Source organism: Drosophila subpulchrella, chromosome 2L, assembly GCF_014743375.2.
Source record: "Drosophila subpulchrella strain 33 F10 #4 breed RU33 chromosome 2L, RU_Dsub_v1.1 Primary Assembly, whole genome shotgun sequence".
NCBI classification, from domain to species: Eukaryota; Metazoa; Arthropoda; class Insecta; order Diptera; family Drosophilidae; genus Drosophila; species Drosophila subpulchrella.
The window spans coordinates 3,015,144-3,248,605 of NC_050610.1; the positions used below are offsets into that span (position 1 = coordinate 3,015,144).

Genomic DNA, 233,462 nt, shown 5'->3' on the forward strand with positions numbered 1-233,462 from the left:
TTAGATTTCGCTCTAGATTTGTCCGCCAGATTGGGATAACTTCGCGGAACGATTGCAGAGATAGATGTATCAGGGCTTTTTCTATTGGGAAAAAACTACCAATTATTAAAGGGTTGAATGAACTAGAAAGTAATGTGCTGCCATTATTGTTAATTTACTAATAGTCCGTGAAATAAGAACATATTTAAACACTTTAAGAGCAAGCAATCCAAAATTGTCTGGAAAATGATATTTATACGTAAGATTCTAATCAAACCTCCATATTTTTTAATATTATTAAAAATTCATAAATTATATAAATTCAATTAAAATTGAATCTGGTGTTCCTTATTCATGGCCTTCTCATATCTTACTCATTTCCATAATCCATAATCTTCCCTTTACCAATTACAAAACCATTTTCAGTTTCCCAAGCACAGAAAGCAGGCAAGAAAAATATAATAATAAATATACACACACATTTGTGTGTATATATAAAAGACCATAAAGCACAGACATTCATTCCGATGCCAAATGCCGACGCCAATAAAGCCCCCAAGTAAACAATTCCAGGCATTACTCCATTACTCATAATGGCGCAGCCAAATGTCGCGGTCGCATCCTCATCCTCTCCAGCGGAGAAAGGGAGAACCCCATGGGGGGAGCGGGGATTCTGGAGACGGAGGAGCACCCGCCCATGTTGTTCGCCAGGTTGCATAAATCTGTTCGATTCATAACACGAAGATTGCGAAGGCAGCAAAGAGATCTGGCCTTGCCCTGACTTTGGTCCGACTCTTTTTCTCTTGTTCTGGACGGAGATGTAATCGTGATTGCATACAATAAAACACCTCTGGGTAATATAAAGATTGTCTTCTTATTTTTGTATCTTTCTACGTAGTAGAAAGAAGTAGAAGAAAATTTATGTAAATTACTTGATCTCATATAAATTTAACAATTCTAATACGATTGTATTTAAAAATGTAATACTAAGCAAATTTCAAAATTTAAGAAGTTTTTAGTTCCAGAATTTTTATAAATTTTAATTTGTTTCACATTTGCGTGCTATTCTTAATTTATGGCCAATACGGTTATTACTTAATAAACCAGATTTATATTGAATAAATCAGAACAACCATTAAAAATTTGTATTTACGTGCGACTAAATTTATATTCACTAAAAAAAGCGTCCAAGAAATGATCTTTCTGTTTCACTCTCTCAACAATTTAAAATAGGTCATTCAATTGGTTCACTATTTAAAATATCAAGAAACATTTATAAGCATTATGTTCAACGATTTGTATATTCTTTACAATAATACGATTTTGGTACTGAAATGTTATTTCTTCGGCTATTATTGTGGGAACACTCCTTGAGATCGATCTCTCTGTAAAATTGGTAAAAACATTAGTAATGTTACGTTGGATATATTTACACCTTTGGCCCAGCTGTGGAGTCACTGTGGCATCTCTAGTCCCGCAGTCGGGTTCCTTTATCAGCCTTGTCTTCATCGATCGCGTCGGAGATTCTGTCTGTCTGATCGCGGGTCCGTCCGACGGTCTGTTGTTCAGGTCCCTTGTTCTGGGCCTGTTCCTCTCGATCCCCCTGTTGGTTCCCGTTGAGTCGTCGCTTTGTCTTGACTCCTGGCAGGCAGCTTCGTCGGGGCTCGGAGGCGTGCCTGGCCGGGGCGAATAAAAACAGAATAATATAGAATGAAATATTTATCGCCATTAGAGCCTGATTAGCTGCGGGCGTGTTCTGGTCATCGTTCTCCGGACCACGTTCCTCGCTCTTGGCCGCTTTCCCCACTCCGTGATCAGATGTTCTGGGCCGCGAAGCTCTTTTGGGGGCACTTAATAAGCTTTTCTGGTGTGATTGTGATGGGAAATTGATATGTTCATTCAATTATGTGCTCTGGTCGTGTCAATAAACTGATTGCGATCGTGTCCAGCAACTTGCCGACCAATTAGTTTCCCAACGAGACCTGCCCGATCAATTTGATTGATAAAACGGCGGCCTGCTTAGGAGGAGTGTCTGGGATGAAATGAAATCTGGACGTGCTGAAGCCCACACAAAAATGAGCAGAACTTAAAAGCAAGAGTCATCTTATGTGCTAAGCTCCATGGGGAGAAGTGTTCTACGAACGGTTGTGCAATAGGGAAATGGAAAGTTGATCCGAAACTTGTATGCCAAGGATAAGAGGTTGAAATTCTTTAATTCCCTGTTAAGTTGCTAACTAGTCTGTTTATTTTTGTTTTCGGTAAGTGGATATGTATATAATCGGTTGTAATAACTAAAATTAAGCAAAACGGATTGTGTAAAAAAAAGATACAATTTAACTTCACTTAACACAAAGTATCTTTAATTTCTGATGATAATATAATTTAAAGTTTTTAAAGGTATTAACTGCACAAGTGTTATTTTATTTTTTTGTTGTAACACTCGGCTCTTGTCTGACAGATAAAAACGTTTAAGATTAGAAAAATAAATATACGGGGGTGTCATCGAAATTGCAGTGCGCCCATTCAGCGTAAGTTTCTTGCGTGCACTAATATAAATTTTACACGACTTAGCGCTGAAGTGATTTCTGTGGCACCCCTGATACTGCTCTGATAACTGAGTTCTAGTGGATTTTCCATTCAAACGAGAAGATTGCTTAATGGCATATATGCAGTCCGCTTCTTTTATGTCTTATTACCCTTAAAAGCTGACCAAAAACGTTAAATTCGATTCCAGTAAATTTGTCAACGTCATTTGATAAACGATTTTTAATTTGATAAAAATTACAAATGTACAGCTTTTGAAAAAGTAGGACAAATTAAACACGATTGCACCATAATAAGAGCAGATACAGACTTAGAAAACAAAAGAGAACGCTGTAGTCGATGCCATCGCCTATCAGGTACCCGCTCCTTAGCTAAGTGTACTGGGAGCACTCAGGAAGTGCGGGGGAGATAGAGACATACCCTTTTACTCTACGAGAAACGGGTATAACATGAGAGATAGCTTTAGTCGAATCCCTCGACTATCATATGCCCGGTACTCCGCTAACCAATTAAACCTTTTAACTAATGGTCCTATTTAACCAACTTTTGTCACGTCGATATATATTGACAAATAAAAACAAGGAAGAACGCTATAGTCGAGTATTTCTACTATCAGATACCCGTTACTCAGCTAAAGGGACCAAAGGGAAATGGAGATATGCAAGCAGCAAAGCGAGATTGAAATGCGCCACTTACCGGCGGTAAGCAAATTTAAACGTTATGGGCGTTAGAGTGGTCGTGGCAAATGTTTTTTTGGATCAATCGATACGTGTTGACGAGACCAATACATTTCAGTTACAATTTTTTATCTAGCATGAAAATAGTGGGCGCCACAGGCTTGGGCGGTTTGTGGGCGTTAGAGTGGGCGTGGCATATTCGCGTAACCAACTTGCGCTGCGTACAAGGCTACGGAATCAAAATCTAAAATCCCAATTCTCTATCTTTGATAGTTTCCGAGATATCCACGTTCATACTTACGATTTTTTGAAGTTTGTGGGCGTTAAAGTGGGCGTGGCAAACTTAAAATTTTTATTCTAGCATCAAAACTGTAGAAGCCACAGTTTTGGGTGGTTTGTGGGCGTTAGAGTGGGCGTGGCACTCTGCTGAAACAAACTTGCGCTGCGTAAGAAGCTCTGGAATCTGCACGCCAAATCTCAATAGCCTAGCTCTTATAGATTCCGAGATCTCAGCGTTCATCCGGACGGACAGACAGACGGACAGACGGACATGGCTAGATCGACTCGGCTAGTGATCCTGATCAAGAATATATATACTTTAAGGGGTCGGAAACGCTTCCTTCTGTCATTTTAACAATCTATCTATATAATTATGTACGCCAGATCAAAAGATTTCAATTTTCCAAGCTGGAGCATACCTAGCGTTAAAATTTTTAATTGCCAACAACTTTTTAATGAATAATTCGATTAAAAAAAATTTACTTATTCTTTTACCAAATCGGTAGAAATATAGACACTAGGCAGACCTTACTGTTGTAAGCGATTGTATAACAAACTTGCGCTGAGGAAGAAATATTAATCTGAAATGCCAAGTCTTTAGCTTTCTCTTTTATAGTTTCCGCAGTTGCATTTTGTTTGAGCATATCCAAACTGTACTTTAAGATCAATGAATTGTGTTATACAGTGTTAAACAACTTTAGTTCTACCACTTTGAAAAAACCCGCATGTTTACCGGTAAATTAACAAATTAGCTTTAAATATATAAATTTCGAAAGAGCGTATCTTCTGATCCACTAAAGCTTTCTACTTGCGCCCCCACTTGGGTTAAAAAGTATGTATTTGTATTTATACCCGTTACTCGTAGAGTAAAAGGGTATACTAGATTCGTCGGAAAGTATGTAACAGGCAGAAGGAAGCGTTTCCGACCCCATAAAGTATATATATTCTTGATCAGGATCACTAGCCGAGTCGATCTAGCCATGTCCGTCTGTCCGTCTGTCCGTCTGTCCGTCTGTCCGTCCGTCCGTCTGTCTGTCCGGATGAACGCTGAGATCTCGAAAACTATGAGAGCTAGGCTATTGAGATTTGGCGTGCAGATTCCTGAGCTTCTTACGCAGCGCAAGTTTGTTTCAGTAGAGTGCCACGCCCACTCTAACGCCCACAAACCGCCCAAAACTGTGGCTCCTACAGTTTTGATGATAGAATAAAAATTTTAACTGAAATGTATTGTTCTCATCAATACCTATCGATTGATAAAAAAAAAGTTTGCCACGCCCACTTTTACGCCCACAAACCGCCCACAAACTTCAAAAAATCGTAAATATGAACGTGGATATCTCGGAAACTATCAAGGATAGAGAACTGGGATCTCATATTTAGAATCCGTAGCCTTGTGCGCAGCGCAAGTTTGTAACGCAGATATGCCACGCCCACTCTAACGCCCACAAACCGCCCAAGCCTGTGGCGCCCACAATTTTCATGCTAGATACAAAATTTGAACTGAACTGTATTGGTCTCGTCAATACCTATCGATTGACCCAAAAAAAATTTTGCCACGCCCACTCCAACGCCCATATCGATTAAATCTGTCTACCGCCGATAGGTGGCGCATTTCAATCTCGCTTTGCTGCTTGCATGTCTCCATTTCCCTTAGGTCCATTTAGCTGAGTAACGGGTATCTGATAGTCGAGGTACTCGACTATAGCGTTCTTCCTTGTTTTTTTTCAAATTTGTTATTTCTAGTTAACATTTTTTTTATATCCCCCTACACAACCAAATTCTGGATCCGCCACTGATAACATTTAAATACAGTTGTCACAAAGTATCTTTAATTTCTGATAAGTTAGCTCGTTAGGTCTTCATGCCTTAGAATCATCATTAATCTTATCATAGTTATTTTGTTGTAACACTTACGCAGTAATAGACATTGTGTACAATTTTTAGCTACACACAAAGCCAAGGAATTAAAAGATATGATAAAGGGGAAGTTCAAATGTATTAGAACTTAGCGATTCTTGGTTTTATAAATGTAACCAAATTTTTATATTTAAAATAACTTAAAAATAAATACATATTTTTTTAGACCATTTAACACGAATGGAAACTTTACTTATTCGATTTCTCAAAGTCTTCTTTTCGTAATGTACGTGCCTTTGCTTTTTATTAAACAGTGTTTTATTGAAGATACATTTCAGAATAATTCATATCTTCTGGTTCGCAGCTATCCAGGAAGTGAACGAGGAGACCTGCACATAAACAGAAGGCGAGTTGGGCTGACCGCATGGCAGCTTTCCCCAGGACACTATGCCGATGAGGACATTTCCCTGAACCAGAGGACCTCCCGAATCCGAGGTGCAAAAGCTGGTGCCGCCGGTGAGAGGACCCGTGCACAAATTCGTGGTGTGGACATCCTGGCCCTTGGTGCCCAATGCCGTCGCACAAGAGTCAAGGCTTATGATGGGAATGTTCTTCACCTCCTGAAGGGTCTTGGGATACGAGGGGCTGTTAGTTTTGCTGGTGCTGCCCCAACCGAAGAGGTCAGCAGAGCCAGTGGGCCTCACTCCGGAGGAGGGTAGCTTGACAGGTGCCACTGCAGCGGTCCAAACGAAGGCGGTGGGCGTGTAGATCAGTCCGATGTCATAGGGTACTGTTCCTCCAGTGTAAAGATCATTGATCACAAAGTGGGTGATTTGCCGCTTTTGGGTGGTGCTCGCTGTCCCGGCCACCGCAATGCTTCCCGCAACGAGGGTACTTCCCAGAACCTGGTTTCTATTGGCCAGACAGTGAGCAGCAGTTACCAACCAGTTGGTATTCAGGATGCTGGCAGCACAATAATGGGTTCCACCGTATTGCATAGACACTATATAAGGAGCACTATTCGCCGCCGCCGCTGTACCACCCACCACGCGTCCTTCGGGCTGGGGAAAATATAGTTCCGATCCTTGGCAAAGTCCCACAGCCAGGAGAAGGAAAGTGACCAGCGATCGATGGCACCACCTTGTTTGTTGTCTATTCGCAATCATAGTCTTCGCGGAACTGTTTACATCGGCTATATCGACGCCTTTTTAAATAAAATCGTGATACAGAATTTCGAGCGAGCCAACCAAGAAAATGATAAGAACTTTCAATTACGGCCCTTGTCTTACAGATAAGAACTTAATATAATTTAATATTAGAGGGTATTTTATATATATTTTCTTGGTTTGATAAACAGTGTTTACAAGAGGGGTAGATGTGGGAACTGCAATATGTCAAGTCTGTCATTTCATCATTTCTTTCTAGACTCTAAAGGGATTCCCCTTTAAACGGTAAGATTACTTAATGAATTAAAAGCACTAAAAAAAATCAGTTTGAAAAAGTAGAACCAATAAAACGCAATTACACCATAATGTGAGCAAATATACACTTAGAAAAAGGAATGAACTTTCTGCGCGGGCTTGAAGAGTATACAATTCTTGACACCCAATCGCTTAAAATATTTCTGTTGCTAATAAATGTTCTGAAATTAAGAAAGTTAGGAAAAGAAAAGATCTTGAAATAAGATCTTCTGAAACATATCAAGTCATTCATTAACGAATCGGCCAATATATGTGAATAATTCTGCTGAGCCCGAAAATATGTGATCTGTTTGACCCCAACACTCAACTTCCCCCATTGGAATGATAAGATAAACTTTACAAACAGCTTTTTGTGATATAGTCCATGCAGTGCGAAGTAAGTCCCACACTTAAGTCGCCAGCCACTAAGGGCACAACTTTGATTGCTTTTATTGAAAAAATAGGAGTAAGTTCGGAACTTAGGGCACCTGTTGGTTGGCTGATATCCAGGATATGAACGAGGAGACCTGCACATAGACCGAGGGCGAGTTGGCCTGGCCGCAGGGTAACTTTCCCCAGGACACGATGCCGATAAGGACATTGCCCTGCACCAGTGGACCTCCCGAATCCGAGGTGCAAATGCTAATGCCTCCGGTCAGGGGGCCGGTGCACAAGTTGGTCGAGTGGACATCGCTGCCCTTGGTGCCCAGGGCGCTTTCGCAGGAGCTCAGCGAGATGATGGGCACATCGGTGGCCACCTGAAGGGTCGATGGATAGGAGGCGGTGTTCGTGGTGCTGGTGCTGCCCCACCCGTAGAGATTGGCGGTGCCAGTGGGCACCACTCCCGACGAGGGAAGCGTTACAGCCGCCACGGCAGCGGTCCAAACGAAGGCGGTGGGCGTGTAGATCAGTCCAATGTCGTAGGGAACCGCGCCCCCGGTGTACAGATCGTTGATCACGAAGTAGGTGATGCTGCGCGTCTGCGTGGTGCTGGCAGTTCCGGCCACCTCAATGCTGCCCGCCACGAGGGTGCTGGCCAGCACCTGATTACTGTTGGTCAGGCAGTGGGCAGCGGTTACCAGCCAGTTGGCATTGAGGATGCTGGCAGCGCAGTAGTGGGTCCCTCCGTACTGCATGGACACCGCATAGGGAGCACTATTAGCCGCCGCCGCGCTTCCGCCCACCACACGCCCCTCGGGCCGGGCAATGGCCACTCCGGACACCTGGCACAGGCCCAGGACCAGCAGGAGCACACTGGCCAGCGACGTTGTTTGCTGTCCGTTTGCTATCATAGTTTTCGCGGAACTGTTTACATCGGCCTTTATCGCCGACCGTTTAAATTAATTCGCGATACCAAAATTCGCCAGCACCCGGAGATAAGGCTTTCAATTAGCGCCCGTGCGTTCTTCAGATAACCGCTTAATATAATTCAAGATTAGGCGGCGCCCCAGCAGTGATTCTTTAAGAAAAGTACGTCAACTTGCAGCGATTGGATGGGCAAATAACGACGTAAATATCTCAAGAATGCCCATTCACCCTTTGAAGCTTTCAAATTTGAAAATCACCGTTCTCCTTCTTAGTATTCGGTATTCACAGTCACCGCTTAGTATTTTTTAGAAACTTTTTATTATTCTACCAACCAAATTCCAACGTAGTTGTTGTTTTTCTTTATTTAATACGTATTTTTAAGGCACATTCCTCAAGTTGTTATTAAATATTAAAAAGTTGACAAAAGTGTTAGTCGATGGCTGTAAAATCATCGTTATCGAACAGTTGCTGCGACTATATCGAATAATCATCGATTTTCGATCCAGCTCTGGTCACACAGCAACTGAGTCAGAAGTTGAAGAAGAAGCAGAGACCGTAATTTTTCCACGACTTAACCAAGCGATTTACCGAGCGAATCGAGCTGCAATTGGCCATTTAGCTAGCCGGAAGCATTTAGAGCGTGAGCATCAGAGTGCTGCAACTTGGAAGCGGTGCCTCCAGAGAAATCGCAGTGCGAGAAGGCCCCGAAAACCGCTGGCCCAGCCCCATTATAAACAGAGAGGGGGGTGGAGAGTGGAGAGTGCGCAGCCGAGGAGTGTGTGTGGAGCGAGAAGAGAGGTCAGCAAACCCGTAATTAAGAAAAAGTAGACACGTACGTGAAAGATGTCATCCGGAGATTTTGGCAATCCGCTGCGGAAGTTCAAGTTGGTCTTCCTGGGCGAGCAGAGCGTGGGAAAAACCTCGCTGATCACTCGCTTCATGTACGACAGCTTCGACAACACGTATCAGGCGACGATCGGAATTGACTTCCTCTCGAAGACCATGTACCTGGAGGATCGCACGGTGCGCCTGCAGCTGTGGGACACGGCGGGCCAGGAGCGGTTCCGCTCTCTGATACCCTCGTACATTCGAGACTCCACGGTGGCCGTGGTCGTGTACGACATCACCAACACCAACTCGTTCCACCAGACCTCCAAGTGGATCGATGACGTGCGCACGGAGCGGGGCAGCGACGTCATCATCATGCTGGTCGGCAACAAGACGGATCTCTCGGACAAGCGCCAGGTGTCCACCGAGGAGGGTGAGCGAAAGGCGAAGGAACTGAACGTTATGTTCATCGAGACGAGCGCTAAAGCCGGCTACAATGTGAAGCAGTTGTTCCGGAGGGTGGCTGCGGCACTGCCCGGCATGGATTCCACGGAGAACAAACCCTCCGAGGACATGCAGGAGGTGGTGCTGAAGGACTCGCCCAACGAGACAAAGGATCCCGAGGGCGGCTGCGCCTGCTAGAACCGGTTGAGCCGACGACCCAACTCGATCCAACAATCCTCCCCTTTGAACAGCAGGAGCAGATGCAGGAGATCGGCCAACAGCACCGGTGTACACAGGTGTCAGGTGTATGTCCTGGCTGGATCTGCGGCTGATTCCTCAACATCTATACACACATACACACTTTACGTTTAAGTTTATTTATAAAGTAACAAATGATAGCAAAGGCAAATAGACTAAACAACAATTAACGATATCGGCTAACTAATTAATGTTAATTGAGCAGTGCAGACGAGCTAATCCCGAGCGTAGGCGAATGCTAACTTATTGACACGAGATCAGGGATCAGGATCAGAGTAATATTTGCGAGTTAGCTACCAGACAAGAATATAGTGTTGTGCATTTCCGATACCCCACAAACCAAACCCCAACCATGTACTTATGTCAGGCCAGGCGGTCCAGGATCCTCCGACATTCCAGCTCTCGGCATCTCCAACAGTCGTAGATACCACGCAGCCAGCCTGTGTTCAATGATTCCACCAGCCAGGCAATTTGTTTCCAATTTTAGCCCCGTTCTATTCTGTTTGCGGCTTTTGTTTCGCCAATTTCGGTTCGGTTTTCGGTTTTTTTAGCACAGCGAGCGCGACTGCTAACTGGAACTTTGGATGGCATAGGACTTGGCCACGTGCATCTTATGAATAAATATACACAGATATATAATATGTATTTTTATGACTAAAACTGAAACAGACATGCAGCACGAGCAGAGCAAACACTTAACAATATTATTAACGATTTTTGCTTCGATTAGCGAGAGATCTTTGTGCATTTTTTACGCGAAAAGCAAAAGCTTACAAAATTGATAATTGAATAAAAACATAAAACTATGGATGCAATTTTTAATAAATCAAATTATGAAAATGAAAAGTATACAAGATATTAGCAATAAATTAAAACAAAAAAACCAAAGCATGACTCATACGAAGTGGGTTTACACCCTCTCTCCATTCCCCTTATTAAAAAGGGTTCCACAATATTTGGGGCTTCGTATCTTATCAGTTTCAGGTTGTGTTACCGCTTAAAATCGTTTCTCAATGACCTGCCACCTGTGTCGGCATGACTGGTTGGAAGTTGCTGACGAATTCCGATGGTTCGTCAAGAAATTACAGTGTAATAGGCTTAGGCTGGATCGTAGATATGATTCCCAGTTGGTCAAGCCTAACAGTCTTGTAATTAACTGCATTCTTCTATCAGTTTTCGTAATACTTTTTTCAAATTTAATCGCTTAGTACAAGTTCTTCAAATAACAATTTTTTTTCAATTGACTAGAATAAAAATTACGACTTGTCATTGCCAGATGGAATCATGTTTTTGCCAACTAAAAACTTGTCATCCTCCTCCTCTTGTTTTTGTCAACATTAAAAAAAAAAGGTTTTCCCTAGTTATTATAAGTACTAAAGAATGCGTCACAAATTATGTTTGGATTTGGTTTTTATTTGTGAATTCCGGTTTCGTAAGCGTAAATACATAGAAAGAACAAAAAATGCGTACTTGCTTTGCTATGCAAATTTTAAGTATACTTTTGATAAATAGATTGAAATAGAGTCTTAGAAGTTGTCCTCGTTGGCGATGAACTCATCACGAATCTTCTGCAGCTTGGTTATCAGCTCCGCCACGGAGACCTCGCCGTGCACCTTGTTGTCCCGAGTGCGGACGTTCACGGTGTTTGAGGAGCGTTCCTTGTCACCCACCACCAGGATGAAGTTGAACTGGGCCAACTGAGCATTGCGTATCTTCTTGTTCATCGTGTCACCCGCATCGCAGTCCGCCTCGCTCATGAATCCGGCATCATGAAGCTGATCCCGGACAGATTGCGCGTACTGGTCGTAGGCAGGACCGACGGGAACCACCATCACCTGGCGCGGCGAAAGCCAGAAGGGCCACTTGCCCGCAAAGTTCTCCGTGAGAATGGCAATCATGCGCTCCACTGAGCCAAGGATGGCGCGATGGATGATCACCGGCCGCTTCTTCTCGCCATCGTCGGCGATGTAGCTGAGATTAAAGCGAATGGGCAGCTGGAAGTCCAGCTGGATGGTGGCGCACTGATGGGCCCGCTTCAGAGCATCCATAATGGTAATATCAATCTTGGGTCCGTAGAAGGCGCCATCGCCGGGGTTCTCCTTCCATGGCATTCCGAACTCGTTGAGTGACTCAGCCAGGGCCTTCTCCGCATCGTTCCACTGTTCAAGCTCGCCCAGATAATTTTCCGGGCGAGTGGACAGCACCAGCTGAAAGGAGAAGCCGAAGATGGTGTACACGTGCTTCAGGAAGTCCAGGCAGCCCTTCATCTCGCTCTTGATTTGCTCTGGGGCACAGAAGATGTGCGCATCGTCCTGCTGGAAGCGACGCACTCGAGTAAGTCCAGTCAAAGCGCCAGAGAGTTCGTTGCGATGAAGCACACCAAAGTCGGCCATGCGCAGAGGCAACTCGCGCCAGGATCGGTTGCGGTTATCGAAGATAAGACAATGTCCGGGACAGTTCATGGGCTTGAGGGCAAACTTCTCCTTCTCTGCTTCGAAGGAGAACATGTTCTCGGCATAGTGCTGCCAATGGCCGGAAGTCATCCACAACTTGGCGTTGTAGATGTTGGGCGAAATGACTTCCTGGAAGCCGCGCTTCCTGTACTCCGCCTTGATGAAGCCTATCAGAGTATTGTAGATGTGAGCTCCTCGCGGCTGGAAAAAGCATGAGCCCGGCGACAGCTCATGGAAAAAGAACAACTCCTGCTCGCGACCGATCTTGCGGTGATCCCGCTTGGCCGCTTCCTCCTGCAGCTTCTCCCACTCCTTGAGCTGCTTGGGATCGGGGAACGAGATGCCGTAGACACGCTGCAGAGTCTCAGCGTCGGCCTTGCCCTCCCAGTACGTGGAGGAGTTCTTGGTGATCTTCAAAGCCTTTACCTTACCGGTGTGGCGGACGTGGGGTCCACGGCAGAGATCGATAAGAGAGCCGCACTTGTAGACAGTGGTGCGATCGGTGGTCACCTTCTCGTTGAGAATGCGAACCTTGAACTCGTTATACTTGAACATCTCCAGCAGGTCCGACTTCTTCATCTCCAGACGCTCGAAATTCTGCTTCTCCTTGACGATTTGCTTGACCAGGCCCTCCATGGCTCCGTAGTCGTTGGTGGAGATCTAATGCGGCAAATAATTAATCCTTTTTATTTGCTAGGAAGGACTCTTATTACTTACACCCTCCCCTTCCAGGTGCATGTCATAGTAGAACCCGTTTTCTATGGGCGGGCCGTAGCATAGGTGACCGCCGTAGATGCGCTCCAAAGCCTCGCCCATGATGTGGGCTGAGCTGTGCCAGAAGACGGCCTGCGCCTCCGGATCGTCGAACTTGAGGAGCTGAAGCGTGCAGTTGCCCTCGAGAACCCGATCAAGATCCCAGACCTCGCCGTTCACCTTGGAGATCACGGTGTTGTCGGCCAGACCCTGACTAATGCCGCGGGCCACCTCGTACGGAGTGCTTTCCCAGGAGGTGGCGTCCACCTGCTTGCCGTCCGGCAGCGTGACCTTGATGGGCTCCCGAGTTTTGGCCGCCAGCTCGGCCTCGTACTCCGCCTTACATTTCTCCCAGAACACATTGCGCTCCTCGATGTACTTTGGCCAGGGATTGAGTTCTGGAATGGGATTAGCAGGGATTAATAGTTAAAGGTTGTCTTTTACACTAATAATGGAAGAATCAATAATAATAATAGAAAGAAAACTTTATATATGTATACGTTACAACTATATTCGACTTTCTTCACTAATAGAGTTTCGCTTAAATCATTTGATCCCAAATATTTTTTTTAAATAAATCCTAAATTCAATTTTTTTAAATATTACTGGAATTTAATCGGATGGTGTGCATCCATCGAAAGGGAGACTATATGTCCTATTATGGACTTCATTCTCCTCCCAAAATAAAATCCAATTCCTATCAATATTGTCTTAAAACCCACCGAAAGGATTCGTTTTTTTTTTTCTAGTCGGGATATTAGTATCCTTACCTTTGCGAGAATCTCCACCTCCGGCCGGCTTCTCCTTTTTCTCCTTCTTCATCTTGGAAGCCTGCAAATCCATCGGAAAAAAATCAATAAAACGGAAATTCCAAGTAGCTCAATTTCTGCTACGTATGCAATTAGGCAAACGCTTTTTTCGGTTTCTACTTTCGACTGATGTTGATGTTCTTTCTTGGTGTTTGAACAATTGGGGACAAGGTAATGAGAACCACAAGACGCTTTCGGCGATTTTTTGAGAGCGACCTATCTCTTGTTTTTATCTTTAGGCGTATCTTTGTTACTTTATGGCTGATGCAATAGCAGAAAACTTTGAAGCACGAAAATTGACTGGTTGTTAGTGACGTCACAGCAGCCGGCACTGATTCATGGCAACTCACATACGCACACACTCACTCTTAGACAAACAAAACATTTACACGTGCCACGGCAATTTTAAGTCCAATTTAAAGGTAAATTCTTGTATAGTTAGAAACACCAACCAAAGTTGCGTAGTTGTGTTGTTGTTGTTCTTTCAATTGTTGTTGTTTGGCTGGTTTCGTGTGCGTCTGAACTTTCGGCAAAATTCGCTGGCAAATGCGGGCTAAGTGGCTATAATATCTGCCGCCCTGGGGCGCCAACTTCAACATAACTCGGCTATCTAGCACTTCTCATACACTCGAATGCAGTTCGAAAAGAGTTTAACATGCCTTTTGCTTGTTCAAATCCAAGTTATTCAATTCCGTCACCACGTTGTCGCCCATTTTTTACGAAACAAAATTATCAGAAAAAAAAACAGGAGAATCGCAGTGTTACCAGATTGGAAAAGAGCTTCACCGCCGAAAGCTAGCGATGAGGTGCATCACTATAAGCTTGAAATGCAACATTCTCACCGTGGCACATTGTCATTGGTAAAACTGTAGTACTGCATAACTCGGGCTTAAATTACATCAACTAAGCACTCAAATTATAATCAACGAAATAAACATTATTGTTTAAGTTATTACTTTAACTGTGTAATTCCTCTATTTTTAAATCGTTCTAAGTGCAATCACAGTTATATTTAAATTAGCTTTTAAATAAATGTCTGGCGTACAAAAACACGAAAAAAACGTTCTTAACGTTTTTTAAAAAGAAGTCGATCCTGTCCTAAAAATCATTATCATGGGCTAAATATTTGTTAACAGAGCTTCGAAATAAAAAAATTCATAAAATTTAAACGTGATTGGAGGTTTGTGTTCCTTGGAAGTGCAACTCGAACTTTTCTCTAGCAGGTTGCAGAAAATCTTTAAAATTTGTATACAAATTGTACAGCATAAAATTGAAAAAATTCTATAAGCAATCAAAGTTTCGAGCTCCCCTCGTTAGTAACTCTTATCGGTTATAACTTTGGTTCGCAAAAAAACAAAGCTGGGCACACTCCGCTTGGGACACCGAAAATAACGGTCAGCTGTTTGCGCTTTGGCGCCAACTCGAGTTCGAAAGTGGCCCCCATTCGAGTCCTGCTATTCGAGCTTATTATTGATTTTCTCGCAGTGCTGACATAATTTCTTTGCCATCGAGTGCAGTCGTGTTTACCTAGCGTGTTACGCTTAAAATTGGCCATTTGGACTCAAATTTCGGTCGGAGCGTTACGGGAAAAAGCGACAAGATTGCACACCTACTGGAAAACCCCCTGCATCAAGGCAACGGTGGAACGGCGGACCGTCTGGGCGTGGACTTCGAGTTCTACATGGCCTCGAAGGTGCACCCAAGTCCGGGGGCGGCGCGCAGTGTGTGGGCGTTGCCCCTAACCGCCTCCTCCTCCTGCAACATGGTCGTCGCGGAGGAGGATGGCCATGCCCACGCCGACGACATCCATTTGGATCACCGACCGCATTCGCCTCCTTTGGCGGGTCGCGGAACGGACGGTGGTCATGGCGAAGGAGGCGTGGAGGACCACGAGAACGTGCTCCTCTTCGAGGGATTGGATGGGGCAACGACCGTGAACCTAGACGACATCTTTGACATCATTAAAAATGGGGAGGTCAGCGAGGTGGAGAACCTGGTGGATAAGTTTGGCATGGAGTGCCTATCGGCCAGGGATCGCCATGGCTACACGCCTGCCCACTGGATAGCTCTGAACGGGAATGTCCAGCTAATGAGGTATCTCATCGAGCGGACGGCGCCCATTGATCTTCCTTGTTTGGGAACGCAGGGCCCAAGGCCCATCCACTGGGCGTGCAGAAAGGGGCACGCCTCCGTGGTGCAGGTGCTACTCCAGGCGGGAGTTGCGGTCAATGCGGCGGACTTCAAGGGGCTGACCCCGCTCCATCTAGCCTGCATGTACGGTCGGACAGCCACGGCCGCCTATCTCCTGGGAATGGGAGCGCTAAACAACCTGACGGATATAAACGGCGATACTGCTCTGCATTGGGCAGCCTACAAGGGGCATGCAGATCTAATGCGACTTCTCATGTACTCCGGAGTGGAACTGCAGAAGACGGACAACTTTGGATCCACGCCACTGCACCTGGCATGCCTCTCGGGCAACATGACTTGTGTTCGCCTGCTGTGTGAGAAATCCCAGCTGGATCTGGAACCGAGGGACAAGAATGGAAAGACACCCATTATGTTGGCCCAAGCTCATCAGCATCAGGATGTGGTGCGTCTGCTGTACGGCGAGGTAAAGAAGAAGTCTCGCTGGATTCCCTCGGTTTCGGAAAGCTGGGGATGGCTATTCGGCGGAGCCGGGGACTCCAAGGGTCCGCTGTTCCTGTTCCTTTTCTCCGTGCTGCTGTGGGGCTACCCCATGTACATGATCCGTGCGATTCCCATCACCTGGAACATACTGAGGCGCTCGCACTACTGCTTCATCTATTGGAACGCCGTGATGTGGATTAGCTGGGCGATTGCCAATCGGCGGGATCCGGGCTACATACCGCTCAGTTCGGATGCGTACTACCGGGCAATTAAGCAGATCCCATACTTCGACAAGCTGAAGAAGCGGAATGTGATGCTAACCAGGCTCTGCCACAGCTGTAGGTGCCTCCGCCCGCTGAGAGCCAAACACTGTCGAGTGTGCAACCGGTGCGTCTCATACTTCGATCATCACTGCCCCTTCATCTACAACTGTGTAGGACTGCGGAACAGGATGTGGTTCTTCCTGTTTGTTCTCTCGGTGGCAGTCAACTGCTCCTTCACCATCTATTTCGCCTGCTACTGCGTGATGATCGAGGGCTTTACGATGCTCTATGTCTTGGGACTCATCGAGGCGGTTGTGTTTTGCGGACTGGGCTGGATACTCACCTGTACTTCGGTAGGAGCTTCCTCTACCGGAGAAATTCTTTTTGATACTCAATTTTCGCTTTCAGATCCTCCACGCCTGCATGAACCTCACCACGAACGAAATGTTCAACTACAAGCGATATCCTTATCTGCGTGACAAGCGAGGTCGCTACCAGAATCCCTTCTCGCGAGGTCCCATCCTGAATTTGCTCGAGTTCTTCGTTTGCCTGCCGGATCGGAGTGATGACAACGATCTTCTGCTGGAGGATAACATTTGATTAAGGATCTAGGATCGAGCCCCTGCTCGCCGGCGCAAGCTGCCCGTGCGTGGATAATGATGTGAGGAGGCAGCCAGGGACCCACTCGGGTAGGCTGCCACTTTGGTTTTGCTCCGCAGGCTTTGTGCTTATTCGAACGCTTTAAAGTTCGGACCGAAAGTCAGCAAGTGCGTGTTTTATCATCTACAAATGCAATATAGTCATTACGGATGGAAAAGACGGCGAAGTCATATGCTTATAACCCTGTTTAAAGGGAATAATAACTCAATTTACAGCTAATTAGTTTGCCGTATCTAATTGCACAATGAAATCATAAATCATTCAACATTTAAAAGCTGAACTTTCATTACTTCATGAGAAGGGCATGTAATTCCTTCCGCAATGACATTTAAGCATCGGCCAGCCGATCTTTGTGCTTTTCCAACTCGTTACCTTCTAGCCTTGGATAAGAATACGCTTCTCTCGTTAGTTTTTGTACAAAAATGTTATTTATAAAACGTGTTATTTAATGATCTCTATATTATATACCTACTATAATAATAAATGGTGTAAAAGTTCACTAAATGGCTAGGCAGGGAAAGTGCCCGCACCAGTTTGTTCATTTTGTGTTCGGGAATTGCACAAGTAATACTAGCAGAAGATCAGATCGGAGAATATAAGTATGTAGTGGGTACACTTTGGCATGTATCTTGGGTGATGGGAGTCTAGAATGAATCGATAATTTGTGTAGTAAATGTGTGCGTTATGCTTAGCTCTCGAAGCAGAAGTCATAGTTCTCGGGGTCCTCCGGTATTGGCGGTGGGTCCTTGCTGATGTCCACGCCCTCGGTGTCCAGTAGGCGCAGCTTGATCTCCATTGACAACAAGGTATCGAAGTCCTCGTTCTTTTGTTTGCTGACCATGGGCTGACCCAGCAGAGCGTTTATCCCGTCCGTCCAGTAGTTGAATATGCTCTCGTCGGGAGCCACAAAGTCCAACGTGGAGTGCTCCATGTTCTCAAACGTTATGGAAAAAGCCAGATTTACGGCTGATTTCCTAATTCGAGTTTCTTTCATGTGCGGACATTCTTTGCCCTCTAGCAACTGCTTAATCTCACTAATTGGCAGTTTTTTGGGCAGCTCCTCCATGGTGGGTATTGTCTTCTCATCACAATCGCCGTAATGAATAACCTTGTGGTTTGGCGAAAGTCGGGCGTACCAGAACTTGTCCTTAGTTCTAGTTCCTCGCAAATATTTTGCGAAATGGGTACCTATTAATATATCAGTAAATAAGTTTTAATGTTGAAAACAAAATTAGGTAAAGACAATTACCTTCCACCAAAAAAGAAAGCCGTTGCTGCTTGATCAGCTCCAGAATGTGCGGCGATATCTTCTCTTTCAGCTTCACAATCGCCGATGCAGTGGAGTCGCACTCCTCCTTCGAAGTGCGCTCTTGCTGACGTAGAGTTGTGATCTGCTGATAAGTAAGCAGAGCGATCTTGTTGCGGAAATCTTCAAGGTTCTCCGGTCTGCACTTGAGAGTGCGTTGGATCTGCTCGCGCACTACGCTGAAGGTTGTGGTGAAGTCCTCCGCAGTGGCACGCATGTCCTTCCATGTGCGATTCAGAGTAATGACGCAGATGCAAAAGAATTCCTCGAACGGCGAGTCGTGCGTGAAGAACATGGGCTGAAAGTCGCCGGATTGCTCGGCTGGCGGCTCCCCAATGCGCAAGATATCGCACAGCACCTTGACCAGCTCGATGGAGGTACGACCAAAAGGACACTCGTGTTCATCCGCACGGCAGGAATTCTCCCGCACAATCTTAGCATATTGTTGGGTATAGTTTCGAGCAAAGTACACCATGCAATCCAAAGCCAATATGCCTGAAAGAAGAGTTTTTGGTTAGCATATTAAGTTACCTCAATCAATAGCATTTCCATACCCGGTGGCGTCTCAATAAAATCCTGTGCAGGATTAATGTCGCATTTAAAACCAAGTTTTTTGTAGTACTGCGAAAAGTTGACGTTGCCTGCTCCTGAGCCACCACCACGGCGGATGTGATCGTCGTTCTGATTCAAAGCATTGGTATGATCATCGAAGGCGATGCGACGCAGCTCCTTTATCTTCTCGTGGGCATCCTGGTCCTGGGCGTTCATTTTCATGCGCATCCGCTTCTCCAGGAGGCCAAGGGTCAGCGTTTGCAGCACGTACAGCTGGTGGGTCATCTCGGTGCCGAGTCCGTTGCCAATGAGGGCCAGGCGAAACTGCTTGGCGCTGATTGTGTGGGCGATGGTCCTTCGTCGGGATTCGTCTGCTTTGACGAACAGTGCGTTTAGAAGAGCGATGGCATTCTGTCGCATCACCGGTGAGTTGACTTCCTGTAACAGGCGTAATATGTCCTGGAGCTTGATATCCGCAGCGACCAGGACGTGTTTATTGCTGCACATGACAATGTTCTCAAGGTTGGAAAGGGCGCTTTCTCCGCAATTTGTGGGGTACTTCTGGAAGTTCCTCACAATCTCAATGTTGCGGGCCACGAAAGAGTTTTCCGGCACTTCCCAGGAAACAGTGCCATGCTCCATCAGCTCGACGAAACTGGCCAAGCTGTACTTGAGAATATCCTCGTTGTTCTGGCCGGGATCCTCGATCATCTTGATGAGTGTGTCGAGCCCCTTTTCCTTGATGAACTCTAGGGCAAAGGTGTGATCAGTGCTGAGGGAGGTGAGCTCCTTAAGGCGCTGCGCCTTCTCCTGGGGACTGCCATTCAGCAGGATCTCCATGGCATCGCTGGCCGTCTTGGAGGGCGAGTACTGCAGCCGCAGTACGGAGCCGTTCTTGATCTCATTGCGGTTCTTCTCGGTCACGTACTTTTGGTTGTTGGACTCGCAGAACTGGAGGGCGTAGTTCTGGTGATCGCTGATGGACCAACCGTTGCATATGTCCTGGATTTTACCTGAAAGGGAAAGAGCGATAAGTAAAATACAAATAACTGACTTCCTGTGTAATTATATGCTTTGCATATTAATGAGGAGTGGGAAATGGGAAGGCGCTGACATCACGATAACACTTGAGCGTATGTATAGTAAAGGGCGTTGGTTATGGGTTTTCCGTTTTTAGCTTGTATCCGCAACAATTAATCCCAATCTTTTTTATCTTCATGTTCGGAAATTACTTGGATTTATTTAGTTGGGTTTCTTTATTATTGTTGTCTAGCAAAACCAATAATTTCAGTTATTCTTTATTTACTGACTTGCTAGGGGATGCCTCTGATCCAGATTTATCAACTGCGCCATATGGTTCTCCCGCTCCACGGCTATCTTCACGATGTGTGAATCCTTCACCGTAGTCTTTTTTGGTATCATGTTGGCACTTAACTAGCGATAGCTGCAGTTATTATTGTTTTTCTTCGTAAATTTAGGTGAATTTTTTGTTGATTAATCCAGACAGTGTGCCCAGGCGTCAGGCCACGAAAAAAGTGTATAATTTTACGCATAATACCGTTGCACTTTGCGGCGTTATCAACACTAGGCGGAATATTTTTTCAAATTTCAAATACAAATATTCTTAACTTTGTAATTACAATATTTCTGCTTATCACTGTCTTAAAAAATCTAACTTGCCAACCAGACTTTTGTTTAGGAATGATTACTATAAATATAATGATATTTATGTTGAAATAATTTCAGCACTAGGCGGGAATATTTTTTAAATTTTCAAATAAATATATTCTTATCTTTGTAACTACAATATTTCTGTTTATCGCTGTCTTAAAAAATCTAACTTGCCAACCAGACTTTTGTTTAGGAATGATTACTATAAATAAAATGATATTTATGTTGAAATAATTTATTTTTTAAAATTAAATCATTTGATTTGATTTAATCTTGTCCTTTTATTATTTCGTGGTTAACAATTTAATGAGTTCGCCAACGACCTTAACATTTATACTATTTCCCAGAAGACGATACTTTTGCCGGTTCGTTGTCTCTGCGGGAAAGTTGAAATCCTCTGGAAAACTCATTAGACGAGCCACTTCGCGAGGTGTAAAATATCGCAGTTTAACTTGATGCAGGAGGTCCAAGCGTTGCTGCAGGACTTCCTCCGATTTCACGGTTTCCTGATTGCTTTCATCGATTACCCTGACCAACTCGAAGATTCTATGTGATTCCGCTTGCGAGAGGGGTGTAAATGCAGAGCCCGTGCCCTCAGTGTAGTGGGTATAGCCCTTTGTGAAGCACATCGATCTACTTTGCTCCGGATGAATTATGTCCATGACCAGAACCCTTTTGGTTAAAACATTATCGGGCACGAGGAAATCTGAGGATACATTTTCCTCTAGGATCTCGGAGATTTGCGTAAGGTCCTGATCCTGAGCTTTGCTCGCCGGCATTTCCTCCCAGATCTTCCCGCCAGCGAACGGAAAGTCCAGATCTTTGCGGGCAATGCAATAGTATCGATGTCGGGTATTTGGAACATTAAATTGCGTGGGTGTTAGTATAAACTCCCGCCAATGGAATCCCGCCTTCTCGAGCGCTCCAACGAACTGATTTCGCGCTTGCGAGCTCTCGAAGCCCTTCACGTTCTCCATGAGAATGTACTGCAGGTCCTGGCACTCCGGAATGAGCCCACAAAGGTGAGTAAGTGCGTCCGACCGCTTGTCCTCCGTGTCTCTTTGCAGTCCTTGGCGGGTGTGGGGCTGGCAGGGCGGGGACATCAGTAGCATGTTGGGCCGCAGCTTCTCAACCTCCTTTACACTCAGGCTCTGGATATTTCTGGTCTTTACAATAGCACTTCCGTAATTGTGAGTATAAACCGAATTGGCCACGGTGTTCACATCCATAGCAGCAACTATTTCTCCATCCAATTGCGCATCTGTGGGTGGGATATTTCAGTTTTTAGTTTTCTGTTTATTATATTAGTTATATATTAAACTCACATTTAAATGCATAATGCATGCCGCCAATGCCGCTAAATAGCTCCAAAACTCGAAAGCCCATTTCAATCTTTTATTTTTGTTTACAAGCTACACGTTTTAAACTGCACGTTTACCAACACTGCCATTAACAGCAGGTGAGGGCGTTTCCCTGTGAATGGTTTCGTGTGGAGCAGAAGAGGAAGAATATCAACACGTGCCGCTTGCATTTTACTTTTACTGTTCTTGATTTTACATAAAATGATTAAAGTTAAGCGAAAGCCAGCTCCTGCGCCGGTGGAACAGGACTCGGACAGCGACTCCAGCTTCGACGAAGAGGAGCCGCAGGATGTGGAAGTCCAGGAGGGGCCAGTCACCGATAGCAGCGATGAGGAAGAAGCTGCCTCCAGCAGCAAGAAGCAGCCCAAAAAGAAAGAAGCTGGTGAGGATTTGGAAGATGAGGACGATGATGATGATGACGACGAGGAGGATGAGGACGAAGATGACGACGAGGATAATGACGACAAGAAGACCCGTATTCCGGTGCTCAACCCTCTCAGCCTGATGCGCAACAAGGAGCAGCGTTTGGCGCTCTACAAAAAGATGAAAAAGGAGAAGCACAAGAAAAAGATGCAGGAGCGACGTGCCCGCCGCAAGGCAGGAGTACCCGCCAATCCGGGGCACACCATAGAGAGCCTGCGAGAGAAGGACCACACGGAGGTGGCCAACCTTAACGACTCGGACAACGAGGAGCTGCAAAAGGAACTGGAACTGGACGATTTCAGTTCGTATTTCGAGCGCTCCTACGAGCCCAAGGTGCTGATCACATTCGCCGACAACCCGGTGACCAAGACCCGTAAGTTCGGGCTGGAACTATCGCGCATATTCCCCAACGCCCTGGTTAAGATCCGAAACAAGTCGTCGGTCAAGAATATCTGCAAGAGCGCCGTGCGCGAGGAGTTCACAGACGTAGTGATTATAAACGAGGATCGCAGAAAGCCCAATGGGCTGCTGGTCATCCATCTGCCCAACGGACCCACCGCCCATTTCAAGGTGTCCAACGTGAAGCTCACCTCAGACATTAAGCGCGACCACAAGGAGATAACCAAGCACAGGCCTGAGGTGATCCTGACCAACTTTACCACCCGTTTGGGTCTGACAGTGGGCCGCATGCTGGGCGCGCTCTTCCACCACGACCCCGAGTTCCGCGGCCGGCGAGCGGTGACTTTCCACAATCAGCGAGACTACATCTTCTTCCGCCACCATCGCTACGAGTTCTCCAAGGAGGGCAAGCGCGTGAAACTACGCGAACTGGGACCGCGGTTCACCCTGAAACTGCGCTCCCTGCAAGAGGGAACCTTCGACAGTAAGACCGGAGACTACGCCTGGATTATCAGCAACAAGCGGCACGCCATGGAGTCCCGACGCCGCTTCTTCCTCTAGTTGTATTTCGAGGCATTGTATTTAGGTATAGAGAACTTAATAAACCAACTGATAATACAGAAATAATAGCTTGATTGAAGAGAGATAATAACCAGTAGCGAACGCCGAATTGTTTTGTCGGGGATAAAATAAAATACAAATTTCTTAGCCTAATAAATGTGCAACACTCAACAGTTAACCAATTGGCACACCACGAGACGACCGTGCTCCGCCAGCCACTACATGGTGGGGCACTGGGGACCGGGACCGCCGGCAGCTACAGCGGCCTGAGGGTCGCCGAAGGGAAGGTCGCCGCCCGTCTCGGCCAGAATCTCTGCTGGCGGCTGGCCGTAGTCTTGCAGTTTGCGCATGTCGTCCAGCACCACGCGGAACTTCTCGCGCTTCACGGCGGCCGAGTCCTCGGCCTTCTCACTCTGTAAATGTCCCTCGATCACCTTGTAGAGCTCCATTTGCTTCTGGTATCTGCGGGTTTGGAGTTTCAATATATGCTAGTCTCTGGGAGTTGGTTCTTGGCATACCTCTCCTTGTCCTCAGCCGACAGCTTGGCGTCGTTCTCCTCGAGGTACTTGGGGTACTTCTCCAGCAGCTCCCTGATGCTGGGCAGCAGGATCTCCGCCGATAGCAGGCTCTGCATCATGCCCTCCATGAAGGGTAGGAACATGTTTCCATCTCCCTCGCCAGCCTGCTAAAGGGTAGATTACATTAGCATTTAGGAGGAAATTGTGTGCCGATAGAAGCATACCCCGTCTAGGTTCAGGGAGCCGAACATGCTGGCAATGTCGTTCTCCGAGGCGGGAGCGGTCAGGTTCTCAGAGCCCTCTTGGAGGCCCTTGAGTGCCTGCGAAATGCTATCAGAATACTTGGAGACATCCTCGTCGGTCGCCGAATTCTCGCCGCTCAAGGTGAGCGCAGCTGCCTCGGCCATCTTCTTGAAACCGGCCATGATCTGGTCGGGATCTTGGGGCAGGGGCGGTATGTCGCCACTGGGCGTGTTAGGGCCGCCAAAGAGCGTGTTCATGCGATCGGCCAGCACCTTGGCCTGCTCACTGAGAAGCGGGTGCAGGTCAGAATACAAAGTTCAAGTTCCGCGCTGCAATTCCGTAGTGACTCACATGAAAAATGCATCGGGATCCTCGGAGCCCTCGGCTCCTTCGGTGGTCGCCGCATCCGAGGACGAGGCCTTCTCCTGTTTGTCTCCTGCACCACTCTTGTCGAAGTCCTGCAGAGCACCTGTGCGGAAAGTGGAGGACGTAGTGGACATTATGTAAGGCGTCGGAAATGGGCCTTCAAATGAATATCCGGCTTGTACTTACTGTCCAGCAGGTCGTTTAATTCATCTCCGTTCTTCTTTTCCTCGGACATTGTGTAATTTCGGGCTGCTTTTACCTGATTTCGAGGTGGGTGGGAAATGATAAAAAATAAAGACCCGTAGGGATGTAAAAAACATCGATGAATTGACCAACGATGTTTTTGGCAGTATTTCTCGATGATTTTCAGTGATATCGATGTTGGGCGAAACATCAATATTTAGCGGCGGTTTTTTTTTAAACTGTACGTTTAAACTCTTGCATGAGAATATGTATTCGAAAATCATGCTGATATTTGCATTCTAACCCGAAAATCGCAAAAACATGAAATCGTAATATTTGGACTTCCAAGGGCCAAATTTAGAATTTTGATGAAAATTGTTGTTGATTTAAAAAAAAGTTGTTGTTTTCGAAAACATTTGCAGTTATTGTATATTAATTTTAGTTCTAAATGGAAAATTTGATTTTTTAAGGTATATTAAAAATTTTATTTTCAAACAAAAGCCTTTAACAGTAACTAAAAAGTATTAAAATCATTTTCAGGTGACATTGTGAGGCATAAACATTATTAGAAGTATTCCCAAATTCATTTTTAAAAATCAGTTGGTACAAAATCAAATTATGGACATAACTGGAAAAAATGTTTATTCATTCCCAATATAAAAACGCAAACCAACCTTATACAAAATTAATATTAAAAATATATATCTTAATAATAAATTAAACATTTCTTGAATTAAATGCAAGCCCATAATATTTAATTTAAATATATTCAAATTTCTTTAACCATTTTTAATAAAAAAATATAAGTAAAATGTAATATTTCCCTATCTAAACATATGTGCACTATAAACTAGGCTTGAATGCAAATAATAAACTTCCATCCCAAGCACTTAAATATCCCTCGGGCCGAACAACATGAAACAATCCAAGGACATTAGTCGAAGATTATCTAAAATAATCACCCAAAATATTTACGCTTCTTCTGCGAAACTCTCAGCCAATCTCCCCGGGAATTGCACCTTGCTGTGCGTGGCCGGAGATCGGCGACCAAACTGCGACCAGAGCCCAAACCGCACATACCATGTAGCAATGAGTGGTGAGGGGTCGCAAATCCACCAAGGTCACGGCGCGACGCTGATGCGCGACCAATTCCGAAACCAGAACGTCACACCCATGGACGGGACACATGGATTTTGCAGTAGGGAGTCCACTCCCGCCTCAAGGTCACCTCTCCGGAGGAACCCCGCTTGGTTTTTCGATTCCTCTCATATGGTCAATTGGCTGGGCTGGGCTCTTTTCGACTTTAACCGCACGGTTTACCAAAAGAGCAAAACGAATCTTCGATTCGGTACGCCCACGCAGCGAAGTATTGTGGTAAATTTGTGTTTTTTCACTTCCACTTGGGGCGGAGTTTTCTTTGGGTTCCCGGTTCCCTGAAAGTGCCCAGCATGGGCGGAGCTTCGACTGAAATATAATGCATAATTTGGTGTTTTATTTGCGGCTTAGGGTGGGACTTTCCGCCTTGCATTTTCTATAGAAATTTGGAAGTTTAACTTTTGTGGGGTGTAATCTGTTTTCTTGTACATGTTCGGAGGCCAGCATTTGCCTTTTCTTTTGGTTTATTAGCATAATTCTTCTAAGTTGCTCTGAAAGAGTAATTTTCTTTTTAGAATATGAACAATTTTTTATAACCCAAACCATTAAAGACACATGGCTTAGTTTCGTTCTCTTTATATGTAAAACAATAGCATATCTCGTCCAACTTATATTTTCCCAGAATCTAAGCAGTTCAAAAAGTCAAGACAACCGTCAAAAAGTCAAAACAAAAGTCGAAAATGTAAAAACCCTTTACTGGCTAAAACAATTGATTTGGTTCACTCTCAAACCCGATCCCAATAAACTCGCTCTTTTTTGACATAATTTTTAAGGTTCATCATAAAAATGTTTATTCGGATATAATCGGTTGCTAGAGTTTGAATTTACCTGAACCTCCGCCCAGGCTTGATGTACTTTCCTAGAAGAGAGTTAGAACGGAACCCAAGATCCTAACCGTCATAAAATACACATCAGCATCCTCTCTAGCATTTCACTTCCTCCCTGCACGCACACATTTTTTTTGGGAACTTTGCGAGGATTGTATCTATAACCTTTCCATACATTGGCTGCGATTTCACGGTCGCTGATCGCAACGTTATTTTTTCCGACTTTTGCGTATCCTTCCAGCGAAAGAGGCGCGACTTTATGATCCACTGATCAGGCAATAATGGATTCCGCGATTGTTCGGTAATGGCAATGATTGCGGTTTTATATGCACATCAATGAGGTTGTAAGTTGCGGCGTGTGACTGCATAAAATGTATAAGATGGTAAAATAAATATCAAATATCGTGTATCCAACATGTTAACTAATGGAATGTTTACGTATAAAATCACTAGCTTGATTTACTGGTTCAGAATCTTTACTAGGTTTTAGTTGTAGAATGTAATATCTCTTTCTTTCACTTAGTATTTGATGAAAAAATATGGGTAATATCAAAAATAACAAGATTTTAAGGGATCTTAGGTAATATTAAAATATATTTCTAGGTCTTAATGTTAATATATCATACAGCTTACTAACGGTGTTGATATGACTCTCTGTCTGGCCAGGATCGGGTTATCTTTTGATATTTTGGCCATGGAAATTGCGATTACAAGGCTGGCAGACATTCCTGGAAAACTGGCAGTTTTCCTTTGAAATCCTCTCCCCGAAAAACCGGCGAAGACAACTGCTCGCAGCTTTCCAAAAGACGCGCTACCCGTTTCCATCCACCATTGCGCAATGGGGCGAGCTCTTCATGCTCTGACACCCATCGCTCTCCATCAAAGTGCCCATGCAAATGAGCCCTTGCGTCTGTCGCACGTTTTCCTCTAGGGGATTGGGGCGAAGGGTCGTCTGCTCCAGATGATGTGGGTTGATGTGGCTGCCCCTGGTCGCTGTTCTGTTTGATTAAGCGGAAATTAAGTGTGCGTTACGGTTGCAGCCTCCCAATTCGCCATGGCCTGCCTTTTTATCGTGAGCGGCAGCACATATTTTTTATGTTCCGCGATCGATTTGATATTTTAAAATTGTTTGATAGTTGCTGGTATGACCCCAGTGAAAACTTTTCATGTTATTGTGGTTAAGGAATTATACCTAATTAAAACCAATGCTGATAACTAAATTGTACTAGGAATTTAACTTTATTTGTATTTTAATGTATCCTATATAGCGAACAGCAAATAGTTTTTTCGTACACCTCTACCAATTATCTTTCCATCCAACTTCAGCTTAATTTTGTAAACTTAGTATGAATACTTTAAATAAAAGTAAAAATATTTAATATAGCTCAAATAAGATCCATAAAATAATATCTGCTGATCATGCGCTTTGCAATCTACGTCACATCCTCAACCATATAGACCTCAAGACTCTTTTCTACTAATGCATAAATAATAACAGGCTCTGGAAATCGTTTTCCATTTGCAATGCATTTTTTAATAGAAAACGCAGCCCAGGGCCAGTGATTAATGAAACAATTGAATAATTTTATTTAAATTCGCATACATCCGACGCGATCCGTGGCTAATGGACAAACGCCGCCGAAGAGAAGATCCCCAATCCCAGAATCCAAAGAAAGAGTCGAAAACCCGCGATGTGAGATGTGAGAAAAACGCCACCAATTTTGTGGACTCTACTCCGAGAAAACTAATGATGTTCTTCGCTGGATATATATGTTGGTTCGATCCACGATCGATGCTGATCGACTACAAAGCAGAGCAATTACAAATCGGAGAACTGGACAACAGGTTGCTGGCTGATGGATGGAGGTGTATGGCGATGGGAAAAGTGGATGTGGATGTGGATAGAGATGGAGATGGAGATGGAACCACTCGACGGGCCCGGGCCGGAAAACAAATTAATCTTGTTGACGTCGCGGCCTCGTCACTTTCTTCGGCAGGTCGAGGGCCCAGGTGTTTGATCTCGACCTGATGCTGATGCTGAAGCTGATCTGCTGTTGGACAACGATGGGTTGCGCCTACCTTTGCGCCTTCTGTTTAATGATCAATTTGTTGGCCTCCGTCTCAGATGTGTGCCGACAGCGTTTAGCGCTCGATTGGCTGGGATTGTTTTGTTTGTGCTCCGTTTGTTGTGCCCCAGGCTAATGAGTTTCTCGAAAGTGGGTGTATGTGGCAGGGGCTCCCCTTTCGGCCCCGGGATAAGGAAGCATCCCTGAGGCTCTTTACTTACTGCATGACCAGCGAAAATTCTGCCAGACTGTGCGACGTCAAAATACACAGGAAGATAATACGTTTTAGTAACTTGGGGGTCAAGTCACAGTATGTTAAAGTCCTTTGATTAAATAAACTTACATACGTGTGACACCAAAACTTTTGTACAAGCATTTAATCCTGTATGCATTAAAACATCATAATTGTACTTGTCACGTGTGGGTTTTTAAATAATTCTATTGATAATGTTGATCATGATTTTCTTGTTGCTTGTAAATTATTTTCCATTTTTTGATATTGCCAATTTGAAGGTTTTTTTGAGAGAATATTTTATTATTTTTATATCGGTTATTATAGTGGAGTAAAGTGTTTTATGTATTTCATAGAGTTGGAATATAGTATATATACTTTTAATCAGGATCACTACCCGAGCCGTACTAGCCATAAAGCATGAAGATTCTAGAAATTCTTCCGCAGCGAACTTTTTTTTCAGCAGTGTGCCACGCTTATTCTAGTGCCCACAAGCCGCACAAGTTTTTGGCATCCACATTTTAAAAGCTTAAAATTTTAAACACATTTTTCAATAAATAAATACATTTTTTTTAAAGTAGCAATATTGTTTAATTAATATTCATTATTTAAAGTAGTTTTTAGTATTATTTTAGAAGTTCAATTATCATTTATACTCATGACTACATATGTACCCATTAACAATGAAAAAGCAGGGACTGTAATGGTTGAAACATTTATTGATAAAAATAGTTTTTAACTTTTATTATTTTAAATTGACATTTTAAAAGACTTCTGTAATTGATTATAATTATTATTAACTGTTTATTTTCAAAACAGTTATCAATGACATTTCAAAATAAAAGACTAGCAGTGACTTTTATTGGCTGAAACTTAAAAAAAATGTATCAAAGATTTAGTTGAGAACATAAGTCTTTGACAATCATAAACATGTTTTCAAAACAAAATAGAAGCCCTTTCAAAATGTTCCTGAGAAACAGGCAGGGATTTTTACTTACTGCTGCTTTTTTTCAAAGGCCTTTATTTGATTTTCATTTGAATAAAAGTCGTTGTCAAAATTGAATTTAAGACTTTTATTTTTTAAATTTATTATTTACAGTTATCAAAAACATTAAAAAATATAAGTCAAACGAGACTGTTTCTTCTGAATTTTATAAAAAAAATCAAAAGAAACAGTTATTTGGAACTTCTAAAATAAATTTTGTAATAATAGTTGTTAAAGATTGTTATTAAAAGTAGCCATATAACATTTTATTAACAAATTGATTGCATTAAGAGTAACGAAATGTACTTATACATGTATGCTAAGAAAATTTATGTTACTTTTTCAAAAATATTTTTTGTCAAGAAATAAAAATAAATAAATAATCGAGTTTCGAGTTGTAAAATATAATGTAATTTGGATATTATCAGGTGTTAAAGAAAATAATATTTATTTCTGTGTTACTGCACTTTCTGAACAATATTGTTTTGCATGAATGTTCATAATTATAGAATCGGAAATAGTATGCTGCATTTCCAGCGGAGTGTTTTCCCTGAGTGCATGACGAATGCCATGCGGTCGGAGTGCCAAAACCATACGATTGTGGGCAGCGGCGCGAAGATCCCTCCGATTCCGATCGAGCCATATGAGAGATGCTAATTTGAGGACAAAGCAGTTCTGCGGAAGCCACCTCGCGACCCACAAACAACTAATGCCTTCAATTAGCCCGGCTAAACTGGTACCAAGAGCAAGGGTTGATCGCCCGGAGATCGGGAAAGGCCCTCAGCCTTCCGCCCCCTTTTTTACGGTGGGCGTGGGCTGCGTTAAGCCGCAGCATTTTTTCTCCGGCAGTTGGGCCGTGGCTCTAACTACCTGGGATTCCTTGGCCCGGTTTAGCGGGCCCACCCAACTGCCATGCCAAATCGTTTACAAATGTTGATCAATAAAACGTCGGTCTGTAATGCGATTATCCGCTATAATCGGGCGATCAACACTCGAGAACTTTTCCAAAATATTTGAAAAAGTCAACTGGCGATCTGCGGGATCCAGGATGCAGGATGGCCAGGATCCAGGGCCTAAGCTGGTGCGACTTTCCCTATAATCTCGCATTTTGCCGCTATTTGTTTGCATGCTTTAGCAGGGATTTCGATTTACGATCGCTCCGGACTCCGGAGAAAACTGTGCTGGGAGATTCAGAGGGCTGGTTTTGGGATGGGCCGTGACCAGGGGGACTCTTTTGCGACTCGTATTTACTAAAACTTACTGCGGATTAAGAAAAAGTCAATCGCCGCCTGCCAGTCTGTCGATCCAGTGGAAATATTTGAGGATCAGAACAGGACCAGAGGATCAGCGTGGGCTTAAGATTCGAACTATAACTGAGTTTTGTCGATGGAAATAAAAGTAAAATTCACTTTTAATACCTACCTATTTTGGGACTTAAGGATAAACATCAACGCATTAAAATAAAGTATATGAAAATAAATTATACAAATTTACTTAAAACTTTAAAAAATAGTAGTACAAATATGCTGCTTTAAATTTTTATAAATTAAGAAAAGGCAATTAAAGGTCGCCAAAGATTGATAAACCTATTTTTAAAGAAAACGCGTTTCATAAAATACAGTTACACCGTACAATGTTGAAAATAACCTTTAAGTGGTATTTACTTAGCTTAGCCTTTTCGTCACCATTTGAATACAGAGAATAGGTAACTAAGGATAATATACGACGCATTTAGACATGGCATGCCATGGTACGTTAAGATATTCTGTCCAGAATTCCCTAATTTCTAGAAATCATGGCTCTAAATAGTTCATTATCTAAGCATCCCGTAGTGCCTTCTACGGGAAGAGCCTTCTGTGGGCTGTGGGCAGAAGAAGAAACAAAAATTCGTTGCACACCACAGCATCCAAATGAACAGCAACAAAAACAACGAGCGCAAAGGGCCTGATAAAGACATTAGGCCCAGGGAACGTGAAACAATCAAGGCCGTTCCAATGTGTGACAACAGACCACATTACGTCCGGCCAAAGCGAATCGATTGCCAAACACAAACAGCAGCAGAAAGTTAGAGGAGAAAAGTTGGAAAAATAACGTTGACTCTAAAGACTTGGACATACCCATTAGCCAGATTGAATATCTGAAAAAAAAACCAAAAGTCCATGGAGGGATATCATTTCGGTGCCTTTTTTTTTAAATCCTGAATAACTTATATAACAACAGTTTATTACATTTTATGGTGTTTTACAGTTGATAGCCTGGAATAATAAAAAACTCAGTTGTTGCACAACTTTACTCTGGCACCTAAACTATATGAAAAGGTCAGACGATCACAGCGAAAATAAGAAACAAAATCTTTTGATTTTCTTTAAGACTTTATGGCAATTTTAAAAAGGAATAACATTTTGTTATGTAACAAAATGATTTTTCTTTTAAATGGGGGTTGTCTTTAAAAATTTGCTTATAAACTTACAAAGATATTTCAATATTTTTATGAGTTGTCTAACGTTGTTATTACAATGTTGGCTGATACAGCAAATAAAATAAGTAATATCAAGAAAGCCTACTAATTTTTTAAACAACAACGTCCAATGTAGATAGTTTTAAAAATTAGGGATTGTCGTAAATTGGGGCCAAATAAAAGGGACAATCCATTCAATGTTGTCGTCGATTATAGAGCTATTTGTTCGCATCGATTGGGCGCACGAGCCTCTTGAAGCAGGTCATCAAAATCAGATGCGATCCTTCTCTTGGAGATTCAGTTTCGCAGGTACGAGAGATTCGTTGGCGAAAGTTGACGATCACGAGGAGGATTTTCATTCATAGCACCCTGGGTGGCATCATAAAAAGTCTCTTAACATCCTTATTCATTGCACGGATGTGTCTTCATTTTCCCGCTGGCTGATTCGTGGAAATGCGAGCGAAGCTGACTAGCAGCGTTTATGGCACCGATGCCTCCTACGGCTTCCTGCATCTCTGCCAGGTCCTTTCTCTTCACAGAGTCCCGATCCTGTTGCAGGATCTCCCTTTTCCAAGTGTTGATAGCGCGAAATTAGCGTTATATGAGTTGCCTTTTCAGCGCTCATTGTCTGGCTAAATTGTGAAATCAACAAGGATCGAATCGGATAGGGTATCGATCGGCGATTGAGGCGCCTCTCTCTGCCTTAAGTTTATATCCCTGTGCCTGCTCCAATTGAAATGTCTTCGGATACCATCTTGCCATCAAGGCCGCGGCTCAAGGTCGTCAGGGTTTTTGCTATCCTGCCAGGCGAAAATGTGTGGACTCCTTACTGGGTGCCTGGTACTACGAACTCCTCCCGTTGGGTTTGCTTAACCAAACTCCCAACGGGCAGCCGCACCGAGCAGTAGAAACCCAACCTTTGTTGCCCTGCGGCCTCCGTCGTCCTTGATCTGTATATGGATCTGGATACGGATCCGAGCCAGGAGGATGCGCATTCGTCACGTCTCTCTGGGCCAATTTCCTCGCTGGCGTTTCGACCGGGGTCCATCATTAATTCTCCCAACACTTGGCGCTCTCTATTGTTCGGTGGTTTCGGGTTTTCGTAGTTATCCCGCTCGGCGCTTTCTATTCCAGCGGTTTTATTTAACTTCTTTTTGAGGGTCTCTGTGGCGTGAAATTCCATAATTAATCAATCTCACGACAGCCCACAGAATAGGGTCGCAACGATGCCATCACCTTGAGCACCGGAGCATAATGGTTTCAAAAGCGTGACAAGGATATGGATATAGTTCGGATACTTCTAACCCCAATGTTGAATGTTTAGTGGGGAAATAGCTAAAACTGGTCAATATCAGATGTTTTAATTGCAATCGAATTCGCGTTAAGCACTAAAGCTGTCTAATCAAATTGATCTTGTCTTGTCCAAAATAGATGTTCTTCTTTTTTCATATGACATTTTAAAAAGTAACATATTTTGGTCCATTTAAATAACTATTATTTTACACAAATCAAGTTCTTATTTGTAATCTGTAAATATTTGTACACTTTTTTATGTACTATATCCTAGTACTTTTATACCACTATATTGTTTTATTAAAACTTCTATCGACCGGTTCCGATTGCTATCTATAACTGTCGGAAAACTGGCTGCTCCCACGCCTATATAAATAAAAAGCCCTAATGAGGTATCAATAAAGGATATATTACGCTTGTAAAGAGTGTTAAACGCGTATTCGATTGCATTATGAGTTCCAGTGAATATCTAATTTGATTTCCAGGGTCGAGTGGAACCCCAAAGACTATATCGAGCAAAGAACCCCAGCCCAGGAATACCAATAACCTAAGATAACTTTTCCTTTTCAATAGTTTTAGATAATCATTGGGAGATGACTTGTAAAAATCAAATTGTTGCTAGACATATCCTTGTAACAAGGTGTCGATAAAGGATATACTACGCTTGAAAAGTGTATAATGCGTACTTGATTTAATTAGGTCTACCTCTTAATACGATAATTTATTTCCTGATAGCGGTAAAATCTCTCAAAAACTACATAATATAAGCTAAAGTCATGCCCAGGACGGGAATCGTGAGTGCCAAGGATCCTGTGTAATATTGGGGCGCCCTTGTTCTCGTATACCCCATCCAAAGTTCTCTCTTCTACTCCCCCATTCCACGACGCTTTCCCAGCTGAGACGCCCCCCGGCGACGAGCGAGATGGGTGCTATATAGCCCGATATCTGGCAGAGAGTGCGAGAGCGAGAGGCCGCGGTAGAGAGCTCTGCGATTGGTCCGCGTGGTGGTTACCTGCCAAGTGGCAATGGGATATGGCCGACGTCTGGGCCGGGGCTTCACAGAAAGGCAACGATCTTGGCCGACGTTCGGATGGTGAAGTCAGTCAGGCACAGACTGCGCAACGAGTCACACCGCTCTCGTCTTCGTCTTCGCCTTCGCCTCCGTCTCCTCGCCTTATCGAGATTGCGCCCTGAGATATTCGAACTGAAACTAATCGGTTAATCAGCACCTCGCAACGCTTACTTATGACTTTGACAGAGTGTCCGAAATTCGTCTAGATCTTAAGTGATAAAATAATCAAGTGATACACGAACTCCAAGACTGAGTTACCGCCGGTTTTGTGCCGGGACAACTTCGCGGATCTTGGAGCTCCAAAAAATATGACCGTAACCGCCTTTGCTGCCGCCATGCACAGACCCTTCTTCAATGGATATTCTACCATGCAAGGTAAGTGTCTGCCGTTTCTACATATCTTGAAGACACCCGAAGCTTTCGGAACCTCTTCAGATCTAAGAGTCGTGTGATATAACACTAAGCTCTGAAGTTTTTCCAAGTGGAACTTAGACCCGTCGAAACTATATCTAAATTATCAAGAGGATCCTATTTAGTATTCTTTCATTTGAGCTTTACTTAAAAGTTAACACATCTTCAAACACCTTAAAACTTCTTAAAGATATATCCATTCCCATCTCTCTTTGAGCTTTTTCTTGAATACCACAGATCTCCTGCAAATCTCTCGTTCTCTCTCGATCCCTTTCTAAACTCACTGCTCACTTCCAAAAACATCTCAGTTCGATCCAAGGCCGCCGGCAACTCTCTAATGGCCATTAGTTGCCCGGCGGGAGAGTCGCGCGCCTCTGACCTTCGACCTTAGCTCCGAGTTTCCCTCTTCCCGGGAAGTCAACTCCGGACGAAGGTGTCGTAAATCAAGTGACACGCGCTTCCCGCTACCTAGCAAATTGGAAAAGCCTCTAAAATTTCCATTTCCACTTCCTCTTCTGCCATTCCAGACATGAACAGCGGCCAGGGGCGCGTCAATCAACTAGGTGGAGTTTTCATCAACGGTCGTCCTTTGCCCAACAATATCCGTTTAAAAATCGTCGAGATGGCTGCCGATGGCATTCGGCCCTGTGTGATCTCCAGACAACTGCGCGTGTCCCATGGATGCGTATCGAAGATCCTGAACCGCTATCAGGAGACAGGCTCCATCAGGCCGGGAGTGATTGGTGGCTCCAAGCCGAGGATTGCCACGCCCGAGATCGAGAACCGGATCGAGGACTACAAGCGCAGCAATCCGGGAATGTTCTCCTGGGAGATCCGTGAGAAGCTGATCCGCGAGGGAGTCTGCGACAGGAGCACAGCACCCTCGGTGTCCGCCATTTCCCGCCTGGTGCGTGGCCGAGATGCTCCGCTGGACAACGAGCTGTCCTCCGCCTCGGAATCTCCCTCGGGTGGTGTTACCAAGGCCTCCAGCTCATGCGGCTCGGATGTCTCGGGCGGTCATCACAACCACAACAAGCCCTCCGATGAGGACATCTCCGACTGCGAAAGTGAGCCAGGAATCGCCTTGAAGCGCAAGCAACGCCGCTGCAGGACCACCTTCTCCGCTTCCCAGTTGGACGAACTGGAGCGCGCCTTCGAGCGCACCCAGTACCCCGATATCTACACCCGTGAGGAGCTGGCCCAGCGCACCAATCTCACGGAGGCCCGCATCCAGGTGTGGTTCAGTAACCGGCGGGCTCGCCTCCGCAAGCAGCACACCTCGGTCTCGGCCGGAGCTCCTGGAGTTGGAGTCTCCTCTGTGAGCCATGTGGCAACGGCCACCTCCCTGCCCAGCGTGGTCTCCAGTGTGCCCAGCATGGCTCCGCTGGCCATGATGCCGGGATCCCTGGATGCCGCCAGTGTGTACCAGCAGCAGTACGATTTCTACGGCAGTCACGCCAACATTTCCGTATCCGCCGGAGCTCCCATGACCGCTAGCAACCTGTCGCCGGGAATCACGACCACACCGCCGCACCATCATCAGTTCTATAACCCCAGCGGCAATACCGCGAGCTACATAATCCCGGGGGAGAATGGTAACACCACACCCACCGGCAACATCATCGTGTCCAGCTATGAGACGCAGCTGGGATCGGTTTACGGAACCGAAACGGATGCCCACCAGACGATGCCGCGCAACGAGAGTCCCAACGAGTCGGTGTCCTCCGCCTTTGGCCAGCTGCCGCCCACGCCCAACAGCCTTTCTGCGGTGGTGAGCGCAGGGGGAGTGACCTCCAGTGGGGGCAACTCGGGAGTCGATCCCTCGCAGTCGCTGGCCAATGCCAGTGCTGGAAGTGAGGAGCTATCGGCTGCCCTGAAGGTGGAATCGGCGGACCTGCTGGCCGCCAGTCAGTCGCAGCTGTACGGCGGATGGAGCTCCATGCAGGCACTGCGTCCCAATGCGCCACTCTCGCCGGAGGACTCGCTGAACTCCACCAGCTCGACGAGCCAGGCCCTGGACGTGACCACCCACCAGATGTTCCATCCGTACCAGCATGCGCCCCAATATGCCACCTATCCCTCGGCCCCCGGCCATGCGCACTCGCATCCGCATCACGGACATCCCCATGCGCCACATCCGCACGCACATCCGCATGCGCATCCGCAGTACGCCGGCGCCCATCCGCACTATCCGCCGCCCAGTTCGTCGGCACACTTCATGCCGCAGAACTTCAATGCCGCCGCCTTTCCATCGCCCTCGAAGGTGAACTACACAACGATGCCGCCACAGCCTTTCTACCACTCCTGGTACTAAACACCAAGCGCAAGGATCCTCCACCTCCAGGAGCAGGTGTCACCGGATCCCTGGAACAAGTCGCCAAAGATGTACATAGCTGGGGAGCAACATAAAAATAACATTTTTGTGTGGGGCAGTACAGACATTTTCCATGTGGGAAAACCTCTGACAGACTCGCCCCCAAAATAGTTCCAATTCGTAGACCTAAGCCTAGAAAATACCATACCAACTAAGGGTAGGAAGATAAGATGATAGATAGCCTAAGTAGCAAGTGCCTTGAAAATAAATATATCTATGCTAATTTATCCCGTATTCCATGATCTTTCACTCGAAATCCTGGCCATTCAGCAGCCTTGACACGCTTCTGTTCGCAGCGGGAAATGGGAAATCCTCTGGGCCATTAGAGCCTTTAAGTAGCTGCGCTTTCCACGGACCTGGCTGGAGACCTCAACAGTCGCCCCGGGCGACTCCTCCTTCTCTCGGAACTCCTGGTCAAGCTGTGAGAGGGGTCGCATAGTTTCCGGAAAAAGAGAAAACTCCCGAAATGGAATGCCAAAGATTGCATCGGATCAGGAAAGCGAAGACAACTCCAACCAAGGTGTTAATTGCCCCCTCGATTTCAGAGTAACTTAGAGTAATTGCCCTCGTTCGGACTTACCTCAAATTCACACCTCATCCTTTAGGATCGGGGATCAGCCCATCCTACGTGTCCGAGCGATGGCAATTAATGAAGTCATTATCCTTGAATCCTCACCTCCAGACAGCTCAGACAGCCTAGGGCTAAGTCTCTATTATTTTAATCTAGAAAAAACCTTAAGCGCTGTTTGTTTTCCTCTGGCCAGCGAGAGAAAAGTAAATATTGACTTTACAATCGACTTAGGAATCGGGGAAGGGTTTTCCAGGTAGACCGACAGATTAGCCAGGAAAATTGCACAAAATCCATTTAGATCTAGTTGATTTCGTTCTTCTAAAAACCGTAATCAGGGGATTTGCTAACTCTGTATGGGACATCTCTTCCCATCTCTAGACAAAATCGAATGCTAGTATCGCCAACTGGGTTAATAAACCAATTACGATTTAACTCGCTACCTACTGAGCTGGAGGGAAAACTCTCAGCCACAGTAGCAAAGAAAGCTTCCATCGGGAAACGATTAAATCGAAAATATTACGCATTAATTTTCGGTAGCGGTATAAAATTACCCAGCAAAGCGCGCGAGAGGAAAAGCTCGGCGATGTAACCTCCAAAAACACAGAGGGGCAGCCATGGCGATAATGGAAGTTGGGCCTGTCCAGAGATCATGGACATGCCGATCTCCCTGCTCTGGCATTGTGCCCTCCCCGTAAGCCGTGATTAATGAGCTGACAAAGTGTTGAACATCAAAGGCAGGGAAAACAGTAATTTACAACGACGCCACTCGAGATGAAATTTAATTTAATTTTTTATTAATTGTTGCTCGGATGTCGGTCGGATCTGGGCCAGGCAGGTCCCGATCGAGATCGATATTGAGTTTTCGATTGGGATCTACCTGCTGATCCGATGATGAACCAATAAACCCAGGCGTTGCCTGGCACATAAGCAGCGCAAAACCTCAAAATATTTACTCGACAGCAAGGTGGACTAACCCAAGAGGGGGATTTGCGAGCGATTTGCGAATCACAATTTCCAGTTCCAGGAGGCGGCCAAAGGTTGCGAAAGGATTTGCAGTGCGAGTGGTTGGCTGTCCCACTCACTCTTTCACTCCCTTTCCCACCGTCGGGATTAGGCCGTTTCGGAAATAATCCTTTGCTGCCAGGAAGAATGCAGTAAACGGCGCACAGCCCTCCCTTCAGGTCAACTCGTTTTCGGCCCGTTTACGACGGAGCCATAAACTTTTATTTGCTGTCATTCTTCGTCCTCGTGCGCGGTGCTCATCGCTCAGCCAGGACACGAACCCCTTTCCTCGCAGGATAAAGGGTCCTTTCGCAGGGTTCGCAGGCAAGAGTTAAGCCAGGAGAGTAGGAAAGGCTTAGCTTTCAGTCAGTCAGTCAGTCGGTCGAACGGAGTCAAAGTCAGGTAGAGTTCGTGTAGGTAGAGTCCTATCTCCCGAGTTCCGAACTGCAGCGATAATCCCTGCTAATGAGGTGTCCTGTGCAAAGCAGAGCTATGGACATCGAGATGTGCGAGGCGGATGAAAGTCCGAAAGTCAAGGATAATAGAGAAATGAACGGGGATTACAGGGAATGTATCGAAACAATCCAATTGATTGAAGCAATCATCTCCAAAATAAGCATTGATCCTGACGAAGAAAGTAGTCCAACAGGATTACAACATTATAATGTTAACTTTATTAAGTTGAAATAATCCGAGACCCAAGATGAACGAAAAATAAAGTTACTAATGTTACGATCGTTTTTATAGCAGCTTTATTATATTGTCTTTCAATCAAAGAAACAGTTTAATTCAAAATTCTAAAATGTTAAAAGAAGGTTATACCCCAGAGTAGAATAATGTATGAACAAAAAAACATTATTTTTCAGATCCTTAAAAAAGATCACGTTCTTCTTCTGACTAAAATTATAACACACTCTGCAAGGACTTATAAATATTTTACGTACGTATATAAATTTTATTATCAACTATTTTTTGACATCAACATTAACCGTAAGGTAATAAAATCTATGGGCAATCCATCTCTAGAGTTTAGGGATCGCCTTCAACGATGAATTATATAAGGTAAAAAATGCCAAAAAATAAATCTGCTCTGGATCTTAACGCCTTGACAATTAGTTTGTATTAGGGCAATTTATTGTTATAAATGTGGTGTACGTACTATAAATCATATTTGAAAAGAGTATAGGTAATATAATTATCCTTTGACCAATGGGTTTACTTCAAAGGATATTTGTAATATTTCAGGCTGATCCTGATATTATGATTTTTATTTCAGCAACCCTCTCAGATCCATTTATCAGCAGATACACTTGCACACCACGACCCGTCCAAACAGATTCCAGCCGTATTGGCAAACATTTCGGTTTGGTCTGTTGGGCCAACTACTCGTACTGTGATCCCTGTCATCGCCGATGTAGAGAGATCTCGAACAAGGTACTTTGAGGGTGCTCGGCCTCGTCCTCGAGTTATCCCACTGACTTGCGAGGGACTGGGAGTCGAGCGCATGCTGTTAGCGCACAAATTGATTTGTCAAATCGGGGCGCACAAGGACATTGCCATCATTAACGATGATTGCCCAGGACCCTAGGATCCGGATTCCGGACCCGTATCCGGCCGAAGGTCGTTGCGCAGTCGGTGCCAACGACATGGACTTTGGGCATGGGCATTGTCAACACTTTGCGTACCACGTACCACCAACTGTTTCTGTTGCTCTGTCGCCGTCTCTTTCGCTTTCCCTGTACCCATCTCTCTCGGGCCAAAATAGTTGGAGTTTTATTAATAAACACCTTGCTAGAGAAGAAGCGGGACAGCTGTACGTCCCACTCCCTCTTTGATCTTTCTAAAAACAGTCGTAATCGATTTGGAATGCTTGGCGGGACCTTTTGCTCCTTCTCCTTTTCACCGCCTGGATGGTTGGCAACTTGTCAGCTTCCTTTTGGCATCTCGGCCCAGCAAGTGTCTTCTGTCCAAGTCGGCTGCTGAGCGGTTCCATCGCCCTCGGAGTGCCAAAGTTAACGTGGCCGGAACGGTTACGCTACTTTCCACCAATTAAGCGGAGCTGCTAGCCGAATTGGCTGGCTAATTTAGATTGTATTGGCAATCGGATATGTAAAAGAGGGGGTTAATAAGGTGTGGCTCTGGGAGAGAAGGTGGCAAAAATAACCATTTTTGTTTGCATATTGTAACCTTGAATATGTTGGTTGTAAGCCAATCCATAGATACCGTGCAAAATCATCAAAAATTACATCAGATTGTCCGAAAATGTAATATCAAATTGCAAGACTGGTACTTAAATATTTATATTGGTGCAATTTACAGGTATACTACTTCTAAGGAGTAGTAAAAATATAATTTATGTTAGGAGTACAAAAGCGCTATACCATAAAATTTATTATTTTTGAAATCAACAAATTAATAACGATATTATGCATTTATTATCACTTTCTTTCCAGTATATACTGCCCTTTGCATTTGTATTATATTAATTTTCACATGAATATTTATTTTTAACCAATTTAATTTATACATACTATCAAATTAAATATCTAATCATATCGTAGTTTAAGTTTTTGAAGTAATTTGGCCTGGCTCACAAGAGCCTAAAGTGATTATTAAAAACTAAGTACTCTTACTTTCTTATACTTGGGTCTTAATTTCTCTCCATTTACCATAGATACTATCTGCAAGCTCGATCCTAGCTTGTTGCATTTACCTTCCCCGAACAGGTGCCTTTGTAGACCCCAACTCCCTTGCTCACAGACAATAGCTCAAAGCCAATTTCATGTACAATACAAGCCATCCAATTGAGCATTTGGCCAAATGGTAATGCGCTAGCCTCATGCCGACATTATTATTAATGATAAGCACAAGTCGCCCTTTAACGGCGGCGGGAAAAACAATGGAGAACTCCAATTTATACACTGTAGAAAAAAGTATAGTTTTTTCAAAACAGTTTGATCTTTAACATCCTAAGTCTCTAAGCAGAATTTTATTGCGAGCTACAGAATAAAAATATTAGCTGTCTAGACTTTTTTGAAGAAAAAAAGAAAAATTACCTAATTATTATTATAGATTCCTTTTAGTAATAATAAATAGATAATACTTTTTAATTATTTAATCATTATATAATAATAATCAAATATAGGGAAAACTTATACATTCATTTTTCGTCCCTATCGTAATAGGTTTTTTATAAGAAGTTGAAATCTGCTATATTAGTATGCTAACAAATTTTAAAGTTAAAATAATTTCTGCTTAATAACAACTATTCAAAAACATTTTATGACATTAATAACCATTTTTTGCGGTGTTCTGGACTCCTAGTTCGATTTCGATGTAGGAAAAGCGCGGTGCTCTTATCGCCGGACTTTTGGGGGGAACTGGCATATTAATGGTTCATTACGGTGACCCGCTGGCCCGATCCGCTCTCGACCTGGCCTGGACTTGGAGGTGGACTTGGGTGCCGGCCCCAGCTTCAGAGGCAGCTCCTTGTGGGCTCGGTTCGCTGGGGTTTCGATGGCTTTGTTTTGTGCCGCGATTGTTGGCCAGGTACGTACTGGGGACTTCCACTGACGCCTGGCGTGACGGTTTTAATTTTATTTTATTATTATGTATATGGTGGCGCAGGGTGCTTGCAGTCTATGGCAGCTCGCCACCACAGCCCCGTCCCCCCGGTCCGTAGTAGTTGGGCATTTTATCATGAACTTGTTTTTATGGCCGGGGTTCGGCGGGCTGCCTCGTAATTAGTTGTGGGACTCCTGCGGCAGCGCCACCTACTGGCCGTGGCGGGAGTAACGAACGACATTGCCCGACATTTCCAGGCCCCAAAGCTAATGAAGCAACAGCCCCAGTCCCACCTAACCTCAGACCCCTCGGACTTTCAGGCTTCACGGACGCGTGCAAATTCCATTGAAAAAGGAGTTAAACTCCGCTTTTTATTCCTCGACGGCCTGGCTTTATCTGCATTGGCCCAGCAATTTACGTGGTTCGTATTTTGTTTCTTGACTTCTTTGTATTATTTTGCAGTTCCGCAGAGTTTTTCAGAGTCGGGGGTCCACTCACATTGTGGCAAACTGAGGTTGGCGCGGCAGCCACTAATTTTGCATGAGGAAATTGGAGTTTGACATGTGCCCATGAGGGCTTGAGTTGAAGAATGTTTAAGGAGTGTGGTAAGTAAACTACCGCCAAGCTATCAATAAACTGTTAAGCTTAGAAAATATTTTTCTTTATTGAATTTAAAGTCATGAATTATGCCTAGACAAAATGTTAGTCTTAAAGAAACTGGAACCATTCAATTTTAATTTCCAACATATTATCTTAATTTAATCAACAAGTTTAATCTTATATTGATGTAGTGCTAGGAACCAGGTATTTAAAGTTATTAAAATAAATATATATTTCATATACGAGTATATTATTAAGAGAAATACGATCTAATTTGTGTATCAGTTTAATAACATTTTGACTAAAACTTTCGGCAAATCCACGGTATTTTCTAAATTACGACCTTGTAAGCTTAAGGAAAGGCTTGTTTTAAATTAGTAGGTGTATGATACAAAAAAGTTTGATATATTTATAAACCAATTGTTTAGATTACTTTAAATTCTCTATTGAAACCCTCGATTTCTTCAAATAATGGACCCTTAAGATAGTAAGCGTAGAAAATATATACAAATTTCGTAGCAGATAGTTCAGAAAACCGCCGAACGGCAGCGTCGAAGCTCGGATTTCCTCTCCTCCACCGTGTCCACTCCGAATCCGTGCCAAAGTGTGTCCGGCGGCTTGTTCCACCGAACAAAGTAGGTCTTATGGACGGCGGCCAGCTGGGGTTTGGATTTGCTCCCGGGATACAGGCGCCGTCGGAAGGGCCAGAGAAACCAGTGGAGTGGTCCTCGACTTATGGGAGGCATCTGTAGCTGTCCAGGGACCACGGATTGGATCGCCTCCAGCTGCAGAGTGGGGTGCGGTTGCTCCACTATCACGGGAGCTGGTTGGGGACCTCGACTCGGAGTACTGGTTAGTCTGGTGCTGGAATCGAAGACTTCAATCTCGTTCTGATCGCGCGATGACCACGGCTGCAGGCAACTGGATTTCAACGGAGATGGTTCCTCATTAGCCTCCTCCAGAATGGGGGAAACCCGGCTGCCGCGATTACACTTGAAGCAACGAGGAATCCTGGACTTTGATGGTGGCGGGGAAGGATCTGGTGGCGGCATCTTGACCAGGATGAAGTGGTCATTTAGCAGGCAAACGTCCGACACCTTCTCGTACTTGGGCTCTTCGCCGAAAAAGGCATCCAAGTCCACGTTCTGCTGGTAGATGCGGTAATCCTTCCCAAAAGGATTCAACTGCTCCCGCTGCTCTTCCAACAAACTCGATTTGCGGCATTTTACAATGGTCTGGCCAGGATGGTATTGCTTCCAGACCGATGGGGAAATGGAAATCCTATCTTGGGGTCGGTTCATGAGGCTGCAGGGCAGCGAAAAGATCCTACCAAAGATCAGTCCATGGAGGCGATGGTGCAGAAACATCCTGGCAGAGATTACAATAAGCAGGCCTGTTAAGGGTTAAAATTCAGGTAAGGTTAAGCTATTTCAAAATGGTCTCGATCTTGACATTAATGGAAAGGGGGGGCGATGGGTGAAAACGGTTGCATACTTTCAGGCCTCCAATAAAATTGAGCCGAGCCCTTTAACTTAAGTTTAGAATCTATAAAATAAATTAACTTGCTGTCATTAATCTGTGTTAATTATAAATCTAACTATTTATTAATGTCTTAAATAATTGGTTCATTTTTATCCATTTTGCTGCATTACATGTTCACAAATTCTTACTATATACCCAACAAATGCCCATTCTGCAACAACTCGATAATAGACTTCAATCACATAATAATCAGCTGCACCTCACTATTCCAACACAGAAGAGATTCCTTTGACTTTGAAAATCCCATTGCAAGCCGAACTAGCATGAACATAAACGAAATCCTCTTCTTTTCTATGAAAAACTAGTTTATACTACAAACATTAAGAAACAAAATCCTATTTGAGAGAATGTACTCGTACAATGGGAAGCTTTTTGGAAACACGAGTTGGATTATTATATATTTCTTAACCGATTTAAAAATATTTTCTGGAAAAGATAGAACTGAAAATCAGCACTCAATCAATTCCTTTTAAAAATCATTTGTTTAAGGTAATTTGTTTCATATTTTCAGATTTATCGCAGATTTCTCAATTGCGTTTATAGAGGGCCTAGTTTAGATTTAGGTTTTGATATAGGTTACACGAAATGGGCTGGCATTTTTCTTGTCGGACAGGCACATTATCCTTCGCTTGACTTTTGACACTGCACTTGGCCAAGAAATGGAGGAAGCAAGGAAGCGGCAGACAGGCGTCGAGAGTCCTTCGCTGGCTTGTTCCTCGAATCCGCTACCAATGCCAACAACAGCAACAACTGGCCGTATTTTATGCCCCACGAAAACAAAAGTTATATTTATTATTTTGACAGGTAAACAAATCACGAGCTCACCGCACCAACACAGACACACACCGAGGGGAAAACAACAAATGCAGGCAAGGAGACACTCACATTTTGGCGCTCCCCCTTTCGCGGTCTTCTTCTTGCTTCCGGTTTCCGGCTTCCCTTCCGCTCTCAATTGGGCGTTGTTAGCCGCTTGGCTCACCAACGGCAACTGAAGCCGCCTTTCAGGCCGCCGTCGAATGCAGCACAGCCACATGCGTGGCCAATTAAATACCCTTTCAAAAAGGGGAGGTACTGACAAATAGTCGGTGAATTTGTCCATACTGAAAACTTCTATCAAGAATGTTTAGGACAGAAGCTTTATACATACTTAAGCTTAGGCTACGGAATACCAGCACCAGAAATATGGGTTTTATACACCGGAACACATAATATAATAATAGAATAAACAGGTGTTGATGAAGTGGCTATAAAAAACTATCGAATCATTACTTTCTAAAGTATTCTGCTTTGTTTAAATTAACTAATAACTGAATAATAACTAAAATAATTTAGTGGTGGGTTTATAGTGACCTTAAAAGGTTTTGTACAATTATAGCCTGAATTTATTTGCTTAACATGTAAAACCATTGAAAAAAAAACAAAAATAAATATTTTTGTAGTCATCATTCGTTAGATATTCATACTTCAGTAAACCATATACAAATAAAATAATAATAGGTCCTTTGGCATAGAGTGTTTCTGATTCGACCACCGTCCTATTATTAACTTTCCCTTTTTGTTTTGCATGTTAATGGAAGGACGAACAGACGGATTGATGGTTGACAATTAGCAAAACATAGTGCAATGTTTTTAAACATTTCAATAAAGAACTTGTTACGTTAATGGAACTAGTGTACATAACAATAACTGCTTTCAATTGTCAAGGTTAAAGAACGTTTATATATTGTTCATATTTTATTCGGATTTCATTAAGCTGTATATGTTTGTTATTTATAATAGCACAATAATGTCAGAATGCCATTTTTAAAATTATTTCTAAAAACCCTTCATCAAGATAATTCTTTTGCTATGTTCCAATAATTTTACATCAATTTGCATATTATTGGGTCAAGTAAAAACAGGGTACTTGCCGCATTAGTGACTATTTTTGACATGATCGGATCAGATATTCTTATATCTGGTCAATTCCATAAGCTTACCACCCTTTTTGGCCCCTTCGTATTCCTTAACTTATTCAGGTGCCTGACATGTCATATTGATATTGATTGTTAATGCACGCCACATCGATAAGTCAAATGAAGGCAGAAAATCAAGGTGGTGGAATAGAAGGGAAGGGAGGGTGGATTGGAACCATAATGACTAAACATTAAGCAACAAGCTGGCTGCCAACTAATAACCCCACCCATTAACAAAGGCTGGTATGCGGGGGAAGTACATAATAGACAGAAATTCTTTGTTTACTTTGATTTGTGTTCAGTGCGATGATTGTCCGAGTGACAGCTGAGCGTTAAAGTCGCGATTATTTCCCATTGTGACTGAGTAGCTTACATTTATTAAGAGCGCCTACAAACAAAACATTGTTACAATTTTGATATTTAATAAGACTATAGGTAAATAAACCATTTTTATTAAATAACAAGTCTCCCACCTACTAATATTACAAATCACAAAGTTAATTATCAGTTTCTAAAGTGCAACTGCTTCTGTTCTTCTGGTTTTTGTAGTGCTGCTTCAGTTGTTGTTGCACTCGAAATTGACACCAATTATGTGAACGGGTCGTCGATCGCTTGAAATTGAACGGCAAATGCGGGGAGAGCCCTTCAATGACCTTCCGTCAATCAGATAATAAAACAAGTAAAAGCCATACAGTCGAATGTACCGACTATGAGATACCCAAGGAGCAAAAATACTGCATACCTAAGAGACGTAAAAATTAGTTTTTTGTACAACAACCATGTCTTAACTTAAGTATTTCAAAACAATTTCGTCCAAGTTATATGATTAATAAGGATTTTCGGAGGTCGGTATTTTAATACAAACATATTTACATATTAAACCATTTCTTAACAATAAGTGTTTACATTTTTTATTGTACATGACAAAGAATTTGAAACTTTGTATCTATATATATACATATACATTATACATTCTGGTGGAACTTTTTATTTTATCTTTCACTTATTATGCACGATATAAATACACCCTTCTTCTCGATGAGAAACGGATATATAAACAAAGGAAAAAAAATAATAAGATGCATTCGAGTAAAAGTGAATTTCGGTTCAAAGCATACATATACATATATTTATTCTGATTATCAGCCAAGGAAAAAACTGGATAAGAGCATTATCCAGATCCAGTTGACGCTCCCCGCTCTCTTTTCAATTATAACGACCGCTGAACTTGAACTTCGTGGCGAACTTAAGCTTACTCATCTCAAAAATAAGCAAAAACAAAGCATGAAAACGGTAAATCATGCTTAGCCAAGTTGGTTTGAGCCAAGTTTTTGCTTCCCGGTCTTTTGTTTTCGTCTGGACCCCGATGAAGGTCACCTGTGGCTGGTGGTATTTTTTCTGGAAAAGTGAAACAAAGAGGGGATCATTTGTCAGTTTGCGGTGGCTCAAGGATCACGTTCCAGCGCTCTTCCAATCCATCTGCTCTCTTAAGCACTCTCTTGGGGACCCCACTTTTCCCGATTTGAACGTAGGCTTCGTCGCTTTGGAAGGCCTACAACTGGAATCATTTGTCGCCGAGCAGCGAGGCCCATCGGTCGTTCCAGTCTCGACTTGGGTTCGGATCTTCTTCACATTTAACGATAACGATCCGTTGGAAATACTAAAACTCGAATTCTGTAAATAATTCATACATTAAATATAACTTCTTCGATTTCGAGTTATAAACATATTAATACAGTGTAAAGTTTGTAATTTGTGAAAGTGAAATAAGATGTTAAAACATGTACCCCACAAACTAGAAACTAGTGTTTAACTGCAGGATATTACACAGTAAACCAATCGATTAAATCAACCATTAAATAAATGGACGCACCTGTTCATTGAAAACAATGATAAGATAGCTAGTCAAATTCATTAAGAATAATGACTTTTGAATATCATGTTGATTAGTTACATTTAATTATTAGGTTTTCCATTATACAATCTTCTTCAGTTAAGTGATATCTGTGTCTATACAGTAAAAACCACATATTTTTGGCTTTCTAGCTTTTTCTGCTTGTTTTGATACGGTAACGTTAAAAGCATAACAGCCCTAATAATTATATACAATTACGTTAAGTAAACAATCATCAGATACCTAATTGATTAGGCAACCGAAAACGCAGGAAAAGTATTATAGAGACCCTCGTTGCATTTTATGGTTACGGCTTTCGGTTGTTGCAACAAACATTTTGGCTTCCCCATTGCAGCGGGCCATTTGGTTGCCTCTTGCCAAGAAAGTAAAAGAGCCAAACACTGCAGTTGGCCAAAGAGAAGAGAACTTGGACAAGAGCATAAGAGACTTGCACTTTTTGGCATCGCGTAATCGAGCCGCATTCATCAGGCAGTGCAATATGCAAACATTTATCTAGGGGGGATTTTAGAATTAGTTTCAATTAAAGGGTTCCTATTTCATGATATTCAAATCGTATTTAAAATTAATAAATTTAAGTAATGTTATAGCCGTTTATTTATGATCATACAAATTTATAAAATATTGTTATTTATAAATACCTCCTTAAAGTCAATTGGTTTATAATTTGATCTTCAAGCTTTATTTGTGTTTTTAAAATGTTTCATATCCAATCTAATATTGCGGGGTGTAAGTCCCGTATAACCCCCATTCCTACGCCCCTGCATCCTATTTTCTTTGCGAGCATTTGTCTCTTTTCTGTGTGCCACATCGGAGTGCACGTAATTTTCCATTTAGTGGCAACCGAATCGAAAACGAAAGTGGAAATGTTGCAATGCCGCCGGCGACTCCATCTCCTGCACCTCCTCCTCGCTCGCCCACGCCGCTCGCTCTTGGCCAGCCGGTTGTAAAATCGGGGAAAAATAAAAATAATAAAAAAGAAAACCGACTCCTCGCCAAGCTCAAAAGCCAAAAGTTGTGGAAAGGAAGCCCGCAAATACGGAAGAGCGACGAGCCAGTTAAACTATCCGTGACTCAAAATCATTATTTTTCATTACAGGCATTGAATCGCACTTGGTTCTGCTTGAATCAGCTGTCAAAGAGCGCCGGATTTCGGAATCCAGGGAAACCATACACTTATCCGAACGTATACGGTCATTATGATAGAACGAGAAATTATCCAGTAAGTGCTAAGGCTTATCGCTCTATGTCCAGAAATGAAATACTGATAAAAACACTGCTCCCTCATCAGTAATTACAGTAAAGACACTATTTTGAGGTCAGCTTCAAATTGTATGATTACTTTATTTCATTTTGCTTGTGTCTTTTTCAAATTATAATTATAGATAACTATCAATCAAATAGTTAAAATATTATAAAACGATCCTTGCACAAGTTTTATTCATCTGCTAATTACATTTAGAAGATATAGATGCGAAATATTTTGTACATACAGGGTTGTATTGAAAATTTAAATTAAATTTAGTTTTAGAAATGGTCAAGATTACCATAATATTATTCTTGGATATTATAATTCCCATAATCCATTCATATGTAATTTTCCAGCCCAGCGAGCTTCTACTGTCGCTCGCTTGGCCCCTCGAGTATCCGAAAAGGGGGCCAAGACCCAGTGTCAATACTCGAGGCAGTCTTAGTACTCTCCACTATCTTATGTTGTACTATATTATGAAGACTTGGCAAAGTCCGTCGATCGCCTTCTGCCCGACCGTTTGAACATTGCACATGCAGCGGGCGCATACAAATAGATAAATTAAATCATTTCGGGGTTTGTCGAGCTTCAACTTTGTTTAAATATTTGCCAGCTCGGAGTGGCTAGTAACTAGCTAGTTGGATATTTCACTTAGATATTGTGCATTATATTGTTGTTCATTTCAGCACGACCCCCGCTTCGAAGCGCATCTTCGAAGTTCTTCAGGATGTCCTGCAGTTCTTGGTGCTCTTCGTAAGAATTCTGCTGGAGTTGTTTGTTACCCTGGTACAGACTTTCTTGCCCAAAAAACTGAAAGATGTCAGCGGGGAGATAGTCCTGGTAAAGATACATTATACAACGTTTTTAATTTTTTTGTATAAATTACATTTTCTATCCCCAAAGATTACAGGAACTGGACATGGAATAGGCCGGGAGCTCGCCCTTCATTATGCTTCTTTGGGCAGCACAGTGGTTTGTGTGGACATCGATGAGAAAAACAACTTGCAGACTGTCCAGAAGGCCAAACGCCTCAATCTAGGCGAAGTTTACAGCTACAGGTATTAAATATGTAATTAAATTATATCAAAATAATTTTCATCCTATTTATCTATCCAGCTGCGATGTTTCCAAGCGCGATGAGGTTATGGCCCTGGCGGATCGGGTCAAGGCCGAGGTTGGACACATATCGGTGCTTGTAAACAATGTCGGCATAATGCCCACCCACCCGATCCTCCAGCAGTCAGCCGAGGAAATCCAACGGGTGTTTGATGTGAATGTGTTCTCGCAGTTCTGGACCATCCAGGCCTTTTTGTCCCACATGCAGGAGAAGAATCGTGGCCACATCATCTGCCTCTCTTCTATTGCCGGTTTGGTTGGGATCTCTAACTTGGTGCCCTATTGCGCCACAAAATTCGCAGTTCGTGGGCTGATGGAGGCACTGCATGCAGAGTTACGAGAAGGTCCTTACAGGGATCTGGTAGGATACAAGTTCGCATCCCAATAATACAAACCTAATGTAAGCCTATTTTAGATAAAGACAACCACCATCTTCCCCTATATGACCAACACCGGCCTGTGCAAGCATCCCAAGGTGAAGTTCCCCTCGATCCTGGGCCTGCTAGATCCCAAGCAGGTGGCCAGAAGAATCGTGGAGGCCCACCGCTCCGGTCTTATGGAGGTAACCATCCCCAGCTGCCTGCTGCACATCAACAACTGGACGCGACTCCTGCCCGATCATTGCGGCCTGATGCTGAAGGACTTTATCGACAGCGGTGTGGATTCGGATTTAATTTAGGTTACCCTCGATTTAGTAGATCATAGATCGAGTTACAATGTGTTGCAGTACAATAAACTTACTTTTGGAGTATGTATTAAAATAAAATCAAAAATAATATGAAAGAACCACCTAAGGACCACCTAGAGGACCACAACTTAGTCGGTGCAGTAAACTGGGGCTTAAACAATTGTTTCTTTTATTGTGTGTTGTTTTTAAATTGGCGGCGGAATTCTATAAATCCAAATAAATTAAAACTCATGATTCAGCACGGCATTCTTATGAACCAACATTAGAATAAAAATGAAAAGTAACCTCCTTGGAAATAAAAACTTTAATCTTTATTTTATTTAACTCCCTTTTTAGACCGATTCACTTGTTCTAGCGATTTTCCAACTTTTTTAATCCGTCTACTAAAAAGAATAATACTATTACCAAACTCGTTTTAAATAATTGATTTCTCGATAAATTATATTTAAGCGCAATTAGTTCGTTGTGATTGGCGATACCTGTTGCACTGAAATCGATATTTGTGAATAGCTATAGCACCAGTGTTGGCTATATTCAAAAGCAGTCTCACAAATTAGCTAAAACTAGCTACCCTGCCACCTCCACAGCAAATCAGCTGTGTGATGAAAACAAAAGACGATGGCTTGCGAAGTAAAACACTGCGGAGAAATCCGCGATTTTAGGAAAGTACAGGAATACTTTGGACTCGGACACGGTGAGATAACTTTTCCAAAAGCTCCTGCAGTGAATAATCATAGTGTATCCATTCGGAGTAGATGACAACTGGTTAAATGCGGTAAACCATGCCATTTCACCCACTGGGGAACTGATTGCCATGGCCCAGGGTGAAAAGCTGGCGTTTCTCTCCACCTGCTGGAGCAGCCACGGAAATGCCAACACCTACGTCCTGGGGTGGTGCGGAGAGCTGGAGGATCACAACCAAATCGTGACCAGTCTCACCTGTTTGCCGATGACCCAGAACCGAAGTACAGATGGAGCTATTGAGTGGACCTGCGTGGCAGTTGGCTTAGTATCGGGCATGGTGATCTTCTACACGGACTCTGGCCTGAAGCTCTTTTCTCAATGGTCAGTTGAAAAAATGAACTTATCCACTTACTAAGAAAGTACTTTCTCCAGCTGCCAAGAAGATCCGGTCATTGGAGTAAAGTTGCAGTCTGCACCCCGCCATTCGGAGGCAGATTCCCTGCTCTACATCGTTTATCCCCGCTGTCTGTGTTTCATCCAGGGCCAGGACATCTTGCCCACCTTGACCAACTGCCGGCACAATATGCAAAGAGGCGCCTTGGAGAGGAGTACGTTTCCCATTGCGGATGTAGTGCCATTCCAAAAGTATAAGTTCAAACAGGCGAAAGAGGCCGTTATCAACGATGCCGTCATATCCAGCACACAGCGACCTCCAACATACGACTATATTGTCCAGCAGAGCATTGGCCTTGGTTACTTCGCCAAAGTGCAAGCCACGCCGCCCAGAAGCTCACAAGTTCTGGCCGCCGGAGCGGAGCCCTACTTGGGTTTCTTTCAGGCGGAGGAGGGATACAAAACCATGTCGCTAGGTGAGGTGGCCAAAGATGTTATCGGGATAGCGTACAAGAACCTGCTAGGTGGACTTTTTCGACGCACTCCAGAGCCACTGCCATCGCCAGAGGAATCCCCACTGCCTGTGCCCACAAAAGAGGCCCCCATGAGGATTCGCTGTCGCCTGTACGACGGAAAGAGAGATGGCTTAACCCTAGCAGTGGCACCAGGTGGTCGCCTGGCTGTTGTCACGGATAATCTTGACCGTGTTATGTTGGTGGACACGCAGCAAGCCATTATCCTGCGCGTGTGGAAGGGCTATCGGGATGCCCAGTGCGCTTTCGTTCCAGTCAAAGAGCGATCTGTGCGCGGGATCAAGACGCACAAGCGGAAGGCTTTGTTCCTGGTGATCTACACTCCTCGATTGGGCTGCCTGGACATCTGGGCCTTGCAAAACGGTCCCAAGGTGGCTGCTTTTAATGTCTCGAAGAGCGGTCAACTGATATACAACAATCACAGTGCTCTTGGCACCGGCAAAAGTGGTGGATCTACTGGCGGAAGCAGTCAATCCCGAAAAGCTCTTGCTATCAATCACTGTTTGTTCCTGGACCCCAGCGATGGCAGCCTGAAGGAGGTGCACATTCCCTTTCACTATGCCCTGAGCGAGACCAGCTCCCAGACATCGCGGGATATCCATATGCTGAGGCGTCTGAGAAACCAATTGAAAACCTTTAATCATGACGATGCCAAGGATGTAGTGCTGGAAGAGATTGGCGAGCTGGCTAGTGAACTACAGACGCTAGAGGTACGACAACAGTGCCTGGAAACGTTGCTTAAGAGCAAGAAGCTGCAGCCACAGGTTTTTCAGTGTATCATTAATGCCTTCATTGAAAAACCTCTTCCCGAGTCGATAATCTCCGAGGATTTTGTCGTTCAAATCGAAAACTATAAACGATTGACTGATCTCTACTTGGCCCTGAGTCAAGTCAATCAGCGGGGAGACAACGAACCACCAGTGGAGCACCTAGAGCTCTCTGATGCAGATCTTGTCACCATTAACAAGTTGGTTTTGCTGCTGGACGACGGCACCGATAAGGAAAAACCCGCCTCCACGCGCGAGGTAAGCTTCAAGCTGCAAGGGGAGCACAAGACCGAGGAGTTTGTCGATTACCTGAGCATTTTTAACATCGAGAGTCCAGATGGCATCAGGCTGTTGCCGGAGAAATCTGACAAGTTTGGCGCTGTTAGTATTGATCTCTTTAGCCAGTTTTTTGCACAAGGTCTGTGCTTTGGTCAGTTCAAGCAGTGGATCAATCAGGCATGTCTGCCCAGCAGAGATTTGCTAAAGTTGATTATTTGGTTTTGGCTTGAAAAGCCTTTTAAATACAACAACTGGTAAGGAAAGCCACATTCCAATCCATCTTTGCTTACCTTACCCATTATCTATTTCCTTGTTTCAGTGATGAAGTAGTGGATGACATGTCTCGGATCGCTGCTATGGTGCAGACTATTTGCGATCTGGCTGGTGAGCACATCCACGACTATGCCTACAATGCTATCTCACCGTGGTGGCAGGAAGTACGTGAACTTCTCTTGGAGAGCAAACAGTTTTCAGGCTTGCTGGTAGCCATTGTCTGTAAAACGGTGGCCAGTAATTTGTGGCGCAACAGAAAAGAGGTAGGCAGTCTGCAAAATCTAATAGAACAAGCTTATTAATTATGATTTTCTTCAGGGATCTTGTGACGAATCCTCGCAGAACGAGGAGGAGGAGCGCTGGGAACGCATATCGCACGATGAGGCCCAGTGGGGATTACTCACTGGGAAGCTAGAGGACGTGGCCGTGCTGGGAGCAATACTGGGGTACGTCCAAAATCCCCCATACCGATAGATTTTTATTAAACACTTTTCCATGCACAGTAAGCAGCTCACCTGCCGGGATCCCGTGGGTCCAGAGATGTCCTACGAACCACCAGACTGCAGCCTCAAGAGCATTGTAAGCAGTGGCAAAGGCATCGTCACCGAACTGACGGCCAAGTGGCTAATCAGTGCGCAACTTCATCCCAGTAAAATCTTGGAGGTATCGGCGCCGGAAAATGAGTTAGACGAAGAAAGCAAAATTGAGACAAAGGACGATCCAAATAAAGAGCGGCCCAGTGAAGAGGACGAGTCAGAAGAGGACTTAGAAATGGCTAAGGAAGTGCAGGTGACAAACAAAGATGCGCACGAACCGATTCTTGAGCGATTAGCTTTGCTCCGTGCGCACTTTCCCTTCAGCCTGGAATCGGGCGTGCTTTTAAGTCTCATGTCCTGGCAATACATGGTTCAATGGAGCAAGCAGCTATCTTCGCTAGAACATCTGAGGGCAGCATTGCTTTGCTTAAACCAATTCCGTACACCTGATTGGGCCCTGAAGCACGGAATATGCTGCATGTTGTGGAACGCCACACTAAAGTTTCCTCTCCAGGCAGCGGCCAAGCTAATTCAGAAAGTGGGACGCCTACCGGTGGACAAGATGTGCCAACAAGATCTGGAGATGTCGGCGGGAAAAGTTCCGGAGTTCCTGGAACTCAGCCTCGAATTCCTTCAGCATTTCACCACATCTATGGAGCACGACAAGCGGGAACTGCACTTCGAACAGTCTCTAAGTGAGGGAGCCCTGCCCTTGCAGTTCCTGGCTCTCCAGCAGCACCACGCCATGCCGCAGTTGCTCCGTCTGCAGACGGAACTGTGTAGTGTACTCCACTTCGTGTCCTTCTTCCAACTTCGCATTTCCAAACCTCTGACCACGCTGTTTGACTCGATGAGCAACAAGGCTCTGCTAGCGGACATCAACAAGGAGCTACCCTACGTTCTGCCAGCACCAGATCTCGTACTCCAGCAGCAGCGCACAGATTTCCTATGTCGCCTAGTGTCTGCTACTATGGACCTAATTAGAGAGGACCTGGAGCAGCTGTACATCCTGGATCATGTCTTCTACATGGCCAAGATCTGTGCTCTGGCCGACAGCTGGGAGGTCGACAAACTTCCCATTCTGAGGAGACAGGTAAGAATATGCGACACAATGTATTATAAAATCTTATTTATTCCGTTAAAAAAAGGTCACTAAACTATTTTATCTTTGCTAATTTATTTTTATAGCCGTTACTCGTAGAGTAAAAGGGTATACAGTCATTTCCGTCTGTCCGTATAAGCGCTGACATCTCGGAAACTTTAAAAGCTATAATGTTAAGATTAAGCATACCGATTCTAGGAGTTCTTAGGCAGCGCAAGTTTGTTTCAGCGCCCTTAAAGCCCTTAGCGTTAAAGACTGCCTAGCGCCCGCATTTTTAAAGATTTTGTTTTTGTGTAAATTGAAATTGATTTTATTTATCAATACCAATCTACATGCCAATAATCATATCAATCTGTTTCTTGTTTTAAAGTTGGTTAGCTGAGTATGTACGGGTATGTGATAGTCAATTTAAATTTCGAAATATATTTTCCAAAGTCGTAGACAGCTTTTCATCTGCTCAAATTGTAATACATTTGTGATCTTAGGAACCTGTGCTTTTTATTTAGGGATACCATTAGCTTCCATTTCAGTTAGTTAGTTCGTTCATCATAGAGCACAACAGAGGAAACACATTAGAATAAAGATATATTAAATATATTTTTCCCGCCTCCAGGTGGTGGAGCTGTACGCTTTCGGGTATGATGCGGAGGCCCAGATGCTGCTCCACGACATCAGTGAAGACGAGGAGCTGGGCCGGCTGCTGCTAGAGATAGCCGGCCGAAGGCTGAATCTCTACGCGGAGAGCTCGCAGTCCACGTTTCTGAAGATTGCCTCAGTAGGACACCAGTTGCTGGCCTATTTGGACAACCTGGTAAGTGCTGCCAGCGTATACCATCCGCAGTACTGATCCATGTCCACGTCTTACACCGCTCACGCAGAAGGAGCCGATGACGGAGCAGAACATTCAGATTGCGGCCACCAAACCCGATGACATCGATGTGGCGGCCCTGGACAGGCTGTTGTCCCACGCCTACAAATGCCTCTGCCGGCGCGAGTCCAAGCAGCTGCCCATCATTGCACAGATGTACAACGCCGTGCGTATCCTGCAGAACTGAGGGCGAGGATGACAAGGAAACACTCTCGTTATTCAACGTTATTCGCAAGATTCATTGCGCGTGTTTCATTGGAACTTTTAGAAACGGTTTAGCAAGAACCACAATCAGAATATCTGACTGTATTACTTTATTTTAACACCATATTATCAAGATCTATGGATACAAAATACGACACCGACATGAAAATGACCACATTGAAACCTTGACATTTAGGGTTTTATCATGCACAACCCATTCACTTGATCGTTTATCAGCAAGAACTTTGGAAACGATATGATTTGCTTTGATCTGAAGTTATATTTAGGAGTTAATTAGCAAATTAACACTTAAATATGTCTTATATTTGATTAAATCTTATATTAGTTTAAATTTGCGTTTTATTTTTTATTTATACTCCCCTTAGCTGAGAGAAGGGTAACTGATAGTCGAGGCATTTGCATTTTCCCTAGTTTAATCTGAAATGAACAACAAATATAATAACATTAAGACATTCGCCTTTTTAGCTGAAAACAACATTTTAAAAAATTCTTCGTTTAGCGACAAGATAATTTAAAAACTAAAGTTTTTTAATATATATTGAGTACGCCAAAAAATGTAATCTTTGACTTTAACGTCAAATAACTGCTCATGAGAATTGCAAATCAAAAATTGATTAGTTGTTTTGAGCATACATTTTGCATCTCCTTCAAAAAATATTTACGTTTAGCGGTTTCTTTTTATTTTCTAGTGCCCATAAAAGGTATCCATATAACTTTGACCCATTTTATGTACCCATGCAGTCCTCCATTTATAACTATATGAGACAGATAAGAAACTAAATCCGTAACATGACATTTGCAAATCGGCTCTAGAGATTTTTAGTTTTCGATAACTTACATTAGGGAGCGGTAAAATGTTTTAAAACGACCTCACAATTTATAAATCAAGTTATAGTTGAACAGGGGTCGCCACGGGTCTTGGAAGTTCGAGTCCTATATTTAACCTCTACGCTCTCCGCCTGAACACGTCCAATAGCCTCGGGCGTGGGCAATCTCTCCGGCATTCGGGTGGCGTGGACCTTGAGATGAGTGTACACAGCTATGTAGCTTTGGCTGGTGTCCACTTCGATGGGTTGACACTGTCCTGTGCGGCCGGGCAGAGAAAAATGCTTGCCCAGAATGGGATCTTTGAGGGATCTGGCCAAAAGTTTTTTTAGTCCATTGCGGTCCATCTCCCACTCCTCATTCTTCAAACTTGAATTCATTTCGCAGTTGATCTAATTTGAATTTTGAATTCTATGGTGTAGTGCCTAGAATTTTTGAAACAAAAGGATACGACGCTCCGAGTTGCACTAGGTTAGTGGCACTGATTTCGACAAATCGGAAAACAACTTTTCCTCCTTCGTGGCAACAAGTAGCTTAATTTGGCATACCTTTCTCTCCCTTCCATCCACTGCGTCTCCTTCTCGGTTATGAGTTATTTATTATTCTTAGCAAAAAGTTGATTTTCTGGTTTGTTCAATTTGGGAACTTGGCTGGGACACGCAAGGCCAAAAAGCAAAGTTGTTTCGTGGGTGGAGTTTACCATGTTGATAAACATGTAGGATAATGAGGAACGTCGTTAGAGACAGTTTCATGTGGTTCCTTAATGGTCTGGGGATTGCTTTATGAGCTAACAGTGAAACCTGGTAGGGAGCTCTAGCTAACTATAACAGACAAAAACATAAATCTCTTAAGTTGAGCAAAATCAATTAGTCCGAAGGCTTAGTTTGTTTGTAAATGTGTATTGGGCTTAGCTACAGAATGGGTTATTGAGGTTGAACAATCACTTAATGGTCTACTGGCTTAGGTTCTCTACAGGCAGCGGGAAATCAGTTCGTTGATAGCACTGCCACGATCGCCGTATTCGCCACCGCGTTTGTAGGAGACAGATACCTTCTTCTGCCAACCATTGCTGGGACTGGACAACTGCAAAGAACGATTATCGGATTAGGACTGCTGTAAAGATGGCTCCTGAAGATATAACCTACCGTAAAGGCGCACAGGAACTCATTGACAGCCGCAAAGTTCGGACCCACTGTACAGATTTCGTGGATGATGTCCTCCAGACAGATCACGCCCTTCTCGCCCAACTGCTCCTCCACCATGGTGTTCGACTGGATGGCCGTCTTCTTGCCGTTGATGCGGGCGAAGCCCTTCTTGAAGACCAGCTCGCGAATGGAGCTGAGCGAGGGATTGCCATAGACCACGAAGGGTTCGATCACGCGCAGCAGCAGCTGGTTCTCCTTGGTGTTCTCCAGAAAGACGGCGTTGTGGCGCGTGCCCATGCGCAGGGTTCGGAATATTTCCGATGTGGTCTTGTCAAAGATCTTCTTTCCCGCGTGGCGCATCACGAAGAGTAGCTTGGGGTTGCAATCATCGGCGGCCTTGGCACTCTGCTCGGTGACATTGGTGCGCAGGATGGTTTGCTTGATCCGCTTGGCCGTGCGCTCAGCTTTCAGGTAGCCCATTACAAAGGATTCGGCGCGGCGGAACTTGTGGTGATTTTTGCTGGCGGTCCTCTTCTTGATGCGGTCATTTTTCTTCTGCGTAATGACGGACTCATCCTGGAGAATCCTCCTCTTGCGGTGCTTCAGCACGGAGACCGTTTTGCCGGGCAATTTGTTGGGAACAGCATATCTGGGGGTGAATTTACGAGGCCTTGTATTAAGTGATCACATATTAGATGATTATATGCAGCTTACTTGTCTGACATGTCTAGTTTTTAGCTTTTAAAACGCAGTCGAAGAAAGCACGTGCAATTATCAAAACAATAACTAAAAAGGATAGAGATGGGAATTGGACGACGGTTAGTTTGTTATCGATAACTGATAGATGCAAAAGCTGGCCGCGTTTCGGGGTGACTGACTTATGTATTTAAAATTCAGGCGGGAGTTTTAATTAATATTTTATATCTTTTATTTATTTAACGTTGAACTTAAAAGTTGTTCGGTTTGATACAGATATTCACAATTAGTTTTCAACACCTACTAACGCTTCGTTTTGTAAACAAACATTTAGATTCCACTTTCCGGTTTTGAGTAATTATTTCTCTCTTTGGATTTCATGACTCACAAACGCGAATCGCTCTCTCTCTGGTTTTGGGGTGGAAATTGTTAATTTTAGTATGAAATGCCGGTCTCGTCTCGATGCCAACGCACAGTCGCTGTTCGCAGTCGAAGCCGTTTTGTTGTGTCTCGCTCGAGGTAAAAGAAATCGCGTTTTACGGCCAAAAACAGACAAGATAAACCAAAATAATCAGCCAAACTGCATTCCAAGCGTTGCAAAAAAAGCCAAGGGGCAAGTGTCAGAAAGCTACAACTTCGCAACTGCAATTTTCATTGCCACGCGTCGCAGTTTGATGACGAAATCGTGAAAATTGGCACGCGGCGAAGGCGTCACTAGAAAAACACACGCAACTCAATGGGAAAATATCACGCCAACCCCCGAAGACCGTACTTTAAAGCTTAATGTTTGTGTATCGAAGATAGTGCTGTCTGAAAACATAATTAAAGTTTATGCCTGACAATGAGAGATTACATTGGTGCCAGCTAAGCAAAGATCGGGTCTTCAAGAGCAATTAGTAACTACTCGTAGACCAAAAACTAAACGCGAAAGACAGCCATTTGTTTACAATTTGCGCAACACGTGCCGAACTCTCGTTCAGAGATAGCAAAAGTTAGCACATTTAAAATTCAAATACTTTGTTGCTTTTCAGTGGCAATGTCAGTCATCCAGCAATAGAGCAGAACCAGATTCCAGCACTCAATCATGACGGACAGATATGCCAATGGAGTCACCACCAGCCTGGTTGAGCCCACAAACAGACGCTCCTCCTCCGGGAACACCAATCCCAGCGAGGGGGAGGAGAAGATTGTCCTGAAACGGAAGCTAACCCTCATCAACGGAGTGGCCATCATAGTGGGCACCATCATCGGATCGGGCATCTTCATCGCACCCACTGGAGTCTTTATTTACACCGAGTGAGTGAGACGATTTGCATATTCATACGCCCACATACACATAGCACCATCCTTAATTCAATTTGTCCACAAAAAGGTCAATTTAAGCGTTAATTAATGGATAGATTGTCGCAAACATTCCTTTGGCACCAATTAAGATAAATTTATTAGTTGTCGATTTTTCCTCGAAGATTCGCCCTCGAAATTCTGGGCAAATATTGCGTCAGCTTTAAAGCGTATTTAAACATCTTGTCTCCAGTTACAAGAATAACGTCAATAAGGCGAGCCAAACTTTCAAAATATTGATAAGGGGGCAAGAAAGGTGTGCGTCATAAGAATATGGCAGTTGGAAAACAGTTCCAAGGTTACATATGTTCCGTTCGTATAGTAGCTATTAAAATTACGGAAAAAAAAACTATAATTTAAATGGACAATCTATTTTTATACCCGTTACTCGTAGAGTACTAGATTCGTCGAAAAGTATATAACAGGTAGAAGGAAGCATTTCCGACCACATAAAGTATATACTTGTATGTATATTCCTGATCAGGATCATTAGACAAGTCAATCTAGCCATTTCGGAAACTATAAAAGCAAGAATGTTGGGACCTGGCATGCAGATTCTTGGGATTCCTGTGCAGCGCAAGTTTGTTTTAGCAGGGTGCCACGTCACCCTAACGCCTAAGACCCGACTAGCGCCCACATTTTTTAATATTTTCCAAAAATTTAAAAGACTTGTTCTTATTATTAATACATGCCAAACAATATTCAAATCGGACCATTCATTAAAAAGTTATAACCAAATAACAATTAATAATTAGCAAATTCAATCGAGATTTCACACCACGCTAGGTGGCGCTATATGCTAGGTGGCGTGAAAACAGCCAATTTGCTGCAAGCATACATCCATCCCTCTCACACTCCTTTGAGCAGAGTAACGGGTATCTAATAGTCGAGGTTATTTACTTTAGCAGTTTCTCTTGCTTTCATTCTGAATAGCCATATATGTGTGGTATTCCTATCCCAAAATCTCTTATTTCTCTTCGCACAATTTGTTTATTTGTATTTCACGCTCGCTGTTTATTTTTTTTCAGATCCGTGGGAAGTTCCCTTTTGATTTGGTCGGCCTGTGGGATTTTATCGACGATCGGAGCTCTTTGCTACGCCGAACTGGGAACGAGCATCACCAGATCTGGCGGGGATTATGCCTATCTGCTGGTGTCCTTCGGACCGCTGGTGGGATTCCTGCGGCTCTGGATAGCACTGCTCATCATCCGACCGACCACACAGGTCAGTTCCTAAGGCCCGTCAATTGAATTACGGAATGTTTATTTGTCTTGATTGATGGATGGGCAGAGCTTTGAATTGGTTGCTGATGCAAATAAATAGAAATTTATTAAGTGGCGGCTACCTTCGACCGGAATTGAATTCAATTACGGGGAAAACAACTTTCTCGAATGAAAACAAAAGGCGGGCACGCGATAGAACAAACTAATTAATCTGGTTGATGTACTTTAAACATATATCTTTTTGTTCCAGACCATAGTGGCATTAACTTTTGCCCATTATGCGGCCAAGCCATTCTTCCCGGACTGCGATCCACCGCAGAATGCAGTGAAGCTACTGGCGGCCATTTGTCTAAGTGAGTAAGCCAACCCATGCCCCCGGCAGCAACTAACTTTAATTTATTTCCCAGCTCTGCTCACCGCCATTAACTGCCTGTCCGTCAAGGTGTCGATGAAGGTGCAGGACGTATTCACGGTGGGCAAGCTGCTGGCCCTCATCATGATTATTCTGGCCGGACTGTACTACATGGCCACGGGCAGGCTGGAGAACTTCAGCAATCCCTGGGAGGGCACCTACACTGCCCGCAACATTGGCTACGCCTTCTACTCCGGTCTGTTTGCCTTTGGTGGATGGAATTACTTGAACTTTGTCACGGAGGAGCTGCAGGATCCGTACAAGTGAGTGGTTGGGGGGGTCGAGGGTTCCGTCCTGCCATCATGACAAATGGCTGCGAAAGTGGAATGGGTTGTTCTGGGTTATTCGTCCTACTCATTCCTTTTGCGTCATGCGCAGGCGACAACAAGTGGAAACTTGTTGAGCGTCCTTGAGTCGTGGGTCCTAGAGTGTGGTCGAGTGGGCGGGAAGCTGCCCCCTCCTCCCTAACGAATTCAATTTGCTCTCGAAGCGCAGCAATCAATTTAAGTGCTCCACCCCCTTCACAGCCAAGTGGAATTCTCTGAAAACAGCACGTTCCTTTTCGCACAAGATAAATTTTAAGCAAGGAATTAACGCTATTTTCATTCGAACATGGAAAATTATATCTAAATTGTATTTAATTGCCAGATGGTATTACTTCTGTCTTTGTTAAGAGTGGTAACAACTACATATATCGACAAAAAATTCAGTTTATATATTTCCATGGGCTGTTCAACAAAGTAAATTACTTCCCTAAAGAGGCTATACTATTTTGCTCACAGTGTTTCAAATCCTGTTTAAGAGACCCACATTTAAAATTTGCTGAGCAGGAAAAAAATATTGTAGGTGTTATTTGATTGGAAAACTAATTATTATTTTTATAAACTACTGTAGTTTTAAATATAATTTTGTTGAGCTACCAGTTTTTTTGTAAATATAAGAAGTGTTGGAAATAATTTAATTAAGCATATTTAAAAATGGTACTTAAATATTTCCAATATATAATAAATTTATTTATCGAAAATGTGTTGCATTTCAGAAAGTGGCATATATCACAAAAAAATATTCACTAAAATATAAATTTGTATAATCTGATCTTTTGCAGAAACCTTCCGCGTGCCATTTGGATAGCCATGCCCCTGGTCACGGGCATCTATGTTCTGGTTAACTTGGCCTATTTCGCAGTGGTCAACAAACCGGAGATGCTCAGTTCCTTGGCCGTGGCGGTGACCTTTGGAAACCGAGTGTTCGGACCTCTGGCTTTTATGGTGCCCATTTTCGTGGCCTTGAGCACCTTTGGAGGCGTGAACGGGGTGCTCTTCACCTCGGCGCGACTGTTCGCCACTGGTGCTCAGGAGGGGCATTTGCCAAAGTTTTTCCAGCTGTTCCACGTCAAGCAACAGACTCCCATTCCCGCCCTGATTTTCACAGTAAGTTGGCACTGGCAATTTGCATTTTACCCGAGAATTGTTATATGATATTTGCATATTTATGATAAACATGATATATGATATGATATGATGTTTACCCTTAGTGTCTGATGTCGCTGCTAATGCTGCTCACGGATAATGTCTACCAGTTGATCAACTACTTCAGTTCGGTACTATGGCTTTCAGTGGTGGCCAGCATAGCCGGAATGTTGTGGCTCCGGCATAAGAGGTTGGTATTTTGATAATTAATACCATTTACATGTCTACATTATAATGATATTTAAAGAAAATGATACCAATTATTAAAGCTAGTCAAGGGATGCTTAATCTTAGCCAACAAAAATATTTTTAATTTACACAAATAATAGTTATCCACCTGAGAAGTAATGAAACTCTCAAGAAGGTTATGGTAGGTTAAGATTTTGGCCACCAGAATAAAGTCAGTATTCCGTCATTAATACAAACCAGCTGTTAGTACTTAATATTATTAACTTACTAATAATACTTTAAGTTAGAAATGTGTTGCTCACATATTTATTTTGTGAGTTTAATGAGTTGTTAACCTGTCGAATAACAAATATTTTTGCATTCTTTCAGGCCCGACTTGCCACGACCCATTAAAGTCCATCTCGCGCTGCCCATTATCTTTATGGTGGGCTGCGTCACGTTGGTACTGCTCCCGAATCTGGAGGAGCCCGGAAATCTCCTGATTGGCGTCGCCATCACCCTGGCCGGCATTCCATTCTACTACGCCTTCATCGCCTGGAAAAAGAAGCCCAAGTGCTACGGACGATTGTCCAACTCGGTTGTGGAGATTTGCCGGGCCGTCTTTAATACCACCATAATCGAGTCGAATGAGGCGATAAACTAGATCTGTTTACCCCACCGTAGAACTTCGTGCATTTAGTTCGAAATCACTCGTAATTGATATTTGAAAACTCTATAATCTTGTTAAATTTTAAACAGTTTTAAGCAAGCCCTGCCCCATTTGTATGATATTTTAGCTAGGAAATTGGCATTCCCCTCAACGAAATCGGCACACATTAGAATTTAGTTTGTAACGTATGTATGTATGTATTTATTTGAGCAAGCTCCTCAGTTAACAGGTTTTACACATACCAAGGCCTGTTTGGCTCACTTCCCACTAAAGTTTACTTTAAAATTTATGGTTAGGTGCTACAATCCTAATTCCTTTTTAACATAATCAGGAAGTCGTTGAAGCGCTTTTATGGGAACAAACTTTAAAATGTGACATGTTTAGGGAAGCTACACAGCAGTACAATAAGCATCGTTTGGATGTTTAACTTAACCGCTTAGCAAATAAATGTATTACTGCAAATTCAAAACTTGTGTTCAAGTGAATTCCCTCTACATATAAATCCTACGGGTATTATATTCTATAGCCGTCTCCACGATTGTGGTGCCCCGTACGAAGTCCACGGACACTATATTGGCATTTGTGCCCAGTTCATTGCGATAAAGCTGGGAGACCCGCCAATTCACGTTATCGGCCATCTTGCGCAGACCTCCTGTTTTGTCCAGGATGACGTCCCAGGTCTCCGGGGTCAGCTCCGCCATATCGGACACAGGGCGGCTGGAGAATCGACTGCGGGAGCATGGAGCGATTATTGAATCTTATCGTATTACCAAAAGGTATGTGCACTCACGATACGTCGAAGTCATTAACGTTGCGCAAATAGCCCTCAAGTTGTGCCCACGTCTGCTTGTTTCCCCAGCGCTGTTCCACGGACCCGAACAATACCTCTGGGAACTCCTCCACCATGGCCTCATGGTCGTAGGCCAGAAACACATTCTGCCTTCGGGCCCAAATGTCGCGCAAGGATGCCCGCCAGGTCAGCGAAGGATGAGCAATGAGGTCCTGGAACTGGTCGCGCAAATAGCTAACCAGCAGGCGATGAACACCAAGTCCCTTGCCAAAGCCTAAGGGAAACAGAAATTGGGATTTATCAATAGTTATGACTTGATGGAAAATGTTCTGATCCCTACTTCTGATCGAAATAATATTGATATCCATTCATGTTATATTACTTTGAAAGGAAGCATATATATATCTATCTTTCATCTAATCCTTACCAACTGGGAACTCCTTGAGTCCGAAGATGACAATCTCGTTAGTCTCATGGACAAAGTCCCGAACCTGATTGATCACCTCCTGCAGAGGCCGCTGTTTGGTGATCCCATGATAGATGAAGAACGGGTCCGGTGAGTTTCGATAGTACCCAACCCGTATGTCCAGGTAGCGCACTCCATGCATCAACTGCCCCCGGATATCCTCATCCTGGGTCAGGGCGTACTTGGTCACCAGACTTTCCCTGAGCAGTGGATCGAAATTGGGGCGATATGAGCCCGAGTCGTGGGATCCGGGAATAAAGAGATCTCGCAAGCGCATCTCTCCGATTTTAGACTTCAGATCGTTCATCCAGCGAGGAAACCCCTTGAGGCATGTTTTGGCCAAGATATTGCCCTGTCCATCGATGTAACTGGCCCAAAAGCCATAGCATGAGGATTGAACTGTCACATTCCTGGACAAGGCATAATCATAGGGTAGTCCAGTGGTGAACCATTGGGTGGCCAACCCCTGACTTGGTTTAATGGCAGCCACAACATCTGTGGCGCCTCCATTGGCCACCCAGTACTGCTCTTTCTCCTCCTTAGAGCTCGATTGGGTTTCCGGTCTGGTTGTGAACCCACTGATGGGAACATAGCTGGGGGATCCTTCGTCGGAACCACTTCCCTCCTCGCTGCGGAAGGAGGCCAAAGGAGTGCGCGTGGGCAGGACTTTTGTCTGGAAGTTGAGCGCATCCTCTTGCGTCACGAGGACTTGGTCACCCTTATTCGCAGGAGCATTACTCCAGGAGACCTCCAGAAATCTCTTGCGGGCACTGATGGTCAGCCAGACCTTGAGATTGTTGGGATCCTCGTAGTGGGGTTCGGTCTGAGCCTCCGTCCAGGAGACGAGCAGAGCCACCACCACAAGCTGTACAATTTTTCCCACCATATCTCTGATTGAATTACTGCTGATTCGAGCTGATTGCAACTGACGCTAATCGGCGGTTCCGAATCAGAACAGTAATATAAACACGACACTCCGAGAGATCAGCTCAGATCAACCGCTCGCGTCGAGAGCTCTGGACTTAATGAATTGAGGTCCAGACCCCAAATTCCGTAGCACAGGTTATCTGGGGTACCAATTATAAAAAAAAATTGGAACCCGACAAGGGAGCTTAGCAACAAAAGTCTGTGTAAATTAACTTCGATGTTTAGACTTCCTAGACCACCTTCTCGTTTGCGTACCGCTCGTTATATATTTATATATTTATATTTACCCTGGGACTCACAGTAATTTCGCCCTTATGCTAACCGAAGGATTATAATTATTTTCAATGACTGTGTAAATAGAACATTTGAACAAGATCCGATAAGATTCCGAACAATAGAGAATGCAAATTCTCAGCAATTTGCTAGTTATAAAAAACTTATTTATTCGCACTCGGCTTTAATTGGCAGTGTAATGTTCATTGGGCTTTGGTATTACAGAACACAAACAGATTCGGAGGTTAAATACGCGTACTTCCTATAGGAAGCTAAACAATGGAGCGTTATGATATTATTTGATTCAACTTAGCTTCGCACCGACTAATAAATTAATGTAAAAAGCACACGATCTGCCCGTTTGTGACATTCCGAACCCAACGTCGCCTCTCAACTGAAGCTCAAATGCGAGAACCAAACCGAGAAGAGCTTGTGCAATGGGTTCTTTTTATAAACATTTCCACTTTCCATGTAAACGCTTGATATTTGAGTGCCAAGTGTTAAACAAACAATTCAATACCCATTAATGGTATCTGATATTTTGTAAGAGCTTTTACTTGTTTAACAACTTTTATAACAAATGTTTTAGTTATAATTGGGTTACTTTTTTTATTTTAAGATAGTGATATTTTAAATGAGCGTTCTGCTTCCTAAATATTTTTATTTACATTATAAAGTATACAAACTTTTATATTCTTAATCAGGATTACTAGCCGAGGCGATCTAGCCATGTCTGGGTGTCTGAGCGCTGAGATCTCGAAAATTATAAAAGCTAGTAAATTGGATTGTGCAGCGTAAGTTTATTTCACTATAAGGACTATTAGGCTTACAGATTAAATTAGTTAACTGAGTGACGGGTATACTTTGTTTCCTTCTAAAATTACCCCTTTAGACATTTCTTTTTTAAAACATTCAGAAAAGAATAATTGTAATTTTAATCTCCCCCTACAAGATTTTGGATAAGTTTAATAACGGTTTTATTGAGTTCCATTAAGAATCAACATTTTCATTTTAAAACTAACGGGCAAAAATACTAGACAGTATTTTGTTGACAGTATTTTCCCCGAACCTCAGGCTGGTCCTACTTTGTAACAGCTGTTTTGGCGTCCTACCCCAAAATATTTTGTTTTGATCGCGGTTTTACACGATATCCAAGCACGAGAAATGCTGCACTCACAGGCGATGCAAACAATACCCACTCTTCATCAGCCGCTGCACTCCAAGGTGTCGAACTACCTAAACAACCAGCGGAGAACCGGACAATTCTGTGACCTTCTCCTGGAACTGGATTCGGATGATACCCTGAGCCTGAGTGTCCATTTCTGCGTGCTGGCCGCCCAGAGCCAGTTGATAAACACCAACCAGAAGCAGCAGCAGTTCTCCATTCACAATCCCCTGAAGATCACCATCCGAGATTTCAGCTGCTCCCAATGCCTGCATACAATTGTGGACTTTTTCTACGAGGACATCATGTCCGTTTCCAAGGAGCATGAGCCACACTTTCGGCAATTGGCGCAAATCCTGGCTGTCACTGAACTGCTGAACCTCTACCAATTGCAGCCCTTGGGCGAGGTGAAGGAAACATCAGAGGATACGACCCCTGGAGAGGGGGAACCAAATCCAGAGCCAGCTACGAAAGCGGAGGATGTGTTTGAGAACCGACAGAGTTACTTTAAGGTGGGAAGACCTCTTTTCTATCTCCTCTATTCTTTCTTATTTTATTTTATCATCTTTGCATTGTAGTTAAAGAACCCGAGGGCCGTAAAGTCCAGCAGCAAGGTGAACTACTGCATTGGCTGTGACTACAAGTGCTACCAAGTGCAGAAGATGATCGAGCACATGGGCAGCTGTGAGCCCTCTCACTTGACCTGCTCCCTTTGCGAGGTGGGCTTCCTGGACTGGCGGGAATACGACACGCATCTTCGCAGGCACTCCGGTGACCTACGCAAGCCCTTCTTTTGTCTGCAGTGCGGCATACGCTTCACCACTCGAGCTGCCCTGCTCGTCCACCAGCCCAAGCACTCCACGGAAACACCTCACATCTGCCCTCATTGCGGCAAGGGCTTCAAGTGGAAACAGGGGCTGAGCAACCACATCCTGGTCCACAATCCCGAGAAGCAGATGCTATGCGACGTCTGCGGCTACAGCACCACCCACATGAAGGCCCTCAAGTCCCACAAACTCCTCCACACCGGAGAATTCTTCGCTTGCACTGTTTCGGGCTGCAAGCATCGGGCCAATCGGAAGGAAAACCTCAAGCTGCACATTGAAACCCACAAACAGGGAAGGGATTTCATCTGTGAGATCTGCGGGTGCAAGTTCAGCCAAAGCAAGAACCTCAAGCGTCATGCATTAAAGCACACCGAGAACGGTCCGAATCGGTACAAATGCCAGCTGTGTCGATTTAGTAGTCATCGTTCGGACAAAATGAAGGAGCACGTTCAGCGGGTTCACACGGAAAAGGCGGTGCAGTTGGAGCTCTCGGAGACGGTGGACAGTTCCTTTCCCGATGACTTCGATTTACCCGTGATAGAGACTTACTCGGCGCCCAACAAGAAACCCAAGGAAGTCAAGAGCAAGACAAAAAGGGATACGAATCCTGATAAGCGACTGAAAACTCTACTACCCAAGGAGACTGTTAAATAGGAATAAAATATAAGGTTTCTCTGAAATCTTTAAAGAAACAAATTTTTGAAAACCGAAAAAAAATCCATCAGAATCATTTATGCTAGCTACCAAAAGAGTAAAAACTTACAAGTGGCTCATTTTATGATAGCGGAAGAAGCAATCTATAAACTTGGTAAACAAGATTACAGAAAACGGATCATAAAAGAAACCGGTATACAATTTAATGTTATCACACATTGAATGGAAGGTCTTTAAAATAGTCCGTTACGATACAACCAAAACGTATTTATAATGGTCAGTTTTCCTTGGAGCTAATAGAAAAATATTCAAGAAAATTCGTAAATGATTTTTACCAATGAATAGTAAACAAAGTTGTGATATATTGTGAAAGGTTATTGAACAACATTGTTAAGGCCGTTCTATTTCTATCTTATCTCAGAATGTGATTACAATCTATTGCGTCGTTTCCAGAGTAAATTTCGGAACGAATACCTCCCAAATCACTAACCAAAACGATAGTTAGCACCTTATCACTGCCAGAACGCTGCTTAACATCTGTTTTTCCTTTTTATATAAAACCCACTAAACCAAAACAAACTGAAAGCTTTTCGCTTTTTAGAAATAAACAAATGCGATACAGGTGGGAGGGAACTAGGTCAGCCGATCAGGTTCTAGTGCACCCAAATAAAAATGTACATATTAATGGTGACACTTGAATACATTTTATTGTGGGTTTCACTATTTTTAATTTAATTAAAAATATGCCATCGATTTAGAAGAAGTTTCCAGAAGTAATCACCTAAAATATTTGTTTTCTCATGGAAAAAGGAGAAATTCGGAGCAGTGTAGTGGCCGATCATCCAGAACTCGTGTTGCATTTAATTCTATATTTATAATGTGGAGAAATAAATGCTGGGTAAATGCACTTTGGGGGTCGTTTGTATGTTCATATGTTGGGGGCCAAGGTGGGCGGGTGTTATATAAGACTTTGGAGACGTGTATATTGTGAAAAGTTCTTTAATAATTAAAATAAATGGACAAGGTAAAATAATATGTTTGACGATGTGTGTTTTTTTTTTGTTTACCGCGCACTTTGTAAATAACAAAAAATTAAATTGCGCAGCAAAAATGGTTTAAAACCGGGACTCTCTCTGGTTGAGAGAGGAAAAGGGTTGTCAGGGCAAGAGAAATGCGTTTCGGTTATTTAAATGGCCTATATTTTAAAAGTAATGCATCCTAAAGGTAAATAATAACTAATAAGATTAGAAATAATAAAAATATTCGAGAAACTTCTACTTATGAGCAGTTTTGTACCATTCAAGTACTGTTAAAAGCAAAATCTGGCAACTCTGACGGAGAGAGAGCTTTTGGAGGAGGGGAAAAAGCTCGGTTGCCTATATAAAGCCGCTGCTCGGCCGAAAAAAATTCAATTCCGTTCGCAACGCAGCGAAAAGAGGAAAACAGAGAAAGCAGCCGATTAGTGAAAAGCCAGTCTGCGAGTTTGCAGAGCAGAAAAGTACATAGAGAAAAAGCAAGAACGCAGTTAGTTTCGCAACTCCAAATCGCCACTATGTCCAAGGCGCACTTTGATGATGAGTACGAGCACTACAACTTCGACCATGACAAGCACATTTTCTCCGGCCACAGCGGCAAACAGCGCTCCAAGAAGGAGGCCACCGAGCACACCAACCACTTCGACCCCTCCGGCCATTCCCGCAAGATTCTCACCAAGCTGATGAACACCAACAACAACAAGAAGGCCGCCGCCTGCAAGAACTGATGCAGGGCATCGCCGGGGGCGGGGGAGCCGTCTGTGCAGCGGGAGTGCAAGAAGTAACGGGGAAAGGAGAGAGCGAGAGAAAAGAAATCTTCGAATTTAAAGGAAAAAAAAAAAGGAAATCACAGCCACAGCAGTCGAGTCGGGCTGGAAGTAAAAGGAAAAGAGGAAAGAAGAGAGAGAGAACAACAAAAGCCACCTGGAAACACGCTTTGCATTTGTATTCGTGCATCGGGTTTTCATGCGGCGCAAAACTTTGTGAACTTTATAATAATTTTATTTCGCTTATAATTTCACAAACACAAAAAAAGCAGATATTACTCTTAGCTTCTAACATATTCCTAAACTAATTCAGACTTACACGTTTTAGTTGCTAAGCCTTAGTGCGTTTCAAATTATGAAGTTTGATTTAGGTATTACTTATAAAATAAAGAGAAAACCAAAACTGAATGTTATGTGTGTTTTTATTTTTACAGCGCACTTCCAAGCGAGATTGCTTTCCAACGACGTCGGTGTGCTGGCGTGCATATTTATAGCCTTTTAGTTGAACTCATTTGCACTCAGCTCCTCGATTATCGCCAATGCAATTGCAGCGGAGTGTTTTCTTTGTTTAGAGCGATCGACAATATCGCAAAAAAAAAAAACGAACAAGTACAATAAGTACATATTCGCAGCTTGACATTTAGTTTTCAAGCGGAAATATTCATTCCCGACCTTCCATTGAAAGTTCACAATTTGCACAGGTAAATAAACTTGCACACACCCCACATATCTTCCGGTTTAATTAGCGTGCGTGGGTGCACTTATGCATATTGATCAGCTTTTTATAGGCTTTCCCAATTTTGAATAAGTTTTATTTTCACGTTACATGTGGAAAATTTACAAAAGCCATGTTATTTTCCGCGCACACACAAACATGCATACATACAAACGAAACATACATAAATAGATCCAACAAACTTCCAGAAAGGTCCACTCTAATGGAATTCTGCCTCTCTGTTTCGCTCTCTTTGCGCCATTTGCCGGCTTTTTAAATTGCGTTGTTGATATTTGTTGTTTATTTGGTAAACAATAAAACAGACGCTCGATCAGGTGGTTTTTCTGCATATGTCTGTATATATAAGCTGTATACATACATATGCTGAATATTAATAAACAAGTGACAAATATTGGGACGATCGAATTTCGTGATGCGTTTGCCTGTTTCAATTTATATTTGCTATTAGTCATACATATGTACGTATTGAATATAAACTTTCCTATTAGTTAAAATTTAGTGATCTATGTATATTCATGTTCCTATAATTTTTTACAGATTTTGAATGCCTTTTTACGCTACAAGCATTTGTATACCCTGCAATAATTTTCTATCGCGGAAGGCACTATTACAGTGGATGTATAGGACTTAGGAGGTCAGTTTTTGTATTTTTGGTATATTAAAACTTTTAATATTACCTTTTCACAAGTAGTTACTTTTAATACTTTCCGTAATCCGAATGCGATATCATGGACGATCGTTTTCATCTTCTAAAAGTCACCCACTAATTTAATATACAAAAAAAAAATGTTTTCTGTCATCTTTCTATCGCCCAGAAGTGTCTCAGAAGTTATTTTTTCGCGATCCTGACCGTTTATGTTTTGGTAAAATGTTTACTATCGTCTTTCTATCGTCTAGAAGTGACTTCTACGCGATATATGTATATTTTGTTTTCGTAAAATGTGTTCTATCGTGTTTCTATCGCGTAGAAGAAGTGACTTCTGGACGACCGGCCATAGAAATATCGCCCTTTTTCTTGCATGGGCAATAGGCCAATGACATCAACGTATCATCAATGTGCCGACTTCGACTTTGGCCGAGCCACTCTCTTATTCAACAATCGATTCAAATCCGACTCTCTTATTTTCTCGTTTCGAAAAAAAGTTGATTAAAGTTCGATAGCAAGTCGATAAAATGTTGATGACAAAACCCAATTTTGGTCGATGTCATTTCGGTTTGAAGTTTAAGAAGTCTTCATGCATGTCAGCCCTGGATATGCCCTTAACATTTTCATCAATGAAAAGGAAAATGCATGAATTATCAACAACAATGAAGTTATTTACATAGGTGAATCTCTAATGAATTACTGATGACTGGTTTTGCAGGGATGAAAGAAGCTAACTTAGGCAAGCTGATGGATAAATAGAACATAAACTTGCAGCTCAAAGGATACAAATCAAACGTTTTTCAGTTACCGAAACCAGAATTTATGTGTAATTATTTTATAATTCCTTTTCAGTTCGATTCTACGGCAGCTTTTTGATATAGTCGTCCGATTAAGAAACAATATTATTCGAAATTCTGACATTATAAAAAAAGAACAGTTCTCCAGAGCGGACGAGACCATGATCAAAAACAACGAAGCTAGATCATCCCTATAGGAGCTATAGACAATATATGGGTCATTGGTATAATTGTCCGATCATGCTCGTTCCATCTTATAATTGTATGAATGTACGTCCTGCAACAGAAATACGATTTTTGGAAAAGTTTCATTCGGTAGCCTTAAAGTTGAGAGACTAGATTGATAGATATACTTTACAGGGTCTACCTGTTACATATGTACCTATCCCCGAATACAACACACCTTTTTACTCTACGAGTCACAGGTAAAATAAAACAAAATCGAGCGATAAACGCTATCGCGGAGGCTTCAAACAAAACAACAAACGAAAATAAGCTTTACCGCCACAGCTTTTTAGAGGAAAACAAGTGAGAGGTTCAAACCATAATGTAAACAATTTTGGGGGTAACAAAACTAGTTTGCCAACGGTGCCGGTAAACAAATGACGCATTATTGATTCAGAAAAATCTAGAAATGGGTAGAAAATATGGAACATATGCAATAAATGCAATAAAGTGTTAAGAGGCGTGTTGTTAAAATTGTATGGTACCTGTAATCTTGTTCCTTGGAAGATTAAAATGGATTGTAAATTGATCCTTTGGGGGAATGCTTTTAAGTTCTAAAGTTTTTAGCGATATTATGACCATTGAAAATTCTGTTTATTATTATTAGCGACTAAATATTGTGTTTACTGAAAGTTGATAATAATATTTAAATTGGAATGATAATAATTTCTTATGTAAGAAGTTTGAGTTTTTATACCCGTTTCTAGTAGATTAAAGTAAATACTATAATATAATTGCTGATAACTAGAAAAGCTAGAGTGTTAAGACTTAAAATGATGATTTTGGCGATCCCACTCTAACATCGACTTGAAGGTAATGTCTAAAATGGAAGGTATTACATATGTACATTCAGGATCCATTTCTGTGGGACATCTTCTAAAACGGAACCCCGTTTCGGTGATGATTTTGTTGTTTATGTTAGATGATAACTTTAGATCAATTAACTCAATTAAATTTTTTTGATCATGTGACTTCTCTTACAGGCATTTGGGGGATGTCACCTGTCTGTAAATACCCCATTGTTGTTGCACAAATATATGTATGTATCTTGATAGTAGAAATAGATTTCTTTCTAAGCCCATAATGAAAGTCGCACGCTCGCCACGATCTATAGATAAATATGTACATATGTAAGCTTTTCCTAGATCGTGAGTTACGCCTGGCACACGACAGACTATGAACCTCGATGGAGGTCCCCCCCACAAGGTATACACAGATCCACAAGCAGAGACCCAGAGTAAATGCGACCAATTACGACTTCCTAAATTCCTTAGCCCGAGATTCGATCTTCTGAGAAGAGAATCATATTGCACACTTTCACCGCGAAAAAAAACGAATTTGTGGCAAACAACAAAGTCAGGGATTATGCATAAATGAATGGAGATGGATCGGTGTCCGTATAGGAGTACTGGCTACATGGGGATGGATGGTGCTAATTGCCGCGGCACTCGGCGGCGGATGAACCGTTAAATCAAAACTGGAGCACTGGCCCAATAACGATGATGCACGCGGCCCACGGATTAGCACCTTTCAACGAGCCACTACGGATAGATGTTCTAGATACCCAAAACCCGCCATTAGCACCATCGCAAGGCGGAGTTTTTCTGGAGCAGCACTTGGGACTCTTCGGTTAGTTGTCGATTAAACTCCGAGCCAACTGGCCGTGCGGTGTGTGCTAGAAAAACGAGGATTCGGAACAAGTGTATTCAAGTGCCAAGCGGATAATGTCAGCCTACGAGGAAATGTCGGCGAAGACGCCACGGCGTCTTTCACCCATGTGGTTTCTGGTGCTCACCCTGCTTCTATTTGCGACCGCTCTGACGGCCGTGGCAATGATCGAAGCTGGACGGGCGCAGAGCAACTCCGGTGGAGAAAGCGATCTCCTGATTCTCACACGCATGTGGAATCACTTCAAAGGCGACGCCGGAAATGATACGGAAATCGCCACCGTGGAACGTATTGCCAGGGAGGCCGGAAATGCAACTAATCCCAGTCCAAATAAGCCGGAGCAGGGTAGAAACTTCTACGAGGAGCAGCAGGCGGTGGTGGTGAATGCGCAGAGCATGGATCCCGTCATGGGACAACGTCAGGATGCCTACGGTCCACCCCAGAGCAGGGAGGACTCTTACGACCAGGATCCTTACTACGATGTTGCCGATGACTACGGCCCGGGACGTTATCCGTATCCCGAGGCCAGACAGGACTCGGCGGAGGAGGAACACTTTTATGATAAGGACGACTCGTCGGCGAATCCAGATGAGGGCAGGGCGTCGCAGGCACGTCCCTACGACTCATTCTACGCCCCCTGGTCACATGGACAGAAGCCAGCTCCAGTGGCTACTCATTCTGCAGCTGAGGGCAATAATAGGAAGCTCCAGCCAGGTCCTAATAGGTGAAAAAACTTTACTACCTAAACATACTTTAAAGTCGGTATTCTGAAACGCTAGGGTATTAATATAGGGTTAAGCATTTCTTAAACTCTAATTTTGAGTGGAAAAGGGATATTTCTGAGTGATACGTATTGCTCGCAAAGAAACGAGAAGATTGCTGATAATTCATATCAAATAAATTTCAGTACCATATTATACAGAAGTAAACCCAAAGACGCAATACGAAGATTAACTACAGGCCAAACAGTATTTGTATATATCACTTTGAATCCAATAAATATATATATTTTATAAAAATATTTGTTTGGTATATTAATCTGACACAATTTCACAACATGGTAAACAACTTGCAAAATACAGATTACTTTAATATGAAATCATCAATCATACATATATTGTAAAAAATAAAAAATCGAATCCCTAAATGCAGCATTATTTTTCTATTGCTTGCAGATCTCCTTATCCCGCCTACGATGAGGTGTACGATTATCCCATGGGCTTCCAGCCGCGACCTCATCCGGAAACTGAGTTGGCCAAGCAATCTCAGCCCGCCCCCGATAATGCAGTGGTCCAAGTACAGAGCGAATCCACCCTGGTCACCGTGCTGAAGAGTCTCAAACAGATCTGGGATCTGTACCAGGCTTTAATGGGTGCCTGGAACGCGGTGAGCGAACGCCACCAGCAGAGCACCGAGAAGTTCCGCCAGGAGCAGGCGGCGAAGCAGGCCGAGAAGGATCGACTGCGCCAGCAGCAGCAGAAGACCAGGATTAACTCCAAGAAGCCTCCACGTATGGAGGGGAACAAAAAGAACCAGAACAAGAAGCCAACCACAACGACAACTAAGTCAACAACCACGTCCACGACGACACCTGCTCCAGATAGCTCTGAGGAGGAGGAGGAGGAGGAAGAGAAGGAAAAGCAGCCACCGAAGAAGGTGGAGAAAGTTGAGACTGTAACGCCATCGGCTCCATCCACTAAAGTTGCTGCTCTCAAAGGGGAGAAGGGCAATCTTAGATCTGTTCGCGGACTACGACATAGACGCGATGCCGAGGCGGAGGAGAAAGCTGATACGGATGTGGGCGAGGGTCGCTATATAAAGGGCGATCCCCTCAAGGGTTACTACGATTTCGTCATCACAGAGGGATCCTACAAGTTCTGGGCCGTCTTTCAGGTGAGTGAATTATCATGCTATATAGTATATATAGTATATATAGATAGCAATATCAATCTTGGGAACATGATCAAAAGGAAAATTCGAATGTTCTTTGAAATAGGATCTTTTAGCCGATTTCAGTGAAAGAAACTTTATAAATCGTGAAGAACATGTTTTACCTAACTTAATTTCTTGGATTTCGTTAATTTCATTCAATAGACCAGCACTTAATCATGACTTTTTCAAACCGGAAATACAAATAATGTGGAAACACTTAGCTAGAAAAGTTGATACATATATATTCCCCGTTTATTTTGTTATGTCTCCACAACGTTTTAATGTTTCTAATAATTATAATATATTAATATTAATTAATATATAATTATAAACCGTGTTATGACACTTTCAAAAAAGCCATAAGTCCAGCCATTAAAGAAAATAACGTTCAAGTCAGAGAGCATGTGGGCTTTATGATTGGCATAGTGCACGCACCCAGATTTTATACCAATTTCAATAGGTTGATTTTTATAGGAAATCCATATTTTAATAATCTAATTCCGATTAATCCCCAATCCGCAGGTGGGCACAGCACTGCTGATCATCTACTCGACGTTCGCCGCCATTTACTACTCCAAGGTAAATCCGCTGACCAGTGACTACGACTACACGGACTATCTGGGAGGTGTTCGTTCTCTGTCGGGTGGCGATGCCGATTTTGTGGACGATGGCGATTCATCGACGCCGCCAGTCTCAACCACCTCCCGCCTCATGGAGTGGCTGCCACAGACGGCGCACTCCATTAAGTTCATCCTAGATGCCATCGACAAGGTGCCACTGGATCACGACAAGGACAAGGAGCCGGGCTGGTCCGCGGGGAAAACGGACGCGGCAAGGGGCATGAGATAGGGAACTGAATTCTATAGGCAATATTTGTTAAAGAAAATATAAAACTGTTGAAGATAAACGTGAAACTGCATTTTATTTTGTGTTGGGGTTGTTGCGGAAACCTTACTGAAACCAAAATTTATTAAGGTTATCATAGATGGAAATCAAACCTAACTTTGGGAAAATATTGTTAAACGCAGGATTAATTGAAATATACATATAATATAAATACCTATGCAATCAACACCCTAACATTTTAAAAGATCTGATCTGATCGAGGATTCGTTTCAATATTATTATGATATATTTTTAAGGACTGAACTTTAATTAACCTTAAGTTTAGGTTACTAAGTAAATACAAAACATAATAATCAGCTGCGCCTCACTATCGCAACACAGAAGAGATACATTTAACTCTGAAAACCCATTAGCACCATTGCAAACATAACCAACATCAACATAAATAAAAATCCTCTGCTTCCTTCGTAAAACTTATTTATCCCATTCCATTTAAGAAAGCTGTCTCGATATAAAGTAACCAAGACCAGCCGAAAGCCTTAGTTGCTAGCGCTCTAATTTTAAATTAGCTCATATTTTTGCACTGTAAGTTAGCTTTATATAAATAAATAAATTAAAAATATGATCTAAAAAACATAAGCAACCAACACCCTAACATTTAAAAAAATCTCATCTGATCGAGGGTTCGTTTCAATATTATTCTGATGTATATTTTAGGACTGAACTTAATTTAATCTTAAGTTTAGATTACTAAGTATATAACAGCGTATCTTTGTTTTATGCAATTGGAAATCATTTTTATTAAAGTGCACAGTTGTAACGGTTAACCGGTTAAATCGGTTATCAGTTCAAAGAAAAACAACATTCCCACAAGAAAATCAATTTCTCTTCTTCTTCTGCAATCAGCATTCACAGGTGCACGGTTACAAAAAACATCTGTTCATTACTTTTGTAGGAAAACAACACGTAGCATTTATAAATATTTTTGTATTTGTCACGAAAATACTCATGTGAAGGAATCGCGAAGAAAAAACAAAAATGAAGAACTCCTACGTGATAATAACGAAAATAGCATTGCTGCTTAGTCTGATAATTTCAGCGGCGACCCACGAAGCCAAGGATTTCGACGATTCAATTTTGTACAAAATTGATTTCGAAGTGCCGGAGTTGATTGGGCAGCCAGTAAGTATAACTATTACTTGAATTATATATAACATATGCATTACTAATGTTTCCATAAGGACTTGGGCAATCAGCTGCGAACTTTCTACACACCGGACAAGGAGAAATACGACTGTCTGATTCCCACTTTGGAGCACCAGAAGGAGGAGGAAAAGTCCGAAAAGCCGGAGTTGTGTAAGATATTCGGAGTTTCGCATTGTACATTTTAAATTTATATATCACTTGAAATATCCGCAGCTCCCATCAGCCTGCTGCAGCCCATTTTCTCCGCCCTGACCTGCACATACCGCATCGAAGCCTATTGGTCGTACGAGATCTGTCATGGCCACCATGTGCGTCAGTATCACGAGGAGCGCGAGGGCAAGAACGTCAAGTTCCAGGAGTTCTACCTGGGAAAATGGACCGATGACAAGTCGGAGCTGCTGACCAAGGCCTGGGAGTCGGACCATAAGGCGGGCGTTAAGCCAAAATACAAGAGCCTGAAGATCGACAATACACGATATCCCTATTTCGAGATGGAATACAGTGATGGCACAATGTGCGACATCATTGACGCGCCACGCACCACAATGGTGCGCTATGTTTGCTACCCGCATGGCAAGGATGACATTTACTCATTTAAGGAGACCTCCTCCTGCAACTACGAGGCCATTATCCTCTCATCCACGCTGTGCACAATCCGTGGCTTTCAAGCCGAGGAGACCAAGGAGCTTTCCATTAAATGTTTCAACTCCGAATCGGAGCCACACAGGCCACTGAGCATGCTGCGGTCTGAGCTGAACGAATGGGCGGAATCAGAGGCGGATTTGCTGGTTTCCAAGGAAAAGGAGAGCAAAACCCCAGGAAAACTGTGGCCCAAGGCGGATGGTGACATGGTCACTTTTAAGTACAGCGGGTCTATGGACAAGGTCATACTGGAGCTTATTAGTAATGGAGACCTAGAGGTGGCTAGCGACTACCAGCAGCTCCTTCTCTCAAGAGCAGCCTCTGGCACAGGGCCGACGCCCATTACCGATCTGACCCCCATCAAGGACTTCATTTCGGGCAAGCACTGCCTAACTGGGGTAAGAACGAACATAATTTAAACCATGAATATGACTGATTATTCGATTTTTCTTAGGGCAATGGGTGGTGGAAGTATGAGTTCTGCTATGGGCGACATGTGCGTCAGTTCCATAAGGACAAAAATAGCGAAGTGGAGCTGTTCCTGGGTTATTTCTCGGAGGAAGATCATCGCGCTTGGTCCAACTCCAACCCGGATAAGGGAGCCCGTCGCTCCGGTTTCACGTCGTCCATTTGGCACCATTATGCAAAGGGTACCCACTGCGACCGCACTGGACTTCCTCGCGAGGTCGATGTGAAGCTGACCTGCACACCTGTGACCAACAGCGGCACCGCTGTGTCAATGTATCTGTTAGAGCCAAAGACGTGCCAGTACATCCTGGTCGTGGAGTCGCCCACAATTTGTGATCTCATGCACTACGCCGATTCCCACGGCCTGGTTAAGGCGGAGAATCTGCAACAGATCCCATTTACCGGAACCGAAAAATCGGCTACTACGGCGGCTCCCGCTCCTGTCCCTAACCCCGAGGAGGAGATCCGTTCTTAGGTTGTCCTGCTATTCTAGTGAATTAATTTTAAATACATTGATTGTAATTTTAAATCGTTATTTTGGGGGAAGACTTTTTGAGGGTGCCTACGTTTCTGTGTAACTGGCAAGAAACAGCTGATAAGCAGTGCCTAAGTACAGCAGCGGGTAGTAATATAGGGTATGTGCAGAACTGCAAGTTGAATATTTGTTATCAATTAATATGATTTTAAAATTTTACACGAAAACGGCTTAGTAAGTGGTTTCTATCAGTTTTATTACACCCAAGATAACAATATTTGGAACATAAAAAGGGCCATTATAACGACCAGATAAAAATATTGGTTTTCGGGATTCTCTAATGTCTCCTAAAATGAATTTCAGATTAAATAAGTGTAAATTTTCGGTCATTAGACTTAATATATATTTTAATACAGTTACCTAGTGAAGTATTCAATTGTTGCTATTCATTTAAACAACATTGTACACCAAACACATGTGGTACCATGCGAACGATACCTTCAAAATCCACTTTACGGCTCACTGGCCATTACGGTCACACCACATTTCCACATTTGTGCTCAGCAGGCTGATGTATCATAGAATCTAAGTTTCTCAAGTTCTAACTGAAAATAGGACAACCAACGATAAATATTTGCCAAATTCGCAGCAGTGTTAAGTTTCAAAAAGTGTAAGTTCCGTTCGCTGGAGGCAGTGCGTCAGTTGGCCGGCGGATGGGGGTGTGAAAAATCAATGGGGTTGGGGTTAGGCGGTGCAGAAACGTGCCCCCCGCCCGGCATTTAGCGAGCTCAAAAGGCGCCGAGCGATAAGCCAGCGGAGTATTACACAATTTATGACGATACCGGCACTGACCAAACTCTTTCCTTGCAGTCCACACAAAACACACAACCGCAAGGAGTCCGGCACGATGGCGATGACTCTGAACATTGGCTCGGTGAAGCTGAACAAGTGGCAGCTGGCACTCATCCTGGGAACTCCGTTGGCCATCGGACTGGGCACCTATGCGGTGAAGCGGTGGACGGCTGCGCCCAAGGAGGTCGACGGGGAAAAGAAGCGGCCGAAGGCCAAGATAGAGAAGCAGGCCATCTCCCTGGACGGCACCGCACCCGACAAGGAGCTGGAGCGCAAGAAGAAGTCCGCCGAGCTGGGGGAGAAGCTGTCGCCTCTCAAGGAGGCCAACAACTACAAGACGGAGGGCAACAACTGCTATCGGAACGGAAAGTACGACGAGGCCATCATCTTCTACGACAAGGCCATCGACAAGTGCCCCAAGGAGCATCGCACAGACATGGCCATTTTCTACCAGAACCGCGCCGCATCCTATGAGATGCTCAAGAAGTGGTCCAAGGTTAAGGAGGACTGCTCCGCCTCGCTGGAGTTCAATCCGCGCTACGCCAAGGCCTACTACCGCCGCGCCCGTGCCCACGAGGCTACCAAGGATATGAATGAGTGCCTGGACGATGTTACCGCCACCTGCATCCTGGAGATGTTCCAGAACAATCAGACCATCATGTTTGCGGACCGTGTGCTAAAGGAGACAGGACGCGTGGACGCCGAGAAGGGTATGCGCAATCGAGTGCCCGTTGTGCCATCGGCTTGTTTCGTAAACACCTACATGCGCTCCTTCATCGCGGATCCCCTGCAGACCATGTATCTTCCGGCTGCATCCGAGTCTGACGCACCCCCAAGGGGTTTCCTGCGCGCCCACCGCGCTTTCCTCGAGGAAAAGTACGAGGACATCATTCCCGCCTGCACCGAAGAGATCGAGTCCTCCGAGGCCGAGGCACAGTACAAAGTTGAGGCTCTGCTCATGCGGGGAACTTTCCACCTCCTGTGCGGCTCCTACATAGAAAGCCAGCAGGACTTCGATGCTATCTTGGCAAATGGTAAGACAAATTTTATTTTTCGATGGTTCCTATTATTTGTAGAGGAAAGACATAGTTAGCTTTTAGCTTCGTCTTTAATTATTTTTTTTTTAAATTATAAGTCTGAGATGGAAGATTTGTAGGTTTTTATTTCCTATTCCAATAATATTACAACCAATACTTTTTAGTGGAATGACTTCACCATTTTCTTTTGCCTAAAACCGAACACATCTTTCAGGGCATAAATAAGATTTAAACAAGGAAGAACGCTATAGTCGAGTACGTCGACTATCAGATACCTGTTACTCAGCTAAAGGAACCAAAGGGAAATGGAGATATGCAAGCAGCAAAGCGAGATTGAAATGCTCCACCTACCGGTGGTAGACAGATTTAAGCGTTATGGGCGTTAGAGTGGGCGTGGCGTTTTTTTGTATCAATGGATAGGTATTGACGAGACCAATACAGTTCAGTTAAAATTTTGTAACTAGCATTAAAATTGTGGGCGCCACAGGTTTGGGTGGTTTGTGGGCGTTAGAGTGGGCGTGGCATATTCGTTTAACAAACTTGCGCTGCGTACAAGGCTACGGAATCAAAACCTGTCATCCCAATTCTCTATCTTTGATAGTTTCTGAGTTATATCCACGTTCATATTTACGATTTTTTGAAGTTTGTGGGCGTTAAAGTGGGCATGGCAAACTTTTTTTTAGGTCAATCGATAGGTATTGATGAGAGCAATACATTTCAGTTAAAATTTTTATTCTAGCACTGTAGGAGCCACAGTTTTGGGATGTTTGTGGGCGTAAGAGTGGACGTGGCACTGTGCTGAAAAAAACTTGCGGTGCGCAGGAATCTCAGGAATCTGCATGCCTAATTCAAGTATTGTAGCTTTTATAGTTTCCGAGATCTCAGCGATCGACTCGACTACTGGTCCTGATCAATAATATATATACTTTGGGGTCGGAAACGCTTCCTTCTGCCTGTTACTTACTTTCCGACGAATCTAGTATTCCCTTTTACTCTACGAATAACGGGTATAAAAAGAGTCCAATATTAGGTACTGTACTTGTTTAATTTTTGTAGTCTACATGAACTTTCAGAATAGATTGTGCACGTTAATGTTAAATTTCTTAAAATTATTCTTAAGAACTAATTATTTTAAAACTGTTTCCTTTTCATTTACTGTACCACAGCTGATGCTGATCCCAATCTACGTGCATACGCCTACATAAAGAGAGCCGCCCTTTACATCCAGCTTGATCAGCGCGAAAAGGGTCTGGCAGATTTCGAAGAGGCGGAACGCCTGAATCCCCAGAACCCGGACGTGTATCACCAGCGCGCCCAGATTCTGCTGCTGCTGGAGCAGATTGAACCCGCTTTGGCCGAGTTCGACAAGGCGGTGCGCCTTGCGCCCAACCACGCCATCGCCCTCGTCCAGAAGTGCTATGCCGAGTATCGCCTGTCGCTTCTGGCCGGCGACCAGAGGCGTTTGGAGGGCGTGATGCACACCTTCGAGCAGGCCATTGAACGGTTCCCCAGCTGCGTTGAGTGCTACAGCCTAATGGCCCAGGTTTTGGCCGATCAGCAACAGTTTCCCCAGGCGCAGCAGTACTACGAGAAAGCCATGAAGCTGGCGCCGACAAATCCTGCTCTTATCGTTCACCAGGCTATCATGGTGCTGCAGTGGCGCGGAGACATTGAGGTGGCTGTCCAGTTGCTAAACAAGGCTATCGAAGTGGATCCCAAGTGCGAGCTGGCCTACGAAACATTGGGAACTGTGGAAGTGCAGCGTGCGCAACTTAAGAGGGCAGTGGAACTCTTCGAAAAGGCACTGCTCTATGCCAAAAGCCAGGCGGAGCTGGTGCACGTCTACTCTCTGCGGAACGCGGCAGTGGCCCAAATTAACGTTACTAAGAAGCTGGGTATCGACATGAACTCCGTCTCGGCCATGGCCCAATCCGGACTGATGCCCCAAGGCGTCGTGTAGATTATCAACCTAAGAGGACTAGGAGAGCGAGAGCGGAGCATTTAGCCAGACCACCACCAGCAGACCTACTCTAATTAAGTTAATATCGACCATACCTGTTATTTATATATATATAAAGCTTGTTTACGTTTATGCTCCTAGCTATAGCATAGAAATTGTCATGTATTATGGTACATATGTAATCTAGAATCTGTTGCCTAAGGAATCCACTAAGACAAAACCAGTAACTTATGTTTAAGCGTAAGATTAAACTAATAACAAGCGAGTGTCCTCAATGTGGCTCCGGTTCTGGTTGGTTGAACTCCTGGACATCTCCGGAAATGTAGCTGGCACCGATTACCCACATCGCGGCCCTCACACTGCTGACCAGGCTGTAATCCGCCTCCAGTTGCTCCAGGTATGGCATCAAAAGTGCGGGCAGGGCGCCCATTCCGCCCGAGATTCCCATCAAAGTGCCGGCATAGTTCGGACTCATATCCAGCGGCAATAGCTTTATGCTCGCATAATAGGCACCCATGGCCAGAACGCTCCATATCCGTGCCCCGTTTACCTTGATCTGCAGCATATACATGGATCCGCATATGAAGACTAGCCATGACATGAGCCGGCGCGTCTGCGTGCGAGTGAGGATCTCCTGTTCGATTAGCACGTCGCTCAGGCGTCCTGTGGCTAACGAAGCTACCCAGTTGCCTACGTATGGAGCTATCAGCTCGATGGCGGTGGAGAGTTCGTCCGACAAACTGCTTCCACGGGACTTTAATTCGTCCAGCACAATTTGCAGCTCCTGGGGCAATTTTTGTTGGAGTTCTTGCTGCATGGAGGCGCAAACAAGTGCCCATAGCGGTGTGCTGGTCAGCATGCTTCTCCAAGGGGCTGCGCTGGAAGACGCGATCTCGGCAGCTTCTACTTCTCTGCGGAACTCCTCTTCATCAGCGTCTTCTCCATCTGGCCGTTCCCTAAACACTCTTTCTCTGCTAGTCAACAGGAGGGAGGCGCTAGTGTTGCACTTAATATAATCCCGCTCTACGCTCTGGATAAATGGGCAGTGATCTGGAGTACTATAGCAAACGATGGTCTGTTGATAAGAAAAATCAGGGACCGTAATGATAAACTAAATAAATAAAACTTATAAAACAATTATAAAAAAAATGATTTTTATGGTAAAACATATATTCTTATATATCATTTTCTAACGACGAAGTATGAAAAGTATTTTTACTTCGACATCTTAATAAAATTGCACACTCTGAAAATTTAAGCGCGATTTTTACTTGATTTCGGATAGTATTTTTTGGGTTTGTTTTAAGAATGAATGTGCGTCGCGTTCTGGGGACAAAAATAAATCATTCTTATGCCCCAAATCATCAAAAAATGTGCTTTGTTCAAAAACATTTATTAATAAACGGGACAAAGTACAAGTACAAGGACGAATTTTATATATATTAACAAAATAATAAAACCTTCATTCTATAGCAAGTTTTATAAAATTTTTAAAATTCTCAATTTTACTTTTATAATTCAAACTTGCGTTAAGAAGAATTCGTACTTAATTTAAGTATATAAATTTCTCGGTTAAAGAACATTTCATACTTGATTTCGCCCGAAAATGTTATTAAACTAAGATACTGGTTTAAGAATAAAACGTTCTTGAAATGAAAAAAAGCCCATTTTGTACATGTGGCATTTTCTGAGTTTACGAATTCAAATAACAGTAAAGCATTTAAGAGTAAGAACCGGGTGTGAAAAACTTACAAATCCCAAGAACCAGGCCACAGCGCCTCCTCCAACCAGATAGAAGACAACCGGCCAGTCTTGCTCTGCCATAACCAATCCGCTGACTAACTGGACCATCGTGATCCCGATCTCGCCGCCACTGAGAACGCAGCTGGCCAGCAATCCGCGCTCCTGTTCTGGAACCCATTGAGCCAGGAGAGCACAGACGGCCGGAAAGCAAGGACCCTCACAAAGGCCGACCAGCAGACGGACGCCGACTAGAACATACGGACCGCCCCGACGCACTGCAGCGGGGGTAAGGAGTGTCAACACCGCCGACGTAAGAATAGCCGATCCGAGGACCCATTTTCCGCCATATCGCTCCGCCAGTCGTCCGCCCGGGATGTGGGTGATCATATAGCCGACATAAAAGGCCATTACCACAAGGGATTGGGTTTGACGAGACCACATCTCGGAGCAGCTGATCCTTTCTTGAGAACCCTGATGCACAGGACGATTTATGATAGTCTCCCTGCTCTTCCGTGGCTTCCTATAGCCCTTATTCTGCTCCGGATTCTGCTGCTCCTTGCCTGCTTTCAACCTGCTCCTTAAATGATGTTCCGTCTGATTTAGTCTCATGGCCAGTTCCAAACGCCAGTTGGGCAATGCCTTTGGGTTAAGCACTTGTGGTACGTTGGAGATCTGGTCGACCTTATAACCACCGCATTCCAAGACGATCCTGTTTAGCGAAAAGTCCAGACACAGTCGCATGGTGTACGTATTGATGATGGCTAAGAAGGTGAAGCAGCAGAGCACCCAGCGCTGTCTCACCTCAAGATCTGTGGAAACGGAAAGGTTACCACCAGTTTGTAAAGGATACGACTAATATTCATTGGATGATTCTTACATATAAAGATATCGCTCAGCTTCTCCTGAACGGCCGGCAACATTTTGATCCTTTTATTTTTGTATAGGAATGGGATAAATCGTAGCAAGCCTACTATTCTTACAGTTCTGACATCTCCAAGATTTTCTTTATAAAATATTCAGCTTATTGAAGATTAAATTGATAGGAGTTTTAATTTTATTTGTTTTAAGGTCCAAACCCAATATTATATTACAGAAAGGTGAATAAGAACAAAAATCATCAGATATTGACACTATATTATAATTTATAAAAAAAAAAAATACTGAAAATATATATCAGAAATATCAACAATCGAATAAACTTGGAATCAGTTTATGCTTTAAAAATATTAATTTTTTGGAGTGCCGTTACTTTGCATCTCTCTCTCGCACTTGCTCTCTCGCTACCGAAACTCCGCGCTGCTACAAAGTCAAAATTCATTTTTTTGCCTCTTTGTCGATTTTGAATTAAAAACGATTTCTTCGATTCAACGACTCGATTCAATGATCCGATTCAATGACTCAATGAATCGATTCTATGATTTGACTCTATGATTCGAATCTATGATTCAACTCTATATTCTACTCTATGATTTGACTCTATGATTGGACTCTATGATTGGACTCTATGATTCGACTCTATGTTTCGATTCTACGATTCCACTCTATTATTCTATATCTACTCTATGATTGGACTCTATGATTCGGTTCTATGACTCGATTCTATGATTTGACTCTATGATTCGACTCTATGATTCGACTCTAATATTCGACTCTATTATTCGACTCTATTATTCAATTCTGTGATTCGATTTTATGATTCGACTCTATGATTCGATTTTATGAATCGATTTTATAATTCGACTGAATGATTCAATTCTATGATTCAACTCTATGATTTGACTCTTTGATTAGACTCAATGATTCGACTCTATGATTCGATTCTTTGATTTGATTCTATAATTCGACTCTATGTTTCGACACTATGTTTCGACTCTATGATGTGATTTTATGATTCGACCAAAGACTATAAAATATATATTATACGTACTTATTATATGTAAAAATATACATATAATATGTTATCTATAGCTATATTTAATTTGCTTTATGGTATATAAATCAAGATCAGTTTCTATAGTCCCTTTAGAGTATTAGAGAAGCTACAACCAACCTTATTGAATGACAACGGCGTTTGGTATCTTGGTATGCTTTATACACTTTATTTGACTAACGTCATAAAAACAGTAATGTCTTAACAGAACAGTTAAAAACACGTTTCACTTTACACATTGATCAACAATCTAAAATGTACAAATTATTTCATCATTTGATTTAAAATACGGCAATACGAGCTCTGTGCACACTAAATCTTAAACGTGAAACGCTTTTTATTTAAATACTAAATAATAATTAAGAGAGTACGTTGCGTGCGCGGCTTAAGGGATTAGGGAAATGGGTTATCCTAGCTAATACAGGAATACACATAGAAGAACACTGCGCACGTTGGGGAGTGTAAGTAAATTCGCTTAAATTAGTTGGTTGGCGCCTTAGCCAGGGATCGGCCAGATCGGGAATACTATAAAACTAGCAATCTGAACAACAGGCACGGCGCATACAGTATGACAATGCCCTTGGTATCGACTCGTTGCGGATCACGAATCCACGTAGATAGCATTTTAACTAGATTACAATGTATGTGTATATGGCACTTTCGTTGGCGATCCGCCTTAAGAGCTCTGCTCCAGACCCCTGGACTTTCCGGCTTCCGGCTTGCGCTCCTGCGCCTCGAAGTCCACGGTGCGTGGCTGGATTGGGGCGTTGTTGAACGGCTGTACCTCTCCGGAAGCCCAGATGCAGTAGACTACGGCGGTGACGCAGAGCACGCCGAAAGCCACCCAGAACACAAGACGCCACTCCAGCAGCGAGGCCTGTGGGTAGCATAGAAAAAAGGGTTGATTAAAATCCAAAACATAATTTCTATGATCTATAGAAAATCCGGAATTGTAAAAAAAATTGTAGCTTAAGATGGTAACCATGATATAATAAGGAACACATAGCCACATTAGTCAAATTTAGCTTCTGATTCACTCTTACTACTGTCTTAATATATGGTTTCTTTAATCAAAAAGGTTACAAAACAAAACATAATAGGCCTCTTGAGAATATTTATATTTATGATTCATGATTCTGTGATTTATTGACAGTGACAAAATGTTCTCTGATAGGTAAACTTAATGCAGAAGTCTAGCATGCAAACCCAATGAACTTAGACTAATTAAGGTGGCAACAGGAAAATATTTGTACAGATCTTTTGCAATCCCTATACTCACATTTGGTGTCATCACGCCCACCAGATATGGCGTAATCACTCCAGTGATTGCTCCTATTCCGTTGGTGATGGCCATCAGGGTTCCGGCGTAATTTGGACTCATGTCCAGGGGGCTCAGCTTCATGCCCGCGTAGTAAGCGCCCATCAAACCCATGCAAATGGTGAAGAGAATCACGACGAGGACTCGATCGCAGCCGGCGTACGAGGCGCCCACCATGAAGACGGCCGGACCGAAAGCGGCCAGACCCGTCATCAACTTTCGGGTGTTCGTGGTGCTCATCCAGCCACTGCGGATCATCCAATCGGCGACGAAGCCACTGCCCACGGACACTATCCACATCATGATGTAGGGCAGCGAGGAGTACAGGCCGTTGGCCTTGATCGAGAACTGGAGGACGTCGGCCATGTACTTGGGCAGATCCGTCACCATGATGTAGAAGCCCCAATCGTGACCGATCTGGGCGGACACCAGAGCGAACATGGGCAGGTTGGTGAGGATGGCCTTCCACGGGGTGGGGGGCAGGTCCTCGTTGCGGCTAATGGTGCCAATCTCCTTGATCAGATACTCGCGCTCGCTGGGCTTGATGAAGGGATGCGAGGTGGGGTCGCTGTAGCAGAGGAAGACCTACGAAAGGGAATCGTTTGTACAACGGTCTAATATTTATTCCTCATAGGGAAAGCTAGGCTGTACTCACAAAGATGGCAAACCAGATGCATCCCAGACCGCCGAAGAAGTAGAACACAAACTCCCAGCCATAAGCATCGATAAACACTCCCGACAATAGGTTGCCCATGATGGTGCCGACTTGACCACCACCCAGCACCAGAGCACCCAGCTTTCCACGTTCGTTGGCAGGAACCCAGGCAGCCAGCAGGACACTCAAGGCGGGGAAGGTGGTTCCCTCGCCCAGACCCATCAGAACTCGGGTCACGATCAGCCAGTCAGAGTCTCCCTTTTCGATGGCCAAAGGCGTCAGCATAGTGAACACGGCGGTGGACAGGATTCCAAGGCCTAGGGTCCATTTGCCGCCAAACTTCTCGGCCAGCAGACCGCCGGGGATGTGGGTGACAATATAACCAATGTAGAAGGAGGAGAGGATCAATCCTTGCAGCTCCTCGGACCACTCATAGTTGCCGCCATTCTAGAAAGGAATAGGCACAAGGTTAACAATATTTTTTTATGGGTATAGTAGATCTGCTATTTATAAATTCTTGGTCGATAGCCATTGAAAATATTATGGTTTAAAGCAAAACTTATAGATTTTAAGATATTAATAAACCAAGTATTGAGGTATATTTATATATATATTTCTAAACAACCATTTAGGTTTAATATTATTAATATAGTTGATATCTTCGTTGATCGTTTCGTTTCTTTAAGAAAAACAATATTGATGGCTTTGGTTCTTTAAGAAGGCTCTATTTCGATCTCTATTGATCTTTTAAAAACTATATGTTTAACTTACGCTAGTTCCCACGTCCAAGTCATCGGGTTCGCAGATCGCTGTATCGGACCCGTCGTCCGTGGAATTCTTCTTGACGACCAGAACCGTGATGGCCTGCGAGAGACAGACGCGCATCGTGTAGGCATTCAGGATGGCCAGGAAGCCCATGATGGCCAGGATCACTCGCTGCGGGATCACGAAAACTGCGGGCGAGAAGATCGAGAGCGGAATTGACGTCAGTGGGTGTCTTCGGGGGCATTAATTAACTTGCCGGGCAACATTTGTGGGCCAATGCGTCAAGCTTTTTACGAGCTGAATGGATTTGCGTCTCACATACTGTTTAGGCAATTTACTTATTTAATCTGGTTAGCGTGCGAATAAATAGTTTGACGGGTGGCTCAATTGGGTACAAATCAATTTGCGCTGATAAACTTCAAATTGCACTTGATTGCTGAGGCCCTATATCAATTGGCGGAGCTACAGGAGCCCATTTCAATAATATCTCAATTTAAGCGATAGGTATTTGAAAAAAATGGCTCTTAATTGAATAATTTTAATATTACATTAAAAAAAAAACAAAGTTGCAGAAAGTGGGACATAAAAAAACTTGATTGAAGTTGTACATTTTAAATGCGACTTTTCTTGCTAAATTATATTTACTCAAACAAACAAATTACATGAGAGTTATCATTTGCCATTGGCTATGTAATCAATTCGTTTTATAATTAATTTGTTCAATGAACTTCAGATGCAATTACTAAAAAACATTAAAAACAGTGTAAAATAAAATCACAATCGATAATCAAAATCCTATGATGTAATTGTGAACAATTACCTTAGAATCCACATTAATTTATTTAGGTAGCTGATTAAGCGTGTCTATCATTAAAGACTTTAACCAAATATATTCGATTCAGATATTGAATAGATATTTAAAATAAGCGTGATGACACCTACATTTGAATTTTTAATGGGCGATGGCTGGTCGTTTAGCTTCAAACCAGTTTTAAACCTCACTGATAAAGAAATTTTGCATAGTCTACTGCGTTATTTCATTCAGAAGTCAAAGAATATATTAGGTCTGTTCCGATTTCTTGGCTTCGGCAAGACTTTCGTTTCTGAGTCCGAGTTCTGGGAATTTTCTTATTTAAATGACTTGACGTCACTCAAGACCTCTATGAATCATAAACTCTACATATTTAAATAAATCATGAAAGTTCTAAATAAGGTTGGTTCTTCCAATGTACATGCAACTAATCTTGCTCCAATCAACAGTTATTCACGAACTCCATAAATAATAATTTTTTCACAAGCAGTGATTAAATGTATTGATTAAATATTCTATAAACAATTTGCTGATATATGGCCGTCTTATAGTTCTTTTGAGCCTGAAATTTATTTTCTGTCATTTATGGACTCCATTTATAAATTATTATATTGCTTAAGTAGTTACTCAATTGCATTTGAAGAATTCTAGAAATTATAGACCTACTTCCTGTCTCGTGAGGTTTATGGCTCGTGTTTAAGTTTAGTATGAGCACCCTGCCCGAAAGATTAGGGCTATCTAAACGGCGCTATACACTCGTACTCGCATGTCGCTCTATCAATCACCAGGGTTTGATCGACGGGCGTAGCTTATACGATTGGCCATATCACAATGAAATTGTTAAGCGGAATTATGTCAGATAAGGCCAAGTGTAGAAGATCTGCGATAAACATTTGGAGTGCAATCTCAAGTGTGTCGAACAGGTAACCGAGAACAATGACCATAAACCAATGGCGGGAGGCACTGCCAATTAAGTAATGTTCGACATTTGATAAATTTATAGGGCTCGAAGGCAAATCACTTTGATGGGCGGGCCATCTACGGAATTCGAAGGTCGAATTAATCGAGTTCTCGGACATGCTGGGTTAACATTGACCCATTTCATCCAAAAAAGATCTAACAAGAACGGCACGCCATAATACGGATAGTCTGCATTCCAAATGAGCAAATAGCTCGGGTTCTTGGGTAAACACAATCAGAATCCAATTCATGACAATATTATTAGATCACCCACAGCCACCGAGAGCTGTTGTTTTTGACATTTAGCCACGACTCCGCCTACGTCAAAAGTATATCCAAACACGCGCCTATAAAGTCAAACAAGCATGTTTGTCTTTTTAATGGGATGCGAAACTCCCTTAGTTTATGAGGGACTGTTTCGCTTTCGCAATAAACCCCATCGACGTCACTCGCTGACAAGTTTACGAGTATTTTCCCTGTACATTAACATTAATAAATCTCTTGCTGCTGGCAAATTGCATTAAAGCAGTGGCCGGAGCTGGTAAAATTAACAATGTGTCAATATTTGACGGGTTACTTATCACAGAAATTCGACAAGAAAATTTATTCGCGCTCGCTCCACGAGTGTCAAATAAAAAACAATTCGTCTAATATGATTACCATGTGATAAGTTGATAAGCGGCCATATATGTAAATGGGTGCTAATCATATCGCTGCCCGCCGAGTACGGTAATATTTCATCCACCAATCACGCTTAGTGGCGTTTATATATGACCGCTCTCGATCTAAGGACCATCGCAACCGATAAGCCATTCAAGATTTAATCAGAGTTTAGTAACGCAGCCTTATCGCGTAAATAAGTGGAAAATGAAAGCTAAGTGGAAGCCTCGCTGGGGGAAAGGTGAACTTACTTTCCAATAAAATTTAATCGCACTGCGTAATGTCTATTTGTCACATTCATTTCTATATAATATAACTGTTGATAAATGTATAACAATCGAATTTGTTAAATATTTTATGGGCTCTAACAAACCACAAGACTATTTTATTTATGACTGACTCATATAAAAATGGTATTCTAATTGATACCTAGAGAAACTGTCTGGTTAGCTATATAATACAATTAAACTAGTTTAAAATGTGGGAATTTTTGAAAATGAATTGATTACTTTGTTTAGTCAGCTTGATGTAGAATTATAGTGGTTTTTCTCTTAAGATCTTTATAGCAATTTATTAGACATTTAGGAACTGTTTGCTCTTTAGGCTCTCAGAGAATAGATATTATATATTATGATTGTCGATTATTATTGTATTTAATTGTCATTTAATGTGATTAACGTAGGCTTTTCCATTGTCCAGTCATTTATATCCGTTGCAGTAATGAGAAAATGAAAACAATTTCTTCTGTCTGTCTGTAGACTGTTGACATTTCTGGGTCTATGACTCTTTGTCCAGTAATCGGGAATGTCCAGTGATAGCCCCGAACGAATAAACACCATTTCTTTTGCTTGCGTTTCCGCGGTCTTGCGAAAATTATGTCAATGGGCCGGGGGGCAGAGGGTCGTCTGTAGCATGCGATTGCTGCATAATAATACACAAGCCAGATAGGAGGCCTTTGCAAGACCCTTCCATATGATAATGAGACTTTGAGCAACTGGGACGGGCAATAGAACAAGGCTATTAGTCGGGGTAATCGCCATAACTCAATAGCAATGCGTAATGCCGACTGCCAATCGGTTGATTTATGACCAACTTGTAAATTTTCTGGTCATTAGTCTTACAAAAAACCCTTCATTGGGTGAAATTTACAACCTACAAGTGTTTTTTTGTTCACTTCATATTTAATTTATTTTCACTAAACTAGAACGAGGCAGTTTGGGGAGCTTTTTTCAACAACCTTGCCCTGCCCAAAAGTTAATTAGTTAAACATTCTAATTGGAAGTTACATGAATATTTATTGAATCAAACCCAAACCGTTCCATCTGTAAAATAAGCTGTCAGTGGCTTACGTGATTTTCCCCTTTGGACTCCATATATTTCACCATTTATTTTTGTAAAGCTCTCACAGAAGAAATGGTTGCCTAATTCGACGACGAAAAAAGGCCAGTGGACGGAATTCTTTATTGCATTGACCTTGCCCAAAAAAGAATAGAGCGAGATGGGGCGAGGAAATGGTAAATGGGCAGGGCCATAAACGGTTCTACAAGTCCATAATAACTGTTAACGTTTTAATGGTCGTAATCGGGGAGTTCGAGAACCGATCAGAACCGAAATAATAATGATATGTTGCTTCTAGCCAACTGATTATTCACATGCAAATCGTATGCAAAATAATTACCAATTATGTGGACGCATGCCGGGAATATTAAGAGACCGCATAAAAAGAGAAGCACCAACAAACAAAACCCAAACAAACGTGAAATGCGAGACACGAAGCGCACAGAATACAAAAAATCGGAAGTGGCAAAAGCGTTTTGTCATTGTTTTCATTTATGCATTATACAGCATACACACAATACATTTAGGATTTAATATTGCTGTCGGTCAATGTCGGTTAACTTTAGCTCTAACCACTCGGATATTATATCAAGAATGCCCCCCGAATCGCAGTTCAACGATCGGCCGCACATTCCGCACTCTGAGTTCCGCACTTCCTGATGAGAATGTGAGATAACGCCGAGCGATCGTATCGCATGCGATCCTTTCTGAGGATTACGGATAACACTTACACCTCGACAGGCTTATGCCCCATTGCGGCTGTTGAGTCATCTCGGGACTGTTGTTCTGCTGCGTCAACAGGTTGGCCAGTTCCTTCGCCACGGTTACGGGTTTAAGGACAACGGCGGATCCTCAATTCGTACGGTCGCGCACTGAACTCTCCGATTTTCCTCGATTTTCCCCGGTTTCGAGGCGAGTTTCTATATCGGTTTCTTAATTCCTTGGCGCACGCGCAATTACGAAAACGGAGATGAGATGAGATGGAGAGAGAGAGAGAGTGGGCTAACACTTTCGGTTCGATGTTTGCTGTCTCGTTTCGATTTTAAAACAACTGTTGATCTCCCGATTCCGTTGCCGATCGCTAATTCTCTGGATTCTACCGATCCGCGCACGCCGCCTGCCAAATTACAAATGACAAATTATTCCCGCCGACTTTAGTTTATATGAGAGCAGATAAGCGCCGCTCCGCTGCTGCTGCGCGGTCAGCGTCTCTGCCGCAGCGGGAGTTTTTTTATTAGCTGCCGGCCAACGATCGTGTATCGCTATATTGACAAGGAGTTGACTCGTTATACTTGTTGTACATACTGCCACAATTGAGCACTGAGAGAAATAACTGCCAATGATTAATGTAGATAATTTTGATTACTGATTGATACCTATGGTCCTTTGAAACAAATTGCAATTTCGAACAACCCCAATTGCATTTTAATTTAGCCTTACTTTGGGAAACATTGCTGATATACTAAAAATAACTATTTAAAGCGATCCAATCAACAACGAGTTATTATACACATACAAAGTTCTATTCCATCCAAAACCATTAAAGTTTAATTATAATGATTACACGTGATTTTCAGGTCTCGCTTGGCATCAATGGTAGCTTGACTTTTAGAGAATATAAAATGTGAAAGATTAAGATTTGAAAAATATGTTTAAGAACACACAGTTCATGTTCTAAAAAGATTATTATGCCCTTGGCAATGTCGTATGAAATGATTACTGATGTAACAAAAATATTCACACAATTTTAAAAATAATCTGAACATTTTGGCTACATAAGTCCATATAGATGTTGAGATCTTGAGAAAGGGCTATATGTAGCATTTTCATTATTGAAATATTTTACCACCCATAACTAAAACAAATAGAATTTTCTTACTCTGCATGTATGAATGAATGTTTGTAGCACCTCCACCTCATAAAAACTCTCGCTATCTTGGCCGATCCAATACGATCCAATCGACCATCGGGCCTCCGCATGCGTGGAGCATTCCAACAAATGCAACAACTACCACAACTTTCAGCTGCGCCGCCAAGGAACTATGTTTTATTTGGCCATTTCAAGCTTGATTTCGATTTCAGTTGGTATCAGTATCAGGCGAACAATCGATTCTGCGCTGAATACTTAACGGTTTTCCACCACCGCAGTCACAGTCGCAGTCGCAGTCGAAGTCTCACTTGCACGCGCTGACTTTATGTGGCTCTATAAAAAACGGTCAAATCGAAAAAAAACCCACCAGACTATGTGCCAAACCGTGCACCCTGCTCCAATTTAGAACTAGCGAAACCGGAATGCACGAAACTTTTGCCAACAATGGCCAGGCAGAAAAGCCATTTACCAATATTGGTAGCTGCACCCTGAGAAAAATGCGTCTATCAGCAATTTCCCCAACGAAACTACATTCATTGGTGGACTTTTCTAAGAACTTTCCAGTCAGAGGTCCTTATCTTTGGCATTCTCAGTGTATAAACATTATGTTTTGCAATTGAAATCGATAAGTTTTATGATTAAACTTATATTGAAAACTCTCTGATTAGGGCTAGAAATAAATTTCCCATATAGGTATGATTAAATTTGGAACAAGATTCGAACCTTATTAAATTTTGGCAAACAATGGGCCTTAATGAAACATGCAGTAATAAATATTTTTAGTATTGGATTTCAAAAAATAAAGTTTCAAGTAAAGGTACTTTGTCAGGATATAAAAACCATTTTTTTTTATTTCTTAAGTATGTCAGAACAACAACACATATCTTTGTTTACCCATCCGACCATGGAAAATATATAAAATGAGACTTTGAGAGACTTCAGAGTGCTGATGATAAGTTTAATCATCCTAAAGATATATTACAGCTAAGACTCTCTGTAGTCCGTAGAGTAGGGTGTTTGGTAGAGAGCGACAACTTGTTGTGGCTCCAATAGAATCAGTTTAGTAGTAGTTGCTGCTGTTTTTTGTTGCACGTTTAGTTAGTCAGCAGCGTTTACCGGTTAGAGGCGGGTTTCGACTTTATGCAATGCAATTAACTACGAAACAGAAGGCGGGAGTGGCGGTGGGAGGCTGGCGGTCGCGAGAACAGGGAATGCTTATCGTTTTAGTCGGCGGGTGAACCACCTCAAACCGCCCCTGACACTTCTATTGTACGATCCGTATTCATTTCAGGCCACTCGAATGCCATTTCAGACTCAGTTTCGATTTCAGTTGATTTTCGCCCGACTTTTATATATACAAGTAGATATATCTGCATAACTTGGGGCACACACAAAAACTGACGTCCGAATTAACCAGTTACAGATGCGGTTCAATGCAGCTAAGCCGGGGACTAAATATACATTCATAATTTTGTTCTATATATAAATATTTTATGAGGTGACTGTTCAGCGAGTACGCAAAGTACTGACGCGTGAAATACAATACGATCTGAAATATGTACTTACAGATGTCTCAATGAAATGTACTTAAGGGGATTTTCGTATGTCCGCCTCCAAGTTGGCTTAAGATTTGGCACATGCAATATCTGTACTGCAATCATTCCCTTATCGCCGGAAATCTAATCCATTGCCGAGCACCCTCCAAACCGAAATCCAACAGAAGTATGCCATGCTTATCAGTCAAACTTTGCCATTCTTATCGATGGCACACTTTGTACGGACTTAAGATCAGCCAGGTGACAACTGCATATATGCACACCTCGTCTAGATAACCTGCATTTACTAAGAATCCCCAGTGGCAATGGGAATATTCCATCTCTGGGCTAATTAAAAGAGACAAACTTCAATTAATGTGCACCCCATCAATTAAACACACGCACATATGATCCATTTCGAACGATCCATGCAATCCGATAGGATCCAAGCTATGCGAGCTGATCTTCAAACTCGTTTAAGCGTTGTCATTTCGAGTTGACTTTACCAAGTCAGCGAACCATGCTGCGCAAAATGAGACGACTCTGCAATTTAAATGTTTGTCCAAATTAACATCCAAATATTCAGAATATATCAACCGAAGTCGAATTTTAAATATATGTTGCGTCCGGCTGGGTCTAGAATCTAGCTAAAACTGGCTCCAACGTCCATGACCGAAAACGCCGCCAGTTTGAACTGGTAATCGGACAGACGGACAGATGGACACTCGGACGGACGGACAGACCGGCAGACAGACACATAGCACTCAATATTTAACTCGCATACCAAATATTTTGCGTTATATACTATAAGGCAAATTAATTGAAGCGGCCTGAAAGTCTTTTACATTTGATGTCCATTAATGGGCTGTGGCGGGCGCCAAAATATTTATATCAACACAACATAATACTCTGGCAGGCGGATACATTCAGTTTCAGAAACGAAAGCAGCATGATACATATTTCGTAAGCTTTAAACAAATTTACAATCAATTTTGTATTGGAATAGGTACATATTCTAATCATATTTGCCTTATCAATTCAGCAATTAAAAGTATCACGAACATGCTTTATGTTTTTTATTTTGAAAATAGCATCAATAAATTATGATCTATTTCATAGATAAGGTTCGAAAATATAAATATATACTTTCATTTCAAGAGTATTTCAGAATTCGCATTGGACGAAACCAGTATTTTCCTCTCAACTTTACTCCAAAGACCTTTAATTCCATGGGCGCACAACATATTAAGAGGAAGCCAAGAGCCGACATGTCTCGGCCAATTAAAGCCTCGAAGTCAAGTGGAAATTTCATCTGTGGATTGAAAAACAGTGTGTGTAGAAGGACAAAAGCCAGGAACCTCGAATCGTTCGGAGGGTATCAATCATGAAGATGTGTACATATGTCAATATACACAATTACTTAAAAATATTTTTAGCTCGCTTTAATAAAGACCATTTGAGTTCTGGGCACTGAAATGGCAATTTAAACGGGTTAGATGATAAATTTCCCTAGGAAATTTCTTCTCGCAGATAGCATAAATTATCAAATGCTATCTTTATTAGTGGGATCAAAGATAATGATGATATAATCTAAAAATATAGCAAGTTATACCTGTCAAGATAAGATACCGTGTATATCCATTTATACAACCTAAGTTGTTCTAAAAATTCCGCAGATGAGTAGTCAGTTTAAGATATAGTTTTCAAGGATAATTTTATTTTTACACCTATGGTGTTTTTACCTATTTGTGATAAAATCAAAATAACTCTAGCTTAACTCCGTACATTTTTAAGCACATGCCTCTAACGAGTTTGTAACGACCATAAGTCATTTACGCGAAATCTCAACAGGTGATCGACATCGGTTAAGGCGAGAATAGTTCAAGTAAAATGCAGTAAACAAGCACTTAAATAATTAAAATAGCTACCACAAGTAAATCGAATAATAGAGGCAAGGAAATTGCCACGCAATTGACATTTCGAGGGTCATCGATGATGACAAGAAAATACTCGAGCTCACAGAAATAAAACCGTCACGAGACTCGAATTACTTGGCTAAATTGGAGTGGATTGGATTGGATTGAGTGATTGGTGCGAAGAGATATGGAGGGGGGTTAAGTGATCGAAGGTTGGCCATTGGGTCACGGGGTTATACGAGTTCTGGGTTTTTTTCTGTTCTGTTCCCCGGGCCATATTGCCTTATTCGAGGCGGTCATAAAACTAAATAAACTGCGGGACGGGTCGGCCAAGGTTGGCTATCTTAAATATGCCTTTTACAATGGTACTAACCATAATATCGGTCCTAATCTTTATAGCCGCCGGAGACTTTATAATGCGACTTTGTACCAAGGCTCCAAGGAAAAGATAAGATTGGTCGGGGAGGACAGGTGGGAATCTCCGCTCCAACTATGGACAAACAGAACTGTCAAGTATGAGGCATAAAGCTCAGTGCGTTAAAAAAAAGCCCATTATACTATATAGGCCTGTATATACCGTGACAGGCGAGTCCCATTGATACTGATTTATGGGCGGGAGAACGACCAACTGGGGATCGTTCCAGGGTGCGTCATCCACAAGGTGTTTAATAACTTAATTGGCCAAATTAGCTCTGATCACAGGCAGTCGTGTGCGCCGCTTTATGAGGCAAGCGAAAGTGCCAAAATCAATTGCCCTCGTATATAGAGTATTTTTAAAAATTCCATTATTCCCGAAGCCGGGGGCTGGCGCTCTGCTTCGATATAAAATAATATAACTCCATATACTACACATGTAATAAATAAGCACACATTTTAATTGTTTGCACAACTCATTTGAAGTGTGAAAAGTGGTAAGAACTTTTAGCAGGTAAACACGGTCATTCCTTACGCCCCTCACCATGCAAAACATTTAATTGTGGCACTTTGCAAATATTGAGTTCGAGTGAATTTCCTAACAACATCTGGACAGGTGAACCTGGAACCGGAGACAAGCCTTTAACACGTGATTCTGTTATTTATATACAATATTTAAGCCCGCTAATTTGTGCGAAACGGAAGTGAATCCGTGCATCGGATTGGGAAAGGTTCGCCGGAGCTTTTGGGGGCACCGAAACCAGTTGGATTCCATAATCGCATTTTTTATAGATACATTAACGATATTGCTTCTGTATACTGTATATATGTACGAGTCAACAGAGTAATCTAATAAATTATGGTCCCCAACCAGATTTGTGAGAAACTCGAAGAACCATTTGACCTTAAACTTGGATGCTGTTTCTGGGTTCTTTTAAGTACCCACCGCAAACAGGAAAAACTGAGAGAGATGGGGATAAACACTCTGCAGAAGGCGGCAAAATTCAAAACCGACCAACTCATTGATAAGATTATAATTTCGGACTAGAATTCCTTGGGTAGAGGAGCGTGGGAATTTCCATTAGGACAGCAAACACTTGAAATGGGGTGGCAACAAAAAATCATAGTTTATTTAAACTTTACACTCAGGGAAAAACACCTTGCTTAAATCAAGTGCAAACAGCCTTGACTTAAGAACGATTTCATGCTTACCATTTAAAAACATTCGTGCTGAAAAAGTTTTCACATTGGGCACGTTTTGGATTTAAATATCTAATAGTTTCCAACTGTTTATTCAGGTAATGACAATGCCCGCGGGTGACAAGACTTAAGCAAACTTAAAATATAAATATTATTTAGATATATATAATTTATTTCAGTTTCCAATACTTATTTTTTTTACTAGCATATTAAATTTACAATATATGAATATTGATTTTAGAAATTTTCGTCTTTAAATCATGCCTGCAACTTTCTTACTTTTTATTAAGTCGTTCTTGTTTTCACTACAATTGCGACTAGATTTAAGAATTATTCATACTTGATTGTATACCGAAAGGTTCTGAAACCTTTTCATTTCATTTTTTTGCCATTTTTGCTCGGGTTCTGTATTTTCCATGCTTGGCGAAGTTATGACACCGAAAATACTTGATTTAAGCACAAAATACTTGATTTTTTGTCTGAGTGTAGGCGTTGAAGAACTTTAAGTTAATTTTTCGCATTTTTATAAAAATACATGTTAACATATTTTGCACATATTTACATTGTACGTAAAGTACTTATAAGCAAGGCATAACAAACATTTCAATATTCAAAAGAAGTAAATTTAATAGCTGCACTCAGAGAAAAAATTAAGTTTTTCGTGCTTGAATCAAGTATTTTCAGCGTCAAAACTTCGCCAAGCATGGAAAATCCCAATCCCAAGAACAAAATACAGCTTTCAAGTAAAAATTTTTAAGATAGAAAATACTCGATTTCAATCAAGTATAAATAATTTTAAAATCTAGTCACATTAAAGTAGGTATATATATCTAAATAATATTAATATTTCAAGTTTACTTACAACTTGCCGCTCACGGGCATTAACACTGTGTAATTTATGCAACTTATTACCGAGCACTTTCAGAATAAACAGTTGGGAATTTTTAGAGTAACATATATTTAAATCTAAAATGTTCTCAATGTAAGACCTCTTTCAGTTCGAACGCCCTAAAATAAAATTTTAAACTCAGACTGCTTGTATTTAATTTAAGTACGGGGTTTTTCCCTGAGTGTATAACTTTGGTTGGCGGACCCGTTCTAATCCAAATACAAAACTTATGTTGACTTATCAATTATATTTGTTAATATTTGGTTTTCCAAATTCCCAAAGTTGGCTGCTGATAGCACGCCCTTTGATTACATTTGCGATTATTATCGGTCAAGTGTTTCTCACATGCGTCGCATGCCAAGTTTACAGCTGCCATGCAGGAAGGTGTTGACATCGGTTGAGAATGCTGAAAATGAACATGTGTGCTCAGCAGTGGCAAACGCAAATACCGCTTCTGTGGACTTTAGCAAATTGCTGAACTTTGTTTTAATAATCTTTTAATCAACTAAAGTTAAATGTTCTTAAATAAAAAAAAAAAATATTTTAGAACATTTAACTTGACATAACAGATAACTTTTGTATATACGATGAAGTTTTTTTTTTAACTTCACTACTAAAAGGTAGATTTTTTATATTAAAATAACAAAAATATTTTTTCTAGTTGGTTTTAGTTATTTTAGTTTTGTCGAGTAAAATAATTGAACCCGTTTCCATGTGCACAGATAATAAAGTTAGTAAAAGGAATACCCATTTTTTGTTGTGCAATTAAATTCAAGAGCGATCAAATAAAATTATTATATGTAGGTATAAATGCCTATGCTTACATGATATTCTTGTTTTTTTTTTGTTATTTAAGTTAGTTTTTATTTTTAACTGGCGTTATTTCCCTTATCTTGTATTTTAGTACATTTTATTGTTTGAATTTTCGCGGCTAATGTTCTAAAACGAAATTTGCAACTCGGCAAACTAAAAAATACCATTCAGTATATTGTTACATATTCTTCAGCCACCAACAGTCTGGTCACTTTGTTGAACAGCTGATTGTTTTCGCGAAAAAAGTCTTAGCGTTCTTTGATAAGATAACAGAAAATCCTCGAAACACTCAATAAATCGGAGAGCTTAAGCCCAAAAAGCCTATGGCGGCAGCAGATCGAACCTCGCCTAGTCGAAAAATGTGATTGGGCCACGGCGGCAGGCAGCAGCGGATCAGAAACGCAGGATCGCCAAGTTTTCAGTTGGAGCACCCCCGCAGGAAAATGTGCGACAGCGAGCTTATTTGGCCGGAGATTGGAGTGGACCCACAGCATGTGTGCGAGGCGGGCGGCGAGGGGAGATTCCAAGTGATCTGCGACAAGGCGTGGCTGCAATCGCTGGAGCGGAACAGGCGACTGACTCACTTTCCCAGTTGGCCACAGTTGGATCGCAGAGCTTATCCCACGGGCCAGTTGGAGCACCCGTGGACGCGGATTCTGGTGCAGACCTATCGCAAGCAGCCGCAGTCGAGGGTATACCCGCTGCCCAGAATCAACGGAGAAGGAGCCGCAAGCGACTTGCCCCTCTCCTACTCGCAGGCAGTGTCCTTTGTGGCCCACACCAACTTCAAGCACCTGTGGGAGGAGGCCTACAAGAAGTACAATGGCGCCCATGTTAAGCTCTGCAGGTCTACGCCTTCAGCGACGTCGACAAAGCCACCCAGTGGCCAGGGACAGCTCCAACCGCACGATGTAGTCCTCAAGGAGCTTATCCAGCGGGTATATCAATGCCCCGTACTGCACTGTCAACTAGATCGTGAGGAATATGGCGAGGCACCCAATGCTATTTCGAACACCACAGGCAACTGTCATGCCAACGTCTTGCCCGCCCTGGTGGCCATCGAGTCGTCCACGCACTTCAGCGTCTTTTTTTATCCACCAGCCCTGGAATGCAGCCTGTATGATTGCATCACCTTCAGTCCGGCACTATTAGGAAAGAATTACAACAAGACACTCTTTGTGATCTACCAGATCCTGCAACTGGCCAAGCATCTCCAAGGACAGGGCCTCTTTCTAGGCGATCTGCGTCTGCAGCATATTGTGCTTCGCGAAAATCTTTGGCTGCAAGTGCTCCCACGCCTGCAGTGCAATCTACTTGACGAGGAGCCAGCGGGGGTAGACATGTCCCCTTTAACTCCGCTGGACAGCGATGATTTGGGAGAGGCGAGGGATACACAGCAGCCTTTGCCCTCCAGCAGCACCGTCTTCGACCTTCGATTCGCCTACGATCCCGCCCACTTCAATCTGCGCGAGTATGCTGAAATGTGGTGTAATGGTCAGTTATCCAACTTCGACTACCTGACCATACTGAACAACGCCTGTGGCAGAAGTCTGACCAATGCCGCTCATCACCACATCATGCCCTGGGTAACTGACTTCAATGGGCGCGGAGGAGCCACATGGCGGGACTTGACAAAGAGCAAGTATCGACTGAACAAGGGCGATGTCCATCTGGATCTCATGTACTCCCATGCCAGCCAGCATGGAAGCGCGGACGTCACTTATCAACCTGTTGGCGATCAGGCGCCCCACCACGTCTCCGACTTTCTCTCTGAGATCACCTACTTTGTGTACATGGCCAGAAGAACGCCTCAGGCCATCCTCTGTGCCCACGTTCGTCCTATCTGGGTGCCCGCAGAGTATCCGGTGTCCATTCAGCGTCTCCAGGAATGGACCCCTGACGAGTGCATTCCCGAGTTCTACTCAGATCCGATGATCTTTAAGAGCATCCACGAAGACCTGCCAGATCTCGAACTACCAGCCTGGGCTACCTGTCCCGAGGACTTCATTTGCAAGCACCGAGAGGCTCTGGAGTCGCAGTACGTAAGCGAACGACTGCACCATTGGATCGATCTCAACTTCGGGTGAGTGAGTGAGTGACACATGGCCATTGGGAATTCTGGACTGTTATCGGATATTTATGCATGTTGACTTGTTGACTAGTTGATGTTTCCTATTAATCTTTTTTTAATCCATTTTAGATACAAACTGAGTGGCAAGGCGGCGATTAAATCGAAGAATGTCTGCCTTACTCTGGTTGATCAGCACAGGAATCTCACCCAGCGCGGCATTGTTCAACTCTTTGCAAACGCACATCCTCCGCGTCGATACGCCACGCCCTGGTTTAGTAAAACTGCTCCCAGGCTTAGCCAAATATACGGCAGTCCCTTGAAGCGTTTAGCCAAAAGTACGGAGAACCTGCTAGCTGATAGTGGAACCGGATCATCTCACCTCTCTCTGCGCCTTGGGGATGATGGATCAAGCGGCTCTGTTCACAGCAGCTCCGCATCTGCGTCAGCATCTAACTTCTATGCAATTACCAACTTCATTGAACTGCCGGAGAACTACAATCCGGCATTGTTGCTACACAACCTGGAGACTCTAGAGGCGTTTTATGCCCGCACCTTTCCGCAACAGCGGCCGTCGGCCAATCCCGAGGAGAAGATGATTAGCAGTGACCTTCTTTTCGAGCAGAACTCAGCGGATCACTCCTTTACCAACCAACTTTTTGCCAGTGGTGAAGAAATCCCCACAAAGTCGAAGAATCTTCTAAAAGAGAAAAGGAACTGCCTTCAGCATCTGGTAGGTGCCAGAAAGGAGCGTGATTTGCAAGTCTTGGGATGTCTCATTGTGGAGCTCTTTGCCATGCAACGTTTGCGCCCGCTTCTGATGGGAAATGGTTTGGGTGCCACCTTTGAGGCTCGACTCTCCGCCTGCCGGACTGTGGCTCAGATACATCGCCAGGAACTGCCCAAACCAGTGCGCCGAGTAGTTCGGCTGCTGCTGCAATTGGAAGATGCCGGAGAAGGGGATCAAGGCCTACCACAACCGCCAAGTCCCGCTCAGCTGGTGGAGCCCATGTTCGCAAACTTGTTGCTCCCATTTCCGAGCCATTACATGGCTGTATATGCTCTCGTCAGATCTCTACATGCTTTTGAAGCTAATGCAGTGCTGCTGGAGTTGCACACCCATTTCAGTTGCAAAGGAGGAAGGGAATGCGTCAGGTACACGGAGATGGATCGTCAGAGAGTGCTCTTCGAGCGAAAAATCGCCGAGTGTAAGGTCATGTCGTGCTGTGCACATGTAAAGAGACTTCTCGAACCTATGGCTTTTGCGTATGAGCAATTTACTCCAGTTGAGCTGCTGCTACCACACATCATTGATCTCTTGAGAGACGAACGCACATCGATCTTGACTGCTTGGAACTTGTTCGACCCTATAGCTCAGGCTTTAGGAGTATCGCAAACCCAACAACATCTGCTTCAACCACTACTCAAGCTGTACGATGTGGACGGCGTCAGTTCCCAGGAGGAAGGTGGCTCCAATGGCTCTACTAACAGTGGTGGTCATTTACGCTTCTCCGCCAGCAGTTCGTTTAAGTCCCGAAAATCGGTGAAGCTGTATCACCACAGTTTCCTGCTCCGCCTGATTGTGCGCTTTGGACTCCGCTGTTTTCTGCATCATTTTATAGCACCTCTCATAGAAGCAGTTGGTGGCTACAAGGAACCGGAGCAGGGGAATGGCTATCACTACCACAGTGGCGGAAGCAGAAGGACGAGTAAGAATCTCAACTTTGCCTCGGAAGAAGAGGTTCAGCAGGCAGCTGAACCAGAAGCTAAACCTGATATCGAAGAGCTGTTCACATTCGAGGACGATCATGACAGGGCGTCCACCCAGGACAGCAAATCAATTGACTCGTTTGACATGCGTCCCATCAATAGTGCGGCCAGTGCGGAGGAAGCTCGAGAATCTGATGGATCGCCGGATAAACTGGTTATCAATGAACTTATGTATGGAGCCAGACTATCGCCCGATAAGCTATCTTTAAGAGAGGGTCAAACGCCTCCCGCTTTGGTTCCACCAAATATAGGACCACGCTCGCCCACAATCGAGATTCCCATGTGCCCAACTGCCGGTGGCATTCGTCGAAGTTTCCAGCTGAGCGCCATTGACTGCGATATCGGCTCTCGCAAGAGTGTGGACAGCTTTGAGCTGCTCAACCAGGCGGTTGAACAGCTGCCTCCTCAAGCAGTGGAAACGGAAACGGAGGCCGAGGCCTCGGACTCTCTGCAAGCATCGGTGATCTCCCGGTTGTCGGAAGCCAAGGCCGTGCAAAACAACCGAATCAGCGAGATGAGCGCAGAGAGTCTCGTATGGCTGTCACATCGACTGGGACCAGTGCTCACCTCTCGGTTTATCACCAGAAACCTTCTGAAATTACTGTCGCTATGTTACGTTGGCCAGGAGAATCTGCTGCCGGAGGTGGACGACGGTGGTTTTAGTTCAAGCTCCGATGCGGCCAACCTCAACTACTTCAGCATTGCCAATGCGAGAGTCGTGGGTGATCGGAGTGCCGCTCGAGTTCTGGAGTGCCTCATGTCCATAGCGGGTGAGTTAAAACTATATTTATTTATATATCACCTTCTAACGCTTTGCTTTTGTCCATTACAGCTCTCTATGGGGAAAACTTTCTTTTGCTGCAGTATTTCCCTCACATCAGCGAGCTCATTGGGTTGTGCTCCAAACGAATCACTGGCAGCCTTGAGGGAGCCATTATCAGTTCTTTGCAGCTGCTGAAATACATGGTTCCATGTCTAACGGATGCCAGCATCATGGAGCATCTTCAGCACGTACTGTTGGATGCGATCCTCCTGCCCATACTGCGCCTGCTGAGCTCCACAAACCTATTGATGCCCAGTGGCTACTTGGGACGCTCGCTGTTGGCTCGGAAGTTTCTGGATGCGATTTATGCTTTAAGTGTTCGCTTGGGGTCGGATATGACCCGGGAGCACCTTTGCCAGACGCTGCTCAGTCCGTTTTTCCTGATCTTTAACAAGGCTTTTGGATTGCCCAATGACTTTGCCTGTGATCTGGCTAATCTCTCGCTGGTTGGAGGTGCATCTCAGCAGGAACGTGCCCTGGAGGAGTTAAGAGATGTGTTTGGACCGGAGCTGGCGCATACCGCTTATCTTACTTTCCTACGATTCCTGGGAGAGGCCAACATGAAAAGAACCCTGAGCAACCTGGAATTTGTGCTGACCTTGTGTCACGAGCACGAGCAACCAAGTGACAATGGAAAGAGTAAAGATCAACTGTCAACCAGTGTGAGCTCTGGACAAGATGTGGATTCCGTAGATGCCAGTTGCGAACTGGCCGCCAACAGCTTTGGCACCCAGGTCGTAGGAAATCGCCTCCAAGTGGCCAGAAACAATGTGGAACTCCTCGATATGGTTGCTTATAAGCTTGACCAGATGCCCAGAACTCGACACTTGAAAGGCAACTGGTTGGCCTACTGGCGCAATGAAACGACGCGCAGTGAGAAGGACAATCAGACCTTAAATCTCAAGCAAATCCGGCTGCAGTCCTTCGTAGGTCACACAAACTCCGTGAGATCTATATATGCCCTGGACAATGAGAACAGCTTCATTTCCGCCTCAAAGGACAAGACCGTCAAGCTGTGGTCGTTGCGCAGCGAAGGAGATGGCCGAAAGACCACCGCCTGTCAGTTTACTTACACGGCGCACAAAAAGTCGATTAACTCTCTTGGCTTTTTGGAATCATTGCGTTATGTGGTGTCCTGCGACTCGGGCATTCACCTGTGGGATCCATTTATCGGAAGACCCCTTGGAATTCTAGATGCTCCCCGCCACAGTGCTGTGACAGTGGTCAAATGTTTGCCCTCTCATTCCCCGCTTGTTATTGCCGGAACAGCGGAGTCCACCGTCAAAATGGTCGATGCCAGGAGTTTTGAGTACGTGAACGAGTGGCGGGTATGCAATGCTGCGCTGCCCAATGCTACTGTTCGTTGTCTGGCTGTGGCTCCATCTGGAAATTGGCTGGCAGCAGGACTCTCGTCCGGGTGTATTGTCCAGCTGGACACGCGCACTGGTATGGTGATCAATTCTTGGCGACCCATGGAATGTGATCTGCTGCAGCTGGCGGCACCAAGTGATCAGTTCCTGGTGAGCTCCGCTTTGGATCATAGCCTGGCCGTGTGGCATGCTCTAGATGGAATCATGCACTACCAGCTCAAGTAAGTTTGAGATAAGGTCGGATCAATCATATATAGTTGCTTAAAGTATTATTTTTTCTAGGCCTCCACCAGAACCCGCCCATTTCCTGCAGAGTGTTGGCTCCTCTTTGGTCTACGCAACCACTGGAAACCGTGTGGGCGTTTACGCAGATGTGGCCCACTCCCACGCCTTCAGCACGATCACCAAACTTCGCTCGGAGACATTCCGAGGTGTGCTCACCTCCCTGGCTGTGTTGCCCTTGAATCGAGCCTTCCTCGCTGGCAACGAGAGCGGAAACATTGCCCTGCTTTGCTAGATTGCTGGGGCTAATGTTTGTACCATAATTTGATATTATATTCTAGTTTATTTTATATCCAACGGCACCAAATATTATTTTAATGCAGCTGACACAGGTTGGACGTCGCTAGAAAACGAATTACGCCTAACCCAATAAACTTATGTATTGAGGTAGTGTTTGCAATGCTACATATTTATTTACGATCGCACAACCAGCACCGTCGGATAGTGGAACATTTATAGCGACGTTCCTTAAACATAAAGAAATTAGTCTTATACTCGAAGCTATAATTATACAATGTAAAAGCATTCCAGGTCCACAATTCGTATATATATATATATTTATGTCTGTACAATAGAAAACAAATTTGTATTTACAAGTGACTACTTAAGCTGGAAAGAGGTAAAATATTTATATAGAAATATACGAACACAATAAAAAAGTACAAGATCTATTTTATTTGTTATTGAATTAGACAAGCATGTAGTAAATGTTTATTAGTATTTCTTGGTTATTAAATATCAGGCTTATGTTGAGTATAAACTATTTAAATTTATTGGTTTGTTAATTTTGCAGTCCGATAATATTTTTAAAATCCGTTTTATAATTCGTAGCTTGCAATTGTAAAAATTTTTTACATTGCAATGGAGGATAAAGAAATCGATAAGTAGGTAATATAAAAATGAAATATGCCATCAATCTTAATTAACATTAAACGGAAGCCTCGTTCTTGGATTACCGATATGATTCATGCTCCGTGCTTCGCGATAACGACTTTCTATCGCAGTAGTAATCGTAACCCTGAAACCAGTTTGCGGGACGCGATCAGAATGATTTGCTCGTTCAATTTTTCGCTGAGTGCTTTTTTCTCGATTTCCTTTTTCGCATCGCCTTGAGCTGGGCCAATGAACTTGCTGGGAGCAGCAGCAACCACAGCACGGCAGCAACATCCCAGCAGCAATATCACAGCAGCAACATCACAGCAGCAACGGACATTGCATTCGACGGCTGGGATCTCCAGGGTCTTGGCGGGATGTGGGGCGAGTGCGAGTATCTGGGAGATCGTCCATTCGGAGGCGTTGCATTTATTTTTGGGCGATGCCGATGCCGATGCGGAGATGGGGACGTTGTCGTCTCTTTATGGCAACTTTTTTGCATTGGCGTTTCTGTTGTGCTGCTGTTGTCGCTGCACTTTTCGAAGTCTGGAGTCAGGTCGACTTATGCGTAAGGCAATGATTCTGGGCGCTTGTTACAATGAGGATTTGCAGAGGACAATAGTGCGTCTAACTCCGGCGGCACCACTGCCACCCACTTTTGGCCACTGGGAATGGGACTCTCAGCCAGGTGGCTCTGGACGGGATTGGGTTTTTCGGTCGACCCCAGCGAAGTCACCTTGAATTTAAGGAGTCCACGTCGATGCAGTGCGTAATCTGCGGGGGGATAATGAGGTCTTCTCCACCAATTCTCTTCCACTCAGCAGATGGCACCAACTAGTTGGGCCTTCGAAGGGGTTCTCCATATGTTGCCATTCAGCTCTTTCTTACTGCAAGGCAGTGCTGAAATTACGCCGCTTATAAGGCGAAGGTGCCAAGAAAATGGTTTTTGGTGTGCAAAGATCAACAATCCTTTTTTAATTTCAATGCCTACAAACTTAATGTAAGGGAAACGACAGCTTATTAGATTTTTGCAATTAAAATTAATGTAAGTAACGTAAGGCTTTTAAGTCACTAAACTTTTAGTAAAATAATTGTAATCCAGGCTGAAGTCAGATCTAAGCCATGACAGTCGTGTACCACTTTTCCCCATTAATTTTTTGTTTACTTTTTTTTTGACCGTGGTCTGAAAATAACAAATACATCATGACCATTTCCAAAAAAAAAGTTTAAGAAAATTTGGGTCATTGCGGGTTTTGTGATTTTTGTCTTCGATCAAAAATATTTTTTTTTAAACATTTTTTGGTACCTGCTCGAAACTTTTCCTACATAGCCTCATGGTCGTAACCCGGAATGATGATCTGCTTTCGATCCCTAATCTACAGCAAGGATGCGATCGAAGGTCTCTCGAAAATAGTTGATCAATCTGCGGTGAATTTTACGTCTTTCAACAAAACAACAGCAAATGCTTATGTAAAATATTTAGGCCGATAAAAAATATTTTTATATTCTCTGATTATTAAAAATAAAGTTATTCAAAATATTTACCATTTTGAAATTCCTTCAGTCCAATAATGACAATCTCGTTGTAAAACCAGCACAAAATCTCGAACCTGATGAATCACTTCTAGTAGGTTACAATGTCTGGCGATTCCATTGTGGACTCCGTGGTTGGTATAGAACGGCTCCGCTAATAAAGCCATACCAAAAGGTTTGAATTGTCACATTCCTCGACAAGGCGTAATCAAAGCGCAAAGCGTTGAGTGTCTTCGACTTATTTGAATGGTGACTTCGTCCTTGGAGGTACCTCCGTTGGCCACCCAGACCTCCTCGTTCTACTTTTCTTGAAGCTGATAACATCCTGCTTAGTCACTAGAACTTTGTCACCGTTATCCGCGGAAACAGTACTCCATGAGACCTCCAGGTATCTCTGCTGGGCGTTGATGGTCAGCCAAACCTTAAGATTGATAGAGTTCAAGTTTGGTTTGGACTGCGCCTGATACCCAAAACAAACCCCAAATCTTGTGGACCAATTACATTCTTATTTATGCATATAATCTTTGGGAGCTGACAGTAAAAAGAAAATTCTGTCTAAGTAAACTTAAATCTGTGAGATTCCTAGAAAATACTTATTAAAATGTATATTTATCGTTAGATTAGGTAGTAAGGAAAATGATTATAATAACATATATTTGTGTTTGTTAAGATTCTAAGATGATTCTGCAAAGTGTTTTTGGAAATGTACAAAAATATAATTGAGGATACTAGTGGCGGATTCAGGATTGAGTTAAAGGGCTTTCAGAACAACTTTTTTCTTGCTTACCTTCTTGAGTACCACATTTTCTTTTACATTCCACCCGAGTGGGACGTATTTTAAGCAAAAAACTAGAGAAATTCCCATAACAGCCCACTAAAGGTTTATTTTATTTTGTTACACTTTATAACGTAAACAAATCCAAAGTTTTTTCAAAAAAACACTCCAAATCTTCATTGTCATCTCTTCAAGGTTAAAAATAAATTAGTAACTTGTAAGTGTTTTCCGTCTCGAAAACGTTCGTATGTCACGCATCTATGTGCAGTTCAATAACCCGCCCACTCAAGGCCGCAGAGCATCGGTCGAAAACAGTGGAATCGGAAAGTCAACACCCTGGCCACTAGGCCACAACGTCATAATCACGAGAACAGTGAGAACAGAGGCAAAAGTAACACAAATGCCAACGGCACGCCACGAAAATATGTGGGGAATTCGAAATTTGTGAGAATCGCGCTGCATGAAATTTCACTCAGCTGCCCGAACAGGCAAGCAGCGCAAAAAGCAGACGGCTTCGTTATGTTAGGAATGCCACTGGCCCGTGGAACGCTCGACCAGGGTTGCCGCGCGGCCGTCAGCTGGGCGGCCACCTGTCGCGCCTCGATCCCGCCCGGTGGCCTGACAACCCTGATCTCAGCTCTATTCGAAATATGCGGTCGGGAATGCCGCCCCAAAATTCCAACATACCGACCAGAGGGAGCGGGATGGAGCGAGAAGCGTTGCCAGAGCTGCCGCTGTCGCAGTCGCGGGCTTGGAACATTTTGGGACCACAAAATGTTACCAACATACAACCGAAAATTTTTACCAGGCCCCCAGAAACGGAAGCGTACGGCCGCAGTTCGCGTGCTGGTCCACCCCCCACAAGTCAATCGCACACTCTGCGGCGCATAAAATGACTACAAAACGTTACCATACACTCGAAAAACCGCCCAGGCGCCCAGGAAATGCAAATGGATGGCGGAGGGCGCAACGGACCGAGTGTGTGTGTTTATAAATTCAAGACAGTTTATGCCATCAATTTTATAACTCACACCCCCGGCCGGGGGCGTCGAGTCAATAAATTCTCGTCGGCCGCATACGTATTTTATAGTCGCACATTGCAGATCTGACATAATAACTAAGAGGCGCGCAGAATGCGTAGCAGCTTGGCGGCTGGTTGGTTGCCAGCGCCATGGCGGAGGCCTTTTGTTTGGCTTTGGGCCTTGGGGCTTGCCTCTGTAATTACGAGTATCTGGATCCACAGCTCTTTTCTCGCTCTTCGGGGCGTTGCTGGAATTCTATAAAATCGAATTTTTAACGTTCAAATGTTAACAGAGCCGCAGGACAGGACAAGTGGGTGCAGTCCGAAACCCAAATGTCGTCTGCTATCGATTTCCGTCATGTTAATGCTGTAAGCCTGCTGCTAGTTAACAGGCGCCCACCCCATGAATTGGCATTATTAGGATTGCCAAAATCATAGAAAGACGATTAATGTCGAGAGACGGAGATGGAGATGGTCGACTGTCGGTTGTCGCTTGTCTGCAACGAGAGCAAGCGAGATGGCAGAGGCTAAAGATGGTGCTCTGTGGAAAATGGGAAGGTTGCTTGAAAAAGAATTGGACCTTGCCTTCGTTGAGTAAAACCCTGTCTTTTACATGCTAAGAATGATCCCTTAACTTAATTTAGGAGTGGAAATCGAATAAAGTATTTCCAAATTATTTGTAATTATTTATCTATCTATAAATTATAAATAGTCCTCATCACACAGACTTTGTATAACAAAAGTTACTTTACAAAAGTGGACTTCAATTACATCTATGTATGTACCCTTTCTTGTCTGAAATATTGTGGCTGTATTTACAATATATTGTTTAATCATAAATTTAAGGCATCTTTTAAAAAGACTTCAAGAAACTTCATTGAATATTAATTACTATATTTTAGTTTACGTTACCGAATCCCTTAGCTTGTACTACAAGTCAGAACAGTTCTGTGCCGTAAATTCGCTACCGGGGTTCAAGCTGCTCGCCGAACGAGTGTGGGAGCGAGACAACCGTAGAGTGCCGCCCATTCAGGGGCAATTTAAACTCGTATGGATTTCAGTGCGAGAAACGCAGCGACAATAATGGCCGACCGACCGCCTCGCCGGCGCTGAGCGCCTGTTCGCAAACGATTAAATTCAGTTTAATCATCCACTAAACAGCTACGATACCGTTTCGTTCGTTATTATTATTATTACATGCAACAAGTCGGGCGGGCGCACAATAAGAGGAATGTCGAAAACGACACACCAGAAAAGTCCGGACGCAGAAAAGCAAACGATTCGAATCGCTGCGAGGCGACAGCACTTGAATTCATCGCGCAAATTGGATTATCCGGGGGATATTACCCGTAGTACCCATAGTAACCATCCCATCCCACATCCCACATCCATAACCATTCAGATGCTGAATGCACATCTGTCCATCTCTCTAATCCCGCACTCTCTACGCTCGTCTCGCTCGCACCTGCGAGCACCACTTCTAACAGCGTTTCTATTGAGTTTCCATTGGAAATCTAATCGCTCGCTAGCCACGCGGCATGCTGCTAAATCTGCTGGAGACCTAGTAAAAATGTTTGTTGTTTCTTAAAGAGCAAGAAGAAGCCCCACTTTGCGCCACTCGCTCGCACCATTGCGGCCTGTCTATATCGGCGGGGACCCGGGGTTCCCCGTATCGCCCCCGTGGAGCGGGAACAACTGCAACATTGTTGCCATGCTCCTCGCTCCGGAACCCGGATTCGATGGCCCATGGCCCCACCACTCCCACTCGGCCAGCCAATCACGCTTTCAACGGGCGCGTTCAAATGTTGTAAACCGTTGCTGGCGCCTCTGTTCACCTGGTACCGTGTGGAACATTCGCTGAATTGAAACGCCGCTTTTCGTTTTCGGATTGGTTGGATTGTGCAAGCAACAAAGACGCACAACTTCTTCAACCTCGCCGGTGGTTGGACTGGCCGGCTGGACTGCCACCTATTGAAATCGCCGTTGCCGTTGCCGCCGCTTTCGCTTAATGGTTCTGTTTCTGTTCCCGATTGCCGAGCGTGCGCTCTATGAGGCGGTCGAACGAGGGTATTTTCGATTGGAAAAGGGGGGCCTTTGGGAAAACCCCGAACGCAGGACTCCAGAATAGGGGGAGTAAAGCCCACTCCGCTTTTATTTGGCGGGAATAACAGGGGAATATGTTTAAATTAAATGGATCTCGATACAATGGTGCTCGTAGCAATGAATCTAAACATTCTTTCTGATTTAACACCAGTGAAAATAAAGGTGTTTAAAAGTACAAATAATAAGAGAAAACCTTAAATTAACTTTTTTAATTGTAAGTGTTTACTTGGTAAACATTATTTTAAGAGCACGACCAACTATAAATATTTTTTTTAACAATAAACCTACTTGAACATTCTTCCTGAAATATTAGTGAAGTGGAGGGTATAGTGACGAACGACTCGTTTTTTTAATGTCACTTTTCCAAAAAGAAATATTTTTCAAAGGTTTAAATGCAGAAAGTTGCTGACATTTATTGACCATATTTCTGTAAAAGTTCGATGGTTAAATTCCAGCAAAGTCAAATCCTACAGCTCTTGGCGTAAACCAATACTTTTTTCACTTCTAAAAGTTGTAGGGTAACTAATATATATACACTATGTACATAGATATGAAAGTTTTTTTCTTCTAGAAAAAATGAAAATGTACAATAATGGAATACAAATTTAACTGTACACTTAAAAAAAATATCTACTTCAGTTCTGGGTTAAACTTGAACAAATTCAGTTGTTCAATTTCTAGTACACAAGATTCCACAAAAATAAAATTGTTTTTTGGTTATCGGCTGTAGAAAAGAAACAAACAAGGATATTGTGTATACAAATACCACAAAAAAATTCATTTGTCACCTTACCCTACACTCCCTTACGAATTTCCCCAAAACTTCTTTAAAAATAAACTATTTGGTAATTTTTTGAATGCCATCTTTTTTTGGTTTGTATTTTTTGGAACTCTTTCAGTTCATTGCGCCTTAGAACTAATTAACTAAATAAATTTCCTCATGGTTTCAGATCGTTTATCCGGTAGTCCCATTAGTTTTGCACACTTAGAGCCAATGTATCGCCGCTGACGCTGGCCACACTCTCCTGGCCGCCGGATGCGCTAGATGTGGCCTGTTTCTCGCGGATGCCCAGCCAAGGCAGGCGGCGCTCCAGCTCCAGGCGGTACTTGGGATGGCTGGTGGCATAGACCCAGGGATCCAGACATGACACCGACTTGCAGGCCAGACAGGGTAGCATCGAGACGAAGGGCGTGATGAGCTGCTGCTCGCCAAAGCATCCGATGAGCGCCACCACCGAATAAGGAGTCCAGGCCACGATGAACAGCATGTAAATGATTAGGGCCGCCTTGGCAATCCGGAGCTCCACACTCATGCTATCCGCATTTGCATTAGCCGACAGGGACTTGACGTTCATCTTTTTGGCCTGCTCCGCCAGCATCTTCTCGTGAACGCGTACGTGATTGAATAGCTTGTAGTAGGACACCAGGATCATGGTCATCGGAATCACATAGGACCACACGAAGATCGTGCGCACAAACAGCCGGTTATCATCCGTGTTGGTCAGGTAGTCAAAGGAGCAGGTGGTCAGGAAGCCCTCTTAAATATTAAATAAATCAGAAATATAGATTAAATTAAAATAGCTCAATTAAAATAGTTGCTACTCAACAACTATTTTATTACTTTTATAAACTATATATCTACTTACCCGGCCGAAAACGTCCCCAGATCTGAAACAATGGCAGTACCGAAAACGGCGTGGCCCAAAACCAGGTGAAGATTATCAACAGGACGATTTGTCCATAGCTCAATCGTCCGTCAATTGGGTTGGAAATCGTCTTGTACCGATCAAATGCAATAAAGGCATTCGTTATGGAAGCCCCCATCCCGGAGATGCCTCCGTTCAAAGCGTATATATCGCAGCCCAGATCTCCGCCCACTATATAGCCAACTGTGGCGTTGAGGAGATAATGGGGCATATTGGTGCACATGAACAGATCGAAAATAGCCAGGTTAAGAATCAACAGGTTGGAGGGAGTTCGCAGGGACTTCGATCTACAACAAGACAGGGCTCACAACATAATCATTTTATTAAAAATTATTTTCTTACGTAGAGAATATCCAGATGACCAATCCATTTCCAAAAAGATTTGATAGCATCATGACGACAAAGGCCATGTAGAACCCAGCATGGTAATAGATGGGCGCTTCTCTGAATCCCCGCCAATGGGAGTGCACCAGGTGTTGGTACTCCACCGGATATCCATGTCCCATGGGAAAAACTCCACCATCTCCAGCGCTATCGTTCACAAAGGCCTGAGGCCCACTTGGGTCGTTGAGGTGCATCCTGCTTGATCCGCTCCAGTATTCAGTTTCCTTTGGAGCCCAACATGCTGGCCCTTGACTTGTGTCACCTATGGCCTGGGGCAAGTGCCGTCAAAATGCTTTTATAGCTAGCCAAAGAATCTAATTAAGGCGGATTAAGAGGTGGCAATTTGACCTTGGGGTGCGTGTGCATACCTTAGAAGGATAATCCCAACGCCTTATCCTCAACTTAAGACATTTTTGCGGTGCTCAAATTACGAATGTGTACGTCAGCGAAAAGGAAATGTAAAGGCAATTGTTAATTTTTACGTCTGAACCCAGAAAATAGACATGCACTGAGGCAAAAAAGCCGATCTAAATTTAAGAATTAATTAAAAGGTGTGCCTAACATTAAATCAAGTTCGAGCTGCAGCGCGGCCCAGTGGGTTAAGGGGTTGCAGTTTTGATTTTAAATATTTGCTTAGGAGCGCCCAGACCAGCGTTCGTCCCCACAAACCGAGAGTGTGCCAATATTTTTATTTTCACAGCCTTTTTAATAATCCTCTTTTAAGAAGGCTAGCTGGGCTAGCGGTTAGTGTGTTTGCCTTATAAGCTTGCAGTCGTAAGGTCAATCTCAGGAGAAAACGATATGATTTTTTAAAAAGTATTTCTTAGTGTAAGTATGTATGTAAGTTAGTCAGCAAATAACATTAAAATTAAAAATAAAAATATAAAATACATTATTGTATTATTTAATTTTATAAGCTTTATAAAGTACTCTTAAATTAAAAACTTCAATACATTATTACATTATTTTATTAACATTCGGTCTTCACTGATTTTTTTTAACAAACCATCTTATTTTAATACCATTTTTCTTGATTTCATACTATTTTTATCTGTGTGGTAAATCCTTTTGGTTTTAAAAAAATGTTTTTTTTTATTTTTGCGAGTTTTAATTTTTATGCTCAATACAATGTACAATAACACTAGTATAAAGTTTGGTTTCCCGGTTTGGGTAAAGAAGTTATAAAATTAATACTACAGTGGTCAGCATCCACGTAGTGACGAATCGCACCGGAAGTGTGCTCGTGTATAGCCGCAAAATTGATCTGAAAAATTCTGCAACGATAGTCCGATCGAAACAAGTAATACACCGATCCAAAGGTTTTTCAGTTTTCTTCAGTTTTCGGTACTAAGACCTTGAATGAGCTGAAAAACAATTTATTTCAGTGCCTAGCGTAATACATTTTAGTTAAAAAATGTAAAATCAGAACTTTTGTATTTTGAAGGTGCGATCGTCAGTTGTTGGTTGTTGCTTGTGCTTAATCGCTTCTTGAAGAGGTAAGGGAGTTCGATTTCATGCTTAAACATAAAACGGATTGTTACTTAAAAACATAATTACATAACATAATTAACATAACATAATTATTTTTAGATTAATTTTTCAAGTATTTTTAACGAGTTGTATGTTTTTTGATGATTTTTATTAAAAGGGTCCTTCCTTCAGAGCACATCCACCTTCGCCATCCGATAATAGAAGAAATGAACAGCAGTTGCTCATCACAGCATAATCAAATAGGCGGTTGCATCTCGCGTATCTATCGTACAATTTTTTTTTCCTGCTCCTACCAATTTACCTACAGGAATAATTTACGACCCCAAACTTAGAAACTCTCTATCACGTCACCGTTTTAAGAAAATCGTGTTCAAGGTAACAGGGATCAGCGTTTGAAAAGCTACGCTACTCTCGTAGTATTTCGTTTTGCTATTGCTATCGCTCCCTTTTTGACGAGAGCCGTAGCAGAGCCATAGCAGGACAACGAGAAAGTATGTGCTCTGCTCTGGTAGCAGTTTTGTCGCTTGAGAAACTGTAGCAATAGCGGTAGCAGAAAATAAAGTTCTGTGCTCTGCATAGCAGTAACGGTAGCAAAAAAATTGGTAGCGAGATGAGAGCAGAGCACATGCTATTTTTTCATGTGCTACGGCTCTCGCTTGTGTTTTTTTTTTTTTTATTTTCTGCACCTTTCTTATGCACCGATTTTCTTTTACTCGTCACTTTGTTGTTTAAAGAAAATAATTTGGCACTTTTGAGTTTTGATTGACTGCGTAAACATGATACCGGCAAAGAAAAGTATCAACATTTTAAAATATTACAAGGAGATAGATTCCGACAAGACCAATGTATTAAATTTTTTTTATTGATTTTAACTTTAATTACTTGAGGTTCCACGGTTTTTTTTGGTCTGCATGCAACCAGAATCATTTTCTTGCTGCTCAGGTCGGATGTCATGCAATTGTAAATGTTTCTTTAAATTAAAAACACGGTCGTTTTTTATAACTCGGAAACATGTTTTGCATTTAACGTGGTCGGAATCTATCTCCTCGTAATATTTTAAAATGTTGATACTTTTTTTTGCCGGTATCATGTTTACGCAGTCAATCAAAACTCAAAAGTGCCAAATTATTTTCTTTAAACAACAAAGTGACGAGTAAAAGAAAATCGGTGCATAAGAAAGGTGCAGAAAATAAAAAAAAAAAAACACAAGCGAGAGCCGTAGCACATGAAAAAATAGCATGTGCTCTGCTCTCATCTCGCTACCAATTTTTTTGCTACCGTTACTGCTACGCAGAGCACAGAACTTTATTTTCTGCTACCGCTATTGCTACAGTTTCTCAAGCGACAAAACTGCTACCAGAGCAGAGCACATACTTTCTCGTTGTCCTGCTATGGCTCTGCTACGGCTCTCGTCAAAAAGGGAGCGATAGAAATAGCATAGCAGTATTTGTATTCATCTCGCTGCTACGGAGTAGTAATTGCAAACACTGACAGGGATTAATAAAAGCTAAGCCATTCGTATCTCGGAGGCAGATTACAGCTGAATGGTACTTTAAGGAATACCCTTTTTAAAATCTTTTTTGGGAAACATTGATGGGGAAAAACGTCATTAAATACTTTTTACTCCACCTCTTATGCACAGACGACTGACATTCGTCTAAAAATCACATTTTTCATCTGTGTAACTCGACAGGCGAAATATAAAGTAACTATAATAATAATTAAAGCTCTTGCAGTCTAGTCTAGTTTAAACTGCCCAAATTTTTCATAAAAATAAAAAAATTATCCAAGCAGTGCTCGCTGCCTGAAATTCAAAATCTACTATATGCAACGACAAGTTTTCTTACTTTTCAATTTACTGAAAGGTAATAAAAGTTAGTTCCATTAAGTAATTAATAAATTAAGTTTTTTTAAATACATTTTTGGTAATTTTTATTTCTATGTATGTGTACCTCATTTGCAGCCATTCCTTAAAATATAAATATGTGTATTTATGAATGATATCTGATGTATGGATGTAAAACGTACATTGTACATATATTTGTATTTGACGTAATATATTTGTCTCTTATTGCGTGAGCTTGAACCCACTTTAGTTCATTAAACTCACATAGAGAGAGAAAAGGGCGGGTAGAAGTCGCAACGTTGCTCCGTTTCACATGCGATTGCACGATTCGAATTGCTCGCTTTACTGTACGACGACCGGGCGGAGGCAAGCGAAATTCGAAATGTAACGTCTCTTTCTGGTGCTTGCAGCCACAAAAGCGGGTGCGAGCGAACACTTGCACGACATTTTCCGACATCGAGGCACCGGGGCCCAGGAAGAGCCAGCAGGCGGATTTCGGCATTCGCCTCGAGCAGCGACATTCACATTAATCTCCGTTTCCGCGGGTTTTGGCAGGCTTCGACCTGTTTCTTTCAGATGCATAAAAGCGCACCGGCGCCCAGCACGCGCAGACGGGGGCCAGACAGGGACGGCACTACGGTGCACAATCCACCCTCGGCTGCTGTAGCTGTCTCGCTCCCGAGACCGGAAAGAGAGCGTCCTGCTCGCACACTCTGCGCGCCTGGTTGGTTCGGCGCTGTCATTTCACAATGACCCACCTTCACGACTGACAGCGACGGCAAAAAACGCGTCGCGACGCGTCGCTTCGCCTCGCGCGATTTCTGCCGTTTCCGTTTCTGTACTTGCGGCTTGGCTGGCGTAGTGTTTGCACAACGCTGACGGTGTTTTATTATATCAACAACAAAAAACAAAAACAGCAACATTTTCATTAGGCGGCCAGAAAATATCGTACACATAACGACAAGAACACAACATCGACAGCAGAAACAACATGGCAACTCAAAAAACCCACGGGCAAACAGGCAACAAAAACAAGGAGCAACAACCACGGGCCACACTTGATTCGCTCCGCCTTTGTTGCGAGGCGGAATTCGAGTTCATTGTGAAAGAGTGAGTGTGTTTGTGCCGCTCGAGTATTGAGAACCGTGCGGGCGTAGGCGGTACATAGTGCACCCTTCTCCTGGCTTGTATTTTTAAAATTGGATTTCTTAATTTTTCAGGAGTGCCCTGGCTTTTCAAAATCTTTTTTCAGATAGATAGAAATTTATATTTATGTATGAAGTATCATTTCTACACGAAAAAGTGAAAAATAACCCTATATATACCATGTTATTTAAAACCTAGACACAGTCTAAATGTAAAAATGTAAATTATTATGTATATAATAAACGTAGCTTAAGGCCCCAGTAGATTTGGCAGAAATAAAAAAAAACATATGTAGCTTATACCTAGTTTGTCAATTGCCATTTAACCTGAGAATAAATAAATAACCCTATATATTATTGTGACCGTATATGTAAATATTTGAGTATTCCTTAAGTAACTTTTAAAAATGCTCTCTGTTCTTGGTTTCAATTATTATTTTATTTTATATTATTTTGGTAGCTATTTCCTTTACCAAATCCTTGGGTTCTGAGTAATTTCCCCTTATCATCACCAATAGGCCCTAATGCGTAGCGCACCGCTAGAGCGAGATGTCTGCTGACACACACAGGCGCTCTCGCTCTGGCATTCTCATTCTCGTTCTCGTTTAGCCTCGCCCGCTAATATTAACCTTCGGCTGCTTGAGCTCTCGCCTTGACCGTAATTTCGGGGCCGTTCCCATTGCCAAGTGAAGGACGCACCTTGAAACTCAAGGATTTTGCAAATGTTGCGAAATTTCGCAAACTTTTTCGGCAATCAGTAGGTCAAAGCGAATTTTGGCAAACCGCTTGTGGGGCAGGGGGTTTCTGCGCGACGGTGTCGATGACATAAGCAGCTCGTGTATAATCTCCAAGTGGCATTGAGATGCGCCGAAACAAGTTCCCCGAGTTGCTTCGGGTGGGTAGAGGCGGAAATATTCACTCGATGCGTGGCGGGTTAAATGAACTCTCGCCGGATTTTCCCCAACGCTGTATTTCGGGTGGCCCGGCCACCAGCTAAACGCTTTTGGGCGCCTCATAGCACAGGTTTTGATTTGAGCTTTTTTGGAAGCTAAGGTTAAGGTTATTCGCTAATTGCCGCTACAATAGCTAACCACAGTCAGCCAACCACCCCAGTGGGTGTGGCCGTCTACGGTCGGTGGTGCAATGGTGCGGTTTCGGGTTCAGTTCAGCTCGGTTCGGTGGCGGTGGCTCGTGGTTCGATGGTTGATTGGTACATCGGCAAGTGTCAACGCCTCGCTTGTCCGTCCCGGCACTCGATAGTGCGGTCAGTCAGGCCCCAAAATCCAGTTTCGGTAACAGGCGCGCACGATCGCAGAGCAGGTGGCCGCCGCCCCGGCATTGGCGTCATCGCCGTCGGCGGCGCAAATCACATCCACTCGATGCTCCCCCAGTTCCCATTTGTGTTCGGCCAGGGCGTGGTCTGCCCGTCGACTGGCCAGTGGCTCTCTGAGGGGGAATGGGGCTGGCCGATGGGGGGTTCTCTAGGAAAGTGGAAAAGTGGGGAAGTGGGCAAGTGGGGCTTCTCCACGCCGTCGACTCAACTTGGCACTCGTCCAAAAAGGCCAGGCATGAAGTAATTTAGAGCGTCGCCAGTGCCACGGTCACTTGAACTGGCCCTTTGCCTGGAGCGTATTTGGTTCAAGGCCTTTCTCATGGCTCACAGTGAAGTTCAAGGTGAGGTTGGGGGCTACCGGCTAGTCAGATATTGATGATCTATAAATAATAATGTTGGTGGGAAAATTTCCGATATGCCGTCCACGCAAAACAAAAATATTACAAATATATTCATAGATATCTATTACAATCTTATTTTATCATCAAAAAATGTTATATTATGAAAATGAGTTATTAAAACCAGAGTTTTAAGAGTTAAGAGTAAACAATATTGAAAATGATTAGATATCTATTGCAATCTTATTTTATCTTCAAAACATAAGGTTGCTATAGCAACTAAAGTACTAAAGACAGCTATGTATATTGTGAAAATTAATAAGTAAAAAAGGAGTTTTAAGAGTTTTTAAAACAATATTAAAAATGATTAGAAATCTATTACAATCTTATTTCATCAAAGCATATGGTTGCTATGGAAACTAAAGTGCAATAAAATGTTATATTATGAAAATGTATGACCTATAAGTAATTTTTGAGGAGAAATGTAAAATATAGCGTCCATTAAAAGCAAAAATATTAAAACTAATTAGAAATCTATTACAATCTTATTTTATCATCAAGGCATATGGTTGCTATGGAAACTAAAGTACTAAAAAAAGGGGTTTAAGAGTTCTTAAAACAATTAGATGATAAATACAAAGGAAAACTAATAAGTTATGAACAAAACTATTCCCCCAAATGAAATAAAGTGGCTGCTAATTTAATGCCCACTTAATGTGCGCCTGTTAAGCAGCTCCCGATGGGAGCAGTAGGGTTGCTGGCCGCAAAAAAAGCCAAGGCAAACATCAAAAGCTGACCACCACACGCTGGCCATCTGGCCAACTTGCCGTTCAAGGCAGAATCGCCGGCGGACTCTTGGAGCTGCGCCAGCACACAAACTGGTTTCCCCTCCCCGCAGATGCTTCTTCTTTTTCCCGGGGGCACTCACACACGCAAGGCAAGTAGTTGGTTTTTTTTTCCCCCGATTTGAGATGGGGCGACGTCGCTGTTTGCGTGCGGCAAATGCTGCTTGCCTGTTATGATTCATGTGGGAAAACGTTGAACGCCCACAATAATGGACGCTTTCAGTCCGCTTCTTTGCCTTTTGGCTGTTAGCTAATCGGCGGTGTTAGGCGATAGTTTTCGGCTTTGGCGCTCAGTGGGGCGCGAGTGCTGCCGACTTTGCTGCGGGCCCAGTAGAAATTTGTGCAATAAGCAAAATGACGGGCACAAAACAAAATGTCCGGCCGGAGTGGGCGCCCGCAACTTCCGCCGACGGCGACGGCGCTCTACATGGTCCGCCGCCATCATGCAGTTCCTAGGCCAGCGCCATCTTATCGCGAACGCCGAATACCCACATACCATGCCATACAGTAGTTCATAGTCGTAGAACCGGCAGACCCGCCAGCGTTTGGGGGCAATTTTCCGTTTTCTGTTGGCCTGTGATGTGAGCAAACAAAATGACTGCTCAAAATTGAGCAAAATGTTCGAGCGATTGCGATTGCAGGGGCGACTGTTTGCATTAGAAATTGCGGTTCAAACAAACAATGTTGCTGCCCCTGCTTCTTCTTCGCCGCCAACAGTGTTGCACAGAGTGGAGCAGTGGAGCAGTGGCGGGGAAGAGAGCGAGACGGCAAGAGGGGCGCAGGGCTCGCATTTGTGGGCGTGTAGCATTGGGTTTTCCCTGCCTTTTGCCCTGGGCCACACGCCAGGTGGCGCCCCCTGTTAGCCACTCGCTGAAGCAGCCACTTTGATTCGATTGCCCTTTTCCAGGGAAATAAAAGAGGAAGTCCAGAGCGACAGAGAGAGAGAGAGAGAGCAGCTCAAGTGTTTGCTCAGCTTAAAGAGCTACTCGGTAATCACTAGTTTTGGCCTTAAACTGCCGCAATTTGTCAGCTTTGGCAATTTCTTCGCTCACACACACACACGCACACACCGGCGACCAGTCACATTGAAAACCCCTGCCATCGCGACACTATCGTCGTCCCGCTCGCACCCAGGCGAACGCCGCTCTGCTCGAATTCCCAGCCATATCGCCGGCCTGCTCGTTCTGGGCGCCTGGTGAAAAAGAGGGAATTCACTTTTGGCGGGGTTCTCGTTTTTCCAATTTTGTCCAATCGGCCTTTGTGGGCGCTGCTCTGTCGGAATTGCCGCTCCGCCCGTCCGACGAGTCCGGGGCAGCGACTGCTGATAAGGCGGGCATGTTGATAAGGCGTCGGCTTTTAGGGGAGTAGTTAGTAATTTGCGTTAAATGGGCAGCAACGGCAGCACCGGCAGCAAATTAATTCGCACGGTAGGCGTGGTTGCGGGCCTCCGCCCACATACAAACAACAAACAGCACGTGCCGGCGCTGCTTTCGGAACAAAAGTTCCAATTCCGATTGCGATTCACAACGAAATTCGACAACGGCGACAAGCGATTCGCTCCACTCTACGGCTGGGGAACGAAATCGCCCCACACACGCGATCTGGCAGGTGGGGACGTGCACCGGCCCGTGGTGGTGGCGGACTTTTTCAGACACGTTCGGTTTTCGGTTCGGTTTCCACCAGGCGACCAGCAGCAGCAGCTGGCTCGCTGGCTCATCGCACAAACCGGGTGTCGCTCGCCGAGAAACATCAGCTGCCGCCAACAGTGGGGTGGATTATGGAAAATTTTGATCAAAATTCAAAGTGGGTGGGGTTTAATGGGATGGTATGGCATTTCGTAGTTTTGTTTTGTTTACTTTTCTATACCTATGTAAAACCGCACCCAGGTGAAATTACAAAATACATTTCAACCTACCTGGGAATAAACACCTCTAATTATCGGTATAGGTGTGCATTTCAACAGCGTTAAAAATATGTTTGGACTTACAGCGAACTTGTATACGTTAAACTAACCCAACCTTTCGACTCTTCTGTATACACACAAAAAAAACTACATACACTCAGGGAAAAAGTCGGGGTTTCGATGTCAGATCAATTACGAACGATATCGAAAGTTTGATAAAAGCGAGTTTGATCCATCCAAGAACGAAAATTTCAAATCAAGCACGAATAATTCAAGACCGAAATTATAGATTTTAGAACGAACGTTCTTGATCCAAAGAATCGACATGGGTGCGTCACAAGATGGTTTTAAGAACGAAAAACTCTTAATTAAAGAACGTTTTTAAACTACTTTTACTCAACATTTCTCATTAAACTTCAAATTAACATATTTGAGCAGTTGAACATGTTTTAAATTTACGGACGCTTTTAAAAGACCGCTGACTTAACCAAGCACAAGTACTCTCGCCCAAAGGGCTAGTATGCCAATTTGTTTCTTTTAAAATATATTTTTTTAACTATTTTAAAACGTAAATACAAAAAGAAATCAAATATAAAAAATCTTGTAAGAACTTTTAAGTTAAAATAAAGTCAAAAGCAGCGGCGGCGAGGATTCGAACTCGGGACCTTTCTGTACAAAATGTCTCTAAGAACGTTTGTTCTAAAATTTTCAAGTAAGTCTCGGAACATTTTTAAAAAAGTTCCTTCTAAAAGTGTTGGTTCTAAATTTTTCTGGGTGTAAAATCAACTATTAAATAGTGAACACTGCCTCAACCTATAAAAAACAGCTTATGCCTAAAAACAGTTTAACCATTAAAGTTTAAAATGTCCAAAAAATTGTATTCAACAATTAAAATTGTTGTTCCCTTTATTTCATTTTTTATTACCATTTATTATTATTTACCTTATCTTATTTTTATAATTACTTATTTAAATGTGAGTTATTTATGGACACTTACTTTTCTCATTTAGTTAAACATACTATTTTGATTTCCTGCCTGCGCAGGGAATTCAACTTGGGCTATATTGACATACAGGAAATCGGCTGCTTACGAAATTTCACTAGCGACACCTAGGTTTCACGTTATGTGATGTTAGTGAAATCTCGTAAACAGCCGATAGGTGGCGCTTTTTGTTAGTTAAGTAAAACGTATCTGATAGTCGAGGCCGTCGACTGTAGCGTTTCTCTTGTTTTTTGTGTAATCTTAGGGTAATGATCACGAGTAAAGGGTATTACCTTTGTACCCAGGGGCCTTGAATGAGGAACCACCTGTCTGACAATGAACAATACAATTAAATTTGATCTGTTGTGGGACCACATCTGGTTACAATACCCTTTCATATTAGATATAGTCAGATGTTTGAAACTCAGTTTGTTATATTAGTATATCCAAAATATGATTATAACTTAACTCAAATGTCAATTTAACTATAAAAAATTGTTATATTATTTTAGTGTGGATATCAATATAAAACTAATGGAAAGAAAAATATTTCGTAATGAGGCGAGGGTATAGAAAAGTCGGTTTCATATTCATTTTCCCAGAGCATTGGGGATTATTTCGTTGCCCGCACTGCGGTCATACTGAATCAATCAGGTGAAAGCGACTTCGGAATTATCGCGCGACAGAGCGATAAGTTTAACGACTGATTAGTTAACCAGAGGCGACCGTCGAGGTGAAAGTTCACGCAGCTCCAAAATGTCAGCAAAGGCAGTCAAGTCCAGCAAACCCGCGTCCAAGGAGCCGTCGGCGGTCACCAAGCTCTACCTGTTCGCCTACAACGCCGGGCAGGTGGTCGGATGGAGTTACATCCTTTGGCAGCTGGTTAACTACTACTTGCTGCAGGGACCCGAGTTCCGGGCAAAGGTCACGCTGTGGGAGTACACGCGGCTGGCCGTGATCATCTTCCAGAATGCCGCCTTCGTCGAGATCCTCAATGCGTCCTTTGGTCTGGTCAAGTCCAATCCGGTGGTCACCGGCTTCCAGGTGTTCAGCCGCATGATGGTGGTGGTTGGTGTAGTGATGGCCACGCCGACAGGGAAAGTGTCGCCCGGTCTGCCCATCGCCCTGCTGGCCTGGGCCATCACAGAGATCATCCGATATGGATACTACGCCCTGAACATCGTCAAGGTGGTGCCCCATTTCGTGGTGTTCCTGCGGTACACCACCTTCATTGCCCTGTATCCCATTGGCGTGACCGGGGAGCTGCTCTGCTTCTGGTGGGCCCAGAGCTACGCCCGTGAAAACAGCGTGTGGAGCGTGGTTATGCCCAACCAGTGGAACGCCACCTTCTCCTACTTCGGGTTCCTGTGGATCGTCATGCTGGGCTACATCCCCATCTTCCCTCAGCTGTACCTGCACATGTTCGCCCAGCGTCGCAAGATCCTCGGCGGCGGTGCAAGCGGAGCACCCAAAAAGAAGGCCAACTGAACCTTGACCAGCGGCGAATGCAAATTATTGCATCATTTGCATATCTTTGGCCGTCGCACTTTGGAGCCGTTTTTGCTTTTTGGGGTCTCTCTTGCCTCACCTCTTACACAAGCACATTCGTTCGGACAAAGCTTAGTTTTAAGTGGTTTTGTGTACAAATAAACCTAGATACTCTTCCAACTAATTTATTTTTCCATCGCTTTTAAAGTGTGGTGTAACAGTAACGGCTTACATATTATTTATTAGTGCTGCGACCACTGGATGGTCTTTAGGTCGATGCCCTCCTGGACCATCTCCCACAGCGGCGACATTTCGCGCAGACGCTCCACATGTTTGATGCACTTGTCTGCGGTGTAGTCCACCTCCTCCATTGTGGTGAAGCGGCCGATGCCGAATCGAATGGAGCTGTGGGCCAGGTCCTCGTCGGTGCCAATTGCGCGCAGCACGTAGGAGGGCTCCAGGGAGGCGGAGGTGCAGGCAGATCCACTGCTCAGGGCCACGTCCTTGAGGGCCATCAGTAGGGATTCGCCCTCGACGTAAGCAAACGACAAATTCAGGCAGCCATTGTATGTGGCTGTGGCATCACCATTTCTGATGACATGCGGCAAGGCACTCGTAATCCTCTCCAGCAGGCGATTGGAGAGAAAGTCCACCCACTTCTTGTCGTAGTCCATCTCCTGCATGGCCAGTTCTGCAGCAGCTCCCAATCCCACGGCCAGCGGTGCTGGAACAGTTCCGCTCCTCAAGCCACGCTCCTGTCCGCCGCCGCTTTGAATGGGCTCCAGACGAACCCTAGGCCTACGCCGCACATAAAGGGCGCCCACACCCTTCGGCCCGTAGATCTTGTGGCCCGATATGGACATAAGATCAATGTTCATGGCGTTCACGTCCAGCGGGATCTTGCCCACCGCCTGGGCGGCGTCCGTGTGGAAGAATACTTTGCGGGAGCGGCACAACTTGCCGATCTCATCGATGGGCTGTCTCACGCCAATCTCATTGTTCACCGTCATGATGGACACCAGCGAGGTCTCCGGCGTGATGGTCTTCTCCAGCTCCTGGAGGTCGATAAGGCCGTTGGCCAGCACAGGCAGGTAGGTGACTTTGAAACCCTCGTTCTCCAGAGCCCGGCACGAGTCTAGAACGCACTTGTGCTCCGTCTGGGTGGTGATCACATGCCGCTTCTTGGTGCCGTAGAACCGGGCCACCCCTTTCACAGATATATTATTTGACTCGGTGGCGCCGGATGTGAAGATGATCTCCTTGGGGTCGGCGCCAATCAAGGTTGCCACCTGCTCGCGAGCCTTCTCCACAGCAGTTTCCGTCTCCCAGCCGTAGGCGTGGGTGCGGGAGTGGGGATTCCCGTAGTAGTTCGTCAGGAAGGGGAGCATGGCGTCCAGCACACGTGGATCCATCGGCGTTGTGGCCTGGGCATCCAGGTACAGTGGTCTTCCCTCGGTCTGTTCGTTTTTGATGTTGAAACGCACCTGCCTCTCCCGGAATTCTGTTGGCATTCCAGATTGGTTATTGATTATGGAGCTCTTTTGAGGACCCGCTTACCTTTCGATGTGGCGGCCGGTTTTGCGGCTGTCGCGGAGGAGGTGGCTTCGTGCCTGACCAGTGTAGTCACTGCATTTGTGGCCCGCGACCGCAGAACCTGCGCCTGGATTCGTCCCAACACTTTTTGCATTGTGATGGAATCCTAATTATGCTTGTGTTAAAATTCGTTAACAACGCGGATTTCACAATCAGTAGGACCACGCTAGGCGGGATAAAATATACCGAAGGACTCGAAAATATACTTAAATAACACCATAATCACATAAACGTGGAAAAACTTATTTATTTTATAAAATATCTATTATACACCAAATAAATAAAATGGTTTTGACTATTTAATCATATGAAATAGTTATATGTTGCTTATGGCATTAGCAAAGCAGCTGTTCTGAACTTGAAAATATTTAATACCAGCTTCTGGTATTTTAATGGCACATTTCATTTGTTGTTTTTGAAGCGGATAGTAATCAGATGAAAGTGTATTAAATTCACAATTTTTAAAAAGATATATAAATCTATTTAAACATGGTCGTGTGCCGGTTCTTTCAGCAAGGTGCTTGTCGCTATGGGACAAAATGCCACAATGAACACTTCGATGTCAAGTGAGCAAATGGAGGTTGAACCACTATTAACATGAAATCCTAATTCCTATTACTTTTCAGGCAATTTCTCAAAGCCGACATGGAATCCAGCTTGAATGGCAAGATGTGGCCTTTCTCTGCCTATGGACCCTTTAAGGACAAGGCCAATTTCCCCAACTTCATCGAGGACCAGTCCTTCGAGGAGGTCCGATACCTGTGCTACGAGGCAAAGCGTCAGAACCAATTCGATCAATTCGCGCAGCAGTTCAACCGCGAGGTCCTGGACGCCACCAATAAGATGAAGACCATGCTGCAGATGTCACCCCAGGTTCTGGAAATGATGATCAAGATCCACGATGCGCCGGAGGGCGAAAATGTGTCGGCAGCTCCGCAGCAGCCCAGTAATCCCTTTGCTGCAGCTGCTCCGGCGTCGAATCCATCTGCGTCCATCTTTGCGAAGCCCACGTTGAGTGCCGGAAACATCTTCGGTAATGCCACAAGCCAAGTAAACAACGCAAACAGTATGTTTGGTGGTGCCATGGGGAATGCGAATCAAGGAAACAGCTTTTTAGGCGGAGGAGCTGTGGCAGCAGGTGCAACAAGTGTCTTTGGCCAACCCCAGCAGCAGCCACAACAGCCTGCAGCTCAAGCCTTCCAAGGGGGCAATATTTTCGGCCAGGCACAAGTCCAGGCGCAAGCTCAGCCAGTGAATCCCAATCCTTTCGGTGGCTTCCAACAGCAGCACCAAGCTCAGCCGGCAGGGATCTTCGGCCAAGCGGCTAACCCCTTTGGCCAGGCGGCACAGCAGCAGCAGCCACCTCCTTCCGGATTATTTGCTCAGGCAGCAGCCTCCGGTTTCTCAAACCAACAGCAACAAATGCAACAGCAACATCAGCAGCAGCAACAACAACAGCAGCAGCAACAACAACAGCAGCAGCAGCAACAACAACAGCAACAGTTGCAAATGCAACAGCAACAGCAGCAGCAGATGATGCAACAACAGCAAATGGTGCAACAGCAGCAACACGCCCAGATGACCAACGAAGTTCAATCCTCTGTTTACAGTCGCCTTGAAGATCTCAACGAACAAGAAATCGAAGCCTTCAAGGCGGATCAGTTCCTACAAGGTGCCTTGCCTTTCAAACCACCGCCACGGGAACTTTGCTGATCCAAAACTAGCGTATAATGTATATAAGTCTACTTAGATCCGATATTACTTAATTAAACCTAATAAACTAATGCATCATCATGTTGAGTCGTTCCATGTTGATAGCGTAGACGGCATGGGAACCGATCAGGTTGCGATCCCGGAAGGCAAGCTGGCAGTCCTTGAGGGTGATCACAATGGGCTCGCTGGGCAGACTGTAAAATAAAATATAAAAGTTAATCATTTGAATAAATCAAATGGGACAGAAGAGCTAGCCTAAGCTAATGTCAATGATAATATGCAATCCTTACACTTCTTCACAGGCGGAGAGGAAGGTCACATCGTCGTTCTGTCGCCGCATGAAGTTGGCCGTATTTAGCTCCTTGTCCAGCTCCAGGGGCGTGTCGTCCACCTTCTGGCGGGTGACGGTGTTGCGCAGCGACGGGTCTCGCAGCGGAGCCCCCACATCGTAGTAAAAGTTTCCTTCGCCGCTGGTCTTGTAGTGCTTTCGCTTCTTGATGATGGCCGAAAGCAGATCCTTGAGCAGGACCTGCACTGCCATGGCCACGTACTCGGCGACATTGTCGTCCACGGAGACCAGTCCGATTTCCCAGGCACCGATCAGAAAGCGTCCCATTATAAAGCCGGCATCGGGCAGGAAGAGTTCCTGAGCGCAGTAGCGCTGTGACTGGAGCTGCTGTTGCATGGGCTCCGAGGAACCGCCGACCGCAGGAGGTGGCCGGATAATCTGCATGTTGTCCTCGCCCATAAAGTCCAGCACTTCGCAGAGTTCAAAATTCAGACGCTCAGCGAAGGTCCGGGAGCTTCTCTTGCGCCGCTTGCTCCGGTTGCCACTGCTGCTGGTTTGCACAGACGGTGGATTCTCCACAGGAGAGAAGGCATCGATCTTGTTGAGCAGCGCCAGCAGGAACTGGTTGTGCAGGTGCAGTTTGTCCGGCGAAAGGATTTTTCGCGACTCCGCATCGAATTCCTCCTTGGACCAACGGCTGCGGAACCAGTTCTTCATATTGGCCCTGTAGCGCTCCCAGTTGTCGCCCAGGGCCACCACTAGCGCCTCCTTGGTGGCAAGCACTCGATCAGTCAGCATTTTATACCCAAGTAATTGCGAATAAACAGACAATTAAAAGTTTCTGCAATGAAAACAAATTTTATCAGCTGCTCAGAGTGACCGTTTAGTAAAGTACATTAAACACCAAGGATGGCTTTAAAAAAATTTACCAAAATTAGTTAATGATGTAGGTTGTTTAAAAAAGTTAAAGGTTTCACATGTTAATGCCTGTTTACACTAGGGGGGAGTTATGGGCTCAACTCGCTTTTTTTTACATAGTATTTTCCCATAGGGGGTAGTTACATTTTCCAACTTTGACTACAAAATCTTTTCGAGTCCTGTATTTTAAAAGCAATACATGAAAAAAACAAAATTGGTTTCTAAAAAAAAGGAGGGATCAGGGAGGAGGGATTCAGTATACGAAACCTGCAGTACCATTATCGCACTTTAAGCAGAAAATCACTGCAAAAAGATCATCATCATCAGACCAAGCGCCTTTTTACCACTTGTTTTGTATGAAAAGTGTTGATGAATTTAACATAGGCCTGTCCTATCCCATCTATCACTGCACAAAATTGGACTATCGCAAAAACTAAAAGGGTTGCATACCAAGACTTTAAAAGTTGCAATTGGTTTGGAAAAAAGATCAGTGAAAGTATACAGGAAAAAATTAAGGAACATTGACGACGACGATACGCGAAAATACATCCGAAACTCTGTTTAAAAGTTATACCCAAATCAAGATTTTGTGGTACTTTTCAAAATTCAAGTTTAATTTTGTTTGTCAGTTTGACCCAACATTTTTTAGGTTCTCAGGATTTTTATTAATTAATATTAGAATGTTTAGGTTTACCACTTTTGGAAAAACCAGCTACCTTGGCGGGAAAACATCTATAAATAGCTAAATTTCGAAAAGCCGTTTGGCATGCTTACTTTTCGGATTGACCTTAATTTAAGGATTAATGTGCTAAAAGTTTCTAAACAGGCCTATACATGTCCTTAAATATCAGCCTTCTTATATATTTATGGATTTAGTTGACTAAAAAAAGTTTTAGGTCATTTCTATTGTCTTTTCGTTCCCTTAATCATTTATTTATAATATTAATCTGACATTTTTAACCGAATCTGCTTTATGAATACTTTATTATTATTTTATATTATTTTAATTTATAAAGAGACTAAAGTATTAAATAGTTTTTATCAGAAAAAAAGTTCATACTCATGCTTAAGAAAATACATATGCCGTCTGTTCGTTTGTCCGTCCGTTTCTACGCAAACTAGTCTCTCAGTTTTAAAGCTATCGGGCTGAAACTTTCCCAAAAGTCTTATAGCTCCCATTGGAATAATCGGACAGAAAAAAATTTAAAAAAATTATATCTTTGGTGTTTTTTTTTAGCATATAACCTCCTAAGCTTGGAAATAACATTTTTTAATTAGTTTTGAATTTTGAATTAAATTTTATCGAAATCGGACGACTATATCATATAGCTGCCAAGGGAACGATCGGAAAATTTTTGGAAAAATAATATGAAACAAATTATAGCTTCAGTGTTTTTCAACATATAACCTCCAACGCTTGGAAATAACATTTTTTAATTAGTTCTGAATTTCGAATTTAATTTTGTCAAAATCGGACGACTATATCATATAGCTGCCATAGGAACGATCGGAAAATTGGTAGGAAAATAATATGAAACAAATTGTAGCTTCGGTGTTTTTTAACATATAACCTCCTACGCTTGGAAATAAGATTTTTTAATCAGTTCTGAATTTCGAATTTAATTTTATCAAAATCGGACGACTATATCATATAGCTGCCATAGGAACGATCGTAAAATTGGTGTGAAAATAATATGAAACAAATTATAGCTTCGGTGTTTTTATACCCTTGCAGAGGGTATAATGATTTCAGTCAGAAGTTTGCAACGCAGTGAAGGAGACGTTTCCGACCCCATAAAGTATATATATTCTTGATCAGCATCACTAGACGAGTCGATCTAGCCATGTCCGTCTGTCCGTCTGTCCGTCTGTCCGTCCGTTTCTACGCAAACAAGTCTCTCAGTTTTAAAGCTATCGGGCTGAAACTTTCCCAAAAGTCTTCTTTCTTTTGCAGGTAGTATATAAGTCGGAACCAGCCTGATCGATCAACTATATCTCATAGCTCCCAAAGGAATAATCGATAAAAAAATTTTTAAAAAATTATATCTTTGGTGTTTTTGAACATATAACCTCCTACGCTTGGAACTAACATTTTTTAATTAGTTTTGAATTTCGAATTAAATTGTATCAAAATCGGACGACTATATCATATAGCTGCCATAGGAACGATCGGAAAATTGGTGGAAAAATAATATGAAACAAATCATAGCTTCGGTGTTTTTTGACATATTATCTTATACTATTGGGAATATCTTTTTTTGTATTTTTAAATAATTATTTTTAAATAAAATAATTATAAATAATTTATTTAAATAATTATAACTGCAAGAATATACAAACTTCTGCTAAATACCTTTCTTGTTATATTTGCAGTACAACAAATTTTAAGTTTTTTTAAAGACGATTCCCTCTGCAGAACACCTTTATTATGGAGCGTTGACAAATCTAGAGATAAGTACGCTAATAGGTTTTTATCTTAAAGTCGAAATTTCATTTTGAATTTTTTAACGACTCGGCCGAGAACGACATTTTTAAGTTGAAATTGTTTTTCTTTTGCTTGAATCAAGTTGAATTGGCGGTATTTAAGTACATTGTATGTACAAATAAACTATTAGTTCAGTCCGTAGTGTATACTTATCAAAAAGTTGTTAAGTAAACTAAGTTTAACTTTTCTCTTCTCACCATTTCGTTCTTATATTGATAGCAAAATGTACTTGCACGGTTTTTAAGAACGAATGTTCTCAATTCAAGAACAATGTTCTCAATTCAAGAACAATGTTCTCAATTCAAGAACAATGTTCTTGGATACTTCTCTCTGTGTACGGTACACGCTCTTTTCAGATTTCAGAGATTAAAATCAGAAAAATGGAAAACTCATTTTCATTGTGAACAATGTAAGTGAACAATGTAAACATACTTTATTGTAAAGAAATCAATATGTTTATTTATAAACACATTCATAAAACATTAAATTTATTATTAGGACGTATACTATAAATAAGTGGGTTATAGCGCCCACATGTAGAACTAATAAAATTGTCATAAAATGTAGTTTTATCGAATTATGCTGTTGAAAATAATATTCTGCGATGGAAAGTGGAGCCCGGAAATCTATACACTTACCGGATCAGTTAAAGGAATGCCAAGCATTGAAGTTCTACTGAATCCCACGGGCACTGAACACATCTACCAGTAAGATAAAAGCAAAATCACTTCGAGAGGAGTATTAATATGTATTAAATTAGAAGTTCGATGGACTTACATCGTTATTTTTCACCTGCTTTCTTTTACACACCTGTATAAGTGATTTCGAAATACTTAAAATATCTTTGGAATTTCCGTTATGCAACATCATGTACTATCCCCAAGATTCTTTCAGGCCAGACCCTTTGATCCATCCTGTGCTCCTCAGGAACAACCGGATTAACAAAGCCCACCTGCCTTTCAAAGAAAAATGTATTACTATTCTTACTACCCTGCCCACCTTTTCAATAAGGCAATGCTCACTTCGAATTATGCATTAACGGTATTTGGAGTTATAGCAAGGAATGTTACAAACAGCAAATTTTCCTCTTCTGGCAGACCTTTTCAGGGCGTCAGGATCCACATTGTGGATGATTTCGGGAAGAATCTGACGTACAATCAAGTTGGAGTATACGTACACACTGGCCGACCCTGGAATAGATATTACGGAAACCCCGAGGAGAGCAGTCGCTTCCAGGACTCGGAGGGCTGGTTCCACACCGGTCATCTGGGCTACTTTGATAGCGATAACTTTTTGTACATCGTGGATCGTAAAAAGCAAGTTCTTAAGTACCAAGGTCTTCAGTACTACATTCCTGAGATCGAGGACGTTATTTCGGAGCTGCCTCAAGTGCAAAACGTGTGTGTTGTGGGCATTTACAATGAACGGGTGGGCGATGAAGCTGGAGCTTTGGTCGTGATAAGCAAAGGATCCGTCGTAACTGCTCAGGAGATTGTGCATCACGTGGCTAATCGGTTGCCGGCAAACCAGAAGCAACTCCATGCCGGAGTCCGATTCACCGAAAAGTTGCCGGCAAATGCAAACGAAAAGACTTTGCGTAAGGCAGCGCGGGATAATTCATAAAACCCAACAAAAAAGATTCCACGGAGTCGCTTTCGACATTTAAAAATGGTTTTTATTGTGGAATATAAATAATGTTATGCTGTTTTCGTTTATATAATATCTGGGATATCTGGTCAGGACAAAACTGCTCAACTGTATGAGCCCACATTTACAAAATAAATATTTTTAGCAATAAATAAATTATGAAAAATGTTCCCATAAAGAAAAAAATAACTAAAATGTTAAATGCTAATTACACAATTCTTGCATACGCTTTGAGGATATAAATACTGTGCACATTTGTATAAGACATAGTTATACTATAAACTACCAATTTTTGAAAGATACAAAAAATTATGTAACCTATTTGAAGATCTTAAGTCGTGTTTCCTATTAAGAGACACATTCCTAGCTTAGAATAAATATCAGCATTCCTAGTTGACGCGATCCCACCGCCAAACTGTGCTGTCGTCGCACACACAAACCAAAATGGAGCCATCTTTAGAGAAAGAAGTCTGTCGAATAGTGGAGTTGCTTTTGGGGTGAACCAGCTGGCTGCACTTAGTCAAATTGGGATCGTTGCAGTCCAGTTCCCAGACGAAGGTTGTGCCCTGTTGGTTGCCCAGGGCCAGAATCTTTTGCCAGGCGTTAAAGGCGAAGCGCACAAACCAAATCTCGCACATCTTGTAATCAAAATGATGAAGTACCGTGGTGGCCGACTCCTGGGGCTTGATCTCGTGCCAAGGCGCCGAAAGTTTTCCCGGCTTCCAGCACACAATGGAGTTCTCGCAGGATTTCGAGAAGACAAAGTCCCCAAACCATTGAACGCAATCCACATAATTGCGGTGTATATCCCTCGTAGAAAAGTCCGGAAAGTGCTCCTTGATGGTGGGGAACGGAGCCGTGTTTTTGTTGGGGCTAAATCCAGAGCTCAGCTCAATGGCCTCTTTTATGTCAGGCTTATCCAAGCGCCACAGCTTCAGCGAGTGATCCATTCCACTAGACATGATGCGGTCACCTCGCAAATCAAAGTCAACGGACAACACTTCATCGCGGTGTCCTTCGACGCCTCCAAAAACAGCCACACATACGTCCGACTGGATGTTCCACAGCCGCAGCGAGTGATCCTTACTGCCTGACAGAAGTAACTGTGGCCTAACCGGATGAAACTTGAGCTCGTTGATGGCGTGCCCATGACCAATATAGTTTTTGCTGCATTGGTGTTTCACGGGATTGAAAATCCGGATGACGCCGCGGTAGCCAGCTGCGGCCAGGACAGGATCGCCGGTCACCGTGTCGTAGGACCAAGCGCATGTGTAGAAACTTTCATCGGTCTAAAAAAGAGGACATAAGCATGTGTTAATTTTTACTTGAGTAATTCGTAAAGATTCATTAAAGAACCAAATTAAACAGACTAATCGAACTTTGAAACTAGCGATGTATTGAACTTTTATCTCTTTAATGTTAATGATATTAATAAAAACAAGGAAGAACCCTATAGTCGAGTACCTCGACTATCAGATACCCGTTACTCAGCTAAAGGGACCAAAGGGAAATGGAGATATGCAAGCAGCAAAGCGAGATTTAAATGCGCCACCTACCGGCGGAAGACAGATTTAAGCATTGTGGGCGTTAGGGTAGGCGTGGCAAATTTTTTTGGATCAATCGATAGGCATTGACGAGACCAATACATTTCAGTTAAAATTTTTAATCTAGCATAAAAATTGTGGGCGCCACAGGCTTGGGCGGTTTGTGGGCGTGGCATATTCGCATAACAAACTTGCGCTGCGTACAAGGCTACGGAATCTAAATCTGAAATCCCAATACTCTATCTTTGATAGTTTTCGAGATATCCGCGTTCATATTTACGATTTTTTGAAGTTTGTAGGCGGTTTGTGGGCGTTAAAGTGGGCGTGGCAAACTTTTTTTTGGGTCAATCGATAGGTATTGATGAGAACAATTCATTTCAGATTAAATTTTTACTCTAGCATCAAAACTGTAGAAGCCACAGTTTTGGGCGGTTTGTGGGCGTTAGAGTGGGCGTGGCGCTCTACTGAAACAAACTTGCGCTGCGTAAGAAGCTCAGGAATCTGCTCGCCAAATCTCAATAGCCTAGCTCTCATAGTTTCCAAGATCTCAGCGTTCATCCGGACAGACGGACAGACGGACATGGCTAGATCGACTCGGCTAGTGATCCTGATCAAGAATATATATACTTTATTGGGTCGGAAACGCTTCCTTCTGCCTGTTACATACTTTCCGACGAATCTAGTATACCCTTTTACTCTACGAGTAACGGGTATAATTATGTGTTTATACTGAACGCAGTTTTAAGGAAAGCGTTTACCATTTCTATAACGTATTTATAGGCATTATTTTTTAATAATAAAGAAATGCCTAACTCGTTTGAAAGTCGTTAATCGCTGTTGTTTATAATGACCATTTTAGGGAAACGGATAAAAATGTATACTTATAGCTTCCTTAATGAAAAGCAAACCTTGAAATTGTTTTTATAGGTTCAATCTCTTGAGTACCTACATCGGGGTCTGCGTAGACCTGCAGCAGACGGATTCCATTGTTGTCCATACCGTTGCTCCTCTCGCACTCGTATATGGAAACCCGATCCTTGCCAACGGTGGCGAACACCTGGGGCTGACCTCTGTCTAGGAACGGATTGAACTGAACGCCGAAGATCTGGTGGTTATGGTCCTCGCGGACATGGGAGCTGCAATGTTTCCGGGATGTAAGGCACACAAATCTAGCTATCCCAAGGGAACCTCACCTGTACTTGTACAGCGGTTGGACCATTTTAGGAGCCTTAACCCGTCGGCACAGGCGGTTCAATTTCCGTGTGTTGGGCGATTTGCTCCTGGTGGTGGTTGTAGTCGTGCTGAACAAACTGGCGGAGTCATCCCGATCGACGGAGTTGACTTCGTTATCATCCTCTTGCTCCAAAAGATTGCCGGCACTAGAGGAGTTATTGCTCAGTACTGCCTCTGGTGGAGATTGGGCTAGGGATTCTTCCTCTGCGGGTGGCTCTTCACTGGACGTACCCATCTCGAGAGGATTAGTTTCTGTCATGGCTGGTTAGCTTCCGCCAATTTTTAAGCTTGTTTTGTTTACTTAACAAGTATTTTCCCCAAAACAAACTGTTTCCCGCTAATGTGACCGTGCTAAGATTATACCATGTAACACCGACGTTGCCACTCTGCTGGCAGATAACACCTGTTTGTCTAAGAATTCTAATGTATTTAAACCTAATGCACATAGTTATAATTTGCCTAATCTACTTCTTGGCGGCGAGCAGCTCGTCCAGGTGCGCCTCCACTTCCTTGTGGGCTTTGACACTGTTTTCGGTCCGGGATGCGGCCTCGTGGACAAAGAAACCACGCAGTAGCTCCGCCTTAACTTGAACCAGTTGCGCCTGCGCCTGTTGCAATTTTAGTTCGTTGGCCAACTGTGGTCCCAGTTTCAGCTCGGCGGCGTCCTTGAGCAGGGAGCATTTGCGACCCAAAAGCGCCACCAGTTGCTGCAGCCCACTGCGATGCTCTTCCTCCAGTCGCAGTATCTCCTTTTGGTCGTCACTCAAGTCCGCATCCAGGCCTCCAAAGGCATCTGGGAACTCCTCGCGCATCTTGTCACCCAACTCAGCTATGGGTTGCAAAGTAGATCGTAGTTGAGCGGATAGTTTGGTGCGCACCGTCTTGCTGTCCGTATAGCTCAAGGGCGGAAAACTACTGCCATTCTGCAGGCCTGTGGGATAAGCTAACAACTTAATCACTGCTTTTCGGGTGAGTCGGTAATCTCTTTACCCAGCACTTGCTCCTGGCCAACGCTTTCAATCTCACCCAGTCGCGCATAGTTCCCAATGGATACCAATTTGAGGGCTCTTTTGATTTCCGCACTTGGATTTGGCCTCAGATCCAGGCGACGCAGCTCGTCCAGCACTAATTTCAGCTTGAGCACCTTTTTCAGCTCCGCGTCGCGTGCCTCCCGCAGGTCATCGGATTCTCCGGGCAAGAGCGTGGTGGAGGGATCTTCCATGTCCAGCTAAAAATGCCCAGAATTTGTTTGTTTAATTCGAATGGGCAAGCGCATGGCCGAGATATGGCAACGCCACTAAAAAGGTGTGGCCAGAGGCCAGCACACTGATAATATTTCGAGGATCAGAGGTTCACTTTTATGGTCACTCTAAGACAACTATTTGAAAAAGGATATTTTGGAAAAATGTTAAGTACCCAATTAATTATGGAACAGATCCGAGATCATCCCATTGTGGCCACCATTAGCATTGCTGTCGGCGCGGTTCTGGCATCCGAGGTGATGTGGAAGGCGGTTTTGTACTTTCGGGACAAACGGGAGAAGGCACGCCGCGTGCACGAAGTGGTCTGCTTCAATGAACTGGGCGAGATCTGTGCCACACAGCATCTCCGGAACTGCATGCCGGGATCACCGGAACCCGTGGTGTTCCGCTGCAAGAACAAGCACTGCACCCTGAGAAATGTGGGCAAGATCGTGGAGCAGATCGACCGGGCGGAGCACTCCATTGACTTGGCCATCTACACCTTCACCTCGCTGACCCTGGCGGAAGCTTTTAAGCGAGCCCTGCAGCGCGGCGTGAATATCCGGATTATCAGCGACGGGGAGATGGTCTACTCCGGCGGATCGCAGATCACTACGCTGGCTCGCTTTGGAGTGCCTGTGCGCGTCCCCATCACCACGTACATGATGCACAACAAGTACTGCATAATCGATGGAGTGGAGCGCGTCGAGGAGATTCGCATGCTTAAGAAGCGCAAGTGGATGCGTCCATGTTACAGTATCGCCATCATCGGTTCCGTCAACTGGACTCGCCAGGGATTCGGTGGAAATTGGGAGGCCTGCGTGATCACCCATGACGAGAAGCTAACGCTCATGCTCCAGGCGGAGTTCAACCGCATGTGGAAGGCCTTCGAGAAGGCCGAGAACAAAATAATCCAGAAGGAATAGAAAACCTCAACGGTTAGGACTTGGCAGCTTTTTACCAAAAGGTTCACCCACATTACCAAACAGTTCCTTTAAACTATTGAATAACTATAAAATAGATTTGATAATAATTCCCAGCGTAAGTGACTATTTAGCAAGGTTTAGGAATCGTAAAACAATAAGCTTAACAATTTACATAGACCAGTTATACCAATAAAAAAGGTACAAAAAAAATTTACAAAAAAAAAAAACAGTACACCTAAAAATAATGATATTTTTAAGCTTTGACTATTTTCATTAGTAAGTTAAGTTTATCTTTTCAATACCATTGAAACATTTTCGGGACTAGAAACAACAAGTGACATCTGTGATTGTCACACTGGAATTAATTATGATTTTAGATTCTATTTTTATTAAAAGCTAGTTTTTGTTATAATCTGCTTTCATTGTTATCATTTTGAATTTTTATAAAAAACTATTGTTCAAAAAGGAAATTTATAACCAACTATTACCATTCATGAAAAACTCTTATTATTTTTTTATTTTATTATATTTCTATTGTTTTCTTAAAATAAACCCATTCAGCTATAAACTATTTGTCTTGTTGTTTTAATTTGTCAACACGACGCAAAAATGTCTCCTTTAAGCCATTGAGTCGCTCTATTTCTGCCCGGATTTCCAGGTACTCCAGGTAGGACACTCCAGACTTTAATAAGATTTCGTGTTTGAGAGTAAGCACGCGGGCCACTTCCTTTTGCTTGCGATGTAGAGCAGTCAACTTAAGCGAAACGGTCGAGTCCTTGGGATCCTTCGACTTCTTGGAGTTCTTCGATTTCTTTGACTTCTGTGTGTCAAAAAATTATATAGTACACGTTTGATCGAGGTTTAGTTTTTCTTACTTTGCTTATTTCCATTGTTTATGTTTAGATCTCCGCGTGGTTATTTGTTGATATGTGCGTTGTGAATAGTGAAATGGGAAGATGAAGAATTAAGGCGGCAGTTTGGTTTACAACTCCTTATGGCATTTTCTTATTATTGCTTATTTTCGCTTATTTTTGGTCAAATAGGAAAGTTAAAACAACTGTAATTGACTATTTTTAAAGCACTTTAAATTTTAAAAATTAGTTTTATTTGGTCTTGCTAAATAAATTGGACGATTTTAAGGTTTAACACTTATAATTTTACATTTCCTTACTGGAAATTAAATACATTTTTTTTAACGGAGTATTGTAATACAATTTAACTAGAAATAAATATTTCTTAGTTATATGCTGACCCTTTTTACGACGTCCATGTTTGTGAATGGCAAAATGGGAAGAAGTACTTCTTAAAATTTCACTTGGTATTTTTTTATCCACTGCTGGTATATTCCCGCTATCCACTTGTGGTCACACCGGCGTCGTTTATAAAAAAATTGTGAAATTTTCTCTATTTTGTTGGAAAAAATAAAAAAAATGGGTTCCTCGTCGTCCGGAAAGAAGCACAAGAAGGACAAGAAGAACCGGCATCGGTCGCGCTCGCCGGATCGCCAGCGGCGGGCGACGGAGGACGAGGATGTGACCCTCGACCTTACGGACGACTCCTCGTCGCGTCACAGACACCACAAGCACAAGAAGCACAAGGAACACAAGGAACATAAGGAACACCGCCACAAGCACCACAAGCACAAGGAGCGCGAGCGGCCCAGCGAGGTCATCTCCCTGGAGGAATCGGACTCGGATAGTAAGTGTTTGCCCGTTATTACCTCAAGTGCAGGCCAGGCTCAAGGGCAATTGCCGCAGGCGGCGGATCCGGCGGAAAAGCGATATTCTGATTGACGGACCGTCCAATGCCCGGCAATCGCTTTGGTCCTGCACTTTTCCTTTTCCGGAAGTACTAAACCCATCGTTGCGTTTCTCCGCCTTTCTCCTTTTCTTCCAGGTGTTCCGCTGCTGGAGCAGATTGTGAGTGGGCGAGCAGAAGTGGTTGAAGCGATGGTCCCTCTGGTGATTAGACAGTTCTAACCGGTGTTCCCTATTTGCAGGTTCCGATTGCGTGGAGGTTCCGGTGCAGGAGCAGGCCAAGCAGGTGAGGGATGCCAGGGAGTCCTCCAATCGCGACAGGGAGCGGGAATCTGGACGAGAGCGTGAACTTCTAAGGCAAAGGGAACGTGAGCGCGAGCATGAGCGGGAACGTGAGCGGGAACGCGAGAGGGATCGGGAAAAGGAGCGCGAAAGGGAGCGGGAGAAGGAGCGCCTCAGGGAGCGGGAGGAACGCGAAAGGGAACGTGAAAAGGAACGTCTCAAGGAGCGCGAGAAGGAGCGGCTCAAAGAGCGTGAAAGGGAACGCGAACGAGAACGAGAACGGGAGCTGACCGCTCCCCCACCGCCACAAATCTCCAGGCATGCCGAATACGATTCCCGGCGAGAGCGCGAGATTGAGAGGGAGCGGGAGGCTCGCAAGCGATCGGGCAGAGAACGCGAACGGGAACGTAACCGGGAACGCTCCCGATCCCAGTCTCCACCGCAGGCCTCGCGCAAACCAGCCGCCAGGGAACGCGAGCCCTCTTCACGTTCCTTCTCGCCCATACCTGAAAATGGAGCCGGCGATGTCCTTTCCATTACGGAAACGAACAAGCTTCGCGCCAAGCTGGGCCTAAAGCCACTCGAAGTGGATAGTGGCCCAAGCAAGGTGGCGCCGCCTGCAGCAAACAGTAGCCAGGCTGAGAACAAGAAATCGTCTGGCGAGGCCGATCTCTCATCGTACAAAGATGAATGGGGCGAGTTCTTGCACAAGCCGGCCGACAACCTTAAGGAGAAAAGGCAGGCAGAAAAGCTGCGCGAGAAGCTCAAGCAGCGCAAGGAAAAGCGTTTTTTGGAGGAGCGCCTGGCTCGCATTAAAACGCTGGGAGAATCGGACGAGGAAACGGATAATGTATCCAAGTGGGTGGACAAAAACAAGCGAGTGGTCAACGAACGCGAAGAAGCCAAGCGCAAGGTAATTACTTTTACATCCTCCTAAATTATTTTGTTTTAAATTATATAATTTTTCCCATCGCAGGCCAAAGAGCTGGAGGAGCTGGATGAGGCCTTTGGTGTTTCGGAGCTGCTCGAGCAAGAGAAAACCAAAGCCCGTCAGCGTGCCTATGGCGATAACAATCTAAAGGGCCTGCGAGTGGATCACGACATGGATGATTTCGGCGAAGGACGCACGGTTATTCTAACACTCAAGGATCAAGATGTGCTTAACGAAGAGGAGGGTGATACTCTAGTCAATGTGAACATGGTCGACGAAGAGCGTTATAAGAAGAATGTGGCCAACAAGAAGCAGAATCCGCTCAGTTATGGCTACAATGTGTACGAGGAGCAGTACGATGAACTGGGTAATCCCATAGAGCGTTCGGTGCTGGAGAAGTATGATGATGAAATTGAGGGCCAGCCGAAAAAACGAAAGAACTTTGTGATTGGCGAGAGTATGGATGAGGAGCGGGAGCACAGACGCAAGCTTCTGGAGATTAAAACCAAATTAGCCGGCAAGCGTTTGGAAACTTTGGAGGATACCAACTTGCAGCTAGCATCGGACACATACAGTACAGAAGAACTGGCCAAGTATGTTTATACTCCCATAATAAGAAATGTTTTTTTTGTACTCATTTTACTTACTTGCAGATTTAAGAAGCCAAAGAAAAAGGTTAAGAAACTTCGCCAAAAACTAAAAGCCGACGATCTTGAGCCTTTGGTGGAGCCGGGAACTTCCAATTTTGGTAGTCGTGGTGGACGGTATCGTGATCACGAGGATGAAGAGATGGAAGTGATTAAAACTGAAGTTAAAGTGGAAGCAGAGGATGACGATTTAGAACGCGTTTTGGCGAAGGCTCGCAAGCTAAAACAAAAGGAGAATATCATCAAGAAGCCCTTGCCCGTCGACTTCGAGAATATTCAGCGGGAAATTAAACCTGAACCCGTTGAGGACACCAGTTCAGGTGTGGTTCTTACCGGTGTGGATGGCAACATCGTATTAAACGCCACAGCGGAGTTTTGCCGCACTTTGGGCGACATTCCCACGTACGGTATGGCGGGCAACCGTAACGAGGACTCCAACGACATGATGGACTTTGATAAGACCGATCAGCCGGAGGAGCACATGGACACTCATGACGATGAGCCTTCCATGAATCACGGAACCTGGAATTCAGTTAACCCAGATGAAGTGATGCAGCCCGCCGATTTGGATAATCTGGGAGATGACCTGGAGGATCGTGCCATTTTAGACGAGGAGCCCGACGTAGGAGCTGGCGTAGCGAATGCCTTGCGGTTGGCTCTGTCTAAGGGATACCTCGAAAAGGAGGAGAAGAATAGGCCAAGCAACACAAAAATGGCTCATCTGCAGGCCAAGAATTATTCCATTGAGGATAAAGCTGCTGGGTAAGTTAAAATATTACCTGGAAAGGGAAACTGAACTTAATTGGGAATCTTATCTTTTCAGTGAGGACGAAAAGGTTGGGCGCCGTGATCGCTTTCACTTTGGGCCCATTACGGACTTCAAGGACAAGGAGACCTTCAAGCCCAATGTCAAGCTGGATTATATCGACGACAATGGTCGCATATTGAACCTCAAAGAGGCTTTCCGGTACTTGTCACATAAGTTCCACGGCAAGGGACCGGGAAAGAACAAGATTGAAAAGCGTCTGAAGAAAATGGAACAGGATGGGGTGAGTACACCATTAATCAACAATTATGGGCGGAAAATTAATTGCTAAATATTTTCTTGCAGCTAATGAAGACCATGAGCTCGACTGATACACCATTAGGAACTCTGACCATGTTGCAGCAAAAGCAAAAGGAGACAAAGACCGCTTATGTGGTGCTCAGTGGCAACAATAAAAACGCGCCAGGGGTCAGCGGCAACTCAATAGCCAAGTTCAAGTAGAGAAGGAAGAAGCAAAGAAAAGCGATTAATTTACCAAGATAACCATAACCAAATGCAATAGATACTTCCTAATCCGCGTACTAAATACTTAAGTTTTGAACTCCTATTTGTGCATCCGGCCCAAATATGTAATTCTCTTCATATTTATTCAAATACACTTTGGATTTATCTTAATAGGCTGATCTGAATGGGGGGATCCTCATTACTACGAGTCACTGAAAATTGAAGAAATAGCCATCTTTACAAGGAACTTATTCAATATGAAACATTATACTTACAATTAAAGGATTTGCCGAGCACAGTTTTCTTTTGACCTTGAACCATCTGGAAGCCCTGACCAATCCTATCTGAACACTCAATGCTGGAAGACCGATTTCTAAAGGTCAAGCTACACTTAGCATCTCCATATGGTATAGAGCTGATATGGACTTCGTCCACATTTGGAGGCGTCATAGTTATGCCAAAAAACATTAAAAATTGGTCGTCGATAGTTCTGCCAAAATCCAGGGCTCCGTAGCCGAAGATTAACGCTTGCAAGAATCCGCCAATGCCGGTAAGGAAGTTCGCCGATCCCTCGTAACCAAGGGGCGTCTCACTCCACACCTTGAACTCCGGTCGAACATAACTCTTGTAGCCACGCTCGAAATACTCGTTGGCCTGCTGAATCTGAAGGGACCTCATATAGTTTGCAGCGAACATGGACCACGTCATTGCAGGACCCGATTCTCGGGTGGCGTTTGCATAAAAGCGAAGGTCGTTACTGTGTGTGATGCTTTACGGAGAGAAGAATGGGATTACTGGATGAGTTACATAATCTAATTATGTAATTTTCACCTGGTATCAAAATTTAATGGATAACCGAGTAGAATGGTATCCGCCTGCTTTACAATGGTATTAGGGATGTAGCCCTGGTGTTGGGGATGATAGTCCAGGTTGTCATCTCGTAGTATCACCAAACGATCGCTAACCTCACGCCATTTCTCCATAAGTTCGGTGCTGGTGTTACCACACGTTTTACCCAACCACTCGGCGAAATTCAGTGCAATTTTGGACACAGCATTCGTGTAAACATTATCATTTACGTCCGGATGATCCTCATCGGGTCCCATTACGTCTAGGAAGTGGCAAACATTTTGGGAATCGTCGCATGAGGCTCGGCTCACCAAGAACTCTGCCACTTCACGGGTTATGGGCCAAGCGGTATCACAGGCCCAGGCATTATCGTGGGATTGGGCGAAAAACTTTTGCAGGGCAAAGGATATATCGGGGGATATGTGAATCTCCTGTTGAGAAACTTCGGGGCAGCATGGGTTGGTTACCTCTGTGCCAGTGTGGGCACTCTCCCAGGGAAATCTTGAAGAAAATAAATAACTGTAAGTATCTTTAAGCAAACTATATATTTCAACCTCACCTTGCTCCCTTGTAACCAGTGGTATTCGCATGGTATTTTGCTGCCTCCAGTTTTCTGCTGCGATAGTCCAGCACCTCTTTTGCATAGTCGTAGCCAAACAGACTGACAACCGGCAGCATCCAGATCTCCGTGTCCCAGAAGTTGTGCCCCTGGTAGTCCGCCTCCAGATTGCCACGCCCCAAACCAGTGGGACTCAATCCGTAGAAGGGTTCGTTTTTCTGGTGGGTTTCGATAGACGGAAGAGAACTTACCAAATAAAATATGCCTGCGTTAACGATCTGCGAGAGTTCAAAAGCATCACCCCTTATTTCAATAGAGAACTCATTGTCCCAGAAGCTGTTCCAAGATTCGGTGTGCTTCTGTAGAAGATTTCTAGAGCTTAACTGGAGCACATCTTGCAGTTCCTTCCGCGCAATAGTTTCCTCTCTATCTATGGTTATAATAACTCTGTAGGTAAACTCATCTTGCCAGGTGGGCCACTGCAGTTGAAGGGGCTGGTCCAAGGGTTCACTAAAGAGGACAAAGATCTCCTGAGGATCCGGCTGGAATTTCTCGAATTCCAGCACCTTTGTCCGTCCTCGAAGTGTGCGATAATCTCCACTGGAAGAGCTGCCATTGCTTACAACGACAAAGTCGAAGGCATCGCTGGAGTTACCGGGAAAACAAGTGAGCTTCAGGAACTTTGGAGCTAAAAATATTTGAATTGTTTTAGTGAACATTTAGGTAGGTAATTCGGCTAGTTGAAGTTTTAATGTAGATTTTACAAGTTAAAATGTGTCTAACATTGTATTAACATCCAAGTATTGACAAAAAATTTTGAAACACTCCAAAATGTATAATATTTCACGGTTTTGTTTGTATGACTGCCATTGAATTGAAAAAATATTTTTAAAGTTTCATGTCAAAATTGCATTAAAGTTTTGATTTAAGACGATATGTGTTTTGAAATGATAGTTTTTGAACAAAGTTCTCAAAATCTCTAGTGGCGATCAAGGAATATAAAAAAAGGCTACACGTAAATTTATATACAAAGAACAATCTTACATTTTTAGTTTTAAGCTTTGAATTTGATTTGAGCTAAACTCATAAAAAGAAAATAAAAAATAATTATACAATATTAATTTTACTTACAGTTAACCTTCGAAAGTCGGTTGGCAAGTCTCTTGGCTACTACTTCATATACCAAGGCACGATTGTAAAACTTGTGCGGATAGGTTCTCTGCTCAACTGAAATCCCAAGTGTTCTGTAGGTTGTGAGAACGCGGAAGTAGCCATCCCGAAGATCCATCTCGTAGCTAGTTCCATTTACGTCCACATCGTTACCAGTGGCACAACCGAAGCGATCGCAAACTTCCGCGCTGATATTTAGCCAGTTGGGAATGCGAGCCCGCTTGCTATTTCCGCCAGCTCCGTCGTAGACTCCGTTCATGAAGATGGCATCTCCGAAGACTGTATAGCCAAGGTGTCCATTGCCCAAAGTTGGCATAAAGTTCAGGTCGGAAGGAAGACTGTAAAGTGCTATCTATTATTATTAAGTGCAAAAGTAATATACATAAAATACAGCATTGCCATATCCTTGCTTCTGTCAAATGGAATTTTTTTTAAAGAATCCTATATAAAATGTTTATTATCGTGATGAAAATAAGAAATCGTTTTAAGACTATAAAGAAAAACTCGAAACGTTTTACACAGAATCACTTAAATTTAACATTAGGTATGGTTACTTATAATCAATCAATTAAAACATTTTTTAATGTTTAAGTATGTCTTAAAGTATCTTGATTTTAGCCCACAGACATGAATTCTAGAAATAAATGACTAAAAAGTATTTTTTCTGCAATTCTGCAACTTGTAGCTTGTTGTTGCAGAAACTTCAAGTTTAATTACCTGTTTATTTTTAGAAGATATGTTTTCGGCGTTTCGGCAAAGCAGCTTTGCAAAAGCGCTATATTAACGATGAAAATAATCCTTTTTATCATATTTTAGCGATCTACTCAGCAGTAAGGTCCGACGTATACTGATTTCGTTTCTCACTTCAGAAAATTGCAAGTCTCTTGAAGGTGATAAGAACGATGATAGTAAGATTTAATCTCTGAGCGGAGAAATGGGGCGATTGAGCAGAGTCGTAAATTATTGTATACTCTCGGTGCTTCCCCAAGTTCTCAAGTGATTGCTTGGCAGTTAATATATGGACGTTAGGGTGCGTCGATTTTGAGGTCTTCAAATCGTAGGGGGGGACGCAATCTATGGACAATTCTTCTATTGCCAAAGAAACTATGTCTTCAAAGAAACGTTTGACTGTCCTCATTTGCAAGAGAAAAATACCGTTTTTTGATGAAACTTACGGAGCATTGGTATGGACGCGAAATCAGTTTTAAATCGTTTGGGCGGAACTCAAATTAGTAGCAATTGTAAGCATTGTTTCCCAAGAAATATATGTCGAAAACCACGTTTGACCCTCCGCACTTGCAAGATAAAAAATACTGTCATAGTTTCTTTGGCAATACTGCATATAATTGTCCATTGATTGCTTTCGCCCCCTACGACATGACTTATTTTTTGTCCCATGCAAATCGAACCACCCTAAATGAACTTAAGAATGAGCTTAATAACTTGTTCAAAAGTAATGTATCCGATCGACAAGTTCTATGATAAGGAATTAAAAACAATAACGGAAAATCTTCCTTCTTTAAGTTTTGCAACCTACCTTCTTATCAACTAGTCCTCGTACTGTTACTTATCTACGAGTAACGGTTAGGCTTACACGCTATTATATCATTTAAAATTTATTTTAACAAGTTAGTTATAATCTTAAAAAATTTATTATAGCTTGTTTCCTTTAATGATGATAATGTATTGATATCTTGCCTTCGTACGCTATCATAATTTTTAATTATAATACATTTTCTTTCTGTTGATTAACTCATTTTGTACAGCTGCCTTATTATACCTGTTCATGACTAAGGATGGAAAGTACTCATAAAGTATGGCTAGAAGAGAAGGTAGCCTTTCGGCATTGATCTTAGTTTTTCTACCGCAATGCCGATAATATTGTCCCATGTCCAAAGGCAATTGGCATTCTTCCCAAGCACTTGAAAACAATAAAAAAGTAAAACACGAGGAGGGAAGTACACACAAGTGCCTGACTTTTTATTGCACCGCACTTAGAGATCTGAATGGGCAGACAAGAAATCGACTTGGATGGGCCAAGATTATCAAGACGGAGATTAGACCTGACCCAAAGAGAAGATGCGAGTGCTGAATGGAGGCACAATCATGGGAAATCTTCTAATGTAAGGGGGAAAACCTCAAATATAAAATAAGAATAAAAGTCATTAAAGATTGACTACTGTCAGGTGGCTAAGGCCAGATCTCTGTGGCTGGGTGGCCCTAGACTACATTCTTTTCACTATTTCTGTCGTTTTTTATGATATTTTCATAATTCCTAGTTACAAGGTAATTATGGTCTTTGTTGTCGACTCTAATTACCTGGGAGTCAACGTCTGCCCTTTCCCACATTGGATGTCGGCAGTAGCCCTTGCTGAGCTTTACATCTGGCTGGATCGGCCTCCCAACCGATCTGGGTATATCCGAAATATTCAACGCCATCTTAGTATTTGACAACCAAGCGTAACCAAGCCAAGCACCGACTAGCTATAACCGATATGCGTTCGTGACTGAAACCCCCTTTGATGGTTCTGTTACCCCAAGTATGTGGCGGTATCAGTACACTACAATTGCATTTTGGCATAACTAACCCTTTTTAAGAATATATTTTAGTCATACGATTTTTGAAAATGTTATTTAAGAACTATTATAAAAAACTATTTTGAAATATTACACCCAGTTACTCAACATTTAATACAAAATTAAATCTTTTGAGAATGTAGATACAAACAAATGCCCATATTTTAATTTAACTCAATGATAATTAGGTAAATATAACTATAGAAACTCAATCAGATTAAGAATAATATATCATAATGCTAAAAAAACATTTCAAGGTATCACGTTACATTTATTTCCTATGGCAATGACTTAATACTTCTGAAATCAATTTTCAAGAGTGTACTTGTATCTGTTCCTTTATCTGAATCTTACCGGCCTATAGTTTTCTCTCCGAGGCTCCGAAGTTCGGTTCAGCTGAGCTCGGCACTAATTTTAATGGCGTTACGCCGCGATAGGTTTTCTGCTCAAGATCCATAAAGAAATGCTCAGGTGTTCGTTCCCCATTTCGTTGGTTCGGCCTGGTAGAGTCTTCTGCGACTGTGGTTTGGGTTGGCACGAGATCTCCATCGGCAAGTATCGTATGTGGGGCTCCTCAGTGATTTACCCTTTTCTACTGTATCATCCCCCGCAACATATGCATGTACTATTTGGTACCTTTGAAGAAGTCAAAGTCGAGGGCTCTATCGCGATGTTGTCGCTTACCGAAGCGTAACTGAAATATTAAAACAATTTTTTTTTGTTTAGTTTAGTTTTTGTTTTGGCTTTTGTTATTGTCGGCCATTTTGCTGGCGGTTTTGGTTTGGTTTGGCGTCAGATTTTTGTTTTCTTTCTTCTTGTTTTATTTGACGTTTTTTTGTTGTTCTTTTTTGCCAACCTGTTGGCCGAAAAGTCGCGTCGAGAAATTTACGCAACGAAGCGTTGCCAATGAGTTTCCGCTTTTGGAGGCATTGGGCTTAGTTGTTGCCATCCGATGTTAATAATGCCATGCGATGACCAGAAGTGGAAAAAAATTGTATAGTACAAATGTAGTTAAATCGAGCCGATTTGGATTACAAAAGGGGCGATACATTGTAACGGGTAGATTTAGAGAAGAAAGTAATTTTCTAAAATATTGGTAAACCGTCATTTATAATCTGTCTCATCTATATATAATTCTAGTGTAGTCTACTTTGAAAATAATATTTCGACCGTTTAATCATATTATATCTTGTTAAATAAAATCGTAGAAATTTAGCTCTAATTCGTAAAAGATAATTTGTTTAGTTAAGTTTTAATTTTAGTGTAAAAAATGGTTCAAATCGGAACGTCCATTAAAAAGTTTGAAAAAAAGCAATAGAAGGAATCGACGCTAGGTGGCGCAGTGGAATGGTGCGCTATCTCAGAAACAGTCACCTTGCTGCTTGCATCTCTCTATCTCCCTCGCACTCCATTTAGCCAAAAAAACGGGTATTTGATAATCGAGGCGTCTCTTCTACATTTGTTAAAACTTTTATATTTTGAACCATATAAGGTAAACGGAGTATTATAAAACTTCTGTCGACCAAAATATAAAAAGTGTTGAAACTCTGTTATAAGTCTGAAAACGGTAAGAAAATGATTTCGAGAGATATCTAATATGAGAGGAAAAGGCATTATTTTACAATTTTGACTCGGTGGCGTGCCCAGCTATACAGTTCTGATTTCACACTACTTTCTAATCGAATAGGAGTTATGAAAACATTTTAAAAGTGCTCGTTTTTTTCCCCCTACCCTCGCTACCCGCTGTGGCTTAAATCATTGCTCCCTTTTTCTATTTTCTGGTGCCGAGTGTTTTTCTGCCTAATTTGTGAGCGAGTGGGGTGCTCTCCCCAAAAAATGAAACGCGTGTGAAAATCATGTTTATTGTGCGGCCACCCAGCCATTGTTACACACAATGTACAATGTGGCAAGAGGAGGGACACATTAATACAGGCAGCCAGCAATCATTTGCTTTCCCTGGCATGGTTTGGTTTTGTTTCTGGTTTTTTTTTTAAGTTTTTGGGACCAACTTTTGGGTGTTATCCAACTCCAACTGTGAGCCGGGAGCTGCCTAATTGTTGTAATTTGCCTAGATATTATATTTATTGTTTGCCAGATAATTATGATGATTATCTATGAAACGGAGTGTTTAAAACGTTTTCCGCTGGCCTGGGAACCAATGACCAAAAAGAGCTGAGAGCTGCGAGCCGAGAGCCCACAGTCGAGACCCAACCAACCCCAACCCAAAGCATTTGCAACTCAATTATGGACGAGCGCGGCTTCTGGCTCATCTTCCCCAGCTGCTGCTTCATTATGCACCTGACCACTCGTGCAATTTCTAGCTGATAATTTGCATTATTTTGTGCGCCCAGGTGGCTGCAGCCGGAGTAGCACCATCCACGGTTATGGGTTATGGCAGTGGCGATGACGACGGCGATGGCGATGGCGATGGCAATGGCTACGGGTTCTGCCTTATTCATGGATGATCTCACGCGTTGAGCACTCGCTTTAATTACACTGCACATGTTGGTTAATATTTAAATATTATTATAGTTTATTATTTAATCTAAAAATAGTAATTGAATCCCTTGCCTATAAATAAAACAAATAAATAGATCCTTTTAATGTTCGATCAAATTAAAAATTATTAAAATTATTATGAATGCTTAAAATTAAAATAGAACTGCTGCTTAATGATGTTGATATCTGCGTTTGTTCCAATGAAAAAAAAAATGTTATTAAAAAAGTATGTTTAACTTATAAAATAAAATTAAAATTACTTAAAATTAAAAATTTTTAAAACAAATTGTATTGAATTACGAATGGGAGGTTTACAATAATAGAAGTTTTCGATATATCAAAGTACTGTAATATTTAAGATATCCTGTCTCAAAAGCTTTGACTAACTTTATAAAATAAAAAAATGAGTTTCAATAACATTGGAATTTTATTTTGAAAATTAAATTTGTTGTAAGCCTTTAAATTTAATGTTTGTTCTTAAGTAAAATGTTGTCTTGAAAACATTTCCAATAACTTTTTATTTCCTTTGGCAACCTCATGATTTTGCAGATTGGTGTGGCTTTTTTCGCTGACTGCGCTTGCCATGTGCAGTGTCTGTGACCTTTTCGCGGCTGCACTCCAATTCAATTACCAGCCGCACAGAGAAACAGATAGAGACAGGTGGAGAAATGGAGATAGAGAGGGGACCATGGTGTGCAAAGATAATTATCAGCATGAGGCGCAGGTTGCAGGTTTCGGGGATTGATATGCAAATTTTAATTTGCTTCATTTGTAATGCGTAAGTCATCCACCAAAAATTAAGAGCAAAGGAGAAGAGCTGCAAGTGCAACTGGGTGCGACATGTGGAAACGCTTGGCTGGCTGCCTAATTAAGGCAGGTCAGGAGTCGCGGGATCGTGGGAAAGGTATTTCGGTGACCCGGTCTCCTGGAGGACAGTGTGGACCAAGCGGCGTATGCGTTATGCTTCTGACACTGCGACTAAGGTCTTCCATCCGGAAGAGCCCCCAACTCCCAAATTCTAAATTTCCTCCGAAGGGGTTGGTTAAACATTTGCTGTAATTTTACAGCTGCTGGTTGATTTAATGCTTAGACAGCCGCCAAGCGTAACCGCAGGCCAAAAGTATCTACCGAAGAATATATCTTGGCTCGCGCGCTCACTCACCGTGATTAGGGTTTTGTGGAAAAACAGATTTCAATTATTACACCTGTTGTTGCTCGGTCACCGAACACCCCTCCCAAGATTTCCAACTTCTTGGCTTTATATCTCTGCCCGCTTTTTTACATTTTCATAAGTTACTTGGAGCGTGCTTCCTGCTACGCAATAGTATACTCAGAAAAAGCGAACTAGGAAAATCTTTTGAAGGAGTGCCATGTAAATGCCTTTTTTAAAAGAAATTTGAAATAATAAGTACGATATTTGGATTCTGAAGTAAGCTTAAAAAAATGAAATATTCATGATCATTATTTAGGTCATGATATCACTTTTTAAGGTGTTAACAATTTTGGATTACGTTAGATACATTCTTTTTTTTAAACCCTCTATGATTTCTGTCTTAACCTCCAAGAACTGACTCAAAATAAAGCAAATGGTACTCTTAATAACTATTAAGTTACTCCAAATAGAACGTATTTTAAGGGCGTTTCAAATAATTGAAATTTCAGGACTATATTTCTTGAAGTGCAGTATCCATCAGCGCCATTCCGTGGCCTTTTGGAGATGGAGTGCCGATAGAGTGAGAGGAACTCCTCCTAGATGGCCCCGCGATATCCCATTCAGCTGGTCAGCAGCTTCCATTGATGAGGATCTGCTGGGGCCATCGGTTCATAAATATTTCTCGCTTCTTTCTCAGGTAATCACAGGCTCTCGAGTTACCAGTCGCCATTTAAGGTGTGATCGGGCTGGGATGGAACATGAATCGACATCTACATCGACTTCAACCGGTAGCCCAGGTCCCTCCATTGGCCTCAACCTCAACACGTTTACGCATCACTGCCGCTTTTTTGAGTCGGACTTTGTGGAAATTGATTTCAGATTTTTATTGTTTTAGAGCGCTTCATATCTCACGTCATCTCAGCGAGTGGACGACGCTTATTGATACAGCCATTGGCCAATAATAGAGTTGTTATTGCACTTTAATTGAAGCTATGTTTAAGGCGCCGTCGTCACTTTTCAACACCTGGCAGCAAGTCTGGGCAGTACAGTACATATATTTGATTAAGTTTTAAGTAAAAACGATAACCTTTTGGCAAATATTGTTAGAAATAAGTGTTCATTACTTAATCAATAAACAAATAACAACGTAAGGCCTTGTGACATCTTCTTGGTTTTTAACTTACTGATTGGATTTATTTAAAAAGTTATGGAAAGCTAGAGGACAAAGGTCTACACGTTGACAACATATTTAATTTGTATATTAAATGTTAAATAAAAAGGCCTTAAAAATAAGTAGCCTAGTATAACTTAGATTATCTTTATAAAACGTTTTGTTATTACATTTGGACAGCTGGTTAATTAAAGGTTTAAAAGCTTGGCTTGTGTTATTACTTACTTTTGAACTTTATAATAACATTTTTTATAAGGAGTCACTTTTATTTCTCAAATATTAAAGCCCTTTTACAGCTTTTGGAGTAAACTAATACAAGGATTTTGTTGCCAAGTGTAAGCATCAGCCAAGAATGTGCTTTATATTTTGTGCTAACTGTACACATTCAGACTGCGTGTTTAGCACATAATTTTTCCTCAGTTTCCATCCACATCAGCGGAAAACTGTTTGCATTTTACATCGGAGTTGAACTCAGATCCGTAGCATATTGCATGTCGGTTGGCTCTTTTAAGAGATAACAGTCTAAATTATTATCATAGTTGTAGGGTCGCTAGCTCTATCTTTCTTTCTCCCTCCCTCTTTGAAGCCATCTCTTTTGCACTCTCAGACTTTGGCAACCTGTTGATGTGTTCTGCCTTTTGCACTTTTTTGATTTTCTGCTCCGTTGAGTTTGATATGTTGCATGAAACATTGGGCTCCGCTTGCATCCTCCGCCGAACTCAACTGTACCCCGGAGGTTGGGTTAGTGGATCCCCATTAAAATGTGGAAAACTATAACGACTTGGAAGTACTTGCGGCAAACACCCTGAAGGAAAACACGTGCGACACTTGGCTCGGACTGGAATCGGTCGAAAACTCTCTTTTTTATTTCGCTATCGTAGATCTGTCAAAGGCAGCCGTCCGTAACCAGAATTTCATACGAAAGTATACTGGAAAAAATATTTGAAATTGAGTATAAATGATATTTTTATCAAATCAAATAATTTTTAAGAGTAGTGGAAATTGTTAGTTGAATCTTGAATGTCTTCATTTATAATTTCTTGACCATTCTAACATATTTGATTACTAAGTACCAGGTAGTTCCATGAAAATTTCAGGGGCTTTAGTTGAAAGGATTTTCAACTACTACTAACATATCCAAGATATTCATAGACTTAATATTTTTTTACCGTGTACACCGTACAACTAAAAGAGAGCCCTGAGTAGTTATGACTTGGTTATTCTGGTTTCAGTTAGGTCGTAAAATAATTGCCGACTACTAGAGCTGCGATAGAGCGCGACACATATCATTGCCCTGATGAACGGACTTGGACCTGGGATCAGAAACAGAAGAAGTGCTCTGTAATTATGATGAGGCCAATACAAGAAACGACCCTAAACGCGGCGATCGTTGTTGTCTCCCCGCCGCTTCTCCGCCCCCTTTTTTTTTTTGAGTAATTAAGAAATCCTCTTTACGGTTCAGTCTCTCTCCCTCTTTCCGTAATATTTTTATTTTTTTGGGTTTTATGTCCGGGGCTGTGGCAAAAGTTTCACAGAATTTGGATCGTTTTGTCGCTGATGCGGCCTGTTTTGATGACTTCACTTACAGTCAAATGGTCTAACATACCGGTACATGTGGGTTATTATTTCTAGTATTTCGGTACCAGAAGTAGGCTGTTTTTACGTTTCGAAAATAAATGAAGGTTCTACATTGGGTTGGCACAGGGAAGTTAACTGACCAAAGATTCCTGGGTATATCCGATGGCGGATGAGTTTAAAAATGGAATTATTTGTTTTATACCTATACCTTAGGAATATATAAATGTAAATTATGGAAAAATAATTTAAATATAATCTCCTGTAGGTTATTTTATGGATTCAATACACCAAATATATCATAAGTCTACTAGGTACTCAAAAGTCGAAACTTGACTTTTGGTAGACCGCCAACTGGTCAGTGGAACCTTAACCCGACTTCTGTTCTTTTCTGTGCCATGTTGATCTGAAATTAAGCTTTAGGCCCTTTTTTCGTGTTGGTTGTTCTTGCTGGGCGGCCAATTGCTTTTGACCCTAACCCGGGTTTCCCCACTTGGCACATCCGTTAGGTTCTGGAAATGATTTTCCTGTTTTGTAAATTTCGGTGAAAGTTCATTAGACTGTTAATTGCAGTGAGAGACGATGGCGCGGAGAGAACTCCATTTGCAGGATTGACTGATTCGGCTCCATAAGGTGAAAGTTTGTTGATACTCGCAGTACCGTACCCGTTCCCCAAAAGCTTTCCCAAGTGCAATTTGCCAAATGTCTTTGCCAATGATTGCAACAAAGCGGCAACGAAAGCCAGCCAAAAACAATAACGAAATCAGAAAATTGCACAATTGGCCGACAGCAATCGACGCTGGCTCAGCTGACTCATTTTCGGGGAAAAACTATATCTTCTACGGCACAGACACCCCTACAAATGTGCATATGCTTAGACAACAGAAATGGGAAAACAATATCATAAGCGGAAATTTTGTTCTTTTCCAAATGAGAACTTCCGCAGGCGAGATACTTTATATATTGTGCTAGTTTCCATTGGGGGAACCCATGAAAATTTTAGGCGTTTTGCGCCTCGTCACTTCCTTATCGTAAGGTGAAAAGAAAAATGTCACCAGCAGCAGCCGCGGCATAATTAATTATCCCTTTTTCGGGGCTACCGTTCCGACACAACCTCGATGTCATGCAGGCGCTCGTATCCACCAGTTGGGATCGGACTCCGATGTTCACCCCTATATAATCGAGTTTTTGTACTAAATGCGAACCGAGAACCGACGGCCATAAACATTATCGCATGTTCTACACTTAGATCATCAGCTTCTGTGGGGGTTATACTGCCTATCTATATAGTATTGTGTGTAGGTACAGGTACATCGCAACAACAACAGCAACGCATCGTCACGGTTCGATGACAATGTGAAAAATAAAATAAAAAAGAGCATTTCAAATACAAATGAAACACATGAGCTGCGAATAGCCCGAGTTTTGTGGGCTGTTGTCTGGCCAAAATGATAGTTGCGTTCGTTCACCACGCTAGCTGTGTATATTATATGTTTTTCTAAATATAAAAAATGTATATGGGTTTTAGAAGTTAATGGACAGTAAACCTCATTTACTTACAAAGCTCATGGGAGGTTTTAATTTTACTTTCTTCCTGTTCATTAAAAGATTTAGTTTTTTTGTTAGTAAAAAACATAACCCAATTACATCAGCTGAATCTATTTTTTAGTTTTGAGTTAAAACATGTTCTGAATATACTTGTATCTTGTCAATATGTAAAGTATTCGGGGTAATAGTGAAGTCCCTAAAGCAATATTGTAACTCATTTCGGTATAGAGCTTAAACTGCCTTTTTGGTGAAAACGATTTGTTTAGCCATAAATAATAATTCATAGAACGAAAAAAAACTATAATTGCCTTTCTAAAATACATGGATATTTGGTGAAAGAGACTCTCTTTAAAATGCAAGTAAATGATTCATAAATGATTACATTTTCACATCATAATCTGCCCAAAGGAGACTGAATAGTATTAAAAGAGCACTTTTCCCCTTTGAATGCCAAGTAAATACAAATTTCCAAGTAAACGATCGAATTCGCATTTAAGTTAAAGATGCACTCAAGACGGATTTTCTTGAGCCAGCTGGGTGGAATCACATCATTAGACGGATAAATGTGTTTCGCCAACTTCCTTTATTATATTTTGCCAGAGATCATTTGCAGAACGCTCGTATTTAGGCTGCTGCTTAGCCAAATGGAAAGCGGACCGCCGGGCTTCTGGCCATGTTGCTGCTGCAGTTGCATCCTCGATCCACGGCAGCAACTGCAACAGCAGCAGCTGCAGTTTGTTGCTGCAACTAATTGCATTTGGCTGGGATCGCCGGCAACAGCTTGGATTCAGATCCAGCTATAGCTACATATAGCTTCGGATCCAGCGTCTAACGGTTGCGACCGCTTCCGTTAAGCAGCATGAAAAACGACAAATGGGGTTTTTCTTTATTTTTCTGCATGTTCTGCCGCTGTTGTTCTGTTATTTGCAACGAAATCAAAGCATCGAACACCCCATCGCAGAGTTAACAGTAGCGCGAAAAGCTCCACTTGAGTGCACACAGGTGAAAAATAAATAAATACACCGAATATGCCCAGTAATTTGGTATCTCTTAATTTAAAAACAGTTCTTACCATATAATCAGGAACAATAATCACCCAAACATATTAAGATTCTCATAAGGTCCTAGAGCTTGAATCGTACTCGGCTTTCGATACGGTTCATAAGAGTTACCTTTCTATACTTTTGTATTAACTCTTTAGAACCACTTATTTATAAACCAAGAATCATTTTAGGGAGTCCAATTCTTCTCTGTGCAAAACCACAGGCAATATCAAACCAATAGTGTTGGGTTTATACTCTCGGTACATTGACAGGCGGAAGTTTGAACTTATTACAATGTAACAATCTCTGCTGGAACCTTCCATAACGATAATAGGGATCGATTAAGGCCTCGTGCTGGGACTTCCGATGCGCCCAAAGGAAGCTAGTTCCGCTTAGAATGGCGTATAATAATAAGGAGTGCCTATGGAGGCTGCTAAGAAGATTGCTCTAAACGGTTTGGTAATGGCCAAACAAATTAGGTCTGATCGGCCAGCGGAAGTCTTGACCAGCGAAAATGTCATCGACAGCACACTGTGGGAAAATTGTAAATTGCAGTATTATACCTTATAAGAAATATAAATTTTATACTTAAAAGTTTTTCTACAGAATTTTTTTTTATGATCGTCTTTATTCTTGGTATAAATCTAATATAATACTAACAACAGAAGTACATTATTAGCAATATAAAAACTACAAATAATCTTAAGATTCTGGTTGGGCAAAAAAAATGTTGTAGTTCGATATTAGAATTTATGCGTTTTTATATAAAAACATTTTATTTTAAATGTGAAAGTACCCATTAAATTTTAACTGTTCTGAAGAAAGCTTCAAATCGTATATCAATATTTTCAGTGTTCAAAATACCCTAAGAGTAAAATGAGAGAAATTCCTGGCATTTTAATATTTTAAAGCTGTAATATTCACGATCGGAGCAATTAAATTTAAATCATAGAAACGTTAAGTTAATGATGCAAGTATGAGCCATTGTAATAGCATAATAGGATGCCTTTCCTGTGCGCAATGCTGGGTGCGAGGAGATTCTACATCGGAAGAGTCGGCCCAAGAACGACTTGATTCCAGGTGACTCACAGGTCCAATGATCATTGGGATCGAAGAGCGCGGCTCTCTTAGACCCGTGCAAGCGAGAAGAAAGACGGGTAAAGAGAACGCGCTACGGAGAGAGCACGAGCGAGATAGACGTATATCGCCACGGCAGGTAATTACACCTGTGCTAATACGGTCCGCTGGTTCGCCTGGGTGGGAGCGAGACAGCTGGCTCGCCGGAGTTTTGGAGAGTTCGTACCGCCGCGAGGTTACAAAAACCCCGTGCCATAGTCGATAGCTGGCAAGTCGCAAAGTGGAACGCAGAGGCGAACGAGCTAAGAAACTCAGTGGAAAACAGTTAAAGCGCGGTGCCAGTCACTTTTTATAGAGAGGGCCCCTGGCAGAGGCACTACCTTCTCACTTACTTGCTTACTTACTTACCTGTCGTGTTGGCCACGTTTGTGGCGATCCGATCAGTGCACCGTCAGCCAGCGACGCGCACACACCGAACCACTCTGGAAAACAGCACCATTATCAACAGAAGTGTTAGATAAACTGATAATACTACGGAGCCAACAAAAGCACTAACGTGGCGTTAACTCTATTAACCTAAACTCACACACATAAACCAACGGCAAAAAGCTGGCGAAAAACAGTAAAGACAATAACCCAAGTAAAACAAAAACGAGTCAGCGGCAAAGTGTCAATAAAACTCTCGAATTCATTAACACAACTCAAAACGTTCTATTAGTAAGCACTTGCAAATTTCAACCAAACAAAAAAAGCTGAAAAGCTAAAGTTGAACGGACAGAGACGGAATGAGAGATAAAAGGAGAGGGGACTAGACACAAATTAGCGTGGCCAACAGTCAAAAGGTCTAATAGAAGCGCGTGTATGCGAGTAGATATGCCCGTATGCACCATATAGGCCATATACACCGAGACCCGAAAGCCATGATCGTAAAAACTACATCAACAAATGTTCGACAAAAAACTCTGAAAAAACGCCACAAAAACCAGACGAGGCTGCCGCCATGTCCTTGGCCTGTAAAAGGGCAGGTGAGTTCAAAATTAACAAAATTTTTATATATCTAGGTGTTGTTTTTTCTGTGGTTTTGTTTTTATGATTATTGGGTGCATCATCATTAATCACCGCCACAGAGCGGAGCAGCCCCAGGCTGGAAAACCTAATGGACCTCTGGTCCGAGCGAAGAAAATCTATTGAAAACGATTGTTCGCTGAGAAAAATTGAAAACTAATTGATCTGGCCACAGTCGATTCCATTCATTGGCCTGGTCTGGATGAATGGTTTCGAAAGTTCACCTTGGCAATAGATGGGTTTTGTACAAGAGATGGAGGCATGGGTTTCTGTGGCTTACAGAAATTGTACAGTACTCTTGGAATTTTACAAGGGTTTTATTTAGAGGATAGATAAAAAGGGACTTCGTTTTACAAAAGGTATTAAGCTAAGATTTTTTAGATTCTATTAACAGTCTAATCAGAAAGTTACCAAAGTCTACCGAAAAAACCATCTGGTTAAGACAGTCCTAAGCTCTCTAACTCCATTTACAGAGACTCAATTTCTTCACGAACCTAACAACCATAGCCCACCAAACGGCTAATAATTTTGTGGCCATAATTCGAGCTGTCAAAGAATCGAAAAATAGAAATGGACGGGGAAAAAATCCCTCCGTTTTGTGCTCAATCATTTCACATAATTTGTAGCATAGCATTCGAATGGCTTGGAAAACATTTAGCGGCGCTTTAAACAAGTCAATAAACGATTAAAATAATGATTTTTCAAAACCCCCAAAAGAAGTCGAGATCCCACACACACAGCGACACGCTCACAAAAGGCAAAGCGGCCTACAAAAATATATTACAAAAGCACTCTCAGAAAAAAAGAAAAAGGAACGAAAATGTTTATAACCAACAAAAATGATATAATAAAAGGCAACCTCAGTGAGCTCAGTGCTCAGAGTGTTGGCTATAATTGCGAGTTCGAGTTTGGGCCATCGAGTGACATCATTTTGGGCAACTTTTATATTTTGTTTTATAATATTTCGAGTGTCGGCGAGCGGCTTTCGGGCCAGAGATATTGCCAAACAAGTTGTACTGGCGGGAGTGTGTATATTGTATATTTCCGAGAGCTTTAATTGCTATGACTTTATTAGGTTATCAGAGCCACCGAGCAGCGTCGCATCGCCGCATCGTCGAGCTAAAGCCGATCTTGATGCCTGAGTTATGTCTCATTAGCAACACGTGTGAGTCGAGTCTCGGCCGGATCGAAGTCGAAGACGAGTGCTGGAAGAATTGCCAGCGAAAGAACCCACGATTCTCCCTGTCTGCCATCCCTCTCGCTCTGGCTCCATCTGTCCCGCTCAACACACACAGTTGCAATATCAATTACAGCATGCCACAGGAGCAGTAAGCAGTGAGCAGTAACTGGTTTCGGTGAGGGTAGATAATGCCAGGGTACATCGGCTTTACTGAAAGGCTAAATGTCTCTTTGAATATGCTTAAATTTATTTCCCACTTCTTGGAATTATTATGGTAGATATCTCCTAGTCCAATTGGGCTTATAATATCAGGAATGCCTGATTTAAACATCCCGTAATGTTGACAATAACATTCGGAAAAATAATAGAGATAATCGTATATAATATATATTAAGGATCGATTAATTATGAATTGTTCCATTTGTTATATAGTTTTTCTTCAGTTGTGAGTGTTGTAGTTACAGAAGATTTAAAATCATAAGAAATGGCTTATATCTTCCTTTCCAATATGCTTTATTGTATATCAATATTTTGTAAAAGCTAGATACATCTTGTATAATGAGTTCCTTATCCTTTTGGTTCTTTCAATAAGATTTGCTTTCTTTATATACCTCTATACACTCCTGTTAGAGCACCGTCAAGTCGATCACTTACCCTCACAACCTGGCAGTTGCTGTCGCTGGGACACCTTATGCTCCTTGTGCTCAGAGGTTTCATGTTGCATTTGCCTTGACTGCATCCTCTCGGAAAATGACCCAGAGCTATCGCCACGACCAGTACCAGTACGTACTGCCTACTACCTACCACTGCTAAAATAAGAACCACTGCCAGCGACGTGCCCAATACCCATTGCCATAAAGTTGCAGCAGGAAACCGAGTCAAACCGGCAGCAGCGGCAACAATTTGCAAACTCATGATGCAGCCTTAAAAGGCCGCCTCATCCGCTCGGGCAAATAAAAAGTGCGTGATTTGTGTGATGTGCCAAACCACCAGAGAGAAGAGAGTCTCGGTCTACAGGTCTCAGACCCGGGCTCTGGGTCTTGCGGCCGACTCTTTCGAATCTTTCTCGAGTCCCTGGCAATCCATCAGGGCAGTCAGGGCCGACAGTTTGCCGGAGGTCTGTTGACCCCTGAGTGCTCTTCTTGGCCCGGCAACAGCAGTTGCGCATGTCTAATTGCAGTCAAGTTGGTAGTGAGAGGCTCTCAGGGTTCACGTCCCGGGGTCCGTGAGAATTTGCCACCTGTCAGCCGGCGATAATTGCCAGCGGGTCAGGCAGCAGCGGCAGCATTTACGGCAGCAACATCAACAGGTAACTTGAGCACCTGAATAGCGCTTAGCCAGAGTCTTCAGCACACAAATCCGACATAGATTCTACTTATAAGTGCAGCGGGTAAAAGGCTAAAATGAATAGCTGACATGGATTCCACTTGAAACTGTCAGGCTGATAAGAATGAAAGTTCCTTGTGAAATGTGACATTGGAGTATTTTTTCTTTACTTTTCAATTTGGTATTAAAACCATATATCTTCTGGATACCTTCTAGTATCTGTGATACATTCTATTTCACAGTTGACAAATGAAAGATTCGAGCTTTGATTCGCTTACATCATTATTTTCAAGCTAATCCCCTGTCAGAGATTTTGGGGAAGTGAACAAAACCAGAATAGTGGCTCTGCTTCCGCTTAAATCGCTCCCCGTCCATATAAAGAACTTATAAGAGAGTTCCCAACCCGACACAGCAGCTACAACATTTTTATTAGGCTGACTGGCCAAAGGTTCCCATTCAAGTGGCTTGTCACTTGTTGTTCTGTTTTCTGTTTTGTTGGGCACTTCTAAAAAAGTTGTTGGGTTTCCTGGAATGGCCCCGGCTCAGACAATCTCTCCGGCTGTCCCCGTCTTATTTTATGTTATTTTTTTGTATTTTTTTTATATATCGTATATGTTTGCCTGGGCTGACGGTAGCTGACCTTTTTGTACAAGTTGCTGCTGCTGCTGCTGCTGCGGTTGCCAATGTTCCTACTCGCTGCTCTTTTCGGGCGAAGTTGTAAAATGTTGTTCAAAGCGCCGCAGAAACCGTTGGCGTTAATGATCGCCGCTGGGCATGCGACGAGGATGGGGAGCAGAAAATGTTTCCTAATAGCTGAAGGAGCCCAGACCCAGGCCCAAACTCAAACCCGAACCCTCCTCAACCCAAGGAATCGCAATGCTGAACGTTTTTTGGCTACCGGTTGCGTTTTCACGCAACAAATGGCAACATTTAAAAGTCCATTTCGCCTGCTCATCTCCTTGGCTTCGGCCTCACCTTCAGCTGGGCTCATCTTCATCCTCGTCCACGTCCGCATCCACATCTCTGGGCACAGGTGCACAGCGGGCAGCAGTCACAACATAGCTCTGGCTCATATATCTTGGGCCTGAATGGTTCGCCAGAGGAGAGCAGATCTGGGGAGCTTTGCGGTGTGGAGCTGGCTCAATTGATGCTGACAGCGAATGAAAGGCTCTGGCTGAGAGTCTGCAACTGAGACCTCGGTCAGAACAGCAAGCCCAGGGCACAGTGGTCTGAAAGAAAATAAAATTCGAATGAGTTGGGTCCAAAATTGTACTACCCAATATGTAAGATCTTCACGAAAAACAATAATAAAAGAAAAACGTACATCTTTTGCGGCTTTACGGCATTCTTCAACCTAAAACTAACTAAGACTTTTTATAAATTTTTTAAAATGTTCCAAATATATAGTGGCACAAAAAATTTAAAAACTAAGTTCTAAAATATTGGAGTTACGAAATTTCAATTTTTGTGCAGGCATTTCGTTTGTTTTATTGAAACTAACTTTACCGAATGCATGTGTATATAACTTATAAGAAGAAAAAAGTCAATTTTTCAAAAAATTCATTAAAATATTTAGTTCCCTTATTTACTATCTAATAAATTGCAGATTGTCTGTATTTACTAAGCCAGAGCCGAGTATCATATATAAGTCAATATGCCTCCGAAACGTATTCATAAAATGAGGTTTAATGGTGTTGGAAATGGATTTTTTAATAATCCCAGGTTGTTAGCTTGTACCCCAGTGGTTTTATGGGTTTCCCCGGGACACTGTTCCTGGCTAAGCTGCTCCAGCCGTTGGGCTCACTTCCTCGCCAGATGTGTAAACCAGTTTTTTGGGTGCCCATTCGAATCGAGCGATGCAGCAACCACAGCCGACGACGATGACTTCGACTCCCCACAAGATCAATTCTAGCAGATTTCACTTTTTCCTTGGCCCGGCTCAAAGTTGGGATGTCAGTTTTTTCCTTTTCTTTTTTCTGTTGTTTTTTGAATTTTCTTAGTTACCTGTGTGAAAGGTGCAGCTTGAACGGTTGCAACATTTGCTCCGACTGCAGTGTGTTGCCTGCCTTGTCGTCGTTTTGTTGCCAGCCTCCCCGGATTCCTGGATCTCGGCACATTGCATTTTTATCTCAATGAGTCGGGGCGAACATGTTGTTGTTGCTGGTTGCATGCCACAAATGTGCGATTGGCATGTCAAAAGAATTATGTATTGATTTTTGATTTCTGCCTAAAAGCGGAAGTTTCTCCTCTGTTCGGAGTGCAGTGTACACAGCTGGGGCTGCCCGCCCCGTACACGAAAACTTATTAAATTCAAACAAATTAAAATCCGGGCTTAGTGGCAGCAGCCCATTGAACATATATCGATGGATGTCTGCTATAAGAGGTGGAAACGAGTTTCTCCGCAAGTGGGCGCCGCTTGGCCGCAAAATGAATGACACTAAACGCTCTTGACAGCAAACATTTGTCCGCAACAGAGGTAGTTAATTAGTTTTGCACGAAATTATGTTAGTTAATTGATTAACTATCGAACCGACTAGTGAAGAGGGGCCCAGGCCCAGGTACAGGTTCAGCCAGAGATCGATCTGGTCGGTCGGCCTGGCTTAAAGGCCCTGCCTTAAAAGCCAGCGAATATAAATGGCTGTGTTTTCTCCTCGCTCTTTTTTCTGATTTTTTGCGAGGAGCACGGGCTGCGATCTCTGGGCCGGCTGCACCCACGCAAGAGATCCGAAAACCGCACAATCCAGGCTGGTCGAGATCGCTGGGTTGTGCGCTGTCTAAATATGGACATGGGCGGCCTGAAATTTCGAGGGGCCGAAACACCGAACCCAGTCATTGCGATCGGCCGTGGAGGAGTAACCAGCCATGGACTGGTCCAGTGGTCTTGGGAGTCAGTGATCCGCGCCAGCAGAAGCCGATCCTCAGCCCCATGATTGCCCCTCTTCGGAGGTGAAATGGTATGTTGCGGATAGAGTTGCCGAGAAATCGGCTACTAATGGTAGAGAAGGGAGGCCCTATATGGGAAGGGTCTTGAACCAATAACAAATCTAAATACTGAGTATAAAAGATTAAAAGAAAAAAGTTGGTGGATATTGAACATGGGATTATTTCATAGCTGTGTAATATAACATGAGATAGGTATATGATACTATGTTAAAATATGGGGATAAACTGGTTAGAACAACCACGTTGAAAATAAAAAACTATTTTTAAAAATAATTACTTTAATATTACAGCCATTTAGTACTGGGACTAAAAAAAATATAATCAGGTCAGGTCAAAATTCAAGAACCCTTTTAAAACTTAAAGATACAATATTTAAAGGCAAAGCAAGATCGAAGGGCAAAGATCAGACGGGGGAAGTAGTTTAAACCAGGCGCTAACACAAAGCTTTTGAAATGCGAAAAGAGAATGTTCCAAGCTGGCCCACAGATCGAACTATTGTGCTATATTGTGCCGGAGGAGAGGGCCAGAGAATGGCAGATCTCGAAGATAAAAGTGGCTTAAACTATGAAAGCCATCAATGCGCTGAAACGTTTTACGAGAGTGGTATAAAGAATCGATACGACTAGAACGCGCTGGTGAGTGGCAAGTTCCGTTTCGATTAACTTGTGAAGATCGTGCCAGCCAACACGTAACGCCGAGGAATCAGAGTTGTCTTTGTTTTCGGCTTTACTATATGCTACACTATTTATATTTCCTCACCTCAAGGCGCTCTGTAGGCCGTAAGCTGCTCATCAGCTTTGTTGAGTCGCTAATGAAGATCAGAGTGGTCAAATGCGGGATGACTTTTTGTGTGTGCCTTGGTAATTAATAAAAGTTTCAACAAATCCGACACGACACACGGCTCAAAACAGATACAGAAAAGTTGAACAAAAAACGAAAATCGCCTAGATGGGGTAGGGAAAAAATTAGAGCCAGTCAGACAATGGCCCTAACCGTGCCAAGCTGCTTTGCCAACGCATTGAAAATTGTGCGCATTGTTCGAATGACTATACAATGTGGTTGCTCTCTCACTGTCAACTACTTGAAACCAGAAAGGCAGCAGGCACAAAAAAACTAAAATAAACGATATAACAGACACAACAAAAATCACATACACGACTTTTTCGTAACAGTCACGTTTTTTATTTCATTTATTTACTTTGCTGACAAAACAAGAAAAGTGCTGGCCAAAAAAAAGGAGCGAGTCGAAAAAAAAAAACGAAAATCGAGCAGAGCTCGCGCCCAAAGTTGACGCATCGTGCCAGCAAACAAATCATAAATATCATGAACAAAAAAAATTCAGTAAAAATGGTAGCCGACGTGAAGAGGCATAAAATCAGAAATCAGAAATCCAACAGATCTGATTAGGGGAAAAATAATAAAAATCAGAGATAAAAGGTGGTTAGGAATAGTAGGAAGTGGCAGCTATTTGGGGTGGGATTATGATGTTGCAGCCGATTTAATGACAGCTTCAGGTTATGTCTGCCCCTGCTGCAATTAGTTGCCTTCATCATTCGTGGAGTCTGTCCCAGGTGGCGTATACGCAATACGCTCATATATCATTCGCTGGCAGCGCAGTTGTTGTTGCTCCCTGTGTGAATGATGAGTGTTGAGTTGCAGGTAATAATTGCTACTGGTCGTCATCGGGCTTGTCGTGAGCTCAGCGCAAACATATAATTAAGATTGAGCTGAGTTCCCGCTCAAGATGAAGTCTCCAAAAGGTCACTCTCTCGCTCTCTCGCCGGTTCTCGGCTCTTAAAAGGCCATATTTTAACCAAAAAAGATAAAAAGAACTGCATAGCTTGGCACAATTATGAAATATTTTGCAAAACTCAAAAAAGAAACAACTCGAAACCGGTTCGGTCGGCATAATGAAGGATAATGATGATGATGATGACGATGCGCCCAAGCGAGCCCGATCTTCAAGATCCCCGAGATTCAAAGCTTCAGTTCAGCCCAGGCCAACAGACGACTAGAAGTGGAGAAAAGATTTATGCCCAATGGCCGGGCCAAAAGGAGCCGGGCATCCACAAGATGAAGATGCCACTTGCCACTTGCAGCAGGCTCGACTTTGCAACTGCTCTCGCCCGCAGGCCGCTTTATTTGTCAAGATTAATTACAAAAATTTGCGTTAAATCATAATTTTCAATGTTTTATGAGCCAGCCGCCCGCCTAGAACACTGAACACTGCCGGAGAAAAACACCTTTCCTTGATTTACGACTTATTGTTGGCCGTGTTGACTATGGCTGAAAAGTAAAAAGTAAAAAGCTGTTGACAAGCCCCTGCTGGGTTTGCTTTTGGCATTTTGCCTGGGAATGACATTTATCTGAACCTGCGGCAAAATGCAACGCAGATTTGTTGCCGGCTATTGGTGCTTGATAAGATTTAGCGAAGAAATATTTGGCAACTACTTGGGCGTCGAAGTGATAGAGTGCTAATAAATATGGCATTTCGTGGGATAGGTATTTAGTTATTTATCGCTGGTCATGTTGGGTTGGGGGCTTCAGTTTAAGGAGAAGTAAATTTTTTAGATTATTGCTTTGTATTGAAGTACGGATACTCAAAACAACACTGTTACTATCCAATAAAGAAATCTTACCACAATACAATTGTATACCCGATTTTACACACCCAATTCAAACAAAAAACGCATTTCCTTTACAGTGAAATTCCTGGCACTCCATAACAACATCATCAAAGGCCAGAGCGCGTTCGCCCGGTTCCCAGGAGTCCTTTCAGCGGAACCGCGATGAAGTACAGAATTACAGAAATTCAGAGCCCCCCGCCGGAGTCAAAGTGCCGGCCTTTGCTGTAAGGTAAGCCAAGCCAGAGATGCTGTTTATGGATTTAATTAAACGGGGGCAACATCGGTGCGCCTCATTAGCGGCAATTTGTTGGGCATGCCGCCATCAAATCGAACGGGTAGCCTTTTCACGGAAGCCACGCGGTCCCCAGATAACCCGGTATCCAGAGCTCGGTATTCAGTATTCAGTATCCAATAGCTAGTACATAACCGATACTGGGATAAGCTAACACCGAAGTTTGAGCCCAAGAGTTCCAGTTCCCGCCGGCGAACCTGCTAATTATGCATGTGTGCTGTGACGGCCTCATGGGGTTTCTCGGTTTCTCGGTGTCTCGATTCCCCAGTTTCTCGGGGCCTTAGCCTTATCTATCAAAGCGTTGCGGGGCATAAAATTCAAATTGACGCTACGGCCAGTGAAAGCGTGTGAACTGAACTTGAGACGTGGCATAGATAAAGATATACCACATATACCAAGCAGCCAACAGAGCTATATAAATTAAGCTAAAACCGCAAATAAACATGAGGTTTTCTATGGGGCACAAGTGGGGAAAAGATAACGAGGCAGACAAATGGACGCGTGACAAATAGATGGGGTTACTATCAAGAGAGGGTAGAAAGGTTTGGAAGTAACTAAAAAGGTAGTTCATCTAGTGTCCAAAATAGCTAGAAAAATATTAGGAAAGACTTTAATTATTGTATGGGTATCTAAAAGGATGATAATAAACCAAATAAGATACATTTCAAAAATCTTTTATCATTGGTATCAATATTTTTACTTGAATGCTTACTTTAATTTTCGTGGCTCACGCACTTCACGTTTATCCCCCTCCCAAGTGGGCCACTTTTTCATGCATATGCAAACAGGGAAAGACAACAAACACGAAAAACATTTAAGAAAAACAGCAGACTCAACCAGAGCTGCTGCCACAACAATCACCGGGCTTAACCCATAAATCTACACATGTTTACATTGGCTTAGCCACTCGAATTGGGGCTGTTCGCTGAGGCCGGTGCGCTTCCATATCAGTTGACAAATTTGTCAACTTGCCTGGCAACTTGAATGACATTTTCCAAACCAATTTGCCCCCTCCCCCCGAAAAGGGGAAACCACCCAAAGGAAATCCAAACAATGGACAAACAGCGAACCACTCGAGTCAGCTGCGGCGCTTTCAATTCATGAAATGGACAATTGTTGTCTCGCTCCGTTGACTCGATTGAACGGGCCCACAGAAACAGGTAACAATATTGGCCATCAGCAGGAACGGTAGCAGTCGACAACTGTAATTACTCCGACTGCGATAAGACAGCCCGAGTTGAGGACTGAGTTGCACAAGCCTGTCTTATCAGCCCATAAATTGCAATTGGATGAGTCAATTGGTTTGACTTTAGTGAGAAACAGTTGGTTGAAACTAGGTTTCCAACCTTTTCTAGAAGAAAATTGGGTGGGGATGGTTTATAGAATTTTAAAGTATTAAGAAATAAAACCAAATATATATTTAAGTGTGAAATATTTGACAATAAACCTTTCAGTTTGTTATTACACTTGCATTATTACGTTTAAGTATGCGTGATATATAGTATATAAAGCTTTCTTTTTAAAGTCGCCTATAACTAACTTAATAACCACATAAAAATATGTTTAGCTCTGACTTGCCACTAATAATTCTTTGTTTCCTGCCTTTTATTTGTTTTCCCAGTGGCCATAATCAAAACAAATTATTAAAGTGCAATGCCCATAACCCTAAACATTAATATCGGCTCCCATGGGTAGAACATAAATCGTGGCCATATCTTTATCTCCTATCTGCTATCTAATGCCATCGATGCAGCTGCTACTGGCCAGAAGTCGAAGATAAATGCGACCGCGAAAACTTTGACAAGCGATTAACTTTACAATTTATCGCCCGGCAATTTGAATCGTCGTAAATCTCGGCGAGGCAGGTCCCCGTGTATAGAGAACTGGTGCCCCGGCTCATGTTGCGTCATTAATTTAACCAGTTGTTGCAACAAGCTTAGCGCACCCATTGGGTCAGGTTCGAGGCGCTCTCTAAGAATCGCCCTGATTAAAACATCAGGCTCCGGCTGGAAGTAAAGTTGTTCGGCCAGTCAGTCCCCTCCTTATCCCATCGAGCTGTTTTTATTTATGCATGTTTAAACATATTTAATGTCATTACGGGCACCTCTCGCCCATCGCCCATGCCACAAACACGCATTTAATTATCTGCCCGGCTCCACATGCCCCATGCGCATTAATTTAATGAACGCATGCATTTCACATTTTTATCATGTCCAATTGGTGGCGGGGATATGGGGGGATGTGGCGGATCTGGGGGATATGGGGATCTGGGGATCTGGGGGATCGGTGGTGTATCCCGGTAGCTGCCCGGCCTGTTCCAATATATTTATTGCATCGTCGCCTTCGACGCTGTTGCCCTGGTTTGCTGCTGTTGTCGTCGTCGTCGCGTTTTTAATCGCATTTAATATTTCATTTTATTAAGCCAATCGTTAAGTCCAGTTGGCGTTGCATCTGCATCTCCTCCGCGAACCGCCATCTCCGCGAAATGATGTCTGCTGATCGTCTGGCGAGCGGTGGGCAATTTGCTTAATGCTGTCATAAGGCTGTCAGTTTATCATTTGCATTGCGGCGCCTTTGGCGACATGGAGATGACACTTAATAAGCAGCCAACTTACTGGCCACCACTTGGGAGTTGGTAGCTGGCAGAAGTGGACGAAATGCCAGACATTTCGTTACTGCCATGTGGCTGCCACAACTCTGCAGCTGCAAAATGAAAACAAACCGCATTCCAGTGGGCCAACCAAGCGAAGTGTAGCAGAGCAGTTGTCAATTGCACCACCCTACAAGATCGGAACAGAAAAAAATTCAATGTTTTAAAATACACTTAATGGTTTTAAAACTATTGAATTTATGTCTTCTAAAACCCCATAGTTATAGACGAGAAAATAATTTTGCAGTACTTTACCAATAAGAATATATATTTTAATATCATTAATCAAGATAATATCGGAAAATTAAAACAAACTATAAAATCTTTATTAAATGTAATATAATGGTTAGTAACACTAAAGAATTTTCGGTGCAATCAGGAGAGTGTTCGATAAAAGGAGCCTTATTAAATGAACTCTACTGTAGCTCCAGTTAAACAAGCAGCCAGCTGGAAGTTCAGGATCCCACCCCAGTTGAAAGTATTTAAGCTACGCTCATGGTTTGGGGGCAAAAAGGGGTAACGCAACTTATAGAGGCAAGTTTTTGTAGCTCCTGCTTCCTGTCGTTATAGGAGCTGCATGTTGGAAGCGGATAGGATGCGAGGGTAGCTTGAAAATTAGTATGCTATTAGTTGAAATAGAGCTATTCAAGAGATAGTTAAAACTTTATATTATATTAACCAAAAATATTACGTTCATAACTCCGTTGACAGAATTTAGAAGCTGTTTTTGAATTCCTAAGTCTAAAATATAATATGGTAGTTTTAAGACACACTCTTTATACCAGTACTCATTAAGCTACCCTCGCTTCGTATCCATTGATACTTATGTCAATTACCATTCTCCGTTCGCCTCTTTGCAGACAAATGCCATGGACTCGGTTACAATTTGGACTCGTCTTGTCAATCACTTGGGATCGAGTTGGGGCCTAGAACTGGAAATGGCCAAGGATGACCGGCGAGCGCTTCCTGTTTGGGTAAGTTGGTAAGTCGATACTCGGACTGGCCTGGTACTTAATTAGCCACACGACAGAAAACCGAAAGCACACGACCCCGACCCGTGATGACCTCAAAGCTGACGGAGGCGACTAATTTATCAAACTGGAAAGAAAAACTGAAATAACACTGCGCATAATTAAATCAAGCCGAGAAAAAGAAAAAACCAAGCAGAAAGATACCCAAATGCGTTTTTAAGCCGTTGCGCAACGCCTCTTTCTAACAGTTTTCGAGTCTTTTTGAGATTGCCCTTTCAAACTATTGTTTGAATTTTTCCTTTGGTTAATTGCCGCTTATTAATCTCGGCTCGGTTAATGGTCTCACAAACGAAATTCTAATTAATGAAATATTTTTCGGCCTTTGCTTGCATTGTCTAGGCATTCCACCTCCCCGAAACCATAATCAATCACAGCCCAAGACCTGAGATCCCACAGATGATGGGGTTTTGGGGGAATGTGAGCTTGAGTGTGTTGACAAATTTGTGAGTTGCCGGCAGATTGACAGGAAAATTGAGTAATCAATCATGGGCTATCAAACGAAGCCGCCACCAAGCGACCTTCGAAAGGTCTGTTTTGTTAGTTAGGCCGCCGAAATCCAGTCTTATCAACCGATGATGCACGTCTGGGCCATTATTTAAATGCTAGTGTCGGTTCACGAAATCACGTTAGTCGAGAATGTTGACAAAATCTCAAAATCAGCGGCTTGAACAAGTTGATTCAGGTTTGCTTTTATTTTTAGTCGCTGTATCTCGCATGCGATTGAAATGAAATATAAAATTACATTAAATTACCGGATGTAATTGCGGTGGTCGTGCCAGTCGCCTCTCTCTCAGCCTGGTCAATGAATCACGGCCCGGCGCACACGAAATGCGTCGAAACAAAAGACTCAGGCAACGAACTCGACTCGAGCACCGAGCACTTATGTCCAAATCAGGGAGAACAGCAACCCACTCAGAGGAGTAACCAAAAAACGAAAAATAAATAAGAAAGAAATGCCCACACAAAAGCCAGCTGAGTGGTATCTTATCAGGGCTAACGATTTTGTCAAATGACAATTTTCTCGGCCTCATTGAATGCCTCTTTTTCACGCCATTCATTGACTTTTTTATGGTCCATTTAGTTGTCAATTATTTTTGATAGCCCCGGCTCAGGCGGCTGATAAGAACATGTGACTAGCAGAAGACTTGTTTAACAAACCCGGGAAAAAGAAAAAGAGGAATAGAGGATCCAATCGGATCTTGGCTGTGGATTCGGCTACTGCCTCTCTCCGTTTTGGCCACATTTGCATATTGAACGGCAGTTTGTCTTGAGCCTGAGCTTTTAGTTATGGCCAAGCATTAAATTTAACTATTAAGCCATTTTCGGAGGCCAGTTTTGTGGAGCTCGACTTTCCAAACATTGTCCCCTGACAGTTGTTCCCTATGGCAGTTTTTTTGCTGGAATTTATGAGCCAAACAGACACAGAAAGATAGACAGAATGATTAACAAGAAATGGAGAGGCATGGGAACTTTGGATTGGCACACAAAAATGGTGAAGTGAAATGTTCAAAGTTTTATTGCCTTAAACATAAGTAAAAGGAAAATTGAATGTGAATGAAGGATTTATTTCTTAAGTCAATGGGAATATGCTGGCACATCGAATGGAAGGTCTAGCTGGGCAGCTACAGCCAAAAACGATTGCAAGACCCAACTTAATTTTATCATAAAAATGCGAATTACACCCAGACGAAATTCATTTCTTGCAACTCAATCAAGAGGCATGCAACGGAGGCTGCTGACCTATATATGGTTAATAAGAACCAACTTACATGCCTGCATATATATGTAGGAATGCTTGCAGCAAGACCATACAGATATCCTCGTTACGTATTCCCCATATTGATATCTCTCCACCTCTGTTGCATTTGGGTTCGTGCAACAATTTTCGTCGAAAACAATTTTCAGAGCACGAGAGTAGGGGGAAAGATCAGCGCAGAAAATGAGAAATTTTTGCAGTGCATATATGCCACGCACGTAGAAACCAAACCAAACCAAACCAAACGAAACAGTAACAATCAGACAATCATGCACATAATCATGCCATCAATATATGGCAATTATCAATGAAATTTATAACAATCCACGAAATGTAACGAAAACTTAACCGACCAATAAAAATTTCATCTTTCAAAAAGGAGCCCAGGCTCCGCCGACTGCGACTGCAGTTCGTCATCCTCGTTCTGCAAGAGAGGAAAAAAGCCTGAAACATGATCATGATCGAGCTGATGTTGCTGTTTTAGCCCCGTTCGCTTCGCCTTGTGATCTGCATCATAAAAACGTGCCAGATTGATGCGTGATTGAAATGCCAATTGGTTTCCAGTTGGACTCGGTCGGTCGGTCGGTCGGTTGGTTCGTCTCTTTCTGGTTGAAGTGTGCGTGCTGTTCCCGTTACCCTCCCAATCTGCATTGTCATCTTGGACAATTAGAACAAGCCGAGATCTCAAAGATACATTTATTTCGAGTGTGCTTTTTTCACAGATCCATACCTTTATAAGAAAAGAAAAGTGGGAGGAAAGAGTCTGACAGGCAGCAGAGCCCAAAGATCTCGAAGAGGAAGAGCAGAATCAATCCGCTAGATAAACAGTTAGAGCCACGGCCAAAAGGGGCGGCTGGGGAAAGGGGGAGGGGCTGGGGTTTCCGTTGACCACTTACCGTTGGGAGAGGTTTTTGTCGCCATGACCATGACTTGTGGTCCGCATCCGTATGTGGGTCACACGCTCTGACGAGGGTTACCACGATTTCTTGACGGGATTGGTAACGTAACGGAAGCGGGAGTCACATTACCCTCTTCAGCTGGATTGTTTCTGTTTCCCCTTTGATTCGACTACTGTGAACTATTTGGACAAGCATTTTTGAAGGCCTTTCTTTGTCCTATTGATTTTGATATAATATCGCTTTTTAATGCCCTACAATATATACAAATATATTTAGAAGCTAATACAGAACTAACATCCTAATATAAAAAAAAAAAATTATAAAAAAAGGGTATACTATGTATGTAACCAAACTATAGCTCCTAGTTTACAGAGTGTTACCCATTCGACTTGCTGCCATTTCATAAATATGCATGTTGTAGGTCTCTCGATGGCGTGCTGTCGCAGTTGGCTGATGAATGGAGTCTGCTGGCGCCACCGGGAACGGCCAGCAGAACTATCAAACTCCTCCGGATGGCTGGCCATCTAGGGCAACTTGATCGACTGCGTCTCGAAGTCAGACTCGGACTCAGGTTCAGATCCAGACTTGGTGAGGAAATATCAATGCAATAGCATCTGGCTGGGCGACTGCCTTGGCAATCTGCGATGAACAGCTTCTTTTACAGCGTCTGCAACTTCCTCTCTTATCGCTGGCAACAAATTGGCCATTTCAATTAATGAAACGCACTTAAACACTAAAGAGTTTTGTTGGCCGCTGTTTGCCACTCAAGTGTTGGCGCTAATGAACATGGTGGATCGTAAAAGATCGTCCTCTTCTTTTTTATTTTCCGGCCGCTCCTTGTTCCTCGTCCCGCTCCCATTTGCATATTTTGTTGTCGAGATTAAGCGCGTAAATTTGTCGTTAAAAATCATGTTTGAGATCGGCCTCAGAGACACACGCGATTGCTCAAACACAAAAAAAAAGGGGGAAAAATTAAATCGAAACACAGGCAGCTGTTGATTTTTAACTGTTTCGGCTCCAGTTTGTTTCTCGTATTTTGATTGCGGGCCGCTCGATTTGATTGATGGCTGTCGCCTCACGGCGCATGCGCGGCATGTCTATGCCACTGACGTACTGATTTACCGTTGCCTGATAAGCAAACTAACGAAAAAGTTCGAGATCCAAAAAAAAAAACGAGTGGCAATTACCTCAAGTGGAGCAGCATTTGGCATTTGCATAAATTGGCCTAAAACAAAAAAAAACGGGGAACAAATCAAGCCAAATGAAACGAAACGAGACGGGCAATGAAATCGGAGCTTTCTTCGTGACTGGCGACGCTTTCCCAGCGATCCGATCCGAGTTCCGAGTTGAGAGTGCCCCTATAATGAGAGGTCCCAGGGGTCACAGATGTCCAAAGCAATTGGATGTTACAATTTGCTTGGCCAACGACAAGTCAATTTGGGGTTACTTGCCCTCGGGAGCGTTTGTTAACGATCCAGCAACTATGCTTTCCGAAATAACTTTTAAATCACTTTATTATTTTCAAAGACCTTATTTGACTTTAACAAGAAACTTTAAGATAGTAAATACCGATCATTATAGTTTAATTTCTAAAAAAATGTACTAACCATGCTTGGGACTTTATCCAAGGTTCAAGTCTTTCCCATCATACGGAACATAAAACATAATTAATTTTATATACCTTTCATATTTTTTTGCGCTTGACTCCTCCACCCAATTACCAAGTGGAGCATGGAAATGCTCTTAATCTCTCACTACCTAATTAGTTTATCTACCATTATAATTTTTAATTGGCTCTGCCCGCCGCAAACAAGAAGGAAAATGCTATGTAGAAGAAGTGAAAAAATTCAATTGTAATTTTATGCAACACGCAGCCGCAAAATGATTTTCACAGCAAATTATGCGGCCAACCGCAGTTGGAGCCGAGGAACATGCAACATGGATTTCCCACGCATGCCCCAATGAATGGAAATGAAGAGGGCCAGAAAATATATATATGCATATTCAAGTCTGTAGCGCAGAAGCGACTTCCGCGAAAAGAAGAAAATAAATTTGCGTTTTTGATTAAATCGTGGGATAGATCAAAGCCACCTTATCAAAAGTTGGCCAAGCAGGTGAACTGGTCGGGGCAACGTTTTAACCAACGTGGGACAGAATCTGTTAGGTGTTCAGGCCTTAATTCACTCTATGGGAGAACTTAAACTTTGTGAGAATTAAGATTCTAAGAATGACGGAAGTTGTGCCTGATGAAAGGTAAAGATTACGTATCAGAGTTGATGGACCTGAGTTTTTGTTTTTTTATTGAATCTATTTTCAGGATTCTACAACTTAAATAAAGATTCAATCAGGATGCCTAAAGATAATCATGTAAGTAACCAATAACTCATAAAGTGAAATCAAACAACCAGATATACAATTTTGTAATCTCGGCACAGTTAATGGCACTGGAAGAATTCACGGGGTAATTTTTATACAACCCGTGATCTCTTAGTGGCATCTATGGTGCGGGAACAAAACATCCAAGCGAAACAAAATTTAAATCAATTTATGGATAAAAATGTGTACATGTGAACTGCATTAAATCGGTAGCTCAAAGTGAAACCTTTTTGTTGTATGAGAGCAAATTAATAATTAGAGTGGACTCATTAGCACCTCAAACTTCAGAGCCAATCCCAAAACAATCTAATTCATAAATTCAAAATCTAAGCCAAGGAAAACCTTTCCAAAAAAATTGGAAAAAATGAGAACGAGAAGTGAGTGGAGCGGAACGAGTTGATGGAGAGTTTATGGGGCCGGACATGGAGGCAGCCTTGAAAAATCACCTTTCACACCGCCTAGAGTTCCCGGTTCTCTCTTATTTTTTGCCCACAATTAACAGTTCAATGAACCAGGCCGTCGACTCTTCGTACCCGTGGTCGTGTCCCTTGAAGTTCCAGCCCAGCGGATGAAAGAAGAAACGAACACACAAAGTACCAATCTCCCGAGGAATAGCACAAACCCATGGATAATAGCCCAATGGAGCTGTTGGGCATGCCATCACTACAAAAAAAGGAAAATAAAGACTCACATACAGATAAAAAAAAGAGCGAGTGAGGTACAAAAAAAAAGATAATTAACTTTTTTTTCTTTTAGCACTAAGTATGCCAAAGAGGAAGCACTAACAACAGCTACAGCAACAAATTACAACACATTACAATGGTGGGGGGTTCGGCCAGTGTGAGAGAGTTCCCTCAAGAAAGGGGTAGCCCGTCTCTTTCTGTCCGGTATCCCCGTCCTTTTCCCCCGCTAAACGCTTCAATGATTTTGTCATGCATAAATTTCGCAGGTCTGCTGAAATTTCTGCACTCTGCCAGCCAAGAATCAAACAAATTCCGGCACAGAACTCTTTTCCCCTTCTGGCCAAGTTCCGCTCGAGCACTTTTAAGCGGGAAAAGGGGCTTGTAATGATGATGCTTCCTGTTTGTCGGCCGCACATATATTTATGAAACACCTTTCGCGTTGATAAGTCCCAGACGGAGCTACAATTGAAACTTGTACTTAATTATGTCTGGTACGCCGACTCGGGTTTTCTTTGATCATTTGCTGAGAAAGAATTTGTAGAATCGAGAAGGAATTTTTGCAACTATTCGCTTAACATTAAAAGGTAAACTAATAAGTAATATAAAAGAATGTGGACAAATTATAATTTAAACGTAATCCTATAGGAAAAGTTTTTTTTGTCTAAAATGACTTGATAAGGAGTTTTAGAACTAACATAAGGTTTTGTATTGTGGAATGTTCTTAGGCTACTTTTAATTGTGGCATTTCTAAACATACAATTTTTACTAAAACGAAAAAGTAATTTTAAGGGGAAACATTGGGCCACATCCGAAATATTTCTCTAGATCATTTTCTTTTAAGAATACAACAAATCTTAGTAATATTTTTGTAATATACCCTAAATGAATTGGGATTTTTTAATTTTTAGTTGTATCAAATGACAGTCGCGAATTAGGTTAACATATTTATTTGAATTTCCTGAGTGAGTGTGAATTACACCTAAACATATAGATAAAGTCATACCAAAAAATAAACATTTTAGTCCTTTTGTCTCGTAAGGTAAATTATAAAATATTAAAAGGTTTCTTAGTTATCAGGCTGGTTTATAACTTCATAAAGTCCTTAGATAAAACAAGTTACACAGTATAACAAAGTGGCTAACGAGCTTCAACAAAGTTGTACATTTTTCGTGGTAAATATAATGATATTGTTAATACGATCTGCATTCCATTGTTCTATTATATCAGTTACGGAAGAAAATCCAGCCAGATGGCAAGGAAAACAAATTGATTGGCGGCAAATGGTTTAAATTTCTGCATAATTCAATGCGCACGCGTTCTGGTTTTAGTTTCGGCAATTTTCTCCTCCTTTATTTTCCCGTGGACACAGCTGCATAAAATGGTCAAGAAAACTTGTCGGAGAAAGGGAGGGGCGAAGGAGGGGAAGTTGTTGGGTCTGCTCCGATTCGCAATCATTAAATAGACGACAGGCGAAATCGAAATTGCAGTGCCAAAGTTGCCGCCTGCTGTTGTAGCAGTTGCAATTTTTTCTTAAGCAGTGATGGGAAAATACATTTTCTTCGGTACGTACCTGGTACCTACTTATTTAGGTAGGTAGGTACTAACCTTAACCAAAAATGTACATTAAATAACCGATTCCTTATATTAAAAATAATAAAATATTTTATATGCATTTAAAGTCAGATCCAAAGCCTGATAGAATAAATCGAACTATTTCAGGTTTGTAGAATCGGAGTCCCAAACAGACTATTTACACTGAGATGTAAGCTAAGTGGCAATTGTAAAAGAATTTTTAAAACCCGTAATAACTTTATATTATATCATTTTATTTCGCTTTCACAATGGGTTAAATCTATGACTTCTATAATATAAAGAAAATTTTCTTGAAATCAGAATGCCAATTTAAAGAATTTAGAAAAAAGCAATTGTATTTTATGTTATGAAACGATTTATACTATTTTTGTATTGTATTTTTAAATAAACATACACTTAATTGCTTAGTAATTAATTTAGTTCATATTATCGAAACAATAAATATACAATTAAACTTTTTTTTAACAAGATGGCTTAAATCAAAATTGTACCTACCCAAGCTTTGAGGTTTCAATATTCATTTGTACCTTGATCCTTCCCACCACTAATGGCAAGTTGTTGTTGCTGGTGTCGCAGGGTTGTTGGGAAAATTTGAAAATTACCTTTAATCAGAGCGAAAATGAGATGGCTAATTTGAGTGTGCCGGAATCGGAATCTGGCTGGAAAATGGAAAATGCCGACTGTGGGAATTGCCGTTCTTGTCAATTCGGCCAGTGGGAAAACTTTTTGGCGTGGGTGGGCGACAGAGACAGCAGCTGTGCGTTGGAATGTGTCCCTCTCTTTCCCGCTTCTTTGATCTTAACTTGATGAGAACTGGACCTGGTTCACATAAACAAAAGAAGTCGCTGACTGAGTTATGCAAAATTGCAACACGGTAAGAAAGTTGAATGTCCTTTGTGCATTATGTCCAGATAGTTTTATAGAGTAAAACACTTGCAGATTTATGGATAAGATTCCCAGTTCAAAAATTATTTGAATAAAAAAAATAATTAATTTTTTCTTTGTTTATAGCTTTAGTTAAAACCACCGACAACTATCAGAACTATATTACAAATATTATTAAATGTTCAATTGTACAACTCAATATGCACTTCATATTATACAGAGTAAACGTCTAATATACTTGTTAAATGTTTTAAAAAGTTTAGAATATTAATTAAAGCTGTTACCCTGGAAACATGATACTTTTTACAATTTCATTAAATATTATTAAATGTTCAATTGTACAACTCAATATGCACTTCAAATTATGCAGAGTAAAGGTCTTAAGTACTTGTAAAATTTTTAAAAAAGTTTAGAATATAAATTAAAGCTGAAACCCTAGAAATAAGATACTTTTAAAAATTGTATTGAAAGTGATTTGAATTTTCTTTACGTGCAGACAGAGAGAGAGGCAGCTAGCACGCGTTTCGCTCGCCTGTTTTGATCTATGAGCTGCGATTACGAGGCGCAGCTAAAAGCTGCACAAATAAAGCGCGGCGATCTCCACAAGTTGATCCCCAAGTGAGGCAGCTGTTGCTTTTTCTGATGCTGCCAGCAGTTGCAAATGATGATGAGGCAGCGGCAACAATAACAACCACAACAACGCGGCTCAGGCCAGGAGGCCATGACAAGCGACAAGTTGTCGTTAGGCCCAAAATTAGATGCATTTTGTATGCCAGGCATAGATCGCTGGCGAGGGCAATAGCTCACACTTGGAAAAACACAGAGACCATTCTAAAAGTATATTAAATAGAGGTTAAGCAAAGGAAAACATAAAAAATTCCTGATAATCTATCTTTAAGAACATTTTAAGCAGAGCGAAAAAATATATCAAAAATAGTACTCTAAATATATTTGATAAAAAAATTATTCTGCTAACTTTAGGTCTTGACATATAATTCGAATTATCCATCGTGAGTCTTCGTTATAAAATGTTTTGTAGTGTTTTATAATAAAATTGCATAAAGGGTTTTAAATTCAAAATCAATTCGGATACTTATATTGAAGAATGTAGAAAATTGATTCTTTAAGGAGTGTTTTTTTCGGTGTTTCCATTCTCCTATATGGGATGGAGAAGGGTACAGAGCGCGAAGGCTGCAGTTATGGGCTTAGGGTAAACATTTGGCGACGCATCAATGCAGCTGGCCAAGAGCAACAACAACAGCAGCAACAACAACACTATCGAAAACACCAACCAGCAACAACAACATTAAGCTGCGACTGCATCTCAGAGCCTGTGGAGTGTGCAAATATTTTAGCAGCAATTTTCAGCTTAAATGCCTGCAAAACGAGGCGCATCGTGTGCCCAACAGCTTTTGGCGGCTCAGAGGTTTTTCTTTTTTTTTTCCCCCCAGCATTGGTAATATAATTATGTCCAGAAGTTTACAACGACATTCGTATGTCACAAGGAGTAGGAAAATACATATTTTTCATTTACATCAGCAGCTGTTTATTAATTTACAGAGCTGTCAGAAATGGTTAGTTATAAATATATGACTTGGATCATTTTTACTATTCATTTATCGATCAATTTGAAGTCCATTACTTTAAGAGTTGATAATTTTGGCTTAATTCTTATTTATACTGATATAATAAAACATTTTATTTCCAACTGACCAATCTCAACTCTAATCAAGTGTCTTACCATTTTTATTTTATATCAAGCTAAGCTCTTTTAGCAAATAGTTGCCTTTTATAAGATATAGCGAAATCTTGCGTTCACTAATACTTTATTTAAGGGGTGGATCTTAAACAAAATGTGTGAATAAGCGTTACATTGAACCAATTTATATTTAGTTTTCTAAACAAGTCTGACATTTGGATATAAAAAAGTAATTAAAAACATTTAATTTAACACAAAAAAAAATTAAAAACAAAATTTTAAAAATGCAATTGTGCTCCTAAGCAAGGAGCACATTTAAAGAGAAACTTCTTACTCGTATATCATTTCAAGTCATTATCTTGTAGAGAACCAATGTCTTGTATAACACCCAATTAGTGGGAACCACACGCAAGGGGGGTTGCTGAATCCGATTACCTACCAATTAAGTAATATCTAAAATGAGTTATAAAAACTTCATAGCTAGATAGATCGATTCGTAGTGGCTCTCTAACGTTCTGAATCTCTCTCTGAGGTTCGGGGAATTTCCTAGCGTTAATTGGTAAGTGGCGTACACGTGATGGCAATGACTCTTGCTATCGGTTCATAGAGATCAATGCAAAACAGATACCCAGTTTCTCAGACCTCTCAGTACTCATATTGCGTCAATGAGTGACGACATCGAGGCGGATCTTGAAAGATTCCTTAATTTTAGTCCAAAGTTCGGGTTTGTTTTGTCCCTGAAATTGTGCAGCAACCCCGTTCCCGATTCGAATTCCGTTATGCCCCCGTTGTTCGAAATCCGTTGCGTGTTGATTGATTTTATGCGAATTTCCGATACACATTTATTAACAATTCAAATTGCAAGTTAAAGTTAAAAACTCAAGGCAAAAACAACGTCAAAAGAGAACGTAGTTTGAGAGTCAGCGGATGTAAAACTGCATTGGTTTGAGTCATTGCTCCGCATCGCCTTAAGCTGTGACACTAACCTATGAGGTGAGTTCAGTTGTCCACCACAAATGGCTGGGATGAATTTTGATTCATAACATTTATATTCATTTTGGCTTTTCGGTCTTCATAAATATTTGATTTTCTTCGACATCTTTTTGGTTTTTCCTTTACTTTTCTTGGAATGTGTCTAGCAACTAAAAGGCTTGCAAAAAAATACAGATTTGTTATTTGAGGCTTTCGCAAATGAATCCGAGTTTAAAAAAACGAAAGATTGGAATCGTCACTAAAAATCCGTTCGCTTGTAATTTATATTTTAAAATGAGCAAAAACATCAATTTTTCTATATTTGAAATCTTTTTTCACAATTCTTGAAGTAAATTCTTGGACATCTGAAACAATTAAGATCCCTGAGCATTTATAAAGGTACAAAATAAGTAACCAATGTTGAGATATAGTTTCGAACTATTTCTAGAACAGAAATCAAACTTCGATATAAGAATTGAACTCATTTCAAAGCAGAAAAGCTCTGGCTACATAGTAAAACAAGAAAGGAAGTTAAGTTCGGCAAGCCGAAATTTGTATACCCTGGCAGTAATAATCATTAAATTTAATACGAAATTCTTAAAAATACAAAAAATGATATTCTCAATAGTATAAGATAATATGTCAAAACATGTAATATGTTGAAAAACACCAAAGATATAATTTTAAACAATTTTTTTTTCCCATTTTTCCTGTGGGAGCTATAAGATATAGTTGTCCGATCCGGCTGGTTCCGACTTATATAGTACCTGCAAAGGAAAGAAGACTTTTTGGGAAAGTTTTAGCCTGATAGCTTTAAAACTGAGAGACTAGTTTGCGTAGAAACGGACGGACAGACGGACATGGCTAGATCGACTCGTCTAGTCATGCTGATCAAGAATATATATACTTTATGGGGTCGGAAACGTCTGCTTCATTGCGTTGTTCTGACTGAAATCACAATACCCTCTGCAAGGGTATGCTAATTAAGTAAAATTATTATATATTGCAATGTTCCAATTTATGTTTGTTACGTTTATTGTTACTATGTAGGTACACTCAGAAAAAAAATCAAGTATTTCGTGCTTGAACCTAGTATTTTCAAAACTTCGCCAAGCATGGAAAATACAGAACCCGAGAACAAAATACTACTTTCGAGCACGAAAATACTAGATTTAAGAACCTTTCGGTCTTCAATCAAGTGTGAATAATTCTTAAGTCAAGTCATATTTGCACTAAAAACAAGAACGATTTAATAATAAATTAAGAAAGTTGCAGGCATGATTTAAGGACGAATAATTCTTAAATCAATATATAAATGTTATGAAATTAAAATGAGTTTTTATTTTATGCTAGTAAGAGAAATAAGTATTGGAAACGGAAACGAAATAAATGATATACGTATAAATAATATTAATATTCTAAGTTTACTTACGACTTGCCCCTCACGGGCATTAACACTGTCTAATTTATGCGCCTTATATACCGAGTACTTTCAGAATAAACAGTTGGGAATTATTAGAGTTGGCACACATTAAAATTCCAAAAAGTGCTCAATATGAGAATTTTTTGAGCACTAACGTTCTTAAATGGTAAGCATGCAATTTTTTTTAAATCAAGGCTGTTTGTACTTGTTTTTAGCACGGCGTTTTTCCCTGAGTGTACGAGTATTACATGGACCAACTAATTTACGTATTTAATCTTCATGTTTTGTATCTGACCAAATTCTTTTGAATACTTTTCTGAGGCTTGCTAGGCACGCAAAGCTGCTTCGTTTAAATCATAAGTAGAAAATGGGCGATAGTTGTAGGTGAACAATTTCCCATATCCACGAACAAGGTGATTTGGACATTTAACACAATTTGGGCTTATAAAATGGTGCAGTTTCATAGTGGACGGTGAGTCCAATTCGGGAGCCTGTGGCATTACATCGGATTTCATTAAAGTCGAGAGTCCGCGGAGATTGGTCAGCGGCCAATTATAAAGCTGAACTTTCTTGGCGTTCCCTCTCATTATGGTCAACATATTTTTTTTGGAACTGCAACGGAGTCTGGAGGTTGAAAAGAATTTTCAGGGTGATGGCTGAAAGTCAAGAGGGGCCGTTTACTAGCTAGTCCGCTTCGTTTTTTTAGCTTCACGGATTCGGTTTTTTGTGCTTCCTTGTTTGTGTCCCACGGACCTGACATTCGCAGCGCAGGAAAAACTGTTTTTCAGTTTTCCAGCTCTTGTTTTTCTTTTCCCGCTTTCCTTTCTGCCAATGTCAGCCCATTGTCGAGCCGAAGGGCTTAAGGGAGCCAGGCTGCGCTTTTGATGAACTTTTAAGTGATTTCCTGGCGAAGGACTCACGGGCACAACATGCACGACAGCTGCAAGTAGCTCACCATGACTTTGGATGGCACTTGAGCTGGGGCCTTTTATTTAATTTGCTAAGTTTTGACGTAAACCGGTGTTGATGCTGATAAATTCTTAGTGAACCTGGAGGAAAATCTGCCATAAAAGTGCGATACTTAAATTTGAAAATAACTCTAAAATGTTTATAAAACTATGCAGTAAAAATAAAAACATCGACTTTCGTTGCGGCTTCCGGACTTAAAGAGTATTTTTGCATACTTTTAGATATAAAAATTTAAGTGATTTCAAAGCTCTGGTGATTTCTGAGGTTAAGGTAACGGAAATGCTGAAAAAGATATTTCTGAGAAAAATGATGACCGATTTTGGCTTTTTAAAAAAATTACCTGACTATTATTGCTTTGACCATTTTTTACTCATTTATATCCAAAAAATGAAACTTTAGCTTTCTATGCAAGCAAGTATGTTATAGCAAACGATAAAGAAAGCTTTCTTGGCCACTTGGAAACCTCTTAATCGAACTCCTTCCCACCTGACCGCAATTTTCATTGGGCTCTGACGGGTTTTCATTACCTTTTGCCACTTTGTTATTGCATTGGCGTCTTAAAAACCTCATCCAAACAACACCACCTTACCCCCACGTATCCACTTAAGTGCAACTTTATTTTTAAGTGTATGAGAGACAAACTTTATGGAATGGAGAAGGAAACTTTTCCAACGTTTTCTCTCCGTCCGCTCTCGAGTGTTTATTATTAAAAAATTTGTAGCCATTTGCTGCCCTAGAGAAACTTGGCTCCGGGGTTTATGGCCAAATTGCGTGCACACGTGTCCATGAAGGTTGAATTGTGGGGTAAAAAATCCGTGTGGGGGGTGGAAACTCATGTGGAGACTGCAGCATCCATGGCCAAAGTGTCAGAGTCCATGAAAGGCGATTAGGGTCAACTGGCTTTGGCTAGTTGGCCAGAAGCAGTGAAAAAACCCCAAACGAAAAATTCTTGACCACCTGTGGCTGGTTCTCAAATCTGCCGGGCAGTTAGCCACACTTAATTAGAAGTTGCCATAAATTAAGTTACCAAAGCGTTGTCCTTCATTTGTAAAAGAGCATGCAGACTTCCTTCTGCAGCCTTTCCTGTATATTCTGGTTTCTTTTTTTTTACTTTTTCACATTGATGCAGTTGACTAACTATTAAGTTACACAAAGACAATTAAACTTAGGGCTAAAGTTAGCTGGAAGAAAAGCGTTAGAGCTTGGGTTAAGTTCTTGGCAAAGTTTGCTGTATGCGTTAGTTGAAACAAGAAGCTGAGAGAATCACCAAAATCCCCGATTCTAGGCTATGTAAACACAAGATTCGATCTAGTTTCTTAAGGGCTAAACATATTCGTGGTCCGGTTGGCAGATCGCTGAGGTCGCTGTTTGAGTTTCGTTTGAGTTCAGTTGAAGATTTGGTGGGTAGGTCCTGGTTTCTGAGGGTTACCAGTTCTTTGAGCGACGTTCGGCGCTGTTGGAACGCAGCTCCTCACTCTCCCGTCGGCTGTCCTCACGGTCATCCAGCCTGTCCAGCTGCCAGAGGTCGTTGTTCAGCAGGCGACGTCCATTGGACCAACTCAGGGCGGCTCCAGCTCGGGCGGCATTGCCGTTCAGCCGGGTGGTTAGCAGTCCATTGAGGTTTCCCGATTCCAGGAGCAGCGGCGAGCTGATCAGCTGGGCCTGAACGGTGGCACTCGAGGGCTGGCTGAGGATCAGGGGCTGGGAGCTGCGATCGATGGTGATGCGGGCATTGGGCAACTGGCGCCAGGCCTCCAGGTCGCGTTCCCTGGTCAGCAGGGTGGTGGTCCTCGAGGAGCTGGTGGTGGCGGGCAGGCGGGAGGCCAGCAAAGTGGGTGGATGCGAGACGACGGTGGCCTGGATGCTGGGCAGGCTTTGGGCCAGAAGAAGGGTCTGCTGATCGATCAAGCGCTGGTTCTGGCTCTGGCGACGCTCAGCTTGCTGGCGGCGATCGTCGCGATCACGCTGCTCCCGGTCCCGCTGTTCCCGATCCCGCTGCTCCCGATCCCGCTGCTCTCGCTCCCGGAGTTCACGATCACGGAGTTCCCGCTCCCGGAGCTCCCGATCCCGCAGTTCCCTCTCCCGCTGCTCTCGCTCCCGCTCCTCCCGATCACGCTGCTCCTGCAGGCGCTGGAGATCCCTCAGTTGCTGTTCCTGCTGCAGGCGCTGCTGCTCCTGCTGTTGCACCTGCTGCTGGAACTGCTCCATGAGCTGCTGGGCCTGGTTACGGGCCTGGTTCTCCGAATCCCGACGACTCTGGGCCTCCAGTTGCAGTTGGCTGGCCTGTTGGGCCTCGGCCAGGGACTGGGCTTCTGCGATGGCCTGGGCAGTGAGACGGGTCTGCAACTCCTCGAGGCTGTTGAAGCGGGACGACGATGACGAGGAGGCGGCGATCCTTTGCTGCTGCTCATCCAGACGCTGCTTGGACACGATGGCATTGAAGCCACTCACATCGTCGGCCGTGTACTCCACGATGCGACGGGTGCCATCGGGCTCGATCAGGGAGTACTGACCCTTGACCAGGTCGCCGTCGCGCTTCTCCTCCTGCCGCTTGTCGTCGCCGGTGAGCGAGTCCCTCACATCGTAGGCGAAACTGTACTGGGGACGGGTGTCGTAATCCTCACTGGAGTTGGGTGCCAGAGTGGTGGCATCGTCGTCGTCTCCGTTGTCATCCCGGCTCAGATCCCCGCGCAGTTGCTGTTGCTGCTGCTGCTGAATACTGGAGGATTTGCCCAGCTGGCCAAGATCGATGGGGCGCAGGAAGGCCGAGTTGGCCACGTTGCAGGTCAGCAGGCTCAGGCAGAGCAACAAGTATGTCTGGAAGCGAAGAGGATTCACACAGGACTCGAATTAAATAGATGTCCGTTATAAATCACATTCTATTGGCCTCATCAATTTGTCATTCTATAATGGTTTTCCATTTTTACTTGTTAGTTGCAAAGGGTCATAAATTAAAAACGACAACGAGCGATTCATGTTGCTGAACAAAAAGTTGTGCGGATTTGTTGGTCTGTCGGACTCTATTGGCTGTCAAGTGTGCAAAAAGAGAAAGCTTAGATGTCTGGGACAATACTACAAATTACACTGACAACTAGCAGAAGTTACTTAATATTGGTATTCCAATTAGAATATTTGGTTTATTTAGGAATCGGTTTTTATATATTATCTTAAACCCTATTGAATTAAACATTTTTCTTAGCTTTTTATTCCTTTTTTCGACTTTATAACATTTTTGTAGTTGAATCTATTGTAATCATTTTGTTACTTAAAGAATATTATTATTTAAAGAATGTTTTTTTAAGGGGTGCATTTTCTTTGGAACACATACCGAAAGAAAAAAAGTCATAGAAAAGCAACTATTGTTATATAAATTCTATTGAGTACAGGCTTGGCGTCGATAAGATGAGTATTAAAGTAATACCTTCCAAAGTATTAAATTTAAATTAATTGGCTTAAAAATAAAACCACAGATTTAAATTCCAGACTCTTTAGTATAGAAATGAAACTGTAAAGTATAGACTTTATATTATGCGGTTATTTTTTGGGTGCATTAATTTTAAAACACTTATAACTCTGAAGTTTATATTTACACAAGATAAAGAATCCGTTCTATGAATTGTGTTCCTTCCCCATTTTCATAGGATGTCTAACCATCTTTACCCCAACTAAACTCTGTAGATCCTGATTTATGGCCCCAACTTCAACTTGGCCGGATTTACATGGCAGCAGAACAACAAGGGGGCTTGGAAAATTTATGGCCGGCAGCGGTTGACGGAAAACTTACCCGTTTCATGGCTGCTGACGTTAAGTATTCGACTAGTTGGTTGCTGGTTATTTGTTTGGCTGCTGCTGTTTGCTGCTGATGGCGAACTGATGCCACCTCCAGCGCCCACTGGCCGTTTTATAACGCCGGGCAAAAAGGGCCATCGCCAGAACCTGACCACACCTGATATGCCGGTGCCCAGCTTTCAAATTTGTTTAGTTAAGGTTACAAATGACCTTCCCGAGGCATACAGATACAGGTGCAGATAGATTGGAGCTGCAATGCAGAGCATTCACTTTTCAGCCACCGCTTCACTGGCAACGCACTAAAAATCGTCACCCACTGGCCCAAAACGATGGGCTAAATGGGATAGAGGAAGGAAAACCGGGTGGCGCTTATGAAAATGGTCAGCAAACATTGCCTGCGGAAATTGGAAATAGGCCTGCACCGGAGACAGTCTTTGTTGCGCATTGGTCTCATGAATTCGAAATTTTGTAATCCCTCATCCGCCCGAGATCCGATTGCAAAATGCTGGAAACAAGGCATGAAGGGAAAAAAGGGGGAAATTTGATAGCTGCCCACAAGAAAAAGAGGCGCCAGGCTGGAACGGTCACTCTAATGGACTTCCCCTGTAACCAGGCACACTTTATCGATTATCTCGATTCATTATCCGACAGGTTTTTCATCATGTGTAGTAATCAGAGCCCTGGCTCATTTGTTGTCTTTTGTGGAGGTAGTAGGAAGTGCAGACCTCGTCGGCGGATGTGGCTTTTGGGGGGCTTTCCTGCTCTTACGCAATGCAGGTGATTTATGATTAGTTGACAGGAATTTCAAAGATCAAAATATTTTTTAATATTTGAGGATTTTTGAGGATTGCAGTTGTGTTCTATTTAAGTGTGACAATTAGAACTTAGACACTTAGAACGTTAATACGATAGCAACAAAAATCAAGGTCTGAAAATAATCGTTTTTTGAGATTTTATTATTAAAGCCTACTGGGATTTTGTTGCATTTTGTTTTTCAATTTGGTATACTTTTAGAAACATTGTGGATGGAAAATGTGTTTTTCATTTTATATTAGGTATAATTTCTTCCTAAAATGTCGTATGTGTTAAATAAATTAGAGGTTCAAAAACAATTTTATTTTATGTCTTGGGGCAAGTATAACATCATTAATGTAGTTCATTAAATATCTTATATAAACTCGCAAAGCATTCGATGAACATAATCGAAATACCAACGATATCTAGTATATTTAAAGCACTCTTAAAGACCTGACCTTGTTGGTTTGATTTACATAAACCATTTTAAAGAAATATTTTACAAGATTAAAGCGCTCAGCCATAATGTACTCTTCTATGAGATACTCATATGTGAGTTAGACATATTAATGGGGCCAAGTTGAGTCGGTTCAGGATGCGGCACTGGGACAACCAAGCATGCTAACTCTATCAGCTGCAAAAACAAAAGTAGCGCAACAACATGGGCTGGAACATCTGTGTCAGTGCGTATGAAAACAAAAAGAAATCTCCAACGTGGCCCAAACAAAGGGAGCCCCAACAATAACAGGAGGCGAGCCAAAGGAAACCGAAAGCAAAAAAGGCAACTGGCTGGAAAAAATTGTCATGCATGACTAAAATACAAGAGCAAGAGCTGAAGTGCCGGTGCACAGAGAAAACACAAATAAAAAGTAAATTAAAAATATATTTCTTAGATAGAATTCAACTTTATTAATGATTGTATTAACAAGTAGAATTAAAAACTATCTATATAATTTGCAACCTTAGTATATGTTTTGTAGTAAAAAGGGGTGATGTCCCTAGCATCACTTACTAACTCTTTTTTGCAGGATACAATTAAATTCCAAGATCTTGGTTGGTTGATACTTGAAAGTTAGCTTATTGGTTCTTATGGATCTTAATATTTTATTTCTAAGTAAGAAATAATATTCACTACAGACTGTAGTACATACATACATATAACGATGACGATAACTAATCCAAAAATCTTGTTTGGCTTAAACTTTAAGCAAGTTTATTCATCATTATGGATCAAATATTTTTTATAAAAGAGTGTAGTTAATGGTCTAACTGAATTTAATTTTTTAAATGAAATTAACTTATTTTTCCCAGTGCAGAGACTGCGAAAAAAGCTAAAGGCCTGATCCGCTCTGTTATTCATGCCGTGGAGCATAGTTTTAGGCGCCGCCAGTTCGGTTGTCCAACATGTTGGACACTTTTTCCAGCATCCCCCTTGCAACCCCATATCCCACCCCCTCCCCCCCTTTGCCAGCTTTGTTTGTCTTTGATGCGCGTTTTCCGCTTGTTTTTCTCGCTGGACGGGGAAAATTGAATGCCCAACAGCCGACAGTCGGCCACGTTGTAATTGAGTTGGCCGAGTGGAATGGGAAAATAGTTTTGCCAATTCCGACACGAATCGCAATGCAGCTGTACACGGAAAATCCCTATCCCTCCGCCAAGTCGGGCCAATTTGCCGGCGGGTAATTAATCATTTTTCACTTTTTCACTCGATACAGAAAATGCGCTCGACGATTTCTCACAATTTGCAACTGCTAAAAGGCAATTAGAGTCGACACATTTACTGTATTAGCGTTCATTAAATAATCAATTGCTATTGCCACTGCAATTCCAATTACGTTTTTGTGTTCACCAGTAGAGCTTGTATTTATTTGAACTAAATTAAAGGGCAATATGGTTGCAAATTGGGTTTTAAATCGTTAAATTTATTCGATTCCCAAAACTGAAATGGAACATGGAAGTGCAAACTTGTTTGTTTGTTAAATTGAGAATAATTGTGTTTTATTTATAGCATTCTTTCGAACATTAGGGAATTGTCAGATTTCAAAACTGTTCTTCAATAGACTTTCTTATTCTGGCTTGTAGTGAATATTAGTTCAAAAATCAACAGAATAGAGGCAAAACAAATATATTCCCGTCTTGTTTCCAAGTGATTTGCGCCAAAGTTGAAACTTGGGCAAATGCATTTCTCTCCATTAAAATGGAATATTGCATATATTATCACCGAGCATAAGACTTTGTTGACTTTTCGAGAAAATGCAGAAACCAAACAACCCAAGCAAAATGCAACCAAAATTGTGATTGCTTCAGTTCGGCATCTACATTCCGAATACCGCAGGGCTTGGCAATCAAATAGTGTTTTTCGGTCAGAGGGGCAATTCAATCTGCGGCCGGAGGACGGTGGCCGGCAAATCTGGCTTTATTTACAGCAGGGCCATGGCTTTTAGGCCCGGTGTCACCAATGCCAAAGCTCTGATTGAGTGGAAGCCTCTTCTGGGCCTTTTTAGACAGACAGCCCCGGTTTGGTTGAGTGTTTCAATTTATTTTTCATATTTTTGTTTAACCGCTTTTTGTTTTACTTTCCTATTTCAGGCGGGCGCAATTCCCCCGGTTCGCGTTCGCAAAATGCCAAAAGTTAAAATAAACAGTCGGGCGGCAGGAGGACGAGGAGAAAGGAGAAAGGAGCCAGCAGCCAGCAGCCAGGACAACGTGCAGGAAGGCAGGAAACACTTGAAAAAGTGTGCCAACAATATTTCTGCCATCTCTCGGCTCGGTGTCTGTGTGCTTTTGTGCTATTGAAAAGGAAATGAATGGCAGGCAGAAAAAGTTAAATCACCTCCAGCAATTGGGCCTGCTGTGGCTCCCGACTTTAGATGGGTCTATTGGGTGGTAGGATTGCACGGGTGTAGAGCTGTATTTCGAGTGCTGCTCCCTGGGGTGGCGTATGCGCAATATTCGCGCCGAGGCCTCTAAGCTGCGGCCTGAGCACCGACATTTGTCGCATTTTCCACTGTTCTCTGTGTGATTTTATTTTATTTTATTTTTCGCATTGTTTTTCGATTTTGTTTTGTCTTTTCGATTTCCATTTGCCGTGGGAAATTGCTTTCAATAATGACGCAAAGTGTTGCTGGGGGCACATTTTAATGGTTGCTTGGTTGCAAAGCGTTCGACAGACAGGACAGCGCCATCTGGAGGCGACAAACTGTATTGACATAACCCCTTACAGCACTCCTCACCCTACACGGAGAAAAAGGATTTTGAAGGGCCAGCGGAAGAGCTTATAGTCCGCCGTTATTATAGATACAAAATATTTTCTGAGTACATTATTATATATTTAAAAAAAATAGCAAATAATAATGTTTGGTATCTTCTAACTTAAAATTGTTCATTTGTATCATACCAAAGGTTAGGTATATAAATAAAAGTTTTTGAATAGACCATAAAACCACTTTCTTTTAATATAACATTATAAGTATTTAAAAACAATTTTTATTTTACTGATCAAAGAATATAAAGTTTTAAAAATTATAAATCATAATTTATCATATTATTAAGAGTATATTAAAATATTTACCAGTGCACCCGCCAATACTTCAGGCAATTTGTACGCACTCATCGTCGGCATCAATAAATTGCCACGGGCGCGGTGCGAGTCCTTGCGTGTCCTTGGCCACGCTCCATCTCACCGCACTCCTTGCCACGAGTCCTTCGTCAAGTGTGCGCCTACATTTGTCGGCGCCTCTTTCCTGGCCACTTATGCAGCCCGATGTCCGTTGCACTTTTCCGGCACGCAACGCCAAGGGCTTTTCCTCATTTGCATTTCGGACAAAAAGCTCGTAGTCCGGTGGAATATATTTTAATGTATTTTTCGTTTCCACGGCAGCATACATTCGTTGCGAGGACGCTTTCCGTTTCGAGATGCTATCCATGTCTCATCTTCACAACATCCAAGTTGATTCATTTAATCACATTCACGGCTGCTTCGTTTAACAAAAATGTTTAAGTATCATGCCATAATTTAAAAAAAGGATGGAAATACCTAGAACAATTTATATTCAAACAATTTTGAAATGGCCAAGTTTTTGGAATCCAGAATGTATTTTTTATGCCTACCTATTAAAATATTGTAAAGTTAGGGTATTCCCCACAGTTTCATAAGCTTGATCCAAGTAACAGCGAAGTGTAATGCAGTGGAAACATTTCAGAATTCAATTATTCCCGCTTGGTAAGAGTTTTAATTAAAAATCAGTCATAAAATGTGCGTATGAGCTCGAGATGCTAAAAAATTGAGCATCGATTCGCTGAGGCTCTTAAGTTTGATTAAATTTCGACAGATACCAACAACTGAAGCATCAAAAAATGCGTTTGGATCACGTACACACTTTGGGGTGCTCCAAAATGGTCCTAAATATTAGAGAGGGTCTCTTGTCATAAGTCAATAAACAGGCAAAATGAAAATGGTCGAAATGTGTAAACTCTGCCATTCACAGTGCTGCAAACCCATGAATTTAAAATCATAATAAAACAAAATCAAGGACGATTTCCAGACTTTGATAAATACATTTTACATTCCTTTTTGTTACATATTTTTCGTTGATTGGCATATATTTTTTAATTTAATTACAACAACAATAAAGCGACCAGGTTCATTGAGATTTATGCAAGGCTTACAATAACAAAATACACACGCTGAAATCAGAATAAAAGTTGTGTATACGTAAACAATTCATTTCATTTCATTTTAATGTGCCATTGTTGTTCGGTCGAACAATAGCAGAATATCAGAGTGGCAAACTGTTTATTTGCGTATCGCGACGGGGCCAATTAATGAATTTTCATTTACGCGCGTTGATTGCTCCACTTTTGGCCGATTTCAAGGGGCAAAATCAATAACAATACGGTGGCCGGGGTAGCCGTTTAATTAACCATCCGCCCTATATACCCTTCACCCGCACCACAACGGCGAACAGGGAGTAGGCCATCTTCAGAGTGGCGAAGAAGGCATTTAAATTCAGCTCGATGAGTCCGCCCGCCTTTATGACTCGCCCCCTGGACCCCAAGGTCAATTGGGTGAAGAGGAGCAGATCGAACCGATGTTCCCGGGACTGATCGTACCACCTGCTGGAGAAGATCGCATACGGCAGGCTCTGCACCTCCTCGGCCACCTCGCTGGCAAAGTAGCAGCTGGGGAAGAGCTGCATGCAGACCACCCCGAAGAAGACCAAGTAGTAGACCAGCGAGATGGTGTCGCTCACAAAGAAGAGCACGTAGGTCACGGTGATGCACAGGGTGGCGCCACAGCCACCCAACTGGAACAGCTGCACCTCGCTGACGGTCTGAGCCACCAGGCTGTGGAACCTGCAAGATCGAAAGGAATAAGTTCAAGGACTATCACTAAAAATCGATTTTAGGCAGTACCTTAGGTTTTTGGATTTTTCTATTACTATATTAAAACCTTAAGAACGTGAAAAGAGCAGGAAACGTAGTGAGGATGGGTACCGAAAGTGTGTCTCAGGTATCAAATAATCAAAAGGTATCTTCAAAAGTTATTTCGCAAACAAAATTATGTTTGTTTGTGCGTATACATCAAATAGCCGTTTTAGGTTTTTAGATATAGAATGGAACAGATTTAAACTTACTTCTTTCTTTTGCTTTTGAAGAAATAAACATTTTAACGAGCAAGCCTTAAATAGATCTGACATCAAGATTTGTGAACAAAAGGTATTATACGTTCGACTAAATAAGTCTAAGCTTTTCCTTTTTGGCATAAGATTTAAAACGTATACTTTTCTTTGTTTATTCCTGGGTAGGCTAGAAGCTTAAATATTTGGCTAAAGCTTGGCGTTTCTGAAAAAACTCAGTTCCGGATACCTAAACAAATAATAAACTATCTATTTATCGCTTTAAATATCTACAATTCCCTGGAGCATAATGCATCGGCATCGACATCGTATCGGACTGACGGAAATGAGTGACAATCGGGTGTGAAAGCTTCAATCCAACACAGAATGTAATTCCTACATTTGTAAAAGTCATAGGTGTGTAATCACATTGTGGTTTCCAACGTATGATTTCCACCGTGCGCCCTACCAAAAAGAAAATGGTTGTTTATTTTGATGATACAGATTAATTCAGCTGAATATTTTTAAAACGAAGAGCGGTATCTTTATTTGACGCTAACATATAAAATATCGATTAATCGTTTTTAAAATGTATTTCTAATTTGTGAGCGTCAATTCTAAGCCTCAAAGAACTCAAAGAAGTATTTATGATGAAGGGAAAGGTAGAAGGGTATGATTTTAAAAGATATTAGTAATTTTTAAAATTAGTTTTCGGTAACTACAAAAAATTCAATAAAGCCTTATTAAAGTTTACCTGACCAAGAGCTTATGCTGCTCAATGTATTCCAGCAATCGCTCATGATTACTGGTAGTTTCGTCCTCGAGGAATCCGAGTTGAGCCATTCGAATGGACCACAAATGGAGGTGTCCGCTTAGAAGACACAAGGTCAACGGGGTGTAGGTGTCGTTTCCCAGACCCTGAAAGCCTTCGACAAGCATGCTGATAACCTGATAGCCCAAGGCCGATGCAGCCATCCATTGATTCCTCTCCAAGTCAAAAGGGAAATATGCGGGGTATATGAGCTCCCAGTTTCCGTTAATGATCTGAACGAAAATACCTAATAAGAATAACACGTACACCATACCAAAACTTTTGTAGAGACATCGCGTAAAGCGCTTCGCATGACAGTGCACGTGATCCTGGTAGTATCGATGCTCCTGTTCGCTCGATACGAACGTATCCAGCTGTCCGATCAGAGATTCGATCTCCACAATCTCAGGCAAGTGATACAGGTGGGCCACATGCTTCAGACTGCAGGCAAGGCAGGTTAAAGACATGGACAGGTTCTTCAAGAGTTCAGCCGCAGAAGGATGCAACAGAAGATGCAGCAGAAGGTGCAGTGGGAACCATAAGGTGACCAGGACATGCAGCGCCGCCACATAAAGCTGGATGGGGCCTGCTTGAAGACTCCTTGACTCCTTGAAGAATGTCGGTACTAGCACTCGCATGCAGAGCCAGAAGGGACGATAAAAACGAACACTATCGATGATAACCATTGTTCTCCTAATGGATATTCGCTGCTGAGCTGGCAGCTTTTATGCAGTTGCCTTGGGAGATGCACTGCCAGAAATCACATGAAATGTGATGACCTCTTACAATTTGGTTTAATTTGTACACCAATATTTTGTTTTCTCCTTAAAAAACTTTTCTAAAAAAAGTATTCTGAACTCAAAAAAAAGAGGTTAATAAACAAGTTTATAAAGGCGTATGCAACAGAAACATTTTTGACATTTAGTAAATATGATTTAAAAACTGAAGCAGTTTCTGTGTAACTCCCAAATACTTAAAAAAATACAGCTGCTTAAAAAAATATCATACTTGATTAAATTAAAAACTTTATCAAACTGGCTTTATTTAAGCAGGCCATTTTCAGGTGCATTATCTACCGCTAAGCGGCATTTAAACGCAGCCAATGCAATTTTCATAAAGCTTCCGCTAATGGCCCCATTAGTGGTAATTAAAATAGAGCGAGTAAGCAAATGAGTGGGCCAATGGTCCCACGGGCTCACTCATTATCGCAGCGACATGGCCAGTGTGAAGAAGGAGTAGGCCAATCGCACGGTGGCGAAAAAAGCATTCATTCCGATGCCAATCATTCCACCCGCCTTGATCTGCACCTCCGTCAGGGTTAGTTGCATGAATATCAGCATGGTGCGGCAATATCCCCGATCCATTCCCATCCAGTTGCTCGAATATATCGCGTAGGTCAATCTGCTCATCTCTACAGATATCAGAGTACCGTAATAGCAGCACGGAAATAACTCCAGTACCATGGATAGGAAATACACACCGTAGTAAGTTACGGCAAAGTTATTTTCCGCGAAAAACAAAATGTTGACAAGCGTTATGGAAATGTTGACGCCACTTGAGATAAACTGACCAAGTTGCGATATATTCATGGTGCTGCGCAGTAAGTCCACGATTCTAGAAAGTGAAAAAGTTCGGTGAGATTCTTTTTTAAAAAATTTGTTACTGTTTTTGTAACTGTTATGATAAATTTGCGAAAAGTAAAATTTAGTTTATTCAATGGTATTAAAAGCTTGAATTATTTTAAAATATACTTTCTGAAATTTTGATTTAAAATAAAAAAACATATTACTTCATGATTTTTCTGTGGTCCTCAATGCTTTCGATTAATTGCTTTCTGATTACAGCATTTGTTTCCTTTCGATCTTGTCCTATTCTACTCAAACGCATTGCCAATAGTCGTACATGTCCAGCTACCACACAAAATGTCATCGGTGGATAGGAATCATTGGCCAGGTTCTGAATAATTGCCAAAGTCACTCCGGCTATTTGGTAGGACACACTTAGCCAAAACCGCAGTTCTGAGGCCTGCACATCGTATGGAAACCATGCCGGATATAATAACTTATGTCCACCGCCGAAAAGAACCGACGCTATGGCCGAAACATTCGACAATCCATAGGCCACGAGGAAACTTTTCCAAATCAAATTCGCCTCACGTTTTGTATTTTGACTAAAAAACTGGCGTTCCTCAGGACTCAAGGCACGCTGATCCAGCTCCTTAAACAAGACTTCCATTGTTTTAATCTCTTCCAGCTTCAGGCGGAAACAAACAAACTTAAAGCTTGCGAAGAAACAGGCAGCTGTGATTGGTAGACCTTTGCAGACATCACCGAGGGTTCTTTCCATAAATAGGCCGAGAATTAAATGAATTGGATACCAGAAAGTGACGAAAACTGTGATCAAAATATCCAGCAAGCGGTTTAGGACGGATCGGCTTTCCAAGCCCAAAAGACGCCAATATAACCAATAGGCTCGGTAGATATGTTCACTTCTGATAACTGGCGACTTTAAATCCATGTTCGAAACAATTGTGTAGGTCCTGCGGCACTTCCTCTTTTATACTTGGACTTCGAATTAATTTCAGTCCACCTATGTAACGCCCACCAATTTAGTGTCCCTGTGGTAAACCTATAATTTTGGTTAACAATTCACACCTTTCCTTAGGCAACAAACGTCTTGGTACTTTTTTTTTATCAGAAATCCTTTACCTAGACAGTTTTTAAATTATTGAGCCGATTATTCTTGAGGGCGGCAGTGTAAATAAATATTTATGGGTTGAGAAATAAAATTTTATTGATTAACGTTTGGTGTTTGGGTGTAATATTTAAAATTAGATAAATGACACGTAAATGTGATAAGGTCTACAAGAAATCTATTGTGGTTAAATGTTTATTTGTTTTGAGAACGGCTTTTAAATGTATTCCTGTACTCTTAGAATCGAAACGACATGGCTAAGGTGAAAAAGGAATAGGCCATACGGCAAGTGGCATAAAATGCACTCATGTCGATGCCAACAATACCGCCAGCTTTAATATTCACCGAAACAATCATAAACTGCATTAGAATTATTAAGTTTCGTTTGTATTCCTTATCAGTCTTAATCCAGTTGCTTGAGAAAATGGCGTATGGCAATTTGTCGAACTCCATCGTCATCAGCGTTCCGAAGTAACAGCTTGGAAATAACTCTATAAACATGGCCGCAAAGAACACAGAATAGTAAATCATCGAAAACTTGTTTTCCGCAAAGAAAAGGATGTTGACCAGCGTTATTGCAATGTTGATTCCACTCGAAAGGAACTGACCCAGTTGGGTAAGATACAAAATTCTGCGGAGCAAGGAAACTATTCTGAAAAACAAATTTTAGTTTATTAAATTGCAAATATTTTACAATAATAAAATAAAAACAAGCGAGAACGTTATAGTCGAGTGCCTCGACTATAAGATAACTATTACTCAGCTAACCAACTTCGAAATAAATGTAGTTTCTACATTTCATCTACCTTACATCTTACACACTTCTTTTTTATCTACTGGCTATTACGTCATTGACAATGTTCTTGCTAGACAAGGGCCTAAAATCATTACTTATTAACTAAATCGGATGCAAATCGGATGAACAATTTTCGGCGTGCTGGTTGGTATTGACAAGCGAAATAAAATAAAATGTATCTTATTTGGCGCCACAGTTTTGTGCGGTGTGTGGGCGTTGGATGCGCCAAACTCTCTAGAACAACATGCTTAATCCTATTTTTTTTAGCTTTTTATAGTTTCCGAGATAACTGCGTTCATACGGACGATTTCTTGAGGTCTGTAGGCGGTTTGTGGGATTCAGAGTGCACGTGGAATCATTTTTTTTAAGTATTACAACTGTAGGAAGCTGTTGTCGGAATCGGTTCCTTCTATATATATATCTAGTACACCGTTTTACTGTACGGGTACTGTACGAGTAACGGGTAAAAAATTAAAAGGTGTACAGTGTGGCAAAAATAATTAGATGTTACAGAACTTTTTTAAAGAGTTCTTTCTTACTGCATTAGCTTCCTGTGATCCTTTATTGCTTCGATGAGTTGTGTTTTATTTTCAGCCATTGACGTCTTCTCATCCTGCCCAATTCGACTTAATCGCATTGCCAAAAGTCTCACATGTCCAGTGACCACACAAAATGTTATTGGGGGATATGAATCGTTGGCAAGGTTTTCCAGAATCAACATACTGGACCCAATAGCCTGATAAGTGAAGCTAATCCAAAAGACTAATGCGGTGGCTTGAACATCATAAGGAAACCAACCCGCGTACATTAAATTACGGCCACTACTAAATAAACCAGCAGCGATGGCAGTGATTACCGCAGATGTCGCAGCCAATAGATAGCCCTTCGAGAGTGTTTGGGTCACACTTCGTGGACTTTGATTAAAGTATTGGCGTTCTTCATCACTATCAGCTCGCTTATCCAAATCCTGAAGGTGTTCTTCGATGACCTTAATTTCCGAAAGTTTCCAACGAAAGCAGATAAATTTAAAGCTGCAGAAGATACACTCTGTTGTGAAATGCAAACTCCTGAAGACTTGTACGACAGGCTTATTATACAGGCCAAGGATTAAATGCACGGGGTACCAAGTGGTGATGAAAAAGGTGATCACAAAGTCCAGTAACCATCGGAACGGATAATCGCCCTCGACGCCCAAAAGTCGCCAATAAAGCCAATATGTTTTATAGAGATTTTTACTTTTGACCTCCTTACAGGTTGACTTCATGTTTAGAACACTTAGTCAAGCGATGCGGCACCCATTGCTTTTATAGAGTTTATCTTTCGAATGATACATTCATGTGAAAAATGATAAGAACACCTGCAAGTTACTAAACAAAAAAAAAGTTACTTGGGGAGAAAATAGACATGGTATAGCATTAGTTCAACAGGTAAAAAAAATAACGACTCTTTCACATAAAATATTGTAGTCTTTCCAATTACATAAGGGTTTTAAAATAATTTCTTGATACGAAAGTAATACAAGTCAGCTTAATAATTTTAACTTGCTTTCAACGGAATTGGAAAATGACTGCATTGCAATTTCCAACCTACGATTTACATAAAAGGATTCCAAAATAATGAACTTTCGTTCCGTAAAATGATTCAAACAGGAAAAAAGAATTTCACCGTAGTAATATTTAAAGTAGTCATTTTATAGGCATTTTACTGAAACGTTACAAGGTGCTCTTATTATTTTTCGCATGACTGTAGCTTTCTTGGGTAGGCGTAATTGTTGTCCTCGTAATTATATTTAATTGCTTCAATTATCACTTAATATTCAAGTGTGAACTTTGTGTGGCGGGACAATAAAAAGCTTTACATATTTCTTTAAATAAGTAATACATTGCCATTTTGATGTTTATATAAAAGGGGCTGTCCATCTATTACGTAATCACATAGGTGTGGGATTAAACTAATTGATACTCCTGTGAAAAAAAGTAATTTGTATTCGAGAAATTACATGGAGTTATGCAAAGCGAGATGGCAGGGTCATAATCTCTTGGTGAATGTCCCGATTTAAACGCTGTAGATAGTTATAAAGATATATTTTAAAAATGATTTTTAATGACAGATTTTACCGTTCCGGGCGTAAAAACCATTTTGTAGATCAATCGATAACTGTTCACGAAACATAGAATTGTAACATTTTTATTCCAGCACCAAAACTGTACAGCCCATCACACCACATTTTCATTATTATATCGCACACTCCTCTGGTGCACTTCGTCACTACGTAGACTGCCGTCCACGGTGATAGGGACGAAAACGCTTTTTACTACCTGTTATATACTTTTCCCCGAATACAATGTACACTTTTACTCAACGAATAACAAGAATAAATATGCCATATCTCGTTTGAGAGTATTTATTTCAATTATTTAATCAATTTATAAAAGAATATTCATAATTTTGTATCTTAATTTTAAATATTAATCGAAATGACATTGCTAGGGTTATCCTGATTGTTGCAATGAAAGCGATCAAGCTGATGCCTCTAGTTCCACCAGCCTTAACTTCCACCTTTATTTTCATAGTCTCCGTGAATACCACCGTGTCGCAAATATAATCTGATCCATTCCAATCTAGTTTCTGGAGAAAATTTCATTTGGGAGGCCATCCTTCTTGGGGCAGTTTTAAAATATAAATTTGTAAACTAGTGTAATCACTCCTTACAAACGGCGAGGCCAATTCCATTTTTTAAACAGTTAAGAATGACATGGGGCGGTTTTGTTTTCATAGCAAGTTTCGATTCAATTAATATGTAACGTTAATTACGCTGTTTGGCGTACCCATAATTATAATTAATTGGTGCAAAGTATTTAACACCTGTTCTTTGTAACAAAATACCTAAAGGGTTTTTAATATAAGTAAACATAAAACGAAGGCGCTTGACCTTTGAGTATAAATCTCTATCGATTTTGAATAAAACATACTCTTGTTTTTGCTGAGGCAACGCGTACTAAATGGGCAATAAAAAATGCATATAAAAAGTGGAGAAAAAGTTGCCTTTTAATCTCTGTTGCAACTGCACGGACTAAGTTGCCTTAGTTTGACATTAAAATTCTGTATCTGCATCTGCTGGAAAATAGTTGAAGAACAAGGGGGACAAATTTCTTCTTCGTACTGGAAAAGTTCCACCTTTTGTCCATTTTTATGTTTTATTATCGCAATCGATGGCTTCTGTAAAAGTGTCAACCGAAACAGTTAGTAAAAACGTATGTTAGCTTACACAGTCCTTACAGACGATAAAAACGGCATCAAGCTAATTTTTAGACACATGGTTTTCCTGGTATTCTACTACCACTCTTAAAGAATTTTAAGCTTTTTGTTAATTTTTGTCCATCAATCCAGGGCTAATGACAAGAAACGTTCATTTTGTACGTTTTGCATTCGTAATGCCAAAATGAACAGCCATGATAATTGGGTGTAAGCGACGACCACAAAAAAGTCACAAAATCCTTGCGGAAGTAGGATTGATATATATTTTATTTTGAGCTTAGGGGGGCATACTTTGGTAAAAATATTACATACTTAAAAAACAAATATGTCTAATTAAGAGGAAGCTGCAATTTTTTTGGACAACTTTTTGTTTTTGTTTTTGGTATGACTAAAAAGGGATTTTTATATAATTTTATTATTTTTTATTAATACATTACGTAAGTTAAATTACATTATTTTTAAAATGTTAGTCAAAATGTTACATACTTCCAACAATAAACAATATGCTCGCTTTGACTGTAGGGTATAATTAAGAGGCAGCTGCAACTTTTTTTGCCAACTTTTTGTGCTTTTTGTTTGTGGTCTGACCCCTCCAATGGAAAGAAAAGTTACAAAAGTTATTTGATTTCGAATTTTTTGAAAAGTTTCTCTTCTCTATATGATTTTTTGGCTTCGACTGCCCTCTGAGTAAGTGTGTTTCTGTGCGACTAAATTAATGAAAATCACAACTGTGTGCAAAATGTAATTTAATCTTATTTTTCCCCCAGTTGGGCTCGCGGGCAACTGGCGCGTGGCCTGCGATAAACTTCCAGAAAAGTGTGAGTGGCAGTGAGTCGGTGGAAGTATTCTGGCTTTATCAGGCGAAACTGACAGTTTTCAAATTTATCAAGAAGCCGAAGGCTTTGAGAAAGGGCGGAGACCCATCTGTGCAGGGTGTTCAATTTGTGATGGGCAAGGTCACACGGTCTTGACTTTGTCGTACTGTTTGTTCTGTAATTTATTAGATTTTACTTTGCTGCTTAGCATCAAACGCTAAGATTTTATTACCCTTTGGCAACTACAAGGTAAACAACAAAGAATCCGAGTAAACATCTAAATATTCATTCAGAAATTGACGCAGATAGTCAATTTAAATGTTTAAAGCCCATAAAACTCAGCGCTTTTATCGCTGGATAAGCACACAGTAATGTGGTTGGCCCGCTCCTCTGCATATCCGCAAAAAAATCAAGGCTGTTAACTGCGAATCCGTTCTCCCAAAAATGTGGAAAATATCAAAGCAATAAAACGCAGAACATAACCAGAATTTTGTCATGTCTTCGCTGTGCACAACCACAAAAAGAAATGCCGAGGAAGCAAAGGTCAGCAGTGACAGCCAACTAAAGACCCCAGATATTTTTCACTTTCCTTAAAAATGCTAAAATAATTCTTTGCTTTTCTTATTTTTATTCCTTTGTAACGGATCCCAATGCGAAAGTTAAGTGTGTAAGCGTAATATTTCTCTAGATAAACACTTTATAATTTAAATACAATTCCCACAGTCCGGGATATGATATCTCCCATGGCATTGACCACATTCAGTCTCTGTTTACACTGGACTCGAAGGCATTGTGTCAAGTATTTATTGCTTTATCGCTGTTCGTTATGTTGCGTTCAACTAATTTCAAACGATTTTTCACAGCGGAAATATTTACCAGAACTGCGCCAAAACTTGTGTGTGTTTCTTTCGCTATATGGTTTTATATATTTTTTGCGTTTCATTTTGCTGACCACTAAGATGTCGGGGTTAAGGGGGCTCCAAAATCGAGAGTGGGTTGTCGACAGCATGGAACTTGCATGAACCGCCAGCTGCGTTCAACGTTTGTTTACTTAGTCTACTAGGGGTCTATGGATGGACTCGGGTCTGCACAGTGTGCTTTTCTCAGGGGCGCGACCCAGAGGGGCCTCAGCTATTTGCTCAGTCAACAGTCAAGTCATGCGTGATTGTGTACATTTCCTCAAAAAGAAAGGGATAATGGACAAGGAAAGACTTTCAAAAGTTACTTTTTAAACTTAAACCCAAGTTTTTTGTTCGGCACTAACTTAGATAATATTTTTAGTCCTAGAGAGATTTAAATTACTTAAACAAACTTTAAACTTTTTTTTTGCTTTCAGGGCATTTCTATTGGAGCAAACTAGCAGATGGTAGCAGGACTTCTGACCTAGAATCTGTATGCTTAATCCGGACTTTCTAGCCTTAATAGTTTCCGGACGGACATGGCTGGATCTACTTGGTGTCGGAAATAAAATTGCTTAAGAAAAATTAAAGAGGAATCTAATTCTTTTAAGGTTTTTTCCACGACTTATGTTATAAAGAAATATTATAAATAAGTCTTCATGGGATAATCTGTTTTTAAAATGATGTTATAAAGTAAACAAAGAAGTGTTCATTTTAACTTAATACCACTTTAATGATTTTTTAAAAACCAGGTAATAACAATTTGTATTTATTAAGGAGATCCCCTTTTTGTGCGCCCCTGTCTTCTGAATGCTTAGTCGCTCAGTATGTGAGTGTCTGTACTTGCGGCCACTGCTAATCGTCTAATTTTATCATGTGGTTTTCCCCATTTAAGTGCCGCCAAGTGTTGAACGATTTGTGTAGTTTTCCCTAACCTGAGCCCCGCTTTTCCCGCTTCTTGTGGCAGTGGTTTCCATTCTTTTTTTTTTAGTGGCTATTCGTGGAATTTTCGGTATGGCTCTGCTCGGTTGCTTGCGTTCTTTGCTTATCATTAAACTAAGTGCCTGCACATTTGACCTTGACACGCCCGCTCATTAGCAGGTGAATGTGAATGACACGCCCAGTTGCACCTGAAAGCCTTCTGTCGTCTGCCAAAGAGATGCTAATTAATTGGACCCGTTCGCCGGGGGAAAAGGGAGATTAACAAGACACAGCGGTCACGCGCATTCCATATTTGTTGTGTTCTCATATTGCGCATACGCCTGGGTGGCAGGCAACACACGACGGCAATCAATCAAATGCCTAAATTACGCAGCCGGCTCCTAATCTGGCCGAATTCGGTCTGGCTTAGTCGCATCCATGGGGCTGCGAACACTGTTTCCGGCTACAATTTTGCATAGGACGCGTTTCGCTTGCCAAACAAAAGTTTTGCATAGTCAGCTTATGTTTGGCAATGGAACAACAATGTTTGAGTCCAAGGATGACTTCGCAAAGTTTGCCAACCCACGAAGTAACAGTATGAACTTTGGCCAACGCGCAGATTTTACGCCCTTAATTTAAACATTTGAAATGTAGATAGGTTGCAATATTGGTTTAGAAAACAATGTACCTATTTAGGGTTATTAAGGGTTTTTTACTCACATTAAGCTTACAATTTATTTTGAAGAACCTTTGAAAAAGATATTTCGGGAAATAACAAAAATTTAACTCTTATTGAGTCTGAAAACAGTTTTTAAATCAAATTAGCATTTTTAATGAAATTAGAATAATTTTAAATTTTTCTTTTGACAATGAAATAATATATTTGATCAAATTTCAATTTATCACGCATAATGGCTTACATCGCTCTTTACCTTCTTTTTTTTTTCTAAATCCTACTCTGTTATTGATTGCCACACCTGGATTATGGCTTATTCAACACGTCTCGATCAGCTGTTGCCTGGGAACATAAGTGCATTTCAATTTCGCCCTGTCAAATTATGAGCTCCCTGGGTGCCATCTCCTTCCAGCTTCCTCTATCTCTCTCTAGCTCGTCTCGGCGGTTTAAGCGGCTTTGCGGACCAGTTTCATTTCCTTTTAGCCAGCAGCGCAGTTATTACACGCCCACAAATGCTGACATTTCAATTGTTCCGTTGGGCTTAGCTGTGCTGTCAGTGCCAAATATTGTTTGGGTCAAGTATTGCGTTTTGGCCATTAGTTGGCAGTCCATTCACTGGGGTGGCAGAGGGGAAGGACCTCGAACTGTACCCTTAATTCCTGCTCCTTCGCCTCCGATATATCCGTGACGACATAGTCGTCATCGCACCCGTAGCTCAGCCTATAAAATATGAACCAATTGACGTGAAATTGATTGTTCTTCTCCAAGCTGTGCTTCACTCTGTTTTCCCTCTCCCTCTTTCTCCGTGTTGGCATCTCTTTCTTCTGCCTCCCCCAGTATCTTGGGGTTTTCCGTTCTCGCTTTATTAACTACAACCACCATAAACTGCAGGCGATGCCAACTTCTTCACTACCATTCTGCTCTCACACCTTCATTTCACAGCCAGTGCACTGCAAGAAAAATGTTGCTTGATACACTGCAGAAAACAATTTATTTTGTAACTTAAAAATAATTTATTCTTTAAAAATGGCAATCTTCATAAGATTAATTATTTAAATTTATTAAACTTTGTTAAGCTGTAGTATCTTTCTGGGCAAGGACTTTTTTTTAATATATATAGTCAGTGGGTACAAAGTCAAGAAAGTGTGATAAGGCCCTAAGGCCATTAGCAATTTAAAGTGACATGCTTACTTGCCTGATCTTAATTTGTTTGGCTATTTTTTATTGCTTTTGCATACCTTATATTAAATATGTAAGATCTGCCACCATTTTTTTTCCATTTCTAATATTACGTTAGTCCGGCCATCCAAATATTTTTTGAAACATTTAAAAAACATAAAAACACATTTTGTGTTGTCTTATAATTTATTTCACAGCTTTTTAGTTTTTATAGGTAAGAAACATTTTCTGACATAAAATGTGGTGTAAAAATAATTGCTTAAATAATTGCTTAGAACATTAAGCCTTTACACGTCCGTAAAAAAAGTCATTAAAGTAGTACCCATAAATGAACAGGTGTAAATTAGCGATAAAAGGAAAGTAATCTTTGTGATTTAAATTAAATTTTTATTTTCATTTTAATGATTAAAAATGGTCCAAATGGTCCATTGATTTTTAAATTTTCCATATCTCAAAAATAAGTACTTATTTCTCTGAGTTTGGTTTCATCCTTTCCTTTCTTCCTGCCCCTCCTACCGCATCCCCGCGCTCGCTTATCGCTCATTTTACACGCTGCCAGCTATGCGAGGCGTTGCCGCAAAATTCCTTACAGTTGGCATATTTTACGTGCCAGGCCAAGGGCTCAGAGTACGCCGGAGAATGGGCCGTGGCAAGGATTAGGAGTCGCCCGGATCCGGGATCCACGCCCGACCTTCACAGCTCTCCCAGTTCAATCGAAGTATTCGAATGGGATTTTGCGGCGTGCTCTTAATTAATGTGGTGACTTGCGGTCAGACAAAAGGTCCAGAGCATCATCAATAAATGGCATTGGGCACCAGAAGTTCAATCATTCATCGAAAACAAGCAGATAAGGGGTGGGCAATGAATGCAGGTGTAAATTATGGAGTAAGTTTGGAATTTCGACAATTAGTGAGCGATTCCTTGGATTTGTGCAAGACAATTATTTATCAGGCGAATAGTTTTAATTGAAGTGGAAACTAATTTTATCTTACATTAAATTAGTTTAAATAATATTAAAAGTAAGAAGATAATAACAGCTATTAAAGTTAACAAAGTACCAGTACATTTTTGGGCAAGATTTTAACAAAATTTTAAAATTATTTAATATTTAAGTGAGCAATGTTAATATGTATCAATAACAGTTACTGAAGCTTCATTATTATATCAAGGATACAAAAACTATTAATTGAAAGTATTTTAACCACGATATATATGGTAATAAGCTTATTCACACTAGGTTAAACAGACAACCTTCTTTAAACCCACTTTATCTCATATCAAAATATATATTGAGTATATATATTAGAACCATAATTTTTTTTTTTGTGTGAGCCACAGTTATTAATGATTTAAAATTGTCATCATATTTGTTGCCTTTGTAAAATCTGAATAAATACTCTTCAAGCTTATCATTAGCTTCTGTTGGGCCTGGGCCACACATAATTCTTGGACGTGGGCCATATATCAGACATTCCTCACCTGTCCGTGGAGCAACGACTATGGCCATTTATTTGATGGCGCTACTTACCTTTACACACACGCTTCATTTCCATTTGTAAGCAATTTTTCAGACCCACAGACGGAGTGAAATCCTCGCGCGGAAATACGCTTCCCAGCCAGAGTTTTCCACCAAGAAGGCCTCTTGGTTTTGGCCCATTTGTATGTGCGCTGCAGCATCTTTGGTTTGGATGGATGGGTGGAAAATGGGGGGAAAACCCACTTCGGGGCTGCAATCGGCTCTTTTCGAACCCAAAACACAACAATGAAAATGCCGCATCGAACGTGTTCGAAGCACATGGCACGAACCGCAACCGAGAACGCAACTTTGAAAAATGTTTTCGAAAGCGTCGGCGGAAATTCAGTTGTTTGGAAGCCACTGCAGCTAACGGTACCCTCGGCGGATTTTCCAATCGGCCAACTTTTCAATGTTTGTGCTAGGCTGTTCAAGATAGTCGTGTGAAAAACAATAACAATAGAGTGTGCGTGTGTGTGTCCGTTTGGATGTGACAAAAGTGAGGGATAATCCTCGATAAATCTAGCGCAAGCACAACTTACAAAGGAAAGAAAAGTGCCAGAAATATAAATGGAAAATGTAACGAACAAGCGAAAACTTGGACAGTGAAAGTGAAGAGCTGTGCATTTTTATTCAAATCTAACAGCAGTAACGACTTTAAGAAATCGTTACCTTTTGTTTTGCCTTCTGGCCACTCGCCCTGCAGTTTGTATGGCTTCAAAAATAACCATAATGTGTCCTTGACCAACGGGCGGCTATTTTTAAGCGTGCTGCTGTTGTTGCTAGCAACCCCCACATCGCGAGACATAAAAAGTGAAAGCCAACTGCAGCGGCGAGATTCGCATCGGAAAATGCTCTATATATTTAATTTAATTGAACAAGAGATGTCCGCCTGAGAGGCTGCCAGAATCTCGGTTCTCCGATTGACAGCGCAGAAAAGCCAGTGTCCTGGACTCTGATGGATGGCCCCGTGTGACTTGTGTTTACTCTTGAATTTGTTCTCCTGCTGTTAGAACTTTTCCCTATTGTTTTTGCCCTTTTATTGTTTGTTGAAAATGTCACAACAATCGAGGGGGGAAAAGCTAATTCGATGCGTTGGCTCGTTGACAACGTCAACGCGGCTGGCGATGTGCTGACGGATTTGTTTTCCGATCAGACAGGCGGCACACGGCGTATGCGCAATTTACAATAAAATTTCCTACGGTTAATAATTGATGTGAGAATTGGATTTCCAGCCGAATATGCCCCGGGGATAATTGTCAAGTAACTTATTTATAACAGCTTACTCAACCAGAAGCCATGACATCCGATGGATAAATCAATAATGAAAGGGGTGTGCGAATCTATTAAGCAGCTCGGTGTAAATCGTCTTGTACAGCTCACTTGTCGGTAAAAAACTCATAGAAACCATCAACGATGCCACGCAATTTCAGTGGATATTTAATTTGAAGACCAAAGGAGAATTACCTGCTAGGACAATCAATGCATTTCACTTCCCCCAAAGCCGGAAATTAAATTTACAGGTAAAAAGGACAAAGGAACCACGACCGAATGCACATGTGGTTAATTGCTTGTCCTCAAACGCACACATTGTACCGCATTACGTATACGCCATGAGCAACCTCCGACCTCAAAAGGGGCTCCATTCGTCTGCATACGGGGCACGTCCCTAATACTTTCAAGTCGAGCCCTCGCCAGGCACGTACCTCGTCGTAATTAATTTATGCAATAATTTTTCATTGCCGACATAACTTGACTATTTTCCCTGACTACCCGAAAAACGCAAAGGGAGAAATGTTTTAATTTTAGAATTCGTTTGCTCCTTTGGTTTGAGCCATAAACTGAAGTTGCCACACAGTCCCGATGGTCTGACGCTTATAGCCACTAAATTTTGCGTTGGACAATTGAAAGAGTTTCTGGCGGGGCGACGAGCAAAGGGCATCCGAAAGTTATGATAAATGACAAAAGACAGGGCACATAAAAGCCTGGACAGGGGCCAGCCGAACTTTTGAGCCGTCACGAGAGGGAAATGGCCATGAATGCCGGTCATTAGGTTAACTGGCCGGGCAGGAAGTTGGCCAGCGCTTACACCACTATTTCCTCCTGATCCTGTCAACTCCCACACTCCCACACCCAAATCCCCTCCATTTTCGTCATTGTGTCCGGCACTTTCTTTTTCGGACACTTCACTTTCGATGATTGGCGGCGCCACTCGAAGGAAAACCCGGCACAAGTGGCAACAGTAACGGTTAGGAGGGGGAAAACAAAGGGGGGAGTGCCTGCGACAGCTGCGCTTTTCGTGCGACTGCGGGAAAACTCAAGTAGCGGGGCAATCCGGGAGCTCGCACTTGACAATTGCCATCAAGGACGAGGAAATGCCACGTTCCTTTTGTACTTTTATGTTCAGGCACGCCATGGGGTCCAGTGGACGGGGGAAAACTAATCGAAGAGGTTATTGACTAAGCCGATAGAATTCTTACGGAACCTTATCATCGTGGTTGAAAACATTGTAATTCAATATTCTGCATTAAAATGTAAGAACATTAGTTCCTGGATAGGTGTAAATATCATGGATGAATTTATTCTGTTACTACTTAGTTCTAAACACAAGAAATAAATCATTAGATAGTCAAAGAAAATCAATAAGGACCTTAAAAGGTTATTTTAGTCTTTTTTATTTGTTGTACGGTTTTGTAAGCATTAACAACATACAAATAAATCATTAGATAGTCAAAGAAAATCAATAAGGTTATTTTAGTCCTTTTTATTTGTTTTAAGGTTTTGTAAGCATTAAAAAAGGATTAAAATAAATTTCAAAAAATAAACAGTACTACCAAAAATAAAATAAAACAGCTTACGTAAGCTTTGCAGAATTTATTAGGCTAAATTTGCAAAGTTTACTTTTATTTTTTGAACTGATAGATTTCACAAAGCCGAGTTGGAATACAATAAATATACATTTACTGGATTCAAGGTGCCTTAGTTTTGTCGGCTCCGTTTCACAATGTACGTCATCGATTGTAGTGTGCTTTGAATTTTAATACGGCCAGTTGTTTGGGAACCCCTCTTTCCCAAAAGTAAAGCATTCCTCTCACCTGCGGGCCTTTGGCTTATTGGTTTTGGGGGACTTGCGGCACTAAATGTCAAGTGCACGTGCTGTACAATAGCAGCCTTTCCTGACCGCTGCCGAACACTTTCCCCGCCTCTCCTGCTATTCCCCCCTTCTTTGCCCGAAAACCGGCAACGTGACGTATGAGTGATACAGTCAAATATATTAACTGACTCTGTGTGAGTGCGTGTGTATTTGGGGTGCTTAATAAACACTGCGCAGCCCGGCATGTGTCAAAGTAAAACTTTACGACTGTCGGAAAATGATTCGCGATTCGGCAGCTGCTCGCTTTCATAACTAACAATAAACTAACTGCGATCAATCAAAATCAAAGTAGGATTTTACAGTCGTAACCAACTGAGGAGCCATATAAATCACACCCATTTTCGGATGCTTTAACTCGGCGGACAAGGCGAAAAACCGAACTGTGTGCAAACAGTGTAGCCGAAAAATAATTACAATTTGAGCGGAATCCGAGAAGGGAAAATACACAGAGCGGAACCCGGAGAGAAGCTGAGTAAGTAAAGCGGAATGAAAATGCTGATGACCTTACCCTACGCGTCGTTTCTCATGCCCAACCCCAATCCCCGCAAAACCCTTAGACCGAACACAAAAAATACTGTGAAACTGAATCGGAACAAAAGCCAAACCAATGCAAAGTCATGCATAATGCAACTGCGAGTCAAGGATAGTTTTTGGCACTTTCCTAGCACACAAAATGGTGGCGTCGGCCCGACTTGTTCCTTGTCTCGTCCTGCACTTGGCCCAGTTTTAATGCACTTACAATAGATATAAAAAACTCGAAAGGGGCTATTTGTATGCCCCAAGTTATCAGTTAAATTGCAGTTCAATATTGACAATGGGAGAAAATATATGAAAAGTACATATATTTTATCTAGGCTCCTCTGATGAACAAATATCATGTTTATAACTTTATAAATATGTTCGTATTGCCTTGAAGTTTTTAAAATATTTTATTCTAAATAATAGTTTAGAAAGAATTTTAATCTTAATATTACTCAAGAAAAGAATACCACAATTTAAACAATATTTAAAACACAATATATTGTTTACCTGAAAGACTGAATCTACATAAAGAGGTGAAGAAAACAACTCAGTGCTTTCAAAAAACAAATAAAAATGATTTTCTTTTTTTTGGCAATACAAACCACATAATATAAACCAACGAAATAAATACGTAATAAACTTATTCAAAAACAAAACAGACAAAGTAAACCACAACGAATAATTAGAAATGCACTTGTTTTCTTTTTGTATACAAAATTCAATTGAACAGAAAGTTAACAAATCAACATATCATCAATAGTTCCCGAATGAGCGTTTTTCCAGAGTAGCCATAACAAAACAAAATAGAACGCACACCTGCTATTTATATTGATCTCGCAATTATTGTTCTCAGTATTTAATTTGCTTAAAATATTCACACTAATAAAAGTACATAAAACGTGTGTTCATTTTTTAACGTTTTTCCAAGTGTTTTTCATTTGCAATTTACTTTTGATTTGTTTCTTGCGCGGTATGCAAAACAGCAAAAAACAGAACAAGACCCAGAAAAAACATTTCTTTACTGCGCTTATCCAGTGTTTTGTGGGGTGTATTTGTTTTTACAAAAGATCTTGATATGAGGTAATAGAAATGGCTGCTGAAAACAGCAAAAAACATCAGATTAGAGTAGCTTATTTGCTTACCACATACTTATTTCAAAATAAATCAATCTTTGTGGTGGAAAGGTTGTATATATTTTTAAAGGGTACTTGTTAGTCGACCCTGAGACTTGAAGTGCTGTTTGCTTAGCTGTGTTTCAATGGCTGTTTTTGTTTATTTTTGCGCAATGCTCCAATTAGTAATTTTGCGCATCTCTGTAAGTCCCGCCCTGCACTCCGTTTCGCCTGGCTCACTACTTAATTATCAACAAAAACGTATTAGCAAGGCTGAATCATTTTTCAAACCTGGACAAACAGCAAATGAATGGATTTGGCTGGCCCGCTGGCCCTCGGCTCCTGTTAATCACCTGCCTCCTGAAACTGAATCCGAGGAATACCGAGCGTGGGAGATGGTATATTTCACTTTCCTGCGCCCTTTTGAACTTTTGCACTCTCGAACAAAAGCGCAGAAAAGTTTCCACCTTCTGGCCCACCAAGACTTTTCCATTTTCTTCTGCTATTTTCATTATGCATGTGAGTGGCGGAGGCCTTCCTCTGATTTATTGTGCAGCCCGGTCCTGGCGGAGAAACTTTTGATTTTTCATTGTGATTATTTTATGATAGTTTAAGCGCAGACTTTGCAAAGCCCAAAAACTTTTCCGCACACAATAGCCCACATCTCCGAAATGAAATCGGTATGTCGAACGCTGAATGCGAATGTGAATGCTGAATGCGAATGGCAGTGAGTGCCAAGCAAATGCATAGAAATTTGTAAGGCTGTCAGTACGTGAATGAATGTGTGCAAATGTGGAATATGTGTAATATGTATTCGCACTCAGTACCAGCTGAATGGAGAGTTCTTAAAATGTTTTTTATTTTTTCCCCCAATTTCCATTGATAAATCGTTTCCGTTTGCTAGCGCAAGGGTTGTATAAATATTTCTTCTTTCCCCCCTCCCCACCATCAATGCTGAAAATTTCGATTTTCAAGAATATTATTTATCTGGAGCAGCCACGAATTGAATACATTTTCATAGACTGAATGCATTGAGTGGCACTCGCAACAAGAGCGTATTACGTATAAGCCACGATGTCATCGTTTGGCCAAAATTTTTGCTGATTCCGCTGTACCAGAGATGGTAATGAGAGCACGTGGTATACCGCATTTGCAATTACACATTTAAGCTGTGTGTCATGCATATTGAGAGGCTCATTAAAATGTAGTATGAAAATGCGGACAGGAATTGAATGCCGGAGAAACTATGTGGGCGAGGAAATGGAAAGGGATGCTCGCCAGACCTATGAATCTATTTATACTTTTCAGCTAATGACTCTTGCTTCAGAGTTGAAAATATGACTTTCTCCTCTATTTCTCGGCGTACAGGTGATTAAATTGCCGCCTTTGGGGCTGGCATCGTTATTTCTGGGCTGCCAAGGACGAGTCGAGCTCTCGAGAACCAGATCCACGACACAATGGCGCGTTGCATACATTTCAGGGCATATTTCATGAGCTGTTAATTTCGCGCGGCGGAAAAGTCATGTGTGAATGCGGCAAAGCGCCTTTTAATTGAAAATTCACAAGGGTGGGGGGTAGGAAATGCGGGAAAGAACGAGGGGAATGTGGCGCTTAAATATTTTGTTTTCATTCTTCCGTTTCGGGAAAAGCGGCCAACAATGGAGGCGCCGCTTAAGTGGGCGTAGATTGTCCATGTAAATGCCAGGGGCAAAGTAACAGAGAGTGAGAAAGAGCATAAAATAGGAAGAAAGAAGGGGACAGAAAGAGCTGGCTAGAAAAGGAGGTTAACAAGTTGAAGCTGTTTGCTGACGTCCCATCGTCTCTTCTCGCCTGGTCTGGAAATTATGTGCGAAAAATACTTTCACACCAGTGAAAATTTTCAACAGCATACGCAGAGGTGCTCGCTGGCTCTTACAAAAATAAGCTAAATTTAGAGCAGGTTTCTCTTCGAGAATACGGTAAGAAATTTAAAGCTTATGTAAAGATGCCGACGATAATATGGCTGAAAATACATCAAATTTGTCCAAGACATCAAATCAATTGCAGATCAAGCCCCATTTGATCGATAGTAACAGTTCTTCGATCTTGAATTTAAGTTCAAATAAATTAAGCTAAGTTTTGGCTTCTAAAATAATGTGGAAATTCCTTCTTAAATTGTTTATTATCTATGCATAATGTCGCACAACCATAATCATTTATAAAAGGCTTTTGCAAAATATATATGTTCTGATTTATTTATAAAATTAGCATTTAGATCGATCTAAAAATGAACTGAAAAGGCTAGATACAAGGGGGATTGGCCGGGAATGATGTCCCTCCATCAAGTTGTTCAAAAGTGAGCTTAGCAGTGAGTAAACGGAATTATTTATTTTCCATCTTGAATAATATTGCACAACAGTATGCTTGTTTTATAAGAATTTAGCACAATAGTCTTTTCAAAAGATTTTAAAACATTTTTATAAAGATAATTAAACATGATTGTGAGAAATTTGTTCATAAGTTTAAACAGCATCTGCTCTTAACTGCTAAGGGCATTAGGATCGATCTAAAAATGAGCTGAAAGAGCAACTCTTTTGCTCTGAAGAAAGGGCTAAATACAAGGGGATTGGGCGGAATGATGTCCCTCCATCAAGTGGTCCAAAAGTGAGCTTAGCACGCCCGTCGCCGCCACTCGAGGAAGCAACATGGCAAGGCAAAATTAGACGAGTTGCCATCGCCTCTCGCACATTTGGCCACGTTGAACATATCTCCTGAGTGGAAACTGTTTCCACATTCACTTTTCCCGGCCACCAGCCGCCTTCCGAATCCATTCCCCGCATTTCCCGCTGCAGGCTACTCATGTCAAAAGGCCTGCTGGCTAAATGGGGCACTTGCATTGCCTGCAACCCAAAAGGCGCATGATAAGCTCGGTAATGTGGGGAAAGTCTTTCACCCCATTCCCTCGCAGCCGTGGCGCCAACACTAATATCACCGGGTAGCCAGTTAGGTAAGTTGTTTTTCCACCTGGAAAACTTTAAAACAAAGGGGAAGTCATACAATTAGGAAAATAATAAAATGCACATGTGGAGATCCCAGTCGTTTGCAACTTCATGAAATTGTTTTGGCACATGTTTTTCAACTATTTTCCTCATTTGGGAAGCTTAAATTGAAAAGAAATAAAAATCAAAAATGCTAAGCTTAAATTTTATTTCTGTTCTGGTCTCACAATGATTTAATAAAGTTTTCTTCAGCAGAAATAGGAGTTAAATGTTTTCGAATATGTTTAATTGCTCTTATTTGGCAATTATGTTTGTCTACTCTTTATCAACTGCTTGATGAATAGCCTGTAGATTTTCTGTGCTAAATTTTAAAGTTTGTTTAAACAAGAAAGGAAGTTAGCTTCGGCAAGCCGAAGCTTATATACCCTTGCAGCTATAATTATTAAATTTAAAAACACATAAAATGATATTCCCATTAGTATAATATAATATGTCAAAAAACACCGAAGCTATAATTTGTTTCATATTATTTTCCTACCACTTTTCCGATCGTTCCTATGGCAGCTATATGATATAGTCGTCCGATTTTGATCAAATTAAATTCGAAATTCAGAACTAATTAAAAAATGTTATTTCCAAGCGTAGGAGGTTATATGTTACAAAACACCGAAGCTATAATTTGAATCATATTATTTTCCTACCAATTTTTCAATCGTTCCTATGGCAGCTATATGATATAGTCGTCCGATTTTGATCAATTTAAATTCGAAATTCAGAACTAATTAAAAAATGTTATTTCCAAGCGTAGGAGGTTATATGTTAAAAAACACCGAAGCTATAATTTGTTTCATATTATTTTCCTACCAATTTTTCGATCGTTCTTATGGCAGGTATATGATATAGTCGTCCGATTTTGATAAAATTAAATTTAAAATTCAGAACTAATTAAAAAAATTTTATTTCCAAGCGTTGGAGGTTATATGTTGAAAAACACCGATGCTATAATTTGATTCATATTATTTTTCCACCAATTTTCCGATCGTTCCTATCGCAGCTATATGATATAGTCGTCCGATTTCGATAAAATTTAAGTCAAAATTCAAAACTAATTAAAAAATGTTATTTCCAAGCTTAGGAGGTTATATGCTAAAAAACACCAAGGATATAATTTTTAAACTTTTTTTTCCGATTATTCCTATTGGAGCTATAAGATATAGTTGTCCGATCCGGCTGGTTCCGACTTATATACTACCTGCAAAAGATATAAGACTTTTGGGAAAGTTTCAGCCCGATAGCTTTAAAACTGAGAGACTTGTTTGCGTAGAAACGGACGGACAGACGGCCAGACGGACAGACGGACATGGCTAGATCGACTCGTCTAGTCATGCTGATCAAGAATATATATACTTTATGGGGTCGGAAACGTCTCCATCACTGCGTTGCAAACTTCTGACTGAAATCAATATACCCTCTGCAAGGGTATAAAAAGCTCTTACCAAAGCAAACTAACAAATCCAAAGCCACTGATACAAATCATACTACATTCTTCAATTTAAACATGTTTCCCATAGTTTTTCATCCATTTCTGTTATTGTTAATTTAAAATAAATTTGACAATTACTGTATAATTTGATATTTTAATTTTTTTTAAATTTGGACTTTGATATGCCATTTTTTGTAATGACCTAATGTATTCTAGTAAATATGACTACCGTCGGAAATAATACTTTCTATACAGATTTCAATACTTTCAAAATTAATTATTAAACTTAATATGCTTTGTTTAGTTTAAATATTCAATACAATTTTGAACTCCAATCCAATTTTTTATATTTACTACTCAGGATGTTTTATCTGTCTTGTGGAAGAGGATAGCTATTTTTGATTAGCTTATTCATGCGGAAGCCTTTCAAAATCCGAATTCGAAAACGCTTTAAGGCCACCCATTTAGTTTTGGCCACATCGACTAAGCAAATATGTTATTTGCTCGAAACTGCTATTTAATAGCACATCAAACTTTGTGCCATCCTAAAAAAAACTCCGAAACAACACATGTCACGTATTTTCCTTGGCCAGCTCTCGCTTTCCTCAACCTTTTTCTTTTTGCCACTGCCACTGGCCTCGGCGGGATCAAATGTCAGCGTGGCTCGAGGATTTTCCGGCTGTAAAAGAGGATGTGGCTGTGGATGTCGCCGGACACCTCGTGGCTGTGGCCTCGAAGGCCGGGTCTTGGCTGTGTCATTAATTGCCTGGCCGCCATTTTGGCTGTCCACCGGTTTTCCCCTAACCCCTGACCCTTAGCCCATGGCCCATAGCCCGTAACCCGTAAACGTAACCGTATCTGTATCCGTATCCGTATCCGTGTCGCCTGCAGGCCAGACTCTGGTTAAACAAATCAACGCTTTTCATGGCCACTAATGCAATCAGGCCGCAATAATTTTAACGCTCAGCGTACTAGCAATTTGTCATTTTCCAATCCGAGCGCTGGCAATGGGTGAGGGCGGATGGCCGGGAGGGGGCGTGGCAGCAGTCAGCCAGCAGCTTTGGCATTTTCATTTCCATTTTTATGCGCTTGTCATCGCTGGGTTGGAATGGGTACGGAATGGGTTGGGGAGGGCTTAAGTGCTGCCATTTGCAGCTAGAAGCGCCTTAGTTGCCTTAGTCTCATTTGAGATACACACACACATAGATACACACACTCTTAGACGTTTACGTGTGTGTGTGTGTCTGTATGTGCGGACACACGTTGAGATGCTTTTTAGTTGATGGGATTGCTTTAGTTTCTCCTTCGCTTGCTTTTCCTCCTTCCTTAGCACTTAAATGTGACCAGAAGGTTGCAGATCTCCGCAGATAAATATAATGCCAAAGACACACATTTTTACTATGGCAACTTGATTTACTAAATAGCATTGTAAATTTGAAAAAAATCACCCTATGAGATGAAAAGCTATTGATGATTTGCTTTGTGCCAGCTGGTAAAGACCTTTAAGTTAAGATTCTTATTTTGGACATATTTATTAAGTACCCTAAAATGTTATTTCAGTCGGACTATTAAAAGGCAAGTAGTAATAAAGCTTAAATATGGTAATGGATGGGTATATGTTCATTAAAATTGTTGGTATTAAGTATTTGATCTACCCTTTTAGATACTATTTCCGAATCAATAAATTATTTGTTAATTTTTTTTAAACTAATATTTAATAATAATAACCACTAATGAAAAATGTGTAAGTAAACTAACAAGCCATAAGGTGTGCGAAAACAAACAAACAGTATAAAAACGAAGCTGGAGGCCAAGTTATCTATCTCCCAAGCACTGATGCAAATGAATCACTATCTCTGCCTTTCTGTGGTGTCCAAGTCAATTGGTATACAATTATGTCGAAACCGATAAAACACAGAAATTCAATTTGATTTCCCCGGCAGCAGCAGCAAAGCAAAGCAAAGCCAAGTCAAAGTTATTCCTTCTTCGGTTTATCCTGCCTTTTTTTGGTCTGTTTGGGTTGTGGTCATCCAAGCGCTCAATAGATAACACTCTGACACATATGGCCAACACACACACCCCCACAAGAAGCTAACACACACTCACTAAACATCCATTAAACACTTCATAAAATGGTCATTTCTTGTTCCTTCGTTTCTGGCGCTTCCGTTGTCTCGGCCTTTTTGTTTCGTTTATTTTGTCATTTTATGGCGGCATACTTTCGGGCGTTCGGAGCCCCTTTTCTGGGCGTTTCTGTATATACTTTGTGACCCTTCACCAGTCACCCGGTTGACGGGAATTTTTGGTAGTTGCCACTGACTGAAACGCTAAACATCAGTCAATAAATCGATTCCCTGCATTATTTATAATGAGTGCGGCACGCAGAAGGTTAGTTAGCAGCCGAGAACCCAACAAACAAACCCATCGGGAGTTTTCCACTCCGGTTCCAAGAACCTATTCCTTTGTCTATCGCTACAATCAGTGTTTTTGATATTTTTGTGGTGCCTGGGCTGCCGAGGTTCGTTAATTGTGTTGCCTTGACTGATTACTTTTATTGATTCCGATTGAAACGACCAAATCACGAGAAGAAAAACATTAACGAAGTTGTTTTGTGGTTTATTTAGAGTTTATTTCCCTTGGAATAATTAAAGACAAGGTCAGTTCTCATTCGTCATTAGATAACTTGAAATAGTATGGATAAATTCATATCTGGTTAACTATATTTCATGCTCTGATGACCTTTGTGCCTATATTCTATTTCATATACTCGTATGAGTCTTGCATCTACCCAGAACACTTAATAATAAGTTTGCAAATTTATTCAATATTTCTCTTAGACACACATCAATTTCTGTTTATATTATTCTTCACCTTTGCCCAACATCTGCTTGGCAAATTGTATTTTATTTTATCTGTAAACATTTGGCTGACTGGCTGGCATTCGCCTTGTTTTTCTACCATTTTAAATCGTTTCAACTCGGCCGAAACTCAATTAGAGTTTGTTGTGATTCCATTTGGAAGCCGGGCTACAAATTCTGATATAACAAATTTCATCTGGGACCTTTGGTGTTGGCTTTTCGATTTCAAGGCTCTTGACGCTCTTTGCGGAGCACTTTGGCAGTTTTGCCTGGTAATGGGAAAAGTTTGGCATTTCTTTTTTGCCGCTGCCATAGTTCGGGTTTCGAGCGTGTGAAATTTGGTAATTGGCTAAAAGCGAGATTGAGTTGCGAGACTGTGGACCTGGTGGCGGTAATGTGTAGACAATTGGCTCAGCATTTAAATTGCTTCTGCAGTGGCTCTCGAAGGGTCCCTATCCCATCTGTGGTCGAGCGAGTCATACATTATGTATGACATGATTGGCGTATTTGTGGCGGCATCAAATGGGATTACGGCCTTGAACTTTTTCATCCCATCCGCCCACACAAGGGCTTCCCCCACCATTCGATACCCATTCCGATCCCAGCCTTCTTGGCTGTTCTTGTCATTGATTTATTGGCTTTCAGCTCTCAGTCTCTGTCCTCCAAGTCATGTGTGTGTGATTGAGTGGGTGGGTGGTTGGTGGCGGGGCACCGGGTATGGGGTGGAAATTTCATTTAAACTTGTTCTTCGCATATTACTTTTATCTAGCAGCTCGCACTCCGCACATTGTTTTAAGAGCCCAGGACAGGATGACGTCCTTCTTGCCGCAAACTCAAACACCGCCTACTCTTGCATAATTAAACTACGGCAAGACAGGTGCGAATGGGAGCGGGAAAAAAGCTGGCAAAAGTTTTTGCCATGACACAGTTTTTGTTACGACACTAAGCGCCTTTTGGCCCTTTAATTATGCAGTTGACAGGCCACCACCCACACTTTTTTCGTCCTCCCAGCGCGACATTTCCCATATTCCCCCATTAATGCCCAGCAAATTGCCAGCGATTGACATAATTTATGTCAAACACAAATCGGGTACGGTGTCCCGACTCCCGAGGGATCAATAAAAACGCCCGACAGGGATGAAATACTAGACCTGACAGCCAAATGGACAAGGCCAAAATCCCTCTGCGAAAAAATAGCGAAAAAATAAAACAAAAGGATTTTCACCCGCCCCACGCAGTGTCCAATCATCTATGTAAAGTTTCCCAAAAGCTGGTCAAGCCGGCGTCCTTGGGACTCGTTCAGCATTGATCGATCTGCTGTAAGCAGGGAAAGTGTATAAAAATATAAAAATGCTTGTGTCAAGTGCTGACAATCAATTTCGTTTTGATTTCACCAACCCAACGAATGAGTTTGTTCATCAATTTGGTTTGGTTTCAGTGAGCAAAATAGAAAAATCGCTGCTCTGACATTGACGAAATACAATTGCGATTGGTTTGAGATTTGGCGACAATTTCATCAAATCAAAAAATACTTGCTCATGTATGACAGGCTCGAATAGAACATTTTTAGGGAATTTTGATAGATTGGTTTCCATTTCTGTTGTTAGAAAATGAGAGGCACATCAGGTTGGTAAATATACACAATGGTTGTAGACTTTACAAAGCATGGCTTTTTAAAAAAAAATAGAGAACATTCGTTCTTAAAAACCGTGTAAGTAACTTTTGGTATCAATGTTCTCAATATTAAAACGAAATGGTGAGAAGAGAAAAGTTAAATTGAGATTACTTAACAACTTTTTGATAATTTCACACTTCTGACTGGACTACTAGTTTAGTTGCTGAGTATGAAGTTGAGTTGCAGTAACTGAGTTGCAATAACAATAAAAACATTTTAAACTTCAAAAAAATGTCGTTCTATTTTAAAGAAGTAGTGATGCAAAACACCAAATTATACTTGAAGAGCACCTATATTTTAATGGGTCAACAGACTGAATCATTAATTCAATTAATTACATTCATCATTAATTGTTTCCTCCAAGGCTATAAAGATGTGGTGTGATAAATGAACTGGAATAAATGATTTGTTTCTCCAATTTAAGGAGAAGATTACTACTTTTGTTATTCGAAATACTACCAAAAAATACATTTTCCCCCGACTAAGTTCGGTACTAGTACCAGGAAACCAAAACAATAAAAAATTTCCGATAAGATCGCATTCCGAAAAACAATCCATTGTCATTGTCCTGTCGGAGAGTCTCCGTAATTCATACCCAGCGACATTGAACGAAATGAATGAAGAAGGTTCAGTCGAGACGAGCCGACGTCATCGTCCATCACCCATCAGCGTCCATTCCATCACTCTGCCATCAAATCGCGTCACTATAGCTATAGGATGGGAGTTCCCAACCCCTATATGGTATACTTCATACCGCCCACTGTCCGCCCTGTCGCTTAAAGCAATGAACTTTAAGTAATTTGCTTTTACTGCCTGACAAGTGACGAGTAAAACAAAATGTGGCGTTTACTTTCCTATTTTTTATTTCAGCTGCAGGACCCCCGACAAGCTTGGTGGATTGCGGGGGCGGTCGCGTCATGTTATCAAAATCAATTTGCGGGTCCGAGAATAACGAGGGGGGACGGGCTCAGTTTGTCGCCTATTTCGGTGCTCTATTTTTGAGTCTGCAACTTGCTCCTGCCGCCGTGCCATTTTATTGTGCAATGTTCCGGAAGGCTGCTTTGTTTCAGAAAAATGCGCTATAAACAAGAGCAGCGTATAAAAACACAGCAAAAGTGTTTTCACCATTTGCGAGATATATATCTCGGCGAGCACTCTTACTCACATACAATGTTTGTCAGATGATTAAGTTGGCCCAGCTGCAATTTATGCGGATCACACTTTCTGGTGTTCCTGCTCCCCGAGTGCCTGGATTGAGAATTTTTCTACTTTTCGAGCTTTGCTGTGCTGTAAATGCTAGATTAGCCTGGGAGCTGCTTAGAAGTGTTGGGGATTTCATCCGGAATAAATGGTCAAAAGCGATGATAATCTTAGTCGTAAGCCATGCAATTCTTCGGATGTCGGACCTTAACTTATGCGAGTTTTATTTCTTTTAATAAGATCCTACAGTTTTTAACTAACTTTGACTTAGTTATAAATTGGAGAAAATGTTATGTCTTGGAAAGTCGAATTATTAGTACGTTTACACGAAAATTTCGTGGTGAAATATATAATATTAAACTGATATATCAACAAAAACTTGTGTATCAAGGGTGTCACGGTTTTGGGGACGGTTTGAAATCCAACCAACCAAAACCGTGGGTGTTAGAGAATCTATAGAGCTTTAGAATAAATTTAGACTGATTTTAGAATAATTTTTTTCAAATCCTGTTTTTTGGTTGGTTTCGTCTACGTATTTTTTAAACGGTTTCTGCAACACCGAGATTTGCTTTTCTGGTGAAATTTGGTTGGAAGAGATATCTGTGACATCACTATATGTCAAACAAATATTACGATGTTTATGTTAACAGACTTAAGTATTTTTTGTTTTGTTAATAAAACACCTTACTTAAGGCTTGCGATTTAATATTCTTGTTTAAACAGGTTATTCTATGTTGCTTCCTATAAAAAACAATATACTTGGCCTAATAGTTTTCAATGTAATACAAATAACAGACATTTCTATTAATAGAGACCACCATTTCCGTTATAACATGTTTGCCCCCTCTCAGGTTCTTTTGCCCCTATTTATGTTTTCATGATTAAATGACCGCAAAAATATAAGCTTATCAAGGAAATTCCACATCACTTCGCGACCCCCGTTAGCCCCTCATCTTTACCAGTTATTCGTTCCAATTTAAGCAAACTGTCAGGTGAAAACGGGGCAGAGGCAGAGTTTTGTATTAGGGATTGTTTTTGGTAAGCTGCTTATTACAGCTCAAAAAATTCTCTCGGCGTTCAATCCTTAAAAGTCGCAAAATTGTCAAATATTTTTAGAAAAATAAATGAAATAGAGGTTGGTCCGAACCTTTTCCGTTGTCGTTGTTGTTGTCGTGTCCCAGAATGCTCAATAGAATTACACATTTGAAAAAAAAGACCGGCAATGTCCGAGGTGAGCTCGTAACATTGTTTTAAAATGGCAAACGCCTTTCGTATTTGGGTCGAAAAGCACTCAGACAGGGCCCAGGAAAAGTGGAGTGCCTCCGAGAGGTTGCCCTCTTCAAAGGCGAAGGAATTCCACACGTCCACAGTGGGTTGTGGTGGGCGTGGTGGTGTGGGTGCGATTGTGTCTGTGTTAGCCAGGTGACAGAGTAAGCGCCTTAAGCTGCCTCAGAGAGCACCACACTCCACCGGGAAGGAGAACAGTTGCTACATGGAAGGGGAAAAAGAAACCTACAAGTGCCCAAGTTACATAGAAAAATATACTATGTAAGTTAGCGCGGTTCAACACGCAGAAAAATCAAGCTAAACCTATTTATTTTGCTAGTGCCGACTAAAAATATAATTACATGCTTAAAACGATATAAAACCCTTTAATTAAAAGAATAAAGAATATTATATGTTTTTAAATTTCTAGAAGCTATGTTAAATTTTTTTATAATAACTGATGTATGAATTTTTGATAATTTTTAGAAATTAAACTTAATTAATATTTTGTATGTATCTAGAAATATTTATTTTCAAAATTAAAAGACCATATAGATTAGGTAAAAGTGTTAGAACATTTATTTACTTGGGTAAGGTTAAAATTACGTAATTCTTTATAAGAAAAATACATTCCTAAACTTACCCTATTTTCGCCTCAGTGTCACCCCTCCTCTATATATTTTATATTTCCCTTTACCTGCTATCTGTGACCATCTTCTGCACTCTTGACATCCTTGGCTGAGCAACCTAAATTTAAAACTTTTCTATATATGAGTGAAAACTTTCCACTAAATTGAATTTTCTGTGGGCTGGAGTGAAAGAGGAAAAGCGGATAGGGTTGCCGCTTGCCCGGCATCTGTACTTAATTTCCACTTCCGGGGCAGATTGTCTAGCAAATTGAGTAATTTAAATAAAGCGCAGCACAAATGCGCCTGACAGCCTCTCGCCAAGCTTCCCCTTTGACCCTCCTCCCCGGGAATCCCCTCCTAACAATGTGCCGGCCATGTTAGAGTGGAGTCAACACACACACACACACTGGGGCGGGGAAAAGCCGATACAGCCTCGGATACAGAGATACATTCCATGGCATAGCAGTTACTACCATCTGCCGGTGCAGTTGTGCTGACGCTTGGCTATTTGATACAATTTGCCATCCCGGACGTTGCTCAATTTTCGGGGCAGTCAACTGTGCAACGTGTCGTCGGCAGAAAGCGAACGAAAAGGACTGGAAACAATCTCATAGATGCATATCTGCAACTGTGTCTCTTTTGCGGCCGGAGAGCAGAAATAAATTTGCATATTTCTGACTCACGATGCCGATGTCACTGCACTTAGCATGAACACGAAATGAAATCGTGCATACTGACTGCGGCATAAACCTCTTAAATGCCGTGCCAACTTGAAATAAACAAATTGTTTCCAAGCGAGACTAGCTAAATATTAAAATAGGAAGTAAGGGATAAGTACATTTTCGTCGTGACGCCTCCTTGCGGGATCATCAAAATTTCATGCGTCGAGAAATTGTTTCTTCATTCCCCAAAAAGTTCCACTTTGCATTTTTATTTTTGTTCATTGCCGTGCCGTGTCCGTTTATGCGCATAATTTATGCATAAATTTCAATTACCTAGCCCTCCAAAGTATGCCAAGAAAATGTACGCAGCTTGCGACTCGCTTTAATTCACTTACCTCGAGTGTGCGGAGCGGAAATCGCAAAACATTGTCATAGTCATGCTGAAAACAGACCCCGGGGAAAGGCCTCTGCCAATACTTTGATTTGATTTATAGTCTGCGGTGTTTCTTGGGGAGTAAAACACTGAAGTTGTAGCGTCCTAATAAATTGTTTCGTGTTCCCTTACGCATTAAACATAATTTTGTTGGGAAAATGTTGTACTGTAACTACGTTAAAAAAATTTTTGAGCTATACATAGAATCTGGTTTTTTAAAAATTCTTTTAGGTGTATAGTTATTCTTAGAGTTAATAAAAAGTTGTTGAAGCTGATAAATTGTTAATTGACCTAGTTGCAAAAAACTTGCAAGCGATTCATAAGATAAATGTCCTTTATATCCCTAAAGTAATTGTTTACAATAATTTTTCTTTTGCATTGATGTTTTTTATGTAATAAATAAATATTTTTTAAGCAAAACATAATCATTATAAAATTTATTCCAGTGGACTTTTATGTGAAGCGCTCTTCACAATCTTGCATTTTATTTCAATTACTTCTGCTTTAAAACAATTATGGGCCTGTTATCATGCGATCCATTAATTTTATGCCCCAACATAATGTTCTAAAAATTCATATGCCTGGAAGGCCACAGTCAAATTTAGATATCGCTAGCATATTTGCACTCCTCTTCAGTGACCCAGCAGTCATGTCCATATTTTTGGGTGAGATAAACAAAATGAAGAAAAAAGTGAACGAAATTTGAAATTCAAAGCACGTAAAATGTGCCACGCGTCGTCGCTGCCACGCAGATACGCGTATGTCTGTAATTTATATGGGCAAATATTTGCGTGCCCCAATATAAGGATGAGGGCGAATGGAATGGGGCACTCAGTGGGCGGAACGAAGAGGAGTCGCAAAGCTGCAGTTTGCCAGGACCTGACGGTTCCCCTACCGAAAACCC

General features: G+C 42.1%; 42 protein-coding genes across 47 annotated transcripts; 18 read left to right on the plus strand and 24 right to left on the minus strand.

Moving 5' to 3' along the window:
- Positions 1–5,583: 5,583 nt before the first annotated feature.
- Positions 5,584–6,509, minus strand: LOC119546979 (trypsin delta-like). Its single transcript, XM_037853628.1, has one exon. The coding sequence runs from the start codon at positions 6,500–6,502 to the stop codon at positions 5,681–5,683; it is 822 nt and encodes a 273-aa protein (XP_037709556.1). The 5' UTR covers positions 6,503–6,509; the 3' UTR covers positions 5,584–5,680.
- A 652-nt stretch (positions 6,510–7,161) lies between these two features.
- Positions 7,162–8,253, minus strand: LOC119546922 (trypsin delta-like). The gene has a single exon (XM_037853553.1). The coding sequence runs from the start codon at positions 8,086–8,088 to the stop codon at positions 7,276–7,278; it is 813 nt and encodes a 270-aa protein (XP_037709481.1). The 5' UTR covers positions 8,089–8,253; the 3' UTR covers positions 7,162–7,275.
- A 359-nt stretch (positions 8,254–8,612) lies between these two features.
- LOC119546517 (ras-related protein Rab6) lies at positions 8,613–10,509 on the plus strand. The gene has a single exon (XM_037852846.1). The coding sequence runs from the start codon at positions 8,948–8,950 to the stop codon at positions 9,572–9,574; it is 627 nt and encodes a 208-aa protein (XP_037708774.1). The 5' UTR covers positions 8,613–8,947; the 3' UTR covers positions 9,575–10,509.
- Positions 10,510–11,026: 517 nt separating this feature from the next.
- On the minus strand, positions 11,027–14,430 carry LOC119546516 (threonine--tRNA ligase 1, cytoplasmic). Of its 2 annotated transcripts, none has more exons than XM_037852844.1 (4): positions 14,309–14,430; positions 13,611–13,671; positions 12,805–13,238; positions 11,027–12,747 (listed from the first exon to the last, which is right to left on the minus strand). In XM_037852844.1, exons 1-4 carry the CDS (start codon positions 14,360–14,362, stop codon positions 11,161–11,163), a joined length of 2,136 nt encoding a protein of 711 aa, XP_037708772.1. In that variant the 5' UTR covers positions 14,363–14,430; the 3' UTR covers positions 11,027–11,160. The 2 variants fall into 2 exon arrangements, with proteins under 2 accessions (XP_037708772.1, XP_037708771.1); XM_037852843.1 differs by lacking the exon at positions 14,309–14,430 and adding an exon at positions 14,102–14,282.
- Positions 14,431–15,124: 694 nt separating this feature from the next.
- On the plus strand, positions 15,125–17,698 carry LOC119547441 (probable protein S-acyltransferase 23). The gene is made up of 2 exons (XM_037854302.1): positions 15,125–16,896; positions 16,952–17,698. The coding sequence occupies exons 1-2, from the start codon at positions 15,331–15,333 to the stop codon at positions 17,141–17,143; spliced, it is 1,758 nt and encodes a 585-aa protein (XP_037710230.1). The 5' UTR covers positions 15,125–15,330; the 3' UTR covers positions 17,144–17,698.
- On the minus strand, positions 17,609–20,579 carry LOC119547440 (engulfment and cell motility protein 1). The gene is made up of 4 exons (XM_037854301.1): positions 20,372–20,579; positions 19,064–20,074; positions 18,453–19,004; positions 17,609–18,391 (listed from the first exon to the last, which is right to left on the minus strand). Exons 1-4 carry the CDS (start codon positions 20,481–20,483, stop codon positions 17,892–17,894), a joined length of 2,175 nt encoding a protein of 724 aa, XP_037710229.1. The 5' UTR covers positions 20,484–20,579; the 3' UTR covers positions 17,609–17,891.
- A 437-nt stretch (positions 20,580–21,016) lies between these two features.
- On the minus strand, positions 21,017–22,191 carry LOC119547508 (tRNA (cytosine-5-)-methyltransferase). The gene is made up of 2 exons (XM_037854400.1): positions 22,058–22,191; positions 21,017–21,993 (listed from the first exon to the last, which is right to left on the minus strand). Exons 1-2 carry the CDS (start codon positions 22,116–22,118, stop codon positions 21,017–21,019), a joined length of 1,038 nt encoding a protein of 345 aa, XP_037710328.1. The 5' UTR covers positions 22,119–22,191.
- A 25-nt stretch (positions 22,192–22,216) lies between these two features.
- Positions 22,217–23,542, plus strand: LOC119547507 (probable ribosome production factor 1). Its single transcript, XM_037854398.1, has one exon. The coding sequence runs from the start codon at positions 22,295–22,297 to the stop codon at positions 23,474–23,476; it is 1,182 nt and encodes a 393-aa protein (XP_037710326.1). The 5' UTR covers positions 22,217–22,294; the 3' UTR covers positions 23,477–23,542.
- Positions 23,543–23,550: 8 nt separating this feature from the next.
- Positions 23,551–24,926, minus strand: LOC119547509 (peroxisomal biogenesis factor 19). Of its 2 annotated transcripts, none has more exons than XM_037854402.1 (5): positions 24,790–24,926; positions 24,589–24,706; positions 24,219–24,522; positions 23,995–24,158; positions 23,551–23,938 (listed from the first exon to the last, which is right to left on the minus strand). In XM_037854402.1, exons 1-5 carry the CDS (start codon positions 24,836–24,838, stop codon positions 23,695–23,697), a joined length of 879 nt encoding a protein of 292 aa, XP_037710330.1. In that variant the 5' UTR covers positions 24,839–24,926; the 3' UTR covers positions 23,551–23,694. The 2 variants fall into 2 exon arrangements, with proteins under 2 accessions (XP_037710330.1, XP_037710329.1); XM_037854401.1 differs by having other exon boundaries at positions 23,995–24,161.
- Positions 24,927–34,906: 9,980 nt separating this feature from the next.
- Positions 34,907–37,884, plus strand: LOC119546776 (segmentation protein paired). Its single transcript, XM_037853328.1, has 2 exons — positions 34,907–35,249; positions 35,813–37,884. The coding sequence occupies exons 1-2, from the start codon at positions 35,183–35,185 to the stop codon at positions 37,597–37,599; spliced, it is 1,854 nt and encodes a 617-aa protein (XP_037709256.1). The 5' UTR covers positions 34,907–35,182; the 3' UTR covers positions 37,600–37,884.
- A 5,752-nt stretch (positions 37,885–43,636) lies between these two features.
- Positions 43,637–45,905, minus strand: LOC119547542. Its single transcript, XM_037854440.1, has 2 exons — positions 45,824–45,905; positions 43,637–44,789 (listed from the first exon to the last, which is right to left on the minus strand). Exon 2 carries the CDS (start codon positions 44,761–44,763, stop codon positions 43,924–43,926), a length of 840 nt encoding a protein of 279 aa, XP_037710368.1. The 5' UTR covers positions 44,764–44,789; positions 45,824–45,905; the 3' UTR covers positions 43,637–43,923.
- Positions 45,906–48,446: 2,541 nt separating this feature from the next.
- LOC119546634 (short-chain dehydrogenase/reductase family 16C member 6) lies at positions 48,447–51,931 on the plus strand. 2 transcript variants are annotated; one of them, XM_037853078.1, is made up of 6 exons: positions 48,447–48,569; positions 49,905–50,027; positions 50,741–50,894; positions 50,958–51,112; positions 51,171–51,531; positions 51,586–51,931. In XM_037853078.1, the coding sequence occupies exons 2-6, from the start codon at positions 50,005–50,007 to the stop codon at positions 51,847–51,849; spliced, it is 957 nt and encodes a 318-aa protein (XP_037709006.1). In that variant the 5' UTR covers positions 48,447–48,569; positions 49,905–50,004; the 3' UTR covers positions 51,850–51,931. The 2 variants fall into 2 exon arrangements, with proteins under 2 accessions (XP_037709006.1, XP_037709007.1); XM_037853079.1 differs by lacking the exon at positions 48,447–48,569 and adding an exon at positions 49,607–49,748.
- A 489-nt stretch (positions 51,932–52,420) lies between these two features.
- LOC119547377 (rab3 GTPase-activating protein regulatory subunit) lies at positions 52,421–57,849 on the plus strand. Its single transcript, XM_037854201.1, has 8 exons — positions 52,421–52,552; positions 52,614–52,923; positions 52,975–54,768; positions 54,834–55,050; positions 55,106–55,233; positions 55,291–56,416; positions 57,039–57,236; positions 57,304–57,849. Exons 1-8 carry the CDS (start codon positions 52,477–52,479, stop codon positions 57,478–57,480), a joined length of 4,026 nt encoding a protein of 1,341 aa, XP_037710129.1. The 5' UTR covers positions 52,421–52,476; the 3' UTR covers positions 57,481–57,849.
- Positions 57,850–58,257: 408 nt separating this feature from the next.
- LOC119546764 (WD repeat-containing protein on Y chromosome) lies at positions 58,258–59,094 on the minus strand. The gene has a single exon (XM_037853311.1). It carries the CDS (start codon positions 58,721–58,723, stop codon positions 58,403–58,405), a length of 321 nt encoding a protein of 106 aa, XP_037709239.1. The 5' UTR covers positions 58,724–59,094; the 3' UTR covers positions 58,258–58,402.
- A 128-nt stretch (positions 59,095–59,222) lies between these two features.
- LOC119546763 (60S ribosomal protein L7-2) lies at positions 59,223–60,325 on the minus strand. Its single transcript, XM_037853310.1, has 3 exons — positions 60,203–60,325; positions 59,489–60,137; positions 59,223–59,426 (listed from the first exon to the last, which is right to left on the minus strand). The coding sequence occupies exons 1-3, from the start codon at positions 60,211–60,213 to the stop codon at positions 59,313–59,315; spliced, it is 774 nt and encodes a 257-aa protein (XP_037709238.1). The 5' UTR covers positions 60,214–60,325; the 3' UTR covers positions 59,223–59,312.
- Positions 60,326–60,582: 257 nt separating this feature from the next.
- Positions 60,583–65,936, plus strand: LOC119547037 (large neutral amino acids transporter small subunit 1). Its single transcript, XM_037853711.1, has 8 exons — positions 60,583–60,703; positions 61,216–61,480; positions 62,554–62,749; positions 62,999–63,101; positions 63,156–63,423; positions 64,266–64,590; positions 64,695–64,819; positions 65,188–65,936. Exons 2-8 carry the CDS (start codon positions 61,269–61,271, stop codon positions 65,459–65,461), a joined length of 1,503 nt encoding a protein of 500 aa, XP_037709639.1. The 5' UTR covers positions 60,583–60,703; positions 61,216–61,268; the 3' UTR covers positions 65,462–65,936.
- Positions 65,640–68,320, minus strand: LOC119547038 (PI-PLC X domain-containing protein 1). The gene is made up of 3 exons (XM_037853712.1): positions 66,685–68,320; positions 66,258–66,531; positions 65,640–66,196 (listed from the first exon to the last, which is right to left on the minus strand). Exons 1-3 carry the CDS (start codon positions 67,607–67,609, stop codon positions 65,959–65,961), a joined length of 1,437 nt encoding a protein of 478 aa, XP_037709640.1. The 5' UTR covers positions 67,610–68,320; the 3' UTR covers positions 65,640–65,958.
- Positions 68,321–69,000: 680 nt separating this feature from the next.
- On the plus strand, positions 69,001–71,489 carry LOC119548503 (zinc finger protein 585B). The gene is made up of 2 exons (XM_037855782.1): positions 69,001–69,600; positions 69,667–71,489. Exons 1-2 carry the CDS (start codon positions 69,088–69,090, stop codon positions 70,567–70,569), a joined length of 1,416 nt encoding a protein of 471 aa, XP_037711710.1. The 5' UTR covers positions 69,001–69,087; the 3' UTR covers positions 70,570–71,489.
- A 483-nt stretch (positions 71,490–71,972) lies between these two features.
- LOC119548485 (nuclear protein 1) lies at positions 71,973–72,778 on the plus strand. The gene has a single exon (XM_037855758.1). It carries the CDS (start codon positions 72,122–72,124, stop codon positions 72,329–72,331), a length of 210 nt encoding a protein of 69 aa, XP_037711686.1. The 5' UTR covers positions 71,973–72,121; the 3' UTR covers positions 72,332–72,778.
- A 3,544-nt stretch (positions 72,779–76,322) lies between these two features.
- LOC119547229 lies at positions 76,323–79,281 on the plus strand. The gene is made up of 3 exons (XM_037853989.1): positions 76,323–77,166; positions 77,618–78,335; positions 78,897–79,281. The coding sequence occupies exons 1-3, from the start codon at positions 76,499–76,501 to the stop codon at positions 79,221–79,223; spliced, it is 1,713 nt and encodes a 570-aa protein (XP_037709917.1). The 5' UTR covers positions 76,323–76,498; the 3' UTR covers positions 79,224–79,281.
- Positions 79,282–80,144: 863 nt separating this feature from the next.
- Positions 80,145–82,071, plus strand: LOC119548318 (endoplasmic reticulum lectin 1). Its single transcript, XM_037855498.1, has 4 exons — positions 80,145–80,402; positions 80,462–80,576; positions 80,640–81,466; positions 81,523–82,071. Exons 1-4 carry the CDS (start codon positions 80,259–80,261, stop codon positions 82,009–82,011), a joined length of 1,575 nt encoding a protein of 524 aa, XP_037711426.1. The 5' UTR covers positions 80,145–80,258; the 3' UTR covers positions 82,012–82,071.
- Positions 82,072–82,540: 469 nt separating this feature from the next.
- LOC119547828 (mitochondrial import receptor subunit TOM70) lies at positions 82,541–86,126 on the plus strand. Its single transcript, XM_037854852.1, has 3 exons — positions 82,541–82,681; positions 82,882–83,897; positions 85,067–86,126. The coding sequence occupies exons 2-3, from the start codon at positions 82,919–82,921 to the stop codon at positions 85,858–85,860; spliced, it is 1,773 nt and encodes a 590-aa protein (XP_037710780.1). The 5' UTR covers positions 82,541–82,681; positions 82,882–82,918; the 3' UTR covers positions 85,861–86,126.
- LOC119547829 (sialin) lies at positions 86,116–88,544 on the minus strand. The gene is made up of 3 exons (XM_037854853.1): positions 88,481–88,544; positions 87,613–88,412; positions 86,116–86,935 (listed from the first exon to the last, which is right to left on the minus strand). Exons 1-3 carry the CDS (start codon positions 88,521–88,523, stop codon positions 86,132–86,134), a joined length of 1,647 nt encoding a protein of 548 aa, XP_037710781.1. The 5' UTR covers positions 88,524–88,544; the 3' UTR covers positions 86,116–86,131.
- Positions 88,545–89,673: 1,129 nt separating this feature from the next.
- On the minus strand, positions 89,674–97,169 carry LOC119547849 (putative inorganic phosphate cotransporter). The gene is made up of 5 exons (XM_037854879.1): positions 96,772–97,169; positions 92,278–92,459; positions 91,507–91,953; positions 90,813–91,436; positions 89,674–90,410 (listed from the first exon to the last, which is right to left on the minus strand). The coding sequence occupies exons 1-5, from the start codon at positions 96,809–96,811 to the stop codon at positions 90,210–90,212; spliced, it is 1,494 nt and encodes a 497-aa protein (XP_037710807.1). The 5' UTR covers positions 96,812–97,169; the 3' UTR covers positions 89,674–90,209.
- Positions 97,170–104,894: 7,725 nt separating this feature from the next.
- LOC119546588 (WD repeat-containing protein 81) lies at positions 104,895–111,652 on the plus strand. The gene is made up of 4 exons (XM_037853002.1): positions 104,895–106,760; positions 106,878–109,285; positions 109,348–110,929; positions 110,991–111,652. The coding sequence occupies exons 1-4, from the start codon at positions 105,121–105,123 to the stop codon at positions 111,223–111,225; spliced, it is 5,865 nt and encodes a 1,954-aa protein (XP_037708930.1). The 5' UTR covers positions 104,895–105,120; the 3' UTR covers positions 111,226–111,652.
- A 6,489-nt stretch (positions 111,653–118,141) lies between these two features.
- On the minus strand, positions 118,142–119,658 carry LOC119546467 (opsin Rh5). Its single transcript, XM_037852749.1, has 3 exons — positions 119,344–119,658; positions 118,942–119,288; positions 118,142–118,832 (listed from the first exon to the last, which is right to left on the minus strand). Exons 1-3 carry the CDS (start codon positions 119,577–119,579, stop codon positions 118,267–118,269), a joined length of 1,149 nt encoding a protein of 382 aa, XP_037708677.1. The 5' UTR covers positions 119,580–119,658; the 3' UTR covers positions 118,142–118,266.
- Positions 119,659–129,912: 10,254 nt separating this feature from the next.
- On the plus strand, positions 129,913–130,940 carry LOC119546407 (very-long-chain (3R)-3-hydroxyacyl-CoA dehydratase hpo-8). Its single transcript, XM_037852664.1, has one exon. The coding sequence runs from the start codon at positions 130,025–130,027 to the stop codon at positions 130,754–130,756; it is 732 nt and encodes a 243-aa protein (XP_037708592.1). The 5' UTR covers positions 129,913–130,024; the 3' UTR covers positions 130,757–130,940.
- On the minus strand, positions 130,926–132,522 carry LOC119546403 (cysteine desulfurase, mitochondrial). Its single transcript, XM_037852661.1, has 2 exons — positions 132,314–132,522; positions 130,926–132,257 (listed from the first exon to the last, which is right to left on the minus strand). Exons 1-2 carry the CDS (start codon positions 132,441–132,443, stop codon positions 130,999–131,001), a joined length of 1,389 nt encoding a protein of 462 aa, XP_037708589.1. The 5' UTR covers positions 132,444–132,522; the 3' UTR covers positions 130,926–130,998.
- Positions 132,523–132,768: 246 nt separating this feature from the next.
- On the plus strand, positions 132,769–134,140 carry LOC119546405 (putative uncharacterized protein DDB_G0271606). Its single transcript, XM_037852662.1, has 2 exons — positions 132,769–132,915; positions 132,976–134,140. The coding sequence occupies exons 1-2, from the start codon at positions 132,839–132,841 to the stop codon at positions 134,060–134,062; spliced, it is 1,164 nt and encodes a 387-aa protein (XP_037708590.1). The 5' UTR covers positions 132,769–132,838; the 3' UTR covers positions 134,063–134,140.
- Positions 134,054–135,219, minus strand: LOC119546406 (transcriptional adapter 1-like). Its single transcript, XM_037852663.1, has 2 exons — positions 134,353–135,219; positions 134,054–134,256 (listed from the first exon to the last, which is right to left on the minus strand). The coding sequence occupies exons 1-2, from the start codon at positions 135,147–135,149 to the stop codon at positions 134,130–134,132; spliced, it is 924 nt and encodes a 307-aa protein (XP_037708591.1). The 5' UTR covers positions 135,150–135,219; the 3' UTR covers positions 134,054–134,129.
- A 2,968-nt stretch (positions 135,220–138,187) lies between these two features.
- LOC119547540 (luciferin 4-monooxygenase-like) lies at positions 138,188–139,462 on the plus strand. Of its 2 annotated transcripts, none has more exons than XM_037854437.1 (2): positions 138,188–138,461; positions 138,515–139,462. In XM_037854437.1, exon 2 carries the CDS (start codon positions 138,724–138,726, stop codon positions 139,375–139,377), a length of 654 nt encoding a protein of 217 aa, XP_037710365.1. In that variant the 5' UTR covers positions 138,188–138,461; positions 138,515–138,723; the 3' UTR covers positions 139,378–139,462. The 2 variants fall into 2 exon arrangements, with proteins under 2 accessions (XP_037710365.1, XP_037710366.1); XM_037854438.1 differs by having other exon boundaries at positions 138,649–139,462.
- On the minus strand, positions 139,412–142,547 carry LOC119547537 (polycomb protein esc). Its single transcript, XM_037854433.1, has 3 exons — positions 142,139–142,547; positions 141,895–142,081; positions 139,412–140,690 (listed from the first exon to the last, which is right to left on the minus strand). The coding sequence occupies exons 1-3, from the start codon at positions 142,435–142,437 to the stop codon at positions 139,791–139,793; spliced, it is 1,386 nt and encodes a 461-aa protein (XP_037710361.1). The 5' UTR covers positions 142,438–142,547; the 3' UTR covers positions 139,412–139,790.
- A 37-nt stretch (positions 142,548–142,584) lies between these two features.
- LOC119547539 (augmin complex subunit dgt2) lies at positions 142,585–143,478 on the minus strand. Its single transcript, XM_037854436.1, has 2 exons — positions 143,169–143,478; positions 142,585–143,109 (listed from the first exon to the last, which is right to left on the minus strand). The coding sequence occupies exons 1-2, from the start codon at positions 143,398–143,400 to the stop codon at positions 142,643–142,645; spliced, it is 699 nt and encodes a 232-aa protein (XP_037710364.1). The 5' UTR covers positions 143,401–143,478; the 3' UTR covers positions 142,585–142,642.
- A 38-nt stretch (positions 143,479–143,516) lies between these two features.
- LOC119547538 (mitochondrial cardiolipin hydrolase) lies at positions 143,517–144,916 on the plus strand. Its single transcript, XM_037854435.1, has one exon. It carries the CDS (start codon positions 143,539–143,541, stop codon positions 144,343–144,345), a length of 807 nt encoding a protein of 268 aa, XP_037710363.1. The 5' UTR covers positions 143,517–143,538; the 3' UTR covers positions 144,346–144,916.
- Positions 144,869–145,371, minus strand: LOC119547541. The gene is made up of 2 exons (XM_037854439.1): positions 145,221–145,371; positions 144,869–145,165 (listed from the first exon to the last, which is right to left on the minus strand). Exons 1-2 carry the CDS (start codon positions 145,233–145,235, stop codon positions 144,914–144,916), a joined length of 267 nt encoding a protein of 88 aa, XP_037710367.1. The 5' UTR covers positions 145,236–145,371; the 3' UTR covers positions 144,869–144,913.
- A 319-nt stretch (positions 145,372–145,690) lies between these two features.
- LOC119547013 (U4/U6.U5 tri-snRNP-associated protein 1) lies at positions 145,691–149,403 on the plus strand. 2 transcript variants are annotated; one of them, XM_037853682.1, is made up of 7 exons: positions 145,691–146,043; positions 146,345–146,380; positions 146,411–147,297; positions 147,361–147,908; positions 147,969–148,724; positions 148,786–149,011; positions 149,074–149,403. In XM_037853682.1, the coding sequence occupies exons 1-7, from the start codon at positions 145,776–145,778 to the stop codon at positions 149,227–149,229; spliced, it is 2,877 nt and encodes a 958-aa protein (XP_037709610.1). In that variant the 5' UTR covers positions 145,691–145,775; the 3' UTR covers positions 149,230–149,403. The 2 variants fall into 2 exon arrangements, with proteins under 2 accessions (XP_037709610.1, XP_037709609.1); XM_037853681.1 differs by having other exon boundaries at positions 146,345–147,297.
- On the minus strand, positions 149,323–152,666 carry LOC119547014 (protein-glucosylgalactosylhydroxylysine glucosidase). The gene is made up of 6 exons (XM_037853683.1): positions 152,528–152,666; positions 151,772–152,148; positions 150,641–151,328; positions 150,064–150,582; positions 149,508–150,001; positions 149,323–149,444 (listed from the first exon to the last, which is right to left on the minus strand). The coding sequence occupies exons 1-6, from the start codon at positions 152,617–152,619 to the stop codon at positions 149,395–149,397; spliced, it is 2,220 nt and encodes a 739-aa protein (XP_037709611.1). The 5' UTR covers positions 152,620–152,666; the 3' UTR covers positions 149,323–149,394.
- A 37,444-nt stretch (positions 152,667–190,110) lies between these two features.
- LOC119546548 lies at positions 190,111–190,452 on the minus strand. The gene is given in 1 exon segment (XM_037852900.1): positions 190,111–190,452. A coding segment is annotated over 1 exon segment (342 nt).
- A 1,481-nt stretch (positions 190,453–191,933) lies between these two features.
- Positions 191,934–194,687, minus strand: LOC119546547 (trichohyalin). The gene is made up of 2 exons (XM_037852899.1): positions 194,607–194,687; positions 191,934–193,639 (listed from the first exon to the last, which is right to left on the minus strand). Exons 1-2 carry the CDS (start codon positions 194,613–194,615, stop codon positions 192,248–192,250), a joined length of 1,401 nt encoding a protein of 466 aa, XP_037708827.1. The 5' UTR covers positions 194,616–194,687; the 3' UTR covers positions 191,934–192,247.
- Positions 194,688–200,337: 5,650 nt separating this feature from the next.
- LOC119547225 (odorant receptor 33c) lies at positions 200,338–202,521 on the minus strand. Its single transcript, XM_037853986.1, has 2 exons — positions 201,779–202,521; positions 200,338–200,761 (listed from the first exon to the last, which is right to left on the minus strand). Exons 1-2 carry the CDS (start codon positions 202,519–202,521, stop codon positions 200,338–200,340), a joined length of 1,167 nt encoding a protein of 388 aa, XP_037709914.1.
- Positions 202,522–203,037: 516 nt separating this feature from the next.
- Positions 203,038–204,352, minus strand: LOC119547226 (odorant receptor 33b). The gene is made up of 2 exons (XM_037853987.1): positions 203,625–204,352; positions 203,038–203,449 (listed from the first exon to the last, which is right to left on the minus strand). The coding sequence occupies exons 1-2, from the start codon at positions 204,350–204,352 to the stop codon at positions 203,038–203,040; spliced, it is 1,140 nt and encodes a 379-aa protein (XP_037709915.1).
- Positions 204,353–204,766: 414 nt separating this feature from the next.
- LOC119546122 (odorant receptor 33a) lies at positions 204,767–213,617 on the minus strand. The gene is given in 5 exon segments (XM_037852215.1): positions 204,767–205,181; positions 205,865–206,583; positions 212,545–212,614; positions 213,297–213,438; positions 213,590–213,617. Coding segments are annotated over 5 exon segments (1,374 nt in total).
- Between the last annotated feature and the right edge of the window lie 19,845 nt (positions 213,618–233,462).

Coding starts and splice junctions, on each gene's coding strand:
- LOC119546979 (XM_037853628.1), bottom strand. CDS start 6,502: ATGATTGCGAATAGACAACAAACAAGGTGGTGCCATCGATCGCTGGTC.
- LOC119546922 (XM_037853553.1), bottom strand. CDS start 8,088: ATGATAGCAAACGGACAGCAAACAACGTCGCTGGCCAGTGTGCTCCTG.
- LOC119546517 (XM_037852846.1), top strand. CDS start 8,948: ATGTCATCCGGAGATTTTGGCAATCCGCTGCGGAAGTTCAAGTTGGTC.
- LOC119546516 (XM_037852843.1), bottom strand. CDS start 14,248: ATGTTGAAGTTGGCGCCCCAGGGCGGCAGATATTATAGCCACTTAGCC. Junction 13,672..14,101: donor AACACAACTACGCAACTTTG/GTTGGTGTTTCT, acceptor ATGGATTTGCAG/GCTTCCAAGATGAAGAAGGA. Junction 13,239..13,610: donor AGGTGGAGATTCTCGCAAAG/GTAAGGATACTA, acceptor ATCCCATTCCAG/AACTCAATCCCTGGCCAAAG.
- LOC119547441 (XM_037854302.1), top strand. CDS start 15,331: ATGGCCTCGAAGGTGCACCCAAGTCCGGGGGCGGCGCGCAGTGTGTGG. Junction 16,897..16,951: donor GGATACTCACCTGTACTTCG/GTAGGAGCTTCC, acceptor TTTCGCTTTCAG/ATCCTCCACGCCTGCATGAA.
- LOC119547440 (XM_037854301.1), bottom strand. CDS start 20,483: ATGATACCAAAAAAGACTACGGTGAAGGATTCACACATCGTGAAGATA. Junction 20,075..20,371: donor TCAGAGGCATCCCCTAGCAA/GTCAGTAAATAA, acceptor TTTCCCTTTCAG/GTAAAATCCAGGACATATGC. Junction 18,392..18,452: donor GCTTTCTTTTTTGGTGGAAG/GTAATTGTCTTT, acceptor ATATATTAATAG/GTACCCATTTCGCAAAATAT.
- LOC119547508 (XM_037854400.1), bottom strand. CDS start 22,118: ATGGGCTTTCGAGTTTTGGAGCTATTTAGCGGCATTGGCGGCATGCAT. Junction 21,994..22,057: donor CATGCATTATGCATTTAAAT/GTGAGTTTAATA, acceptor TCCCACCCACAG/ATGCGCAATTGGATGGAGAA.
- LOC119547507 (XM_037854398.1), top strand. CDS start 22,295: ATGATTAAAGTTAAGCGAAAGCCAGCTCCTGCGCCGGTGGAACAGGAC.
- LOC119547509 (XM_037854401.1), bottom strand. CDS start 24,838: ATGTCCGAGGAAAAGAAGAACGGAGATGAATTAAACGACCTGCTGGAC. Junction 24,707..24,789: donor ATTAAACGACCTGCTGGACA/GTAAGTACAAGC, acceptor CTTTCCGCACAG/GTGCTCTGCAGGACTTCGAC. Junction 23,939..23,994: donor TCGGCTGAGGACAAGGAGAG/GTATGCCAAGAA, acceptor CCAAACCCGCAG/ATACCAGAAGCAAATGGAGC.
- LOC119546776 (XM_037853328.1), top strand. CDS start 35,183: ATGACCGTAACCGCCTTTGCTGCCGCCATGCACAGACCCTTCTTCAAT. Junction 35,250..35,812: donor TGGATATTCTACCATGCAAG/GTAAGTGTCTGC, acceptor CTGCCATTCCAG/ACATGAACAGCGGCCAGGGG.
- LOC119547542 (XM_037854440.1), bottom strand. CDS start 44,763: ATGTTTCTGCACCATCGCCTCCATGGACTGATCTTTGGTAGGATCTTT.
- LOC119546634 (XM_037853078.1), top strand. CDS start 50,005: ATGATAGAACGAGAAATTATCCA. Junction 51,113..51,170: donor GGCGAAGTTTACAGCTACAG/GTATTAAATATG, acceptor TTATCTATCCAG/CTGCGATGTTTCCAAGCGCG. Junction 51,532..51,585: donor AAGGTCCTTACAGGGATCTG/GTAGGATACAAG, acceptor AGCCTATTTTAG/ATAAAGACAACCACCATCTT.
- LOC119547377 (XM_037854201.1), top strand. CDS start 52,477: ATGGCTTGCGAAGTAAAACACTGCGGAGAAATCCGCGATTTTAGGAAA. Junction 55,051..55,105: donor TGTGGCGCAACAGAAAAGAG/GTAGGCAGTCTG, acceptor GATTTTCTTCAG/GGATCTTGTGACGAATCCTC. Junction 55,234..55,290: donor GTGCTGGGAGCAATACTGGG/GTACGTCCAAAA, acceptor TTCCATGCACAG/TAAGCAGCTCACCTGCCGGG.
- LOC119546764 (XM_037853311.1), bottom strand. CDS start 58,723: ATGAATTCAAGTTTGAAGAATGAGGAGTGGGAGATGGACCGCAATGGA.
- LOC119546763 (XM_037853310.1), bottom strand. Junction 59,427..59,488: donor AGTTCCTGTGCGCCTTTACG/GTAGGTTATATC, acceptor CGTTCTTTGCAG/TTGTCCAGTCCCAGCAATGG.
- LOC119547037 (XM_037853711.1), top strand. CDS start 61,269: ATGACGGACAGATATGCCAATGGAGTCACCACCAGCCTGGTTGAGCCC. Junction 61,481..62,553: donor GGAGTCTTTATTTACACCGA/GTGAGTGAGACG, acceptor ATTTTTTTTCAG/ATCCGTGGGAAGTTCCCTTT. Junction 62,750..62,998: donor TCATCCGACCGACCACACAG/GTCAGTTCCTAA, acceptor TTTTTGTTCCAG/ACCATAGTGGCATTAACTTT.
- LOC119547038 (XM_037853712.1), bottom strand. CDS start 67,609: ATGGTGGGAAAAATTGTACAGCTTGTGGTGGTGGCTCTGCTCGTCTCC. Junction 66,532..66,684: donor ACTCAAGGAGTTCCCAGTTG/GTAAGGATTAGA, acceptor TGTTTCCCTTAG/GCTTTGGCAAGGGACTTGGT. Junction 66,197..66,257: donor GTTAATGACTTCGACGTATC/GTGAGTGCACAT, acceptor ATGCTCCCGCAG/TCGATTCTCCAGCCGCCCTG.
- LOC119548503 (XM_037855782.1), top strand. CDS start 69,088: ATGCTGCACTCACAGGCGATGCAAACAATACCCACTCTTCATCAGCCG. Junction 69,601..69,666: donor ACCGACAGAGTTACTTTAAG/GTGGGAAGACCT, acceptor TTTGCATTGTAG/TTAAAGAACCCGAGGGCCGT.
- LOC119548485 (XM_037855758.1), top strand. CDS start 72,122: ATGTCCAAGGCGCACTTTGATGATGAGTACGAGCACTACAACTTCGAC.
- LOC119547229 (XM_037853989.1), top strand. CDS start 76,499: ATGTCAGCCTACGAGGAAATGTCGGCGAAGACGCCACGGCGTCTTTCA. Junction 77,167..77,617: donor CTCCAGCCAGGTCCTAATAG/GTGAAAAAACTT, acceptor TATTGCTTGCAG/ATCTCCTTATCCCGCCTACG. Junction 78,336..78,896: donor AGTTCTGGGCCGTCTTTCAG/GTGAGTGAATTA, acceptor CCCAATCCGCAG/GTGGGCACAGCACTGCTGAT.
- LOC119548318 (XM_037855498.1), top strand. CDS start 80,259: ATGAAGAACTCCTACGTGATAATAACGAAAATAGCATTGCTGCTTAGT. Junction 80,577..80,639: donor GTCCGAAAAGCCGGAGTTGT/GTAAGATATTCG, acceptor AAATATCCGCAG/CTCCCATCAGCCTGCTGCAG. Junction 81,467..81,522: donor GCAAGCACTGCCTAACTGGG/GTAAGAACGAAC, acceptor GATTTTTCTTAG/GGCAATGGGTGGTGGAAGTA.
- LOC119547828 (XM_037854852.1), top strand. CDS start 82,919: ATGGCGATGACTCTGAACATTGGCTCGGTGAAGCTGAACAAGTGGCAG. Junction 83,898..85,066: donor CGATGCTATCTTGGCAAATG/GTAAGACAAATT, acceptor ACTGTACCACAG/CTGATGCTGATCCCAATCTA.
- LOC119547829 (XM_037854853.1), bottom strand. CDS start 88,523: ATGTTGCCGGCCGTTCAGGAGAAGCTGAGCGATATCTTTATAT. Junction 88,413..88,480: donor GCTGAGCGATATCTTTATAT/GTAAGAATCATC, acceptor CCGTTTCCACAG/ATCTTGAGGTGAGACAGCGC. Junction 86,936..87,612: donor TGGCCTGGTTCTTGGGATTT/GTAAGTTTTTCA, acceptor TCTTATCAACAG/ACCATCGTTTGCTATAGTAC.
- LOC119547849 (XM_037854879.1), bottom strand. CDS start 96,811: ATGACTCAACAGCCGCAATGGGGCATAAGCCTGTCGAGGT. Junction 92,460..96,771: donor GGGCATAAGCCTGTCGAGGT/GTAAGTGTTATC, acceptor TCTCGCCCGCAG/TTTTCGTGATCCCGCAGCGA. Junction 90,411..90,812: donor TGGGCGTGATGACACCAAAT/GTGAGTATAGGG, acceptor TGCTACCCACAG/GCCTCGCTGCTGGAGTGGCG.
- LOC119546588 (XM_037853002.1), top strand. CDS start 105,121: ATGTGCGACAGCGAGCTTATTTGGCCGGAGATTGGAGTGGACCCACAG. Junction 106,761..106,877: donor TGGATCGATCTCAACTTCGG/GTGAGTGAGTGA, acceptor AATCCATTTTAG/ATACAAACTGAGTGGCAAGG. Junction 109,286..109,347: donor GTGCCTCATGTCCATAGCGG/GTGAGTTAAAAC, acceptor TGTCCATTACAG/CTCTCTATGGGGAAAACTTT.
- LOC119546467 (XM_037852749.1), bottom strand. CDS start 119,579: ATGCACCTCAACGACCCAAGTGGGCCTCAGGCCTTTGTGAACGATAGC. Junction 119,289..119,343: donor GTCATCTGGATATTCTCTAC/GTAAGAAAATAA, acceptor GTCTTGTTGTAG/ATCGAAGTCCCTGCGAACTC. Junction 118,833..118,941: donor CTGGGGACGTTTTCGGCCGG/GTAAGTAGATAT, acceptor TTAATATTTAAG/AGGGCTTCCTGACCACCTGC.
- LOC119546407 (XM_037852664.1), top strand. CDS start 130,025: ATGTCAGCAAAGGCAGTCAAGTCCAGCAAACCCGCGTCCAAGGAGCCG.
- LOC119546403 (XM_037852661.1), bottom strand. CDS start 132,443: ATGCAAAAAGTGTTGGGACGAATCCAGGCGCAGGTTCTGCGGTCGCGG. Junction 132,258..132,313: donor ACCGGCCGCCACATCGAAAG/GTAAGCGGGTCC, acceptor GAATGCCAACAG/AATTCCGGGAGAGGCAGGTG.
- LOC119546405 (XM_037852662.1), top strand. CDS start 132,839: ATGGTCGTGTGCCGGTTCTTTCAGCAAGGTGCTTGTCGCTATGGGACA. Junction 132,916..132,975: donor AATGAACACTTCGATGTCAA/GTGAGCAAATGG, acceptor ATTACTTTTCAG/GCAATTTCTCAAAGCCGACA.
- LOC119546406 (XM_037852663.1), bottom strand. CDS start 135,149: ATGCTGACTGATCGAGTGCTTGCCACCAAGGAGGCGCTAGTGGTGGCC. Junction 134,257..134,352: donor CTCTCCGCCTGTGAAGAAGT/GTAAGGATTGCA, acceptor TTTATTTTACAG/TCTGCCCAGCGAGCCCATTG.
- LOC119547540 (XM_037854437.1), top strand. CDS start 138,724: ATGTATTACTATTCTTACTACCCTGCCCACCTTTTCAATAAGGCAATG.
- LOC119547537 (XM_037854433.1), bottom strand. CDS start 142,437: ATGACAGAAACTAATCCTCTCGAGATGGGTACGTCCAGTGAAGAGCCA. Junction 142,082..142,138: donor CAACCGCTGTACAAGTACAG/GTGAGGTTCCCT, acceptor GAAACATTGCAG/CTCCCATGTCCGCGAGGACC. Junction 140,691..141,894: donor AGGTCTACGCAGACCCCGAT/GTAGGTACTCAA, acceptor CCTCTTTTTTAG/ACCGATGAAAGTTTCTACAC.
- LOC119547539 (XM_037854436.1), bottom strand. CDS start 143,400: ATGGAAGATCCCTCCACCACGCTCTTGCCCGGAGAATCCGATGACCTG. Junction 143,110..143,168: donor TGGCCAGGAGCAAGTGCTGG/GTAAAGAGATTA, acceptor CTTATCCCACAG/GCCTGCAGAATGGCAGTAGT.
- LOC119547538 (XM_037854435.1), top strand. CDS start 143,539: ATGGTCACTCTAAGACAACTATTTGAAAAAGGATATTTTGGAAAAATG.
- LOC119547013 (XM_037853681.1), top strand. CDS start 145,776: ATGGGTTCCTCGTCGTCCGGAAAGAAGCACAAGAAGGACAAGAAGAAC. Junction 146,044..146,344: donor GGAGGAATCGGACTCGGATA/GTAAGTGTTTGC, acceptor CCCTATTTGCAG/GTTCCGATTGCGTGGAGGTT. Junction 148,725..148,785: donor ATTGAGGATAAAGCTGCTGG/GTAAGTTAAAAT, acceptor TTATCTTTTCAG/TGAGGACGAAAAGGTTGGGC.
- LOC119547014 (XM_037853683.1), bottom strand. CDS start 152,619: ATGATAAAAAGGATTATTTTCATCGTTAATATAGCGCTTTTGCAAAGC. Junction 151,329..151,771: donor CCGACTTTCGAAGGTTAACT/GTAAGTAAAATT, acceptor AAATATTTTTAG/CTCCAAAGTTCCTGAAGCTC. Junction 150,002..150,063: donor CCATTAAATTTTGATACCAG/GTGAAAATTACA, acceptor CTCTCCGTAAAG/CATCACACACAGTAACGACC.
- LOC119547225 (XM_037853986.1), bottom strand. CDS start 202,521: ATGGTTATCATCGATAGTGTTCGTTTTTATCGTCCCTTCTGGCTCTGC. Junction 200,762..201,778: donor CAGCATAAGCTCTTGGTCAG/GTAAACTTTAAT, acceptor TCGATCTTGCAG/GTTCCACAGCCTGGTGGCTC.
- LOC119547226 (XM_037853987.1), bottom strand. CDS start 204,352: ATGGATTTAAAGTCGCCAGTTATCAGAAGTGAACATATCTACCGAGCC. Junction 203,450..203,624: donor GACCACAGAAAAATCATGAA/GTAATATGTTTT, acceptor TTCACTTTCTAG/AATCGTGGACTTACTGCGCA.